Source organism: Brachyhypopomus gauderio, chromosome 17 (genome assembly GCF_052324685.1).
Source record: "Brachyhypopomus gauderio isolate BG-103 chromosome 17, BGAUD_0.2, whole genome shotgun sequence".
NCBI classification, from domain to species: Eukaryota; Metazoa; Chordata; class Actinopteri; order Gymnotiformes; family Hypopomidae; genus Brachyhypopomus; species Brachyhypopomus gauderio.
The window spans coordinates 12116101-12334906 of NC_135227.1; the positions used below are offsets into that span (position 1 = coordinate 12116101).

Here is a 218806-nt window from a genome sequence, read left to right on the forward strand (position 1 = left end):
TTTGCTTGACTGTTGTCGGTCATTACAGTTATCCTGTTATCCTGTTCTGTCTATGCTCAGTTTTGTTTCATTACTTTCACCAAACCTTTCATGTCACGTAGGGCTACGCCCCCTCTCGTAGCTGTCACTCTGGGTTCCCTCATGTCTGTATTCCCTGCCTGTTTATCCCGCCCTGCTCGTTGTCTCTGTGATTTCCCATTGTTTGCCACGCCCCTGTTATCATTGTTCGCACCTGGTCCTTGTCTAGTCCTGTGTATAAAAGTCCTTGTGTCTCCCATGTCCGTATCGGTCTTTTTGTTCAAACCTGTGCCTAGTCTATCCTGCTGTTCGTAAGTTTGCGCCTTTGTGTTATCCGTCTCCCGTGTGTTTTGCCTGTTCTCCCTTAGTTAGTCTACCTTGTTGTTTTCCGTGCCCGTTGTCATGCCGTTGTACATTTCATGTTTGGACTGCCCTCCCAATATGACCTGCGCCAGTTATTACGACTCTGATTATGGAATTTCTTTTAATAAATCTCGCTCTCCTCAGCGTTTGTGTCCGCCTCCCTGTTCTGCCCAGCGCAGATCGTTACATTTCATTTGGATATGCGTGTTTCTTTCATTTTTCTTTCACCCTTGTATGTGACCCAGAAATGGACATGTCCAACATTCTAATTATAAAAATAAAATGTTTTTAATAATATACCCATCAGCCTCATTTTCTTCTTCCCCTTATAGCCATATTATACAATCACAGTGTGTTTGGTCTGCGAAAACAGTAGAACATTTCCCTGAAGAAATAAGAAACAGTGGCTTGAATAAGCAGATTATGCTGTGATGGCACAGGAAGCATTTGGTAGGGAACCAGCGCTGGAATTTGCTTTTGAAGCACGGCAGCTGCTGGTCTGTGGCTGAGAGGTACTGCCAAGCACTGGCTATCACTCACACAGCCTCCCTGCCTTGGGTGCAGAGCAGGAGAGAGGAGCTCCCACTGCTGTTAAGCCACTGCAGACTAATGATAGTGTCAGACGCAGAACAATCTGCATTCATCATTTCTTATCTGCCGGGCTGCTGCACTGATACAGGAAGATGCATCCCGGAGCTGTTCCCCAGGTCAAGGACTGTATGATTGAGCTGAGTGTGTGAGTGTGCGTGCATGCAAGCATTTGTGAGGGTGAGAGTGTGTGTGTGGATTGCTTGTTGACCCAAACTTCCCATCCCCAGACTTTTGTGAAACAACATTCAAGCAGGAAGAAAAGGCAATAGAGAGCACCTGGAAAGTGCAGCGGTTGACGTGGTGCATAAACTGAAAGGCACGCTCTCCTTCAGTTTATGCAGCACCAGTCTGTAAACTCAGATTATTTTCACTCCTTCCTCCTGATTTTGCAGAGCAAAAGATATCACGACCTTACCTGTGTTGTTGACTTCTTTGTCATAAAGTTGAGCACCAGGGCATCATCAGCAATGTGTGAAAATCAGTGAATACTTCCACATGTTCCTGGATTAAAGGTTACTATGGACCCACAGCAGCTGAGCAGAAGAGGTGTCACATCACTGTTACTCCTTCCACGGTGCATGTTGTTTAGGGGCCTATTCATTTTTTAAAAACAAAAACAGGTTATATATATACAAAACAGTTTATTATATACTCCCAACATTGCTAGGATTTACTGTGTTCATAGACAACACAGCACATCCCATAGTATTCAACCTAAAATAATCGAATGAGCTTCAAAATATTATTAGCAATCACTATTAAGATTGTACTATTGTAATTACAATAAGCATGACCTGCTATGACAAGGTTGTAATTGACATTATCCTTATATTCTTCAACGTCAATGCTACAAATTCTGAATATAATTCTGAATATCATCAATACCTGGATTGCAAGAGAGGCCACACATTATTCAGTGGATATTCTTTTGTGCCCTTGTAATACACAGTTCAAAATTCATTAGGACACATATATGATGCATTCAGAGTTTTCGCATTAATGCACCAGTCATACCTTTACATAATGTGCATTAATCACAGGCTTTCTAAACCAATTGCACACAGCAAAATAGCATATTTAATAATACAAGATCCCTAGAATCTTGGTATGCTCTAGTAGCTACAGTTGAGTAATGAAAACAATTTAGAACTCATATATCTCGGGTAAAGATTGCTCATATGAATTTCAATTTTCCATTTTCAAAAGAATCAGTGTATTTGAAGCCACAAAGTTGTTGTGTGCAGGTTGCGCGCACAGTAATCACCTGAGACATCCTAGACCCCAGATACACACCTATGCATTTTTAACAATGCAATCTCCATTCTCAGTTCCCTCAGGCCAAGCTAGAAGAAATTGAATTAAATGCATTTCAGAATAGTCTCATCACTTGGGACATATGAAAAGAGTAAAGTTTAACTCTGGATCTTTAAGTTTGATGAGAATGACCATTTCCCAGTGATGTGCTCTAAACTATAAATCTCTGATCTTGGCATAGGCCTACATCTCTCATTTCTGAATGGAATCATTGTCCAACTTTGTGCAGCAGTAGCAATAGTTGGTGGATTAAAATCATAGTCCAGATGTGACCCACAGAATTCAAGTGAGCAACACATTAACAATATTTTCCACCTGTAATTTGAACATTTTGCACATTTAATCATATCAGGCGAAACTAATTTGAAAGAGCATTTAAATCAAATGTACTAGTGTCACCATCCTTACCAGGTTACAATTACAAATTTTATTTTTTAAACCGTAGGTGCTATGGATTATCAACAGGAGCAATTCAGATTCAGATTCAGAAAACTTTATTCATCCCCGGGGGCCAATTGAGGGGCACACAGAGCAGCAGTAACATAAGAAATAAATACAACGTAGGTCAATATGATAAATATGATAAATAATAAAGAAAGAATATCTATATATGTGTAAAGTGACAGAGTTTCGAGTATGTACAGGTATAAAGTGACTGAGTGTTCCGGTATTTACAATTTACAGTTTACAGTGAGGTAGCAGTGCATTGTGTGTGAGTGTGTGTGTACGAGTGTGTGTGTGCGTATGTGCGTGTACGTGTATGTATCTCTGTGTACGTAATGTCAGAATTGGTGTCTGATCCTGCTATAAGTCTGCTATATATGTCATATATATATATATATTTTACATATGCATAAGTATTTTATATATAATTAAGTCTGCAATATAAGAGTGAGCTTAATAAAATACTCTTTTATTTCTTTATTTAAACTTCAACATAGCATCTTTAATTTTATTTGCTATCGAAAAAAACATTTTGATTTCAAATCAAATCACAGCCATGTTTTTTTATGGTCCTTCTCAGTAGCTTATTTAGATTTCAACATCACATGATTGCGTGTAGGCTCCCAGAACATGCCCCCTCCCTCCAGTTCAGATTTTCAGAGAAGGTTGGAGTAATTGCCTAACACAGCCTAATCACAGCTCAAATGTGATGGAAATCCACAGAGGCCCCTTTCTCTGCTCAGCAGCACGAGCATCAAAGAATCTCTGGGATATGATGAGATTCAGGTCTGATCTGACTCGTCACCTCAGGGACAGGTGTAGACACGGTGGTGGAAGCATAGCACTGGCATTTCACTTCACCACTAGTGTCAAAAATACATTCTGGATCACAAAAGAGAGGAAGAAATATCAATGCGTAATATTTCTTGGCCTTCCAGATGTTGATGGTTTTCTGACTGCACAGTGAAGAGTGTGTTGGTGGGTGTTATTGCCTGGTGTTGTTATGCAAAAGCATGTTCACCATTCCTTTGTCTGAGCTGTTTTACTCTTTCTCTCAGCAAGGTCCATGGCAAAATCTAAAATCTAACCCTAACCCTAAACCATTTGCTTGCAACTTGTGTGAGCATACTAGGAACATTTTGACTCTTTTTTTAAATCTCAGTCAACTAAAGAGTTCACTCCATTTTTGAAAAGAAACATACATACAAGATAACAACGATTTGCCTTAAAACACTAAAAAGAACATTTTAAACCTAGTGCTGTTAAATGTAATTTTATATACAATTAAGAGCAGCTGACAGATTAGTGTTTGATGCTACAACCCACACTTTCAAGCGATGCTACAAGCCTGCAGCCACTAAACTGTTTAATAGTATATTTACTTTGCTCTTTGCTATTAGACTTAATCTAGTCCTGGAGCAGTTGCTACACAACTCTGGTAAACCCTCATTAGGTTTTTGAGGGAATACTGTGGAACACAACATTTGACAACATTTAAACTTTAGCATTATGACTTTTATTTAAACCTCAGCTGAAGTGATTTCTGTTAAGATCTGTGTCCCTTTGTGCCTAGCAAACCTGATAGGTAGTGTACTTCCATTTCCAAATCATGTGAGCTAACTCACAGAAGTGTGCAACAACAACAATAAAACAGGGATGTTGTCAGAGAATGTCTGTGTGTGAAGCTAATTCTAGCCTGTTGAAGTTAAAGCAAAGACTTCATAGGAGTCTCATGCCCACACACTACACAAACATCAGTCTTAAAGGTCTTGAGTCTTTTTCCTCCTCATTCTAAATGCTATGTTAAGAGCAAGAATGTGATTATCTTTGTACTTCGTACTTCTACGTCAGGTCAGCATATATTGGTGACCGCAGAGTGAATAAAAGAACCTCTAAGGTATTTTTTGTATACTGCCTCCTAACTTCCAATTAGGAATTACATTTTGTTTGACGTTATCTTTGAAGTCATAGATAACACTAATTGACTAGAGCAAATCATAATATTGCATATTCATGAACTGTGAAATCACCTATCCCTCCCACATTTCATTTACTCTACATTGATCAGGTCAAGTTACAGAGATGGCATATGCATATAAATCCTGATTTATGATGCAAGCAGGAGAAACGTAGGACATCTCACTATGTAGCTATGACCTGGTGTTTTTAATTAATTATTAATTAGTTAAAAACAAGTCCATAATTAAAATGCAATTAAAATTACTTCAGCTGATATTATTTTGATTTGCATATCAGAAAGATGTTTAAGCTTTCTCGTATGAAAAAGTTTTCAGGTTTTCAAAATTTCAGGACAGAGTATATAGCATTTCTCTTTAGTACCGTTTATAGTAGAATACGATAGTCTCTCTTGCATAGCTCATTAGTTTAGGGTAGACCACTTTTCATATTTGAATGCAGTCACAGGTGATAGTTACAACATGCATCCACTTTGTACTCATTTGAACAGTAGAGGACAATTTTCTCTGAAATGCAAGCAGACAATAGGCCTATTTGCACTAATTGACTGGCTGAATCTGCTCAATTACTGCCCGACCTTGCTGCAACACTGCTTGTACAATTAGACAGGCAAGAAATGACATCACTGATATCCATCAAAAGCTAGTGCTTTAAGATCTCATTTAACGGGCCATCAGGAAGGTAAGGACTGAACACACAAAGGACATGCAGACAGAGGACAAGCTGATCTTCTGTTCTGAGAATTTTTGAGTTAAATTAAAATATGATGTTGTGGCCAAATAAAATCTTCAAATTTTGTAAAGCACAAGTTGCTGAATGCCTATACACTCATAAGGTATAGGGGGCCTTTGATTACATGTTGGTGATTTGTGACACATTATAGTCAGAAAAATAAAGTGTGTGCTAGCTTTCCTAATGCTTCTATTTGCATTGAAAAAACATGTAAATTGCTCTATATTTTAACTTAATGTCATAATGTCATAATTGTACAGTCATTTTATGAATGTGAACTGCTTGAAATGCACGTGTCTCACTTCCAATGCATGAGACTTGAGAGCTTTGCAGTCATCTGGAGTGGCACCTGGGGGGTCGAATCAGATTTCAGGGGGGTTCAGTGCTATCCCCGCCCCCACTTTAGCTCCGCCTAAGGTTCCTGAAACACACTATAAACTGACATGGGTCAAAGTAATACTAATTTTTGCCTTTCTGTAAATGTTTTGGCATGGCTGCAATGAATACTTATGAACTGTTCTTGTTAACATTTCTTTTGACTATCCAATTCTGGTTGAGACATTTTACATTCTAAAATACAATTCAAAATGTGCCAACAATTACTCTACACAAATCATTCTATAAGATGTGAAGACACAAACATATCTAAAGTATTTTGAGAATAATGCACAGTGTAGTTACTAACCCCTACAACATACAATTATATTAACATAAAAAATTAATGCAAGAAGAATGTCTAGCCATGCTTTTGGGCTATAATGACATTTCGCATTACCATATTACAAGACAGCGAAAACTACTGCTCTTTAGATTTGTATATTAAGATGTGTGTTTTCTCTGTGGGTTGTCACAGGTGACAAATGGGCAAGCTTGAAGGGACTTTGCAGACCATAAATTACAGATAATAATATGGGCACTTAGAACATAACTTAATAGAGAGGCTTTAAGCATTTTCATCATTGTATACTGAAGGGCATAAGTAGCAAACCACTCAGGACTTGAGCTGAGTTCCATTGAACAGAGAAGTCGGAATGGATTTGGGTAGATGTTAATCACAGAGAGAACATCAAAGAAGTTGGCAAGCCATGTTCCACAGCAGGAAACAATGTCATATTTGATGTAACTGATCTTAAATGCAGTACACTAAAATCAGCACCTTTATATTATGAAAAAACAAAGTCAGAAACAAAAAATACACTATGCTACACTCAATAGCCCTGTTAACTAATTGCAATGTAAAGAGTATACATTCAACATAATAGTGCTGATACAACCTTCATCTTGATGAACAACTTGCATCCAACAGTCTCTAGTTTGATTTAAGGCCAATGTGAACAAGCAGCTTGAGGATCAAATGAATTGAGAAAAAAAAAATTGTAATCTATTTTTGATGTTCCTTCATCTAGCAGCTTCCCTGTTGTGAGTCGCAGGCTGTGAGGATTATAGGCAGCCTCTCCAGTATTAAACTGAACTGTCACTTGTAAGGCTAATGAGGTGAGGCTTTGATGAAAAGTAAGAGGGGGGAGAGAAGAATGGCATTTCCTGAATAAACGAATATATAATCTATTGTCATGTGAAACATGAATACTTCATTTATATTGATTTAAACATTCATTAATACATTATAAAATATTTATGTATGATGTTATAAATATGTAATGTAGACATCCGTCATTTAAAGTGTTACTATTTCACAGGATTTCCTGCTACTGACTACAGACTGAGCAAATGCTGTTTTTGCATAAGTAATGAAAGCAGGTTCTTTGGTGATAGATAACAGCACTCAGATCATGTCCATGGTGTTTGATGATACTTTCGTCCCCCAGGTTGAACAGGTACAGGGCTCTGGAAATGGACGGTGAAGAACCATATCTGTTAGAGACCATAATGAAAAGGTCAGAACAATACTACAAGATTTCTGTGTTATGACATACATGATAACATACTGTATATACATTTGAACCTATTATAAGAAAAAGAAATACTAGGATATTTTCATTAGTCTCAACATCTACACCTTGTATCAATTCTCTCATCCAGTGACAATGATCAGTGTGATTAGTTGCTACTGTGAGTTGCTAATGTGTAAATCCAGTTAATATTAGCCTGCAGAATGCAGGCAGTGTGTGGCCTATATCAACACTACAGCAAGATCTGATCATCTGACTCTGTCCACCTCAAAAGACAGAGAACCCAGTCACATTCTGATCATGCATATCCACAGCTGTCTTAGTGATGCAGTCTAGCTAGAATGTGAACAATGTGGATATGAGAGGTTCACTGGACCTAAGGACCAAATGAGCACCAGGTGCCAAGCCTCCAACATGCAGGCATGTTGTGCACGTTTGAGAAGGTCAGATCATGAAATCTTATGCCACAGCCTCTTTGTTGGGAAAGCAGTGAATATGACCCTCTACATTCATTACATGAGTCTGATCATTTTCCCTGAAAAACTGCATGTGTGAAGATATCACTCACAATCAATCTACCTAGAGTCTGAAAAAGATCCAGAGAGTCTAGCTCTGGTTTTTTAATCATAGTGAATAAAAAAGAAAGACCTCCAGCCCAGATACTGAACATGCATAATGTAAGAATGATTACAGGATGTATTTGTGTTTACACAAGTACTGCTTATACCTTGTACACAGGCTGTTTAATGAGTATTTTCATATCTCCACGAAGCACAGCAATGAAAAGGAATTGTGCTGTGCTATTTTACTATTTTAATCAGTCTTGTTTAAAATGCAGTATATTCATTTATACTTTCATTTTTTTTATATTTTCCCAACTTCAGTTTTTAGTGTAGATAAATGCAATATTTACCTTTACTCTTTATACTATTTCAGTATTTAAGGATGGTAAAATATCACATTTATTTTAGAAGTTATTTCTAATTTGTTTTAAGTGAACAATTTGTGCTCGTGTCCCATCACTCTGTTAGTGAGATGCACTTCAAAAACATCTTGTATGACACCTTGCACACTGTTGTCAAATTCCCACTAAAAATACAGTAGCTATATGGATATGGGTTCAGATACAGCTCATTTAATGGATTAAGCAGTAATTATTTTGTTGAAAGCATAAAATGTTTGTATATTATTCTTGATTCCATAATCTTTTACTATTTAGTCAGTCCATCCATGACTGCTGAAATACATTTTCATGCCACATCAGGAAATGTGGCTATATTAGCACATAATCTTCTTCTAATGATAGACCATTAGAAATTCACTTAAGTAATACATATATAGTTGAAAAGTTACTGTTCATGTAATTCATAAAAGGTCACTAAATGTAATATGTTACATATCTACTCAAAGGAACTAAGTGTACTGGGTTCCAAACTTTTTTTCTCAAAATATGAACTGTTCTGTACAGTAACACATGCATGTGATGATGTAAGACTAGCAACTCTGAAATCCTAAACATAATCAGAATGCATGAAAAGATGACTCAAATTTCAGATCAGATGAAAACAGCAGACACAGATAATCACACTGATTCAAACAGCTACACACTGATTCAAAGATGTTACCTGAAGCCATCAGACAGCTGTCAACAACTTGTCTCTAAACCCTTATTAAATATTTTAAATTCAGTTAAAAAGGTTTTAATTAAATTTTAAAACAAAAACATTTGATTCCTATGAAATCCAAACCTACCTTTAACCTCTAAGGATATGTTGAGTAAGAAATGGTTGTAGGCCAGCAGTTAAGCTCAGTAACACAGTGATAACACACCTCAAATATGGCTGTCAGGGTTTAGTCCTCACCCCACAGTACCACAACAGTGCTGGTTAATGTAATAAATCACTGACATATTGGAGTCCAACCAGGGCTGCGTCCCTGGATGCAGCTTTATCTCAGTGTGGCATGTGACATGAATCAACATATTGGCTACTAGAAAATCATGTTGGAGTGTAGGAATGTTATTCTCCTGGCTGGTTCAGGTCCTATTTCAGTAACAGCTTGCAGTTGGTATGTCTGAAAGAAAACCTTGGTAGTTCACAAGACCCTGTTTCAGTACCATTGCAAAATGCTAGGGGCAGTACCACTGGGTATAATTATCCATAAACGTATTTGTTTCCACTGCTATGCTGATGAAACACAATTATGTGTATAAGATGAACCCGATTCTAATAATTTTGAAAACGTTCTACAAAGACAAAAAAGTGTTATTCCAATAGAACTGAATTCACCCTATTTCAAAACATTCCCCGATTTCCTGAAATATTCATTACTACAGTTCTGCAAGAGCATACACATACCATCTTGTATCTTTTTAATATTACTTTTTTATATAATTTCCTTCCTTTTTCACCAGTGTTTTGTCAATGGCAAGCCTATTGATTTCTTACTGCGATACAGAATGGGAATGTGAGGATTAAAAGATGCTTCCTTCATAACACACATAGACAGTAACTGGATGTATGACAATTTCTCTCTGAGATTTACAACTATTATTGGACTCTTTTAGAATAGTCACTGACTTTTCCTTGGCTATCGTAAATGAGCATCATAGTATTATTTACCAATAAGCAGGTATAAGAAATGCAGCTACAAGAAGTTTACACCTCTTACTCAATAAAATTTGTGATGGTGTATATGTGATGATGTATATTGTATTTTTAGACCAATACTACTAGTATGGATGTACAAGCCAGTTTTGATGCTATAATATAGGCTTAAAAAGAATTACAGTGCATCAACATAACTTCTAAAACATGCACTGCATCTTGTCCAAACTCCCCATTCACAAACTTTAGAGCCCCAGGGTGGCTGTGGCCCTCCTTGTTTGTGAAAGTCAACTCTGCAAAGCAATAAAACAGGTCAGGCACTCTTGTTAATATGCATATGTTTTATGCAGCAGGTGTCTGAATGAACAGATTTGCGTAAACCTTTTGTAACAATTTTGCTGAACTGAATAAGGTTCTTAGATGAATCCCAAAAGAAAGACTTTTTATAAGACGTCACTGGCTGAAATCAGAATGTGTTCAGTGGCCCAAAACCAGTTATACCAGGTACCATCAAGATGTGCTTATTTGCAGTCCTTGTAAATGGTCATTGTTAAATAAACGGGGTTGAGACTGTTCAAAGCATCAGAAGAATGTGGGTAGGAAAGAATTTAAAAACAGTTTCAGAACAGCAAGCCCACCTAAAACATATTTTTCACATATAAATTAGAAACACGTTAAATTAGAAACAAGTTAAAAATAGGTGAACAATTATTTGAATTAGCTAAAACATCAGAAAGAAAATTCATATTGTTACCATCAAAGCTTTTTATTGATCAGAGATGTAAAATATCTTTTTCCCTTTTCATATCTAATTACTGGGGGGTAATTCCTATTAGAAGTGGCATTCATCAAATTCAAGAGAAAACGTATTGTGTGGGAGTTTCTTGTGTATTTTGTCATGGTAGTGATATTACACATTGTGCTTTTTATTGTATGAATATTTAAAAATGTGAAACCTGGAGAGCAGGTCCTGTCCAATGAATTTGCATATAATCGCATATATTTGATATTTTCATAATACCATACTATAGATTCATTTCATGATGTATAATATGATAATGAAAAAGGGATTTAAAATGGATTTGTTTACAACAAAAGAAATTGTTGTTAGAAACCATATATTTTAGACTAACAAAAATGAGGGAGGAAAGTTTATCTTCCCCAGAAATGAGCTTTATGAACAAAAGTGACTTTACAATACAGTTCCAAAAACCAACTGGTTAAGGTAATGTATGGTCTCAGGTAGTTCAGAGATATTTTTTAAACAGTTTGTGTAAAAGCAGTAATTTTTCAACTGAGTAATAAAATATTATTTGTAAGAATCCAAGAGGATGGAGTCAGCTCAACAAGGCAGTTCACTGAATACATCGGATTTCATCCTTTGTAGTATTCCATTCATAAGTGTTCAAAAATGTCATCTTCAACAGCACAAACATCTTATTGAACTGATGGAGGATTTCACAGTGGCCCTCCTAGCTGTATTTCATCCAGAGTCTAGAGGTCCGATTTCTTGTTCATCGTTAAAGGAACTGTCACTTTCTTTCAATTTTTCCGTCATACTTCTCTCTCCGTCTAAGTCAGGATTGGAGCATGACAGGGTGTATGCTTTAAAGCAGTTGTCAAAGTAAATAATGCTGAACAGCATGAGGAAATGAAGAGGGCTAATGTGGGATGTTGGGTCCAAACGTGGCACTAGGGTTATCCATTAGTCGTGGTCACTTCTTATAGTTTTGCCTTTCGTCTTCATCCTGCTGATATGCTATGAAGTGTGCCAATGATCAATAGCCAACCAGGTGTCTGAACAGAATGATGTTACACTGAGTTCTGAAGGCACTTGATTTCATTGCAGACAGCAGCTCCCTGTTCCTTACTGAACAGGGTCCTTCGGCGTAAAAGCTCGTGAACGGATGGCTATCTTTCTGCACCTCAAGAAAACAACTGCTTGCAGACTGGCAAAACTTCAGACGGGCACAGTTTGGAATTCAGTAGACAACCCATACAGTAGTTAAACGATGACATTCAAGCATTCCTTGTTCCATTTTAAAATGTGTTTTATGGAGCCAAGCTAAAGTGAAAAGGCCAACTCAATGATTCCTAGGGTGTGGGAGTGTTCAATTTGTCAGTTAGCCATGAGTTTAATTTATACTGGACATATACCCACTGACAAAGGCGAAAACAAATCAACAAACAAAGAAACTAGAAACAAATTCAAACAAAAACATACGCCAATAGAAACCTTGTCATATTCAGCTTCATTACTGCAATAATACAAATAGGCAATAACCTATTCATATTTTAGCATGGTACAATAACAATATACGGTAAAAGATAATAAATTGAAAACAGTATAGATTTTGGGAGCCCTAATCAGTTACACCACATGTAGAGAATAATTCATTTTCCTCTGATTTTTAATTGGCTTTTAAATATGTTTTTATTCACCAATTATGTCATTCCTGTCATTTAACAGGAAGTCTGTCTTCTTCACTTATATATTGCAGAACTGTGGCCTAGTAGATTATTGTGAGAAACAAGCAAAACATTGTGGAAAATACATTGTATCTTTGTGCTTTGAAAAGATTCACATGGTAGGTTTTTCAAATCCATCATAATCAAAGAATCCAGGCAGACCCATTCACATCTTAAGGAATACAATGACTTTAATTGGCTTTTGAATCCTGACTTTGCATGGTCTCCTGTTATATACTGAAAGTTATTTGTTAGCTAGTGACTGACTCTCTCCCGTGCTCCATCTGGATCTTACTTTGAACTGTGGTTCTCTCTTACAGACGGGATGAATCTTTGGTAGTTGGATTCAGGCAGTCCTTGTCTGCCAAAAGCCCCTAGGAGTTCCAGAGCCAGATTTGACATCTCAAGGACATGGTCACCTCCGATGGACAAACAAGACCAAGAGCAGAGTGAAACATAACTGCCATATATGCTTTGCTCTGGGAGGGGCCAGAGACCTAAGATCTAGACAAACACATGAACACACACAAACACACACACACACACACGCACACACACACACACACACACACACACACACACACACACACACACACACAAACGTTAAACTAAAATAATTTCAACTGTGTTATTGACATGTACACATCAAAACAAAGTCTGACTATTTCACCATCACTGCAATGGCCTGGTGTTTACATAAAACAAAATACAGAAACTATCGTACATTATAAATGCTGTAATCAAACATTAAATTATATAATCATTCAGTGAAACACATCCTATAATCATAAAAATTTTCATTGTAAAATAGATATTTGAAGGTCCTTTAGATGTCTCACTTAAACATCTACATTATGAACAGTGTAATTAAGAAAACGGTGAATAGCTACTCAGTAAAACAGCCAGAGATACCACTGGTCTGCATCACAAGTTAATATTTCATATATTCTATTGATTGAGCATTGTAACATTATGTAAGAGGAGTCTCATAGTCTGCAGTTCTATTCAGAAATCAATACATAAGAAATTTAAAGTCTATTTTATAAGCATTCAATATACTCACTGCTATTGGGAGGGGGGTCTCGACATTCTCCCTCCTCAATGGTCACATCGTCTATAGCAATATCTCCTTCAATTCCAGAACCACGGATACCCTCCAAAACCATCTACACATATGGATAGGTATAAGAACGGAATAAATCACCTCAGCTTACAATTCCTCATGAACAATTTAATAGTGCTCAGATTAACCATTATTAAGCATTTCATTTACAGTCCGTTGATCTGAATATGCAGGCATGATTAAACCATTATGGAGCAGTTTCACACTTCATGTAGTGGTTTAACAGGTGTCAAGTGTATACTTCAGTGAACAAGAAATAAGACTCTACATTGTATTTAAAGACGTACATTTAGAAAATAAATGAATCTCTTAATAAAGCCTGATGTTTTAAATCTTATTTAATTGCAGAAGGACTTTAGTGTTATGATGGCAAATGGGCCTTAAGTTATTCTGACAGTAGGGGGTTACTTTATATTCACATACAGGCCTGCAGTCAGCAGCTGACCGCTGTTAGTGCCCTAAAGTCACTCAGGTTTTACAGGTAACAATGTAACTGGTATGTTTCCAAAGTAATGGACTGTTCACCTGGTATCTAGCTTAGGTGGTACAGCCCACCACGTGGTTTTGTTTGTTTCCCTTTGTTTTGACAATGTGCCAGGATGTCACCATGCACGCTTTTGTTATCCTGACATGTTGGCATGCCCTCGTTGTTATCCTGTTACACATTACACGTGTCTCTTGTTATGTTCCTCCTTAGCATGTATATTCATGCTGTTTCTGTTTGGTTCTTCCTTGTCAGTAATTGAACCTGATGGGATAGGTGACTGAACATTCAGGTGTGTCACCTGAATTCAGGTGTGATGTTCCCATATCCTCTAATGTTCTTAAGCTTGTGTTTCTCATGCACAGTTCGTTTGTATACTGCTGTGTGTGTTTTACTTTTGGTTTCCATTACAAATCTTCTGTTGTTCGAGACTGGAGCCTACATCCTTTTTCCTACTAGGAGCCAAATATGAACCAAATATTTTTTAATAATGAAATTTTTTGGCTACTAGAAAATCATGCAAGATGCCTCTCTTAGCACATACACCAGCTTCCAGAACTCCATAGCATACAAGACACCCAGAACTGTAACTGCTGTTTTAGCATCTGCTGTTCAGACAGCCCTACAAACCCACTGTGGATATGTTTTATATTTAACAGTTTGCATCCTGCACCCTGTAATCAGTGCTTCTTAAGGACGCGTATGTTTAATGGCGAGTTACGCACAAAAGGACTGCCACCAGGAGTAACACTTTTCAAACCAGCCTGTGTATTAGAGTGTAACTTCCTGTCAAGTTCTATGTAATTTTCCAGAATTTACATCTGTGTATGAATCAGTACAAATAAATTCTTACTGCTTCGTAATGGTCCTACAGGTACAGCAAACAACAAGGCTATGAACAAGAGGGTAGGGGAGTAACAACTGGGGAGTTACGAGTTTAACTTCCCAACATGTACTGTATAGGTTTCCAAAAAACAGGACATCGCAGACAGAAGTCCATCATCAGTTGTACAAGCAAAGTGCTTCTTCAAATCTCTCTCTCTGTCTCAGAGATCCAAAGAAGAACTTTGCTTGCACAACTGAGAGAGAGAGGGTGAGAGAGAGAGACGAAAGAGAGAAGTGCAATAAAAACAAATGCTTTTGCCCTTTGCACGTGGCAGTTATGACAATCATTTTTTGTGCGAGTTTGGCAGGCAAGTTTCACCCACACTCCAGATTACAGGCAGGCTGGCGTAGAAAGAAAGCCTGTCTTACCTCTCTCAAGATGACAAAAAGAGCTATAGAAGGCTCGTATTGTCATCTGAGGAAGAATGAAAACTACAGCAATTTAATACATACATTTATATCTTTAATTACACAAAAATAAGGCATGCAAGAATTTATTAAACTGCTATTCACAAAGTGCACAATAGTTATCCTATTCTTACTCTAAGGACAAAGTACATATTCTGTAAATACAGAGAAACAACTGGGAGAATTAGTGGCTGGATTATGAAGTTTCCATTATTCTTCTAATCTTATTCTATAAATACACAGAACAAATATGGTATGTGCTTGTCACGTCCAGCCCCTCCCTCCTCCCTGGTCCCGCCTAGCTCCCCGCTCCCATTTGTTCCTCCCTCTGTCTGTCACACCCTCGTCGTTAGTCTCGTACACCTGAGTCTCATTTCACCGTCTTGTTTCTGTGTTTAAAACCCCCCTAGTGTTTTACTCCCGTGTTGGTCACTCCTCTGTCTTGCCTTCCTTCTTCTCTACTTTAGTCTCGCCCTGTTTCGCTCCCTCTCCTCGTCTGTTGGTTTATGTTCCCTGTGTTTTACGCTTGTGTGATTGTTGCTTATGTTTCCCGTCATTAGTATGTTATGGTTCACTCTCTCGTGGTCTATTTAGTTATTCGTTATGCTGTAGTGTTGCTGGTATTTCGTTGCCCCTGTATTCATTGCATCTCGTGTGTTTGGTTTATTAGTTGTCATGTTCTCATGTGTTCACATCTCCCTGTTGTTTGCTTAACCGTTGTAGTAGTGTCCTTTCCGTAGCGTTTATATTAGCTTCCTTGTTACGTGTGTGTGCTGTATCTATTGTGTTTTGGTTTTCATATAGTGTTTCCCATGTGTATTGTCTGGTAGGGTTTGTCTGTCTCTTTCTAGTTGATGTCTCTTAGTTCTGTTATCTCCCTGGATTCTGTTTGTTAGACGTGGTGTTTGTATTGAATAAATTAGTTCTCTTGCACTTGCATCACACCCTCCCCTGAAACGTTACAGAATGACCGACCCGAGTATGACGCAGCAAGAGTCTTTTACCTCTAGCAGTCCCTTAGTTCCAGAGGAAAAGGATTATTTATTATCCAATCTGGATAACCTGCAGACCTTACTGGTCAAAAACTCGAGGGGTAAATACATTGACCTACCTTCGCTGGCCCCCTGCCCTGAGGAATACGATGGGGAGACCATGCCTGCTGACAATTATATTATGCAATGGACACTCTATATCCGATTGCTAACTTGCCCTCCGCCACCACAGGATATCTTGGTTTTATTTATGCGCTCTCTCCTAAAGGCCAAAGCACTTGAGTGGGCGAACTTAGTATTGTCCAAGCGCATGACTGAAGCCTTAACGGTAGAAGGGTTTTGTAAGTACATGCGCACCAGGTTCGCTGGTGTCACTGTACAGCCCTCCTCCCATCAGATTAGGAGACATGCTGCGGGGGTGCTCCCCAAAGGATTTTTTGCGGGTGGCTGTACTCAACCCCGTGGATCCGAACAGGCCGACTCCGTCAGCCGAGTGGGGAGATTCAGAGACTGCAAGGCTGGCACCTCCGCATCAATTGTGCCTCCCAGCATCTCGTCTGCGTTGACGCCTAACACCTTTCACCCTGCAACCCATGAACCTGTGTCCCTTGATTCTGAGGGTACCTCGTTGGTGGTTCGGCCTCCCGATGACGTCGGCCTGGAGGCTCTACTCCCTGATGACGTCCGCTCGGCGGTCCCACCTCCCGATGACGTCAGCCCGGAGGCTCTACCCCCTGATGACGTCCGCTTGGTGGTTCTGCCTCCCGATGACGTCTGCTCGGTGGTCCCGTCTCCCGATGACGTCTGCACGGCGGCCCCGCCCTCCGATGAGGTCTGCACGGTGGTCCCGCCCTCCGATGACGTCTGCACGGCGGCCCTGCCCTCCGATGACGTCTGCACGGCGGCCCCGCCCTCGGGTGACGGCCTCGTTGCCTGATGAAGTCGGTCCTGCGACTCCGTCCCCCGATGACTGCGTTCAGGTGGCCACGCACCCAGAGGACTACGTCCCGGTGGCCACGCCCTCCGATGGCTACGTCCCGGTGGCCACAGCCTCCAATGACTCCGTCCCGGTGGCCGCGCCCTCCGATGGCTACGTCCCGGTGGCCACAGCCTCCAATGACTCCGTCCCGGTGGCCGCGCCCTCCGATGACTCCGTCTGCACGGCGGCTGCACCCTCCGACGACGGCGTCTGCACGGCTGCCTCGGGCTCAGATGACGTCCGCCCGGCTGCTTCGGGCCCAGATGACACCCCTGTCCCCGGGGCCCCCTTGGCTTCCATGCTTCCCGGGGCCTCCTCATCGCCCAGGCACCTCAGAGCCTCCTTGGCACCTCTGCCTCCTGTGCCCGCAACTCGGAGGAGGTCGCTGCCTGTTCCTGCTGCCTGCCAGCGGGCCCCGCCTGTTCTTGCTGCCCGCCAGCGGGCTCCGCCTGTTCCTGCTACCCGCCAGCGGACCCCGCCTGTTCCCGCTGCCGGCCAACAGATTCTGCCTGTTCCCGCTGCCGGCCAACAGACTTTGCCTGTTCCCGCTTCCAGCCAACAGACCCGGCCGGTCCCTGCGGCCCGTCCCTGCGGCCCGTCGCCTAGCCACCCAGGTCCCTGCGGCCCCTTTGCCGTCCTCCCCAGTCTCCACTGTCCCTCAGCCGGACCTGCCAGTACCCATGTACCCTTCCCCGGCTCCCCTGGACACTCCTCCGGCTCTGCCGGTCCACCAGGACACTTCTCAGTCAACGCCAGCCCCCACAGTGACTGCCTTGCCCGTCTGTGGGCCTGGGGCTGGTCCCATGCTGAACTGTCCGGACACTGACACTCTTGTTAATCCTGCTTTGCACTCACCTGTGTTCCCTTTTTTGCCATGTCCCCTCCCTGGCTTCCTGTTGGTCCCTGTTCCTGTGTGTGTCTCTGTGCGCGTCCGCGTACCTGTCCCTGTGTCCGTCCTCGGTGGTGTTCTCCATGTCCCTGTGCCTGTCTCTGTTCCCCAGGTAGTCACCCACTTTGTTCCCGTCCCCATCTCTGTCGTCCTATGCCTGTTTGCTTCTGTGTCCCAGTCCTCCCTGGTGTCCAGTCCTGTGCCCTTGACCCTGTCTTGTCCAGCCCCCTTGGTCCCGCCTCCTGTGTCGACTCCCTGTCCTATCCCGTCTGGCCCCGTTCCCACGTCACGGCCCGTTCCTTGTCCCGGTCCTCCCATACGTCTGGAGTCCGGGCTATTGTGTCCGTCCTGCCCCGTGTCTGTTGTCCCTGCCCCGGCCTCGCCCGCTCGTCTCCCTCTGTGCCGTGGTGTCTCTGTCCCCAGCGTCTGTCCGGCCCTCCCTGGTTGGCGTGCTCTGGAGTTGCACGCCTTGAGGGGGGGGTTATGTCACGTCCAGCCCCTCCCTCCTCCCTGGTCCCGACTAGCTCCCCGCTCCCATTCGTTCCTCCCTCTGTCTGTCATGCCCTCGTCGTTAGTCTCGTACACCTGAGTCTCATTTCACCATCTTGTTTCTGTGTATAAAAACCCCCTAGTGTTTTACTCCCGTGTTGGTCATTCCTTGTGCGTGAGTCCCTCGTCACTCCTCTGTCTTGCCTTCCTTCTTCTCTACTTTAGTCTCGCCCTGTTTCGCTCCCTCTCCTCATCTGTTGGTTTATGTTCCCTGTGTTTTACGCTTGTGTGATTGTTGCTTATGTTTCTCGTCATTAGTATGTTATGGTTCACTCTCTCGTGGTCTATTTAGTTATTCGTTATGCTGTAGTGTTGCTGGTATTTCGTTGCCCCTGTATTCATTGCATCTCATGTGTTTGGTTTATTAGTTGTCATGTTCTCATGTGTTCACATCTCCCTGTTGTTTGCTTAACCGTTTATATTAGCTTCCTTGTTACGTGTGTGCGCTGTATCTATTGTGTTTTGGTTTTCATATAGTGTTTTCCATGTGTATTGTCTGGTAGGGTTTGTCTGGCTCTTTCTAGTTAATGTCTCAGTTCTGTTCTCTCCCTGGATTCTGTTTGTTAGACGTGGTGTTTGTATTGAATAAATTAGTTCTCTTGCACTTGCGTCACACCCTCCCCTGAAACGTTACAGTGCTGCTCTTCTGATCTTACAGTGTAATTAAGAAAACTAAACAGGATTAAATACAATACTAAAAACTACTGAAATATTACTCATTATTAAATCATTTTTGTTTTCATGCTTTCCAAAACAAAATAACCAATTACCAAACAAAACTTAACATTAAACCTTTAAGTAACATTTTTATGAAGGGCAGGACACCAACATAAGCCCTTCACGACAGCTTACTTAAATAACCTATTATATTATAATTCTGCTTTATGGAACATTTATATGTTGGCACTGCATGATGTTTATACTGAATTTCAAACCTAGAATGAGAAAAAATGACTGTTACCTAGCTAGCATAGCTAGCACGACTTTAGGTTATATACAAAGTCTAAGGACAGTTTGGAAGCCATGAAGGAATGTTGTTGCTTATTATTTCCCCACTCTGACAAGTTCAATTTATTTGTTTTGTAATGACCTTATTATCATGACATAACAAATGGACTAATTCATTTGAGATCCCAAAAACAGTTATCTCAAGATAACTGGATAATACTGTAATACTGTATTAACTGTTGCACGTCATGTTGTATTAATTGTTGTACATCTTGTTTGCATGCTGCACTGTACTATCTAGCTCACGGTCATTAGCTAATTAGTTGAATAATTAAATCAGCTGCACCTAAATGGATGATTTTCTTGCTGCCTTGAGGGACTAGAAATATACCCAATGAGAATTAAAAAAATGGCAGAAGACAAGATATTTCGCATCTCATCTTAACTAGCCTTCAACAACAGTCCTAGCTGCTTAGCTAGCTCAAGATGGACTGCAGCTAGTCCACTGGACAGTGAGCTTGTTGCATGGCGCAAGTAAATAGAACAGTAGAGTCCAGGGTGTAACTCATAAGTTATAAAGGAAGGCTTCACTCAAAACTCATTTGGACTTGAATTTTTGAGCATTTGAACTACTGCACGAAGTGTGAAAGAAAGTACTATTGGAAAGTACACTTCAACTGATTGTAAAGATACCATGCAGATAATCTTTATTGTTACACAAAAGATGCTCACCTCGATGAAGCAGATTCTAATTGACAAAAAATTGTTACTGAATAATTTAGTCTGTCAATGGATCATAACAGTGAGTAGGGAAGGAGAATGTAAGGGAAATTAGGCATCTACAATGACATAAAAAATAATCTAAAAATTTACTAACTGAAGGCAAGGTTCAATTTGTGAGATTTGCTTTTTTCTTTATTGGTCATCTTTGCTTCATGAAGTCTGACTGCAGACTTTTTTTTATAAACGATATATTGTGAAAATAACATTTAACAGATTTGACTCTATGTCACGTTGAGGACCCCGGCCCCTCCCTTTTGGGCGTGTGTCAACGTTGTCCATGTGCTTTGTCTGCGTCAGTGGATATTCGTGGTTGGGGTTATGTCGTGTGATTAATAAGTCTCACCTGTGAATCGTCTCGTGATCACGTGGGGCTAATGTGGTTTGTCTATTTAATGTGCGCTCGCGCAGTGTCCTGTGCTCGTCGTTGTCTATAGTCTACACGTTTCTGTGAGTACGTTATATGTTCCTCGTGCGCTATTGCGCAATCTCTGTGTGGACGAAATAAAGTGACGTCTGTAGCAAGGATTCCGTGTCTCGTCCTTCGCTCCACCCCGTTCGTCACACTCTATATGTCTCTGTTGTCATTGTGATATGTAATAATATGGTATTACTTTTAATTGTTAGAATTAGTGAGTAAATGTCATTCATTCATTGGTTAATTAGATCACATGACAGTTTTGCTCTGTCCCAGCTCCTAGTGCATCTGAAACAAACCATTGAAAACACCTAGTACAGGTATATTGAGTGTGATATTACAGCTAAATCATGTGTTGAGTTACAATTAACTGTCTTACATAAAGACAATAACCTTCTCATTTGTATGTTAAAGAAACGATCTCACTGCCAGTACAGTAGCTTGGAATATTAATGAAATGTCAAGAATGAGGTAGGAAACAACAGTTTTTATTGTTATAATAAATTACATTGTTACAATTCAAATTAATATTGAATTGTGTTCAATATTTATATTCAATATTAAGTGTTAGGAACCTCACCCCTTCTGAAGCTACAGCCCCACCCAGAGGTTCGACATCCAGAAACACATGATCCCAATCCCAAGAATACACTCACTGTCTATAGTTTGCCATGCCTTCGCCAGTCCTATATAACCACAAATGTTCAACTTCCTCTTTGTGATATACTGCCGACTTATGCTGCCTACTAAGTGTTTCAACACTCGTGTTGCTCTCCCGTGTTCTGATCTCTGCTTTCTCTTTGGACCTTGTTCCCAGTCTAGCCCTTGGATTTGTCTCTGACTCGGGCTCTCGTGGCCAGACTTCGGACTGTTGTCACATAGGGCTCCGCATCCCTCTACTAGCTATCATTCCTGTCATCCTGTTCCGTGTGTCAGTGTTTTCCATGCCTGTTTGTCCCGCCCTGTTTCCCCGTCTGTCACGCCCCTGTCATCAGTTATCCCACCTGAGTCTAGTTGGTTCCTGTTGTTTCTGTGTATTTATATTCCGTGTTTCCCTGGACTGGTGTCGGTTACTGTCGTAAGTAGTTTCCTGTATCTCCTGGTTCTCATGTGCTTGGTTTGTGTTTTTCTCTTCAGTCTCGTTTTGTTTTAGTTGTTCATTGTTTTCAGTATGTCGCTACGTGTACGTTTAGTTTCATGTTCTGATTCATTAACAGACTTGACTAATGCCTTCTTGTTTGACTCTTGAGTTTGGAATTCCCTTTATTAAATCTCGCTCTCCCCAGCGTTTGTGTCCGCCTCTCACTCCGTGATGTGCAAAGCGTTACAACTATACTAACTACTCTCTTGCCTCTCCTTATCTCGTAGTAAATCAGTGACTTCAGATTTGGCTGTGTTTCTCACCGTTAGCAGTGGGAGCAGTCCAGAGATATAATAAAACTCATTCTTTGCATTCGGATCTGTTTGTGTTTTGTCATTTGCGCAATGTTACTGTAACATGGTTATTATTTTTATTATTATTTAGATTGTTTTTAGTTTTGAAATTTTGACCAACATAGAAAACATCATAACAAAATATTTGACCATACTGCCCAGCTAGGCTTAAAATCTTTGTTGATATTTACAATCATACTAAATGTTTATTTATTTTTTTTTGGCAGGTGGATCAAGATGTTGTCAAGTCGATGGATGAGGAAATTGTCAAGATATACTGCTCATTTTGTAAACCATGTGTATGGTATCTTCAACGATATATCCTATGTATAGATACTAAGTTGCAAGTCTTTATTACAACCAAAACTGAACAATACTTGCCAACACGAGGGAGCGAAAATAATCTTGTAGATACCTGACTTCTTCCTCTAATCCCCATTTGAATGAATGAATGAATGAATGAATGTTTCAATTTATATACAATTTATAAATTTGTGACTACCCAAACACGTGAATGAAGCATCCATCGAGGATCAGTTCCCCATTACACTATATATATATATATATATATATATATATATATATATATATATATATATATATATATATATATATATATATATGTATGTATACACACACACACACACACACACACACAAAGAAGTTACACCATTACCAGAATTACTGGGAAATTAACCAGTAATACAGTGTATTTGCCCATGATTGGTCTTTTTTAGAAGAAAATGATACTTCCAAGTTCCTGTATAGCAGTAGTGACTCTCTAAATCATACTCGCCAGTAACTTGTTGAAGGGAACAAGAACGTGAATGGAAAACAAGAAAAACAGAACTGGGTTGGATTAAATATCAAAATTATATTTCCAAGCATGAAACGATGAAAACCAACTGGTTGAGTAAACGATTATAGTCAAGAAAAGAACACTGTGAACAAAATTCTTGAAGATGCCAAAAGCTGAGGATTTTTTTTTACCTCACCCTTCATGTTGTTGCTCAGAAGAGTCTGAGATAACACACTCATAACTGGAAAGTTGATTGATACATTGCATCTTAAAATTACTTAGGCTGTACATGTGTTCAAAGAGAAAAAGAAACTGACAATTCAGATTTAGACTCCCCACAACAAGAAACATCACTAATTATCACCTCAGAATTATCACCTCAGAGGTCTTCAAGATTAAGACAAAGACAGGCCTTTGTCTATTTCCAGCACTTTCATGCAAGTGTACCTTCAGTTTTGATTTCTAAACACATCATCTGTCATCTGGTGTATCTGATTATCGCATCTGTCATCTGACAGATTTTTAGTTCATCTATCCTGATTCTGAGGTCATTTTCCTTTATGATGATGGAAATTATTCCTTAGATGTCCTTTGTCACACATTGATTAATCAGCCTTTTCATGCTCCTGAGCAGCAAGTGAGCAAGTGTGTTATAGAAGTGATTATAGAAGTCAATGGATGATCACCTTGAAGAATCTTCAATTCAACAAGTATATTCTCACCCTATATCTAACACTATTGCAGCAGCTACCTGAGGCCATGGCCTGGTGGTAGGGAACTGGTCTTGTGACCTGAGGGTCGGGGGTTCGATTCCCAGACCTGAGGCCATGACTGAGGTGCCCTTGAGCAAGGCACCTAACCCCAACTGCTCCCCGGGCACCGGGCTAGGTCTGCCCACCGCTCTGTGCATGTTTGATCCACAGCCCCCTAGTAATCACTAGTGTGTATGTGTTCGAAATGCACAGATGGGTTAAAAGCGGAGGACAAATTTCGATTGCGGTGAAAAAAATCACAATTGACAAAATATGGCACATATACATTTTTAGGGGCAGTCATGGTCCTGTGGTAGGAAACTGGTCTTGTGACCGGAGGGTTGTGGGTTCGATTCCCAGGCCTGAAGCCATGACTGAGGTGCCCTTGAGCAAGGCACTTAACCCCTACTGCTCCCCGGGCGCCGGGCTAGGGCTGCCCACCGCTCTAGGCATGTGTGCACCACAGCCCCCTAGTAATCACTAGTGTGTGTTTGTGTGTGTGTTCTAATTGCACAGATGGGTAAATGCGGAGGACAAATTTCAATTGGGGTGTAAATTCACAATTGACAAATATGGCACATTTCACATTTCATTAAATCAGGAAAGAGTTTCTCCCTACAACCTCATTTACACCTTTCTATGAGAATCCAGAGAATATTGTTGAGAAGTAGTCAATTACTATTTGCACAATGCAATGTGTTTCTGAAATGATCTAGGCATGCACAGATAAGAATATTCTACATGCCAATGTAACATTTGAACATATGCTGGAAAATAGTGAGCTTGAAAACAGAGTTGGATGTGGGCTTATTATGGAATGGCTTCCTTCTTTTTATTCATCAAAAACCTGTGGAACTACATACAAGATCCTCAAGAAAAAGAGGGGAACGCTGTTGCATGTATTGTTGCCATTAGACGGCGTAGATTAAAATACTTAACAAATGCAATAATAATGACAAGCGAGAGAAGGAGAGGATCAAAGCACAAGCGATATATTTGCTATATATATATATATATATATATATTGTGGAATGGAGAGGAACCAGGAGCTGGAATGAATATGTGGAGGAAGGCGTTGTTTGGTGTGGACATATCTGTAATTGAAGTCCAGTCCAGTACATGGTCAGTAACCAAAGGCAGAATCCATGCAGCTTTAGAGGATCCTAATTGAACCTAATTAATATTGGGGAGAACCTGAAAAAATGTGACAGTGGAAAGAGATGGTGAGCATGGACCTGCTGTCGGAGGTAGTGGAATTCATGACACCTATACAGCTAGCTGCACCATTTCTTCAAGAACATGTCTTCACCAACTTGCCACTTTATTGGAGGCATTTTTCAACTACATTAGTACCACTGAGAATGAAGCACTTACAGAGGCTACACAAAAAACCTACTTAGATTGTTGTAGGAAATTGCACACAAGGAGTTGGGATAGGAGTCAGCATTTATAATAAAGTGCTGTCAGCCTGTGCTGAAAGGTATAGGAGAGACTTTGAGTAGTAAGTGATTTCAGAAGATCCTGGATAATCTTCAAGCAATGGCAAGAAGCATCCGTCACCAGCAGAGAAGACAACTTCTCTTCATCTACTAAGATTTGACAGAGAATGAATCAGAAAAAGAATGGACTCTTCCTTAGGTTCTGCACAGAGTCAGACCTATTCCTGTTGAAGACCATTAAGGTTACATTCACATACATATCTCTAGGCTGTCAGTGGCTCATACCAGCACTTGTGTATTGGAATTTATGTACAGCTACACCACCTTTTCAGAATTCAGGTCAGATTCTGTCTAGATATTACATTAAGAGGACATGATAAAGTGAAAACTCTGTGACTGTCATGGCTGTGAGGTTTTCCAATAATGTTGCTGCAACCATGCATGTACTGTTCACTGAATATGGAACACCATCATACAATGCTTCAGTGCAACAATAGGTGGCAATATTTTTTCCACAGAAGTGACAACCGGACAGTATGTTAAACTTTATTCCAACTTCGCACAAGTTTTTGGCATCTTTATTTTTTACAATTAAATAATGAAATCCCCTTAATTATTAAAATATTTATTTAAATATATATAATTTAATGAAAAATATTTAATTATTTATTGAAACATTAATTTATTCCATGGTTGCAGCTCACTTTAACAAATCAAACTGGGAAGGCAGGTTCTAGTCACTAATCTTATTGGCAGGTCATTTTCAGCCTGCGTCTGAGTTGAACTAAACAAAGCATCTAGGATGATCATGAACATGAATAAGGTTACAAAAATCTCTCTATAACTGTGTACCTGCAATGCTGATGGGGACTATACCTAAGTGCTCTGAATACTGAAGCATGTTTTTAATACAGCAGTATATGTGGACTTTTGCATTTAAATTCTGGTACTATTCCACCTTATCTATGTACAGTATTTAACAAGAAAATATTGTTAAGTGTAAGTTAATACTTTTTGTTACCTTCTTATCTAATGTATTCTGGTACTTTTAACCCACACTTGTTATTTACAACTATTTACACACTTGTTATTGACAACAACTGTTGTAAAAAGTGTTATATAAATACATTTTGATTGAGCTGCTGTTTGTGTCTCAATTGCTTTTTGTATTATCCCCAGTGTTGACTATAAATTATAGTTGAACTGTTACTGTATTTTTAGACTTTTCCCCCTAATAAACAGGTTATTTTGTATAATAAGATGCTTTGTTGGAATGAATAAAACATAGTATGACTATTGAGGAAAAATTTTATATTGAAATATATTATTTTGCATTTTAATGTTTTGCATTAAAACTGTTCCTAAAGTTTTAAGCTTGATGATCGTGGGCTTTATCTGTCTGCACAGAGTGGAGGCATCAAGACCTTTTTCCTCCATTGTCAAAACATACAAAGCTCATAAAGGTCAGAGTCACAGGGAATGTTGGTTTTCCAAAGATGTCCAATTTATGATTGTCCACAGGATGGAGGCAGTCTCCTGCCATGGTTCCCCATGACACAAGTCACAGCCACTGCCACATGGACCAGATCAGATGGCTGTTCCATGTTCTTACCACTACAGGGTTGCCAACTTTTCAAGATCGCTTGGAGTGAGATTTAAACCTGGAGGAGGTGGCCAGTGTAAATTGTTACCGGGGCGGTGATAATTAAGAAAAAATTTAGTATTATATCGCGATCGATCGATCGCCAGTGGTTGGCGCCAGAGCGAACTAGTAACTCATTGAATCATAGATATGGATCAGAGGTAAATAAACTAGATTTTTTTTTCGGCGTGAGAAATCGGAAGTGTGGCATGAGAGCGTGTGAAGACGGTCAAATGCGTGAGCTTTGCCAACCTTGCCACTACGTCCAATTCAAGATGTGTCGGTAATGAGATGCATTCTCAATCAGGTGATCTCAGAAAGGTGTGGCTGTAAGAGAGTGTGCTTACCTGAATTGTGCCAAGAAAGCAGAAAAAAATCAGAACCCTGTCAACCATATGACTACTGAGGTCCCATGCTGATTGAAACACCTGGAACAAATCTGTCCAATAGTCTACATTCTCTCCCCTGTAGTGTATCACCAGCTCTCAATTCTTGGATTAGCTGTATTCCTTCCTTGAAGGACACCGGGTCCATAGAATGTGCCATTTTTCATCCTCACACAGAAAACACTGTAACCTGTTAACATGCACATTCTCAGTACCAAGATCCGATCTGATTATTTCTGGACAGCCCTGCCCCTTCTCACTAACAGCACTGATGAAGTAAGCTGCAGCAACCTCAGATTTGATGTTTGCGAAGTTTGCTTGCATCGAGATGTTATGGTGAGATAAACCATCAATGCAGCTGTTAATTCAGATTCCGAAGGGTGTGGGTTTGTCATCAGAGTCCATATGCCAAATATAATTTGGTCCTGGGTTGCTGTAATGCCTTTTTTGGTATCTTCTAGCTCTTCTCTCTTGTACACCTAGTGGGTCCAAATGGACTGCAGTTCATATACTAGGCCTTTGGCTACACACTTCTACATCTCAGTCATTATCCAGTATCATGAAGTCACCCAGGCCCTCAAAGCTGTTCAGCAATGTAGTTCACATTGGTGTCAAGTTCATTTGATGGCGCTGCCGGTAAAGGTCAAGCCTGGCTAAACGTCTTTGGAGACAACGCATGCTAAAGTGTATCATTTTGGTCCATCCAAAATCACATACTTCCATATTACACAGTACACAAAAGCAGAATGCAATAGATATTTTGAAGTATGTGACAAATGCCAACCATATTACTAGGTCACATTAACTTATAAAAGTTTGGGAAACATTTTCCTCCATTGTTGCATGGCGGGCTGCAGCACACAAAGAGAGGCTGTGTTCAGAATAGCCTACTACATACCATATATTACACTCAGTATATACTGAATTCTGGATGATGTTCCCTATAGTAGCATGTAGTACAGTATCCAGTATGTGACAAATACAAGTCATACTACGAGGTTCAGTGAACGTACAAATGTTCTGTCCACTTGGGAAAGATTTGCTGCCACTGTTGCAGGATGTAGAACACCACGAAAATAGCTCTCGTTGCATACTGGAAAATTTGGTGGAAGTAATATATTTTCTAGGTAGCTTTCATATACTGGAAAAATTACTGCATACTATTTTGAGGCTATGAGAGCAGCACTTCCCTTTTAATTATATGCATGTATGGCATTAGTGAAATGAAGTTTTTTGTCAATGGATCTACCGTACAAGCTTTTCATAACTCTGCAAATGAGAGAGAAGTCTTTTCAAACCTGCCCATTATGAAGTGCTGCAGTGTTGGACCAATGTGCCTCATAGGAGCTCATTTCTCAATCTGTCCTTATTCAAAATCATTCAATGAAGTGCAAAATATATATATAAAAAATCATCGGGTTAGAATAAAGTTTGCCAGCCGAACAAGCACAAAAAATGACATAGCATAAAACTGCCATATGTGTACAGTCAACACACACACACACACACACACACACACACACACACACACACACACACACACAACCACACACACACACACACACACACACACACACACACACAAAGAAGTTACACCATTACCAGAATTACTGGCAAATTACCCAGTAAATGACAGCATATTAAATTCTAAAACACAGACACTTTATCATGTGTTAGCGGAGTGCCTTCACCAAGAAGCATTCACTTGTTGTTCCAGGCACATTGTAGTGTGTGTGTGTGTGTGTGTGTGTGTGTGTGTTTATATATATATATATATATATATATATATATATATATATATATATATATATATATATATATATATATATATATATATATATATATATATATATATATATACACACATTTTATTTCACAAAAAGGCAGTTATATAGTTTTTTGGTTGTCTTTGTACTGTAATAATATAATCGCTGCATATGTTCTGTTTATGTGAGAACATTTTGCATAGGTCAAATAAAATTGGATTACCTTTAAATAGCAGGCATTTAAAAGGTAAGGGTCATAACCTTTTTGTCATGACTAGAACATCTATTTATTTAGAAACACTTTATAAACACTAAGACTTTAACAGGGATTTCCAAATCACATATGTCATTTGTATTCTACCATCAAACTGGAAATTGCCTAAGCAAAGACACACGTGTGGTTTCCTACCTGAAATGAGGCTGTAGGATGGATATTAACTCTGGCTTGCTTCCAACGGTCCCCCTGGTTCCCACTCAGAGTCCACACGGAGCTATCTTGTCCAGTTTGACTCTTCTGTCTTAAATATACATTCAGTGTGCCTTTCAAAGAATAACCATGCACTGTTAGAACTTGTAACTGATAATGGAAAATGACAAAGCCTGTAGTAAACCTGGACTGTAGTTGCATTGAGTGGTCTGAAAATCAAGCCCAGAAACATTATTGATTCCTTGAAGCACATTTCAGCAGGCAAAATGGTTCTAGTATTTAGAATTGATGTTTCTTGATTTTTTCTTTAGTGCATACTCTCTGTCTTATGTGAGAAACACTGTGGGGTACTAAACTGGTGTGAGGTGCTGAATATTTACTACCATGGAACAAGCTTTTCAGTGTAATATATACTGTTGTGTCAGAGTAATGACCATGAGCTTGAGCCGAATTCAGTGGACTGATTTGAGGCGATAAAAGGGAGATATTTTCAAACACTCTCTTCTGTCAAGGATGCAGACAAACAGTGTGTTTCATTTCCTTGCAAATGAGGAGACAGAGAGGTGAGTGTCTTCACACACAGATAGAAGAGTATAGTCATGCTAGAATACACTGCAATTGCCCTGGAGGGAAAAGGAAAATGCTTCAAGGTGAAATAGAACATCAATAAACACATAAATAAATAAATTAATAAGAATGCAAAAGCTGAAAAGACTTATCTCTTTTGTTCAGCTATATAAATGCTTCTTGGATTTCTTCATGCAAGCCATTGCATTAGAGGGGCAAAATAATTAGATTAAATTATTTTTTTCTTTTTGTCATCTGTGCAGCCAGGCAGTCAGACAGGAGATCCTGTTTGCCTTTTGCTTTCTTAACACTCACACTCCCTGTAAGCCTGCGTTGGGAGATCATGCCCTAGAGAGGTTAAATTAGCACCGCATGTCTAATTCAGAGGGCACATGGCTTTGCGAAGCAGAAAATTGCAGTTACAAGCTTGTCTGTGAGGCCAATGAGGTCACTGCCATCCCTGAAATTCAACTGCATGGTCTGACATGAAGAGAGCATGAAGAAGACCTCAATCTGCTGGGACAGTCCCAATCAGATTACGGGGGGAGGTAATACCCATTGCTCTGGATCACCTCTGGAAATTGAGCAGGTTTCTTAGCTTCAGCATGAACCTAAATTGGACCTGAAGTATTCAGTAATGGACATTAAGGAGCTTTTGGTCTGAAAGTATCCTTCCTTTTGCTGTAGCAGTCGGGCAGGTTTAGTCATTGAACATAAGCTCCAAAATTCAAGGCATGCTAAGTTCTATTCACTCAGGGAAATGTTTTGCCTGCATATACAATATATGGTCAGAACAACTCTAAGTCGCAATGTCATTGTTTTTCATAGATCGATAGATAGTATCTTACCTATATGCTTCCCATACATGTGGTAGTAGAAGCTAAAGCAGTAGGTTGGATTAAGGGCCACATTTCCATAGGGGCTTTTGGGAGCCACATTGAACATTGGGGTCAAAAGGCGTGCCTTATCTCCTTCCTGACGAGGCCGTGATGTTTCAATGTACATGTAATAACCTGTGTAGAACATACAGATGCACATAGGCAATGGACTGAATCATCACAAACCCTAAAACATTCAATCATTCTGTTATTCTATTGCAGATGCCCTCACACAAGGTTAAATTAATAAAATGCCCTTCCAACTCAATTTCTATATCGTTTAATATATTTCAAGGAATTATTGACTTAAGACATCTTTGGAAAAAAATTCATGTTCTGATTATTGCAGTCCTGTCAAACTGCTAAGTGGATCAACACATATATGTATAGACAGGACTTTTGAAATGTCCAACTCTCTTTTTGCATTTTGCATCTATACACAGAGATAATTTATTTATTTTTCTGTTTTAGATAGAAAAACCGTTGATTCTCATATTTGCATTTAGGTTCATATTTATTTTAAATATTTGAATTCTTCTTAGTGTTTGTAGCTCACCAAAGAAGCCCACCAGTAAATGAGCTTTTGATGCTTTGAGTTTCTTTAGTAAGAGGCAAACAGGTCAAAGCTTCCTCATTCAGGCACTAATCAATAAGCAGACGGTGACAAATGATGCTTCCTCATAATTTCTATGTCAACTCGACTCCTAAACGAAAGAGAAGCTTCTCCAAAAGCATCCCAAATGCATCTGTGAAGTGTGTCTTGCTTGCACTAGATAAATCCTTGTAGCCAGTTGATAAAGAGACCATATCAATCTTGAGAGTACAGCACATTGCCTAGACTGACATAAAATCCAGATGAGACCTTACTCCCTAAGGAGTTAGGAGTCTAAAGACGCTCATATAAAAGTTTCATGGTTTCACTGTTGCAGAGTTTTATTTCTTCCTCTTAATGCACCAACAAATCACATATTCTCTCAGATCTGAACTTTGAAGATCAATCTTTCAGTTTAAGTTTATATTTAATGTTTCAGTAGAATTTTTAAGGCAAGTACTGTCCATTACTCAGGGTGGTAGTCTATAAACCTGACCCCTTACTGTCCTCATGCTACATAATGACTAAAACCAACCAATTGCTGTACTTACAGTATGGGGATGTTGATTGGCTTTGAAAAGGCTGGTGTTTTTCCTTTGAAGTTGGATGACAGATTGTTGCTGACTTAAATTGCTATTGACTCAGATAGAGCTTTTCAGAAATGTGCAATGTTCATTGATAACACTCACTCAAATGTCTCACAAAAGTAGAACATAGAGCAATACATCTATGAAGTCAAACCACAAATACAAATCATCAAGTTTTATTTAATGTAGTCTTTCAAATAACTATTGATTGAGAAAGTAAATTCTTCTGGCTACTCAGTTGTGTAAAACTACTACTCAGAACCCAGTCAATCGGTTTTGTTTAGACACAGTAAAATACAGCACTCTCTACATTCTATCCAAACAAACCAATTTGGTTAAGTGACAAACACAACTAAATGAAGTGGTTGCTAATGAAGCTAGTGAAACTTGGAGTTAAAGTGTTTTGCCAAATAAGGTAAGGTAAATAAGATAAATAAGCACAGATACTGCTGGTGGTAATTAAGTCCAATCACCTGAATTGGCTTCATGGCATAGAACTACTTTACTACCACAGATTCTGTTTAGGATGTTTATATGAATATCTGCTGGAGAAAATATAATTTCAATAATCTATGATGTTTGAGCAATCTGTGTGTATGTGTGTTTACCTTGCTTTGAACCACTGCGGTCACTGCTGGGTCCAGTGTTTGGGGTATATTTGGTGTTTCTGATGGCGGCACTATGTCTCGTCCAATCAAATTCTTCTGTCTTGTCTTGTGTAAACATACAAATGGCTTCTTCCTCAAAGTTGCAGTGGAATTTACCTATAGAAAACAAAAAAAAATAATGCGAACAATAAGTACACAACATTCCAATGCATCAGTTATGTCACTAACATTTTCATATTCTTGAGTTTTAATGAAAATAATCCACTCAGTTTATGTCTAAGCTCTACAGACAGATTTAAAAGATACTCACTCCAATGAGGGTTTACGGGAGCTGTAAATCAGATAAAAAAAAAGATGTTATAAAACATGAAATCTGAGCTGCAGGTGGGCTATAGTCAATAGCTCATTATTACTCTATAATAAAAGACAGTGGGGGAACTATTGGGAGATTGTTGTTTGTCCCTGGAGTGTAATTTGAAAGACAGAAAGAGGTTCAGGCATCACTGCCTTTTATCACACAGCTAGAGAGAGGAGAACATGGGGTTGGGGGTTGGAGAGGGAGATGGGGGTGGGGCATTGGGGCGGTGTTTGAACGCCTGAATGAAATGGGGTTGGTGGTTGGTGGGGGATAGTGGGGTAGGGGTAGAAGGTGGAGGGGTGCATAAGAAGACCAAGGGTTGCTGTGGGGTTGTGCAATGTTCAGGTGACCCAAACAGACCTGTTGCTCTCCTAATTCAATTCCAAAGCAGCCTGAGTACCGCAGTAATCTATCCACTACTCTGCAAGCCAGCTGAGAACTGGGAAAAGGTTTTTGAGAGCATGTTCAGAATAGATAGTGAGACTACAATAGATCCCAATTTAACCAACCAGGCCACAAAACTGAACTGAATATCAAAAACCTGGAGACATTGTGTTTGAGACAGAAAATGTGACTGTATTCAAGGATGTAGATTTCCCTAAAAGCAGTCCTATGGAAATTCCTGTTGATGCTGTAATGAGAATGCATGTCTCATAGAGTTAAAAATGTTACATACGCATACCATTTTATTAGAAACATTTATTAATTAGAAACAGAGACTGCCAGCTCCTCCATCACAGGCTGTCATTAGCTGCCATGGTTGGCAGACCACTCTCCATCCGAGTCACTGTCAGTCATCAGTTGTAAATCATCCACACTCCAATTAACAGCCAGTCAGCACTAGTCCTGGGGTCCAAAACTGACCAGTGATGAATAGCACAAAGGGGGGGCTGGCAAATAGCAATAAATGGGAACAGATGGCTACAGTCTATAACTGTACTCTTGTAAAATGCACTCATGAGATATGTGTAACTACTAAATGGTCCAGTAAAACGTAAGGTAGGGGATTTTAACGTAAGAGGATCATTTTCTCACTCAGCAAATGGCATAGCAAGCAAGGTTCTAGACTGCTTTGGCTGGGGGGGAAGATGGGTCAGTAAAACAACGGGTGGGCATGTCTTTAGTCATATTTTGAAAGCCACAACTATACTCAGGGCTTGATTTGAGGAGGGATGCTCCAGTTAAAAAGAAGCATGGGGATGCTCTCTGTAACACTCATCTCCCTTTCAGCCCCATATGAATGAATATGATGTTGATTGTGTGTTGTTGAAATTTTCACTCTAACCATAGGTGCATAGGTACACTATGTTGCCTTGGACTTATTAGGACAGTACAGACAAGGTGGTTCTGTAGAACTGCAAGCTTTCTCTTCATCACTCAGTGGAGAATGTGGTGCTGTTTACATTTGATAGAAATACATCAAGATCTGTGGATCAAAGAAAAGCTACCACCATTAATCAGTGGACTTAATACAGTAAAACTGAAAATCTGATTGTTTTAATAATTCATTAAATAAAGGTAAGAATAGGCTAATATAAAATTATACTGTCAGCTGCCTCATCAAGATTATAACTGCTTATGTAACTCTGGTGGTAAATTGTGACTGCAGAGTTAGTGATAACAGAAATATGAGGCAAAGTAAGGAAAATAACAAATGTGCATGTGTCTTCAAATGCATACACTTAAGACTTAAACTGCAATAAAATTCTAATGAAAGTCAAGAGAAATTACTTAAGAATAAAGAATCAGTCTGATTGTAGTATGAGATCTTAAATATTCTCATAAATCCCCATTAAGTAAATCTGGCTATGTTTAGAAGTAAACTGATACCTGAAGTAATGGGTGAGGGGGCCTGTTCTTTAGGCTATGTCCGGAACATGGCCGCCATATTGGATCAAGGGAAAATTTTCCATTGGGAAGGTGGTCATGTAGCATATCAAAGAAGACTAGAATTGTCTCATAAATCGACTGCCAATATCTCAAAAAATGCAAAAGCTATTGAATTTTCAATGTCTTCAATATGCTGTCCCTGGTGCTGAACTATGTTCAGCACTACGGACAGCACACTGGACCATTCAAACTTCCCCAGTTGCAACTTTCTGTGTTGATAACTTTTGAACTACAAGAGATATTGCAAATCTGATAAACTAATTTTATAATTATATATAAACTCATTTTCTAAGCTACACTATATGATATTGTCACGTTGAGGACCCCGGCCCCTCCCTTTTGGGCGTGTGTTTACGTAGTCTACGTGCATCGTCTGCGTTTGTGGATATTTCGTGGTGATAGCTATGTCATGTGATAATCCGTCTCACCTGTGAATCGTCTTGTAATCACCTGGGGTTAATGTGGTTTGTCTATTTAATGTGCGCTCGCGCAGTGTCCTGTGCTCGTCGTTGTCTAAAGTCTACCCGTTGAGTGCTTGTATATGTTTCTCGTGCGCTATTGCGCAACTTCAGTGCGACAATAAAGTGACGTTTGCCACTAAAGTACGGATTCTGTGTCTCGTCCGTCTACCGCCGCCCAGCGTCACAGAACGACGAGCCGACCAGAGACACCCATCATGCCGGGCTACAAAAGCAAGCCCAAGAAGGGCAAGAAGCCTAACAAGCGGCATCCCCGCTCTTCGTCTTCTTCCCCACGCCGCGGGGTTTCGCCGACACTGGCGCAGCTCAGGGAAGACCCGGAGTGCGCGTACCTGCTGTGCGCAGCTCGGGAGACCTCCGCCGAGGGGAGAGTCCGTCCGCCGCACTGCAAGGGGCGCGTACGACCGCCGCGCGGCACCGGGCGCGTCAGCCCGCCGCGCCGCACCGGGCGCGCCAGCCCGCCGCGCCGCACCGGGCGCGCCAGCCCGCCGCGCCGCACCGGGCGCGCCAGCCCGCCGCGCCGCACCGGGCGCGCCAGCCCGCCGCGCCGCACCGGGCGCGCCAGCCCGCCGCGCCGCACCTGGCGCGTCAGCCCGCCGCGCCGCACCTGGCGCGTCAGCCCGCCGCGCTGCACCCGGTGGAGGGAACGCAGCGAAAGCAGGAGGAGGACTGCCCAATGCAGCACCAGCAGCGCCGGATCTCTCTCCTCTGCTCGCGCTCCTCCTGGCACGAAGCCTGGTGCCTGTTTCCTGTTTGTCAGTCCCAATGTTTGTGAGTGTTCCCGTCTGTGTGTCAAATCCCCTTTTCCCGTTTATTCCTCTGTGTGTGAGCGTGCCTGTTTGTGTGTTTGTGAATGTGCCGTTGAATGTGTTTAACGTCTTTTCCCCCGTCTTCCCAGGGAGGGTGTGCTAGGCGATTCGTGATGGACGCTTCGCCAAGGGCAGTCACCTCCCAGACGCAGGACTGAGCGCGTCGGATCCGCCCATCGTCGTGGGTTCGGGGCACTCGGTCCTGTTGGCACCCCGGGACGGGTAGTGCCCTTGGAGGGGGCGTCTGTCACGTTGAGGACCCCGGCCCCTCCCTTTTGGGCGTGTGTTTACGTAGTCTACGTGCATCGTCTGCGTCTGTGGATATTTCGTGGTGATAGCTATGTCATGTGATAATCCGTCTCACCTGTGAATCGTCTCGTAATCACCTGGGGTTAATGTGGTTTGTCTATTTAATGTGCGCTCGCGCAGTGTCCTGTGCTCGTCGTTGTCTAAAGTCTACCCGTTGAGTGCTTGTATATGTTTCTCGTGCGCTATTGCGCAACTTCAGTGCGACAATAAAGTGACGTTTGCCACTAAAGTACGGATTCTGTGTCTCGTCCGTCTACCGCCGCCCAGCGTCACAGATATACTACTATGATATAGATAATTTATTTTAGCTGTGGAATTTATATTCATAGACAATCATCTTGCACAAAGATATTACATTAATTATTAAACTAACAGTTTGTGATGCTTGAAATTCATTTTTAAAATATTTATCAAGTCATTTGTATTATTTATTTTTATTATTTTCCTTCACATCACAAACAAAAATGTTATAATGCATCAGAGCAGAGGCGATGGGCTAAAAGAGGGTGCTAGGGCCAACGATGCCCTCCTCGGTGGAAAGTATTCTCAATTTTAAAATAAACATTTTTAAATGATCAAGAACCACTACAAAGTCGCATGCCCAATGGGAGGTACATTTAACACCCAAGTAGGTCGGCGCTAGAGTAGGGAGATCCGGCGTTATTGACAAGGTTGAACGCTGTTACCCAAGACTCAAATTCAGAATTTTTCAGTAATATCAGCTTTCTCTAATCACCACAATCCATTTGAGAGAATATTTTGAAACCTAGGTTTGTGCTATTTAACAGTTAGCTCACATTAACTTAATTTGCTAACCAGCTAACAGCTGTAGCTACACTGTAAAAAATCTTTGTTTGCTTATGTTCTGTGAATATAAAAATTTATGTGGGCAAAGCATGAAACATAAAAATAGTTACTCCAAAAACAAAAAACGAGTTGTGCCATCAGCTGCTGCATTTTTACCATTCAACTTAATATTTTGTGTTCAGTGAATGAGCATTATGGTTCTCAGTCAACATGTCAAGTCCAAAGTAAAAAACTGTGTTGGACGAGCAATAGTGGTAGTGGTGAAACTAATGCGCATGCTCGAGAGAAGATTTTCTTGGCGCCTTCTGCACCAAAACTAAAATGAAGACCCAGCGTTTCACCATTTATCTAGAGGACTTCAAACGTTCACTGAGTGAAGTTAATGTGGATCTTTACTAAGCTAACACAACTAACTTGGTGGTGTTTGTTGAGTTTGAATTTTGAACTAGGCAAACGTAAAATGGACACAGATTCAGTGTTATATAGCGGGTGGATGGCGCCAGAGCTAGCGAACTAGTAACGTATTGAATCATATATGTGGATCTGAGGTAAATAAACTGGATATTTTTTTCGGCGTGAGATATCGGAAGTGTGGCGTGAGAGCGTGTGAAAACTGTCAAATGCGTGTGTCTCACGCTCAATGCGTGAGACTTGGCAACCCTGATATTCTGTATACTTTGAATTTACTTCATCAAGCATAAAATGTATAGTTCAGACAACTTGGGATACTAATGAATAATTACCTGAACTAAACAATTGTAGCTGGAACAACATAAAACATTTTGTTGGACTCACTAGGTGTATTTGGTTAATATATAACATTTTGTTGGCTCATCTTATTTTCTTTAATTAGACTGAATTCTGTAGTTGTCAGCAGAACTTAAAATTTGCATTTTGCAGAGCTTAAATTAGACCAACTAAAAAAATTAGGTGCAATGGGTCACTAAGATTTTTTTAGTTGGTGAGACTTGAAATTTTTTACAGTGTAGGTAATTTAATGGTTCTGGCAATTTGAGCTAGCTAGTGTTCGCTATCTTGTTTAGCTAGTAGCTTACGAACTGAACAATCACGAGCTCACTTTATAACTGCAAGGCTTAGGCAGTTGTAAATGCGTGTAAATGTAACACCTAGATAGGTAATAAATGGTCATGGCATTAACTTTTAAATACAAACATTCTAATTGTTTACAAATGTTTCCTTAAGATAACAAAATATTCAAATATGTTTTCACAGTGAACATGAATAAAAACAGTTTCATATCTCAAAAACATGTACAAGCTAAAATCGTTTTTTAAAGTTGCTGTAAAGTTGCATTAACCAGCAATATTTGGATCTCTAGAAATTCACATTTTTTAAAGCATACTTACTTCTACCTGAACACATTAGTGTTTGAATGAATGATTATTCACTTATTATTAGCTTGTTGATTTTATTATTGGCTATTTTCACATAGCACTAGCAGTTAGTGTTAAGTTATTTTGGGGTTGATGCTGAAAATGTGACAAACAGCACCGCCTAGAACATTTTTTACCAGCAACCACTGCATCAGAGGTCTTACTTTCTGCATCTGTAACCTACCCAGCTGTTACTAAACAGCATACGATGAGTCCTGCCTATGCTGAGCTGAACAGATGTTGCATATTTGGAAAACAGGCACTACATTAGCACACGCTATAATTTATAGGCTCTCTCTCTCTTTTCATTTCCCCTTCTCCCTGCCTCTTGTCCTGCCATGCACTTTTTGTGCTTCTCACCAGATGTTAGAGCAATTAGAGTTGTAGATTCAAGAATGAGTCAGCAACATTTAACACACATGAACAGAAGCAAAATCAATAACAGCATATGCATGTATACATGATGAAGCATACAATGCTCAGCAGCCATAGAGGATTTGCCATCACTTAGTCAGAAACAAATCTGAAAATGCAATCATTTATTATTTAACCCTCTGTTGGAGGTACCACTTACGCTACAACAGATAGATACAATCAGCTGGCTAAGACTGAAGGTAATGTAGGCATAAACTATGGTAGACAAATTACCAGGGTGTCATCAGCACAGTCGGTTTGGGTGCTATACTGGGTCCTTACTTGCAAACATTTGTTGTTACATGTTTGTTTTACATTCCAAAAAGCAAGCACGGATCAACTATTGGTAATATGTCTGATAATAGAAACTGATAACGAGATAACAGATGATGTTAATATATAATATAAATGTTAATATGACAAATAGAATAATATCAAGTAATCATGGAAATATATTAACAGTATATGTAGGATATGTTTAACATAATCAGCCTAACATAATTTATGGCCGATGTGGACAGATACAGGGTCAGCTTCTAGGTTTGCGGTAGCTGAATTCAGCACCCCAGTCATCTGGTTTGCTGGTCTTAAACTAGCATGTCATAGAACATAAAATAATGAGCAATCAAATTACTTCATCCAGACTTTTAATTTGTCTCATTACACATAATTGGTGGCATCTAAGTAGACTGGAAAGAGAACTATGCAAGTGGCAAGTGAAATGTATACAAAAATTCTTAAAAAATATTAACACTAATATGCATTTTTTGGAACAATAAGAACATAACACAAAAATAATGTAATGGTGTAATGAACAAACTAGAGCCTGGCTACCATGAATAATGACAATGCATATTCTATATTCTAGTATGCAGCATTTGTATTACACTACCCAGTCCTGCTTGTAGGAAAAGCCTTAGAACACAGAGGCTTCCCACCGGCTATTACATTCTAAGAAACAGAGTAGTATGAAAGGAACCCCAACACCCAATTTTAACATATTTTTTGTGCATACTTCTTTCACTTCTGTCACACTGCTGAAGTTTAGCTGAGACCAAAATATAATTTGAATCAGAGGGCTTCCAAGATGTATCAAATCAAAATATATCAAAAATAAAAGTCAATACCAAAGTCAGTATCATGACACAATATAACATGCACAAAAGGGGAACAGAAGCAGAACCCATGACTCCTCAGGTTCCTGTACAAAACATCAGGTCCCCCAAGCCTGTGGCTATATGGGAGTCTCTCTCACTGAAGAAGCCCAGAATGTAGTACTCACCTCCATCCAGTCCTTGAACTCTTAGGCTGGCAAGAAAACAACTATGTATACAAACACACACACACTCACACACACACACACACACACACACACACACACACACACACACACACACACACACACACACACTTTGCTGCTCTTTTTATGACTCTGCATTTGAGTTGTGCTGTTTGCATCCTATGCAATGATTTCCAGATATAAGTGAATTCTACACCAGCCTGTAGCTTTACTGGCATCATTTCGCACATGTTTATTTCAGTTTGAATTTGACAGCAGTCAAGGTGCCATGACAAGATGGGGGTAAGCCCAAGGCATCAGACTTCACAGCTACAATGCAGGGCCAACAGATTTTCTCACTTTGCTGTATGTCTTTCCTTATTTTCTCTTAATATTTGGTGATAACCTGTTCCTAGTACAGCTATAGGGCTTTCATCTATTACACAACAACACAAGCAGCCTGGAAGCATGAATTCAAAAGGGTTCTTTGATGCATATGAAGCCTGCAACTAATACAGTATAGCAAAGTTCAAATGGAGAAAGGTCATGTTAGCCTTTTGTCCACACTGAGAACAGAGCTAATTTAGAGGAGTCACAGTGTGTGGCAAGTAGCACAGCTAGTGGCACACTTTAATGCTTTGCCCCAGCTGCCTCTATGCCTCTATGAATCATGTTACTACAGACATGTTACTAGGTATGTGGAGGTTAACTAGAGCTCTTCCTAGCTGCACAGTGAAGGTGGAAAAAATGATACACCTGAGGTAGCATTTAATGATCACATTTGATTTATGCAGAAGCCAAAAGCTCACCAATATACCAAAGATTTGCATCTTTGGTATATTGGTGGGCTTTTGGCTTCTGTAAGTTCAGGGTCAAAACGTCCTGATTTTCCATCATCCAAGTAGTTTATCTAATTATCTCTGGCTTAAAATCATTAATTAATTCAGGCAACACAATTATAGTGAGGTTTTTTTTCCTGAAACCCTTCACTACACTATACAACACCCCTTCACAGAGTGAAGTTCTGCCTGGAGTTGATGGTTGTACACCATCTGTAACCATCTGTATTCTCATAGATATTTGTACACATCTGTGGTTGCACAGAGATCTGCACAAATCTGTGGTCTCACAGACATAAGGGTGAGATTAATTTTGGAATTATCATCAGCCTTGTTTATTATTAAATTTCATCCTTACACTCAGAGGTGTATAATCCAGGTTCAGAAAGTAAAAGTCCTCACCAGGATTTTGCTCAAGCTTGCTAGATTTTCTAATTACTCTAATTACTCCAATCCAGGAAGCCTGAGCAAAATCCTGGTGAGGACTTTTACTTTCTGAACCTGGATTATACACCTCTGCTTACACTTATTCACTTATGCCCAGCATTTTCTTTCTTTTTGTGACAGAAGACTTGACTGACTGTGGATGTACCTGGGCAAATGATGAATCAATCTGATCTGATACAAGCAATGTGGAGATTCTGGGGAGACTCTTATTGCCAGCTACTGGATCTCACCAATGCATGGAATAGGAAGCCCAGCTTGCGATATCTCTGTCTGTCTGTCTGTCTGTCTGTCTGTCTGCCTGTTTATTCCCTTAGTATGTCCCTAAAATGTCTTAACTTATCCATTATTTTACTTTTAATACTCTTGCTCTGAGCACAGATAACTCTTCATATTTTAACGGTTGTTAGGCTGTAAAACATAATTTGGAACTCAAATGTTTGATATATCAATACATGACTGATTGTTTATAGTTATGATTTTGTCCAAGATTTTTTTTTATGTACATAATCTTTATTTTAAACATGTTTGTGGTCCTCAGACAGAGAGAGAGAAACATTTTTAAAATGCTGCTGCTTTAAAAAAAAAAAAAGGCTTACTGTGGAAGTCTTTGTTTGGACTGAAAGTTTGGTCCAGCAGGTCTGGCTGGGAGTCAGCAGCACAGAGGGGATCACTTCCTTTCAGGTGGAATTTGCTGTCTTTTAGATTTTGGCCATTAAAAACCTTTGGAGTCTGAAATCAACTTCTGTATAGCCAGTAAGTCCTTACCTGCCTCCCACACAGGGGAAACTGCAACCAACATTTGAGGTCACGCTTGCCTCTCTGGCCCTAACTGTTCAGGCTGAACCTACTCTGCTGTCCTCAGTGCTCCTGACTCAGTTCTCCAACACTGTCTGCCAAGTCCCAGACAAGCCTCCAAAAATCACATGTTGGGTTGGGGTGTGGAGAGAAAGATTCTTCACCTGTTTGTTGTACCCCCCCCCCCCCCCCAACCCATTAGCTCATGTGTTTCCTCTCCTGCTGTGCTTAATATTGTTTGCCAAGTCTGTGTGTTTCACACATTGTTTATTGAGCTCTTACTTAGCAGAGTTCCTAAGCCATTGATTTGCCTGGTTTGTCTTTGTTATCTCTCGTTCCTGTACTCTCCTCACTCGTCTTACACACTCGCCTTTCCCTTAGGAGCCCGTTGTTGGTGATTAGGCACAGTCTGGCTGTTTTTCTTCTCTGGATTTTGCCTTTTGGTTTGTCAGCATCATTAGTTATTAGATTTCACATATACGCTAACACACTTGTGTCTAGATATTTTACTCACCTGACCTAAACATTATAGAGAATCTATGGGGTATTGTCAACAGGAAAATGAGATACACCAGACCCAACAATGCAGATAAGCTGAAAGCTGCTGTCAAAGCAACCTGGGCTTCCATAACATCTCAACAGTGCCACATGCTGATCCTCTCCATGCCATGCCGCATTGATGCAGTAATTTGTGCAAAAGAAGCCCAGACTAAGTATTCAGTGCATTTACTGTACATACTTTTCAGTAGGCCAACAGTTCTGAATAAATTTTTTTTTTCAGTTGGTCTTACATAATATTCTAATTTTCTGAGATAATAGCTTTTGAATTTTCATTGGCTATGACATTAACAGAAACACTTGAAATAAATCACTCTGTCATGAATCTATGCATTTCATTTTTGTATCGAATTACTGATATAAATAAACTTTTTGATGATAATCTAATTTATTGAGATGCACCTGTATATACTGAATGTATATGTTATTTAAATGTATATGCTGTATGTTATATAAATGTATATGCTGTATAAATGTATATGCTTTAGATATATACTCACCAGCCACTTTATTAGGTACACCTTGCTAGTACCTGGTTGGACCCCCTTTTGCCCTCAGAACTGCCTTAATCCTTCGTGGCATAGATTTAACAAGGTACTGGAAACATTCCTCAGAGAGTCTGGTCCATATTGACATGATAGCATCACACAGTTGCTGCAGATTTGTCAGCTGCACATCCATGATACGAATGCTCCATTCCACCACATCCCAAAGGTGCTCTATTGGATTGAGATCTGGTGACTGTGGAGGCCATTCGAGTACTCTGAACTCATCATCGTGTTCAAGAAACCAGTCTGAGATGATTCACACTTTATGACATGGCGTGTTATTTTGCTGGAAGTAGCCATAAGAAGAAGGGTACACTGGTCATAAAGGGATGGACATGGTCAGCAACAATACTCAGGTCGGCTGTGGTGTTGACACAATGCTCAATTGGTACTAATGGGCCCAAAGTGTCCCAGGAAAATATCCCCCACACCATTGCATCACTACCACCAGCCTGAACCATTGATACAAGGCAGGATGAATCCATGCTTTCATGTTGTTGACGCCAAATTCTGACCCTACCCTCCAAATGTCACAGCAGAAATCAAGACTCATCAGACCAGGCAACGTATTTCCCATCTTCTAATGTCCAATTTTGGTGAGCCTGTGCAAATTGTAGCCTGTTTCCTGTTCTAGCTGATGGGAGTGGCTCCCGGTGTGGTCTTCTGCTGCTGTAACCCATCCGCCTCAAGGTTCAATGTGTTGTCCATTCAGAGATGCTCTTCTGCAAGCCTCAGTTGTAATGACTGGTTATTTGAGTTACTGTTGCCATTCTATCAGCTCAATCTAGTCTGGCCATTCTCCTCTGACCTCCAGCATCAACAAGGCATTTGTGCCTACATAATTGCTCTGTTTTGGACCATTCTCTGTAAACCCTAGAGATGGTTGTGCGTGAAAATCCCAGTAGATCAGCAGTTTCTGAAATACTCAGACCAGCCCATCTGGCACCAACAACCATGCCATGTTCAAAATCACTTAAATCACCTTTCTTCCCCATTCTGATGCTCAGTTTGAACTGCAACAGATCGTCTTGGCCATGTCTACATGCCTAATTGCACTGAATTGCTGCCATGTGATTGGCTGATTCGACATTTGCGTTAATCTGCAGTTGGACAGGTGTACCTAATAAAGTGGCCGGTGAGTGTATGTTTAAGCATATAAATTTTTCATAAGTGTGTGGTTGGATGAAAATACACCCTGATGCATGACTACTCTCCAGAATTAACATTCACTTATACAATGCTGTACACAATATTAAACTGAGATAGCTACAACTGCATATGCATAAGGCTTTATTTAAATTCAACATTTTAATTTAACATTAGCTGATGTACTTGACTGGTCTTGTGAACAATTTACACAATTGAGACAAAACCAATTCCAAAACCATGTCTAGACAAAGACCAATTATGGTTTCAAGACTAGTATCAGTCTTGTGTAGTACACACTAATTGTATTGTGCTAGAAGTGTTTTGACTGTAATGGCATAACGGCAGTATATTGCTCCTTAGTTTGTAAGAGAAACATAAGAGTAAGAGAAAGTGTGTGTGTGTGTGTGTGTGTGTGTGTGTGGGTGCATGTGTGTGGAGGGAGGGGTTGACAGCAGGTGTCTGGCCTAGGGTACCAAAATGGTCAGAAACAGCCCTGTCTGTTAGTGTGTCATTCTCAACCTGTTTGTTCTCTCTGAAAGGGGCATGAATAGAAGCAGGAGGTTGGAGTCTTTCCAAATCGACAGACAGCCATTTTGAAAACTTAAGTGCTAAGTAACTGCTATTATGGCATGGCACAAAATGGCACAGTCCCTTCATTTTACTAATTTTCCTATCAATTAGTACAATACATACCAAGCATGGATTTGAACTGAGGCCACTGCAAATGTTATTTAACAAACACTGCTTAACATTTGCTACAGGTTGTAAATGGCTTGTTCTGTGGAAACAGAAGAGGAAACACTGATTGGAAAGTCAGGGCAGAAATATCAGGAAAGACCTGAAGCTTATTTAATACAAAATGGTGAAATTGGTTCACTTACACAAATTTCAGAATGTGACTCTCTCAAACAAAAAAATGTACAATACAATGCACGATGGCATCAATAACAAACCCATGAAAATACTGCTTACATTCAATTTTAAGGAGGCAGTTTCGTACCAACAGTCAACATACAACTTTCACTGACTGTGACAAGCAATTAAAATATATTACGCCCCAGTTACACAGCACATCTTTTAGCTGTGAGAGCTCCACACCGGGAAAGGTACACCATCGTTCCAGATAGCACTTTCATAAGAGCCTGGCAGCAAAATGACTTTTCCATTGAAAGGACGGGAATGGGGCAGGATGAGAGTTGTGCGTCTCAGTTCCTTTAGTTCTGTCAGCACTTCCATTACCCGACACCTAAAAACCTGAGCACAGCCATAGGGGCTTGATATGAACTTCAAACGTCACTACCTGGTTAAGCCATAGGATGTGATGGGACGTGGGAAAGAGGATGAATGAGCACATGGTTGCATAAATTACAGAGTAGATGAATGAAGATTAACTGATATCTTACCAGCATGTATTTCTATAGAGTGAGTGAGTGTATGGATTAAATACTTGGTAGGACCTTGGGCAAGTCAGTCAGAAAGAGAGGAAGAGTGAGAGAGTGGAAGAGTGAATAGGATAGTGATTCAGTGCGAGAGAGTGAGTGAATTAGACAATTGAATGAACGACTGGGAGAGTGAATGAATGAATGAGTGGGAAAAAGTGGGTGAATGAGTAAGTGATTGAACAAATGTGTCAAGTAGTGGGTGATTGAACAAACTGTGCAAACATTGCCTATAAAGGGATGTACTGACTACAACATGTAGGCCTTACATGCCCTTCAACAGTACACTGCACTGAATGTCCATTATGCGAGTCTCCTTAGGTAAAGGCTAGTCTTAGCTTTAGCCACATGATGTTTTAGCTGCTGCAAAAGGTTTCAGGGTCTAAAATGGCATTTTAATGAGCCCGCCGAACAAACCATCAACACAGAGTTGTGAGTCTGGGAGTGAAGGGGGAGTCTGGGAATGTGTGAGAAGTCTGGGAGTGAGGGGGGGGGGGGGGGGGTGTGGGAGTGAAGGGGGAGTCTGGGAGTGAGGGGAGAGTCTGGGAATGTGTGAGGAGTCTGGGAGTGAGGGGGGGGTGAAGGGGGAGTCTGGGAGTGAGGGGGGAGTCTGGGAGTGAGGGGAGAGTCTGGGAATGTGTGAGGAGTCTGGGAGTGAGGGGGGAGTCTGGAAGTGAGGGGGGATTCTGGGAGTGAGGGGGGAGTCTGGGAGTGAGGGGAGAGTCTGGGAATGTGTGAGGAGTCTGGGAGTGAGGGGGGAGTCTGGAAGTGAGGGGGGATTCTGGGAGTGAGGGGGGAGTCTGGGAGTGAGGGGGGAGTCTGGGAATGTGTGAGGAGTGTGGGAGTGAGGGGAGAGTCTGGAAGTGAGGGGGGATTCTGGGAGTGAGGGGGGAGTCTGGGAGTGAGGGGGGAGTCTGGGAATGTGTGAGGAGTCTGGGAGTGAGGGGAGAGTCTGGAAGTGAGGGGGGATTCTGAGAGTGAGGGGGGAGTCTGGGAGTGAGGGGGGAGTCTGGGAGTGAGGGGAGAGCTCTCGCATGCATCCAGCTAAGGAATGCAGCCATAAAACAGGCACAGTATAGCTGGGCTTCCTGTTAGATGGAGAGAGGCTCAGGGGATCTGAGATACTCTCCTTGCAGCACAACTAGCTTCTTTGAGAATGAAAATCATGCACTAAGCACACCCTAACACACCCTAGACTATGTTCATATGATTATTTGCAACACAACTCCAAAATAAGAAAACCAGCTGAAATCTGATGCATGCAGTTTTAATACATAATGATACAAAGTACTGTTTGGAGTACTGGATATTTATCTCACCTAAATTAACAAGTAAACCCTTACCCAAAATAACTATGCTAATGCATATATCCCTGTACTACACTCAGCCAGCAGAGGTCTCTATGACCTAAAAAAACATGTCATAGAGATTCATAACCAGCTCAGATCTGCTAAGCTTTCTGCATAACCCGCAAGAATGATCTCTGATAAGGTATCTCATCATTGTGGCAAATATTAGTATTTCCTCACCATTGTACTCAGGTGTGTTTGACTTAAATACAAGCCAAATGATGAGACAGAAATGAATGGTTATGACATTAATTTAATTATTCCTATTACACAGCTGCTAGAGCTACTGCACACTGCCTGCCTAGTGCTTCGGATCACCATGACAGCGCAAAACTTTGCTTGAGCTTGGCATTCTTCTTCATTTGTAGTCATGTCATTAGGGTTTGACAGGAAGACAATTTATAGATCCATCTGCAGCCCCGCAGGTGGAGTCTGCCCTGTTGTGGGAAGCATGGTCATTTAATGATTTCACCCATCACTTTTGTGACATCTCTCTTTCTGAAACAAGGTTATACGTTTGCTTGCGCACCACGTGCCGAGGAGAATTAATGTCTTTGTTCTGTGGTGAAAGAATTGCAGCGGGGCGTTACTTCCTCCAACCTTTGTTTGGAGGGAACGAACCGATGGGAAGATGATAAAAGTTACATTTTATTGTGCCTGGGGAGAGACTCACAGCTGTCTGTCAATCATCACTGAATTCTTTTTTTTAATCACCACAGTTTAAAGCAATAATGTTTTAGTGTTAGCAACCACTTAAAATAGATGCTGACCAGACATTTAACATCAGCAAAGAAATGAGTAAGCCTTATTTCAAATAAACACTGGCTGACAATAAACAGGGTTTCGCCTTTCAAAAAATAAAGTGTCTACAAAATGCGCTGCAGAAAGTCTGGTGCAGATTAAATAGAAGAATTAAATGTCTGAAGGATGAAAGTTTGTTGAACACAGTTGTCTACTTATACAGACATCTATTATGACTAGACATTTCTAATCAACTTGTTGAGCATGATCTGAAGAACAGATGTGGTTTTGTACTGCGTGAACCAGCAAGAACCTCCAAGCTGTCCACTCTGTGAAATGACACGGGGCCTGACACTCACCACTGTAGTGGATGATCCTTTCAGTGGAGTCCCCCTCCCCAAAGCGAGTGATGGGGGTGAGGCGCACCTGGTAGGCCTCAGGCTTGACGAGCTCGGTCAGGTTGTAGGTGAGGAGCTCCCCTTTCTGGATCTCCCCCTCCATGGGGATCTCCTGCTCCCACCATCTTTGCTGCCCCACCTCAGATAAGAATAAAGGCGTGTATGTTTATTATAAGCTTCATTTAGAAATGATTAGATGTATACATATTTAACACAGTTCTATTTACAACATTCTCTATTTACATTTCTGGCCCTAAAAAAGCATTTTGCTGATTTAACAGTATGACAGGGACAATGAGGCATTTGTAATGATCTGAGAAGTTAAGATGGTTCTGTTCTGTTGAACCAGTCACGTCACCTGTCATGTCACAAACAAAGGCAAATGAGTCAGGTGCAATGGTAGCCATACATACAAATAACACTGCTTGACAGATGAGGGGATCATGAGCTGTTCCTTCTGTCCAGACTTTCGTCTTTACATAAAATATTATATTTATCTCAGCTATGCATGAGAGCTGCGTGGGCTTTTGATATATGTTTAGCGAACTATAATCTAGCCTCTCTGCTCTTGAGGCTTGCATGTGGTTTAACTGAACCAGAGTTTGAACAAGAGTTTCTTTGATTGAAAGTCAACAATAACTGACCAGATGCCAATGCCAAATCTACATTCAACTCTAGACTCTTTGTTGGCTTTGTGGTGCAAGAACTCACTATGCAACAACACACAACTGAACAGCCAACCATGGACAACGAGTAATTCCTGATATAAACATAGACCGTTTAACTAAAAGTCCTAAAAAAATTATCAGCCTTCATCTTTTGACACATACACCTGACATGCTAGTCTGACTGAATGTTCACAGGCAAACAGAAAGTTTAAAACCAATTCACAAATCTGATCAGATTTGTTATTCTCATTTATCAAAATCCCAATTTCATGTTTGTTATTCATCCATCTGCTGCCAACATTATCAAACATAATGAATGAAAACCCCTTTCCACTGATTAGGTCACATGTTGCTATCCAGCCAATGTGGGACATTTAAGAGTTCAGAATTATATTATGTGATGTTAAAGATTTGAATATTGCTATCTGCAAATGTTACTGTTTAAAATAAAGCAAACATGGATAACCATCATACAACTTTCTCATGTTTAGGCACAACACTGTGCTACATTCAAAACATTCAAACATTAATGCAATTATAAAGGCACTCCTAATGTTTTTAAGCATTACACAGTCTGGCATATGCAAATTTGGAAATGCCAATATGCAAATTTGGAAATGCCCACATAAAGACCAAAGATTAGGCCTAATTTTACAGACAAAGAATTCCAAAATAGAAATAAATGGGAGGCAGCAATTAGGGCATTAGTAAAGACACAGAAGTTTACAGTAATATGAGTGAAGCAGTAAATTGATTTTGACAAAGTACTTTAGCTTCCTGACCCCTCAATTAACTTTTCAAAAACTTTTTAAATGAGTTAAATCAGTTTAACATAGAAGGGATCCAATTCTCTCTTCCAAACTACAGTTTAAAGGAAACCATTGTAAGCCTAAATGGGTTTTGGTTGATTCCTTTTACAGCCATCGTGGCAGATGAGAGGCCATATCTAATTAAAATCAAGCACCAACAATTTCGTGCTTGGTTCCTCCAAGGACTCAGTCTGAATAAACAGCCAAACAGTAAACAAACTATAATCGCTTGGTAATAACACGCTGAGCTTTTGAATGCAGCTGAATGTGATTTTTCCAAGCCCATGTTTGAGAAGGCAATGGATATTGCACTGTAGCTTTCATATCTGTGACACTTAGAAACTTGAATAACATTTTTGGTCATATCAAATTTATGCTCAAAACAAAAAACACACACAAAAAAAAAAAAAAAAACCAGACCAAAAATACACTTTGCTAAATGGACAGCAAAACTATTTTATATGTTACAATAAGTAAGCATGAAAATGCATATGAATTAATACAGCTGCTTTCATAGCAACACAAAGCTCAGCAAGGTAATTTAAACATGCATCAGATTAATTGCAAACAGGAGCTTAGCTCGCAGTGTTGCCATGTGACAATTACATGAGCTGTGTACACACAATGCTAAGAAATCAGTGTTTGGAATAATGGCTGTTGATTCTGGCCAGATTCTGCTGAGTGGCAGGCCTAGCCCAACAGATGCCCATGGCAATTGGACCAGCAACTGTGGGTCTCGCTGGAGTCCAATAAAAGATGAGCGCCTAAGTCTGTAAAGGGAGGGGGAGAAGAGGAGTGAGGCAGCAACAGCTCAGACAAGGTGCCAGCATCCCCATCAGGGCTTTACTTGCGTCTGGTAACGAGATTTCCATCTCAAGATCCAATTACTCTTTATTGCTTCTGTGCAATTTCTAATTCCAGGCCTGCAGATCTTACATTGAGCAAAGGCACTTTTGGAGGGGTATGTTAGACAAAAAAGGAACTTTCTCTGCAGTGCAATGTTCATGCTAAAACTTGGTAAAAACAGACAGAAAATGAAAGAGAATAAGAAACCAAAACACATGGTTAAATCATACTAGATATCTCAGCTGTTAACATCTTTTATAAGCATTTGATCTCACTTAGAAAATGCTAAACTGAAAACTCAATTATCCCCCACTATTCAAGATGACAGAATTTCAATAAGCCAAGAAAATCACTGTTAACACTCCCCAGATGAATTGCGGAGCACCTGAAGTCAACAATGTTTTATATCGACACAAAATTGTTTCAGTTGGAGCACCCCTAAGTACCCTGTTTGGATCCAATGTCATTAAAAGATTGAAAATAAATTAGCTTATTCTTTTAGTTCGCAGACCTACTGATACTTTAGAGACAACACTCAAATCTTAACACATTCTTGAGAAAGCCACTCAAGTTTGTTGGCAGCACGAGCAGAGCACAACTCTTGAGCTGAACAAGTGAGTGGGGTGAAACAGCCAGGAAGAGAGGAAATCTGACAGAAAGAAAAAATATGTTGGAGAACTGGCTATGATCCATAATTAGATTAAGATCTTTGCTTTGTATAGAAAAGACCCAACACAAGATTATAGAATGGAACCAGCTGTCTATCTAAATATATACATGTAATAAATAAATATCTATTTGTCCTAGCATTACATTAACAGTGTTTGCTGTAAATGCGTTAGTTTATTTGCATTATACCATGATCACATTGCAAAGCTGAATTTACTACAAACATCTACTTGTATCAGGCACTAAAGTAATTTTGCTGTGGACAGGACATGGAAGAGAGGATGTGCCTACTTCAGTACTTTTACAGCAGATGTTGATGGCCTTCACAATTAAATACAAAAATCACTGGCCAATAATCTGTAAGATATTATATTTGCTTGCAATGTTTAGTCAAGGCTGTGTCAGTGTAATGAGGCTATTTTTCTGTGATACATGACTGCCTTAAAGTAGTTGCATGCAGCGACTAAATAAATTATTCTCCATTAATAAACATTCTCTCTTGATAAATGATTCAATCAACTATATTTCACCTTATTGAGCCACAGACGTACACTGGGTCCTGACGCTTACCGTTACATCAGTGCATGTAATGTAGGTGCGGTGGTTTATGCATTTAAAGTAACTGTGTTACAGTTAAGATTGTAACAATGTGATGCTGGTTCTTCTTCACATATTACTCACAGTATCATTCCTGAATTTGGCTGCATATGAGAGATGAATAGGGTTAATGAATTGGATCTTCTGAACATAAAGCAAAGAACCTGGACAACATACTTGAAAGTTAAACAATAAAGTGACGAATTGATTTTCAAGCAAGCTAAACAAACCAAAACAAATCAAAATACAAATCAAAAATCAAATTTGACAAAATTGGGTCTAATAAGTACATGCCGCAGATCTATTGTTTTAAAGCCATAATATCTGACACGCAGTGAATTAAATGTGTAGATGTTATGTGAGTCACAACACAATACACAGTACCACCTTCATTTGTATCCATTATGTTAGAAAATGCAACAATTTCAACACCACATGTGGAGGAGTTGCCAAGACATGCAGAAACAAAAGCTGAAGTTCCAGTTAATTGAACAGGCTCAGTGCCATAAGCATCCTGTAGGGTCACACTCATGATATGGACATTATTATATTTTATTATATTTGTGTAATGTAATTTTCATCAACTCCTCATTATCTCTCAGTCCAGTAATGAGTGCATTACAGTATTACTGCACAGCTGCAGTTTCTCTGCTGGCTTCTCCACTTTGCCATACCCGCCTGAACACAACTTGAGTTGCCAATTGTCAGTTTTGATTATCACTCCAATTGAGCATGACTATGACACTCAACTTGGTGAACTCAGCTCCTTTTGAGCTTTTGGACATTTTGCTTAACAATCTTGACATTTCTGTTCCTGTTCAAATGACCTTTATTCACTCACCATCAACTGAGAGATGAATGTAGATTCTCTCTTTTTGATCTATAAGGCAGAGAAACATGACCCTTAAAAATGTAGGGTTAATTACAAGCATGGCATGCTTGCATGCCCTTTGATGTTTAGCTGACCCTGTATTTAGCTGTGGATGCAGGCAAATAAAATCCATTAAACACACCAGCTAAGACAAACTAAAGTCCCAAGGCGATAATTACATTTTCATTCCAAAGTTTTCATTTCATAATTCTTCCTTGAATAAACATGTGATATATGAAAGCGACCCCCTCCCCTTTCCCAAGAGACAAAAGTAAAATCATTCCTGGAATCTGCTGGGTGTGCAAGACTGAATTTCATGCAAATGGGTTCACAAAGGTGACATTGAGATTCCAGAAGAGAGGTAAAAGTTGAAAAGTTGTCAACTGACCAGTTCTCTTATTGACCGAATACCTCCTCTCCCCCCAACAGACAGACAGAGACAGACAGACAGACAGACACACACACACACACACACACACACACACACACACACACACACACACACACACACATTTGTTCAGCCCTTTTATATTCTGCAGTGTAATATGTTGCCAGTTGGAGGTAAAATGCCTTGTTGCCATGGCAACCGGGCCCCACTTTTCATTCATGACATCGTTCAGCAAATCTTGCTGTATAAAGAGAGAGAAAGTGAGTGAGAGAAAGGGAGAGAGAGAGAGAGACAAAGGGAGAATGACAGAACAAAAAGCAATGAAGTGAGGGCTGTACTGGCCCCATGTAAAATCGACTCTAAGTGTATACACACAACAGGATCAAAATCCATGTGGGAGGAAGGAAGTGATTTATTCGGTGTAATTAACAAACTCATTAGTATTTGATTTAAGATGTCTATGAGTAAATGTTCACAATTCAAAACACACTAATTAAAGCAATAAAAAACTGCTAAAAGAACTGCTAACAAATGCTTGCTATCTACACTGTATTGCCAAAAGTATTCAATCGTCTGCCTTTGCACACATGTGAACTTGAATGTCATGCCATTCTTAATCTACAGGGTTTAATACGATGTCGAGCCACCATTTACAGCTATAACAGTTTCAGCTCTTCTGGGAAGGTTTTCCATACGTGTTTTGACCATTCTTCCAGAAGTGCATTTGTGAGGTCAGACACTGATGTTGGATGAGAAGGCCTGGCTTGCAATGTAAGATCTAATTCATCCCAAAGGCCCTCCACCCACCAAACTAAAAACAACCCCACACCATAATAATCTCCCAACCAAACAATAAACAGCCCCACCCCATAATCCATCTCCAATCAAACTAAAAACAACTCCACACCATAACCCAACCCCCCACCAAACTACAAAAAACACACCATATACCAGCCCCAAAACAAAAAATAATAATAAATCAACCCCACACCATAGTGGGTGACATATCACAGTACCTCTCTGGAGTTCACTGAGCTCAAGAGAGCGACCCATTGTTCCATAGAAGTTTGTAAAAGCAGTCTGCATGCCTAGGTGCCTGGTTTAGGCTTGGCCCGATCCAATATTTGGATCGGATCAGTCGCTGATATTTGCAAAAAATGCGTATCGGTATCGGATTGGCAGGCACGAGTAAATGCCGATCCAGACTCCCGATCCAGTTTTTTTTTTTCAGTGAGAGTAAAATCCGGTCCGCATTTTAGCATCTCCCCAAATTAGCTCAGTGGCATCTCCTAACCATTAAGACGGCCATGTAAATTTGAAAGTAAATTTGTAATTTTGAAATTTTTACCATGTAAAGTTATTGGTAAAAATGTCAGTTGTGTGGGATTATTTTACCTTAAAGGATGACAAAGACGAAGAGGTAGAGTGCAACATTTGCCACAGTAAAGTCAAACGTTGTGGTAAAGCTGTAAGAACTTTTAATAAAACCAATCTAATCAAGCCTTTAGCGAAATACTACCATAAACAACATGAAGCGGCTCTAAAGAAAACCAAAGACAAGAAGAAAGGTCCTACACAACTAACACTGGCAGAAACATTTGCGAAGCGTGACAAACTGCAACTTTTAAAAAATACAATTTACAGTATTATTTGCACTTTGCGCTTTTTAAGTCTTGGTTTACTGATGCCATTTCTGTTTGTTATTTATTATTTTTTCTATTTTGAGTTTATTAATTGCTAAATAAACAGGTCAGTTTCTCCTTACCAACCATTGTGTATTATTCAAACACACCTAATTCAGCTGGCTACTTGTTATCAAGAGTAAAACGCAAGAGTAAAACATGAGTTTGACAACAAAGTAAGTTGGCTAAATAACTTTAAACTTTAATACATGCTCGGACAAGCCGGTATCGGTATCGGACGATATCGGTATCGGATCGGAAGTGCAAATAAATATCGGTATCGGAAAAAGTTCAAAAAGCTGGATCGGGACATCCTTAGCCTGGTTTTATACACATGTGGCCATGGAAGTGATAGGAACACCTGAATACAATGATTTGGATGGGTGAGTAAATACTTTTGGTATATAGTGTATTTCAGAGTATATACTATGTGTGTGTGTGTGTCATAAACTAACCATATTCCCTTAAATAAAGGGGATTCTTATTTGTGATTGGGACAAGACAGAGACAGAGGCACAGATGGACCCACACCCAGGAAAAAATACAGTTTATCCCACAGCCTCCTCTTCTGAGCGGTAAGGTTTTGCACATGACTGATTTCTTTAGAATGTCCAAAAAAGCCCAGTACCAAGGATCTATTTGTAAGTAGGATATTATGAGAGTGCTAGGCCATATGCCGGCATGGGGACAATGCAGCTCCAAATGCCCCATCTAGTGGGATGTAAATGGAATCTTCTGAGCCAACGCTTATGCACCATTGTTGTGTGTCACTCTGAATTAGCCCAAAGGGCAAGTCAATGACAACAGAGTGGTAAAGCATGGCTATGCATGTTTATTGTGTCTTTGCAAACATTACAGCACGATGGAAAGGGAAGAGGTTATGCTCTGTTAACGGTTACAGCATCAGTTCATGATGTTGTCACAGCTGCTATGAGACATCAGCACCTTACCCTAACAAACTTTTATTTTTACTACTGCTAAACTGTAGAAATTTGTTATCATGACCCTAAGCATATCAAGCGTAGTGTGTGTGTGTGTGTGTGTGTGTGTGTGTGTGTGTGTGTGTGTGTGTTCGTGCATATGTGCAGTCTAAAATGTACATAAGTCTGTGTGGTTTGTATTTCAGACAGACGGCAGAGATGGACACTCGAGTATGCGACTCGACTCGAAGTCGCACTCAAGTCACCTACAAAAAGACTTCAGACTTGACTTGAAACATAATAACACAACCGAAGGACACAACGTGTAAATAATATGGGAAACATAAAAGATACTGGAACGATCACAACAAACAACAAACACAAGTCACCTGAAAACAAACCTGGACATGCTTGTTTAGTTTATGTTAGTCACTTAGCGGTCAGTCCTAGCCACAATTAACGTAGTTTTGTAACTTGTAAACATCAAAGCAACCATCAACATTTTAAGTTAACTATACATAAATTGAAGCATTTTACTCACCAGTTATTGACTTACATGAGTGATACGTTTGTAAATCAATGTACAAGACTCATTTGACTTAACAAGTAAACTTTGAAATGCTAGTATCTCGAGCAAAGACATCGGCCACTACGTTAACATTGTTTTACACCGAGACAAATAACCATCACGGAAGGAAAATTAGTGATGTGTTCTGTATCGTTTTGAGCACGCAATTGATATTTAAATAGTTTTGACATGTGATTTGGCTAAAATAAAGTTTAAATGTCATTCCTAAGGAGCTTAACTTTTTGAAAATTCTCAACGGTATTGACAATAAGAAACACAGAAAATACGCAAGATGTGGAAGTGGAGCTACCAAGGTAATATAGGGGAGACCGGGTATGGTTGCAAAATGGGAGCCGTTTTAGGATCCTATTTGGGAGCCGCTTTTTCCTTCAGTATTGCGCTTGTGCTCTGCAAGTGCCACAGTGCCACAGTTTTTTTCCAACATCGTTTTTATTTGTCCTTCGGTGCCTCGCTGTCTCTCCTTCTCCTTGCGCGTATTGCTCTGCTTCTGCCAGTGGTAGAGAGCGGAGAGTTTATTTCCTCAGTCGGTGCCTAAGCTAAGTTTATACTTGGCGCGTCGCGACCAGCGCGAGGGTCCGTGCGCCGAAAATGACGCAATGACGCGGTGGCTCTCGCAATCGCAAGGTCGTGCTGTTACGGAACAGCTCCGGACCCCTCCCTGTGGGCTTGTGTTTACGTCGTCTGCGTCTGCCGTCTGCGTCAGTGGATCCTCGTGGGTGTGGTTGTTTGTGTGTGTTCATCCGTCCCACCTGTGGCTTGTCTCGGAATCACTCGGGGCTCATGTGGTCTGTCTATTTAATGTGCGTTCGCGCAGTGTCTTGTGCTTGTCGTTGTCTGATTCTCCACGTTACGTGTATGTGTAGGTGTTTCTGTGTGCGCTGTCTTGCGCTTCTGTTAATAAAGCAGTGACGTTGGCTGCAAAAGCAAGGATCCGTGTCTCGTCCTTCATGCTGCACCCCAACGTTACACGTGCACCTCTTCAGCCCAATGAACAAAGTTATGTATGCCGGGTTCATACACCTTTACAAGGTGGAATTCAAGCACTTGTACGTCACTTTTCAACATTGAAAAAGGCCATTTTCAATATTTTCCAGCACCTTAAACTTAAATATTTATACATATACTCGAAATTATTAGAAATAATTCGCTTTTTTATCACATCGATTCAGTCAGACAGCTATTTGTTGTGAAACAAAATACAGTTACATTTTCAAGTACTTTAGCCTACTTTAGCACTTTTCAAACCTGGAACACAATGTAACATTAATTTTCGTCAGGTAAATGTTCCTTCCCCTGTTTTTGAGGGGTGTTTCTTTATACTACCACATATCGTTTCAGACAACACTGCAAAGAATGTCTCCACTGCCCGCATGTCAAGCGTGTGCTCCACACATCTGACCAATCACACGCAGCTTTCAGTTAATAATGTGGTGGGAAAACACTGAAAAAAAAAAGTTATCTCCACTTTTCTTGTGGAAACGGCAGGCAATTGGCCAAGCTGTATTGCGTTCTATTTTGGTGCTATTTTGTGATAATTTAATAATTGGTTATAATAAAAGTTTTATTTATAAAGCATTGTTATGCAGCATTTTTACTCATCACAAGTGCTTAACAATGTCAATAATGAAACAAAATGTTATAAAATTAGGTTTAAGCTATTAATTAATTAATAATGTAAAAATATATATATGGGGAGCCATTTGGGAGCCGAAAAGAGCCGGCTCTCCACAGTAAGAAGATCCAATAGAGCCGCATCTCAAAATAGAGCCGAAAATCCCATCACTATCAAACATTTGAGTGAATGAACTGAATCAAATCACTTCCTCAGCTGATTCGTTCCTTTTTCAGTTCAGTAATTGATCTCAACAGTGACCATGCAGGCCGGCAGGGGAACTGCAGTGTGGTCTGTTAATCACCAAATCACCCGCGAATCTGGAGGCGGAGACATTCATTGCGAGGGAACTGCGCATGCTCAGTGATTCGTTCAGTGATTCGTTCACTGTACTGAGGGCTCTCGTTCACTCTCTGATTCTTTCATGAACTGAAAGCTCTCATTCACTCTCTGATTCGTTCATGAACTGAGGGCTCTCGTTCACTCTGATTTGTTAATGAACTGAGGGCTCTGGTTCACTCTCTGATTCGTTCATGAACTGAAAGCTCTCGTTCACTCTCTGATTCGTTCACTGAACTGAGGGCTCTCGTTCACTCTCTGATTCGTTCACTGAACTGAAAGCTCTCATTCATTCTCTGATTCGTTCACTGAACGTACTGTCACTCAGAGAACTGTTGCTAAGGACGTGATTCACGTTTGCGCTGCCACTCACTCACATTTTCTTTTTGATTGCACATTTGATTGCAAGTTTATATTTTCATCTGAATGTAGTTTTTATCTTAATGTTGCTCTTAATTTAATATTTATTTTGCACTCAGTTGTAGGTTAGTTCATACTTATTTTTTTGTATTATGTTACAGTGATCTTGCGCCAGTTCGTGCTTCAGCTTTTGTGAATTCACTCTTTCACAGGTTTTTATAAGATATTAATGGGAAAAATAATTCGCGGGTCATCACTTTTTTGCCGGTTGTCTGTGGAATTCGGTCGGCGGAAAAAAAAAAAAAATTATGATTTTTTACATGACAAAATCCCAAAATGTATAAAAAATATTATAAGTATTAATTCTAACAATTAACAAGGAATGTTATAAATAATAAAATAGTACGAATTACAGCAAATAGTGCATATTTACTCTCGGAAACGAGACCCAGCATCACTTGCCTGAGACGCTACTCGCCTACATGAGATTGTATACATGTCACGGTACGGCGGCCCCCTACTGGTCGCCCCCGTCTACAGCAGCAGCTTGTCCTGTGGGTGTGGCGTTGTGTTCGTCCCTCAGGTGGGCGGAGCCCGTGATCCGTCTCACCTGAGGGTCGTTTGTTCGTCTATATATGTCTTGTCTTTGTACCAGTTGACTGCTGGTTATTATATCCTTAATTCGGATCAGTTCACGGGTTTTGGTTTGCGCACTTTACATATTAAACCATCCTATTTCCCTGAGACTTGGCGTGATCGCTTCCATTTATTTTCGCTCACCCTGCCCGTCACAGAATAACCAGCCACCTTCGGAAGCCGCCAGTCTCCTTTGCTTTTTCCTTCGTTCGTGGTCATGTCTCGTGGTAAGTGTTTGTCTGCGTGGTGTTTTGTTTGTTGTTGAAGAGCCCCGCCGTGCTGAAACGTTGTGTGTGTGTGCAGCACGGCGGTGACCAGGGCAACCGTCCCCGGTCGGGCTCTTCGTGTTGTGTGGTCACTTGTGTGTGCATGTGTGTGTGTGTCAGTGAACGGATGCATGGAACGTTGTGCGGCGCTCGCGTGTGTTACTTGTTGAATGTGTTGTGTGTGACGCTGTCGCCGCTCGTCACGGTCGCCTCGCTCCCCCGTGTGTCTAGTGTTTTATGTGGGGAGCGACTGCGAACTTGAGCGGCGCGTCACCACTGTTTGTGTAGAGCGCGCATGTGTGTGTCCTGTCCGTTTGCCGTTTTCCACCGTGCTTTTGTCTAGTCTTTGTGTGTTTTTGTCCTAGCGTGCTTGTGAACTGTTGTGTGTAATTCCACACATGCTCCTCCCCCTTGAGTGTGTGTGTGTGGGGGTGGACCAGTGATGGTCCCGTGCCACGGGGAGTGGCACGGAGGGCGTCGCTCCTAAGGGAGGCCCTGACCAGGGAGTCGAGGGTGTTCTCCGGAGCCGGTAGGGGCCCCTCTCCTGATGCATCAGGTGAGTTGTTTGGTGTCCCCTCCTGCTGAGATGGAGACCCCTCCCCCCGGATGCGGGGTGCCGAGATGGTCAGGGTAAGTGCGCGTATGTGTTTTGTGTTGGTGTGTGTGGGTGTGTGTGTGCTTTTTGTGTTTTATGTGCAGGTGCTTCTCCCTGGTGGTGGATCGTGGCAGTCCTGGACCTTGTGGGGGTCTCCAGCTGGCAGGAGCCCCCTTATGTTGTAGGGTGACCGGAGCCCGGTCGGAAAGAGCCCCTCCCTAGAGGGCTGGGGCCCCCGGATGTTTGGGGACGATAGGGCTCTGGTCCAAAGAGCTCCTGCTGAGGATGGAGATCCTCCCTCCTGCTCGGGGTGACCAGGAGGCCCTTGGGGGCTGTTCCCCAGCCCGCGATAAGGGTGCTCTGGGCCTCGGTCTCTGGCGCTCCTGGGTTTGGTGGAGGAGTCCACCTCGTAAAGTCAGGCTCCGGCTGGGCCTGACTCCCCAGGAGGCTGGGGTGGCCCCTAGCAGAAGGCAGGGGCCAGCTCCGGGAGGAGGTAGGTCCAGGAGGTGACTTAGCCACGCCCCAGGGAGGTAACCTGCACACATACACCCCGGACGGACACGGAGCCGTGGCCCGCCGTCCTCGCACCTGTGGGGCTATGCGGCTTAAGGCCGGTTAGGGCGTGAGGGCCCTGTGACCGACCGGGGCGTGGTTTTGTCTTGTTGACGGCCCAGTCGGTCCAGGGTCCCGCCCAGGTAGGTGAGCTAACCTGTGTTTGTTTTGTGTTTCAGCTCCGGGACTACAGGGGGTGTGTCCCTTGTCCCTGCCTGCCTGCCCCTTTGTTTTGTGTGCTGCTGCTGTAGGCCGCACAGCCGGTGGAGGGGAGTGCGGCTTGGAGGGGGGATCTGTCACGGTACGGCGGCCCCCTACTGGTCGCCCCCGTCTACAGCAGCAGCTTGTCCTGTGGGTGTGGCGTTGTGTTCGTCCCTCAGGTGGGCGGAGCCCGTGATCCGTCTCACCTGAGGGTCGTTTGTTCGTCTATATATGTCTTGTCTTTGTACCAGTTGACTGCTGGTTATTATATCCTTAATTCGGATCAGTTCACGGGTTTTGGTTTGCGCACTTTACATATTAAACCATCCTATTTCCCTGAGACTTGGCGTGATCGCTTCCATTTATTTTCGCTCACCCTGCCCGTCACAATACAACACGACTGATTGCTTGCTGGACAAGCACACATGCACAGAACAGTGTGGGAATGGTTATTACGTGAATGAGAAAGGTTTTACACAATTTACACTCGCCACTGAGGTGTGAGGAGGGTTTATAAAGCCTCAATATAGTGTATAAATACTTCAATAAATATACCGTTTCTATTCTGGAATCTCCAGAATGCGATAAAGGAGGGATTACTGTATTTGTAATGTAATTTATATTTTATAATAATTTACATTTTATAAACCCAACATTTAGTTGCAAATTTTTTATTTATAAATTTTCAACAACACTCTCGTCTCCTGATCCATGAGGCCGTGAACTAAACTGAAACATGAACCGTTCAGCCGTGTATCAGTTAAGGCTGTATACTTTCGCGAGTGACCACAGCGCACGACTCCGCACACCTCGCGCGAACCTCCGCGAAAGGCGGAGGCGTTTAAACTTGACACGTCACATTCTTTGCAGTGTTCTCTGAAACGATATGTGGTAGTATAAAGAAACACCCCTCAAAAATAGGGGAATGAATATTTGCCTGATGAATTTTAATGTTGCACTGTGTTCCAGATTTGAAAGGGCTGGAATTTAGGCTAAAGTACTTGAAAATGCTTGAACTTGTAATTACTTCGTTTCACAACAAATCTACAGGGTTGCCAACTCTCACGCAATGAGCGTGAAACACACGCATTTGACTGTCTTCACACGCTCACACGACACACATCCGATTTCTCACGCAGAGAAAAAGAAATCTAGTTTATTTACTTCTGATCCACATCTATGATTCAATGAGTTACTAGTTCGCTCTGGCGCCAACCACTGGCGATCGATTGATCGCGATATAATATAATCCATTTTACACCCCCCCCATTTACACTCGCCACTGATCGATTCGGTGAACGAATCTTTTGAACGAATCTTTTTAGTGAACTGATTCTAATGATTCAGTTCATCTAAAAGAACTGTTTTGCCCATCACTAATAAGATAGGAGTCACATGATCATTCCAGTATTTACCCAATTTCTCCCTGATCCCACATGGTGAATATCAAGGCTGGAAAAAGGCACATGCAGATTCCATAGAGAAAAAACTGATTTTGAGGTGAGAAAGTAAATTTCTGAAACAAGACTATATTTTGTTTAGTACTATTGCAGATAAATCCATATGAATTAGTTAAACAGCGGCTGACAGGGGTGGGGTGGGTTGTAACACAGCTTTAAAAAGTATTACAACCTTCACCTTACATACAACTAAGAAAACTTTTTTTAAAGACTGACAGAGGTGTGCCTGCAAATGTTTTTTAGAAAAACATCTGATGATGTCACAAAGAAGGGCAAGTCAATCAGATCAGTTGCAATGGCACATGTTATCTGCCATGTAACACACACACACACACACACACACACACACACACACACACACTCACACACACACACACTCGAGTAAAACAGAAAGTGGATATGAGTTATGGTCAGTCACAGAGAGAGAGACATTGTTCTGGATTGTTATTTTATAAAAAAAAAACTATTTTTGAAGCCTCTGTTTTTGCTTATTTTGTCTAATTGTTACAACTTACCCCAGCACGTGTTACAACCTACCCCGGTAGTGGGGTAGGTTGTAACAAGGGAACACCATGTATTTGACATCAACTCACAAGGGCTGTGATATTTGAATTGAGGTTTGAATTGGTGCCATTTGTAGTGAACAAATGTCTGTACTTTGTATAAAAGTTTGAGAACTCTAGCTCAAAAATTCAGTGAGTTACAGGTGCTGAAGCAAAAAGTGTTACAAACATACCCGGTCTCCCCTATGTTATTTTCCATCTCCGGTCTCCAAGCTTATCCTGGTATTGACTTGAGACTTGACTTGAACTCTAGTCAAATGACTCATGACTTGATTTTGACTCAGCCTAAAGCAGGGGTGGCCAACCCGCGGCTCGCGAGCCGCATGCGGCTCTTTGCCTGGTTTCATGCGGCTCCCCAGCCGGTCCGCGGGCTCACCTGCACAAACGGGGTGACACACTGCTACATTTTCGTGGTGCGCGGTTAGTTTACAAGCCTAGCAAGCCGCTAATACTTTTTAAACCGGCGTAGTGGAAAACACGCATTTGACTGTCTTCACAGCTAATAATTTACACCCCCCCCCCCCCTATGACGGGTTGGCCACCCCTGGCCTAAAGACTCCAGAGCTGACTGAGACTCTAGCCTAAAAACTCGTGACTTGACTTGGACTTGTATTTTGTGACTTTTGAACATCTCTGACAGACGGAGGGAAGTGGAGATGGTGTACTTATGAGAGCTTTGGCGCATCTCAGTGGGCTGGTGGTTAAGTCATTAGAGAAGAGAAATTATGAGGATAAACAGTATGGGGCTTGCAACTAAAGGAGAGCTGGGGAAGTTGCAGAGAACTGTGGGTGGAATGATTAGATCAGAGTGCCCTGCTGAGCACCCTAGCCGTGGTATGGTGCGGGTGCCGTGGGGCTGGGAGTAGGCGAACAGCCGCCCTGACTCTGACTTGGATACCCAGGGGTGAGAGAGCGGTCCTGTTCTCCTACCCATCGCGCTCGGGGCAGCATACACTCTGGAGCCCACTCCTTGGATATGAGCTGCCTGTTGGTTTCCTCATGTCCCACTGACAGCTCCTCTGACATGTGATCTGGGATGAGTTCATTCAACGGGCAAAATCAAAGGAAGTTTGCAACATGAATGCTAAAGTAGGTTTGTGCAGCTTATTGTATTTGGACTCACTACACTGAAGCAAGAAAAGGGGATGTGTGTTTGGTACGCCATCTTTGTTGAAAACACTGATGTCTTGCTGCAACAGGGAAACTGTAATCAATAGAGCTGTACAGCACCCCCACGTTCCTCATGACGCTGCTGCAACGTTCTGGAGATATGATGACATTGTTACAGTGTGAATGCAATTCAAAGGAGATAGAGTGCTTTCTCACTGGTGCACCAACTCAGATGGCCTTGAAATGTAATGATTGAAATGATGATTGAAATGTAATTCTGAATTAACAAAATTGAACCTCACCAAAAGTACTTTCAACCATTCACACTCAACTGTATTGAGCTCATTTGAAAACCAATTGCTTCTTCTAATTGGATTTCAGAGATGTGGAAAAAACAATAATGAAGGCTATGAAAATGAGGAACAATGTATATTTTCCACGCTGACAGACTCATACATTGCATGTAGTGATGAGATTCACTTTTTACCCTACCTGGAGCTCACGTCCTCATTTTACATACTGACACATAAGATCAGGAATTCCAAGGATTTGAAAATCCAACAGCTTTGAGTGCAAATGCACTTTGCATGCCTGTAAGTCATAATAATTGTGACGTCGGGTGCAGCGTGAAGGATGAGACACAAATCCCGGCTTGGTCACAGACGTCACGTTTATTGTGACACAGAATAGCGCAGTATGCGCACGTTTAAACACGTAACGTAGACTTGAAACGTTCAGACTTAGACAACGTTCACAGAGAACAGTCAGACTCAGACAACGACGAGCACAGGACACTGCGCGAGCTGCGTGAAATAGACAAACCACATTAGCCCCACGTGATTACGAGACGATGCACAGGTGAGATGGATATTCACGAGACATAACCGCACCCACAGACATCCACAGACGCAGACGAGTACACGTGGACCACGTAAACACACACCCAAAAGGGAGGGGCCGGGGTCCTCAACGTGACAGACGCCCCCTCCAAGGGGGGGGCGTCCCGGGTTGCCAACAGAACCGAGTACCCCGAACCCACGACGATGGGCGGATCCGACGCGCTCAGTCCTGCGTCTGGGAGGTGACTGCCCTTGGCGAAGCGTCCGCCACGAACCGCCTAGAACACCCACTGGGAAGAAGACGTTAGACAAACATAACGGAACGTTCACAAACACACAAACAGGTACACTTACACAAATAGGCTCAAACGGAAAAAGGGGGTTTGGCAAACATACGGGAAGACTTACGAACACTGGCACACACACACATGAAACAGGCGCCAGGCTGCACGCCAGGAGGAGAGCTAACAGGGGAGAGAGACCGGGAGCTGCTGGCGCTGCGGTGGGCAGTCCTCCTCCAGACTGCACTGCAAACCATCCACCGGGTGCAGCGCGGCTGGCGGACGCGCCTGGTGCAGCGCGGCTAGTCCCTCCCCTCGGTGGGCCATATGGGAGTCCGTCCTCGCCCCGCGATCGCCCTCTGGTCCCGGCGGTGGGAGTGTCTTCCTCCATAGCCTCCTCACTGCCACGGCTCCAGCTCATGGGCTGCTCCGGGCTGCGACCCCGGGAACAGTCCATATCGCTTCCTGGGGAGCTCTCGGGGGATGAGCACGCCTCCGGACTCCTCTTCCCCTTCACCGTCCCGGCGGGGAGCTCCGAAGGGGGTGGACTTTCCTCCTCTTCCTCCTCCGTGTAGGACCCATCGTCCGTGCGCCCGGAGCCACCCGAGCACACGGACGGAGGGTAGTCCTCCTCCTCCTCCCTCCCACCGTAGTCCACGGTGGAGGCGGAGTCCTCAGACGGAGGGTAGTCTTCCTCCTCCTTCCTCCCACCGTAGTCCACGGTGGAGGCGGAGTCCTCAGACGGAGGGTAGTCTTCCTCCTCCTCCCTCCCACCGTAGTCCACGGTGGAGGCGGAGTCCTCAGACTGAGGATAGTCCTCCTCCTCCTCCCCCTCGCTTGGTGAGTCCTCCTCCCCAAACTCGCTCTCCGGAGTGTTCTCCGTAGAGCAAAGCACGAACGCACCCACCCTCAGAGGCGAGGGGTCGCGGGAAGGAGAGGGGTGTCGCTCTCGCCATATCCGCCCGTGCCTGCTCGCGGAAGTTGTCCGCTATCTCGGGAACGGAGGATTCCCAAGCCATGCGTAGCATATAGGCGCATAGCGGGTCCTGCTCCATGAGATCGGGGTTGGCGGTGGCTTGGCAGCCCTGGCCAGGAGAAGAGGCACGATGGCGCCGCTTGCTGGCTCGATTGCCCCTCTTCGGTCGGGTGGCGTAGCCCGGCATGGTGTCTCACACAGCTCGTCGTTCTGTGACATTGGGTGCAGCGCGAAGGATGAGACACAAATCCCGGCTTGGTCACAGACGTCACGTTTATTGTGACACAGAATAGCGCAGTATGCACACGTTTAAACACATAACGTAGACTTGAAACGTTCAGACTTAGACAACGTTCACAGAGAACAGTCAGACTCAGACAACGACGAGCACAGGACACTGCGCGAGCGCACATTAAATAGACAAACCACATTAGCCCCGCATGATTACGAGACGATGCACAGGTGAGACGGATATTCACGAGACATAACCACACCCACAGACATCCACAGACGCAGACGAGTACACGTGGACCACGTAAACACACGCCCAAAAGGGAAGGGCCGGGGTCCTCAACGTGACAATAATGTAAGGTTTGGTTTGAATCTGCTGAGAGAGTTCTCTTCTCCTTTGCTATCGAAGTGTTAAAGTAAAAAAAAAAAAACTAATAATTAATAAATTGTTAATAAATAAACTACAACATTAATGAATCTATAAAAACATCTTCAAGTTAAATCAGTTAGTGAAAATCTTACTGACTTACTGATTCTGCTAATCAGACCTGCAGCTGAAATGCACAAATTACTTAAGGTGGAATCAGTTTTACTGCACCTTTTAATGTCTGTCCACAAACTGGAAAACTAATCTCCAGCTAAGACGCTAGAGCTAATTTATTAGAGAAAATTAGGGGACCATTGATGATGTGGACTCTTAAGTAGCTCAAGTGCTGTGTTCAGTCTTTTCTCACCATGTGGAATCACCTAGGCAGTGAGACAGAGTCTAGTTTCAGTTTATCTGGCTGCCTATAAATCAGCCCTTGAATCAATCTAAAAGATTAATAGGAAACAACATGTAATTTAAATTTTAAAAAGCTGGCAAATCAGATGCATTAAAGCAGTGTTAACCAAGTAGTTGTTTATATAAGAACGAAACCCTGAATGACAAACATTACGTTTAATTTCACATGACACTTTCCATGCAAAGTGCATTTGCAAGGGAAAGTAAGTCAACATGTAAAAAAATATTTTAAAACAATAGGAAATCTTAGCAATAAAATTATTTAAAATAATAGAAAATGTTCATAAATATTCTTATAGTATATATATAAACTAAAACAGCGACCTATCCATCATACCTATCCACACCTATCCACCACTGGCAAAGTAAGCTATGCATCACTGCCCATAGTAGTCTGCAACACTGCTCTCAGTAGTCTATGCAACACTATTCACAGTAGTCTATGCAACACTGCTCTCAGTAGTCTGTGCAACACTGCTCTCAGTAGTCTGTGCAACACTGCTCTCAGTAATTTGTGCAACACTGCTCTCAGTAATTTGTGCAACACTGCTCTCAGTAGTCTATGCAACACTGCTCACAGTAGTCTATGCAACACTGCTCTCAGTAGTCTATGCAACACTGCTCTCAGTAGTCTATGCAACACTGCTCACACTTGAGCAGCCTCTACAAAAATTTCTGACTCGCCAGAGAATCCTGGGAACAGCCGGCACTCACGCGCTCTTTTATCCACCCACACTAAGTGACTGCCGGCGTGAGGAAGATCTAAGGTTCCTCTAACGCATGGAGGCTGGGACAGGAGAAACACAGCAGAGGCCCAACCTCTGAAACCCCAGCACTACCAGCATTAGGTGTATTCTGCTGAAGTTTGTTAGATGTTATAAACAGAAAAGCCAAAAAAAAAATGCTGAAAGCCAAAAAAAAAAAAAAAAAACACAAGCAAACAAATAAACATACAAACTGTTGTATTAAAATAATATTTAACTGCTTTCTGAACTGCTTCTGAACTTTACTTTAACTCCACTGATACCCCCCAATATGTTCAGTTAACCCCACTGAACCACCACCCTCCTCCCCCCCATGCCTGTCGCATACCCAAAAATGTCATAGGCGCAGTCGTTGTGAAGAGGCTCCTGCCAAACACGGCGGTGCGGAGTACTGGAATCTTCTGTCAGGTGTGCGGCTGACAGGTGACCAGCCAAATGATGGATGAGCACAGGGAGAAGCTGAGTGCTCAACAGAGGGAATCGAACAAAAACGGAGACAACCTAATGGACAGAAATGCAGGGAGCCACTCGGCACAGACTGCAGTTCATTTATACTGATGGTGCAAGACACAAAGCAAAACAGAGGAATCAACTGTTAGCCATGCATGTAACACACACACACACACACACACACACACACACACACACACACACACACACACACACACACACACACACACGCAATCTTCACAGCTAACCTATGCTCACCAGACCATTTATGATTCTTATGTAACCATATCTTATTAAAGCAGTTCTATCCCCCTGGATAAAGCTGTTAATTAGTTTTCTGCCTCTTCTCTTGGACTCTGACTTGCTCTCCCTCAATCTGTCTCCCTCTGTGTCTTCCTCAGTCTGTCTCCCTCTCTCTGTCAGGTGTCCTCTTTGCCATGAAGGATCCTGTGTAGTGCAGGTGAACTCATAGCTGTTTCATTTTAACATTAAGAATTACAATGCTGTTAGAAGAGGGTGCATGAAAGTGCTTCTAGACCACTTAGTGATAATGTTCTGAATGTTACTACAGGTTGGTCTGTTCTGTTTATCGCTTGAAAGTAACAGAATGTAGACACATGATTAGGTACATTCATATTTAATTTTAACTTAATAGAGAAGTCATTGGCAGTTCTTCAGAGAAATAACATCCAGTGACATCACCACCTCATTCCCTTCAAATGCTTTCATTTGATTTGAATGTGTAACCCATCCAGTGGATCATTCCACTCCAGAGAAACATGGAATTTGACTCAAAAATATACTTTGAGTGCTAAGATGTGTTCATTCCACTATAAATGCCACTAATCACATCTTTTAGGAACACTACATCCAAAAACATCTCTAAAGAGCACTACATATAGACACAGAGAGAATTCCTTAATGTACTTGTTCACTTCATACCGACTTTGAGCACCCGTGGGCGTCGACCAAAAGCAATGACGAATATGACAAGGAATAAATCACCCTGCGTGATGTCATTAGAAACGGCCACACACTCCGCTCCAGCTGAGCTGTGAAAATGTGAAGGAGACGATGAATGATCATGGTGACAGAGCGGCACAATCGTAACCGGTAATCGACGGGACCCCATGCAGGCACAGAACACTACAGCACATAGGAGGACACTGAAGCTCTTTCGCAAATATTAGCTCTGCCGAAAAAACATGACCTCTGTTCTGCAGACATGAACAAAGTCAACAGTTTCTGAGTCAAACCCCCGTTGCAGGAGGAGTAATGATGTTTTTGGCATAATTTCTCACCTTTATTTCTTACCTTGAATACATGGTCGTATTAATGGTGTGGAAAATGTGTGAAACATTTGGCCTTCAGAATCATACAAACTAATCTCTAAATCTGAACTAATCAGTCTTAAAATGCATTTATTTAATATAATTATTTATATAGATGTATATAACAATCCAATAAAAATGTATATAGATATCCAATTAAAGCAACAGAAAAACACAATCTGTGATAAAAAACCATTATGGAATTTTATAAATCATATTGTTTTAGAAAGACAAAAATGTTTATATCATGATTTGACTTTATTTGTCTAGATATCAAGCCATGTGACTACTGGATGCAAAAGCATTTAATGTCATATAAAACCTAATTCTATCTTATCAACTTTAAATGCAAGCTTCAAATTATCAAAAAAGTGGACACACAAGAGGAGGGAATATTGTATATTGTATCGTATATATAAACCAATATTGTATATTGGTGTATTTGTGAAAGCAGAAGAGAGGCAGAAATTGGGATGGGTGTTGTATGCTTTTAGCTTAACCAACTATGTATCCTGCTGTCGAAATGTCTCCAAATAATAACAACATGTGCTATTTCCTGACTGATAACAATTTGGGAATCTTCTAATTAAGTGGGGTGGGTTTCCCGATAACGAACGAAGTTACGAACAACTTTAAGAACGACGTAACTTTAAGAACGCCAAATTTACGAGTGTTTCCCAAAAGCCTTCGTAGTCTCCAAATTTACGAACGAGTTCTAAGTAGTTCTTAGTTGACTCCGCCTCTGCAGCTGCACTGGAAAATCTCCGCTAGTCGAAAACCGAACCACCGATTTACATAATTTTTTTCATAATTACGCCGCAAAAGCATCATTGGCAAAATGACAATCATAAAAACTAACAACTAATAAGTGTTGACATTTCAAGTATAGGGAAAAAATGAGTAGAACATATTATTACCTTTGCAATTCTGACCGATCGTAGGCTTTTATCAAGGCTATAAATAGGGCACACAATTAACCTTTCACACGTTATTCAAAACCATGGCAAACAAGCAGAGAAAATGAAACTTTCTGTCGAGTGAACTGAGCCAAAAACAAAAGTATAACCTACTGTTTTCAATAGCTCGAGGAAGTTCATCAAATTCAGAAAAAAACAAAAAAAAAAACTGTAGTCAAGTCAAAAATAAGGGGGCAGGACTCAGAAAGGAGAGGGCTAAGACTGGTGGAGGTCAAATGTCCACAAGTGCCTTCACTGTTGAGGAGGAGAAGGCACTGGGGATACTGGGCCCCACAGCTACTGAAGGGACACCAGGGGATTTGATACAAGCTAGTATATATATATTATATAATATAATATATTTTATACTATATATATATATATATATATATATATATATATATATATATATATATATATATATATATCTTTTTGCTGCATGGCGAAGCAATGCTTTAGTAACAGCATGCACACATTTATGTCAGCTTTGCTTAGTCCGTGGGCATCACCAACAGTCTGCAGAACAGTCTGTGGCATAAAATCGGAGGGCGGTCAGTAACTGCATCGTGGAGCTAAGGGCAAAATTCTGTATTCAGGCGAACTACATGGCTTCGTGGATTACGTCGTCTTCTTAAATTATGTCTTCTATTCAAAGCCAGTACTCTGAAGAGCTGCTATGTTCATCACACAAGCACAATTGCTAGCCTTAATCCAAGTTACTTATATGTGCTACCGATTAATCAATCCATTTTATTGGTTAAGTTAAAACAAGCTTAATAGGCCAACTTGTATCAATTTCTTTGCAAAGAATGCATTAATTTTGAGTCTGAAACGCTGTTGACTGCACGATGACGAACGGAGAGACCTAATTAAATATCGGGAAGATATAAACTATTGCTAAATAATTCAAAGTAGTACATTTGATTTCTGTTGACACATTGTGGTATATGCGATGTAAATACTTCAAAAGAAAATAGGCTACTAGGCTAATTATACACATAAACGCAAATGTAGTAATGCCGTGATTAAAACCCGCACGAGTGAAATTAGCGCCTCTATCATTTTTGAAGTAGAACTGCACGAGAGCTTCGAGTTAAGAAGTACTTAGTGAGTTACGAATGGGTCCGGAGATTCTTAACTTATGAACGACTATAAGAACGACGTAAGTTACGAAGAGTTTCAGGAAACACTCGTAAATTTAAGAATATTAGTAAGTACAAGGTTATGAAGTACTTAGAGTTACGAACGTTTCGGGAAACCCACCCGTGGTCTGTAAAGCTTATAAAGGCACTTCCTTGCTACTACAGGAAGTTCATAGATGGTCACAGGAATCCAAATATGTTCTATCACCACTTGACAGTGGACTGGTCCTTCTTCTCACAAACACTTCAGTATTCAGTAAACTCTAAAGTATTTTCAGAAAATATTTGTTCATTTAGAGCAGGGGTGCCCACAAGTTTTCAGCTTGCGAGCTACTTATAAGATGACCAAGTCAGAAAGATCTACCGGGGGGGTGGGGGGTTGTTGTGAGGTGGCGAACGTAATTTGTTGAGCGGATTGCAGATAGGCTACCATGAATGTCAATCAAAATACAACTGTCAGTGCAGATGTGCGATTCATCCACTACATTTACATTTACGGCATTTGGCAGACGCCCTTATCCAGAGCGACTTACATTTTTTTATACAAGTGAGCAATTGAGGGTTAAGGGCCTTGCTCAGGGGCACCTCAGTCATGGCCTCAGGTCTGGGAATCGAACCCCTGACCCTCCGGTCACAAGACCAGTTCCCTAACCACCAGGCCATGACTGCCCTCGAGGTTACGAAGTACTTAGAGTTACGAACGTTTCGGGAAACCCACCCGTGGTCTGTAAAGCTTATAAAGGCACTTCTTTGCTACTACAGGAAGGTCATAGATGGTCACAGGAATCCAAATATATTCTATCACCACTTGACAGTGGACTGGTCCTTCTTCCACTACTTTTTAATGTGACGCGATCTACGCACAAGTAAAGTGCCGAAACTTAGTTCATTACATTGGACAAACTATCTGATGATGTGGGTAAAATACTCACATCACCCAGTTCAACAGAAGAACAGGAAAATGTGTTATGATTCACAGACATTACCATGTCCCTTGCATTATGTCACATTGGAATCATGTGGGTAATAATAAAACTGAGGCACCTATCAGACTGAGCCAAAACGTACTTAAACATGTCAATATAATAGAAAACACAAAACACACACCAACCTGTTTTATCCCAAGCCGGTAGGCCATGATGCGGTCCACTGCGCCGGGGTTCATCTGTGTCCACTGGAGTTTGAAGGCATAGACACTAGGCTTGCTCTGCCATAGGGCACTGTACGTGTCGTAGTAGAACTCTGGGGCAAAGGCCTTGCCTGAAACAAACACAGCATCATCTCAGTCCTCACAGAAATCATGGCATCTAAACTGACTACTGCATTATTGTACCGTGTATACTATGTCTTTGTACCACGGCCACCAAGAGAGGCATGTTTGTGCTGTCTGATGACCTTGGACAGTTTTATGTCGGCATAGGCACTATTTTTGTTTAAGTACTTGAGTGTAGCTCTTATAGGCATGAAGCAGGACTCTCTGCTAATGAAATCCGTCCTTGAATCGTTATATCAACCAACTCGTAAGCATGTATTGTGAGTCATTCTACTGGAGCACTGGAAAGATAAAGGCAAATTGGAATGGAAAATTTTCAGATGAAAATTACATTTAGGATTTGCAAACCTATTCAATTATTTTGCTTTTACTCATACAATGCATCATCTCTACTGTTACATGGTAGATCCAGAGGTCATTATTTAATGAATAAATTGAATGAATTGCTGAGCTGCTTCTTGCACAGGAAGCTGAGGCCAGACTACACGACTGCAGAATGGGGGAAAGGGAGACGTGTGAGAGGGAGAATAAAGCCCATCTCCATGGGATGTTCAAAGGACATACACACACAGAGCAAAGCCATAAGGTCTGATCTGATAAGCTGATGCACTCCCTCCACTCAAAAAACTACAATATCCATAAAAAAACATAGCACCTAATTCTGTCCACACCTTTTTGTTTTGCTTCCCACTTAAAATGTAAAAAACAAAAAAGAAAAACTCAATAACAGACTGATTTTGACCCAGCAGACAGAACCGAACAGAGAATTGAGAGGAGTTAAGCATGATGCATCTGATGATTAAAAAAAAAAAACAGTCATCATTTCAGCAGAAGAAACGTCAGTGTCTTGCTCCACATAGATGTGCACAAAGGGTAGAGGGGAGGAAAAGCTGCCTACATCTGCAGGTCAGGGATTAGAGCTGTCACCAGCACTTTTTCTATCCCCAGCTTATTAAGAGGGGAAAAATCCACAGGCAGTGCTAATGGGCCCACTGAGTTTACTCTGTTTAATGCGCGGATGAATTTAGTTCCGCTGGGACTCACAGCTCGAGTGAAGATGCACTGAAAGGAAGCAAATCCACACTGCTTCAAACCAGTCAAGGTGCAAAATGAAAACCGTGCAAGGGTCAGGTGACAGGCAGCATGACTTCACACTTTAGAGTAAAATAAAAGCCTTTGAGGTTCTGGAATAGTAATTCTGACTCAAAGTTTAGCATCAGGATGCACTGTGACTCTGAGGCAATGTCTTTTCTATGGTGGCCATATGCACCTGAAAAATGTGAAAACCACATAACTGCATGGTTTATTGCTTAAATTATCTACATTTATTTCATATTACATTTCTACATTTAAATTTGAGCTTTTTTTATTCATATTTTATTTCTTTAATTATTTTTGCTGTATCTTTACATAAATCCTTGTGTAAAAAGGTTTGTATTGTTACTCTTAAAATCAGTATAAACTATCCAACAGTTACAGAATCCTCCAAGTAAAGTAACAACAAGGCAGTTTTTCTTCTGTTCAATTTAATCAATCACATACATTGAAGTCTTCATGTCGCCATATGTAATGGTAATATATGCCTTGTCATGAAATCTTTGAAGAACTTAAGGTCTCCTCACTAACTGATGTGGGTTAATTGATGTGGAATTTTGTCACACATTCAGCACATAATGGAGGTTGTTACTGCAGGAAGTCAACCTAGTACAGTCCAGCACATGAGTGTCAAGTACATCTCCTTAGAGACGTGTAGCTGTCAACATGACATGCAGTAAGGAGAAAAACTGACAGCAATGCTGTAAGAAAGTCTATAGGGCCACGGTACAGAACTCGTGTTCTGCACCATGAAGCTTCCTGTCACCTGACCTAACTTTTATTTTGTCTGCATTCTTTATAGCTGCCAGTCCATTTTCCAAATAAATGGCATGAAAGGCCATTCCTCTGTCCTCATGCTCTCATTCTCTTATTATTCAACATTTGAAGCTATTAAAGTAGTTTCGTTTCATCTCTAGCTGAGCCTCTACTCCATTAGAGACCCTCAATCTTATATCGGCGATCCGTTGCTTTCTTTTGCCTCACATTCAAGTAGATTCTTTCTGATTCTTTCAGGAGACAACATAACCCTTCAGGAGACTGTGCCTCAATACAAAAAAAGCTCAAGCAGGATTATCTTGCACTCGTGTTCTTGTCGTCCTCAGGTGTGTAAGAACACGGAGCTTGCCGGCTGTTCGTGAGAGGCTTAAAAGGAAACGGGATGTTTCCGCAGTGCAGAGGAGGCTCATCATCAATGCATGGGTTGTGCAAAATAATGGCCTTCAGCATGTCCTACAGAAACACATGAGATGCAGGAAGGAGAGAGAGACAGGGGAGAGAGACAGGAAGAAAGGAAGACAGAGACAGGGGAAACAGACAGAGGGAGACTAGGTCTAACATTGCCCAGATGGATGACAGAGAGAGAGAGAGAGAGAGAGAGAGAGAGAGAGAGAGAGAGAGAGAGAGAGAGAGAGAAAGAGAGAGATACAAAGAATCAAGGAGAGAGGATATGAGTGATATAATCCTCTTTTATGCCTGCTGAGCAGAGCAGGAAATTGTCAATGCAAATTAAATGATTAGTGGTGAAACATCTCCAAGAATAACCTATGCATCAAAAAGCAGGTAGCTCATCTCTTTCCATATCCTTCTCTGGTCCAGGGCACCTCATCAAATGGCTGGGATTTCACCCATGAATATTCAACCACCAGAGAAGGGCAAGAAAAAAAATCCTAGTAGAAGCTCTTATTTCCAGAAGTGAGAGCCTTGGTAGAGTACCAGACACATGTTCAGGCCACTTACAACATGGCACAAAATCAAAGACAAATCACTGACCTGAACCAACCACTTTTATCTATGCCACAGTTGGCCATATGCCAGCCATCCCTGAGCACAGCATCGAAATAAACTGCAATCAAAACTAGGGCAACACAAATGTCGCTGTTGGAATGGTCAAACATGGTAAATAAATATCTTAGAGAGAAAAAAAATGGTTTGGTGTTGTGTATTTAAAGAATGTAGCATTTTTTAATAAATGAAAAAAAAAAAACATTTTGTCTGATGTTTTCAGAAAAAAACATCACATACAAAAGCAAATTGCACAGAAATGTTAAAAAGACATCTGGAATTAATAAATTAATAAAGACAATAAAATCAATGTTGCAAAAATTAATGTGGATTTCTCAATAGTGTGTAAATACATACGTATTGCAAGTTGTTGTTATTGCACCAACAAAGTGAGGAAACTGAAGGAAAAATAATTTTGGAACCCTGCCCTCAGAGACAAGCAAGTGGCAGGAGTCATATAGAGGATTATATGCAAGACTTGGGAGGAAGTGAAGAGAGTGGTGAACAACAACAGAGCTGAGATCCAGGTGGACCTCCAGATCCTAACAGATCTGGACAAACCAACCAGACACCGATAGCAGACAAGGTGCAGAAGATAGCAGTGATGATGCACGTGGCAGTCCCAAATGATGGAAACATCCAAAGAAAGGAATGTGAGAAGTTAGAATAATACCAGGAACAAAAAGAAGTAGAGAAAACCAAAACAAGAAAGAGAATGTGTCTAACACCAAGGTTGTCCCAGTGGTGATAGGGTTACTTGGGGCTGTGACATCCAAGCTGGTTCCAACAGTTCTAGGAACTGCAAAAATACTTTGAGCACCCTCCAAACCTCCAAACCATCTCTGGTACTTGTAGAAGGCCTGAATGTAAGGAAAAACATGCACTGGAAGGGTGAGACAAAAATATAAGTGTTAATATGCAATATAGATAAACAAGTGTGGGGCCTTGTCTTCATGGTGCATCACCACATTGTGGAAAGTGTGTATTGAGAATTTAACACTGCACAAGAATGGACAGGTTGCCCCATACACTTGGAAAGAAATGAGAGTGGAGAAATTGAGATATAAAAAAAAATACCAAACCCCAAAATATCACAGTGGTAAGAACCCAGATAGTAACATGTAAAAATCCTGCACAACCATAACCTAGCACAATTATTTGATAATTTGATGATTCCACAAACAAAGAAAATGCTGGTACAAAGAAAATGCTGAAAATGTGCTGTGTAGATCTTATACAATATGAGGGAATAGTGTCCTCAATAGAGGACAATAACTATAATGTATGGCAGTAAATGGTTATTATAAATAACAGGGGCATTGCAAGGTGTAAACTTAGAAATAATCAAGCTCATGCTCCATAAGAGGCACCACCTGCAGTCACTTAAAATGAATTATAGAGTATTATAATGAGATGAATTATATGATTCCCCAAGAAGATACTAATTAATTACTACATCCTCCAATTTATATTCCATTTCATCAAACACTTTATATTTATGATTTTATTTGTTTTCCATTTAATTTTTAAAATGTCCTACACTGTGTTGCCAGGTCATTAGGTACACCCACTCCATACCTGTGCCAACAAGCTACCAATCATTTTTTCATAAATTATAGGTTTTTGCAGGTCAATTGGCAGATGGTACTTAGTTATGTTCTATGCATATGAGCATGTTATGTATGGACATTTTGTATAATATATGTATCACTTTTCATTGTATACATAAAGGTTTTAACAGTATTTACGAGTGCAATTACAATATAGCAGTGCATTAAAAGCATCCAGTTAACAGCTGGGCTTTGATCAAAACTTGTCCTGAAAGAGCATAGGACACAGGACTTAAGTACAATCAATACAAGAGTACAATAGTGCTGTCAGCACTAGTGGATTACTTAACTGACAGCAAAATGTACAGCAACCTATTATGTACAGATATAGAGCAATTGTATCTCATGAAATGATTTCTGAGTGTATAATAGCAAGCTCAGATAACACAAACACTCCTACCCATGACTAAGAAAGTGCAGCGTCCAGTGCCAGCCTCGTTGGTGATGTCGCAGGTGTAGGCACCATAGCCCTCACGATTGAGTGCCCTGACGTGGTACTCAGTCTCGTCTCGGGTGTCCAGCTGGCCCACAGTGAGCAGCCGTGTGCCGAGCTTCCACTCGTACTTCAGGACGCGGGATGGGTGGGCCCTGAGCACCCTGCAGGTCAGTGTGAAGGCCCGGCCCAGGCCCTGCCGGATCTCCGTGTATACCCGCTCCACTGCTGGGGGATCTGCCAAAGCACAGATGATATGAGGCCTCACAAACAGATTCCACTCAGCAGTGAAAACCTGCAGGAATGAGAAAGATGAGACCTTGACTCTTTGACATATTTATGGAAGCATGAACTCATTGACAACAAACAAGGAAAACAATAAAGGACTGCAAGAGATCGAATAGCAATTATGAAACCCATCGACTTTTAAAGTGAATGTGGACCTGTATGTGGATATAGGGAAGCAGTGAGTGATACTATACAAACAACCAATCTGGAAAAATGCAGAGCTTTGCAGTTTTGCAGAGAACGATGCCAAAAAGATGCTGCAGCATATGTGTGGAGACAGCTGTTATAACTGAAGCCTGAATCATAAGGTTGCACAAAGTGAACATTGTTGATTCATTCTGTATGTAAGCAATTTGGGCAGTGAATCATATAAGGGTCAGGAGTCGAGAGACACACACATACACGTGTGTGTGCATCAGAGCATGCACAGAGAAAGACCCTGGCCCCGAGAGTCCTCACTTTGCTGAGAAATAATCTGATGCCTCAGAAGGGAACTTGCGTCAGCACAGCATTTGCAGTTTTTCTGTCTAATTTGAAGAAAAGCTCAGAGGATGTGCTTGCTACTGTAGTGCACAGCACTTCTGCTTAAGTCCACTGAGAGTTGTGTAAAGAAAAAAAAGGCTTGATTCACAGATTCTCTAAGTGGTTTTACAAAGTCTGTTCTATGAGGATTCTTAGTAATCTAGGTCATTAAATTTACCAGTTGTATAAATTAGGCGGATTGGGCTTGCTTTGTAATATCGAAGATGTTTTCATGTTCATGAGATGGCTTTCATGAATTTAACCAGATTAAAAAATGGTTAATACTCCTGTAGGTTCCTGAGTGAGAAAGTGTACATGTGCACATAAAGTAAAAAAAAATGAAAAACTGTGGTGATATCATATCACTGTTTACAAGAATGCTATCTACAGAGGTAGCCCAAACTGCAAGAAAATAGCTTAAATAATGCCTTGTAGTAGAACAAACTCAGCCCACACCATGCCCAATTTCTTCTTGACCTACATTTGAGCACCACCTACTTTAAATCTAAGGATTCTCTGCAGACAGAAACATGGCTTCATCACCAGCGTCTCTCATCGTAGCCAACCCATGGACTAAGTAGAAAAGAAGTCCTGAATACTCTACAAGCTATAATCCCTAGCCTTTGGTTCAGGTATGTGGATGACACCTGGATCAACATCAAAGTTACAGAGATGAAAATGAAATACACTCCTTAAACAAGGTGGCTGTATACTGAAGACTATAAGTAACCCACTCAAAGTAATAATACAGTGTTTGCCCCATCACCAACTGACACACCAAGCTTGAGAGGTGATTAGGGTTCTATGTCACAGGGTTGAGAATGAGTGCACAGACAAGGAGTGCAAACATTTCAGAGAAACTTTGAAGGCATGGTGATACCCACACCGGACCCAGACTGCTATCAAAACAGTATCAAGGTCCAGCAGCAAGATCCAACTGACAGGCAGAGGGAGAAACAGAGCAGCCGGAAAAAGATTGTTATCCGCAATGTGGCTGACGTGTTTGAGAAACTCGGGAGGACTTTCAGCACACATTGCATTCTGGTTTATTTAAAAAAACCAGCAACACACTAAGAGAGAAACTCATACACTTGGAAGACCATACATACACAAGTGGATCAAATTAATATGTCCAATGCAATGTGGACACACTTTTAAAACTGGAAAGTGGCCCATCGTGAGGGTTAAATTCTCATTACACAAACACTTCTTAGAGGAGAACAATGAACACATTTTGGATGAGGGCACAGCAACACCTCTTAACAGCAATTTATAATGCTGTCATAACATTCTTAACCCAGCACTTTCACACCAATTCACACCTCCAGATCCAGACTTCAATGACCACCATGAGTCCTTAATGAGTTTTGTGACATCACAAATGTAAATCATCACAGATGTTTAAATGCTAACGAATTTCTTGTCACTCAGTTTAAGGCCCTTGGATGAACAGCCAAAGGTTTTTAAGATTACCCCGCGTGTCCACTCGGTTTGACTTACAATTTTGACATGGTCAGGTTTACAATCTTTCAATGACCTTTGTGCTGTAAAACTCTAAGAAATTAAGCCATTGGCCATTTTGAAGTGTTGTGTTTCAGTTGAATCTACCTGCCTAACTTCATGTTCATCTAAAAGGTATTAACTGAACAATATGAACTTAACATTAAAACATCTCCCAGCATATTTCCTATGTCCAGTGACCCACTACATCATGAGTTCATCATGGTTCCATCAGAATGCACTGAGAACCCAAGCTTTAAAAATCAGACATTTGACATTTTTGCACTTAAGAACAGACATGATTGGCATGTGCTCTGATGTTCAGCTACACATTGATCTTCATCAGGCTTAAACACTCTCTAATGACCCACCTGGTACATCTTGGGACTCTGATGTGAAGAATAAATCAGGAAGAGCAGCATTTCCAGCACTACATAGTGCTTAAGTGAATAATTAGAATTAATAAAAAACCAAGTGACCTTCATAATACTGAATGTGAAATTAGGGCTGGTACAAGCAGTCCATTCCAGCAACTCCCAAACATCTGTTATCTGGTCATTTTTACAATCATTTCAAAGGGCTACCAAGAATACAAAAAGCAAAAAAACTACAAGTGATTGAATGCAAAAACTGCTGGATAATATGGGTCAACAGAGAATGGTGAGAACTGTGCAAACAAATAGACAGACAGGCCACAACCACGCAAATCACATCCAAATTCAACAATGGCGTGCAAAATGTAATTTCAGATTGCACCATTTAACGAGCAGAAACAGTCAACATCAACACTAATATACTGCCATGCTACAGTACATCACCATGCTCTTTATCCCACTCCTCGAGACATTCACCAGAAACAATGAGATCCTCCAAAAAAGGGAGGAGGAGTGGAAGGTGGTGGTGGTAGATATGTTCTGTAATGCAGCTCATGTAAGGACACAGGCCTGCTGGTGAAGACACATCCAAATAGAAAGGTTTGGAAATGGCAGTTTTGGAAATACCTGTTCCAATGCAATTGCATTACAATTGGGTAACACAAAAATGAATACAACAGATGCCCTAGACTAATAATGGTAGATCACAAGTAATGTAAAATTACATTGCATTCACCCAAATATATATTGTCAACACATTTTGTAGGCAGGTCACTGATTGAAAACATAGCAGACATGTGAACAAGTCACTAAGTTGCAAGTAACAAGTAAGTCTCAAGTCTTCACAATCAAGTCTCGAGTCAAGTCCCAAGTCAATACAATCAAGTCTCGAGTCAAGTCCCAAGTCAATACAAGCGAGTCTCGAGTCAAGTCCCAAGTCTTAAACTTCAAGTCCTAGTCAAGTCACCAGATGTAATTTCAATATTTAACACAATTGATGCAGTTGATTAGTAGTATATTAAGTTAGTTAGTCAGACTAACTAACATTAGGCGTTTGAGTGTTTCGTTTCGCTTGAGTGAGACGTTGTCGCAATAGTCGTCATCACCTACAGCCCCCCCCCTCGCCTCAGTGACTTTCGTTCGTCCGTCCGTCCGTCCGTCCCCCCCGGTCCCCGCTTTCGAATTATCGTTAGTGCGGACTGCTCACAAAAGTCAAGTTGCTCATGTGGACCCTTGTAAAAGTTAATTTCCGACCCCTGAGTTATCACATCCTAGCTAGCTAGCTAACCGTTATAGCACTATGTTAAATATACATAGCAGAGACTTGCTTTTGTTTATGCAGCCTCAAATGTCGAACAAAGTTTGAACTGGTTGCATCTCCATCTCTTATCCTGACTCCACATGTCTACAGGGTTGCCAACTTTTGACTTTTGACGTTCGCTTGGAGTGAGATTTTAACCTGGAGCCGGTGGCGAGTGTATTTTGTTGAGCGGGGGGGGCGAACGTAAGTTGTTGAGCAGGGGGGGGGGGGGGGGGGTGGGGGGGGGTGGGGTGGCGAACGTAAAATGGACACAGATTCAGTGTTATATCGCCGGTGGATGGCGCCAGAGCTAGCGAACTAGTAACGTATTGAATCATATACTGTATGTGGATCTGAGGTAAATAAACTGGATATTTTTTTTCGGCGTGAGATATCGGAAGTGTGGCGTGAGAGCGTGTGAAAACGGTCAAATGCGTGTGTCTCACGCTCAATGCGTGAGAGTTGGCAACCCTGTGTCTAGCATGTCTAGTTCTTATTTTATTCACAACAGCATAATCTTTATAATTGAACAGGATCATTTTAGGGAGCATGTTGCTTGTCATCTCCGCACAAATTCAACGCTACTGCCCCCCTCCCCCGATCGGCTGCAGAACTTCACCTGTGGCTAGATTACGGATAAACTGAGCTGAGCAGTTCACATTTTACAGCACCATTTAATACAAAATGTTCCAGTTATGTTATTCTATATTACTTATTTATTATGTTAAAATAAGGATTTCAAGTCTTTTCAAGTCTTAAAGCTCAAGTCCGATTCCAAGTCCAAGTCAGTAAACCTTTAAGTAAACCTAAGTAAACCTAAGTAGACTTAGTGAACCTAAGTCTAAGTCAAGTCGCAAGTCTTCAGTGATGTTGTCGAGTCAAGTCACAAGTCATCAGTTTAGTGACTCGAGTTGGACTCGAGCCCAAGTCATGTGACCACACGTCTGAAACATAGCCACTATTGTGTTGTTACTAGATGTACTACTTTATTACTACTGCTCCTAAATATATTACTCTCAGCAGTCATGCCAAAACAATCACTAAATATCATCACAAAAAATATTAAACATTAGAAACTCATCCATGCACACATTCGTAGCAGAATCAATTACTCATCACTGGTCTTACTGAAAAAGACAAACAAGTTCAGTTCATTAAAAACGCCGCTGACAAAAACAAAAACAAATAAACATACAACAAAAGCCAAACACCACCCTTATTCTTAAACCCTCACACTGACTCCCAGGATGTTCCAGAGCCAACTTTAATCACTAAAGGGCCAGTGAATCTATGTGCCATGCTCAAGCAGGAATCTCAGATCACAAGGAACTCATCAGTTAATCATGCCCAAGGTCAATACTACGCTCAGAGAAGCAACATATTGCTTCTATGCAGCTTAGGTGGAATCCACAGTCACAGTATATACACACCACATAAAACCAATTAGCCTATGTCCATAGCATATCAATATTAGCATCTACAGTGCAGACAACACAACTTGGCTAACACACTTCAGTGTCCTCAGAAGATGTTTAGTGTACTATGTTGTACATGTTTATATATTATTAGTAGTAGATCACAGTGATCTATCAGCTGGATACAGTGGATCTCTTTGCAAAAGTGTTAAAGTGGGTAGCATAAGACCTGCGATTTCAGCAAGCATGAAAGGATGCAAGATTCCTTTATTGGACTTCTGGGAGAATAATAGTATATTGCCCTTTGGATTCAAATGGTAACCTAGAGGATTTTCTGCTTATAGTGTATAGGTTTTGCCTGGAAATGTAGGATTTTTATAGATACATATTCTGCATTAAGTCATTTAAATAACTAGAACAGGCTTCGTAAATTATTTTACTGCAGTCAGTGTACTGATACCAATTAAACAAATAACAGTAGAATAGTATAAAAAAATAAGGATTTACATACTTCAATCACAGAATACTGCTAATAATAAAAGGGACGTTTGAGAATTCTGTTGGAAGAACCATGTGAGATTCATTATTACTCCTAAACTGAAAGCCATTTAATCAAGGTCTGTAGAGAAATGCCTTTCCTGGAGTCACCATGAAACAACAATGCAAGACCATTTTCTGGTCTTGCCCAATTTCACCATTGTTGAACTGTTGTCAACTATTAAGTACATCTTCAGTACAAACACACGCAGCTCTATTGTCTATTTTTGATCATAATCAAAAAATATGTACATACAAGAGACAAGATGTTAAAAGATTTTCTGTTGACTCAAGATACTAAAGATCTGGTCAGGAGCTGCTGGCATGTCTATTATATCCTAAAGGTAATATCATGGGCTCCAGAGAGCTCCAACAAAAGCCCCATAATTAGAAATTAAGGGTGGAAAACAAATGTTACACATATGTTAGTACTCCAAATATAAGCATTTGAAAAATACTGTAAGAAATAGAATATATACAATGATGAACAAGACATCTAAGTGCTAGCCACCTGATGTTGACCTAATGTAATCAAACACACATCCTTTTATAATAAGAAATCAAATATTAATAATAATAATTACTATTATTATAATTATAGTAAGAACAAAAGCAATATTCCCACTTCACCCTTCCAGTGGGATATGATATATTGTTTTCCTCACACTTTGGCCTTCTACCAGAGGCTTGAGAGGGCCTCTGAGAATGAGGACGTGTTGTAATTTCACTGATCTTAGCATTCTGCTATTCTGGACTCAGCTTGATGATGTCATTCCTGGAAAGTGTTGGAGCCACTCCTATGACTTAGGGTTCACAGCCCCAGGTATCTGTATCTCCACTGAGACAACTTTCATTTTAGTTTTCCATGTTCTCTCTATTTCCTCTTTCACTCCCTGGTATTCTTCTATTTATTTCATATTCCCCCCTTTGGATTATTCCCTCATTTGGGATTGACAAATATATTAGCACTGCTGTTTTCACCATCTACATATAAGACTTGGCAATTTACCTTTTTTTGTTCATTGGATCTGGAGGTCCCACATGACTTTTGCTTTGTTTTCCACCACACTCTGTAATTCCTCCTGTTTGGACTTATGGGACTATCCTGTTTATATTCTTTGGTTCTGTCTCTCACTGTATGCTTCCCATAGCAGTTTGCCTCCTTCTAGGTGCTGGAATGCCTCAGGGGCATGTTTGCATAGTCTGTATCTTGGGTCCTGTCTTGCTTTGATTAGCCTAATGTTTAGTGCTTGTACCTCTCTACTGTACTTTAGTCCTACTCTACCTCTGCTGTCTGCTGGTGGTACATTCCACGCATGGACTCATCCTGCTACAGCACCTCCGTTCCTTCCACATTGCCCATGTGCCCCATCTGTCACATGCCCTCCTTCATTAGCTCATGTTTTGGGACATTGCTTGATGGATGTTTCATGTCTCATTCCAGTTGGTGGATTTTACACTTTGTAAACATTACACCTTTTACCCTGCTTCCAGCTGGTGTATAGCCTTTGCTACGAAATAAAACAAAGACGTGTCACTTTGCAAATACAGAATTATAACTGAACATAGGTACTACACAGTACACATAGGTTTCCTGTGAAACTGAAAATTTAGGATATGGACCACATTCCACAATCATTTAATGCTTCAACTTTAACTACAGCTACATCCTGAAATACAGTACACTGAAGTTACCAGTTGCATTCACACAGTTAGATATATGCACCATTTATATGTCTCAAGTGGGAACAAATCAGGAAGTATTTCAATATAAAGGACTTCAGCATGGGATTAGTAAGTGTGATGGTGGAAGGCACTTGACAGTTCTGACAATTCCACAATCAGTTGCACAAAAAAGGCTCCTTGTATAATTTCAGTCATGATAAATTTGTTGCAGTCTGATATTTTATCTTTAGGTCTGATGAAAAAGAGGAGGAAGAGTGAGCAGAAGCTGCAGGAAGAGGATGGGGTGGAAGAGAGAGAGAGAGAGAGAGAGAGAGAGAGAGAGAGAGAGAGAGAGAGAGAGAGAGAGAAAGAGAGGCAGATATTATGTAGAGAAAACAAGACTTCTTTAAGCAGTCTTTACTTAAATCCAATTGACAAACAAGTCGGCAACAATGCTAACACATTATAGAGTGTACGATACAATATCTCTGAGAGCTGAGGTCAACAGTTCAGTCTGCTCTGCCTGTGCCCAGGCAATGAGGCAAGCCTGAGCCTACCAAATTTTGTCATTCTGAATTTCATGCCTGAGTTTCCCAAATTGAACTCATCCTGGCTGCCATGAGGCTGGTGGATGAGGGTTTGATAGAGTAGTCATGGGGGTTATCACGCTCTTGCACTGACGGAAAGCAAGCAATATTTCGTATTTGCAAATCGATTTTCAACTATAAGGGGAAGAAACAGAAGGAGGTAGTTTGTTGCACTAAAATCAATTTGATTATGCATGTAAAAAGAAGAAAAAGAGACCCCCTTCAGTACAGTAGTTTCTGATATGGAGTGAAGGCTGGCCCAGAAAATAAAAAAGTACAAATAAAAGTACAAAAACGTGCAGGATGCAGACGTGCATTCAGTTTTGGATGCTCGCTCTTCACATCAGGATTCTGTTCTAAAAGGTGCACGATATCACAGTGTAATGTGGTACAATAAAAGTTTTAGAGGACTTCACAAGACTGCAAAGGACAAAATGATTTCTGAAAATTTGAGCCTCCATCAGTCAAGCAGATGCAAGAAATGCATCATTTTGTTTGCTGCACTCAAACATAGTGCAAGGTTTAATGTAGTAAAGTAATGACCCTAAGGAGATAGCTAAGGATCTTCAGGTACATCTATTTTCTTGCTCTTAAAAGTTATCTGTGTCCATGCATTTACCAGCAGGAAACACTGAATAAGAGGTCTTCATGGTAAAATAAATAAATACAAAATAGTGCATCTAAAGTTAGCAAAACACCACATGAATGTTCTACTAAAACAGTGAACTAAGAATCTAAGAAAGAAACTAAGAATGACTTTGTCTACAGCGGCAATTGTCTTGTTGTTGTGCTGTGTTCGTCCCTCAGGTGGGCGGGGCCCATGATCCATCTCACCTGAGGGTCGTTTGTTTGTCTATATATGTCTTGTCTTTGTACCAGTTGACTGCTGGTCATTGTATCCTTAATTTGGAATGTGTCACAGGTTTTTGGTTTGCGCACTTTCTCCATTAAACCATCCTTTTTCCCTGAGACTTGGCGTGATCGCTTCCATTTTATTTCGCACTCCCTGCCCATCACAGTTTAAAATTTTGTTATTGAAATTGAAAGATCAGATCACATTTTAGTATTCATACATTAAGAAGTCCTGACGTCTGACAGAGGTCCAATAAACTGCTTATGAACTTGCGTCCATACCTGCTTTTCCCTGCTTAATTCCACATTACATCTGATAAATCCCAAGGTTTCACAAACCTTTATTCCACATCTGTGCTTGCTATCTGGATTCCATAACAGACTAGAGGATATTTGCAGCTTTAAAAGAATGAAGAAACCAATGGCCTTGCCAATATAAAATGTCCAAAAAGGTTTTAGAAATCTTTAAAAAATGGGGCCTCTAAAAATTAGTCTATCAGGTAATCATTTTTGCTTAATTTACCTGTTTGATTAATTAAAACCTGATAATATTGGTTTTATTGGTATCATTTTTTTTCACCAACACCTAATGCCAGTCTTAAGATTTACAGTTTGAAATAGGATAAAAAAGAAGATAATGTCAGCATGTTTCATCAAGCTTCTTAGTTATGCCCTGACATGGAGCCAATATATTTTTCATTGTCCACCGTACCCCGGAGGGGCTGTCTGATCTGAGGTAGTACTTCAGGAGACATGCTGTCTTATTTAATTCCAGCACTGTTACATGTGTCAATTACACAGCTCAAGTGACAACACTTTAGAAGAGGAGAGACAACGCTCAAGTGACATGAAACCCTTGATGATGTGTGCACAGAAATAACAGACATGCAGTTACAGCGCACAACATGTGGGCACACATGCAGGCAGTGGCTTTAAATCCTATTAATGCAGCAAGGAACCTCAGAGGTGGCCTCAATGGAAGTCAGTGCCCACTGCAACTATAAGGAAGCATTGTATTTTCTCTGTAATGCTAAAGCCAGAAGTGAAGCATGAATGGGCGATGGCACTTTGAATTTCACTGAGGAATTCTCCTCCCCCATTCTTTCATGAGCATAGCCTAGTCTCTTTTTCATAAATGAATACTAGTGGGGATAAATTAGCTCTCTGCTAATTAGGCCCGCAGCCAGCTTTGAATGCCATGCTTAGCGAACAGCAAGCATAAAACCCTGGCATTGTGTCATCTGAGCTGGCTTCGTCGAAGAGAAATATTCTTCTATTCTTCAGTGCTGATCCCAGTTCTCCTCTGCTAATCATGACGCCAATTTTGTCACTTCATGACGAGGGTCCATATCTCTTTCATTTGGCATTAGTATCTCTCATTTGCATATACTTAGTTTGGACACTTTGCTCTGAATAATTGTGTGAGGCCAAATACTTCTAAAATCTTTGTAGTCACAGTTAGATGCTATGAACATCCATTTGCCTCAGAACCTTTGTCAAATCTAATTACTTATTACCCCTCAAAAGAAATAGTTGTTGTGAAGGTGAAAAAAAGACACAGAATAAACAATTCTTAGAGGCCTTCTGTGACATTTTATTCTCTACCTTTGAATACTGAGTCAAAAGGAGAGAGAGGTTGTTCAAGGAAGGCCATTAGTGTCAGGGTTTAACTGCAATTATCTCTTCATTAAACTATATTAGGTCATTAATAATCAGTAAGCTTTACCACATTTCAGAGCAATTAAAAATGACTTTTGTCCAAGGTGTTCAGAGGCCTAGCTGAGAGTCAGTTGAGAATCTTTGTCATTTGTCTTCTCATGAGAATCCATCAGTATCTAATCTCGTAGCAGAATTAACATTCCCACCACACCATCGTGGAATAAAATGATTTAACACTTTCTCTCTGTCTCACCCTCTGTCTTTCTCACCCTCTTTCTCTCTCTCCCTCTTTCTTGTTGTATTGCAAAAAGGGAGCTACTAGAATTGCAGGCCATGTTTCTTGCCCCATGCTAAAAATTACGGTTTCTGGTGTTAAAGGAAATGTCACATCCTAATGAGAGAGACTCGGTTGCTGCTCCTCCACGGGGTGAACGGCGCTCCTGAGAAAATGGCAAAGCATGCTTAAGTGACTCTCCATTTCCCTGCTCTCTCTGCCCCTCCCTCACCCCCACCCCTGGTCTCATCTGGCAGGGCACCAAACAGGTGAGTAGGGACAAGTATGCCAATTGACCTTTACAGTCCACCGCTGCTTGCCCATTGCCCAGCTCATGCGTGACGAGGGTCCGATCCTTCATCAGTTGGTGGACATGAGGCAGTTGCCTTGAGTCTTAGGGCTGATCCAGTTTGAGCAGTGTGTGCTTAATTGAGGGTAAGAACGAGGTTTTCTCTTTTTTCCCTTTCTTTTGTTGGATTGGTACATGTCTGGGCAATGAATCTAATTAACCCTTTTGGCTGGTGAAGGTCGAGGATGTTAGGACACAGTCAGCAGAAGATAATTGGGTGCAAGTGTCTTACCTGAGAATACTCAATTAAGCTTGTCCTGAACTTTGGCCTAAACTTGGCAATTGTCTTTGTCTCACAGTTTTGAGATCATGTTCTCAGCTCTTTGCTTGTAATAACTTGCTTATTGACCATCAAATCATGTTTACACCTTTGGTCTTAAACAGAATATGACAACACATGGCATATCTGTTTTTATGTTCCACTGAATTAGCAATGATCCTGGTGTAGTATGACAAGCATTTTTTTAGCTTCCTGGCTGTATGGAGTCATTTCATGAATAAGCCACATTAGTTTCAAACCAAAGTATGCAATATTCCAAATAGACATTCACACAGTTCAGAAATGAGCAGGGGAGACTTAACCTATGACCCTTGACCTTGGAATGCGGCTGTAATGGCCACATATTTTTAATGAAGAACCAGAGGGTTACTGCTCTCCAGAATTCCTTGGGGTGTTCATTTCTAACCAAACTCTGAGTTGGTACAAGATTTGTGGGGTTAGTGTGGGTCAGCACTAGTGCTGAAGTATAAGAGTTGTTTTGTGCAAAGCAATTAATCACAAGCGTGAGATCTATAGATGTGCAGGGGTCGACGGAAGGGTCATCATTATTATCTTCAGTGACAAGCACAGATCACACAGAGATGACTGCAGAAATACAACACAAGCTGGTGGCAAGAGGCTTTCTGTTAAGACCTGCTTATTTAGCAAAGACATTCAACAATTGAACCTAATTGTTTAAATACTTGGACTGAGTTCTATACGAGCAATTGCCTTGTATTTTAATTACCTTTCGGGGAATAAATGTCAGAGACAACATTCTGGTGTATTCATGAATTAACCTCCACACCTGCACTAATTGAATTCTCTGGTGTATATTTACTCACAGGCTTTCCATACTTAGCATTGTAACCCACAAAACAACCAAACAAGGGAAAGTAAAATAATTCAAGTCATTCGTCCTACCAGTAAAATAGGACGAAAGAGCTGAATCCAGTTCAGTGGTGCCACCAGTGTAATAAGGAAGCTCTATTATTTTATTTCCAAGCCTCTGATGTAGCTTAACTCAAACATGTATGCATTACAATGTATATGAAAAGGGAAGAAATGGCCTCTTAAGGCATTAACCTGCTTACTCTTTGGTGCAGAAAGGGGAAGAGTAGGGCTTTTATTTCATTACCAATATATGAGCATAATGCTGATTTGAAGCTCTGTGGCTGTATGAAATCCCAGGCAATCTCCCTGGTGGACAACAGCATCTTCTCTTTGTCCCTCTTTTCTTCCCTCTGCTTCCCTCCCTCTCTTACCAACTTTTCTCTGTCATCTTCCTCCCTCCCTCCCTCCATCTTCTCTCGACCCACGCAGTTCTACTGCTTATGGGAAGAACCGTTCTGCTGTCACAGATGTGAGCAGACATTATCCACGGGCATACATTTGGACCGACCATCCATAAGTGATGACTAGAGTGAAAGGATTACTTACCCCACCCCCACCCCCTGGAAGGGCCTTTATCACACATGGAGATGACATACGTAAATGGAATGTTACGGAATGAGTCATCACATACAGTCTGAGAGGTTACCACTAATGCTAATGCTAGTAAGTCACTGAAAGAAATGACTAAGGAGATGACAAAGGGCACTTCAACTAAGGAATCTGTGCTTGCATGAATATGTGGCTGTCCTCATTGCTGGATTAAAGGATGTCTGGTATTGATTTGGCAACTTTGTAATTGTTTCTGGAGGGGACTATGTAGCACAATTGCATAAGCTTTTGACTAAAGTTAATTACTAAAGAATATTTGAAGACATATTGCAGTTAAACTTTTAACCCCACACGCTGCAAGATATACTACATAGTTGCAAAAGTAAAAACAAAAACAGACTGCAAACATTGATGCAACAATTTTCTTTGAGACTGCAAATCAACAATACTCATTAAAAGAGACGCACCACAAAAGCAAATCTAAATGACAATATTATAACCCCTAGCCATAAAAAGAGATTATATGAAATCAATTTCATTATATGAAATATAATGATTTCATATAATAATGCAACTTAATAGTAATTGATTTATTTAAATGGAGGCACATGGAGGGTGGGTGAATGTAGTCCTAAAGGCCTACAATCTTGCGTCATCTAGTATGTCAGCCACTCCAGCATAAACACTTCAATTTATCAGCAGTTGATAATTAGCTGATAGCTGTGAGCTGTGTGTTAGTGTTGCAGTGCCAGGAACACTCAGAACTGTGTGTCACTGTGGTAGAACCAGGAACAACACTAATAACTGTGTGTTAGTGTGGTAGTCCCAGGAACAACACTAATAACTGTGTGTTAGTCTTGTAGTACCAGGAACAACACTAATAACTCTGTGTTAGTGTGGAAGTACCAGGAACAACACTGATAACTGTGTGTTAGTGTTGTAGTACCAGGAACAACACGAAGAGATGTGTGTTAGTGTGGTAGGACCATGAACAACACTAATAACTGTGTGTTAGTGTGGTACGACCAGGAACAACACTAATCACTGTGTGTTAGTGTGGTATGACCAGGAACAACACTAAGAGCTGTGTGTTAGTGAGGTAGGACCAGGAACTACACTAATAACTGTGTGTTAGTGAGGTAGGACCAGGAACTACACTAATAACTGTGTGTTAGTGAGGTAGGACCAGGAACTACACTAATAACTGTGTGTTAGTGAGGTAGGACCAGGAACAACACTGAGAGCTGTGTTTTAGTGTAGTAGGACCAGGAACAACACTAAGAGCAGTGTGTTAGTGTTGTAGTACCAGTAACAACACGTGTGCAGCTGTGCCATATACAGCATTTACAGAATTGTGTGTTAATTACATTTCGCATAGTGGGTGCAATAAGCAAGGTAGGAATGATCTGCCTGATCATTCAATGCCTGATTTGCCTAAGTAGGATATCACAGCGGGGTTGGGGACAGGCAAATCTCAAGGAGAGACCCTCACTACAGTGTAACAGAATAAAAGCAGTGAATCATGACTAAAAAAACAAAATCAGTGGCTCAGACTCCAACATCCACAGCTGCCATAAAAGACCTTTAGCATTAATCTCACTGGCCTTTTAGAATAGGAGAGAACATAGGAGCCGAAAGGGTACATGTTGGACAACACTGTGACATTGAAAATTCAAAGATATTAAGTCTAAAAAAAGCTTAAAGGTTTTTCATGCTTTTGTGGTTTTATGGTTTTATGGTCAGCTATCTGAAACATAAAAACTGTTTTTGGTACTAAACCTTTCAAACTATTATACAGTCTGATAGCAAGCATGTAAAAGGTGGTCACATGGACATTGGCTCTCAGCAGCCTTTTCACATGCTCTGTCAACAGAGAACTGTCATGTCAGAAACAGAGAATTGTCATGTTTCTGGAAAACACCTCTTAAAAAATTAAGAAAAATATAAACACCCACAGATACAGAAAAAACGTTCAAACGGTTTGTTGTGTACAAAAAATACACAAAATAAGATGAGTTGGTCTCGAGAAAAACTGGGGACCAGGTTTGAGTTTTCTTCTTTCATGCAAACATCATATTAGAGGAGAAGACTTTTCCACCAATCACTGACCTTGCTTATCTCCCTGTTATGTAGCCTGTTCACTGCAGTTTATCCACCTATTTCCTGTATGTTCATTATCTGTTCTACCCTCCTTACATTAGGTACAGAATTCTTCCGTTCTGTCAGCCTAATCATATTTCTCTCCCAGGTGACCTTAATATGACCCTTATATAACTTTCAGTTTTGTTCACCTATAACCTTTGTACTGTCTTCCTCTTCTTTCTTACATTTCCATACCACTGTCTTATGTTCAGGATTAACCACTGGGAGGAGCCCACATGATTATACTGGTTCCTTTTTCCATCACATGCAGTCTTACAAAGTTACCAGGATCATGTCTCTGATTACATCAATGCATGCAAAGTTAGTAAAGAATATATTCTCTACAACATCCTTAACACCGGCTCTATGCCACTGAAGGTCTTCAGGCAGGAGCGAGGGAAGGAGGTGGAAGGGTTACAAGGCAGGGTGACAGAGCCTCCTGCATTCAAATGGAGACCAAGACACTGGGGGCCAACAGAGCAATGGTGTGGACTGGTAATTTCTTCTTATACTGTATGCTTCCCCAATCACATTCACTAAGTTATATTGAAAATCTGGAATGCAAGAAGAATTCTCAGGTGGAGAGGGCATTACACTTATAGAAATGGGCATACCAAGCCCCTATTCAAGAGATTGTTTTAAGAAAGCTGAGTTTTGGCACAAAAATGTGAAACACAATAGCTTTATTTAAAATGTCATGCAAGCAGCACCAAGCACAGGGCTTCCATTATCTAAAGCTTGAGCAGACAACTTCAAGGTAAGTGACTTGCTGCAGAGCAAAGCATTTCAGCTCATTAGCCTGTCAAAAATTAATATTTAAAACTGTTAACAAACAGCTCATAAATATTTATACTAACCTATAGTCACAGGATATTATGATTGCATAAGGCTACTCAGCAGAACACCTTTGTTTTTCAATGAAAAAGCCGTTACTTCCACAATGTGTCCCCAGCTTTCAATCAGTCCCTGTAGGAATAATAATCACATCATATTTTGTCTCTTTGTACTGTATGTGTAAATGTGTATTGTGTCTAGGCCTACTAATGGCATACATAATAGAAATCTTAAACCTGATTTCACCATTACAGTCACAGTTCATTATAATCAGATCTGGTTGAAGCTTGGCAAATGACTGCTGCTCCCACTGAGCTGAAACATTGCAGTAATGAGCCAATCTGATCAAAACCAGACTGCAACCTATAACAAGCCAATCTAGGATTCTTAACCTGCACACATATTCACACCATGACTGTAATTATGAGATTCCATGATATCGTGTTAAAAACATTAAAGTGGCTGCTAAGCATGACAGATTTTGAAAAACATTTGTGATCAGCAAACAATCTCTTTTCCCATGAGTGAATCCAGACTTGGTCATTGATAGGAAATGCCTTAACCCTCCCATGCATACATCTGCATGGAACTGACTTACATCCATTTGAAGCACCTCATTCCTGCCACGTAACCACACTATGGAATTCATTACACTGCATTAACCTCCACACCTGCACTAATTGAATTCTCAAGTCTTAATGATCAGCAGAAGTGGAAAAAGATCGGCAATGAGCATCGCACGGCAAGGCTGTCGGTAATTATAACAAATGACATCCCGGAATGTCCCCACCCCAATTCCCCCACAAAATTAATGGTTTAGTTTTGTTGAATAGAGATCTTCAGCACACGATGCTCTAGCCAGAGAGGCTTAATTAGGTTTAGCAAAAGTGCACTCCCTCAAGAACTGTGAAGAGCACTGCCACTCACACTGCACGATGAGCTCCACGACGGCCTCTCGGGGCTTGACGTTGAAGCCGTTGTACTGGCTGGTCTGGCAGCGATACAAGCCGGTCATCTCGCGTGAGACATTGACGATGCGAAGCGTGCCGTCGTAGCTCTCCGTCTGCACGCTCCCGTCCGGCATTAGTGCCTCCTTCTCAGCGTGGGACCAGAGGATGATGGGCTTGGGTTTGCCCGACACCAGACACTGAAGCTCTACTGTGTCGCCCTCTTGGGTCACCAAGGGGGTCTTCCCCCGGGGTACCGTCAAACTCGGGGGTACTAGGTGAAAGTGGTGACATAAACAGCACATATTGGTTGTGCAGCACAATTAACATACAAAAACAAATTATGAGTATGATGGCACTTGTCCAGTGATTCTAACAGCTACCATATGTACCTTTCATAGAGGCTGGACTCTAGATATTTCAGCAGTGCATGAAACACGGAACATAAGCAGTATTTTTTTGCCACCATAAATTGATCTTATGCCTTTAGGCATACTGGGAATTCAGTGCATTATCACAGCTTGAATGATATCGAGATATCAAGACATCAAGGTAGTCATCCATGAGTACCTTGATATTATGATTCACACCGTAAAATAGGACAACCAAATTTATCTCCTGTACAGCTTCAAACAAAGACCAAGGAGTGCCTGCGCCTCTAAAAATAGCCGGTGGTGTACTGCAGAAGGCTGCACCATTAGTCATGAGACCTGAGCATGTTTTAATATGCAGCATCTGTACATCAGGCGTGCAAACTCCACATACCATTTTACTGTCTGATAGGTTCTTTTACAGGACTAATGCCATGCTGAAGTGAGCCATGATCAGGTCGGTCCCTGTGGCTTTTATCACGGTGTTATATTAGTGCAGGCCTGACTGGTGACCACACCGGACAAGCAGTGAAGTGCAATAAGGAAGGCTCTGATGCGTGTAGAAGAAATGGAGCTGAATAACATGAGGGGTGGGAGGTGGGTGGTTCTCAGAGCTGATAAAGTTTGCGAGGGAGAGGAGGAAAGACAGGGCGAGGACGAGATGGATGGCCACGGGTAAGTGGGAGGTGGAGAGATGGCTGAAGAGTGAAGGGAGGTACAGGAGAATGGGAGCATCAGCAGAATGCATTTTAATTGCAGGGGCCTTGTGTGAAAAGGATCTTGCATCTTGCATCTGTAGGTCAATAAAAATCGAATGCTGTAGTGGTAAAAAAAAAAAAAAAAAAAAAACCCTAAACACCTACAAAGAGAATTTCAGGCAATTCTGAATCAGTGAATTACTCATTGTGATTTGCTTTAACCATTTTAGAACGACTGAAAAGAAATACTGCACTGATTGTGCTTTATGTACAGAAAAACAGTTAAGCTGATCTCCTGACTCATGTTTGTACTGTACTCAAATGCAATCAGTAGGTGCCTGGCACTATTTGTCTTGCCAAAGTGTGCACCATTTTAGTGTGTAAAAGCAGATATACACAATGACAGTATTTTTGGAAAATTATTATAAATATCATAATTATAACCTTTTACCCAGAAATCAATATTCGACTTTGATGTAAAATCACAAACTTGTACTTTTCCACATCCACTGCAATTATTTGTCGTTTACTGCGTAATGCATGGATGATTGGTAATTAATATCAATATAATATTAATAAACTCATTAAGGAGTTTCTGCAGAGTTTTCATATTCCTGATCTGCTGTAAAGATGATAGAACAGTTCACAGTTTGCAGCTCAGAACTACTAAGGAGACTCTTTACTAAGGGAGTTACTAAGGAAACTGAGTTATCACATTAGCAGCTTCTCTCTGGTCTCTACTCTTAAAGACCAACCTCCCTATCACTGTAATTTCTCATTACAGTATTAAGATATAATCACAGAGAAGATCATCACATAAAAAGGGAAAAGGGTGACCGTAGTATTAACAACTGGCCTGTATTATTAACTAATTAATTAGTTCAATTAAATAACGGTAATGCAATAAGGAATGAGTTAGCATTGCCAGTTACCCAAACATTTCCACTAGTTCCAAAACTTATTATGATTAACCATGATTAATTGCTTGATTGAACTGTTTAACATAGGATTGGCTATAGCAACCATAAACTCCTGGACTCACCAGTGGTGGATGAGATGTTAACATCTATGCTGATCTCAGGTATGCCTCCATTCCTTAGTGATGCAACACAGGTGTAGGTGCCAAAATCAGTGAACTTGAGGTCAATGATATCCAGGTTGGTTGTTCCCGGAGCAACGTCAGGGTCGGTTTGGGTGATGACCATGCGCTCAGAGCTGCGCAGTGGCCGGCCGTTCTTCAGCCAGCTAAACATCAGCTCTTCAGCCGGCGTGGCCTCCACCTGACAGGAGATCTTCACCTCACGGCCAATTTGAATGTTGTCATCGTTGTGGTAAGGGTCAGGCGTGATCCAAAAGCGGCCTTTCCTCAGAGCTGAGTGAAATATGAGGGGAAATATTAAAAAAGTAAACAAATACATCTATGAGGTCATCAGGCCATCTGCATGCCTCAGATTAAAAGGTCTGCTTTCACCACCGATTCCTCACATTTTCTTCCATACCAACAAAGAAGCTGGGGAGGAGTGCTCAGTGGCAGGAATTTAGTAAGATCGGCAATGAATGTGGCAGCATATATATATATATATAGACACACACACACACCTATGAATCCCAGACCTAGAACAGAAAGTATTTTTCCTTCAGCTCTACCTGTTGTTGATTTCACATAGCCTGTTCAAATATTTGGGTACTACAAGTGAGGACGAGCCAAACTGGACTGATGACTACATCCCTGCAATTGTATTTTCAGACATGCACAAATTGTGGAGTGGACCCTTGTCAACTGGAGATATAATGATATATTATAAGTGGAAAAGACAATTGGAAAAACCTAAAAAACATAGTAATTTATTTTAGTCTTGGTAAAAAAAACAAAAAAAACAATCACACAGCACCTGCAACAAGAGTTTAAATTGTTTTACTATAGCAGTGAACATATTAACAGTTCACGCTCTCTCTTTCTCTCTCTCTGTCTCACATTCACACACAGAACTATATAAAAGGAACACATTTTCTACCATTCCACACCACAGCTTCACAGTACAACTCCAAACATCATCACATTTGGAGACAGAGCTGATCTAATCTGCCAGTCAGCCGCTGCAAATTCCACTAACATCTCTGAATCTTAAAATAGAACATTGCGGTGTCTCCACAAATAAAGTGAGAAAAATAAACAAAGAACCCTCAGTACTGGGACTTTGAGAACATAACGGTGATATTCTGCTGCTGAGCTTGCTGGAAGTCACACATATGCTGCAATCTAAGAAAACTCCTCATTCGGAGCTCAAACGTGACGTTTGTAAAGAGGAGCGGTGACTCATTCATTTGCACCTACAGCGTCACCAGGGTTGCAAGAACAAAGTGTTATAGCACATGATTTCACAGCAGTGACACAGCAATATTTTAAAATAAAGAACTTTAAGGCCTTATTGCAGTCACCTATATGGTTTATTAGCAGTCACCAACCTGGACCTCACACATCCCTCCTTGACTCCCTGGTAAAGCAGACATCTGGTCAAGCCAAGCTTTTGCTGGACCACCATCCACTGCATAAAATAGTCTTAAGCAAGTGTAAGCAGTACATCTGAAATGGTCAGAAATCTATCAGAATATCTGTGATTTACTGAATAATGTCTCCAGCAAGGCTGATAAAATAATCTCCAACAATGCTACTAGCTAATGTTAGTAAAAAATAATCATTTTTGGATGTAATGCATTTGTAAAACTACTTACCTAACAATATGATTAATGGAAGAACAGCAATCATTCCTCACAAGCAAAAAGGTGTTCATTGATATCTTCACTGCTAACCGCATTATGTAAACCTTTGTTTTAGATACATGCCTATGCCTTATATACATAAAGTGCACAGATGCACTGAGGCTTCTCATAAGTGCACATTTCACAGTGGGACTCAATCACTCACTGAGCAAAAAATGCTCTTTTAGGCTAGAGGCTGGCTCAGTACATAGTCTGGCAAAAAACACCCCCCCTAAGGAAACATAACCCCCCTCAAGCTAAACTAACAGAATAACAAAGTAACTGATCTAGTCTCCTTGACACTAAAACGTGCCAACCATGTAGTGTGATGCTCCTAACTGTTTCAAATCCTCTGTTTTTGTTCGTGTTCTACAAAGGTACAAATAGCCTCCCTGAGTGACAATGCAGATGACAATACAGATATGTCATTTTGGCATGAAACATCTAGATTACGTTTGTCTAGTTTGGCTCCATAAAGTACTACTAGGCAGATGACATGAATGAAAGCAAATACCATTTCATCTCAAAACAGAACTACAGTTACCTGAGAAACAGGATATGCAGTGCATACCTGTCAGATTGCCTCACTTTGAACATGAATGAACCACGTGGCTGAGTTATTTTTGTCTTGCTCCATTTACTATTTATCCATAACTGAACTTTTAGTAATCCTTCTGTCCAAATGCTCCACTTCACTCTCTATGCCTCCCCTGTGGTCCTAATCAAAAGCAAAGTGGTGATATCACAATCTAAGGAAGGAAAATGGACACAAATATTGCTTAGCATGAGACATGTCTCCTTAAGAAAATATCTGGAGAATTGTCTGACAATTGTGTTATATACATATATATTTAGTGTTCACTGCACAGTCCTGTTTCCCAGGATATTTAAATATGTAGATGAAAGTATATTGACATTTACAATACAGTGAGTCCCCGCTTAATGACGAGGTTAGAGACTGAAAAGTCTGTCATAAAGCAGTTTTCGTCGTTAAGCGTGACCCTAGATTTAGATACACTTTGATCGTAAATACAATATAGAAAAATCTAACAATGTTCTCGTCCGTGCGTACAGCGTGAGAAAGAACGCTCGCGTTGCAGAGATGGGCTGCGATGGAGACTTTTTCTCACCTGTTTTTCTGTTTTCCCTTCTTTTCCCACTCCCCACACATTCTTGGTGAAGTGACCTTGACTATGAGAAAGGTACTATACAAATGTAATAAATAAATAAATAGAAATGTGAATATATCTTTTGTGTATCCTAACTGGACATTCTTTGATGAGCAGCAGTAGAGACCCATTCAACATACAAGAAATGCATTTTTTTAAGCCATTCTTATCCTGAATGATATTGTGACAGATTGAAAACAATAAACAGCTGTGACTTTGCTGGGTGGTTGCCCACGTGGTTCAGCTTGGCCAGCTTTTTTCATGCTGGCAAATTTGCAAGTTAATCAAATCTGTAATTGAGCTGGGATAGCTGTGCTCTCTTTGGATAACCCCATAAAACTTGAGAGGTTTTATGATGTAAAAATATCGTCCCCTTTGCACACATCTGTCATTATCAAGAGGCCTTGCACACAAGCAACTTCCTAGTGACACACTGTAATCTCTGCTGACAATATATGGAGTCAGGTTGCTGCACATGGACCATCTGAAAATGGTTTTAATCTCTGTGCTGCAGTAAAATTTCTCAACATTTCAGCACCTAATTTAGAAGCCTATACTTGTGCCTCAACTTTTAATGAGCTATAATTTAAACAACAGTAACTGAGTGTCCACTTGCTACTTTTCTGTAAAATGTATAATATATAATTCACTGAAATCCTAGGATTTAATCTTATTTAATCTTAAAACCTGTGCACATTCAATGTGTATTATCAAATTACATCTACAGAACACTAATACACTGAAGAGGATGTTTTTCGGTAGATTGACAGTAGATTTGAATTCATGTTTGGTTTTAAACATTTTTTTTTAGATTTTTTTTTGTAGCATTTGCATTATATTTACCTCTATGGGTAAACTACTGTATGTTGTTCCAACATACTGCTGTAATCCCCTTTATCACATAATAAGCATCACAACAGTGTAATTGCATCCTCTTCAATGTTGCTATGAAGCAAACTTTGTTTACATTACAGGACAACTGAACATCTCAGTGGCATTCATAAAATGTCTCTTATTAGGAAAAATAGATTTTCTTTTCAAAAGCAAACATGCACCTACAGCCCATTTCACATGATGGCTAAAAATGCTTTCTGTGATCTGATGACAAAGGTTTTCTAGTATCAATTAGGGACCAATGCAGACAACACCAGCAATACTGGAAAGCCATTTCTGCTGAGACAAGAAGATAACATAGCTGGCTATCATAAAGTTCTTGTCCATGGAACAAATTTCTGCTTAAACAAGAAAAAAAGTTGGCTGGATGATGAGGGGAGATGTTGTGTATGGGAGGACGAGGGCAGCGGACACATCTCAGCTCGCCTGTTCTGATTGCCTGGTGGAAAAGCACCCCAAACGGGAGATGATATCTCCTCTGTAAATAAATAAAAAGGTGAGTTTCCATGGCAGCGTGCAGGCTCAGCAATCCCTGCCTCTGCCTTCATTGCCCTCTTCAACTTATAAATAAGTGAGAGAGCATGCGAGTCAGGGTTATCTCCCTGCAGTCAGAGCAGCAGCCACTTCTGCATGGGCCGCGTTGTGCTGAGGAGGCTGTGTGCTGACAGGACTCAAGCTGGAGTGATGCCTCACATGGTGAACGCTCCTCCTGCTTTATTGATGGTGGGTCGTGTGGGGAAAGCCTTAGCCAGGGGGCCACCGCTCCCACCTCTGGCGCCAGTAGAGGCACACGCATCGGTTCTTGCTACCCTACCCCCCCCCCCCCCACCCCTTTGCAGCCCAACCTCTACAGACCATCCTCACCTGAGGCTGACCAAAGGGGCATTGAGTGGACAGGGTTTGAAAAACAAGTTTTCATGAATGATATCAGAGTGGCTTACCGTAAAGCACACAACATTCTCCAGATCAATTCTCTTTGGTGTTTTTTAACGATTAACACTGCAGTCCCACCTCAGTGGACTAAAAGGCAGAACATAAAATGTACATTGTTCTGTGTATTTACTGGCTATGATTTGTATCCCACCCTTTTTAAAAACGTGCTGTTGATGCAGTACTAGAACACTAGGCTACCAGGTACTGAGTGTCCTAAGTTCTTTAACCTTTTCAATGGCAAATTATGCAAGACACCCACAGTTAACACTGTGATCACTACATACCGACATGTTCCCACACAACCCTCTTATATATGGTAAAAGGTCTCTCTCTCTCCTTTGTCAGGCAGAAGTGTACATAAATTAGTTATGTCCTGTTAGGTTGCCTGATCTGCCCACCCATGTTTATTTCTTCCTCTGTCTCACAAGGAGAGAACATTTTGAAGTGACCAGCATAATTGCTTTAGCTGACCTATGTTCAGGTGTCCAGCAGGGTACAAGGAGATGGCCGGAGTTCACAGTCCTTTCATGCTGATATCATTTTTGTCCCCAAGCTCTTGCTTATTTTGCCCAGCAAATGAGATTTCACCATCTGTGCAGTAGAAAAGCTGTGTGGTATATAACTTTCCACCAATGGCCTGAATAGTTCTCGATCTCACAAGTTGCAGTTAGTGTGTCGCTGTTACTGTCTGTGTAATGGTGTGATTGTTATGACCTATGACGAAAAACCTGTCAAAATGTGAAAGACTCAGAAATTCAGGGCTTGGCAAAAACAACTGTAGAGATGGTGCAACCCACAAAATATCACAAATCTAACGACCATGTGGATTAACCTGCCAAATGGAGGAGACTGATGGAATAAAATCCTAGCAAGTTCTATTATAGCTCAAACCCAATTGAGATTACAGGAACAGAAAGCATTTATGAATCCACAAATGTGGCTGTAAACATCAATAATTGCCCTACAGTGTTAAAAGGCCTTTGGCAGTCATGGCCTGGTGGTAGGGAACTGGTCTTGTGACTGGAGGGTCGTGGGTTCGATTCCCAGACCTGAGGCCATGACTGAGGTGCCCTTGAGCAAGGCACCTAACCCCAACTGCTCCCCGGGCGCCGGGCTGCCCACCGCTCTGGAAACGTGTGATCCACAGCCCCCTAGTAATCACTAGTGTGTGTGTGTGTGTGTGTGTGTGTGTGTGTGTGTGTGTGTGTTCTAACTGCACAGATGGGTTAAAAGCGGAGGACAAATTTCGATTGCGTTGTAAAAATCACAATTGACAAAATACGGCACATTTACATTTACATTTTACAACTGTTCTCTAGAAATGGAGGTAAGAGACATTGCATTATGCACATCTAATGGACACAGTGTTTTTAGAGACCCTGTCTCCCTTCAATTACAAGGTAAGGGAATTAAAATCTGAGGACCTAAAAAGTAATTACTACAAAATACTACAAAGGTACAATGAAAAACAGCGAAACAAAAATCAAGAACAAATCAAAACTACAATTTCCATCAACTTCAGGAATTTACAAGAAGATTGGAAATGCTGAAAGAAGGAAGTAAACATATTATCCTTTTGTTACTATAAGCGGAAGCTTGACTGAAGCAAGTACAAATTTTCTGTATTGTAAAATTGAGGTTTGTCCATGAGCATAAGAAAAACTGCACAGCATTGAAGGAAAACATATTTGCATTCTGTCTTCTTTGATATTTCTCTCAGATATTATGTTACTGAAGGAAGGATTTTTTTTCATAAGTTTCACCTTTCTTTTATTTACCAAGGTTCTCAGATTCTGCAACTCGGTTAAGTGTATACAATGTTAAATTAGGGAGGAAGTGAATGAGCTATGTGATGTTCTTCTTTTCATAACAAAAATGTCAGGTAGAGTTTGCCATGAAAATGAACATGCCCAAAGAATCTTGCCAAGAGCATAAAATTCAGATGTGATGTGCGGAATCATGAAAAGATCATGAAATATTAAACATACTTTTTTATTGTTGTATAAGGCTTAACGAGTGTGTGACGCCTTCAGTATGAATCAAACAGATAATTATTTTACTGACATTCTGAGCACTTACCTCTTACTCCCTCTGAAAAAAAAAAATTTATATAGAAGAAAAGCTAATCAGAAAGCTAATCAAAATAAATCTTAAACTCCCAGAGAGGCTGGTTGGCACAGGTATGATGCTCTGTTGACTGGCTTGCTTTGTGTCAGGAGTACTTCAGATTGTTTGGGAGTGACACCATTTTTCTATCTCCATCTCTCTGTGAGACAGCTCTCCACAGAGCCTCTGCTTCTCCTCGCCCCCTCATCCTCCTCCTTGGCAAACTATTTGACTCTGTCTCTTGATCCAGCCCATGCAAATGCAACCTGGACTCCATTTTCCACTACTTCTCAGCAGAGCATGCAGCCAGAAAAGGCCATGCATTCAAACCTTAGCCTCCAGATGTGCAAGCAGCCCTCTGCTGAAATAAGGCCTGTTCTCAATATTACTATGATTAGTAATAACATAATAATATTATTATTATACTATTAATAATGTAATTATTACTGAAAGATTTTGCTATTTTTCCCAAAGGTATGTCTTGATTACATACTGAGATCCATATGAACTGTGTACCATTTTAAAATATTTAGTATGTAAGGTTCACCTTTCTTTAGATTTTTATGTTAATCATGGATTTTTACACAAGGACACAATTACATATTGCCATCCTCATACAAAAAACATTTACATCAAGGAAATTGTAAGCATTAAAATTACTTGTTGCTCTGTATGCAGATTTTTATACTGATTACTACTAAATAACCATACTGACTTTTTTCACTACAAAACTGAAATCCATCAGTGGTTGAATAAAACTATACTGTACGCCAAATCAGCTATAATCTTTGAAAATCCACCAAACAAAAAGCTATTCGCTTATAAATCTATGTAAGGCTTCCAATCAATGGCAGATCTTATGAATGTGCACACAAGTACATAAATGTCTAATTCTGAATGAATAATTTCCCATAAAACAGCCACACACTGCATTTAAAAGCAGAAATGGAAACTGTCTACTTAACGTGATTAGTTGCATTTGGTTGCATGCAAAATGCATTCATCTTCTCCCTGGCTCCTGCCAATCAATTGTAATTCAGAGTACGCTGACAAATAGAGACACACTATCTGAAAAATGCCAGTAAAGGCATTCTCCACCTGGAAATTTGAGAATGATTCCTTTTCACGTCCCTGTGGATCCTTGAATCATCTATTCTATGTTGACCACTGGGAATATTTTAACATAGCCCGTGCCGAAGGCGGTGGAACAGACCTCTGACGATGATGTTGGTGGACTTCTTGGCAGGGTTGCCCACGTTGTTGCTGGCCACGCAGCTGTAGACACCAGCTTCCTCAGTGCTGATGGCAGGGATGGTCAGCGTGCCGCCATTCACAACACTCTTGTTAGGGAGTTCCTCTGTATTGCGGACCCATGTCAGGACTGGGGTGGGCTCCCCTCCTGTGGTGATGCAGACCAGGGTCACCGTCTGCCCTGGGTTGGCCACAATGGGGTCTTCCACAAGCAGCTTAATGGTGGGTGATGCTAATGGAATGAGGGGAAATTGTTACTAAAATTGGGCTTGAAGTGATAATCCAACCAAATAGTGCTAACATAGCAGTCTAGGAAAATCTGTTAGAGTGTGCACTGAGCTCATTACTGTTGAAATAAGCTTGGACTCGTGAAAGATCCAACATATCACTTAAACGGTACCTGAGGTTTTGTCATCAACTGGTTCAATGATTGGTAGAAAACCCACTTTCCAACCAGTCAATCAAGTGAGGTACCCTGTTTCCAACTCATCAGTGCTGGAACAGACCGTTGATACATCCCCTATATATTCCTCTTTCATTAGACCTCGACATCAATTGGAGTTGTTTTCCACATCATCCAACCCCCTAACTAAACTCTCCAAGCCTTGCGAAATCAAAACGCTCACGCTCCCATCATACATGTAGGAACAGCCATACGGGGCAGACCTTTGAGTTTCACTGTACTTACAATACAATAAGTGATATGTCTAAGTGTTTGGAATGTGGCACATACAATCGAGTCTTTCCCTAAATGCTTCTGCCATATGAGTTCTTGCATGCTGCGAGGTAAGTGCCTTGAAGTTGGCAAAGCAATCAGTCAAGCAACTCGATCCTGCCTCTGTCATCATCATAAAGCCCTACATGTGGCCAGAGTGCTGCTGAGAGAGAGAATAGAGAAATAGGCACAGTGAGAGAGGAAGAAAGAAACCGAGAAAGAGAGAAGCAAAGAGTGGGAGGCAGACAGACAAAGAAATAAAGAAAGATAGAGAGAGAGAGAGAGAGAGAGAGGAAGACAGCTGAAGGGGAGAGACAGCCTGCTCCGATCGGACTCTAATGGATCCCGTAAAGGTCAGGTCGTTGCCATGAGAGAAAGTGAAGCCCAACGGGACTGATAAGGAGTTTGGGAAGCCACAGGGGAATTTACTTAAGAATATGGTTCTTCTGGGGACTGAATTAACTGCCCAAAGGAACCATGTCCAGCCATCAACAAGCAGGGGAAGAGAAACGTCCTGGCATGCCATCAAGTTTAATACACTTACTAAGCTCTCCAACACCTGCTGTGCTCAGTCTATTTGTTATTGGAAAATGTCTAAAATGTCAGGTGTGTTCACAGCATGTCACCCATTAGTTTTGACAATCAGCTTGATTCTCGCAGCAAACGAGTACCAAGAGACAGAGATAGGACTGATAACCTAGATTAGTGGATGTCTTGAGATCTTTGTTTTGTTGTTTGTTAGGGGCATACCTGTTTTGTTGGTGAGCTGGAAGAGTACACTTTTGTCGGGGATGCCACAGACACTACGGACTGAGGCAGTGCAGGTGTAGTTAGCGTAGTCCTGAGGTCGAAGATTTTTTAGCTTGAGGATCTTTGTCTCCCCCTGCAGCACAGACAGAAAGATGTATGTGTAATCCTTGAGAAAATTAATTTGATTCAACGTTACAGGTTCATGCATAATGGAGTAGTACTTTCTGACGGCCCTGAGCGGAGTGTGGCCTCCATACTGATGTGAAAAAAGAGCTGTTAATGGTCCAAATCCACGTCAAGTGTGGCCCTCAATAATGCCAGTATAAGACTGAAGCCTGAATTAATCACGTTCTTAGATCTACATTGATCTACTTCTAAATACTGCTTGACACATTCAGAAAAAAAACATATGTTTGAGATACCTTAAAAAACAACCTAGAGTTCATCCATACTTATCCAGACTGACCTCAATCATTCTTAAACAGTGCCATGGAAACATAAGCTGAGTTATTTGCATTTTAGTCATTGCATTTAAGTTGTTCATCCTTGTTCTGACTGGCCACTGGCCCTTTGTGGAGGAGTTATGTGTCAAAGCCTGGCTAGTCCTCATTTTACACCATTAACTCATCATCCTGCACTACATCCAAATGGCTCCCTTTGGCTGTGCTTCAGCCGAGGGCTCATTCTGTGATGCCTGAAAGGACATCTCCCTTCCTCACCAAGTATTCTATGTTTAACTGAATTACTGTAATAGTATGTCACTTTGGATTGAAATCTTAGTACCAATGCAATGAATTTGCAAATGGTTCAGCTGCTCATGGAAGGTAGCACTGCGTGGTCTATTTTGAATAAATTGCTTTGTTGACTTCAGTGACATCAGCTATGCACTTTACATGTTTAAATTTCTATAGGTGAGACTGGGTCTGGTATGACACATTGTTGAGCAAAAGGATATAGAGCGGCATTTATACATATATCCTTAGGGAACATTAAAAAGCTGCTTTCAATGACTAATTACTGACACAAAATACATTAGTGGTTTTGAATTGCCATTTAGTTGTTCAGTCTCTGTGTTGTATCTGGTGTGGTTGGGCCACATTTTGAAATCAGCCTTTGTGAAGCTGTCACAGCTGATGTGTTCCTCACTGGACAAGAGAAAACTCCCACTGTCAAAGTGCTCTACACTCTCGATAGTGATGACTCTGAAGTGGAGGCAAAAGGAGTCGCACAGAGATTCCCCTTCAGGTAGGTGCAATTTGTAGCACGATATCTCACGAGAGAAAAGGAGCGGAGAGCGTAAGAGAGGTTGTATACACATTAGTGCATATTTGCTTAATAGACATGCTTAGTATCATGCATTTAGTTTGATGCTCTGGTCAAGGGAGACATCAACATAGTGAAAAAGAACAGGCATATGCCTAAGATATTTAACGCTCACCTGTGTGAAGAAAGGCTCATAGATCTCCACGCCCTTGTCAGAACCTTGGGACAGAAACTCTCGTCCACGTCTCCAACTGTACCGAACTGGTGGGTTGGAATTGGCAGCACACCGTAGGAAAACCGTCCTCTCATAATAGAACTGCTCCTTAGCCTCTCCTACACTCTGGTGCACTGTCACCACAGGGTCATCCAGATCTGATGGGAAAATGATGTACCTCAGTTAGTAGAGAAATGACTTCTATCCATTGAAAACTGAAGATTTAACACAGACTGATAATAATATATGACACCAGGTCAATGGGCATACAGCATAAACAGAAGAAATTCTAAATGAAAGTGGGCTGTTGTATTGAATTTTATTTAGCACTTTTCTACTGACATGTCAGTAAAATCTAAAATAAATTAATGATTTTTCTGCAACAAATAAAATGGATTGTGTTGCTGGTCTAGAACCAAGGAACCCATGACAAAGGTGGGTCTTCATCAGCCCTTGTAAAGTTGATTGGCCGTCATTTTCAAAAGTTTTTTTGCTATTTGTGTATTTCGTTTCATCTGCTGATATTTTAGCTGCCATTAAATGCCATAAAACTCACTGATTAAAAAGTGTACACATACAAATAAAGAAGCACTTGTAATCTTGCATAGACAAATACATAGAAAGAGTTCATTCCCTATTGTCTGCTGTGCTCTTAAAACAAGAACTAAAATGTGCAAACTAAAGTTGCATTCTATTCCACAGGGTCCTACATACTAATCCTGTGATGTGGGTCAAGGGAACTGAAGTGGGTTTCCCTGCAACATCACCACACAGAAGACATTATCTATATAACGCTGGCTTTACATTTTGCATGTAAATCAAAATGAGCAAAAGTGGTTGGTGAACTTTTGCGTCAACTTTGTGCACTTTTATACACTACTTCCTAAACAGTGTATAGTTCATTTTAGATTAATTTATTCACTCCCTAGGGATTGGAAGTCTTTGCGTTGTCCACCTTTCAGGGAAGAACTAGAATAAAGGGACTGCACATAAAAAATGGTCAGCTATAACCTCATGAGCCAAAGGACAGTGACACATATTTGTGTGTTGATGCTAAAAAAAAAGCCTCACTCTTGTAAATGAATATATACATTTTTTTAAATGTTACCTGTTACTATAGTTTAATGATCGTATTGCAGTGCCACCCATGATTATGGTTGTGATGGTCTGTTCCATTACATAATGATGTCACTGTGTGAATGCGGATAAGTGGAACAAGCAAACAAGTGATAGACGGTGTGGACTGAATGTGCTTCAAAGTGAATTACTGAGCATTGATAGGGACAAACTGTTTTTTAAGAACAACATTCCTCTTAAAATTCCACTTATGCAGCTTCCACAAAGATACTGACATTCATTGATGTTCGCTTATTTAGCATTTGTTCAGAATCAAAAGCACACTTACAGACATTTGGGAGTGCTCACATTTGTGTCAAAATTAACATTTGTTCACTGCAGATGTAGTGGCTCACTCTCCTTTCTTCTTCATTTTTTAGCTCTCTTAGTTAATATGTCTAGTTAATCTTTCTATTAGTTCATTTAACTTGTAATGAACGTAAAGCATTGGCTCTATAGAAATCTGACTGATCCAAGTTCATTTTGGGCATACAGGTTTCCCATTCAACACAATTTTTATCCCATTGTAGATCCTAACCATACCTCAGCCCACTGGAATTGCTGTCCAGCAAAGAGACATAAGTGGCAGAAGAAAAGGAAACAGAAGTGGGGAATCAGGCTGCGCTCTTGTTGTATCGGGACTCAACACTCTGATTTGTCAGTTTTCTCTTGTTTTACTCTTAACATGCACAGATAAAAAAGGGTAAAAACTGGGACCTTGGGTTTTTAATTTCGTTCCACCTCATGTACCACACGTGATGTGAATGACAATAAAGTCTCATTGAACCTTGAACCTTGACAACAGCAGCCTCACAACCCATGTATATTTCTTACACTCTGCTTCTATTCTGTCTACTCTTTGTTCTAAACATAGCCCCTATATGCAGCAGGGACACCTACAATCCACGTAAGATACAACATTCCTCCACCTTTAAGATGAGCAGAATACCTGCTTAAACTAAATAAACTTGTCACGGTGAGGCGGCCCCCTACCGGTCGCCTCCGTCCACAGCGGCTGTGTTGTTGTTGTTTTGTGACGTCGTGTACGCCCCTCAGGTGGGCGGAGCCCGTGATCCGTTCCCACCTGATGGTCGTTTGTCTGTCTATATATGTCTTGTCTTTGTACCAGTTGACCGCTGGTCATTATATCCTTAATTTGGATCTATTGCACGGGTTTTAGGCTTGCACACTTTATATTAAACCATCCTTTTTCCCTGAGACTTGGCGTGATCGCTTCCTTTTTGTTGCTCACACCTGCCCGTCACAAAACTTATAACAATTTACTTACATCTTTAATATCAATCATACAGACTACACTACCATGAATATCTGCATACTCTAATTATACATTATGGAAGTTTAGATACCAACTACACTTAGAAAAAAATCAACATTCCTTTAGTGTCTTAACTAATAAAACTTCCTTAAGTTATCTAACAAAGTCCTTCAGTCTCTCAGGAGGGCGATGCTCCCTGGCTGATCGTTGCACCAACACAGCAGAACCACTTGCATGATCCATCATCTTACAAACAGGTCCAGGGTTTGCCTGTTCCTTGACTGCATCTTCGTGAGTTTCCGCAGATTCTGTCATTGACGCTTGGCTGTGACCTGATTCAACCATACTTGAAGACCTGATGGTTTCTAGGTTCAGTTGATCTACATGTCTCTTCCAGATCTTTCCATTTCTCAAGATAAGAAAATACCATAGCTGGAAGCCATCTCAGCCCATATCCATAGTTGGCTTTGTTTTTGCTTTATTTGCTTGCTATGCACTCTTGCTCTAATGTCAGGTGTCAGTAAATTGAAGGTAAATGTCAATCTCCTGAACATTATCAACCCTGCATGCCAGATGCTTGTAGTCACGTGAGGTGTTATCCTGTAACTAAACAAAAACCTAAACAATTTTGTTTTGATGGTGTCTCCTTGCATTTTCAAGGTTCAGTGCTCGTGAAATATGATCCGTTATCTGAGATTAATTGAGGTAGACCAAAAACACTAAAGCTTTGGTGCAATTCTCAATTGTAACTTGTGTAGTAAATGCATTCAGGGGACATTTGGTCATTTTGAATGAGCATCTACAATGACTAGGAACATCTTTCTCATGAATGATCCTGCATTGTCAACACAAATTCTACACAAAGGGGATTCGGGCCATTCCCATGGGTGCAGTGGTGCTGTAGGTGATGCTTTTTGGTGATTTTGGCATTGTTCGCAGGACTGAACATATTCCACATCCTTGTCCATGATTGGCCATCATACAAAGGATCTAGCACCCCTTCATATGGGACATACCTATGTGTGCTTGGTGTAAGTATTTCAACAACACTCTTTGTCCTTGTGGCAAATCTACTCGTGATCCCCATAGAACACATCAATTATCGATGCTGAATTCCCTTCTCTGATAATACGGTGTGTGGTGACACTCCACTACCGTAGGCCACCCACTTAACACATACTGCTGTACCTGTGCCAAAACTGGATCCGAAACTGTCCAGCGCTTAATCTGCTCGGTTTCCACAGGGACTTCATCCACAAGATCCATCATCTGGACTTGCTCTGTCTGGCATTCATCTTCCATGCGATCTGACATTGGTAATCTGCTCAGCCTGTCTGCATTGGAATGCAGTTTACCAGTCTGTAAACAATCAGATACTCACACGCACTGAAAAAGCCTGACCATCTATAGCAGAGCCCATCTGTGGTGTGGACTTCTTCCTAAATAAAGAGACTAGCGGTTTATGGTCCGTGTACATGGTAAACATTCAAATATTTAGGTACTTGTGAAACTTCATAATTCTTAACTTTTTTGACTTTTTAGAGAGTGTAGTGGAGCTAGAAGTGTGGACAGGTTTGGCAAGGTTTTCCCATAACAGTTTAAAAGTTCTAGGTAAGCTTTCAACTCGGATACTACTGTTGGAGTAGGGGCTTCTACAATGGCTCTTACATTACTTCTCAGAGGTTGCAATCTGTTTGCATCCACCTTGTTACCTAAATACTGCACATCCATGTGCAGGAATGAACATTTGTCATCTTGCAGCCGTAGGCAAGCATTAGGTCCTCTTCATTTGTTCCCATCGCTAGTATATCATCTAGATATATAGCTTAGGGATGTCCCGATCCAGCTTTTTGAAGTTCTGATCTGATACCGATATTTATTTGCACTTCCGTTCCGATACCGATATCGGCCGATACCAATACCTGCCGATCCGATACCGATACGCATTTGTTGCGAATATCAGCGGCCGAATATCCAAATATCGGATCGGGACAAGCCTAATATAGCTACTCGTGGAATCCCTTGCAGTTATCTCTTCTATGACTCGTTGGAATATGTCTAACACTGACTTGACCCCAAAAGATAAACAATTGTAAATAAACAGTCCATGATGAGTGTTTACTGTTAAGTATTGCTTAGAAGCATCACCCATGAGAATCTGCTGGTAAACATGATATTTTATATCTAATTTGGTGAACTGTTTTCCTTCAGACAGTCATGCAAACAAGTCTTCTACATGGGGTATGGGGTAGTGATTGAGAGTAGCAACTTGATTTACCGTTAATATGTTTTTGACGCCGCCCCCCCCACTTATTTTAACAGATGCTGCTCTTGCTGAGACTGTTCCGTCTAAAGCTAGGTTTATACTTGACGCTTTAGTAATTCGCCAACCACTGGCGATCGATCGATTGCGAAATAGTACTTAATTTGTGTTCAACAACTTACACTCCCCATTCCCCTCCCGCTCAACAACTTACACTCGACACCCCCCCGAACAACAGGTCAGTTTCAGACAGTAAAACTGATGTTTGTGCTCCCAAATGTTTGTGCTTCCAAAACACTGACAAGTATCACTCTTTGCCTATCTTCATTTTCTATTTTGTTTGCTTCAAAAACTGCTCCAAAATCTCACAATATTCTTGGCTCTTTGAATCAAATGCTGATAATGAACCTGTTGTCGTCATTCTGATCCATTTTTTTGAGCCCCAATATGCTGCAGGGAGCCCCAATATGCTGCACCTACTGTCCACCTGAGGTACTACAGCTATGTGCTAAGCTAAAAGCGCATCTCTACAGACCATTACATCTGAACCTGTTCCTCACCACCTCCAGATTTCTCACTTACAATATGGATGAGATCAGAATAACAATAACTCACTGTGTCATGATCATCATAGTGACTTGGATACATTATTCCAAATGCTTCTATTGAGCTAGCAGGTGTATAAAGCACAGCATACTAAGAGCTCTGAGAAAAGCAGAGGAAGAGGAGTGTGTGTCTATCTAAACAACAAAATGTGCACAGCCATGGTTAAGAACAGACCTGCTGTCCAGACCTGTAGTTCTGAACAGACTACTCTTAATCATGGGAGTCTATATTCCTCCACAAGCTAATACTAAACTAGCATTGGAAAACCTACGTGATGGAATTAACAACTTGCTGGCTGTGCACCTGGATGGCATGATCAGCATAGCAGGGGACTCACGCACACACACACACACACACGCACACACACACACACACACACACACACACACACACACACACACACACACACACACACACACACACACACACACACACACACACACACACACACACACACACTAATTGGTTATGCCCACATTTGACCTGAACAGGGTATACAAACATCCCAGGAGCATTTATATCTTCTACTTTCTGCACATCAAAGACAATCATTCTAGATTTCCCTATCCCTGAGCCCATCCTATAGATCACAGATCAGCAGAACAAAACCATCCATCAGTACAGGAAAAGAGTGTTCCGAGGATTCCACATAAATGCTCCAAAGCAGCTTTGAAAGTACACATTGGGGTTTCTTTGCAGTGGGAACAGACCGAGATGAATATGCTGGTTCATTCCTAGGCTACATAAACTTATAAACTGAAAATGTATTGTCTCAAAGCATAATAAAGGTGTTTTACCAAAGACTGAGGATGAATGGCAAAGCGGTCTGCTTCTGTTAGGACACCTGGACTTAATGCTAACTCTCAACACCAGAGGTCTCCCTCCTCAGAGTAGTGCTGTCTCCATAGCAACCCAATATGCATACCTGTAGAGTGTTTACACTCATTACCTGCTACTTATTTAACATGCCGTTTGGGTATAGATCAATTATTTCTGCAGAGACCATTTAAGTTGTTGTTACCTCTGTATTCCATTATTTCATAAACTTTGCCTTCTCTCAAAAAATATCTGGGCAGTTTTTGAGGATTTACCATGTGGCAGGAACATGGAAGAACAGATCTTAAACTATGAAAGACTCCAGCCTTTGGGTATGCCATGACCTTTCAGATTTTGGCTTTTTCAGCTGAGAGTAGCTGGAACAACAGTGTTCGAAGGCGTTGAAAGTTCAGTGCATTTTCAGCACTATAATGCAACAAATTAATTGATTGATTTGATGATTCTGTAACATTTGTTGTATTCAAAAGTGAATAGCCTGAGCAATTGAATCGGTATTCTGGATAAACAATAATCATGTTTTTCTGTGTTCCATCAAATAAACATTTTATGTTCAGACAATTTCTGTGGGTTTTTATGCCAAGGTGTTAGTATCAAAGTCAAAAGTCTGACTTCAATACCAATTGCGACAAGCCTACTATGTATTACACATTGAAATCAGAAATGGTTTACCAATTCCCTAGACCTACATGTTGTCCTGTTGCCTCCATCTATTACCACCACAGCCATTAATGATGAACCCCTAGGTTACATGATTTCATGATTCCACCATGCCTATGGCTCTCAAAGCAGGGGTGTATTAGCTGGTGTTGTGACATAGATCTTCTCTTTGATTGCACCTCCTAGGTGAGTCTATCCCCTTTCTTTACCTTTGGATGCTTTAGTATTAGGATATATCCATCCTTCCACCTTCTTAGCTCAGCTTCTAAGTTGGGGAAAAAAGGATGGTTGGCTCAAGCCATGTATCGATTACCAAGGGTGCAATGCCATCACTTTAATATACTGTTATGCACTTCCCTTAGTCGTGTTGGCTATCGAGCAGCTGCATGAAGCCACCATCTTCACCAAGCTTGATCTTCACAGGGCATACAAACTCATTTGAATACAATTGGGCAATTGAACCGTTGTGTGTTAGTCTACATCAATAGCACACTAATCTATTCCAGAATCATTGAGTAGCATGGCAACCATACATGTCAACTATGCTGCAGCATTTAGCAGACATCTAGATCTTTGGAGAAGATCCTTCAGTCTGAGACATTCTTCTTAGGATAAATAATCCACAAAGGAGTGATCTTGGATAACATCAAAGTGCCAGACTAGCCTAAGCAGAGAATAATAAAATAGTTGCAGAGGTTCTTGGGATTCACAAAGTTATTTAGGAGATTCATCAAGAACTTTAGTTCACAACACTGAAGCAACTTTTTATTTCTGGCACAGTCCTGGTTCACCTATGCACCCTAAGCACTTTGTAGTAGAGGGAGACAAATCTAAGACAGGTGTGGAAGCCACCCCAAAGAGTTGGTAATCCCCAAAAGCTGCACTTGTGCCTTCTTTTTGTGGAAACTCTGACCCACTGAACACAACTATGGTGCATGGAATAATGAATTGCTAGTCAAAGAACTGTCCTAAGAACAGTGGAAGCACTGCCTGGAGGGTGCTATCCGCCATGTTTTTCTTCTGACAGATGACAGTAATATGGAATATGTTAAATCAAGACAGGAACTCAAGATTGCAGGGCTTTTCACAATATTTAATTTCAAACTGGTATATCCTATGTCAAAAAACACCAAAGCCAACACCTTGTCCAAAGTCCATAATGACAATATCCTCAGGCACGACACTGAATAATCCATTTTCTACTTGCCCTGTGTAGTAGCTCCCATTGGGATGGAGATCACAGAAGAGTTCACTAGGGACCAGACTCAAGAATCCTCCCTAACTGCCTGACTGTGTTCTAGGAAACCTGGGATCAGGTAGATGATGCAGTTGGTTTTCCATTTACCTCTGGTAGCCTGGCTTGGAAAATTATATTATGTTGTCCTGCCAGGTACTGTATATAATACTTGAATGTCCTCCCACCAGCTGATTGACTTGAACCACTCCCTGTTCCTAAAAGACCCTGAACATGGATGTCTATAGATTTCTTCAGAGTTCCCCTATCTCAAGGAAACACGGTTATATCATTGATTATTGATCACTTCTTCAGTGTATGCAGGTTGTTGCCATTGCCCCAATTTCCCAGTACCATGGAAATGTAAGAGATCCTGTTCCAAGATGTGCTCCAATTCTATGGGCTACCCTAAAGACATTGTGTCAGACTGAGGAAGTCAATTTATGTCTTGCGTTTTACATTATTTTTGCAAACACCTGAACTGAACATCACTGGGAGCTTCCCTTCAGGTTAGTGCCCACAAACTAAGTCAGGTGGAGATGCTCAATCATTTACATTTTTGGCATTTAATAGATCTTACAAAAGTGCTCTGTCATCTACTCATAGAATGTATCCTAGCCAGTACAGTGGGTTACAGTAAAACACACAGTTGAACTGGAATACTGCAAAATTCAGGAATCATTTGTTGATAGAAAAAAATATGAGCATAAGTACTATATCTAACAAATTAGAATATCAGTCAGGTCCTTCAGCCCCACTGAAGTAGTAGCACGGAGCAGATATTTTTCCTGGGTGTTATATAGCCCAAATTAACTGGTCAATGCCTCCACTGTTCTAATGCTCTTCCAGCATGTTTCAGGTTTCCAGCCATTGTTCTTATCCTGGTCAGGAGAACCCTCACCCGTCCTTGCTATGGACACCTGGATGGAACAGAGTGCTTTGGTATAGGAGGCTACATACATCCATTTTCAGTGAGCAATCCATTGTAAAAAGGCTTTTGCTAACCATCACCAGTATGTTACAAGATGCAGTTACCCTCCAGCTACCACATTCCTCCTACCTTTCATGTTTTACTGCTCAAGCCTGCACACTCCCTGGCCCAGCCTCTGCTTTCCATGGCCTATTTGATATGGACCCTCTTGGATTCCAGATGCTGGGCTAGATGTTCTCCCTGTTGGACTGGGAGGCGTACAGTCCTGAAGAATAAGCCTGGGCTCCTGGTGAGGACATCTTGGACCCATCTCTCATCATGGACTTTCACAGAGATCATCCCAGTCATTCGGCTCCTTGCCCTGAGGCAGGCCCAAGCATCGGCAAGCTTTGGCTTCTGGAACTGCGTCTGGGGGAGTGGGTACTGTCTGACTCCACTAAGTCACCTGGACTTAATACCAACTCTCACTGCCAGAGTTCTTCCTCCCCAGAATACTGATCAGTCTCCACAGCAGTCCACTATGTGCACTTTTAGACTCTTTAGACTCATTACCTGTTGCCTATTTACTTCAGCCAGTGATTGGCTTTTGATCTATTCAAATCTTGCCATTCCTGCAATGTTTGTTTTGACTCCGCCTTCTCTCAGAGTGTTTTTAAATGTAATGTGTAAATGTGCCGTATTTTGTCAATTGTGATTTTTACACCGCAATCAAAATTTGTCCTCCGCTTTTAACCCATCTGTGCAGTTAGAACACACACACACACACACACACACACACACACACACACACACACACACACTAGTGATTACTAGGGGGCTGTGGATCACACGTGCCCAGAGCGGTGGACAGCCCTAGCCCGGCACCCGGGGAGCAGTTGGGGTTAGGTGCCTTGCTCAAGGGCACCTCAGTCATGGCCTCAGGTCTGGGAATCGAACCCACGACCCTCCGGTCACAAGACCAGTTCCCTACCACCAGGCCATTACTGCCCCATTACTGTTTTTGGCTCTGTTATTTGACCTCTCCTCATACCATGGTTAAAATCTATGCCTTTATGTCTGATGCTGATTTTTGGATCCTGATTTTGTAATTGCATAAATGGAGCTGTGTCCACCTCTCAAGTTCACAATGAGTAAAATGCAGCATTCAGATCAGGTGGCAAACAAGCCTACAGTGAAGCATGAGGTAAACACAAAAGAGGCATCCGAGATGCAAAGCAGAGATAGGAACAACAAATTGACACAAAGCATAGAAATAAACAACACATTTAAAAACAACCCATATAATGTATGGAACAGCATCAAGGCACTCACTGACTAAAATACTACCAATGTATTGCCCGGTAATGACACCATTCTGATGTCCTGAACAGGTTATGTGCTCACTTTGACACTCAAAGCAGGGGGTTGCCCCATTCATTAACCCACCTGTTGGAGGGCAGATATTGGTTCAACAGCACCACCAGGTGATGCCCAGAATAAGGTCAGTGCGATCAAAGTGCAGGCCCAGATGGAGTGCCCGACCCAGTACTGAAAACAAGACTTGGTCAGCATACAGAATATGCTTGCATATACATATTATGAAGAATAAGTTTGAATATGCTTACAAACATATTCAACCTGTTGCTACAAGAAGCTGCTGTTGAAGCTGCTGAAATCATTCACAGTCATCCCAGTGCCAAAGAAATCAGCTATAAATTGCCTGAATATCATGTCATCCAATAATTCTGATATAGTCATGAGGTGCTTTGGGAGGTGTGCACATTCACACATTAGAGCCATCACTCCACCAGATCTGCATAAGCAGTTTGCACACCAGCCAAATCACTCCATAGAAGATGCCATTACAGCAGTGCTTCACACTGACCTGATACACTTCACATTGCCCTGAAGAACCAGGTAGTTATGTGAGAATACTATATGTGGACATTGGCTCCACATTTGACATCAGTGGCATAGGTTTAATTCCATGGTTCTTCTATGTGCTCATGGGTCATGGACATACCTATCTATGAGGATATGTATTTGATAGAGACTACAAAGCACTCTTTAAGTCAATACGAACAAGGGGGACTGCCAAATTCTGTAACTGCTGTAAATGCAAACGTCACTGGCGTCACTGGCTGACCATAACATCTATCTTCACCTTCTACACGTGAACCCCACAGGGTTCTGCTGAGCCCTCCACTTTTTACACTTATCACATATGCACACACCACCATTCACACTTCCATCTTCATAATTAAATTTGCTGACACCATCACCACAATAGTTGGACTCATTTCAAGGATGTCATGTCATACACAAGATGGCAGCACCTTGTATGACAGCAGCTGCTCTATTCCAACACAGTCAAACACAAGATTAGTCTATAGTTGTGGTCTTCATGCATCCAACTAATTCTGCAGCTTATCCAATGTTTTACTGGGTATTCTACACTGTAGATAACAGCAGTGTTACCTAGCATCAACAACGGTTGCTGGAAGCAATGCAAGCAGTGCAAGTGAGTACTCGAGTGAGTATTAGTAGGAGTCTAAAGTCTAATTTCCACAGACCTGCATTTCCATCTATTTTGCTGTCTAACATCCACTCACTGGAAATGCAAGGTGAGAGTGTTTACCCTTATGTTCACCAAGACATGGCTAAATTCCACTGTTGCCGATAGCACCGATAAAACCATTAGTACGGATAGGCTAAGAAACATTTCATGCAGAACGGAGTCATGCTCTCAGTGGCAGGGGAGGTGGTTTGGTTTTCTACTTACATCAACTGTGTCTCAAAACACAAGTTTGGAAAATAAAATGTTAAAATATCGACCATGTCTGTGAATTCACAGCCATTAGCATCATAGCTATTTACATTTCCCCCAGAACTGACACAAAAGATACACTATTCACATTGTGCCAGGCTGTCAGCATGATGCAAAATGCCAGACTATGTTTATTGCATCGCTAGAGACTTTAATCAGGCCTACCTGAGGACAGTACTATGACCTTACTACCAGCATGTGGATTTTGCAACCAGGGGAGAAAACACACTAAACCGGGTTTACATAAACATGAAGCAGGAATTCAGGAACTTCCACCTATCTCTGTGATAATAATTCCAGCAAGCACACCACTACTAACCAGAAGCAAGCAATGTGCAGCAGATAAGGACCTGTTCTTCAGCACTCTAAGTTTTGAATGCACTGACGAATGTGTTCAGAGACTGCTACTGTCAAGCAACACATCCCAGGTGGAGTGTGCGATGTGATGATATATATATATATCAGTGGGGAACCGTCAGGGCCCTCTACGCCCTCTCAGAGGGCCTAAAATATTCTTAAAACATAAATATATATAATATAATTTATCCAATTATATTTTATCTACTTACAGTTTGACAATCGACATCTAAACAATTACAAAAATATAAGCAAAAAAATTATTCACCCGTGTCTATTCAATCTGTGTTGGCAGGTGAGGGTTTAAGTTAAGTGGAAGCCTGTGAGCCTGTGTCTCCCCCAGAGGTGTCAATTCCAGGTTCAGAAAGTAAAAGTCCTCACCAGGATTTTGCTCAGGCTTCCTGGATTGTGTTGATTCCACTAATTTTACCTGGATTGCACTAATTAGAAAAATTAAGCAAGCTTGAGCAAAATCCTGGTGAGGACTTTTACTTTCTGAACCTGGAATTGACACCTCTGGTCTCCCCCTATCAGGACTGTGATGTCCGCTGTTCGTTTACAGAGGGCCTGGCAGTTATAATTCAGCGCAATACCAGTTTCAAATGACAGTAAAATTGACCAATCATATCTTCCCTCTTAGTGGGCGGGCTTAACTGTATGATAATTTCCACCCGCTGTGGCGATGCTAGCTGTCGTTAGCGTACCACCGCTAGCTAGTTTCGATTCATTCCTTTGATGCCCTCGTGCATGTTGTTTACATATTCCGCTTCCGAGGAACACGGAGCTGTGAACCTCATTTTGTTGGAACCTTATTTTGCTTAAGAAGTTATCAAGTACAGATATTATTGTTTATTGTGTTTCTAAAGCTGTATTGTCGTCTCAACTTTTAATTATTATTTTTTTTATTGCAGTTAATTAGGAGAGGAAACAAATTTTTTTCGGGGGGGTGGGAGCGGGCCCAGGTATATATATATACAACATATCCCTGAGCAAAGCCATCGTTCACCCATGCTTCAAGTCCACTACTATCATACCACTTCCGAATAACTCACCAGCATCAATACTCAATGACTGCTGCCCCATCGTAGTCACATCCTACTTTGAAAAGGCTGCTCAAAAGCACATAACATCCAGACTCCCTGCAATACTCAAACAACTCCAGCTTGCATACCACCATATCAATAGCACTTCATCTGAATATTGCCCATCTGGTAGAATAAGAATAGCTATGTGCTACCCCCCAGCGTTAGCTAAGAAAATTTGGCCCACTAGGCATCAACATGCCACAATGCAACAGTGCAACACTGGAGTAAATAAACCTCTGAAATAAACACCTGAAATCCAATAGCAGCTGTTGCTGAAAGTTTTGAGGGGGTAGAAACAAACTGAAAAATCAAAACAAAAGGCAACATATATATCACACACACATACTTATCCAAGCTCTTACTCTCATCATGGCCATGCAATGCCAGCTCAACTCATACAGTCAGTTATTCAAGAGAGGACAAGCAGATCTTTTGTCACATCTTCACTGTGCCTTCTAATCTCAATCCTGTAACCTTCATCTAGCTGTTGAGTGATGCTAAGCTTCCCAAGGAACCCCAGCCTCATATCATTGTCAAGATGGCTGCAGCTACTTTTGTGCCATTTGTATTTCTTAGAATGATGTTTCAAATATTATACCTCCATTGTTGTCCACAATGTTTCAGTGCCAGGGGTTTGAAACAGCAGATAGGGAACGCAATAAAATGGATTGCTTACATTGCACCCTGTTAGCATAAAGAGCTGGAGAACTCTCAGGTATAAGCTCATCTTTGATCACAAGCTTGCTGCTGAGTTTGTAAATTGCAAGGTTCATACACCTTTTCCAAGGTCAAATTCAAGCACTTTCAAGGTCCATTTTCATTATTTTCCAGAAACTTACAGCTGTAGTAAATTAGCTATTTATACAATTACACAAATACTCAAAATGATGAATGAAACTTTTCATTGCATTAAAAGAGATGGTAGCATGTTCAGTAATATCAGAAGAATAAGAATATTACAGAAGCTTTTTGCCATTTTATACTAGATGCAGGCCCGTTGACAGTCTTGCTGGGGCCCGGGACAAGAAAGTTTCATGTGCCCCCCCCAATATAGTATATAATATAGCCACACATCAAAGCTGTTTCTGACAGCTGACTGGTTTATACTTGACGTGTCGCGAGCGGCGCGAGGGTCCGCGCGGCGAAAATGACGTAATCGCAGTGGCACCGAACGTGCGCGAGGGCCTCGATTTGCGATTCGATTCGCGAGGTCGTGCACCTCTCGAATTTTGTAACTTCGCGCGCGCCGCGTCACAAAAGTCATGTTTGCAGGGTTTATACAATGGAATTAAAGCACTTGTACGTCACTTTAAAGGTCCATTTCAATATTTCCCTGAACGCTAAACTTAATTAAGTTAAATATTTATACATATACTCGAAATAATTCGCTTTTTATTTACATTATTTAATGGTTGTTTATTTTCAAAACGCCCAATATTAACGTCTTCACGTTCTCTCATGTTTCGTCCTGGAATTACATTTGTTGTGAAACGAAGTAGTACTTTAGCCTAAATTCCAGCAGTTTTCAAACCTGGAACACAATGCATTAAAATACATTAAAATTCGTCAGGTAAATGTTTTCCTTTCTTTTCTGCGCTCCAGATATATGTTTACTTACTATCCACCACTGTATTTCCCGCTGTTGGGCGGGTACCAGCCAGCTACGGTCGATGCTGGATCAAACCATTTTTCAGTGGGAGGTGGGGGTGTATGCACTTAATGGAAAATATGCAGATAGGTAAAAAACTAATATATTTTAGCCATTGAGCTTATTTTGAGTACAAAATTTTATATTAATGAAAGATTTCAAGATTATTTAAAATTATAGACTTTAAATAAAAAATAAATTGCTGGGCTCTTTGATGGGCCCCCCTGGCCCTGGGGCCCGGGACAACAGACCCGGTTGTCCCCCCTTGTCGACGGGGCTGACTAGATGACATAGCTAACTAGCTGAATACATATATGGTTAAAAACAGGGCTCTCAAGTCTCACGCATTGAGCGTGTGACACACGCATTTCACCGTCTTCACATGCTCACACGCCACACTTCCGATTTCACACGGCGAGAAAAAAAAATCTAGTTTATTTACCTCCGATCCATATCTATGTCGCCCTCCACTGGCGATCGATCGCGATATACAAACCCCCACCCCGCTCAACAACTTACGTTACCACCCCCCACCCCCCCCCCCACCCCCCCCAGCTGAACAATTAACGTTCGCCACCCCCCCCCGTCAACAAATCTCACAGTCTGACATGAATCCAAAACTTGAGAGCCCTGGTTAAAAATATGCTCGTTTGGTTAGGATTTGCTCCAGTAGCTAGCTTAGCTACCATGCTAGCATATATTTTATTTTAATGGTTGTTTATTTTCAAAATGCACAATCTTAATGTCTTCAGGTTCTCTCAAGTTTCATGCTGGAATTACTCGTCATGTTAGAACACTTGTCGCTTGTATTTGTAATGTAATAGAAGCAAACTACTCAGTCAGATAGCTATATTGTTGTTAAATGAAACAGAGTTACAATTTCAAACATTTTCAAGTACTTTAGCCAAAAATTCCAGCACTTAAAAAAATGTCTAAGTAGATAATTTGATGAGGGCGGCGCCCTTATTGACTAGCCACCACTGCTGAAATAGACACCTCTAAAACTAGCATCATGAACACTGGATTGGAATGGATGTTAAATTTGTACATCGGAGTTTGAAGAAATCTTGTTCAGCTGTGTACTGCTTGTATAGTCTGAACGAGCTAATGAGATGGACCGTCAGTGTGCAAGACTACAACCATCACAAGAAAGGATCTGACAATGTAGTGGCAGATGCTCTGTCCTGAGCTTAATATCATTGTACGCTGTGCTTTATTGTGAATTATTATTTTTTAAATTCTGTATAAAAAATTTGCAAAACAGGTTTATTCTTTAAGCTAGGGTGACCAAACGTCCGTATTTCCCGGGACATGTCCGTATTTCACGTCCTGTCCCGGGCGTCCCGGGATATTTTTTAAAACTGTGGAAAAGTCCTGGTTTTTAAATTACGTTAATCGGGCCATTAATTCTACAGGCACTAGGACCCTGAGCACGGCGCTGTATGACACGGAATCCCTGAGCCTCATCATACTCAACTGGCGGAGAACCAACAACTTACGTTCGCCACCCCCCCCCCACGCTCGACAACTTACGGTCGCCACACCCCCCCCCCCCCCCCCCCCCCCCCCCGCTCGACAACTTACACACAGTGTCCTGGTTTTCCCAAACAAAAATATTGTCACCCTACTTTAAGCTAAGTGTGTTATGTGTCCGGAGTTCTGCTGCCATTGGATAGTGGTTCTCATTAAAGTCTTGCTCGATCCACCAATCTAGGAGCAACTAGGAGATTGCTGGGCAGGACTACGATGTTAAAAGTGGTGTCTGGAGACTCAAAAGAGAGCTGCTTTTTGGCTCATGGTTGCTCGTTCGCTACTGCTTCATTAAGTCTTAGATTAGTTTAGGATTGTTTAATTCCTTTCTTTGCTTGGGCTCTACCCAATATTCTGTTAACTGAGCAGTGCATGTGGTGGTGGATACAAATATATATTTTCCCATTCTATATTGCAGTGTTTGTGGTGGTGTTTGTTTATTTTCCCCTTTGGAAATACACCCTAGTACAGGGGTGGCCAACCCGCGGCTCGTGAGCCGCATGCGGCTCTTTGCCTGGTTTCGTGCGGCTCCCCAGCCGGTCCGCGGGCTCACCTGCACTAACGGGGCGACACACTGCTACATTTTCGTGGTGCGCGGTTTGTTTACAAGCCTAGCGAGCCGCTGATACTTTTAAAATCGCCGTAGTGGAAAACATGCATTTGACTGTCTTCACAGTACGTGAACAATATGTACATTAACCACATTTATTTATCTTATCAACACCACAGAATCATTTATACCTTCCATACCAGTTTCCTTTATTTGGGAGTTAAAATGTACAGGTTGACTGTACTGTCTCTCTCACCTACCTGTCTATTGGGACCTATACGACATGCAAGCTGTATTGCTGCTTTGCAGTGCTTATTCTTTTCTTTCACACTTATTTGAAGTATGGATAATAAAGACTGTACTATGCAACCCTCGCCTTCATCCGCCTCAATCCCCGCGTCACAGAATGTGCAGCCTGGAGCGGCCGGAGGTGAAGAGTCTTCTCCTCTGGAGATCCTCGCTCTGCAAGGAAGGGCTCTTGGTAAGCAGCAGCAGGAGCTTTAGGACAGGAACTCCATTCAGTTTTGGTGTCTGTATATCCTGTATATCCTACCCTTCACACGACACTCTATCACCTTAGGTCTCCCTTGGTTTAAGTTGCACAACCCTGTCATAGTCTGGACCACGGGCCGTTTACTTAAATGGGTTGCACTACTCAGTGGTACTCAGTTCTCTCCCCGTGTGGCCATTCAGTCCACGCAAGTCAAGAGATCCCCAGTCCGTACAGAGACCTAGCCGAGTTATTTAGCTCCACCAAAGCCATTCAGCTTCCCCCCCACTGTCCTTGGGATTGCCATATAACGCTCAAGGCGGGTACCACGCCTCCTCGTGGACGTGTTTACCCCATATCGCAGGAGGAGGAGAAAGTTATAGGGCAATAATCAAGGAGGCACTCGCGCAGGGCTATATAACCCCCTCCACCTCACCTACCTCAGCCAGCGTATTCTTCGTTAAGAAGAACGATGGGGGCTTGAGGCCATGCGCAGATTACCGAGGGCTCAATTCCCTCTTGGTAAATTACTCCTACCCTCTGCCTCTGGTGCCTTCAGCACTGGAGCATTTGCGGTCTGCGAGTGTATTCTCCAAACTTGATCTGCCTATAACCTCATCCGCATCCTTGAGGGGGATGAGTGGAAGACGGCGTTTAGTACCACCACTACGAGTATGGCGTCTTGCCATACGGCTTGGTGTCAGCCCCGTCGTTCTTTCAGGTGTTCATTAATGAGGTCTTGAGGGAATATTTTAATAGATGCGTTATCGCCTACATTGACGCCATTTTGATCTTTTCACAGACCCTGGACCAACATGTGCATGATGTGCGGGCTCTTCCTGGACACAGTCCTGCGCAATCATCTGTATTGCAAGCTGGAGAAGTGTGAGTTCTACCTTCGGGAGGTGAACTTCCTGGGGAACTTTGTGGGATGGACACAGCCTCACACGTGGCGCGGGGGCTACACCATGATATACTGAGGCACATTACCTCCTGCTCTGTGTGCACTCATTGTAAAGTGCTGCGCACTCCTCCGGCGGGCAAACTTCACCCTCTACATGTGCTCGAGCAACCATGGACTCACATCGCTTAAGACTTCATCACGGACCTTCCCCCCTCTGAAGGTAACACCACTATTTTGGTTGTCATAGACCGGTTCTCCAAGATGGTTCGGTTCCTCCCATTGCTTGGCCTGCCCACCGCATGGGAGATGGCGCACCCCCTGTTGCAGCATATATTCAGGCAATTCAGTCTGCCTGAGGATATCGTGTCGGACAGGGGGCCGAAGTTTACCTCACGGGTGTGGCGGGAGTTCCTGTCAAAACTTAACATCACTGTTAGCCTCACTTCTGGGTACCATCCTCAGGCTAATGGTCAGGTGGAGCGTGCAAACCAAGAGGTGGGGAAGTTTCTGTGTTCTTACTGCAGTGAGCACATGGACATGTGGTGCTCCTTGCTGCCCTGGGCGGGTACGCTTAAAACTCTCTCACTCATGCCACATGGAGAAGACGCCCTTTGAGTGCGTGTTCAGTCGCCAGCCTCCCTTATACCCCTGGAACACCACATCCTCTAACCAATCCATCACTGAGGAGTGGTGCAAGAGGAGTGAGAGGGTGTGGGAGGACACCCATCAGTGCTTGAGAGAGGTGATCAAGCGATTTAAAAGCAAGGCAGACCGCAAAAGGAGCGACGCGCCATTCTATCAGGTGTGAGACAAGGTGTGGGTGTCCACAGAGGATGGGTGCCTGGGCAGAAGAGGTGAGCTGGGGGACCGGTATGTGGGACCGTATATAATTCTTAACCCAGTCACCTACAAAATCAGCCTGCCAGGGGACTGCCGCGCGTCCAGAGCGTTTCATGTGTCTGCCCTAAAGCCGTTCCAGGCAAGGTTATAATCGTTAACGAAAACGAACGAAAAAACGAAAACTAATATTGAAAAAACATTTTCGTTAACTGAAATAAATAATAACGGTAATTAATAGAAAAAAACGATAACTAACTATAACTATATTACATGTTTAGAAAACTAACTAAAACGTACTGAAATTATAGATAGGATACCCTTTGTTTTTGTGTTTGTCAGTTTATTTATAAGTCTTGTGAACTGATATGAGATCGATCTTTTTCAGTACTAGTTTTACATTAGCTGGCAGAAGTGCACGACACCTCATGGTCCGTCACGTCTCTTGTTTAGAGCTCCTGCTCGCTATGCTAGCCTGCACAATTACGACAACAAAAGTTGGGAGAAAACGGCGAGTCCTGTATGGGATTTTTTAATATGACTACGAGAAAGACTAGATGTCTTGTAGTGGAAACAGGTGATAAAATATATGGAGTAGTTCTCAAGAGGAAAAACCCCACGAATCTCAAAGTTCACACAAGAGGGCTAACTGTCAGTACATTTGACAAGCTAGACTCTTAAGTAGCTCCGCCGAAAGAGAAGCACCAACCTGGCTAGGTAGCACTGGGAAGGAGAACCGTAATGGACCGTCTTCACCAGTGATCAAATAGCTGCTGGTTAGTTAATGCAGAAAAACCGCAAGCGGGTGGATGCACTAGTTAATGTGTTGAGACTGGATGTCAACACGACTGTGTTACTCGATTGCCTTCACAAAGTTTGGCTTTTCACGCGAATCAAAATAGGGTTACGCTCCTATGTTCGTGTCCGTCAGTCTTAGTCTGGCAATTTTCAGCAGCAATATTACACATTTTGCACTTAAGGCTTCTATCTTGTGGACTGTTGGTTGTTCAACAGTAATTGAATGCATTTTTTAAAATGGTATCTTTTGATGAGTTTTTATTACACAATATTTACTTTGAACTTTTTGAATCCTGCACCTGACAAATAACCCAAAGTATAAAAAAAAAACTAAAACTAATACTAGAACTAATGAAAACTAAACTAAAACTAAGCTTAAAAAAATTATTAAAACTAATAAAAACTAGCAAACGTGCTCTAAAAACTAATTAAAACTAACTGAATTAGAAAAAAAAGTCACAATGAAATAAAAACTAAACTATAATGAAAAATCCAAAACTATTATAACCTTGGTTCCAGGAGGGTCCTTTGGAGGACATCGAGGTCACAACTAGGGCTGAACGATTAATTGCATTTGCGATAATTTCGCGATTTTTTAAAACGCGATTGTCTAATCGCACAGGCTGCGATTTAAACTGGTCACGTGACTTGGGAGCGAGCCGAGCCGAGGACGAACGGAGCAAACCTGAGCAGCAGGCAGGGAGGTGGAGAAGTGAAGTTAACACAGCGCACTTTAACTTGTTGCACAATGGCTTCAGGCTCGACAGAAGCTGACACAACTGAAAGTCTAATACCAAAGAGGGGCAGCACATCAGTTGTGTGAAATTACTTTGGCTTTTAAAATACGCTGCTCATCGTCAGGTACTGTGTAAAACGTGTCTTGTTACTGTCGCTACGACGCGAGGTAACACTACAAACCTTCTTCAGCATAAAAAAAACACCACAAAGCCTCGTATGATATTTGTAAGGCTAAAATGCCAACGACCAGTGCTGCATCTTCAAATACGCAAAAGTGTTTCTCTGCGCTTATACAGCTTTAGTATGCGGTGAGCAGCGAAATACTGTAAAATCACGCATATAGGCGCAATAAGATTTAAAGCGCGGATGAATCGCGAAAGCGCGGATAGCTTGACCGCGGTCCAGCAGACAGGGTTCACTGACCGAACCGTTTGAAAGTGTAACTCCTTATGGATGTAATTGGAAGCGGCACGCTGAAATAACTCGGGCAGTAACGGAGTTCATAGTGAAAGACATGATGTCCGTTAATGTAGTGAACAATCCCGGCTTCATGGCTTTGTTAAACACACTGGATATGCGCTACCAAATGCCCTCACGCACATATTTTAGCCAAGTTGCTATACCTGCAGGGTTGCCAACTCTCACGCATTGAGCGTCTTAGACTAAAAAGTTAGTAGTTTGCTCTGGCGCCAACCACAGGCGATCGATCGATCACGATATAAAAATAATACTTAAATTTAGTCCATTTTTTACACCCCCCCCGGCAACCCTGTATCTGAGCTGTATAAAAAATGCCAAAACAGAGTTTCCTGAAGTGGAACAATGGAAAAAAATCGCGATTTTAAATCGCAATCGCAATTTATAGATAAAAAATTGCAATTAGATTATTTTCCAAAATCGTTCAGCCCTAGTCACAACTCCCCCTTCCCCCTTACAGTGGTCAGACGGTCCAGCCTAGTCGGTGGGAGGAGTCCTTGGGGGGGGGCTCTGTCACGGTGGGGAGGCCTGGTCACCACCAGAGGGCACATGCACCCACTCACACTCCCACACAGCACACACCCCCGAGCACCAAACCACTCCCCAGGTCCCAATCACCTCACTACTAGCACATGTATCCTATTATGTTGTGCACCCTTTTAAGTTCACAGGTCGCTCTGTTCAGTGCTGCACATTCCTTCAGCAGGTGGACCTGCTCTCTCACCTACCTGTCTATTGGGACTTATACGATGTGCAAGCTGTATTGCTGCTTTGCAGTGCTTACTCTATCCTTTCACACTTATTTGAAGTATGGTTAATAAAGACTGTACTATGCAACCTTCGCCTTCGGCCGCCTCAATCCCCGCGTCACACTGTGTACACTAAGGTTCTCTTCTAGCCGTACCCAGGTTCAGGCTGTCCACTGTGGGTGGCAGGTATTGCTGTTGATGCTCTTGAACTCCTTACCTACATCTATTTGTACTTGCACCTCTCTATCTACTTACAGATATCTGCTTCAAACATCTGTTCTTGGAATACTTCTATTCCCTCCTACCTATTCCATCTGGTAGGTTTTGATGGTTTGTTTTGTGTTTCTTTGAAGTTGTAAAGCAAATTTGGGTACATCAAAGGTGCTATATAAGTCTTTCTTTTTCTTCTAAACTGTATAAAGAAACATTACATATCACAAACGTAACAATTCTAAGTACTACTGATGTCAATCTTACCAATTGGCCCACACCTAACACAAACAAACAATTATAATCTTCGTAATAATAAGAAAAATTCCCTAGTGATAAAAAATGTATTCATCCGTCATAATAAAGTGGTTGAGTGGCAAGCAAAAACTTGACAGCCTATGTAATGTTTTCAATAAAGGGCCACTTAGGCAACTGTTTTTCAAATCTATCAAGTGCACTTTTATTTCTGTCATATTAAGAGTGTAAATAATTGTTCTCAAGTGCTCTAGCTAAGAAGGTTTTTACGCCCTGCCTTCAAAGAGCTGAAATCAAAGTCTCTTCCTTGCTTATAGCCATGATCCTTCCTTGAAAAGAAAACAAGGAAAAGCACACAACCTCTAAAATGTAATGCATTGGCAGGGGGGCAGGTCTGCCAATTTTCACACTTTAATTATGCTCTGCACAGGTGAAATTTCACAAAGTGAAGCTGAGGGGCTCATTATTGTCATTGGTCCACTGCCACCACCAATCAGCAGCATCACTGCACAGTGGTCCTTCACAGAGGAGGAGTTTAGTGACAGAATGAGTCCCTCTTCTTTATCAGTGACGCGTGTCTGCTCTTTGATCACTGCATCTGGAGTAGCATGACTCTGGTCGATAAGCACCCGTGCCCACCAGCAACTTGTCCAGTGTGGAGCTGGGGAAAAACGATAAGCTGAAGCCTGATCTCGATGAAGGGAATAATGACTCTCCCTCCATGCTGTCTCCCCACGGCAAAGCTAGCTGCCACTGTCCATTGCTCTTCCTATTTATCTTACATCTCCTCCATAAACCACTTCACTGTTCTTCTCCGTCTCGTGTTGACAAAAGAGTCCTCTTTTTTGCGTCGCCGGGGAAGGCAGAGATGTAAATGAGCAGTTTCTAATAGAATTACATAGCTTGGTTATGTTAATATAATTCAGTAAATAGGGTTATTTATGCAGCTTATGAAAAACTGCTTGACTCATTGCTTGACCCTAACTTTCTATTTAAAAATGCTTATTCTTCTGTGCCTGTCACATTGCGCAGTTTAAGTAGCATGGTAGAATTGTGACAGCATATGACAGAATGCAAGCAAACCCAAGCAAGGGTTCCATCTTTCCCAGACGTCTGAAAATGTTATAGATGCATGCAGTGCATACAATCAGAAATGCAGATCAGATTTTTTTTAACCAACAGGATTTCTTACACACAATAAAAGGCGAAACATTTCAGTGACATCAAAGAGTGGACTTTCTGAGATGTCTTGAAGTCCAAGGTCAAAACCTGCTAGCTACCAGTCTGAACTGATTCAAAATGACTTGATTCCTGTTTATTAAATGTTAGAAAAGGTAAGGCCAATAAGGGCAATTAATGCATCAAGGTAGTACATTTGCCTAAATATAGTAGTAATGTTTCAGTGATCCTCAGTTGAATTTCAGCCTTTCACATGTATATACCAGCTTTGCATCATGCTCCAGAATGTTACTGTTTCCAGGTACAGGTTATTCTGTCTTCTGAGTATTGTCAGCAGTGGTTGTACAGGGACAAAACATTCAACCTCATTTTCATTCAAGTTTCATCACTTTTGTTACTAACACAAAGGCAAGCCTTTGATTTCAATTAAGTCCACTTATGAGTTGCCTGACAATTTGTTTCCATTTGTTTGATATGGCCTACCACCAAGTCATTAAGCGCAATTATGAGTCTGTGCATCAGGTAAAATTAATACTCTCTCAAAGGGCTAAAAGCTTATGCCTTCTTAGATGATAACACATAAATATGTACAGCACAACCCACTTCAGAAGCCACAGTTTTGCATACAAGAATGCTTTTATTGTAGATAATTTTAGAAATTACTGATTTGGACCAGCCTTAATGATATATGTAATGTATCTATATTTTACAGCCCTAACTGGATTCAAGTGTGATTTGTTAATGAGAAATTTCATGTATAATGTCACACTTACCATATAATTTACATAGTTTACATAATTTACGTAGTTACAATGTGAAAATATTTCCATGTAACATACCTTTCTATTTTATTATTGTAATAAATATGGCTTTTATGTAGATGTCACAAAACCAGCATTATGCCTATCATAGAGCTCTGTGTAATATTGTGTCTGTACAGGACATGCATTCCTTCTCTAGTCCTGAGAACCTCTCCCTTAAGTTAAACTTTAGTTACACTGTGCCTTCAAAAATTAAGCAAGGTTTTGCGCTGAATTTCTCAGTGCCACACACAAAGAACTGACCCACAGACAGCAATAGAAGAAAACTTTGTCAGTCTATGGAGGACCTAGCACAAAGTCACAATGCTAATATGCTGGTGTGGTGTAGGAGCTATCTTCAGAGGCAGATGGGTCATGTTAAACTCACAGTACACGTCCACTCTGATGGATTTGATGGCGGGGGAACCGAGGCCGTTGTCTGCCTTGCAGTAGTACCGTCCACCCTGGTGCCTCTGGATTCCAGTTATGCGCAGGGTCTCGTTGAACATGCTGGAGTCGTGGAAGCGATCGGAGGCGCTGCCCGCTGTTTTCGTCCATCGTATCTGAGAGAGAAAGAGAGACGGCAGAGTTCAAGTTAAGTCACAAATCTTTAGACTAGAGTCTAAGTCGTCACAAGTCTTTAGGCTGGAGTCTAAGTCAAGTCACGAGTCTTTTGGCTAGAGTTCAAGTCAAGTCTCACGTCAATACCAGGCTAAGCTTAGGGGGACAGGGGATGGAAAATAACTGTGTAAATATATATATATATATATATATATATATATATATATATATATATATATATATATATATATATATATATATATTAGCAGTATTGATGGCTAGCATAAACTAAACAAACCTGTGCAATTGTGTTTTCAGGTGTAGTTTTCTGATTGAAGATAATATTCTGGCCATTATCATTAAAAAAAATTTGATAAAATTTTTTAAACAATAATTATATCCGCTGAATTTCTGTGACATTACATGTATAACATACACTTCCTGTGTAGGGGGTGCTGGACTCTATTTCATGGAGAGAGGAACATAAACAGGGTGGATTCTGAATTCTGAAAGGTGAGAAGGCCAGCAAAAAATGAAATCCTCTGTTCAGACGTTACAGCAGCAACTGCAAAAACTACCAGTAAATCATTTTAGCTTATCCAACAATAGAATCAGTGTCTGAAAAAAGTGATTTGAGCCAATCTGCATCCATCTGCAGAATATTAAAGGATTGTTTGAAGTTCCACTGCTTGTTGAAACCTGAATGAGTCTGATGGGTACTGTTTGTTTTCAGCTGCGGCCCAGGAAAAACTCTGATCTAGGCCAGCTTGCTTTGCAGGTAATAAGCTAATGTAGTCTGTTCTAGGCAATGCCATGGGGCATTTGTCTTTTCTTCACTCAAAGTACATGGGCTAATAACTTTGTCCAAAGTCAGCCTAAAAACGTAAAAGGATTGTTCTATCCAAAATAGTTTCCACTGTGGTTCAGACCCATTGGGGCATATGGGTGGTGCTCATAAAAAATAAAATCTTACACATTTTACTGTGGCAACAACATGCTACCCCAAAATAGCTTTTAGGCACAAAATGCAGATCAAATGCTTCCAGCATAATTTGGTATCATCAGTTGGGACCGCTATAGTTTCACAACCAGATCACCAGATTACCAGGTAATGTACATAATCATTTTAATGTTTACAAATAAAATGTTAATTTTGATTTTATAAACAAACTTGTGACTAGTTACATAAATAAAAGTCTGTAAGTCAGTCTCTTAACTAATTAAAGGCTACATTACCCTAAAAACAACCAAAAACAACACACATGCTATAAAATGTAAGAACACCTCTCCATCCACTGCAGCAGTGCTAGACTCAAGGAACCCAAAAATATTTTTTTAATACTTATATTTATTAATAATATTTTATTATTTAAATATAAATACTATAGTGGAAAGTACTGTACAGAATACACTGTATACATAAGAATAAGGCTGTGCATTTGGAATACTCTAGAAGGTCACAGAAATACACTTCCATTTTCAGAAGATTAACCTGCAAAGAAGCAATTAGCTGCTAGTGTTGTGAAGGAGAGTTGTGTGCTATTGAGGATCAAATGCAATTCACTCAAGTTACCCTATGTTTAGAAACAGCAAAGAGAAACCTATGATGGACTTTCTAATTAGACAAACAAATTACAGCATATTAGCAGTTACATGTGATGCATGTGCTCTTCAAAAGTGGAAAAGATATTTTAGAAATACGTTTGCTTTCTGAACATAGTTTGAGTTCCTTTTTGTTGGGCTTGTTTTCCTGATAATAGCATGACAAACATGTTCATTTTAATACAGATTATACAGCTTATTTCTGCTCTGTGGAGACAGAAGCCAGAGAGCCAATGATGCATGAACATTTTCAAACTTGGGTACTAACTAATTCACACAATCATAGGAACTCAAACTTCTGCTAATTCTTACACTACACGAAGGCAGCATTGTGTCTGGGTGGTAACTTGAATGAATAAAGGATGAAAAATCAGGATCAGAGAAAATGTCTGATTTGTCAGAAGATAAAGTAACAATCTCAAACAGAGACATCATTTCAGTGTACAAGAAAGCTTCAAATAAGGATAGAGAGAAAGACAGAGAGTGTGCAGCCTGCTATGTGTACCCCTCGATTGGCCATCTAGCAGCCAGACAAGTGGAGCAAATTGCCTATTCAGGCTTGACTTGGCCTTGTGAGCCCTGAGTGAGACTTCCTGTGTGGGTGACCTACATTACAACAAAACCCCTCTTCATCATCCCCAGTGCTATAGAACCAGAGAGGAGGGACCTCCTCAGCTCAAGAAGCCCACTTCTGTCGCAGCAGAGGGGATAACTAGTCTCTTGTAGTTACCAACCTTCACTACGTCTTACCCAATAGATGCCCCTTTCTATGAATAATTAGCAGCATTTCAGCTTGTGAACATGAAAGGTGAACAGATTCACTTCTGTGTGGTCTTCGGTCTCTTTGCAAGAGTGCACAGGGAGTATGAAACATCAGTAGGCTACTCCATCTAGAGCCCAAAAAGAGTCATAACTTTTGAATGTGACAGAATGAAGTCCATTTCATGCCTTGCTGATGATGAAGGGCAGGAGTGTTTGTTTACATGCACACTAGGTATTGGTTTGGAATAACAGCGCATTGGAATTCATGGGGCTTCGAAATGCTGGCTCTCTCTGCAAGCAGTGAGAGGAAGCAAGGCCGGAAAATAAAACGTGTCTGCCTACCTATGGGTAAGTTGAGGCTGACAGAGCACAAATAAGAGTTCTTATTTTCCAAAGTGGAAGTGGAATAGAAGTGCAGGGAGAAAACATCCACAATCCATTAGCAGCTTATGCGGTTATGATTCATTGCAATGGATGAGTCACATAAATATAGCTCCATTGTGGCAATTGTGACAACTGAACAATTGTAGCAAACAGTCTTCAGAATGGGCCAAATGTGGTAGGTACTGCAGTACGTTTCAGTGTACAAGAAAGCTTTTAGTGTACAGCAAACTTTGCTGTTTATTTTAACTGTTAAGGCAGCACATGGTGTCACTTTGCTACACAATGTCCAAATATACACTGTTTTCTCATCTATCTTTCCAAATATACACTATACTCTCATATATGTCTAAATGCACACTGTATATTCTCCTCTGTTTCAGTACACCCGTGTATAGCAATAGAAGAAAAATATACTCCCATCCTCCCAAATACTCCCATCTATCTATCCAAATATACACTATACTCCCATCTATCTGACCAAGAATACACTATACTCCCATCTATCTATCCAAATATACAATATACTCCCATCTGTCTGTCCAAATATACACTATACTCCCATCTATCTGTCCAAATATACAATATACTCCCATCTGTCTGTCCAAATATACACTATACTCCCATCTATCTGTCCAAATGCACATTATATACTCTCCTCTGTTTCAGAACAACCCTGTGTAGAGCAATAGAAGATTTTTTTTTTCAAAAATTGTAAGGCATAAGCATTAACTGGAAACCTGTTTAAAAATGATTATAAAACAGAATATAACATGTAAGTCTTTTTCAACAAAGGTAATACCATTTTTGCATGCAGTTGTGTTCATACTGTATTAAATATTGCAGTACATCTTAATTATATAGAAATTATAGCATACATATACATCTATTATAACTGTATTTTGACAAAACATTGTTAATAAGTTAAATGATGGTATAATAGTATAATGATATTTAAAAGTTTTATTAACTTTGTTGGTACCAATCATATACACAAGGTCATCAATGGATCTAATATCAACATGCCACCTTAAATTAGTTAAAAAAAGACTGAAATGGACCAGTATTCGGGCTGCAGCTTTGCTTAAAACCTTTCCATTACTTCAAAATAAAAAGAAAAATGTTGTACCCTGAACCATTACTTTATGGGCAAGTAAATACCACAAAAATGGAAAATATAAAACACATCTAAATATAGAAAATGTACTAATTTACTCACACAAGTATGTGACTGTATTTCTCTTAATACAACCATGCAAATGTGTCCGTCTATTAACCATCTATTTAGTTGCTGTTATGTAAAGTGGTTAAGCAAGAGTTTTTCCTACACAGCTTCCTCCTCGTGATCGCTCTAAGAAACCTGGTGGCTGCCAGGATGCCTTGCCAGTAGTGAGTGGATCAGAGCCACAGAGTGTGAGAGCCAGGGCACTGATGGGAGTTGTGATGTGACGCTCAGCCCAGCACGTCAAAGGCAGGCGGCGTGTGTACATACGCAACACTATTTATAGCCCACAGCCTCCTCAGTCTGTCATAAAGCAGAGCTGGCCTCCACTTCCTCTGGCCCACTCATTGTCTGTGAGAACTGACTCGGCCGAGGCAGAGAAGACAGATAGCACAGGAGAGACTGAGAAGGAGGGTATACAAAGAGGTTATTCCAGCTTTATGTGAAAGGTACTCAAGGCACACTTAATACTTGCTTTTAGAGACTAGGAGGCACACTAAATCAAACAGTCTTAACTCAGGCTTAATGGAGATCAAGAAGGTAGATACCACTCGACCACTCGAGTCAACTTGTTAGCATTGCTTGTTTTTGTCTCTGTGGCTGAGACAATTTCAGCCAAAACACTGCAATAAGAGTTAATGAAAGGCCTTATAACAGGAAGGTGTGATGAGAACTGGAAGAGAGCACAGTCCTGTGAGCTTGTTAAGACACTCAGTGCTGACTTGAAAAGGTACAGTGGCAGACAAGGAATGTTGAGACCTCACATAACACATGCGGTTTTTACTCCTCAACGGGTATTCATGTTTTGTGATATGGCATGAGATCTAAGAGAAAGTATAAGCATCTGAACTGGGTAAACTGTCAGAACACATAGGAATCAGTTTATTAACTCAAAATATCAATTTTGAAGTAATTTGTAAGTTAAGTTTTTAACTACGACAGGCACACAGTATGGACAGGGCAATGGTAGGAATGAGCACAACCCTCTTTGGTAAAATGAAGTTAAAGCACAGAATCGTCTTATTGACAGTGGATCAAATTTATTAATTGGAACAAATACGTGTAGCCACAAACACATCTGACTCATCCATCACGTCCAACATCCTCTTTTAACAAGAGCTCCATTAAGCATAAAACAACAGCCATACAATTGCAAAACCTTGGCTATGATTGTCACACCCAGTTTGATGGATGGATTCACTCTTCCTGTTACCCTGAACAAGCAGGAAACAAGATTCTGACCAGGCAATTTCTGTCCATTGCTCCTAAAATAAGAGTAGATATCTGTTTAATGCAAAAGACCCATCTTTCTAAATCTACCTAGAACAGTCACCAGGGTTACATTTTATCTTAGTCCATAACACCAAAGAGAGGCATCTATCTTGGTAAATAAAAATATCTTATTTACAAACAACATCATTATACAAACCTCCCTGTGACGTGCGGAGGAGCAGACACGACACGAACAGATATGGTGCAAACAACGAACTTTACTGAACAAGAACACGCAGCTCCAATGCGGTAGCGCAAGCACACAACAGTGACACTCACACTGGCATGAAACTTAGACAAAGACGAGCACAAGACACTGCGCAAACGCACATTAAATAGGTGAATAACACAGACCCACGTGACCTCGAGACAAGGCACAGGTGTAACAAACGAACACGCTCACAAACAACCCACGCCCACGGAAGTACAAACATGGACATAACGACACGCAGACAACGCAACGGCACGCCCACAGGGAAGGGTCCGGAACTGTTCCGTAACACTCCCCCTGTATAACTACAGTATAGACTCCGAAGGTCACTTCATTATAATAAACATTAACATCAGCAACACTCAACAAACCTTTATGGCCCAAAATGCCAATGGACCATGCTTTACTCATAATTTTTTATATACCGGTACCTCTCCAATATTTACAAGTCACCAATCAAAATTAATGGTGATATTAATACAACCTCATGGTGATTTTAATACAATCTCAATCTCATGCAATGTACAGAAATTAATGTACAATTTGATGTCTTAAAAAGCCATCTTCCAAATAATTCTCCTTTTACTCACCAGTTCACTGCTCACAGTCCCGCATCAACTTATTTATAATTAGCAATTCAATTGTGCATATCAACAAAAGTATTACGCCATTAATAGCACTAACCATGTCCCTGTCCACTTGCATAGAATTTTAAACATACACCTAAACCTAACTTTACACTGCATTTTATCACATCATTATTGAAGGACCAGAAATATAAAAACAAAAGAAATATAAATCATGCACACAACGAACAGATAAAATGTTTTTTTTTCTTCTACTTAAAAAATTCTAATTATACTTCTATTCATCTGTACATGATCCAAGTAAAATAATATATCAATCTCTTACTGAACAATATTAACCTGCCAAAACTAACAGAAAGACAAAAATCCACTTCATATGAACCAATAAGATTAGAAGAGCTTCATAATACATTTCTAAAGTACCAGTGCCTGTTGTTTTGCCCCCTACTAGCCCCAATTTTCAATTAAATGAAGGAAGAAATAAAACATGACACTGACATCTGAAATGAATACAGCAACCATCTATCCATCTAAAACCCTATAATGACCCTCCCTCACTACAGATCCCTTCCTCACTTATCAATGCAGACACAAGAATAATCAGCAAGACATTAACCATTAGATTGTGAAAACTAATCGATAAGTTAATTAAATAGACAGAAAAATGTATAACACATTTCAAGTACATCTTTCAAAATAATAATAATTATGTGCTCCCACTGCTGAATTCTGAAAACAGATCCTTAAAAAAATCTTACTCTAGACAAAAATTATTTCAAATGGGATTCAGAGTCTTACACTGCTTACGCTGCTCACTAGATACCCCTGATAATTACAGTCCTGCTATATGGCACTGTACGCCCATTACACACAACAACAAATGACTGATCAATTAACCACATTACTGAACCAGCCTGTCCCACTCTGTCAACGGGAGATTGATCAACAGTGAGATTAACAAAGGAAAACAGCACGCTACTTCTTTCGGGGCTTTATGGTAGACATATGAGAGCTTGCATATAGTTTGCTAAACACATGAAGGACTCCCAGACTATGAGAAATAATATTCTCTGGTCTGATGAGCTTTTTTGGCATTAATTCTAAGCATTATGTGTGGAGCAAACCAGGCACTGCTCATCACCTGCCCAATACAATCCCAACAGTGAAACATGGTGGTGGTAGCATCATGCTATTGGGGAGTTTTTCAGCTGCAGGGACAGGACGGCTGGTTACAATTGAAGGAAAGATGAATGCAGCCAAGTACAAACATATCCTGGAAGAAAACCTTATTTTATTTTGTGGTAGTTATTGTTCATATTTCTTGTGGTAGTTATTGTTCATAATAAGACCTCATATTAATTAAATATGCAAAAAAAAATTAATTAAAAAAAACATCAACTTTAGGGTCACTGATTGCCATATCCCACTGATGTCATGATGTAAAGAGTTATTGAATTGAGATGTTAACTTTACACTGTCCGTTGAACTGTACAAGTTGTATCAACTGCCTTTCATTTTTATCATCAAATATTTTAACTATTGTCCCACCATTGCCTGGTTATCATTGCTCAGTCAGCTAAATGAGACAAAGAGCATGAAGTGAGCATAACTGCCCACCTGCTATCAGCTCTGTTATATACTCAGTCTCAAATACATAAAGATCCCAAACATGCTGCTTTGACCTGTCACATCCCCTAAAGCTCTAAGCATCCTTCATTAACATGTTCCATCCCCTTAAAGTGCTAAATCAATTAGGGATAAGACCTTCTACTAGGATTTCCTCATGAGTTTAGTTCAAAAGCTTCAGAAATAGTTTTTCAATAAAAACATGTAGTTATTAATTCCATCATTCCTTACAAAATAAGGAATAGATTCAAATATTATATTTGTAAAAAGTAGAAGCAATACATATGGGCATGACTTGCTAGCCCTGAATTCAGTGTACACTGTATAGGAACATATACAGTATTCTTGCGCTTCATGCTAAAATATATCACCTTAATTTCAACATGCTAATAACAGCAGCACTTTACTATAAGGGATGTTAATAAAGATCACAATACCACTCAGCATTAGTAAAACATAGTTTAAGTGTAATGTGTGATGATTACTAAACATGATTCTACATTTTTTTTATTCATATCGACTCATTTATGGAAAGCATACATACACAATTAGTGTCACGGTACGGCGGCCCCCTACCGGTCCTACCGGTCGCCTCCGTCCACAGCGGCAGTTGTTGTTGTTTGTATTGTTGCATTGTGTGCGTCCCTCACACGTTCGTCTATATATGTCTTGTCTTTGTACCAGTTGACCGCTGGTTATTATATCCTTAATTCGGATCAGTTCACGGGTTTTGGTTTGCGCACTTTCTCAATTAAACCATCCTTTTTCCCTGAGACTTGGCGTGATTGCTTCCATTTTGTTTCGCTCACCCTGCCCGTCACAATTAGATACTCTTATTCTCTCATTTTTCTCTTTTTTGTGGCTGCATTTGAGTATTAAAGTCACATAGGCATAGTTTACTTATTTTGAAAGGTACATCCATAGTTATTGCCATTTGTTAATTGTTAATTATTTTTTTTTATGTTCAGAAATAAATGCGCATACAAATTAGGTTGGTGGAGTGGCACAACACAGGGAGCAACATGCAGCCATTTGAACTCATTTTTGCATAAAATGTATTAAATAAATGTATCTCCACAAACCTGTACTTATTACTAATGCAAATTGATATTATTTTGCTAACTTCAAGCATAATAAACACATGTCCCATAAGATTTTCACCATGAATATTACTGCACAAAAATTGGTCCCCTAACTAAACACAACCGATTTTATAATTTTTTCATAAGGAAACACAGTTCTGTTGTGACTATTAACTGTAAATCTGACAGTATGTCATTACACACACATAGAACATTTATAAAAGTTAAATTAGTTTTCACATTTATGTAAATATTAGTTTTATTTTTATCACAATGAAAAATAATATTGATGATCATCAATGATGAAAACAATGTATTATCATTGTTGATATTATTAATTATTATTGCATTATTGTTATTAATAATAAAAAAATAATATGGATGAAGAGTTGTTTTTTATTGCTGATATTAATGTGGTATTTGTTTCCTCATCTGTGAACTGCTTTCTGGCCCTGCTGTTTATGAAATTATGATGAAATTATCACTGCAGTGTGTTGATGGCTCATGCTCACATTTTAGCCAGCATCACTAACCACACCCACTGATCATGAATTCAGCCTAACCACACCCACTGATCATGTATTCAGTCTAACCACACCTACTGATCATGTATTCAGTCTAACCACACCCCACTGATCATGTATTCAGTCCAACCACACCTACTGATAATGTATTCAGTCTAACCACACCCACTGATCATGTATTCAGTCTAACCACAGCTGCTGATCATGTATTCAGTCTAACCACACCCACTGATCATGTATTCAGTCTAACCACAGCTACTGAGCATTTATTCAGTCTAACCACACCCACTGATCATGTAATCAGTATAACCACAGCTGCTGATCATGTATTCAGTCTAACCACAGCTGCTGATCATGTATTCAGTATAACCACAGCTGCTGATCATGTATTCAGTCTAACCAAACCTCCTGCACTACAGTAGATTAGTGCTTCTGTGCTGGTCATTAAAACAGCAAACAACATTTCTACCATGGCCGCACATGATTACACCATGAGCTTACAATTTATTTCTACACTTGCGCTGGGTCCACAAAAATAGATCATGTAAGCCCAATGCTGGACAAAAATGTTCAAGCCGAAATAAAACTTTGTATGTATTATCCATTTTTCTTTTCATGTGAATGTCAGAAATGAGCCTAATGGGCATAAATAAAGGTCATCATCCTCCAAGTTACCATGAATTAACTCAATGACACGGCACAAAATCCAACTCCAAAGGCTATTGTCAATCACACCAATTCTACTTATATTAAACCAGTTGGAAGTATACTATATTATTATATATTCACACACTTTCAGTAAAAAACCTTATGTAAAGAAATTCTTTATTGAAAAATGAGATGCATGCATTGTTCACATACAAAGTATACATGCAAAGTACATCAATGCACAAGTTTTAGGACAACAAAGTATCAAAAGTATTAAAACAACATCATGAGACTGAAATGAAAGAGATTAAATGAAAGTGCAGCGTTTGTATTACACCTTGATGCATGCCCCACAGATGTTTTTTTCCGGGTTTGACCCAGTTAAAATGGGAGCTGAGCCAACATCCAATAATGTACAAACCAATAAATCTGACCCTACAAGACCAACGCCCTCAATCCACAGAATCTAGTACATACAGGTCACATGTGGTGGGTGATAAGTGCTAGCTGTTGAATAGTGTGCTGTTTGATTTAGGAGGATTTCTGCCCACATTCCGATTTTTAGGGCTTTCGTCTGAGTTTTGAATTCTGATGGTGTCTGCAGTAGACTCCCAAGGGAATCATAGAGTGCTTCTGCAATTGTGCACCTTCAGAGATTTCCCTTGTGGCCATCTCTTTCCTCAACTTGCTCGGCGGGACTGTACTGCAATCGTTTCGTTGAGACCAAATATGAGAGGTGCAAAGAGCCGCCTATCTAAAAAGACACAGAGGCGACGGGACTGATAAACCCCTGCGAGGCACAAGGAGGAGAGAGGGAGGGGTTCATGTGCACACGCACGCAGGGATGACATGGAGTGCGCCACTTCAAATACAACACTAGAGCTCAACAATAATGAACACCTTAAGTGAAATTCCATTATTGGAATAGTACATTAAGAAGAAAAATTTTAATACCTTTTGATTTTATTATGCTTATTCAAGCAAGTGATAATATGACAGCATAAGCAATAGCTAGCTAGATAATATAATAGACAGAAACCTAAAGAACACTTTACTGGCAGGATTTAAATCCAAACCTTTATTAGACCATTTAACCATAAAACACATATTAAGAGATGATGTACACAGAATAACTAGAAGTAATAAAATTTTGCCAATTGTGTTTTTCACCCCAATCAGAATTTGTCCTCAGCATTTAACCCATCAGTACAGTGAGAACACATAACTACACACTAGTGAACACTAGGAGGCCTGTGAATGTACAACCCAATCAAACCTGCAACCATCCGATTACAAGATCGGCTCCTCTACCATGGATGTATTCAGACAGCAGTTGAATGTAACACATGGCTCATGGTACCAGCTGGCACATGGGGTTGGCCAATCGGCAGCAGTATGACAGTACTGGATGCATGCTCAAACACAAACAATTGTTTCATTAAAAATGTAGCTTTGCAACATCACTATCAAAATATTGCTATGCATTAATGTGTACTCAAAAAAGGTAAATTATTAAAATAAACAATTCTCAAAGAAAATAATAAAAGAAAACAAAAAAACAACCATTAAAGGTTTTTATCACAAAATCGGTCCAAAATATGTGAAATTCAAAACTGAACTAACTAAAACTATTTAAAACAGTTCAGATATGGACAGAAATATCTTCACAAAATGTATGCATCATCACCATATGGTATTCAGGACTGTACAAATATTGTGTACGTGTACTGCATTGTGTAGAATGACACTAAATCAAAGGTCAGTGTTGTCAGCAAGACACTAATACTAGGTGGCTTTGCAATAGTCATCCCTCCAATCAGGTCACAGGCCAAGCCATCTCTATCAAAGCTTTGGTGGTTGGTAATTAAATACAGGCTCACCTGAGGCCGTGGATGCCCTGAGACCAGGCAGGCCAGTTCCAGAGTCTCCCCCTCACGGATGGTGTACACCCTTTCACTGTACCGCTCTTCTTCCACATTGCATGCATGGCCAGAGTGTATGATGCGAACATTTGGAGGAGCTGCACAGATTTTGGGTTGGGGGAAAGGGGGGGGGGGGGGGGGGGGGTGTCAGGGGGAAGGCAAATATAGTTAGAATGTTCATCTAAGTCCATGACATCAAGCATTGCTGAATAGAAACAAAAACAGAAAAATGGACCTCTGGCCAAACATGTTTCAAGACAAATCATATTCATTCTGAGATACTGCAATCATTTCCCTCACTGGCAGATGCAATTTACACAGCATAAGAGGGCCACTCTGCGTATGTAAATGAAGGGGGGGCCTTTCATGTCTCGCCCTCCCCAAATATTACAGACAAAAATATCCACATCATATCCACATTGATGCATTATCTTATTTTAAATCAAAGAGTTGTGCCTAGCCAACTGATGAAACAAAGTGCTTTCTTTATTAATTTCCCCACTGAGCACGCGCCGATCTGCAGTACGCCAAACTTGTCTGCTCCACTGATCTGCATTTGGACAGCACACCCCAAAAAAGATTATGAACAAATCACAATGCTACTGACATTTTGTTGGTTTTCTGTCATTTCCTGTGTGCAATTAATGTATGGATGAGACATGTGGCATCCTGACTGCACACACCCTAGCCCTGAAGAGATGTCAGAAAGCGTTTAACAACAAATGTAAACTATGTACTATTTTATTTTGTTAATTAAATGTTTTAGGTACACAGCTGAAACACTGCAAAGATGGTATTTTTCAAATGAATACAAGTAACACGTAAGAAGAACTAACAGTACATGGAATGTAAACATCTAAAAGATCAGGGGGAACACCAGTCCACTGCTGAGTATTTGGACAGCAAATACAATCATCACTTACAAGAATTACATTGCAAGCTCTGCAATGAATGCCAAAATCAAAAATATTCTCTTTTTCATATCTGATAAACCCTTATCTGAGAAGAGTATCCTAGTACTCTCCAAACAATTACGTTTTGGACCCACATATTCTGCAAAGCAATTAACCTGTTTTGTTTTTACAGGATTCCACACCTGAAGGCAGGGTACACGCAAAATCCTGCAGTATCTACATGCTCATTAAACTCAGGTCAGTCTGTCCTTGCTCCTAACTCTACACCATATTTAAAAACAAAATTCACTGTGTCCCTTGATTCAAAGTACGACATGAAATACAGTTGTACAAAAAGTTTATTTTCATATTGAGAACCTATTCAAGAAGAAAAAAAGCACCAAAACTATGCAACCTTTACCATACAAAAATAAATGCCTTGGAAGGTTTGGGGTAAAGACATATATGTCAGAGATGCCCCTCATCAACTAGACAATGAAGAAAAGGAGATGGCAAAAAGAGAGAGGGATTGCTGAAGCTGAATGAAAGATTCCTCTGTAATGAAAATCCATCTTTCTATATGCTTCTAAAAAGACATAAATGTATGGTTAATCCTACCTTGTAGACCTGTGCTATAAGCAATTTTTAACCATTTATACCTTGGAACCATTTTACAGTGGAAAACAACTGCTCAAATACTTTTCTAGCCACCATAGATGTTTAATCATAGTGCACAACCAAAGAACACAAAATAATAATAATAATAATAATACTTTATTTTTATATAGCGCTTTTCTGAGACCCAAAGACGCTTACAATACATAAGGAAGCAGAAACATATAATACAAAACATACAAAACAGTACAAAGAAAATTATGGAGCAGGGAGATCATAGGCGAGAGAGAAGAGGTGAGTTTTAAGTTTTGATTTAAATGTGGAAAGAGAGGGAGACTGTTTGATCAAAGTTGGAAGGGGGTTCCACAGTCGAGGAGCGAGTCTAGAAAAGGCCCGATCACCAAAGCTACAGAGTCTAGATGATGGTACCTTTAGTAGTCCAACAGTAGAAGATCTAGAAGGTCTGTAGGGAAGTAGGAGGTCAGACAGATAAGGAGGAGCCATGTTGTTTAGAGCTTTGTAGGTCAGTAAGAGTATCTTAAATTGAAGCCGGTATGTAACGGGGAGCCAGTGAAGATCCTGTAGAACAGGTGTAATGTGATCATGCATACGGGTGAAAGTGAGGAGACGAGCAGCAGAGTTTTGGACCATTTGAAGCCTATGCACAGAGGAAGAACTAATACCAGCCAACAGTGAATTACAATAGTCTATCCTGCTTGAAATGAAAGCATGAATGAGGCGCTCAGCAGCAGACTGAGAGAGGCATCGCCGGATCTTTGCTATATTGCGCAGGTGGAAGAATGAAGTTTTTACAACAGAGTTAATGTGGGCAGTGAAACTAAGGGTAGGATCGAGGAGGACACCCAGATTCCGGACCAGGGTAACAGGTGAAATATGTACACCGTCAATGTTGAGAGAGAATGGAGGAGTTTTACTCAGGACTGACTTGGTGCCAATCAGGATAAGCTCGGTCTTCATGCCGTTTAACATAAGGAAGTTTTTCTTCAACCAGTTTTTGATTTCTAATACACAGTTTTCAATATGAGCAGTGGGTGGATTGTTTACAGAACTGGTAGTGAGATAAATCTGGGTGTCATCTGCGTAACAATGAAAATTTATGTTGAAATGATGAAATATATGACCAAGAGGAAGGATATAAATGATAAAAAGAAGAGGACCCAGGACTGATCCTTGTGGGACCCCTTGTTTAATCATGGAAGTGGAGGAGCTATAGCCGCAGAGTGTGACATACTGTTTTCTGTCTGTCAGGTAGGAGGTGAACCAGTCCAAGGCAGAGCCAGTAATGCCAAGGTCATGTAGACGAGATAAGAGAATGGAGTGGTTGACTGTGTCAAATGCAGAAGACAAGTCCAATAGCAAGAGAATGTTGAGGAAACCAGTATCAGCAGCTACCAACAGATCGTTTACAACCCTAACCAGGGCTGTTTCAGTGCTGTGGAATGGTCGGAACCCAGACTGAAAAGGTTCGAAGAGATTATTGGTTTCTAGATACTCTTGCAATTGGGAGGCCACAGTTCTTTCAAGAGCCTTAGACAGGAAGGGTAGATTAGAGATAGGGCGATAATTGTTGAGGTCTGAAGGGTCAAGACCAGGTTTCTTAAGTATTGGTGTGACAGCAGCTATTTTATAAATAGAAGGGACCTCTCCAAGTAGGAGTGATTGATTAATGAGAATGGTGAGATGGGGAAGCAGTGTGGGTAGACAGGTTTTAGTTAAGTTAGTAGGAAGAGGATCCAGGGGAGAAGTTGTAGTCTTGGAGGACATGATAATATTAGAAATGAAAGAAGAGTCAACACAGTTAAAGGTAGTGAAGGATGGAAAAGGTAGGCTGGAATGAGAAACATGTGCAACAAAGGGAAGATGGGAAGGGGGTTCAGAGGAAACAGAGCTCAGAGATGTGTAGATACTTGTAATTTTGGTTTCAAATGAGCTTAAGAAAGCACTGCAAAGAGTGGGAGAGGGTACAAGGGTGTTGTCCGGGGTTTTAAAGAGCTTTGTAACTGTTGAAAAGAGATGCCGTTGATTTAGACTATGCTGATTATTGATGAGATCAGAGAGGTAGGTTGTTTTAGCAATATGAAGAGCATCTCTATACACCAACAAATGCTGCTTGTAGGCATCAGCATGTACAGTAAGCTTTGATTTTTTGTAGCGGCGTTCTAGTTGACGACCAGCCTGCTTCATGGCACGCAGATCTGCAGTGAACCAGGGAGAGGAAGTAGAAAAGGTCACAGTTTTAGTTTTCAGGGGGGCTAGTGTATTAAGAGTTTCAGAAAGAGCAGCATTTAACATTAATGCATGTGTTTCAGGAGATGGGGGAGCTGTAGCAACAGGAAAGATGGAAGAAACAGATTGGTTAAGAAGAAGAGGATCAATAGACTGAGTTTTACGGAAGGAGATAAGTTTTTTGATGGAGCGATGGGGAAAGGCCAATGGAGTGGTAAACAGGATAAGTTTATGGTCCGAAAGTGGAAATAACAGTGAGTGAAGATTGAGGACAGGCAGGGAGTTGGAATAAACTAAGTCAAGGGTGTGACCTTTGTGTCATGAGTAGGAAAGTTAACATGTTGTTTAAACTGGAAGCCCTCAAGAACAGACAGAAAATCAGAAGCAGTTTTGCAATCTTGCGTATTAACATGGATGTTAAAGTCGCCGACCAGCAACAAGCGGTGAGAGACTGTGCAGGCCAAAGTGAGTAGTTCAGACAGTTCAAGAAGGAATGTAGGATTCAGTTTGGGTGGACGATACAGCAAGATCACAGTGACCGAGCCTGGTAATTTAACAGCAACATGTTCAAAAGAAGTAGCAGATGCAATGCTCACTTCAGTAATATTAAAATTGCTATTAAAGATCACAGCTAGACCACCTCCTCTCCCAGAGGAACGAGGTTTACAAATGTATTTAAAGTTTGGGGGGGTGGCCTGATTCAAAGCATAAAAATCACCAGCTTGTTGCCAGGTTTCGGTTATAAAAAGCATGTCAATACAATTGTCCAGTATAAACTCGTGGAGTAGCATTCCCTTGTTAGACAGTGAGCGAACATTTAGTAGTGCCAACACAGCACCGGAGTTAGTAGAAGGTAAAGAGCGCAAGTTGCATAGATTGGCAGAACGAGACACAGTTTGTTGTACTGGGCGAAGGGTAGTCCAGAATGAGCAAATATTACTCCCAGCGGAGTAGTGGACAGTTCTGTTATGATGCCGTCTTGAGCCCCGATGGACATAGCGACGGTGAGATAGTATGCCAGCTTTACTGGCAGACACAGCGGCAGCTTTAGACAAGCGGTAGAAGTTACTGAATCTGCGAAGTTCAGTAGTTGTGTAGGAGAATGACTGTGGATTATAATAAGTCTCTCCCCAATACGGAGTATTAACTGGAAAAGGGGAAACTGGGGCACTTACCAGCAGTGCCAATGTAATTAAAGCCAGCATTATTGAGTATAGTGGCTCACTCAGACGGGGTAGAGCAAAACAATCGCGCAGCAGAACTGTGATGGAGCAGCCACGCTAGATCACTCGCTGGGCCGATGCGCGTATCGTAGCAGCCGTGGTGGAGTAGCCGCGCTAGATCACTCATTGGGCCAATGCGTGTACCGTAGCAGTCGTGGTGGAGTAGCCGCGCTAGATCACTCGCTGGGCCGATGCGCGTACCGTAGCAGCCGTGGTGGAGTAGCCGCGCTGGGTCACTCGCTGGGCCGATGCGCGCAGAGGAGAAGCCGTAGTGAAGCAGCCACGCTAAATCTCTGGGTCGGTGCAGGTACTGTAGATGCCGTGATGGAACTTGGACACTTACTGGGCCAGTGCGCACAGCTGAGAAGTCGTGGCGATGACACAGAAACATACGAAGAAACAGGACGCGGGGAGAAGCGGCAGTCCAACAGACGGACGCCAGCGTGCTCTCACCCGTCAACGCGACAGTGACAGTGAGAGCGTTGAGTTTTTCCGTGCCCCTTTAAGTTTAAAATAGGGCCTGTTATTTATTTTTTTTTGCCAAATCAACCCCCTTACATTTTTTTCCTGAAAAGACGTCCGCATTACCCCACCTTCAGCCTTCTGGTCACCTGGTCACCACCGTAGCTGGAGCATCTTTTGGGAGTCTTTTGGACCAACCGTCAGTTCCTGTGGTTGTTTCTGCCGAATCAGTTGCAGTTCATATAGTTGCGGAAAGTTATGTTGACACACTAGGCTAACGGGTGGGAGCCAACCCTTGTAATTTTGATAGTTAGGTTAGATGAGGTAGTGAGAGTTATACAATTAGATATTTTCTAAGTACTGGCTGGAATCTGAAAAACCATCCAAATTGTTTTTTGTCATTACCGAAATGGATTTTGTCTAGCAGTATTTTCATTTTTCGGGACAAAGTATTGGAGCAGACAAAAGGGAGTCTGTAGTTTTCTTAAGCACATTATGTGGTGGCAACAGTACACTGATGAATTGGTAAGGCCCACATACTTTTCTTTTTTTCACATCAAGGTGCCTCTAGATAACAAAAAGACATTTTATAGATCTTACAATCTTCAAAGACAATCAGGGGACTCTACATACATCTATATTTAGAAAAACAGCAGACAGAAACACCACACTACACACAGGGGTCTTCATCCTAAGTGGCCTAAACCTTATGGCCAGTTTCAACAATTGTGGAGACCAGGTAAAGAGTTTGAGTCCAGATCAAACACACATTCATCTTCAACCAAACACCCACCAAACATGGTTGAGTTCAAAATTAATAAGAGATGCTGTATATCCCTGCAAGAGCCAGTCCTCATCGTGATATTTCTATCTCATTTGAGAACACCGTGATCACTCCATCCATGGAAGCACGTAGCCTTGGTGTAGTTGTCGACAATCAACTCTCCTTCACGGCCCACGTTGCTAACACAACACGATCATGCAGATTCGCCCTTCACAACATTCGGAAGATTCGGCCATTTCTCTCTAGGGAGGCCACTCAGGTCCTTGTCCAGTCCCTTGTCATCTCAAGACTGGACTACTGCAACTCCCTCCTGGCTGGTCTTCCTATGCATGCCATCAAACCCCTGCAACTGATCCAGAATGCTGCAGCTCGGCTGGTAACCTTCCCAAGTTCAGCCATGTCACTCCCTTGCTGTGTTCCCTCCACTGGCTTCCGGTAGCTGCCCGCATCAAATATAAAACACTGGTGCTGGCCTACAAAGCAAAGAATGGTCCAGCTCCTCCCTACTTGATGGCCATGGTAAAACCCAGAAGCATACCTAGAGCCCTCCGCGCCTCAAGTATGTCTCGTCTTGACCCTCCATCATCCAGGACACATGGGAGACAAGCATCCAGACTTTTCTCTGTCCTGGCTCCAAGGTGGTGGAATGAACTTCCCTTGTGTGTCCGAACATCAGAGTCACTTGCTGTCTTCAGGCGCCGACTGAAGACCCACCTCTTTCAAGTGCACTTTACATAATTATGCTTCGTCTATTGTACTTTATTGTCTCTTTCCTCAGGTGTTTGTTACAGGCATTGCTTACTGTCTTTTTCTCAGGTGTTGTGCATAATTGGGTTATAGGAATTGCTTATTGTCTTTTTCCTCAGGTGATGTGTATATTCAGGGATAATAATGACTTTGTATAATTGTTGGGTATCATATGACTTTCGTCTAGTGGTTTTTCCAGCTTAAAGTACCTTGTGTTCAGGACTATCTATACTACCTTGGAGATTCCAAGCAACTACGTAGCACTTTTGTAAGTCGCTCTGGATAAGAGTGTCTGCTAAATGCCATAAATGTAAATGTAAATGTATAACCTCTTCAAAAATGTAATACAGACCAAGACATGTATGTATTTTATATCTCAGGAACTCACTACTAGCACAATGCAAATATTCAATTTGCACTCCAGGTATGTAAAATACCCTATAGCTCAACACTATCTGGACTTCCATAAGCATTGCCCATCCATACTACAAACCACATCCCATCTTCCATACAAAAAGGGTGATGGACAATGGAAGCGTAACTAATGGGAAGCTTTTTGGATTGTTGAACTATGTGATACTAAACAACCTGGCCTAAATGAGGAACTAGATCTTACTGCTTTTGTTTGCTTTGTTTGCTGTTTTTCTAACCAGTGTCATTGCTTGTATTCACATGGTTGCCTTTTAATTCAGCTTTGATGAACATTTTGAGCCCAGGCCATTGTTGGTGAACACTGGGGCCAAAATGGTGCCCTCTACTGGAGATTGTGCATGTTTGCACCCTTTCTACACAAACACAACACTATGCATACTACTATAAGTGTCATACTAAGTGGAAGTGAAGTAGCACTAGAAAAGGGCCAGATGTTCCATGAGATATGTTTGACAGCTGCATGAAGACTTGATGCCAAAATGTGTCAGAGGTTGTTTTTAGTCTAAATATGACAGCCATTTTAATAAAGGCATTTAGTTATTGTAAAAGAAAGTGCCTTGGAGTTTGCTTGTATTTATGTATTCTCTACATGTGTTCCAAATGCCAGCTCTATGCCCTGGCCTAGTTCCATATTGTCTATATTTAGAAAAACAGCCCTACCCATCCCTCCTATGACTGTGTTAATGACCTGGTCTGTAATGTGAAAATTTCCTGACACACCTTTGAACAGCCCCAAAGTGTCACGCTACGGTCCCCGAACCCTTCCTTTGGGGCGTGTGTTAACGTTGTCTGCGTCTATTCGTCTGCGTCTGTGTACCTCCGTGGGTGCGGGTGCGTCTTGTAATTATCCGTCTCACCTGTGGCTCGTCTCGTCATCACGTGGGGTTGATGTGGTCTGTCTATTTAATGTGCGTTCGCGCAGTGTCTTGTGCTCGTCGTTGTCTAATGTTTGAGTCTACACGTTACGTGTGTATGTGTTGGTTTAGCGTGCGCTATTGCGCAATACCTGTCTACAGTCTGCATTAAACGTGTCGTTGTGTCTGTGAAGCTGGATTTGTGTCTCGTCCTTCGCCTCGCACCCAACGTCACAGAACGACGAGCCGTCAGAGACACAACAAGCCATGCCAGGCTACACCACCCGGCCAAAGAAGGGCAAGAAGCCCAGCAAGCGCCGCCATGCCTCTGCTCCTGCCCAACACCGCGCGGCCACCGTTGCTCCCGAACTTATGGAGCAGGACCCTTTATGCAGCATCATGCTGCTCCGGGCTCGGGAGGCCAGCACTGGGGAACTGGCGGAGTATTTCCGCCAGACCGCGGTGCGGATGTGGAGAGAGCGACACCCCTCTCCCACCAGAGACCTCTCGCCCCTGAGGGTCGGCTCCCTCGAACTCTGCTCCACAGAGAAGACCCCTGAGAGCGAGTTCGAGGGGGAGGAATCGGAGGGCGAGGAGGAAGAGGACGATCAGGCTCCCTCGGTTTGTTCCGCCTCCACCGTGGACTACGGCGAGGAGGAGGATTACCCTCCCTCCGTGTGCTACGCCCCCACAGTGGATTATGGTGGGGGAGAGGGGAACGAGGAGGACTACCCACCGTCCGAGTGCTCCGCTCCTGCCGTGGGCTACGGCGAGGAGGAGGAGGACGACGATTACCCTCCGTTCGAGTGCAACGCACCTGCCGTGGGCTACGGTGAGGAAGAGGAGGAAGAAGACGATGATTACCCTCCGTCAGAACGCTCCTTCCCCGCTGTGGGCTACGATGAGGAGGTGGAGGAGTTCGAGTCGGAGGAGGAAGGCAGTCCGCTAGGGCTGCACGATGAATCGTATTTTTATCGTTATCGCGATGTGAAGTTTCACGATAAACACATCGAAAGAGCCACGATAACTCCTTGAATAACAGCAAACTCAAATTGCATTATCCTCGTCCAGCAATAGAGGGAGCTATTCGCGCTGCAGACTATGATCACGTGACGTAAGTAGTCAAGAGGCAGAGTGAGGTGAACACGCTCATCAGACACGCGATTTGGTTTAAGCCTGGTTTACACTTGACGCAGCGCGAGGGTCCGCAAGGTGAAAATAACGTAATCACGGTGGCTTCGCCCGTGCGCGATGGTCTCGCGCGCTGTCGATTCGCGAGGTCGTGCACCTCTCGAATTTTGTAAGTTCGCGCGCGCCGCGTCTCAGCGCAATGAGAACAGTCATGTTTGCCGGGTTCATACACCTATACAAAGTGGAATTAAAGCACTTGTACGTCACTTTCAAGGTCCATTTCAATAATTTCCAGCTCGTTAAACTTAATTGAGTTAAATATTTATACATATACTCTAAATGATTCGAAATAATTCGCTTTTTTTATCACATTATTTAATGGTTGTTTATTTTCAAAACGCCCAATCTTAACGTCTTCATGTTCTTTCATGTTTCGTCCTGGAATTACAAGAGGCTCGTATTTGTTAATGTAATTACAAGAGAACTGTTCAGTCAGACAGATATTTGTTGTGAAACGAAGTAGTTACAATTTCAAGTACTTTAGCCTAAATTCCAGCAAATTGATAAAAAAAAAATGATACACAAAGCAACATTAAAATTGGTCAGGTAAATGTTCATTCCCCTGTATTTGAGGGGTGTTTTTTCTATACTACTAGGCCTACATATCGTTTCGGACCACACTGCAAAGAATGTGACACGGCAAGATTAAACGCTTCCGTCGTTACGCGAGGTGTGCGGAGTCGCGCTACGGTCACTCGTGAAAGTATAAACCTAGATTGAATCTATTGTTGAATAAACCTGCAAAATATTTGGAATTATTCTGGATTCATTACACAGTAAAAAAAAAAAAAACTAATTAACGTGCTGCTGTTCAGAGAGACACTACATCTCTGTATTTTAATCTTAATTTATCGTGGTTCACATCGATATCGGGATATCCAACAATGTTATCGCACATCGTAATTCTAGTCCATATCGTGCACCCCTACAGTCCGCCTCCCTCTGAGTGTTCCGCTGGGACTGTGAAGGGGAGGTGGACACCAGAGACGGTCCCATCCTCCGATCGTTACGGTGGAGAGAGGATGGACTGCTCCCGGGGTGGCAGCCCGGAGCAGTCCATGGAGTGGGACCAAGGAGAAGAAGAGGAGGAGGAGATGGAGACTGCAGGGGATCTCCCAGGCGGTCCGCTCGGGGCGTCTACCGGCCGCGCTGCACCCGGCGCCTACGCCGGTCGCGCTGCACCCGGCGCCTACGCCGGTCGCGCTGCACCCGGCACGTCCGCCGGTCGCGCTGCACCCGGCACGTCCGCCGGTCGCGCTGCACCCGGCACGTCCGCCGGTCGCGCTGCACCCGGCAGGTCCGCCGGTCGCGCTGCACCCGGCAGGTCCGCCGGTCGCGCTGCACCCGGCACGTCCGCCGGTCGCGCTGCACCCGGCACGTCCGCCGGTCGCGCTGCACCCCGCGGAGGGTCCGCTGCGAGGACCGGAGGAGGACCGTCCGCTGCAGCACCGGCAGCTCCCGATCTCTCTCCCCTTATCGCTCTACTCCTGGCGCGTAGTCTGGCGCCTGTTTCGTGTTTGTGTATGCCAGTGTTCGTAAGTCTTCCCATTTGTGTGCCTAACCCGTTTTTCCCTTTCGTGCCACTATGTGTAAGTGTACCTGTGTGTGTGTTTGTGAATGTCCCGTTAAATGTGTCTAATGTGTTTTCCCCCGTCTTCCCAGGGAGGGTGTTCTAGACTGTGCGTGGCGGACTCTCCGCCGAGGGCGGTCATCTCCCAGACGCAGGACTGGGCGCTTCAGATCCGCCCATCGACGTGGGTTCGGGGCACTCAGTCCTGTTGGCACCCCGGGACGGGTAGTGCCCTTGGTGGGGGCGTCTGTCACGCTACGGTCCCCGAACCCTTCCTTTGGGGCGTGTGTTAACGTTGTCTGCGTCTATTCGTCTGCGTCTGTGTACCTCCGTGGGTGCGGGTGCGTCTTGTAATTATCCGTCTCACCTGTGGCTCGTCTCGTCATCACGTGGGGTTGATGTGGTCTGTCTATTTAATGTGCGTTCGCGCAGTGTCTTGTGCTCGTCGTTGTCTAATGTTTGAGTCTACACGTTACGTGTGTATGTGTTGGTTTAGCGTGCGCTATTGCGCAATACCTGTCTACAGTCTGCATTAAACGTGTCGTTGTGTCTGTGAAGCTGGATTTGTGTCTCGTCCTTCGCCTCGCACCCAACGTCACACAAAGAGGGTCACGCCAAGCAGTAGGTGATCCTGGGATCATGTGCTTGATAAGACTGCTTCTAATAGTCTGTCATCTCAATTGTGCTAAACGGTATAAGAAAAGGTTATTCCTGGAAGGTCAGAACCCATAGAAAAATGAAAGGCAAAGAGGATTTAGTAATATCTTTACTGTACTGATACATATATAATGAAGGTTTAAGATAAGTTTATGCAGAAGTAGCAGAAATAACAGAATAATAATTTCAGGCCAGAGGTGAATGTTCTACAATATAACATATTAAGTCAGATGTAAGAGGACACAAAATTCACTAATTCCACCTTGCCCAGTAACTTCTAAATATTGCTAATGTAACAGCCACAACAGCACTGACCACTTATGTTACACTGTTAGCACAGACCTATTTATGTGTTATTCTCTCCTTTAGATATGAATCCTCTGTGTGGTGTTAACACACACATTGTGTATTTCCCAACATTCTCCTATATTAGCAATCCAGGAATGAATAATCCTCTGAACTTTCTATTTCATTTCCTGGAATACTGTTGGTGTCTCAGAAAATGGCTTTTGGCTCGCAATTTGTGGTTCCTTGCCCAGATCAATCAAAGCGGTGGGTGCGTGATTGCCTTGTCCAGTCTGGAGGCTGATTCAGGTTTTGAGCCAGTCAGGTTGTCGTGCCAGTCTGAAGGAGTAGCTCAAGAAATTGGAACACTTTCAGACGTCCTCTCCCAATTATACATGCTTTGATTTCAACAATGCTCACTTGCATTATGAAATAAATAAATAGATAACAGTTTTATATGCATCCATACTCTCTCTAACTGCTTCATCACAAAGATTTATGGTCAGTGACTAATACAATTAATCTCTGCTTCATTTGCACGGATTACAGATGGCCAATGTATGACAAGTTAAAATGCAGTGGGTAGTAATGAGGACTTTTTGTAATTACATGAATGGACAGGTGTCAATAAACTAATTGTGTGGAGCCCCTGGTAAATGACAGGGACATAATGACTAAATGTGCATGGCTTCACATGATTAGGGAATTTGATGTAACTTGCAAGCCACAATCTTTTCAAATCACACATTGAAAGTAAGTTTAAAGTTACAGAAGTGATGGTGGTAGGTTTCCAAATCAGCAATATGCACCTGATGCAGAGGTCTTATACTGTTTGGTGAATAATTAATGTTATACATATAAGAAATTATGCATCATGCATACTATATGGTAATACAATCATGAAAACATTTTCTGTATTGGAGATTAATTAAGGTTGTGTTGAAGGCAACATACATATTTAAACAGCACAGGTATACTGAAAAGGTCTAGTCTGAGATATAAATACACACACACACACACACACACACACACACACACACACACACGTGACTTTAAATTTGGCACTGTCATAGGGTGCCACCTTTGCAACCCATCAGCTGTAAGTGATATTATTGTGAAATGGAACCATACAGGAAGAACAGCTTTAGACACAAAGAGGTACGTTCCAAACTGCCTTTGGAAGCTACATCAGCACAGGAACTGAGTGTCAGGAGCTTCACGGAATTGATTTCCATGGCTGAGCAGCTGCACAGAAGCCTAAAATCACTCTGTGCAATGCCAGGAGATGGTTGGAGTGGTGTAAAGCACACCACCTCTGGACTCTATGATACAGAAACATGTTCTCTGCAGTGACATCACTCCCTTGCAATCTGAAGGACCAACTAGTGTTTGGTGGATGTCAAGAGAGCACAACTTACCTGAGTGTATACTGCCAACAACACAGTTTGGTGGAGGAGGAACAATGGTCTGGAGCTAGGATCTAAGTAATACTACAGCAACACTTAACACATTTACATACTTCCAACTTTGTGGCAACAGTTTGTGGGAAAACCCTTTCCAGTTCTAGCATGAATGTGTCCCTGTGGACAAAGTCAGGTTCATAAGGACATGGCTTGATGAGTCTGCTGTGGAGGACCTTCAGTGTCCTGACCTTTGAAGTGATCTTTGAATGATCCTGGCTTCACCCTTGTAAGCCAGGCCTTCTCATTCAGCATCAGTGCCTGACCTCACAAATGCCTTTTGACTGAATAATTAGGGTGGTTGTGCATGCTTTTTTAGGCCTGATGGTCGGGTGTCCACATACTATTAGCTGTATAGTCTGTGTGTGTGTATGTGTATGTGTACACAATAAGAATTAAATTACAAATAATTCAATCCATTATACATTTTTCAAAGATCTGGTATGAATCTTCATTAAATATTCACTCAGAAAATGTCTATGAACACTTCCCACAATTGCCACAATGATTAATTAAAAAAAAATAAAGTTAATAAAGTAAAACCACACTATATACCAAATGAACAAACCTAACATTATCATATTGAAACTAGATACAGTAGCAGCATTACTGTTCTGACAATCACAGACAGAATGTGTTAATGTAGAGGGCAGTTGCTCTTTTATCTTCTTCTATTGTATAGCTCCCCTTTGCTCAATCACTCTAATCAAACATGGAGAGAGGAGGATAATATCCCAGATTGGATGGAGTATACCACTGGCCTACTGATAATCGCTTTGATACACATGGCATGACAACTGCTGTAGCCTGAAGCCCAGTAGCCTGCAATCTCTTGCCATGAGGATTAACGACCGGGACAACCTGGCAACCCACTTGCTCATGCCATGTATGGTGCTGTATGCTCCCTGGGGGAGGAAGAGAGATGGGAGAGCTCACACTGTATTGTATTCCTCTCTCATAATTTCACAATCAGCACTGACTTTAGCTATGTGTTAATAAAGCAACATTTTCCAGCATCATCCCCGTTATCCTCTCTCAGACAAAGAGGGCCCAGTAAGAGACGAATAGCATAGATCTTGGGTCTGTCGTTTGGCAAAGCATTCAGTTTGATAGCTAATAGGGCAGGAGAGGCACTAGGTGGGATACCATGGGATTCACTGTGCCTGCTGGGCTAAATACCTGATGGAATTTCCTTCCTCCTTCATTTGCTGAGCAGCCTGATTAAATAAGCACAGCAAAATTACTCATTACTTTTCATTAGTTTGCCACTAATTCTGTAAGGGCTATATAGGCATTTGAATTAGCGATGACAATGCTATTTTAAACATCCAATTATTGAATGTATCATACTGGATACATGGTTTATCAAGAGATGCACTCCTGTTAAAAGCAGGGGGTGAGGGGAGAAATAGTAAATACTACAAAAGAAACCCCCCAAAAACTGATTCATGCCTATTTTATCATTCAAATACAAAAAAACATCACAGGTATACCAGCACTCATAAATCTAATACATTAATTTCATGTTTCAGCCTTAACTCTTTTATCCTAAAAGTTTTAACTTAAAGCTCTCACACTGATTCATAAGAAATGCCAGAAATGACTTTGAAAATGCTGCAGCTAAACACATAAGAACTGGGAAAAATGCTTTCTGCATTCCAAAAATATAACTTTAAAATAGCACACTAGCCCACTTTTAGAATTTGGGGACTCCATGCACTGTTTCACCTTTTTTTCTTTCTTGTTGCTTATTTGTTCTATCAAAGTTTACTCCAGTTCATAGAGAGATGGACAATTAGCGCATGATTATCTCGCCTTATCAAACCAGCTATGTTACGCATATATATCTTGCTGGCTCAAAGCAAACAAAAAAACCAAAAAAGCCACTAGGTGATGGCAATGCCATTAAATTCTAAAGCCAAGCTAATTTGCCTTAATTAGGGTTAAATAGGGTAAAATATGACATTGGTCCACCCTCTGCAGCTAGAACAGCTTTAACTCTTTTGGGAAGGCTTTCCCACAAGGTTTAGGAGTGTGTTTATGGGGATTTTTTACCATTCTTCCAGAAGCGCATTTCTGAGGTCACATACTGATGTTGGACGAGAAGGCCTGGCTCTTAGTCTCTGCTCTAATTCATCCCAAAGGTTTTCTATCGAGTTGAGGTCAGGACTCTATGCAGGCCAGTCAAGTTCATCCACACCAGACTCTGCCATCCATGTCTTTATGGACCTTGCTTTGTGCACTGGTGCACAGTCATGTTAGAAGAGGAAGGGGCCAGCTCCAAACCTTTCCCACAAAGTTGGGAGCATGGAGTTGTCCAAAATATCTTGGTATGCTGAAGCAATCAGAGTTCCTTTCACTGGAACTAAGTGGCAAAGCCCAGCTTCTGAAAAACAACCCCACATCATAATCCCCCTCCACCAAACTTTACACTTGGCACAAAGAAGTCAGACAATCACCGTTCTCCTGGCAACCGCCAAACCCAGACTCCAAATCCATCAGATTGCCAGATGGAAAAGCATGATTAATCACTCCAGAGAACATGCCTCCACTGCTCTAGAGTCCAGTGGCAGCGTGCTTTATACCACTGCATACTTTGCATTGCACTTGGTGATGTATGGCATGGATGCAACTGCTCAACCATGGAATCCCGTTCCATGAAGCTCTCTTCGCACTGTTCTTGAGCTAACCAAAAGGCCACATGAAATTTGAATGCCTGTAGTGATTGACTCTGTAGAAATTTGGCAACGTCTTCAGACTATGCGCTCCAGAATCTGCTGGCCCTGCTCCATCAGTTTACATGAACTTCCACTATGTGGCCGAGTTACTGCCATTCCCAAACACTTCGATTTCATGACTGAATTTGTTGCACAGGTAGTCTCCTATCCACGCTGGAATTCACTAAGCTCCTGAGTGACCCATTCTTTCACAAATGTTTGTAAAACCAGTCTGCATGCCTAAGTGCTTAATTTTATACATCTGTGGCCATGGAAGTGATTGGAACACCTGATTCCGATCATTTGGATGGGTGAGCGAATACTTTTGGCAATATAGTGTATATATACTGCTAAAAAAATAAAGGGAACACTAAAATAACACAGCCTAGATCACAATAAATAAAATATTCCAGTTGAAATTTTTCATTTATTACATAGTGGAATGCATTGAGAACAAAATAACATACAAATGATCAATGTAAATCAATATTATTATTGTATGGAGGTCTGGATTTGGAATCATGCAACAAATGACAGGCTGATTCAACCTTAGTGGAAATTCCACAAGACATTAAAATGAGGCTCAGTAGTGTGTGTGGGCTTCATGTGCCTATATGACCTCCCTACAACACCTGGGCATGCTCCTGATGAGGCGGCGGATGTTCTCCTGAGGAATCTCCTCCCAGACCTGGATTAAAGCGTCAGTCAACTCCTGGACAGTCTGTGATGCAATTGTTTATTTGGTGGATTATGTCCAAGATGTTCTCGATTGGATTCAGGTCTGGGGAACGGGCAGCCCAGTCCATAGCATCAATGCCTTCATCATGCAGGAACTGCTGACACTTCAACTACATGAGGCTTAGCATTCTCATGCATCAGAAGGAACCCAGGGCCCACTGCACCAGCATATGGTCTCACAATGGGTCTAAGGATCTCATCTTGGTACCTAATGGCAGTCAAGGTACCTCTGGCTAGCACATGGAGGTCTGTATGGCCCTCCAATGAAATGCCCCTCGACACCATTACTGACCCACTGCCAAACTGTTCATGCGGGAGGATGTTGCAGGCAGCAGAACATTCTAAACAGCGTCTCCAGACTCTGTCATGTGCTCAATGTGAACCTGTTCTCATCCGTGAAGAGCACAGGGTAGCGAAGAGTGGCGAATCTGCCAATCTTGGTGTTCTCTGGCAAATGCCAATCGCCTTGCACGGTGTAGGGCTGTAAGCACAAGCCCCACTTCGGGCCCTCATACCACCCTAATGGAGTCTGTTTCTGATAGTTTGAGGAGAAACATGGATATTAGTGACCTGCTGGAGGTCATTTTGCAGGGCTCTGGCACTGCTGCTCCTATTCCTCCTTGCAGTTAGTGGTCCTGCTGCTGGGTTGTTGCCCTCCTACGGCCCAGAACACTGCTGAGAGACACAGCAAACCTTCTTGCCACAGCTCGCATTGATGTGCCATCCTGGATGAGCTGCACTACCTGAGCAACTTCTGTGGGTTGTAGATACCACATCATGCTACCTCTATGGTGAGAGAACTGACAAAATGCCAAATTGACCACATCAGCCAGAAATGATGAGAACAGAGAAAAGGTCTGTGGTCACCACCTGCAGAACCAGTCCTTTATAGGGGGTGTCTTGCTAATTGCCTCTCATTTCTACCTGTTGTCTGTTCCATTTGCACAACAGCAGGTGAAATTGATTCACAATCAGTGTTGCTTCCTAACTGAACACGTTGGTTCTGAGCACACAGAAGTGTGGTTGACTTGGAGTTACATTAAGTTAAGTGTATATATATTACCTCAGGACCACTCAGGACCATGAACAGGGTTAACTATGTAATGCTCTTAATATTGCCACATTAATGCACAATTTATTTGAAATTGAAGCAAGCGACACCTGATGACATAAGAATGTAGTCAGTGATATTTAGAAAAAACACAAGACATTATTCAAAACACCAAAAGTTATGCTATTTGTTTTCTTTCCTTCACAAAGGTTTTCAGACTATTTAGATTCAGGTTCACTTTGTCACAATGCTGCTTTACATAAGTCATACATACAGAGAGTCCTGGTCCAGGGCCTTAATGCGGAAGCCAAGGCATTTCACTCCAGAAGAAATCTCAGACCATAAACTCTGAGTTTACCCTCGCTTTCTAAGAATGCATTTAAACTGAACTTTAAATCTCTGTGATTACCTGTATGGCTGATAAGGCTACAGCAGTATTCAGCAGTATAAATATTACAAACATGCCACACTTCACTTTACATCATGCTGAAAATGTCACCAACTACCAGGGGCATAGCAGCAAATTCTGGGCCCTGTACACGTTCAATGTAAGTGGGCCCCTATAAATGCCAGTAAACAAGGCCTACTCAGGCCCTGGGTAGTCAGGTCTACTTTTCCCCCCACGCCAACTACCAATGCTCTGAAAAAAATATTAATGATTTAGTAAACTAAACATTTTACTTTAAAATGCATCAATTTAACTATATTTTTGATCATTCACACAGTTTATGCAATTTAAGTATGATGTCTCAATACCATTGTCTCAATACCAAATCAAACATTTTTCACAAATTCCTGGGCACTTAGTCTAAGCTGTTGTACTGCACCTTTTCTAGGACTTTAAAAATACATACCTAATGCATCGCCAACCTGTTTTTTTTACTCCTGCATGATTATGCCTAATGCCTACCGGCTCCTACCATACAATACATATATTGTATTCACATATCTGTGTAGAGTACTGTGTACACATTTGTTGTCGACGGAGTAACAATTTTCCAAAACTTTATGATGTGAATTATTAGATTTATAGTATTGACTTCTAATCATGTAATGGATAGACAAGTACACGGTCGATATAGTCAAATAGAATTTTTTTGAAAAAAAATTCAATACATAGAGCATTTTCATGTTCAGAAACTACTTTTATTTCAGTTAAAGCTAAGCTTAATATATTGTCTACTTTCTTATAGTGTTTTTATATCTTTCATTTTTGCCAACTGTGACTTAAATCATTTATGTGCAGACAAAACAAAACAAAGACAGAAATAAAATGTCAAAATGGTCACAGTACTTTAGAGCTCTTGTCCATGTGTGTTTGGGAGTATATGGGAATGTGTACAGAGTTATATCCAATAATTATGACATTATCTCAGGTAAGATTTACACGTGTCCCCGGCTGGATTTATGCTCATTTCAGTATCTCATTTCAAATTCCACTGCCCTCAATCCCAGGACTCCACTTGCAGCACAATTGAGCAACAACATGCACGCCTCAAAACTGCCAAAAATAAATAAACAAATAAATAAATTTTAAAAACCTGGCATTCCTTTTGTCCTGCTGTGCTGAAACAAACCCATTGATTCCTCTTCACTAGCAAACCTCCTGCAGAAACACGGGGAGTTCAGGCCTGTTTGAACACAACACCTGATCACGAGGGGGGCAGTAATGCAATTTGCAAATGCTGCTAATGGCTTAAAGGATCTAATACCTTAATGCTGTATGCTATCATTATGGAAAGTGATTATTAGATTTAGACTATAATTAGAACTGTGATATACAGTAAAAACTGCCTCTTAAATGCATTTGATGTGAAAGGTGAAAGCAAGAAAAATGGAAACAATCTTCTTTTTACCTAAGATAGTTTCATAGGGTTGTGTGTTTGGAAGGAACATTATTCACAACTAACACATAGCAGAAATAATTTCAATTTCATCAATAATATGAGCAATGTACATGTGGAAGAAGTGGCTGGTTTTTAACCAAAAACTGGAAATGCTCTGTGATTACAAGTACATAGAATGACCAGGCATTAACAACAACACAAAGTCACATGAAATTCTCCAGAATCCCAGGGGCAAAGGGGGTGCCCTTGTATTATTGCTGAATTTTTTAGGTTCTGTTAGTTATGCTCGCTATGAAAGTACTCCATCAGTTCATCTGAAGGTCTTCGTGGTTGCACAGTGCCCAGACCCCATCACATAGTGGACCTGGTAGAGAGGCTTTTGATGAAAGCTTTGTGGCACCAGCAGCCATTGTGCTTCTGCCCTTCTGGTCAGGGAGCTTGGTACAGCACTCCCTGTGTCAGATGGAGCTTGTCCAACCAGACTTCCAGGATTTTGATTTGCTTTCAGTGTGGACTGAGCCTGGCACAGAATGTTTGCTGCCCCAACAGCAACCTGGAGACAGCCAGCCTTATCTATGGATCTGCCACCTAGGCCTCAGTGAGCACTGCTGACATCTTGTCCGCTGGTGAAGAAAGGATTTATCTACCATTGCTCTGACTCAACCCTATGGTTCCTTTATGCTGCTTTAGACAGGAAGCAGCAGAGGCACTATTGTCTCTCGCAGAAATGGTATAAGAGGGCATTCGCATTGGCACGGTAGTGATAATACTCAAGACTGTAAGTCATGGGTCTGATGTGTCTTGAGCCAGAAGGTATCACAGCAACCACTTCAGCAAAGTATGATGAACTGCCTACAGGAAAACGGCAGGTCTATATCTATTTTGCCAAACTCCCTCAACCTGCTGCTTTTCAGTAAATACTAGTTGTTTGCAACTAGGATGTTTGCAACATTATGAAAAAATATCAAAAACCTAAAGGATTTTAGACATCTGTAGTCAGCCAGTTCTTTCCTTTCAAAGAGTAGGAAAGATGAAGTCCATGTCTTCTATAACCTAAGAGCTAAATACTGAACATACTGTAGGTGCCAATTTGGTAAGTTATACAACAATTAATACTACAGATTCAGAGATCAAATTGGTTCGCTCTATTAGTTATCTAAATAGTGTCATGGCCCTTTCTCCATCTGTACTGACTGTACAGGGAATGACTGACTCACAGGGACTGACTGTTCAGATACCACATAAATAAAATGGCTTCATCACTGAATTATGATTGTTTATGGTTGTCAGATATTCAACTCAAAAGGAACTGAAATCTCGTTAATTTTTTACACTAATATATTATACTAGAGAATAACAATTTATGTAAATATATGTTACAGTAAATTGAATATAGGCAAGATAATATGTTATTGCTGTTTTATGATTATTAGCGATTTGTTTAAACAATAAGGTTTTCTATTAACCTCTATTAACTGCCAGAGGTTAAAATCCTGCCTGAGCAAAATCCTGGGGAGGACTTTTACTTTCTGAACCTGGAATTGACACCTCTGTTAACTGCATAGATTCCTTCAGACAACAGGATGGCATCTGTGAAACTCAAAAACCTATGTAATGAATGTAGAATTTAAAAGGTCTGCTATACTGCAAGATAATCTGCTGTATGGGATGATGAAATATTACTCTGCTTTGCAATGTACAAAGTTATAGTTACAGTTAACAACTCAAGTGAACCTCGGGCTATTTTTGGCCAGTTGTGAACACTGATTTTGCCTAAATATACAGCCCTAAATAATGTTTACCAATGTCTAAATACAATTTGTACTTGGTCTAGTGACAGCAAAACTAGAATGTTTCAAGCCAGAAGTTTCAATACAAGTTGACAGCAGTGTTCAACTTGACTATGTTCTTATGCTGAGAAACCTTGAACCAGTCATAGGGTTTGATCACACCAGTGTGATCAGGGACTCCAGAAGGATACAAAGGGTCTTGCATTTCTTTTTATGCAAATTTCAACAATAGATTGTCAAAATTAATATTAATACTCATTATTATAATTAATATTATGAACATCCCACATTACAAGCCAACAAACTGTAACTAGCCAAAAAGTCAGGCTGTCCACAACAAGGCCAATAAGTACTCGTTCCTCAATATTATCAACCCATACAACTTACCTAATTACATGATTTATATGAGAACTATGATTACAGACAACAAACTTTTTTATTATATTCCCTTTTATCTAAGCTGTGTATACATATAAAATACATCTGACATCATATACAATGCCCTGTTTATCAGAATATATACTTTTCTAGCTACTAAAACTCATATGTCAGCTCTGGTGACCAATGTTAGCCCTGTTAACACAGATATATTTGGCTCTCACATGTATTTGGCTTTAAATTTATTTATGGATGCCAATTTCCAGTGGTATTCATAAACTGAACACTAACACATAATTCAATGGAATGTGAATTAATCATATAAATATTTTTCACCAATTGTGACTAAAACATGTAATCATTTAACATCAAATTTTGAAACACATTCTCCAAAGCTACAGTCAAACACAAATTTAAATATAACACACAAGTTGCTAGGTACCACACGTTACCGTACACATTTAAAGATGCTGGATACCACATGTACCATACACACAAGATGCTGGATACCACATGTACCATACACACAAGATGCTAGATACCACATGTACCATACACACAAGATGCTAGATACCACATGTACCATACACACAAGATGCTGGATACCACATGTACCATACACACAGATGCTGGATACCACATGTACCGTACACATAGATGCTGAATACCACATGCACCGTACACATTTAAAGCCTGAGGCATACAGGATCAACAAAGTTTCTGTATGAACAACATATAATGTCCTAACACATACTGACAATTTCAAGAGCACGTATACCAAAATCATCCATAACATCACATCTGATGTCAGCCTGACAAGGGTACACGGTACATGTATTAGGTGAGCGTTTCACTGAATTTAAAGAAAAGGCCACTTTTTAATCCAGTACAGCTGGTCCTGGCAGTATGATCACCACCGGCTGGATGAGTGTATACAGATGCCATCTGCTAGTTCCCAGAGGTCTTGATGATTCACAATAGGCAGAAGAGCCTTTTTTTGTCCAGACACTTCTTTCTTATCATTCTCTCCATTCATCGCGTTATCCCTTTCATATCTAAATCCCAGCTTTGACTCATAGGCTATGTTTCATCTTTCTGTGGGCTGCTGTTCTACTGGCTGTGCATATGTGTTTGGGCATAGCCCTGAAGCATGCCTCTCTGCCAACAAACCACGCACGTCATGCCTGCTGCTTACGTAACACACACACACACACACACACACACACACACACACACACACACACACACACACACACACACACACACACACACTATTTATAGAACTTTGAACCAGAGTAGAAAGATAACATAGTATCTCATGTCTTTTTGAATTTCCATTTTGAATAAACAATGAGAATAACAAGTATGTACTACACATTTGATCATACACAAAAAAACCCCCATTGCCATAAGCACTTTGTTATTGCAAAATCTTAATTTGTTTTATCTAGATTTAAAAAAACAATTAATGTGTTCAATTTTTTGTAACATACAGCAGGATATCACCTATGTTCTGCAGTAATCTGAACAATACCTTATATAAGAAGCTTTCACAACTATACTTAATAGTTTGAATATCTAAACCCTGATGAAGAAGACCATGTGTAACATCTGAATGAGACTCTGCTTCATTCAAAAGTGAACTTTGAGAAAAGTAGGAGAAATCTGTAGAAGCTGTCACACTGACTGGAAGTCCTACAGCACTCATATTTCAGATTAGCCCTCATGCATAAAAACTTGGAAACAGATGACAACACACCACCAGATTATGCTATTAATCTTCTCTGACAAAAAGGGCAATTGGAGACCAGGGGAAATGCAAACATGAGAATAAACTGGTCAGGTGTAAAATGTATGTTCCCAATGTTTTTAAGGCAGTGCATCACCTATACAGTTAGATCAGACTGCTCAATAAAAAAGTGTCTGACAAATGTAGCTTGTGACTCAATCTTTCTACAAAACTCCATATATAGACACTCAGCAGTCAGGTGAACGTAAAATACAACACGTAATAATGTTTAGGGGACAATGAGTGTTTCAGCAAACACTCATGTGGGTGTGAGTGATGACCTTTTTTCTTTCAATGACAACCAAGTGAATATGACTGAAAAAGACATAAGGATCTGCTGTTATACATAGACATCTCTCAGAGTCTGTGCATATCTTGCTCCTGGGACAGTTATGTCAGAGTAAGTATGATGTCCTTGGATCTTTTTTATAAACATAATCACTACTCCACTGCTGTTGTGAGTGGATATCTGTAAACAATGTGTATAAGTATCCAGATAAGATTAATTTAAGACAAAATCATTATTTCCATGGATTTTCCATGATAATTATCTCTCGCTAATGATCAATCGGTAAGGGAAAAGTGACAGAACATGCAGTCTATAGACTGGCTTTTAATTTAACAATTCAAGTTAACAGTTTCTTACTTCACCTTTTGAAGTAATTTTTATTTTGCTTGCTGCTCCCATAATGCAAGCATAGGTTTTAGAATCATGTGTTTAAATTAAGGAACACAACTTTAACATGATTTCTATTATTTTGCCAAGAGTGCCAACTATTAATAATAGTATAAGAATTTATTCATGGTGACACATTCACGATCATGACAAATATAAAGGGCAGTTACATTTATACATGTTTATAACAAATCCATTACCACAAGAATAACAATCTGCCTTTCTGACATTCAGAAAGAAGTATCTATTACATTTTAGGGAATTTTGAACTAGAATATAATTAAATGTAACCTTGAGAAATTATTGGAGACTGAATGTAGTATTTAGAGAAGGTCTAAATGTCTCCCCCTGCATATTCAAACATTTCCTTCCTCAGTTCAGTTTGTCAAAAATACTTTCTACTTTCTTTTACTTTGCCCTCAAGAGTAACACACAGTTGAAATGGATAAGGAAAAAATGTGGGTGTGGAAAACAGGAATAATGATATGCTGTTGGCTACAAAGTTTAATGGACTCCAGTCACTTAACAGCTCAAATGTTATGCATCATTTAGCTCTACTCCCAAATTAACGACAACTAAACATGGCATAAGCAGAAAAGCAGAAAAAGTTCAGCTTTATCACAGGAAATCTTCATTTTGGTTGGTAATACTGTGACCACTAGCACAATTTGTAGGTGACTGTACCAGTGGTCAAACATGAGGGCAGTTTCTCACAATTAATGATTGAGTAAAACCTCTGCACTAAAATGTGTTAAGTGCTCACACACAATATTGAAGCAGCGGTAGGTAAGCTGTATAACAATAACATTGTCATACTTGCTAAAAATATTACTATTTTCTGACCATAGTTCATGAGACAGATAACTGTGAAAATAATCACTCTTCTGTCTCCACATGGCTCTTATGGCAATATTCTTGCCATTTTGCAAGAATCCACCATGTCCGAATCAAACCAACCAATCAGAGGCAGGAAGAGTGACTGATGGAGTGTCAGTGTTTGTGCGTGCTCACGTGGTCAAGGGCGATTCAGTGAACAGCTTCAGGAGCTTCGCAAAACAACTGCAGTTAAACAGTCACAATCAATGCAAAAACTGCCCATCCCTCCTTTGCCAGCAATAGATTACATGACAAAGACAAGTAAAAAAAAAAAGAAAGAAAGAAAAGCATGCCAGAAAGAAAGCATTACACAAGGGCTGAGAAAAAACAAGGATCGACATTGGAACAGTTTTTCAGAGGTGGAAAGAGCTATAGAACCTGAAAGGATTTAAACTATAAGCTGAGTTAGCCACATTTCTGCTTGACAGGAAGCTAATTACCCCTGCTTCATTTGTTTTTGATTGGATTTTTAAAATAATTAATTACAAAGCTAAGATGGTAGTTATTGGTTACAGTAATTCTGTAGTATTACTCATTTTCCTGAGAGGTTGCAGTAAGGCTATTGTTTATTGTTTTTTTTATTTTGAAAAATGCATAAAAATTGTGATATGCCCATAATGTCACATCAGTTGGGTGTTTGTCCTGATATTTGTGTCCCTGTGCGCTCTCACAGCTACGTGATCTCATAAGTAGTTTATTGCTCATGTAGCACTTTTCATGACTGCTTCTGTTATCATTGATCTTTTTTTACTATTGCATGTTAGTTATTTTACCAAATAGATATTGTTGTAGATTGCATTTCATGTACAAAAGATTTTCTCCTGCACATCTATTGGCCAGTGTTGGCATTTTCACAATGCAATATGCTAAAATCTAGCCAAACATACTGAGTTGACAATGTAATGCACATCTATTTATATTATGGTCAGTTGTAAAACAGATAACAGTTAGCTGAAAATTCAATATTTCCACAGAATGAATACAGAGGGGAACTGTTAAGTTAAAATAACCAAACTGTCCCTGGTCTCTGCTTAGATAATGGGTTGAAATGTTTTATTATTCAGAACTCATCTGGCATTGGATGTCATCTTTAATGACCATCTGATCTCCCATTCAGAATGTTCCCAAAAATTACCAGAAGTTGAAAAGCCCCTGAGAATGGCAACAGTAACTGATTGTTATACAGCGTTCTGCCCTCCTTTCTCATGCTAATGCTCTGAAAAGGACAGAGTAGATGAGGACAGTGTTTAAGAATAATGATAGGTAATATTTGCTCCCGCTGGACCACAACTGATTTGTCCTGCCCCGCTCCCCCTCCCCCACTATTTTCACCCCATGTACATTGTTTTAAAAGGTCATTCTCAGTAATAGGTTTTCTGACATTCCTGAAGACATTTTGCATTTGGCTCCCTTGCAAAATCATAATCATTGTGGAAAAAACGAGGAATAGCAGACGATGAAAATGCAAGGCTCAGCCAAGAGCAGCAGGAATACTGGACTGTGAAGAATTCAGACTTAACCTATCTGCACTTAAAATTAGAAATACAGTTTTCTTGGCCACAGGGGCAGAGGCCTTAAAGCAGATTCCCAATCTTAGCATCTAAGCTCCAGCAGGAAACTGCGTGGATTATGACAGGAATCTATTAGCTGAGATTTTATCACATCCTTATCAGAGTACAATAAGATTTCATCTTCACAACTCAAGTCTCAAAAATGCATTTTGCTTCATCCAAATAAACCCAAGGACAGATTTGGTTATACAAGTCTATCCATCGTGATATCTGGCATAATAGTCATATTCAAAAGAAATTCTATGGAAATTAGAGTAAAAGTAGTGGCATCTGAGTTTGCTAATATACGTGAACTGTAGTTTTTAAGTCAGGTTCATTATAACAAAAATTTTCATTTAGGTTCTTTTTTTTCTATAACTTTTTATTTGGAAAAAGAACACTTACATCCAATCACAACAATACAATCCACCTTTTCCATTTTTTTAACAATATATCCCATATACCCCCCCCCCCCCTCTCAAAATAAATAAATAAATCTATTTTAAGAAAGAGTAACAAACAAAGAACAACCCCCCACCCGAGCCCCCCCCCCACTCGGCTCACCACAACCAACAAACGTCAATGACTGTTCATGGTAGATGAAAAGGTATAAAAGAAAAAAGAAAAAACAAGCACACAAAACTAGTTCTGTAGTACAAACAAATTCTTGAAATAGGAGATAAACGACTGCCATTTATTGTAAAATTTGGCAGTACATCCTCTCAACGTGTATTTGATTTTTTCCAGTTTTAAGAAAAACATGGTGTCCTTAAACCACCTGGAAGTAGATGGGCATGTAGCAGATTTCCAGTGCAACAATAATGAACGTCTTGCTGGTAAGGATGTGAAAGCAATAATGTCCTTCTGCTCAGAATTAAGTGAGAGTGATGGGTCACAAATCCCAAATATGGCTGTAAGAGGGCAGGGTTGGAGATTAACCCCAAGAACAGTGGACATGATCGTAAAGTAGCCCACCCAGAAACCTTTCAGATCAGGACAGAAAAAGAACATGTGACTTAGATGACAGGGGCTACCATGGCATCTGTCACATTTGTCCTCCACGTCCGGAAACATCTCAGACAATCTGGACTTAGAATAATGTACTCTGTGCAAGACTTTAAACTGGATAAGTCCAAGACGAGCACAAGAGGTGGTAGAATGCGTCCTCCCCATAGCCTGTTCCCAAGATTCCTCATGTATCCGCATACCCAATTCGTTTTCCCATGTACGTTTGAGCTTAGCATAAGAGTGGTTGCTAAAAGCTGAGATATTATCATATAATTTTGAAATAATACCTCTGTGATGAGGAACACAAGAAAGCATGGTTTCCCACTGCTGTTCCGGAGGTAAATAGGGGAAATTGGTGAAACATTTTGCCACAAAACTGCGAGCCTGAAAATATCGAAACATATGAGAAGCAGGGAGTCTGTAACGGGAAGACAAATTGGCAAAACTATCAAAGACACCATCTACATACAAATATTTAAATTGAGTAATACACTTATCATTCCAAACTGAAAACATAGAGTCCAGAACTGATGGCGGAAATAAATGGTTGTTATGTAAGGGGCCTAAAGAAGATGCAGCTAAAAATTTGAAATGATGTCTAAACTGGTACCAGATCTTGAGCGTGTTAAGTACCACTTGATTATCAGTGTATAAAGAAGGTTTTGTGGGTAAAGAGGAGTAGATTAGAGCAGATATAGAAGAACCCCCGCAGGATGATAACTCTAATTTACACCAAGAGGATCCAGGTGATCCCAACCAGTAACAGAGTTTGTGGATGTGAGCAGCCCAATAGTAATTTAGAAAATTTGGTAAAGCGAGTCCCCCACTAAATTTGCATCTTTGCAGCAAATTTGCATCTTTGAGTTACGGACCCGAGGTGGTTTCCCACCCCAAATAAAGGAGCAAATAATCCTATCCAGTGAATCAAAAAAGTGTTTTGGCAGAAACAAGGGAACTGATTGAAATAGAAATTTTGGTAAAATATTCATTTTAACAACATTTATCTTACCGATTAATGACAGGGGGAGGCTACCCCATCTCTTAATATCAGTATTGATATTTGAAATAAGGGGAGTGAAATTTGCAGATGCCAGGCTCGCTAAGGAACGAGTCACGTTACATTTAGGTTCTTAATTTTTCAAAGGAAATTGTATTGAAACCCAGTGGTAAAAAGCATTATACATATTAACATGTTTAAGAGTATACACAAATATACACTCACCGGCCACTTTATTAGGTACACCTTGCTAGTACCAGGTTGGACCCCCTTTTGCCTTCAGAACTGCCTTAATCTTTCATGGCAGATTCAACAAGGTACTGGAAACATTCCTCAGAGAGTCTGGTCCATATTGACATGATAGCATCACGCAGTTGCTGCAGATTTGTCGGCTGCACATCCATGATGCGAATCTCCCGTTCCACCACATCCCAAAGGTAGGCTGTGGCTTGAGACAATGCACAATTGGTACTAATGGGCCCAAAGTGTGCCAGGAAAATATCCCCCACACCACTGCACCACCACCAGCCTGAAAGCAGGATGGATCCATGCTTTCATGTTGTTGATGCCAAATTCTGACCCTACCATCCGAATGTCGCAGCAGAAATTGTGATTCATCAGACCAGGCAACATTTTTCCAATCTTCTATTGTCCAATTTTGGTGAGCCTGTGCAAATTGTAGCCTGTTTCCTGTTCTTCACTGACAGGAGTGACACCCGTTATGGTCTTCTCTTGCTGTAGTCCATCCGCCTCAAGGTTTGACATGTTGTGCGTTCAGAGATGCTCTTCTGCATGCATCGGTTGTAACGACTGGTTATTTTAGTTACTGTTGCCGATCTATCAGCTCGAACCAGTCTGACCATTCTCCTTTGACCTCTGGCAGCAACAAGGCATTTGCGCCCACAAAGCCGCCGCTCACTGGATATTTTCTCTTTTTCGGACCATTCTCTGTAAACTCTAGAGATGGTTGTGCGTGAAAATCTCAGTAGATCAGCAGTTTCTGAAATACTCAGACTATCCTGTCTGGCACCAACAACAATGCCACGTTCAAAGTAATTTAAATCACATTTCTTCCCCATTCCAATAGATGAACTGCAGCAGATCGCCTTGGCCATGTCTACATGTCTAAATGCGTTGAGTTTCTGCCATGTGATTGCCTGATTTGACAGTTGCATTTATGAGCAGTTGGACAGGTGTACCTAATAAAGCGGCCAGTGAGTATATTTTGCATATAATGAGATGCAAATATTCTTGGCTTGGCTTTAAGTTCCATTCTGCATTAACCATCCATTCAGAAGATAATACACATCCTTCCTCTTGTTTCTAATATTCTGAAAATACCTTTAAGAAGTTTTTTTAAAACACCCATTGTCTGAACCTCTCCTATGTCACTGCACCAACCAATGAGAGAGAGAGTGAAGGAGAGCATGTCACAGCTATGTCAGCTTTTGTTCACACAATATCGTAGGGCAAATGAAAATGCTTGGCAGGGTGCTGACTACTCAGTTCCATTCATGTGATCTGGCAAATGTGCAGAGGTGGCCAGCACCACACAAGAACAAAAGGAGAAACTATCTTTCCACCCCAGAAAGCAGGGACCATTGTGCTTTCCTGAGCTCCAGGTTAGAGATGTCCGTGGCATTGTTGGGACATAAACTTAGTGATAGGACAGAAGCAGAGTCAATGACATTTTGGACAAAGAATCATGCACTCATGCCTTATATAAAGAGAGATTAGGACTCTGACAAGCTGTAGTTTAGTAGTAGTCAGGTTCAGGGGTATCTTGAATTCTGACCTATCTATACTACCATCTTGGATGCTTTCTGTGAACAGATGCAAAGCACTTTGTATGTCGCTCTAGACAAAAGCATCTGCTAAATGCCCAAAATGTAAGCAAGCATTTATTTATGATTCAATGACAAATTCTGAAATGCTTTGTGAATCTTGTAAGCTTTGTGAACTTTACAAATTTTGTAAGTTTAAGCATAAAAAACATGCTGTCATGCACATACACACACAGAGAGCATGAAAAAGACAAAAATATTCTTATGCATTAACTCAGGGGGAAGGGAGAGATCCATTTTCAAAAGAATGTATTTATACAGACACTCAAAGAGGCCTCAGGATTTCCTACATAATGAAGTTCAAAAAGTGTTCAGTTATACACACATTTATGCAGAGAGGAAAATAAGTAAAATATAAAAAGGAAACAATTGGTTACAAAGACTGAAGAAAATCCCTCTAGTTCTTTATCATGTTATTAATGGGTTTAAATGATGTCTCATTAGCTTAATCTAATATGTATTTAATTGGTTTTAGACCTGTAAACTAATAAAATTATCTAGCACTTCGAATGACAATATAACAGCAATTTTTCCCTGCTATTAGACTCAGAAACAGTCCATCATGTGACTGGTGTGCAAAACGACACTTTTCATTCAGTTTTTTTATGCAGCTCTGCTGAAGCAGGGCAATGTACAGAATATTGTATTTTAGGGAATTCTAAAATATCCATATGGAAAATCCAAATACCATAAACCTAAGAAAAAAAATAAGCTTATCATAAAGAAATTGACATTAATGGATCTAAAATCATTTATACACATCTCCCTAGTCCTTTGGGTACAATGTTGGACTTTCTTTTTCAGCTCACTGAAGTTTCAGCTCACCAGAGGTTTTCCACAGGGTTGTAATGATGCACACATATGCTGGTTTGGTGTGATTTTCAATCATCCCTATTCAGTATTTATACATCATTTCAGAAATGCTGCATCTCACTAACGAGAGCACTAACATTAAGTGACCGACAATAATTACAAAAACAAAAAGGCTTATAAAGATCGGAAGATTGCCCACAGATGGTGTGGCTAATGCCTTGTTGAGGTTAATATAATGGGCCAAATGGTGTGAATGTTTAATCACATTCATTTTTCTTATGCATTGTGTGTTTATTCACTTTTTGCGATGCAATTATTGCACATGTTCATATAATGATGACAATGAAAATACAATTTATTGTACTGTACTGTACTAATGTACTGTAATCCAAATAGATCATCTAGCATAAATGTTTAAGTTGCTTTGAGAATGTTTAGGAAGGCTATGACTTTGTATGTATTTTGTGGTATACTGGTGGTAGCTCTGAAGATGTTCAAAATTTTTTTAAAAGCAGAGCTCAAAAGCAAAAAGAGAAACACTGGGAAGTCCACATGCGTAAAAAAGGTTAATTAACATGATCGTTCACATAGAAGTGAAACTCGAGAGGTTATGGCACATCGCTGTCAAATTTGATGATTTAAAAAGACAAGCCTTTGAGTTTGCTAACAGTGGGTGTGTCCATAGTTATTAACAGCAATAGTTGAAAAATAAATAAAATCATATGAAATTATAATAAAGAGCAAAACATGGACCAAAATGAACATGCACAGAGCAATGAACCACAAAATGAAGCATACACATTACTACCAATAATCAGCACAGCTTTATTCTCATTAGCACTCATTAACACTTATTAACACTCATTCCGAGAAAATCTACAGCTAATGGCTTGATAAATGCAAGGGGAGGGCCTTCTAAGAGCTACTCTCAGAGGGCCAGTGCATTGCAACATGAACACTGACAAAGCCAGTCAATTCCATCTTCTGTAGGTTTAATCATACAACTGTAACACATGCAGTTTACCATACATATTCAGACAGGTGGTCCCCTTTAAAGTGCTTTTAAAATTTTCAAAACAAAGAACAGATCAAAAGATGCTTAGCTAATTAGATAACCAGCATGTATGATGACACTCAACCACCCACACCCAAATTCATGTAACCAGAATGACCAAATTAAGGTACTGTAAAAAGGTAAACAGTGGTTGAGATAAATATTGCACTTAAAGGGGATTGACAAATAGTAGGAAACAGACACGGTGACTGGAATATAATGCAGTCAGTGCTATCAGAAATGGACTGCTCATAGGTCAGAATGTGTAGATGTGTAAATGTGATAGGGGAGCTGAGGTTCAATACAGTTAGACCAGTGATGGTTCTTCTATAAAGGGAGAAGTGCTATGTGTTCAGAAGTGTAACAGTACTTTGGTAAAAACTTCTTCACAAGGATTTGAAGCATTTGGCAGATGGCAGAGGTTTGAAGATGCTGTGGCCGGGGTGGGTCGGGTCTCTGCAGATGATTATGGTTCTGCAGCAGTGGGTTTTGTAGCTATCCCCTAGTGTTGGAATCTGTGAGCTGGTGATCCTCTGGGCCATTTTAATGATGTGCCGGAGGGCCTTCCTGTTCTTAGAGGTGCAGTCAGAGCGCCATGTTGTAATGCAGTATGTGATGATGGACTCTACAGTGCCTCTGTAGAAGCTGACCAGTAGCTATTGTTGGAGTTGTGCTTTCTGTTGTGTTGATGGACTATAATAGATCTTGATGTGGAGTCCAAGGTGTCTGAAGCTCAGAATCAACTTCACCCTCCGCTGTTGATGCTGATGGGAAGGTGACCATTTTGTTTCAGTCTCCATAGGTTCACCATTAATTATATAATAGCTCTGCTCAGTTTTCCATTTGTGGAATATGTGAATGCTAGATAACAGTGGTTACACTGTCGATACAGAAGTTTATGGGAGCTAAAACGGGAAGCACAGGTTAAGCCCATGTGGCTTCCAGTTTGAGCAGATAGCAATTTGTGCTATCGAAGCAGTCCTGTACTTTAGTTATCACTCCCTCTAACTAGCCCCTGACAGTCTACATAGTGGGCTTTGTCCTGGTGATGAGGGGTCTGTATTCTGGCATCAGGAACAATATAAAATAGTAATATGTAATGTGATCAGACCAACCACAGTGGTAGAGGCCACACTTTGTAAGCATTTAATTTTTTAAATTAAGATTTTTCTGGTTGGAAAAATCATCAAACTGATGTCTTATGTTGCACAGTCTTAAGCTGACTACACTCCTCTACTCTAAAGTCCAGATGAGTGTTTTTGTTTGTTTGGTGCATCATGCAGTATAGCCAGCCCTAACTTAGCATTACCTTGTGGAGGGATATGAACTGCATTTAAGAACATTACTGTAAATGGTTATGGCAGATGAAAGGTCTCCACATCAGCATAATAATTTCTATGTCTGGGGAGAAAAATTGTTTGGTAATGTCTATGGACATGCACAGTTTGAACATATACACATACCAAACAGCTTGCCAAACCAAGTGATATACACACTAGCCCATTAACTCGGTAGCTGCATCAGGGATGTTGGAATTCAGCTGGGTTTGAGGGAGAAATAAGGCACAGCTGCTCATTCTGTGTGAAGAAATCCTCAGTCTCAACTTGTTGATCTTACTGACTAAAGACAGTGTCCCCAACGAACAGGCTGTGTACAGTTGGCTCGGTCGGAGGTTCTATGAGCGCTAGCTTGCCCGACCTGCTTCTGCTTCCTCTCCTGCCTCTGCCTGCACCACATCCTCACTGCGGTGGTAATCCAGGAAAGCACCCATGGGAGTAATTTGTCAGGAATCTTGGATGGTACAGGTGGAATACATTTTTTTATTCTAATGTTCAGCATTTCTTGTAGACTGTTGATTATGTGGGCTAGTCATGACTGCATTTATGGTGCACTTTAAAATAAGATAAGTAAAAAAAGAAAGTTCCAGGCTGCTGCATCCATGTGTGCTGGATAACCTTAAAGATATATTCTAAATATCCTGTCTTTAAAGTGTACCAATGGCTGTTCTGCCACTAATAAAACATTTGACATGTACATTGCAAATCTAAAATTGCAAAGATAAAACTCCTGAACCAAGATGTAAGGAAATATCACTTTTCTTTAAGACAATTCTAACCCACGTAGATGTGTGTCAGAAAATGTGGCATTACTCTACACTGCCCAAACAACACCAGGTTAAGTGGGACATGCTTCAACCATGACTGAAATAAAGAGGTAGGTAACTTGTCAACAAGTGGCACATGCTTACTGTAAATATTAAATGATAGCTGATTTGAGGTCAGTAAACTATTTATTATTAACATGTTTACAAATTCCTTTTTTGAAGACATCATATTCCATTCATTTTAATTTGCTGTTGTACCCTTTATGACCCTCCCAGTACAGACTTAGTTCTTACTGCTTATGTTATGCTTTATAGTTATTACACAAGCCATCTGTCTTGTTATCAGAAAGCAGGCTTGTTAACAGGTCAGCGGTCCTTTATGTCCTGTGGTTGCATTTCTACAGATATTAAAGCCATGTGTACACAAGCTAAGAGCCTGGAAGCAGTAGTTTCACTCCCATGGGTTCCAGCCACAAACACATGATTAGATGATGATTACAATTTGGTTTTGGTTCCACTGCAGGACATTTTTATTATTAAATAGAACTGCTACATGGTAGACACAAGTGTTAATTGAACATAATTGCCAGATGTGTATAGGATTGTTTTAAAGTGCAATGTTTACATGGTATATTAAGTTTTAGAATTAATCACAAATGCATAGTCCTGAAATCCCTCATTGCTTCGTTCAGGCATCAGGAGAGGTTTACTGTTTTTCTATATGTCTTGTAACACAAACTAGGCTTAAGGTGTTAATGAATAGGCCCATTAAAAAGAAAGGTTGTTTTACTGCACATTAACAATGCTTAATATTTGCCTATAGTCGCTGCCCTGGAGGTTACACAGTTAATGATTTCTGCTTTGGTGCTCTGTAACTGAAGAAAGAGAGAAGGCATCTGAGCAGCACATGGACAAACGGGAGGTATGGGATATAGAAAGTGCAAATATGTTAGGAAGCTACATACACCACCCAACAACAACTTGCTAATGGAAAACACAAGACAAACAAAAGTGTCTTCCAACCCTTCCTTTCAGCCAAGCCAAATTACAGCTTGTAAAAGATGTGAATAATTCAGAAGAAAGCCGCAGGCACAGACAGCATGCCTGTTATCGGTGTTTTTTTAAGTCCAGTCTTTCTATTTTACATTATTCGCATTCTCACATTTACACTTTACAATAAATTATTACACATACCGAGAAAAGTACTTACCATAAAAAAGTTTCGCCATAAAACTACATATTGATTTCTAATTCGTAATTGCACAAACAAAAAATATATATCTGATCATATTGTCATCCCCAATGTAATATTCAAACCTAACCACCAAAATCCAACTGGCAATTTATTTAGTCTGTCAGAGCTGATTAAATATGATCCACTCTTCCATGGGCACATGTAGCGAAAGACAGACGCTTATAAAATAAAGGCAGTGATAACTGTGTGTCTTATAGTAATATAAGGAATTCTGGGGTGTTCATACAAAACAGTGATATAAATCTGCATTATTTTACTCTGAAACAGTTAAACAGTTTTTACTCATACTTGTACTTTGCTTCTTTTATGTTCCTTCACTTGAGAGTGTGAAAATGGAGAGCCAGGGCTACAACAAAAACACCCTCAAGTTCTCATTTACAAAAGATTGTGCCTAATCTTTAACTTCTGTCATCCGCCTCCAATCACTTTTCTGAGCAGTCGGACATATTTAAACATTAAAATGTATGTAATCCTATTTATAAAATATCATCAAGAAGAACTCACTAGTGTTTAAACATTTTGTAAACCACATGATTACAGTTGAAATATGTGGTAACATGATCACCTCATGGTCCATTTCTATAAAACTACTCATAGCTGAAGGGAACAAAGAAAGCAAGCCAGGGATTCAGCAACTGAATTTTAAATTAAAGCAAATAGCTCAAGAGTAAATAAACTCTTAGGTGCTTAGATACACAGGCTGTACAAAATCCTACTAGATCATACAGTGAACACAATTATCCTCCCAAACCTTACCACCGGCTCATTACATTCAGGGAAATGAAATGAGGATGCATTTTGAGTTAAATCCCCTGAATTTCCACAGCAATAAATAAATAAATGAATAACAGATCGAATTTTCTTATTCAGGCTCATATGATATAGTTCAGCTGATCCCGATACAGTAGATTTCACATGTATTGCACAGTTACTGAGACACAAATTTTATTTCATCACAGGCTCAAAGTTCTAAATTTCACCATAGCAGAAAATAGAAGAAAATTGATATCGCATTCATTAATGTAGCACTGATTCCATTGATCTGACAATGACAGACTGATCTGCACTGTATAGCTGTATTTCAATTTCATAGTATAGCTGTACTGTGAGTTCATTATCTCCGTATAACAATTCATAAACATTTGCCTTTCAGACAACAAAATAGCATATGAATGGATTATAGACAGAGTTATATATTTTTTCAGTTATATAGTTTGCTATCATGTTCATGATAGTCATCCTCCTTATGCTCAAGACACTGAGATGCCTGCTGTTGAATACAGTGCTAATCAGACTATAGAGATCTGCAGTCCATAGTGGAGTGTACGGCTAGCAGAGCCACAGTGTGAGCAGGTGTTTGAACCACCACTTTTCAAACCTCAGGGGCAACAGCCCACTGCTTTTAGATTAAGCCAAAGCTGGTTTCATTTGGAAAAATATAAACATCTCCAATCTTCTTAACCACTTGGAGCACTGACCTAAAGGCATGAAAAGATAGTCACACTCAACAGAACAGATAAAAATCTACTATTCAGCTGAGGGCTGAGGTGTGACGGTGGATAGACCCACACAGCTCACTTGTCGAGCGAAATGTTTATACTGTGATGCACCAATAGATGCTCAACATATATATAAAATCACTGTGTTAACTTTATTAAATATCTGTTTAATTTCTTATTGCTGCTACATTTCTAAGCTAATATTTGATAAGTACATATATACTAGCTAGCAGTTAGGCATTTTATGGCAGGACAATGATGCAAGCAAAGCAATGCTGACACTGTTCGTGAAAACGTTTGACATGTGTGTAGCCAATGGTCATTGAAAGTCTGCTGAAGCACATTAGTACATTAGGCTTTGAACATGTTATGGTCTGTAAGCTAGAACATGTTATAGCATGTAAAACTTAATGTTAGCCTACATTTTGATTCATTTTTATGCTTTGAGAAAGGAGAAGAAAGATACAATTTCACAATAATTTGGTTGAATCATCAGGAATTTACTCTTAAATATGTCTAAACAGTCTAACTATTTAAAACTACTTCCACCATAATATGATTCCACATTGCAGTAAATGCGAATTTAGCCCAACCACTTTTGGAGGTGTGGTGTCACCTGTGGTGGAGCGACTATTATGAGAAACTGAGCCGAACGCAGAGAATTCTATTATAATCTTGTTCTGTAATGTTTGTAAAGATGCATTTTAAACTTTATCACACACCGTACTTAATTTTGGCATTCTTCATTAGCAGAGGGACAACTGGCCTAACTGTTTTTGATTACCATAACATATCACCTCACATAAATTGCAGTGGTTTTCTCCCCTAATAATACTTACTGGTTACCACTCTACTAATTCGGTGTGGACTACTGAACTCAAACAGCTCACAGTTAATCACAGTAATACAAGATCATTCAACATGATGTTGTTGAAGTACACATTGTGGTATGTTAAAATTAAGTGTATTTACAGATTTAAGTTAGTTGGGTTAAATGCTAAAGTAAAAATAGGTCAGTAAAATACAAGTTAATTTAACTTAATCTCAAATAATGATTCACACATGCATAATCAAATGGGAGTGATCAAAATGTTTAACATAGAAAAATGACATTTCACCATTGCTCTAAAAATCCATCAGTCATTTGTAACTTAGGTATGTCAGATTTATAGCTTAAAGGTCATAGTTAACCAGACCACAGGTTTTAGGTGTGTTATTTTCTGTACATTTGTCTTACAAATAAGTAAGATATAAGTAAGGTATTGTGGAGCAAAACAATCTTACAAGTTATTTTAGGTGCCATGTTGGGTTTGGAGTGTTAATTGAAAACACATATATCACAATTTCTTTCTTTATTTGTTCACTTCCAACTTCCAAATTTGGTATTATTATGTATTTCAAAAAAGCTGACCAGAGCTACATGTTTATGTGAAAATTAAGGGTGTGTAGAAGTTGGGCAGATTAGACTGAATTGGTGATTGAATCACACTCTGTCATATATTAAAATTCTAGAACAGCAAGTATCAACCTTTGATGTCTGTTTGAATCTGTTAATTTGTATTAGTACATACCATCCAAAAGGTAAGAATTTTGTCATATGAAAAAAAATGCTTTGTATGAATAAATATGATTTCTCTGTATTGCTGGTAAATCTCCACTGAAAGTTGAGGTCATGTACAGATTTATGAATTCACTTCCCCACTAATCCATAGAGGCATCCATTAAATAACAGCACATCTGCCTTTGTTAAAAAAAATCCATGTGACGTCAGCAATTGTAGATATGCCATGCATAACATGCAGAGGGTAGCTCTTAAGATTCTAGTAGCTGTCACGTATGGCTACGCCCCCTCTCCCCGCTGTCACTCCAACGTCTCTGTTCCTCGTGGTTTTGTTATTCTCTGCCTGTTTATCCCGCCCAGCTCGTTGTCTCTGATTCCTCGTTTGTTACCACGCCCCTGTCATCATTGTTTGCACCTGATCCATGTTTGGTGTTCTGTGTATATATAATCCCTGAGTGTCCCTTGTCCCTTGTCGGATGTTTTGGATGTTTGATTGTTCTCTCCCTCGCGCTGTTGTATTCGTGTGCCCTGTTCCCGGTGTTATACTCTCTGTTGGTTATTTCTCTGTTCTGTGTTATTACAGCCTGGTTTTGTTTCGTGTCTGTCTTCATCATGCCCCTGTACCTGTCTCATCTGGATGGCTCTCCCGTTGTGACCCCTGCCCGTGACTTCGACTACGATTATGGAATGCCCTGTAATAAATCTCGCTCTTCTCTGCGTTTGTGTCCATCTCCTCGCTCCGTGGCGCAAGCTACGTTACATAACATCCGACCTTACCAGGACACAGCGAGAGAGCGAGACTCTGGTAAGTTCAATCGCTGTAATGAGATGTTGGCTGGTTTAATTCGGTTCGACTCTCCGGTATTACAGCGTGAACGAACCAGAGACAGGAATTCCCCTTGCGCTGTGGGTACAGGGGAGTCTCGTCGCTGTAAAAACAAAGCGAAATCACTTTCGGTTTCTAGCTTTAGCGACGAACTCCCTGATAAGCGCTACGTGTCTGCCCGACTCGACACTCACTACAGGGAGGAGCAGCCTGTAGCACGAGACTCGGGCAGACGGAATGAATGTGCAGACGAGCGTTGGCTTGGCTCTCGGTTGGCTTTCAAAAGCCATTGTGAGCTCCCGATACCTCCGACGAGGCGGAGTCACAATGAAAGCCACCGAGAAGCAGTTGTGTCTGTATGTTCTTCCAGGCGCAGACCAGACCGGGGAAGGAGGAAGACCACGCCTCCGACTCAGAGCCCCGTCGCCACAGCGCATGCAGAAGTCACCTTCCATGAGGAGCACCTCCCTCCTCTGATCCTGCCAGCTTCTCACCTTAAGACGGCAAAGAATTTTTTGGGGGGGAGTAGTGGACACTCACGGCAAGAGTGGCCGACTCCGCCCCCCGGTGACGTCAGTGCGGCGACTCCGCCCCCCGGTGACGTCAGTGCGGCGACTCCGCCCCCCGGTGACGTCAGTGCGGCGACTCCGCCCCCCGGTGACGTCAGTGCGGCGACTCCGCCCCCCGGTGACGTCAGTGCGGCGACTCCGCCCCCCGGTGACGTCAGTGCGGCGACTCCGCCCCCCGGTGACGTCAGTGCGGCGACTCCGCCCCCCGGTGACGTCAGTGCGGCGACTCCGCCCCCCGAGGACGTCAGTGCGGCGACTCCGCCCCCCGAGGACGTCAGCCCGGCGGTTCCGCCCCCCGAGGACGTCAGCCCGGCGGTTCCGCCCCCCGAGGACGTCAGCCCGGCGGTTCCGCCCCCCGAGGACGTCTCGTCCACGCCGGTTCCTGTACCCGCGACCCGGAGGAGGTGGTCCACACCGGCCGCTGTTCCCACTGCCCGCCTGCCGGCTCCTGTTCCCGCTGCCCGCCTGCCGGCTCCTGTTCCCGCTGCCCGCCTGCCGGCTCCTGTTCCCGCTGCCCGCCTGCCGGCTCCTGTTCCCGCTGCCCGCCTGCCGGCCCCGCCTGTTCCCGCTGCCCGCCTGCCGGCCCCGCCTGTTCCCGCTGCCCGCCTGCCGGCCCCGCCTGTTCCCGCTGCCCGCCTGCCGGCCCCGCCTGTTCCCGCTGCCCGCCAGCGGGCCCCGCCTGTTCCCGCTGCCCGCCAGCGGGCCCCGCCTGTTCCCGCTGCCCGCCAGCGGGCCCCGCCTGTTCCCGCTGCCCGCCAGCGGGCCCCGCCTGTTGCCCTTGGGACTGTGCTGCCCCCTGTTGGGCATGGACTTTGTGTTCCCCCTGCTCCGCCATGTGCCTCCTATGTTCCGTTGCCCGTGTTCCCCTTGCTCCCTGGTCCCATCCCTGGTTTTGTTTTGGTCCCTGTCCCCGTGGTTGTGTCTGTTCGTGTCCATGTTCCTGTTCCTGTGTCTGTTTCCTGTGGTGTCATCCCTGTCCCTGTCCCCATGTCTGTTCCCCAAGTTGTCACCCACCTTGTGCCAGTGCCTGTCTCCGTTGTTCATGGTGTCTTTGCCTCTGTGTTTGCCTCCACCCTGTCCCCTGGCCCCACTCCTGTGTCTGTTCCCAGTCCTGTCCCGTCCAGCCCTGCTCCCGTGCCTTGCCCGGTCCCTGCCTGTGTTGCCATGCCCCGGCCCAGCTCCTGGCCAGTCTCTGTTTCCCCTATCTCTGTCCTGCCTCAGGCTCCTTGTCCTGCCTTGCCCAGTCTTGTCTGTCCCGTAGCGTCCTGTCCCGTGTCCCCTGTCCCTCGCCGTGTACCGTGGTTCCCCGTCCTGTCCGAGTCTGGTTCCTGTCCTGTCTGCCCTTGCGTGCCCCGGAGTGGCACGCTTTGAGGGGGGGTACTGTCACGTATGGCTACGCCCCCTCTCCCCGCTGTCACTCCAACGTCTCTGTTCCTCGTGGTTTTGTTATTCTCTGCCTGTTTATCCCGCCCAGCTCGTTGTCTCTGATTCCTCGTTTGTTACCACGCCCCTGTCATCATTGTTTGCACCTGATCCATGTTTGGTGTTCTGTGTATATATAATCCCTGAGTGTCCCTTGTCCCTTGTCGGATGTTTTGGATGTTTGATTGTTCTCTCCCTCGCGCTGTTGTATTCGTGTGCCCTGTTCCCGGTGTTATACTCTCTGTTGGTTATTTCTCTGTTCTGTGTTATTACAGCCTGGTTTTGTTTCGTGTCTGTCTTCATCATGCCCCTGTACCTGTCTCATCTGGATGGCTCTCCCGTTGTGACCCCTGCCCGTGACTTCGACTACGATTATGGAATGCCCTGTAATAAATCTCGCTCTTCTCTGCGTTTGTGTCCATCTCCTCGCTCCGTGGCGCAAGCTACGTTACAGTAGCTGACTAATAAACACTATGAAAAAAGCAGGTGATGGAATATGCTGCCCGACACTCCTTTTTTCCAACAGGACAATACCAAATATTTTGCCCGTCCTGACCCTATACCCTCAGATTTACACAGCTTTTTGTCAGTGTACCCCACAACTATCCAAACTATTCTTTTGGTTGATGCCACTGGTTGCATTTCGATATATTTATTTATTTAAGAGCCAATTTCATCGCAAAAAAGACCCACAGTAGCGTCCTGGATATGTACAACGAATATGCAGGTTTTGTAAAGGCATGTTAAATAGGTTTCCATTATGCCGTTTACAATAAGGAGCGGAACGCTGATGTTATAATTTTGTACCGGTCTATGTATATGACTGTACTGGTAATTGTACAACATAGGCTAGCTACACAGTCACGTCAAGCATTTCACGCTCAGGTGTAGTCAGCACCGTTGAATATGAATTATGAAGCTTCAGTGCTACTTAAATAAATAACGCTATATGCATCATTCAAACTAAGGAGAAAATAGTTGATTTTAAGAGTTGATTTAACGCAAGACGTGTTTGGCATTTGACATAAAGGTTATTTATGATTGAGCTTACGCTAATGGGACTTCATTGGAAATGCCATTAACTATCCAGCAGACGCATTTTTCACAAGGTCACCGTAGCTGTACTTATAGACATTTACACAACACGTATTTCTTCTTACCGTATACTCCTTGGCAAATAATGCCCTCGAGAAACGCAGTCAGCAACCACAGGAGACCAAGAACTATATCCATCTTTACGTTAGTGTCAACATGTCCTGTTCTGAGGCGACGGGTTCCTCGGGCGGCAAAAGACTTGAATGTGGCGCTCGCAGTCTTATTTCTCACGGTGTTTGGCAACGGAATCAAGACAGTGAACGTTTAAAGGAAATTCAATGCAAGATTTAAGAGACCTACTTGAAAGGTCGTACATAGTTTGTTTTTGCTTCTAATGGGTCTTGTCGTGAGCAGCGAAAAGGCAATTCACTGGAATGGGCAGAGCAGGTGATCACGCAAGCCCTCAGAATGATCTTCTCCAGCAGAAAACCCGATTCATGGCAAAAGAGACCTGAATAGCCAGTGAAAATAATGATCTGCACTAGGATGATTTGTCTTCTTCGTCGTTATGTCCGCCTCCAAAATGTAATGATGAATTCAGTGAACAAATCACCGGTGCTCCGAGGAGACCTCCTTCACCCATTCATAATCACATAGTACCGGTGAACGAGAGTACCGGTGGACGCGAAAGGCACAGCAAAAATATTCCTTGATGCCGTGGGAAGCGGACGCACGGCGCTCACAGTCAGCCTACTGATTTTGGCTCCTCGCACCGCGTACGACTCATCTCCGACGGGTAAGGATGGATCCGTTTCATAAGAGCCCTGTGACCTAGTTCATCCCACCAAGGCCTCTTAACCCGGCGAAAAAAGGATGCCACATATGAACGTATGTGTTATGTCCCCGATTTTCTTGATGAATCGCAGTTCACAGGGAATGAATTTCAAGGGTGGTCAGCCACGCTGCGCCATACGTGCTGCGCTGGAGCGCCGAGACCCAGCTGGCTGCCTACGTCAAAGTGCGCGTGAGCGCGCAGCTCTCATTTGTATGAGAAGCACTCGCGCTCGCAAAAACGCGCAATGCTCGGTTAGCGGAGCGACGCCAACCGTGCTTCATTATACACCGAAGGGTGTCGTATATAAAGGCTTAAACGTAAAGGCTTCTGCTAAAGCTTGGCCGTTTTACTTGCTGCAAAATGTTAGTGCGATATCTATTGCTCTTCTTAGAGCTGTTGGTAAGTTCATTGTCATCGAGAGTTTTTTTCTGCAGGCTGATGTCTGGGCCTGTGGAGGCAAAAGTTCAACCTTTATAGTATAGAAATTGCAGACGCACATAACTCGAAAGGTTATCAGTCTGTGCTGAAATATACACCTCCTCGGTTACAAAGCGTTGCTTAATAGTTTGCTTGCCAAGTTTTGATGATCTCTAATAAATGCCCATATGTCTCAGGATAAGAACATATCCTTTTAAGTACTGCCACATACACATAAAGAAGCACATCTAGGTATCAAGTATATCTTAGTTATTACCGGCACTTAATGACACACTACATAGATTTGCGGCAAAGCACACTGCGCTCATGTCTTCATTGTCTTATAAATCTAAATGACAAGTGCTATAGTAGCCTTAATTATAACGAATAGGCCAGCCTTGTCAGAGGGGCTCCAGAACTGCAGTTGTGTACATATAGTGCCATCTTCTGGAAAAGACGAAGGGGAGGGGAGTCAACTGGCAAAGATATGCTAATGGACTATATAACTGACTCCGGCAATCCTCTTTAGGGTAAAGGGAACTGAGGAGAGTTAGGTGGGCTGCATATAGATGGCTGCTTGAGTCTCTGAACCCACCGTTCAGTTTGAGTAATAAAGTAGTTTCTAGTAGTAGTTTCTAGTCTTCCTAATGCTTGCTTCCTTCATGGCACATATGGTATGTTATCACATATCAAATTGTCCCAAAAGCAATGTCAAAAGATCACTCAACATCGATGAAAGATTGTGAAGTTGGATACATGTGAACCTAGTAGAGAATTCTAGAGGTTGAACCAAATTTTACAAATCCATAAAATGTAATTCCATCGCACAACATGAAATGCTAAATCATCTGCCACTTTGAATATTTTACATTACAGTAGAATGTGCTAAAGTCAGGGAGTTTAGGCTGCTGAGATTTGTGACAATCTTGCACAAAGATCTAGTGTATCTTTGCTATTTAATAAATATTAACCCCTAGATACATTTCTTGCAAATTCATGTAAGCACCAACACTAAAAACTGGCTTCATGCATGTCTATGAGGTGTGAAAGGTAAACATAAAAATCCCAACAATTTACTTGTTATTATTACTCTAATACAGGATATTTGTGAAAGTCATCCATACTAGAGCTCGAATGCACTAATATGGATAATTTAATCTGCTCTGTATCTGCTTTGACAATTGCAGTCTTATTAATATTTTCTGTCCCATGTACGCTGTGCCAGGATGCCCTAGAGCTGAGAGCTGACCATGAGTCACTGTGATTTCAGACTATATGTAAAGAGACATAAAAATGGTCATGATATACTAAAACAATTCAGACATTCTACTACATTATATAGTATTAGGAACACAAACAGTCAAGATGGAGATCTACTACATCTTGCTATATCTGCTATATCTAATACAGCTGGCTATATAGCAGGGCTCCTACAGTTCTTACACATGCCACTGTGAATAATAAACATGTGAATCTTGTACAGATCTGTCAGCTGTTAACTTTTGCATCAAAACAGGATATGATTAAAAGGAATGTATCCACAAGATGTAGAAAGATGTCCATACATTCTGATCCCTACACATGTTCAATCCAATTTACAGTTTCACACCCATTGCTTGATACTTTAGTATAATGAAAGCTGACACCAGTACAAGAAAATGCACATAAGACAACATGCGTACATCTTGCATAGTCCATTACCACAGCAAGAGGCTCTCTGGCATACTAAATGACAAAAAACTACATTATACATGCAGTTGAGAAGCTAAAAGCCTGTTTGATACAATTAGCAGTGAAATAGTGTTAGGGTGGATGTCATAACAGCAGACAGGTGGTGGTGTGAGGTGTATAAGCAAGGTAGTGTATAGAACCTGGCTGTTGGAACCAGGTAGTGTGTAGAACCTGGCTGTTGGAACCAGGTAGTGTATCAAACATGGCTGTGGAACCGTGACACAAAACTCCCTTCACATCTTGATTTGTTCATACCCAGAAATGTTTTATGAAAGTCACAAAAGGAAGTGTCATAAATGTTAATGTTTTATGATTTGTTTCACCTGATGAACTTGAATTGAAAATGAAATTAATTCGAAAGCCATAAGTTCTCATGTTCAGAAAATGTCCCAAAGACTGTAATACTTTATCAGATTGTAATTCTATTTGCTGCATTGTTACATAGTTACTGAGAGCAGTTTATTAAAGTAGCCTAGTTAAATTAAATACTAGTGATAGACTAATAAATGTGATGCTCTACTGAAACCCATGAATAATTACTCATTTGAACTTGGATCACAAGGTCCTTTAACCTCTCCGTGATGTCTATGTCACATATGATTTTAACAAAGCCTTTGTGCTGTAGTACTTACTCCTAAAATGAATAGGCACAGATCGAATTCTCAGTTACTGCTATGGAGTGCTACAAAAATATTACCACCTGAATGCAAAGAAATTCCACAGACACCTACACTTACCTGCTACTTTAACATACATTAAAATACCTACATTGTTCATACACTCTCTGGTTAATTTATTAGGTCCACTTAAATGCGCATTTTAATACAATTACATACTATAGCCCATCTGTTGCTAGATTCAATTTGTCAGTTATCCAGCACTCTGTTGATCACAGGCCAGCTCCTGACCACAGGGCCACTGCTAACTAGAAGTTATTTGGACCCTTCTCAGAACTGAATTATCACTGACACTGTAGTGTCATTGTAGTGTGTGTTGAGGTGGTAAATGTTGAACAGCACTGTTGCTATGGCTTGTAAATGGTAGTCCAGAGCCTCTATCCAACAAAAAAAGTCTTATGGTCAGAAGTCAGTATTCATAAATGGAGGATGGTTAACACAAGCTGTCCTTGACAACAGAAAGGCTACAGCCTCTAAATACAGACACACAAGGTCTTTCTAACGTCTGTATATCTCAAGTGTATTTTTCCTTTAGATGTATAAGAATTAACTAAATATAAACAATAACATTCACATTCAAATGATCCAAAATGTTCTATTGTAAGGGAATTCATAGTACTAAACATCTTAAGCTTAAGGTGCAGGTAAATTCCTTTGAGTTGATGCAAATTACTGAACAGATAAAACTGGAAGTGCTGAATAATGACCTGAAGGTGGGAGTCCCTGCAGAGAAGCTCTCATGGTTTCACCAAGATTTATACCAAAGTCTGCTCATTTCAAAACAGTCATAATTAAACAATGACATGGGCTGCTACACCAATTATGTGACTGTCATGATGCTTTCACATTTTAAGTTAATTGCCTTAGCTAAACACTTTTAAACACTAACTTTTGTACTGAGAATGTTATGAAGTGAAAATGTATGGAAAGCACCTCCTCCTGTGGCAATACCAATGTTCATATCAAGTTTATCTTGACCCATTTGTAATGCTTGTACAGTATATAAAAAACACTTTGTGTTGCATGTATGTATGAAAGGTGCTATACAAATAAAGATTATTATATGTTTCATGCATACATTATGAGTTCCATAGCCAAGTGTTTGATTTTTTGAAGTTCAATCATTCATTATTCTTTGTTTTCCAGTAAATGTGTATACAAGGTATTTATGACATAACTGTCACATTTTTGCAGTTGTAGTCCATGCGTGACAGTTACTTTGCTTCCTTTCATAACTGTGTGTTGATAATCAGACAAGCAACAAGACAAGCAAACAACCCTCAATTTTCACCTGAAAAAAGAAAATTAATTAGAAAGCACAAGCTATATTACACCAAGCTTTCTAATGCCACCATGTTATTGGCAGTGCAACACCTGAAGTCGACATCCTGAAACTTCAAATTGGAGTGGTCCCTACCTTCTGGACAAGTGAAAATAAGGCTGTAAAGTAAATTTTGATGCACTGCCAATTTCTGAATTTTCATAGAAAGCCTTATGGAACCAACATAAATGATTTGTTAGTAATTGGATTAACATTGGATTTTTGGGCACACAGTATGCACGAGTGGTGACCTTCCAGTGTCTATTTGTAATTTCAGATAATTGATTTCCTTCTGATATAAATTGGATAGTCCTAACATTTTTTGTTCCTACTGGAACATACTCTTCAAATCTAAGTAAACCTACCAAACAAAAGCAATCCTAGTGTGCACAGGATACCATAAATTATATCTCTCCATCAGAGAGATATAATTTTGAATTTTTTGAATCCTCAAAATCTACAGTAAATTGTGGTCTACCTTATAGAATCTTTGGTATAGTTCTATTTGAGTGGCACAGAAGGCTGGAAGCCTTGAACTGAAGGCCAATCAAGTGTGCTCATTAGAATATTAGGACTATGCCCACACAGTTCTCAGATAGGGCTCAGCTATGAATTCTGCTGGCTTTGGGCTAACTTACATTGGGTAACATACAACCATTTTTTGTTATTCATTATCTTCATATCTACATTATCTTCACTGGGACTATAGAAGTCAATAGCTTAGGAAGAATGTGTCTTTTCCAGTAAAAGGCAACCTTTAACCCTGTTCAAGGACAAATATTTCCCTCAAAATGTAATGATCAATCAATCAATTAATCAATCAATCAATCAAATTTTATTTATATAGCGCTTTTTACAACAGTTGTTGTCACAAAGCAGCTTTACAAGTGCCGAGTCCTAGCCCCCAGTGAGCAAGCCAAGGGCGACAGTGGCAAGGAAAAACTCCCTAGTTTTTTTTTTTGCATGAGGAAGAAACTGATACTGAATCCTTTCACAGACTACATGTTAATTATGATCATTCAACAGTTAGCCAGTTGCGACTATCAGATAGATTGAAATGTGTTATTTAACAGTGCCTGTGGCATTACACTGACCATTAGTTGCTAAGTAACAATAGCCACCTTACACTAAGCTGTAGCCAACTACTGTTTTACCAAGAGAACACTAAAAGCATGATGTCCAGGGGTCAGGTGCTCATATTTTTGTTTAATAAACTGTTGTATAAAAGCCATATCACATTCAAGGTCCTGTGCTCCATTGCTTTTCTCTGGCTCAAGGCTGCAGCCAAATCAAAGCCATTGAAGTTTGTCATCACAAAACTACTAGTAGAGTGTCCAGCAAACTTCTTGTTTGCAAACACACATGCACACACACACACACACACACACACACACACGGACTGTACTTCCTCTGAAATATTCATGTCAACACATTTTCAATTATCTTTAAAAATTGCTTGCACAGACAAGTCTCTTCTTGCACAATATTCCTATTCCTAATATTCATAAAAGGAATATTATTTTATGCTATTCTTCTCACTTCACTGTATTACATTTAAAACAAATGAATGAAAACATTTTAAACCTCAGGTCATATAACAATTTTGACAGTAATTAATTTGATGAATGAAAACAGCTGATAAGGTACATTGCAACAGCTTCACATCAAGCACACACATTCTTGCTACATTCCTGCTTTTGCTCACCAATGTGTCATTGTTATTGAATAAATAAATATATAGCACCTGTTTAGTGTTCATGACGTGTCTCCTAAGAAAGGTATTTCGCACTTTTGTAAGCATCACATGAAGATGGTGCAGAGGGTGGCAGGTGATACTTTAGAAGTGCAACCACAGGAGTTCAAAATGTAACATTCAGAACAGGAGAGATAAAACTACATTTTTGAACAGTAAGAGGGTTTGTCATGTTGGGAATGACTTACACTCTGCATTGAGCAATGCTCAAGATGTTTGTGTGGATTAATCCCTTCAGTGTTTATTTACCAGTTTACAATAGTAGCTATGCAGCCTGATAAAAAATAATTGCAGGGGAAATTTGTGGCTGTCAGACCTTTGGTTTACAACTCAGCAAAAAACCCCAATCACAGCTGCTGTCCACTCATTCCCCTTCATCTATTTAATCCCCACAGGTGCACAAGTCCAGAGCTTCACATTAGTACCTAACATTAGTCCCTATGAGACCTCCAAGGTCTCGACTCTAATGCTTGATAATCAGTTTTTATTTAATTGACTCCCTATTAAAAATCCTTGTTTTCCCAACTCACTCAACATGTCACAAAGGCACAGGATAAAAGAGCATCACTGCACCTTCAGGGTGCTCGGAGGTTAGTTGTCAGGGTCACAAAAGCACAAAGGTGTCGCTACAAATCGGTCTTTCTGTATCCATAGTAAACAAAACAAACAAACAAACAACTCTATCGGTATATATATATTGTCACGTTGAGGACCCCGGCCCCTCCCCTTTGGGCGTGTGTTCACGTAGTCCGCGTGTCATCGTCTGCGTCTGTGGATACGAGTGGTGGTGGTTCCGTCTAGTGATTATCCGTCTCACCTGTGCCTAGTCTTGTCATCACGTGGGGCTAATGTGGTTTGTCTACTTAATGTGCGTTCGCGCAGTGTCCTGTGCTCGTCGTTGTCTATGTTTACACGTCTGTGTGCAAGTGTGAGTGTTGCCTGTGCGCTACACAGTGCTATTTGTTATAAATAAAACAAACGTGACGTCAGTCCAAGAGGATTCCGTGTCTCATCCTTCGGGACAGCCCGAGCGTCACAGAACGACAAGCCGTCGAGACACCAGAATATGCCAGGCTACAAGCCGAAGCCGAGGAAGGGGAAGAAACCCTGCAAGCGGCAGCACCGCTCCTCTTCCTCTCCTCCGCGCCGCAAAGCCCCGCCGACGCTGGCACAGCTGATGCAGGACCTCGAGTGTTCATACCTGCTGTGCGTGGCTCGGGAGACCTCCATACCGGAGCTGGCGGAGGAATACCGCCGGACAGCTGCGCGGGTGTGGGAGGAGAGACACCCCTCGTCTTCCCGGGAGAGCTCGCCTGTCCGCGTAAGCGTCCCGGCATTCTACGGGACAGACGCGCCACTAGAGGGTGAGCTTGGGGAGGAAGAGAGAACCCCGACGCAGGACCAGCTGGAGAAGGACCCGGTGTGCGCCCTCCAGCTGGCCACCGCCCAGGGGCTAGAGGAGAGAGACCCCGAGCTGGCGGAGACCTTCCTGAGGGTGGATTCCTGCGTCTGCGGTGCTATCGAGTCCACCCCGGAGAACGAGTTTGGGGAAGGGGACTCCGAGGAGGAGGAGGAGCAGGACGAAGAGGAGGAGTCATACCCTCCGTCGCTATGCGATGCTTCCACCGTTAACTACGGCGGGGAAGGAGAGGAAGCCTACCCCCTGTCGCTGGACGACGCGTCCACACTCGACTACGGGTCAGAAGAGGAGGAGGAGGAGTCCGAGGAAGAGGACTACCTCCCTCCGCCCGTTGGTTCCTCTTCCGTCATAGAGGAGGGGGAGGAGGTCGATGTTGGAGACTACCCTCAGTCGGAGCACTCGGCATACCCCGCCGATTACGGTGAGGAAGAGGAGGAAGATCGTCCTCTGTCTGTGCACTCGGGCGTCTCAGAGTGCACGGACAGCGAATTCTACTCAGAGGAAGAGGACGGTCCGCCCCCCTCTGAATGCTCTGCTGAGACGGTAAAGGGAAGGTGGAGGTCGTCCTCCGATCGCTCCGGAGAAGAGGAGATGGACTGCTCCCGGGGTGGCAGCCCGGAGCAGCCCATGAGTTTGAGCCAGGGTAGCAAGACGGAGGAGATGGAAGTGACCGCACCCAGGGCTGACTCCGGAGGGTCCGCCAGCCACGCTGCGCCAGGCGCGTTCGCCAGCCGCGCTGCGTCCGGTGGAGGGACTGCAGCAAGGGCAGGAGGAGCACCGCCCACCGCAGCGCCTGCTGCACCAGTAGCTCCCGACCTCTCTCCCCTCATCACTCTCCTTCTGGCGCGCAGCCTGGCGCCTATGTTGTGTGTGTGTGTACCAGTGTTTGTAAGACTTCCCGTATGTGTGCTGAATCCCCTATTCCCGTTTGTTCCTCTATGTGTTAATGTACCAGTGTGTGTGTTCGTATCTGTTCCGTTGAGTGTGTCTAACGTCTTTTCCCCCGTCTTCCCAGGGAGGGTGTGCTAGGCGATTCGTGACGGACGCTTCGCCAAGGGCAGTCACCTCGCAGACGCAGGACTGAGCGCGTCGTATCCGCCCATCGTCGTGGGTTCGGGGCACTCGGTCCTGTTGGCACCCCGGGACGGGTAGTGCCCTTGGAGGGGGCGTCTGTCACGTTGAGGACCCCGGCCCCTCCCCTTTGGGCGTGTGTTCACGTAGTCCGCGTGTCATCGTCTGCGTCTGTGGATACGCGTGGTGGTGGTTCCGTCTAGTGATTATCCGTCTCACCTGTGCCTAGTCTCGTCATCACGTGGGGCTAATGTGGTTTGTCTACTTAATGTGCATTCGCGCAGTGTCCTGTGCTCGTCGTTGTCTATGTTTACACGTCTGTGTGCAAGTGTGAGTGTTGCCTGTGCGCTACACAGTGCTATTTGTTATAAATAAAACAAACGTGACGTCAGTCCAAGAGGATTCCGTGTCTCATCCTTCGGGACAGCCCGAGCGTCACAGAACGACAAGCCGTCGAGACACCAGAATATGCCAGGCTACAAGCCGAAGCCGAGGAAGGGGAAGAAACCCTGCAAGCGGCAGCACCGCTCCTCTTCCTCTCCTCCGCGCCGCAAAGCCCCGCCGACGCTGGCACAACTGATGCAGGACCCCGAGTGTTCATACCTGCACCTCCTTCTTATTGAGAATAATTTGTAGTGTCTTTCATATCCAATTATTTGAAGTGCATGGTCATGTGGCCCTCCAATAATAGTGCTGAAAAAATTTTGGCCCTCTTTATCATGGAAGTTGCCCATCCCTGATATATATATACACTGCTCAAAAAAATAAAGGGAACACTTAAACACCACAATATAACTCCAAGTCAACCACACTTCTGTGAAACCAACCTGTTCAGTTAGGAAGCAACACTTTGCGGGTACTATTTAATGAAGCTGCCAGTTGAGGACCTGTGAGGTGTCGATTTCTCAAACTGGAGACTCTAATGTACTTGTCTTCTTGCTCAGTTGTGCAGCGGGGCCTTCCACTTCTCCTTCTACTCTGGTTAGAGCCTGTCTGTGCTCTCCTCTGAAGGGAGTAGTACACACCATTGTAGGAAATCTTCAGTTTCTTGGCAATGTCTCGCATGGAATAGATTTCATTTCTCAGAACAAGAATAGACTGTCGAGTTTCAATTGAAAGTTGTTTTTTTCTGGCCATTTTGTGAGTTTAATCGAACCAACAATTGTAATGCTCCAGATTCTCAACTAGCTCAAAGGAAGGTCAGTTTTATAGCTTCTCTAATCAGCACAACTGTTTTCAGCTGTGCTAACCTACTTGCACAAGGGTTTTCAAGGGTTTTCTAAATATCCAATAGCCTCCTTACAGAGTTAGCAAACACAATGTATCATTAGAACACTGGAGTGATGGTTGTTGGAAATGGGTCTCCATACATCTATGTAGATATGGCATTAAAAACCAGATGTTTACAGCTAGAATAGTCATTTACCACATTAATAATGTATAGAGTGTATTTTTGATGCATTTAATGTTAGCTAAATTGAAAAAAAAAACTGCTTTTCTTTCAAAAATAAGAACATTTCTAAGTGACCCCAAACTTTTGAACGGTAGTATATATATATATATATATATATATATATATATATATATATATATATATATATATATAGATATATATATATATATATATATATATATATATATATATATTTATATATATATATATATATATATATATATATATTATGCGCCCTGTGGATTTTTGGTGGGCATTCTATGCAGTACTGCCCATTCATCACATTGCTTCATAGCTGATCTATTGTAAACGACTGACTTGAATTGCAGTGGTTGCAATTCAAATGAACATATCAGCAGAGGAAGAATGGGATGGTGGGGTCTCTGGGGATCTGAGGGCAGAGGTGGTTGAGGCACAACAAGTCAGCAACTCATTACTGCACAAATTCAGCATCCACAGTAGCTGAACCAAAGGCATCATAGTGCTGCTGAGTTGCTCAAGCAATCAATTATTTACCACGCTGGGCCTTGGCAATAAGCATTAAGTGCATATTCTCCATAACTTTGTGTGCTCTCTGTGGCTCTTAAATATGAATTAAATGTAAAGGTAAGTGTTCCAGTTAAAATGTTTGAAATAAGCCTTTTCAAATCTTTCTTGTTAATAGATAAGAATTCATGCTTCCTAACAATATAGGTGTTTGTCAAGTTTGAACTTGATGTTTGTAAATTCTGTTGCTAAGACCAAAAACAAAACTTGACAATGACAGATGACAGGTCATCTCAGACTTACAAAATTGAATTCAAGTTAAAGGTCTGTGAAACCAATGATTAACTGCCCCTGAAGAACAAATACTGGTACTTTCTCTGAATCTTGTAACAGATATTGGTAACAGATATTACACAGGAATTTCATTGCTCAATGCTCATTGGTAAAGTTTTAATAAAAAATGTATTTTGCAGAAAAGGCAATCCCACAATTGATCATTTTTACTTTACACTCAGCTGCTCAGAAATTAATTGCAAAGCACAAAATGTATAATGTATATATTCTCACCTATATATTCTTAAAATAAACGGACTCGAGAACATTTTGAACAACAGCTATTCAGAGGCCTTTGTGAATTATGTAAAGCCCAGAAACTGGATGTTTGAGAAGTCTTATATATACTGCTGACGGTTTCATCCACCATAACAGCAGACTTCAGTGGCATTCAATAGTCCAACAATCTGAGACACACCTCAAAGCTTAATGAATTACAAGTCACAGTGAACTAGCACTGGCTATACCATATAGTTTAAGTATATTAAAATGATGTCCTGTACTAAATATAATTTACAGCCTCCCTTAGATTTGGGTTTTTAGACAGCTTGAATCTGCTGATAGTACAATGTTAATGATGCTCATTTATTATTTATTGACATGCCTGTTTGTTTTGCAACAGTGGGCCATCAGCACTGAATTAATATGGGGACACCATGAAGGCAGAATAACTCAATGCTTCATAAAACTATGCTAAACTATCCTTTATTTATTAATTTTCTAAACAAATATTACCTAATATTCAGTCTGCATAAAATATGTACCCAAATGCATACAGAATAATGGATACAAAGAACTCTGAAAGTTTGTGAAACTTTTTTGAGGCATAAATTAATTCAGAGTGTCTGTATTTAATTTCTTTAGTTCCAATTATTCAAACTACTTCCTGTTAAGCAAACTTTTGAACAAATCTGAACAAAGTCTCATAGACCAACTATCACAAAGTGACAAACACCATGCTGCTACAAGATCCTGACAGCAGTTATCAGGTAGGTCAAATTGTTCATGCAGCCACTAAACCTCAACTCCTGAGGCTTAGAAAACATCTACTCTCCATAATTCTTAAATCTTATTACTGATATCAGCATGGCAATGGGGAAATAATGGGGCAATTTATCTCAATTTTGGAGTTCATTAACATATTTTGTATGATGCATTAAAAGCCAGAGGAGTCAGTTTGATGTTTGATGTACTGTATAAATATCAGAAATTGAGCTTTCACAGAAACATTTTGACTATACTCAAAATAAATTAGTATTTTCTTTTGAGTATAGTCAAAATGTTTTTCATTCTGATAGAGTTATGATTGAATTATTGGACTTCAGGAATTACTGCTAGTGCTTTAGTTAATCTTTACCTCTTCGTGACAGTTTTACTGTTAAACAGTGAAATTAACTGGATATGATACTCAAGAGCATTTACATGCATTTATTAGGGGCAGTCATGGTCTGGTGGTAGGGAACTGGTCTTGTGAGGGTCGTGGGTTTGATTCTCAGGCCTGAGGCCATGACTGAGCTGCCCTTGAGCAAGGCACCTAACCCCAACTGCTCCCCGGGCGCCGGGCTAGGCCTGCCCATTCCGCTCTGGGCATGTGTGCACCACAGCCCCCTAGTAATCACTAGTGTGTATTTGTGTGTGTGTTCTAATTGCACAGATGGGTAAATGCGGATGACAAATTTAGATTGCGGTGAAAAATCACAATTGACAAAATATGGCACATTTCACTTCATTTCATTTCAATACTCTGATCATAAACTGGATTCTGCAGTTGATTATCTGACTATTCAAATGATTATTCAAGTGGTCATGTAAACAGCAAACTCAGGTTTCCTAGATAGGACTAAAGCCAAGAAATATAATAAGAAGAGCTGGATTTTCGCTCATGTCTATACATGGACTTGGACACAAATGTAAACAGCTAAGAGTATAAAGTTGTGCAAAAGGTTACCAAGCACTGTGGAAAGTCTTTGAAATACAGTACATGCTTGATGAAATGAAGAATGGCAGCACTGCACACTACCAGTAACCATTAAAAGAACCTCCATATTTGCTGGTAAATGGATTCATGTTTACAAAAATCTATAGTTGAAAGTTCAAAGTTTACAACAAATCCTTCTGTGAGATTATTGGCTGGCTCCAAAGTAGAAATCAGATAACTGCCTGACTCATGTAAAACCCAGAGTTTTTACATCGTCTGATTGCCCAAATACATTATGTATGATTATACCACAGTTAGTTCCGACCCTACAATGTGATTGGCTGAGAGGCGATCTAGGAGTGCCGATATTACATGTTATAGCACTGTAACCGAAGCTCTCCATGTATTACTCCGCCACATACAGGTAACCTAGCAACGAAGCGGCGTTTACAAGCCAAACAGCGCAACTACAAACAAGTATCAAAAGTATCAAAATGAATTACACGGATTTAATTAAATCTATTGGCTTCGAAACCATTTGTTTCGATCTGAAACTGGAGGATGACGTTATAAATGACCAGCCTGATTCCTCCAATGAGCCTCCAAGGTTTGTCATGCTTACAAATAATGATTTGGATGAGCTGGAAATGCAGAAAAACGAAATTAATACCGTTAAACAAACGTCCTGGGCTCTTAACGTATTTACATCCTGGTTAAAGAGCAACAACACTGCAGTCGATTTTAGTATTATCAACAAAAATGAAATGAATCAGCTTTTACGACGTTTTTATGGATCCGTCAGAAACGTGAAGGGAGAGTTATATGGCATCAGCAGCTTCGTTGGTTTAGAGCTGGACTGAACATATACCTGAACGAATCAGCCGTGGATGGTCAATAATTGTACTTTATTTTTAATAAATACAACTTTATCAACAGTTGTTTTTGTGTATATTTACCTCTATAATATTTATTGGGTAAGGCTGTTCGAGTGTTGTGTAAGTTTAGCAGCGAGCCATTGAATGGAACTATTTTAACTGGCGGAGTGTTTTTAACCAAACAGGTCGTATTTTCTCGTCCTCTTTTACTCAAAATCTTTCAATAAACAGCGATAATGGAACTGTGGTATAATCGCAATAATACACTCGAGGTTCGTGCTATAACGGGTAATATCGGCACTGCTGTGCTGATCTACGGCACTCGGCCTGCGGCCTCGTGCCTACGACCGCAGCACAGCAGTGCCGATATTACCCGTTATAGCACTCCCTCTCGTGTATTATTGCGTCATTGACTGATTGGATTACTCACAAAACCTTCTATTACGTAAATAGTATTAAGTAAATGCACTCATAGCTAAAGATGAGCAGCTGCATTTTAAACTAGCTAAAGTGTTGCCAAAGCTCCTTGACTAATGCTATGGCGTTATTTCTCTGCCAATAGTCGAGAGCACATTTTTTAAGTGCGAGAGCGTGATTCACGCAGCTCGCACGGATTTTCTTTGTTCTCGCGCAAAATATTAATGTGCTCTCTCATATTTACTCTGCTCTCGCTCAGATTCGCTTTGCTCCACTACAGAACCGCTCGCGCGTGCTCAGATTTATCCTGCGCGCGCGCTCAGATTTATCCTGCTCTCGCACGAACATACTCTTCTGTTTACTGGAGCGTGCGTACGAACTCAAACCCCTCCCGCGCGCTCGCGAATCTTTTTATGCTCTCGTGCTCGGAATTCACAGAAAACAGCCAATCAGAAAGCAGTAACGGATTTTGACCAATGACATTGTTCCTGCTGCTCCGCGATTAATTGCTTAAATATACATTATATTTACATTATATCCTGTGTTAGATGACTATAGAAAGGATATGGATTTCTGGTCAATATCCTGTGTAAACAATGTTCTGTGTTTTTTTTACTTGTACAGGTAATAATTATACTCCTTTAACCCTACAGGTCTTGCTTAGACAGCAAGTTTTGGAGGGGTTGTTGAATAAACTGCAGAATGTTGTCAGCAATTCTGCATCTGGTCTTGACCTTGACTATCACAACTTTATTTGTACACACGAGCTGATTATTCTACTGATTATACTACTGTATACTACTGTATCTAGCTCCTGGTCACTCATTGTGCTGAATGACTCTAACACAGAGAAACTAAAATCCTTCATCTTGCGAAAAACTGTTCTCTCACTAACTCCTAGTAATTTTGCTATGCATGAGACAGGCAGCTGGATGTCCAGCAAGGACTTAAGCCTTTGCCTTGTGATGTTACATTTAGGCACGGACGTAGTTTTGGGGGGGGGACGGGGGGGACATGTCCCCCCCACTTTTTCAAAAGCCGGTTTTGGTCCCCCCCAGTTTTTACAGTTAAAACCAAATATTTAAGTAGCGACGAAGTCATGTCCCCCCCACTTTTTAACGGTTAAAAAAACAATATCCAAATAGCGACAAATCTAGCACTAGGATCATGCAGCTCCGAGCTCCCCCCCCCCCCCCCCCGCTCAACAATTTTTGTTCACAGCGCTCAACAATTTTCATTCAACCCCCCCCCCCCCCCCCCCCCCCGCTCAACAGTTCGCCACCCCAGGTTGTGTCCCCCCCACTTATGAAATCAAAACTACGTCCATGCATTTAGGACACCCCATTACTCCTTGAACTGCCTCCAACTCAATTGAAGGTACTTCGTTTTGTACCTGCCCTCTTACCAAGGTTTACAGCTCTTGGAGAGCATTCACTATCACTTCAGGTATATCAATTTGTTCTGCCAGGGCATCAATAATAATCAGCTCGTGTGTACAAATAAAGTTGTGATAGTCAAGGTCAAGACCAGATGCAGAATTGCAGTTTATTCAACAACCCCTCCAAAACTTGCTGTCTAAGCAAGACCTGTAGGGTTAAAGGAGTATAATTATTACCTGTACAAGTAAAAAAAACACAGAACATTGTTTACACAGGATATTGACCAGAAATCCATATCCTTTCTATAGTCATCTAACACAGGATATAATGTAAATATAATGTATATTTAAGCAATTAATCGCGGAGCAGCAGGAACAATGTCATTGGTCAAAATCCGTTACTGCTTTCTGATTGGCTGTTTTCTGTGAATTCCGAGCACGAGAGCATAAAAAGATTCGCGAGCGCGCGGGAGGGGTTTGAGTTCGTACGCACGCTCCAGTAAACAGAAGAGTATGTTCGTGCGAGAGCAGGATAAATCTGAGCGCGCGCGCAGGATAAATCTGAGCACGCGCGAGCGGTTCTGTAGTGGAGCAAAGCGAATCTGAGCGAGAGCAGAGTAAATATGAGAGAGCACATTAATATTTTGCGCGAGAACAAAGAAAATCCGTGCGAGCTGCGTGAATCACGCTCTCGCACTTAAAAAATGTGCTCTCGACTATTGGCAGAGAAATAACGCCATATAATGCAAGTATTAGGCATTATCATAGTCCAAATTAAACAAATAATTGACAACTCTTTCTAAATCCTGGAAAGATAAAATCAGTTTGATTTTGGCCAATATTTCGCAGTTGGAGAAAACAGGTCTCAATCAGCTTCTTAACCGTACCGAGAATTGTAAATTAGAAGCAAAGACAACACCCAGATTTTTTGGGTACAAGTACACCAAGAGCCACGTGCAGATCGCCAGTTTTATCCTCATTTAAGCTTATTAGGGACATACCCAGAAGTAAGAGAGGAATTTACAATTGCTAACAGATAAGGCCCCACAGATTCTCCAACTTTCTTTACAAATCTAACAGGACTAACATCATAGTCTTGTGACCAGAGGGTTGTGGATTTGATTCCAAGGCACTAGGCCATGACTGAAGTGCCCTTGAGCAAGGCACTGGTCTCTAGACACTGAGCTAGGTCTTCCCACTGCTCTGGGCATGTGTGCACCACAGCCCCCTAGTGATCACTAGTGTGTGTGTGTGTGTGTGTGTGTGTGTGTGTGTGTGTGTGTGTTCTGACTGCACAGATGGGAAAAATGGACTCATTTTGAATGGGGTGAAAATTGCAATTGACAATATGGCAACTTAATCATAAGGACTAGTGATGGGTGTAAGTGCTGCACAATCTCAGTTAACTCATCCATAGTAATTGGAGTAAATGGATTTAAAACATTTAAAAGCTTCAATATTCAATATTACAAGCAGTAAAATTGGCAGTGCTCAACTTGACACCATTGATGAGCGAGTCAATGGTAGAAAACAGATACCTTGGGTTATGTTTATTAGAATCGATAAAATTATTAAAATATGCAGCTCTTGTATCCTGAACCCTATTATTGTATGAAACCATCAAATCTTTCATATACCTGTAATGAACCTGAAGCTGACATTGTTTCCACTTGTGCTCCACCTGGTAACACTCTCTTTTCAATTGCATAACAACCTTTACCCAAGCAGAGTGTAACAATGCTGGCTTGATCGGTCACTGCTGGCTTGACCGGTCACCACAGCACCTCTCCGTGGGTCAGTGCCCCCGGACCTGCCGTCAAAAATCATCCGGTCTTTCACTACTTGTTGTCCATACCAAAGGTAGGGGCTCACGTTGGAGCCCCCTGGATAGCGAGCCTGGGGTGGGGGTGAGCTGTGAAGAGGCCTTTGCACCATGACAGAGAGGGATTAGATAAAGGTACTAATCTCTCTTTATATGGAGCAACTTCATCTAAAATAGCTGACAGATCATGTGAGGATAAAATAACAAGAAACTACTGTTGTCTGATCATGGCAGACAATTAACAAGAAAAATCACCAGTGTTGACATTTATGCCTAAAGAAATGTAACTCTATAGGAAATCATTTAAACTCTAGTACAAATCTAGAGAGGCAGGTTGTACCACTCTACACATAACATAGTCGAGACATTAATTGTCCTTAGAGGGGAAACTGTAATACTTGTGTAATGTAGAATTGGTTGTAAAGTCAGGCCACTCAAGGAATTACTTACCAGTACCTTTAAGCCTTAATTTAATGTATTGGGTTTTATTGCTTATAAGGTATATAAATAATTTCACTACTGCAAAGTCAATGACAGGAATGTATTACGAATAACATGTCATTACCAGACGTTGCACCAGCAAACTTGCAAAGTATAATGGAAATATGCTTTAACGGAGTCAGAAAGTATTCAGTTGTAAAAGATCTCACAAACCTTCAGTACCAGAAACAATCTCAGGAATTGTCATACACTTATATGGAAGGTCCCAGTGCAGTCCTGGAGAGCTGTTTATTCATTTGACATATTTTACATACATGAATACACATGACAAAGAAAAAACATGTCACTTCATCATAATATGAAGTCAGTGAGAATAATGTCTCCTGTAGTAACCTCTGTTTTTGTGGGAACAAGAGGACTAAAATCATACCAACAAAATGCACATAATTCACATAATTCTTTTGATACAATTTGTCAAAATATACAATAAAGCATTACTGATCTGAGCATATAGCTTTTTCCACATCTCTGTAGACCAATGTTTATAGGTTTGCACTACCACATACCAAATATACATTCATCTCTGTAATAAAGATCTTATGCACTGCAATATTACTATAACATCCCATTTTAGGAATGCAACCCCTCTATATAGTTTTTTGACTATTTGTTCTTGTTAACACAGATCACATCTGCAGTGATCACCTCATTCACCTAAAAAACTGTCCACTCATTTTCACACAGATCCAACAGTAGTCATTGTTCCTATTTGACATTATTGACTTGCAGAAAACTTTGGCATAACAACTTCAGATAAATGTACACTTTGATCTCCTAAAACTGAACAGAACAGAAGCATAACCAACATTACTGATGCTTGGTGGCAGTGACGAACAATGACTAGTGTATGTAGAGAAACTTGAAGTAATAAAACCTGGAAAATTCAGTTGAGAACTGCATGTTAAATAGGTGTAGAATGTGCTGAGCAGATCCAGTTGACCTCAATTGTAGGCCAAAATAGTAATTTTCCTCTTTCTGAATGACTTTGAAAGAGGCTTATTATTGTGGCAAGGATAGAAGGTGGTTCAGTTACAAAGACTGCTAAACTGGCTAATGTAATATAGGACAGACAGACAGACAGACAGACACACACGCAATTTTTTTGTGTTGCAGTTTTGTGTATGCAGTTTTTGTGTATGCAGTTGAAAAGATACTGATGGTTTACAAGCATACTGAAAGCCCCAATGAAATGTCTCCTCAAAAGAAGATTCTCATTAACACTAACTTGGATGTTAGACTATCTTAACAATAATGCTTGTTAATAATGCAGATATTATTTGGGAATTGTCTTATATACATGATTTCACTTTCAAAACACATGATTTTAGACAGACCCTCAGCAATTAGTTTTCTTCCTGAACTTTTATGTATGTGTATATGCATACATACATACATACATACATACATTATATTGCCAAAGGTATTCACTCATTTTCCTTGACTCACATATGAGCTTAAGTGACATCCCATTCCCAACCCATGGGATTCAATATTACGTTGGTCCACCCCCTGCAGTTAGAACAGCTTCAACTCTTTTGAGAAGGCTGTCCACAAGGTTTAGGAGTGTGTTTATGGGGATTTTTGGCCATTCTTCCAGAAGTGCATTTGTAAGGTCACATACTGATGTAGGACGAGAAGGCCTGGCTCTCAGTCTCTGCTCTAAATCATCCCAAAGGTGTTCTATCGGGTTGAGGTCAGGGCTCTGTGCAGGTCAGACAAGTTCATCCACACCAGAATCTGCAATCCATGTCTTTATGGACCTTGCTTTGTGCTCTGGTGCTCAGTAATGTTAGAAGAGGAAGGGGCCAGCTCCAAACTGTTCCTACAAAGTTGGGAGCATGGAATTGTCCAAAATGTCTTGGTATGCTGAAGCACTAACGAGTTATTTTCACTGGAACTAAGGAGCCAAGCCCAGCTCCTGAAAACCAACCCCACACCATAATCCCCCCTCCACCAAACTTTATTCTTGACACAATGCAGTCAGACAAGTACCGTTCTCCTGGCAACCGCCAAACCCAGACTCATCCATCAGATTGCCAGATGGAGAAGCGTGATTCGTCACTCCAGAGAACCCCCCTCCACTGCTCTGGAGTCCAGTGGCGGTGTGCTTTACACCACTGTATCCGACACTTTGCATTGCACTTGGTGATGTATGACTTGGATGCAGCTGCTTGACCAGGGAAACCTATTCCATGAAGCTCTCTCCACACTGTTCTTGAGCCAATCTGAAGGCCTTATGAAGTTTGGATGTCTGTAGTGATTGACTCTGTTGGCGACCTCTTCTACAGCATCTGCTCCATCAGTTTAGGTGGCCTACCACTTCGTGACTGAGTTGTTGTCGTTCCCAAATACTTCCATTTTCTTATAATACAGCTGACATTTGACTGAGCAAGGAAATTTCATGACTGGTTTTGTTGTACAGGTGGCATCCTATCACAGTTCCATGTTGGTATTCACAGAGCTCCTGAGAGTGACCCATTCTTTCACAAATGTTTGTAAAAACAGTCCGCATGCCTAGGTGCTTAATTTTATACATCTGTGCCCATGGAAGTGATTGAAACCCCTGATTCCGATCATTTGTATGGGTGAGCAAATACATCTTGGAGAATTAACCACTGATCTTCTGTGGATGCAGGCTTGCTTATATATATATATATATATATATATATATATATATATATATATATAATTTATAAAGGAAGAGGCCTGCTTCTTTGCTAACAAATGGTAGTCTATCTATAACAAAATGATTATTGCTGTTTGCACATTAAAAAATCTTCAATTCCAACAGCAATCTAAATTTGCTTTAGTCCTCTCTGAAAAGAAAATAAAATGGATTTCCCAGATCTCGTTCACGTCTTCTTTCAAAATAAGGTTTGCTCTTTCACTGATGTGCTCCAATGTATACTTTCCCAAATATTAGCTTCTACATACATTAGGTGAGCTCTTTTAACTTTAAAGTTTAGTGAAAATGTAATGGGTAAAATGCAGTGTAAATCAACACTTTAGATCACATTAGGAAAAGATAACCGGCATAAGTGCCTCTCACTGGAACATTCTTCAGTACAGAAAAAAAAACCCTGAAAAGTTTCTCTGTGCATAAGAGTGGGAGACTGATCTGAAGGTATTGCATACTATTTTTGATGAGACAACTGTTACATAACAAACAGTTGTGTACCTGATAAAAAGAAAAAAAAACATCATCAACAATATTACTGCCAAATTAGCACTCTGCTTTGTATCCAGCTGGATGTTAATGCACATTGGTGTTACTAATTCAACATTGTTATTAATTTATGACTGGGGTCTTCGTGTAGAGAAGGCAATAGATCTATCTGTGTCATTAGTTCTGTGGTTATTTGATTTGCTAGAATATGACGGTCAAACCATTCTCTCTCATTCCCAGATGGAGGACTCATAATTTGGATCAGTTGGTGTGTCCACGCAAGGTACATCTCTGAGAATTGTGATTAATTCTGCAATTTATTAGTAAATTTAATTCAGGTCACTTTTCAGTCATTGCCACTAGTCACTTTTGACCATGTTCAAAATATTTATGAATAAAATTAATATTACTAATGCCTACAATTTCATATTTAAAAATTAGATGTTATCGCACATGACAAAAATATATTTTTAACAGTGGAAACAACTGATGGGTTTTGCATCTGGTTTGCATCTTGGCTTAGCTTAGCAAGAGTTCACTTATATGCAAACATTTCTGAATGTTTTTGTAAAAATCAAGTGTCCTTGTACCTTGTTAAGTTTTTAACTAGCTAATGTTAGTCATCACAAGGGAAAACTGATTATGAGAAGCTGTTTAGCCAACAATCATATATACATTTTGCATGCAAAATACAGGATTTATGTTAAATATATGTAATTCTGTATACCGATATTAACAAACAAAGGAAAAGCTTATTTCCCAAATTGTCAAAAGAATCAAAGACAGCATATATTTAGTCTGTGTTATGACATTCTGAATAGACGTAGCTGCAGTTCCCTTGACCCACAAGATATCACAAGTATGTAATCTTGCTTAGGGACCCCATAGAACAGAATGCATCTGTGACTGTGCCTGCAATTCTTAAACCTCCCTTATTTGGATTACATGTGTAAAATACATTGTGTACATATACTACATTCATTTTACAACGCTGGCTGAGTTGGACTACACATGAAAAAACTATTTACAGCACTGTTCAGATCTGCTGGATATGCAGCAAAACCAGTTGCACATTGACTACAGTGTCAAAATAATTAACTTTCTAATATAACAATCGTAGTATTGACTCTTGGTATAACGTTGATCCAGTGTGAGGTAGACACATTTGCGGAGAAGAGTTATTCAGGACAAATCCATAATCAGAATCATTACAACGATCCAGGGTCAGTTTGCCAATATGCAAAAATCCAGAAGACATGATGAACAAATTATCACAAACGACTACCAAAGACAACAAATAAAAACATAAAACATAAACCAGGCTAAGTACACTGGCTAGAACATCAACACTACAATGAAACGAACAACATGTAACAATGGAGGTTGTAAGACAATGACCAGTGAACACAGACTGGAAAACACAGCGTATATATACACACAGGTGAATAAGGAACTAATAAGAATCAATGATGAGAGGAGAAGTAAACGATGGGGTGTGAAAACCGAATGAAAACAAAAGCACACAGAAAATGAAAACAAAGACGTGCTCGACAGGTGGAGGTTGGGGCCAGGCATGAAACTTGGCAGCTTTACCTTCACTGCTTATGATTTAACTAACTCAACATCTAGTTATCAATAAAATATTCCCACACAGTTTTGGATAAAAGCGAGCCTGTAGCTGATCGTCATACATACACAATGCATACGTAAAGGCAGCGAACCTGAATCTTCCACTGTGCCACACAAAATTGGAACTGCCCCATTCTTCAGGAGTAAGAAATGTAAAAATTCAGCATTAAACTGTGTATGGTTCTTGAAAAAGTCCTCAGTGAACGTCTGGACAAACAGTAAAATAATAATTGGCACAGTGGAAGAGACAGTACAAAGGGAATTTCTCCTCACAACACAGAACATCTTCTTGGCAGAACAAACTTCTCATCCTCCACTACTTGCTATGCATTATGAGAGAGAATGCCAAGTTTGTCAGTACACAGACAATATATGTAAAGTGTTATAGGACTGTGTATCATATGTAACAAAGAAAAGGCCTCAAATTCCAAATGAGGCCACTGAGAAAAGTGGTCACTTTGGGTTACTGCCTCTGGTGTATACTTTAGGCTCTGTAACAATTCAGACCGTTTGAATGCAACAAGCTATATAACACGCCAAAATTAAGTGAACTGGAGAAAGATTAGTCCCTTTTAAGACGAGAGCTTTGCAGTACTTTGTGTTGAATGTCATTCTTTGTTTTTAAGATGTTACGACCCAGATGAACCAGACTCGCTACACAGGGTCACAACATAAAAAGAAATAAAAATAAATATTGGGCGACACTGAAATGGATGTCTTGGCTGTTGGCATTCATTTATTTGTGCTATGTATATGTATTAAAAAGGGTATATATCCTCACCAGGATTTTGCTCAAGCTTGCTAGATTTTCTAATTAGCAATCCAGGTAAAATTAGTGGAATCAACACAATCCAGGAATCCTGGCATATATATATATATATATATATACATATATATATATATATATATATATATATATATATATATATATATATATATATATATATATATATATATATATATATATATATAATTTATAATTTATATATTAATTAATATATAATCAACAATAAATAAATTTTTATCAATAACAAGGCCAACATAACAACCAAAATACCATAATCCCGTTTCAACGGATTTAACCTTACAAAAATAAAACAAACGACAATACATAAACCTTCCCTATCTCCCTATAACTTAAACAGGAGAAAATGCTCCAAAAAAATACAGCAGCCCAGCCTCACAATTTTAAATGAATAACCCAAAATAAACAACCCCCAAAATCCACAATGATGTTCTTTCTGCTCTATAAACACAAATACAACAAATGGGTAGCATATAAGCATTACTTCTCACACCGCTTATCGAAATCTCATAACAGACCCAACGGTAAACCATCGGTCTGAACTCACACAGCCAGTTACAACTCAAGCCAGAAATCACGAGCAGTGTACTCCACTTGGTCATTGGGTGATGCTCAAAACACCACAAGGCACAAGGTTTCTCTCTTGGAGTGAGCTTTTAAAGGCTCGCCGTCCAATCTCGTCCTGCGCCATTTAGCTATGTAAATGGTATCAGAAGTCTGCAGTCTGATATTGGCCTAGCACAAACCTACTCTGAACTTCATATATCTGGAATATGCTCACCGTCTGGGCTTGCTAGTGGAGGTTTGGATCTACTTGCACTTCTGATTCTCCCAATTTCTTCCTTTGTGCCTTTTCTATCTCAGACTTCAGCAGACTTCTTTCTGCTTGTCTGCCTCTACACCATCACTCCAAAACTTTTTCTCTCTTTTGGTACGTATTGCCTCCTTTAAGGATCGGCATCCCAGTATTCCTTGTAATGCTTCTGTCTCTCAGCTGCAATTAAGGACATTCTTTAATACTTAATATTTGTCATTCTTCCAATCAAACAGAACAATTAATCTACATAAAACACACATTTTTTAAACACACATGCATTTATTAGATATACTATAATATCCATGCTGTTATGTGATTGGAGGAGTGAACTTTGATATGATGCAATATGAGCAAAACCAGTATAACAAAAGTTAAATCAGATTATAATTATTATCATTATTATAAAATGATGGTTTATAATAAAAAAATAAGGATTATAAAAGGCCTTTATAGATCAATGATGAAATGAAATTCAGGACTGAAGCAAAGCCTTTGACTATATCTCATATTTCCACCACAAAAACAGGATGCACATCAGTAAGGACACTAGAAAACATCTAGTGTCTGATTAATAATAAATACATTTATATAACACCTTTCACAAAGCCAAGAGCACTTTAATTTGGGGGAAGTATGGGGGGAGCATACTAGGAAGACACACACACACCCTAGGAAGAATAAAGAGCTGTAACGAGAACTGTTTTTAATTTATTTGCAAAGCAAGACAGACAAGAACAATTAGAAACAATTACAAATTCCCAAAGTCTGGGAGCAGCAGCACTGATGGATCTGCTACCCATGGCTACAAGTTGCGTGACTGTAGAAAGAGCAAATCTAGAGGATCAAGGGGCACAAGTGGGACAATGCAAGTGAAAGAGCTTGGAGAGCTGGACAGGAACAGGACCATGAAGAGCTTTGAAGGTTCGAAAAAAGATAAACTTAATCCTAGAGATAACAGGGAGCAAGAGCAGTTGTTGAAGTATAGGTGTGATGTGTGCAGTATGTGTGGACAGTATGTGTGGTAGATGTGAGGACTCTAGCTGCTGAGTTTTGGATGTACTAAAAACAGATTTAGCAGTAAGATGATAAAAAGGAGAGTTAAAGTAATTTATGCAGTCCTACAGTACTAGTATAATCTGAATAATGAGCATAACAGTGGAATTTAAGGCCATGATTACAAATGATTAGGTCTAATGGAGAAATGTATCAAATGAAGAGATCCAATGACAGATAGCTGGTGTAATCCTTGAACAGGGGCAATGGATGATGCGTGTATCTACTGAAATGACTTCTTGTCTATTAGTAAGATATGACCATAACCAATTAAGAGCAAAGCCAGTAATAACATTAAATGAGCATGTCATGGTTTACAGTATCAAAAGCTGCTGGGAAATCCAAAAGAACTAAAACACTGAGGAAAGTGTAATCAGTTGAAAGCAGATCATTAGCAATTCTTAACTGACCAGACTCAATACTGTGCAGACTGCAAAAACACAACTGAAAAGACCCTTGCAAATTATGTCTTGATAGAAATACTTGAACCTGTGAGGCTACATCACTTTTCTTGACTTTTACTAGGTAAGTGATATTGGAAATTGGTCTATGGTCCAACATGGGTCTCTTTATTTTGCTCATAATAGCAGCAGTTCTGAAAGAGGGAGGGACAGTACCTGGTGAAAACACATATTAAACAAATGAGCAATAGGAATTGAAATAAGAGTACTAAGATTTAAGTTTGAGTGGCAGTTGGAGCAGAGTCAGGTTCATAAGAACAGGATGATGACAATGACATGTGGTAAAGACTGTCAAAAAGACAACCATAAGCGTTTTGAGGGACAATTGCCTGGAAAAGAGAAAAAAAAATGTATTCTGGAAAATAATCCATAAAGGCTCATCACTGAAGAGAGGAGTTGGGAGTGGATGAGGAAGTTTTGGACATATGCCACATTTATGATGTTAAAATAGGAGTTAACAGTATTCAGAGCATCCTTATACTTAGAGATGTGCTCAGTGAACAGAATACGATGAATAGTGAAGCTAGGTTTCTTGTACGAGAGAGCTCAAGACAGCCAACTCTGGCTTTCATAGGTCAGATTTCTAGGATGAAGCACTGAAAGGAGTGAGTAGCAGGGATTTGTGTAGCCCTGACAGAGGCTTGAGAAACAGTGCTGTCCTCTGATGGAGAAGATGTCTGAAGAGAGGTACACCAAGTATGGCTGTTGGAGCTGACAGGAGCTAGACACTGTTAATTTAACAACAGATTTAGCAGAGGGTATACTGACACAATAATAAATAAGTAAAGCCAACAGCAGAACCCAAAACAGAAAATGCTACGTCTAAAGGTACGTAGCAAATCAAGTAGGCTATGTGATGGTGGATGGGCAACATACTGAGTGACACCACAACATTCAAGAACACTTAAGAGAAAACTTAAGAGGGAACACTCAATAAAGTGTCTAGTATCAACTTGAATATAAAGTAACAACAGCACATAAAATAGATGAGGCTACTGTTAGTAATTAATTCAACTCAGATAATAAATTAAACAAGAATTTGCTGGAGATTTGGGGTGGATGGCAGATTAACAGCCGCAGCTATAAGGTAGAAGAGAGAGATTTCAAATTTAAATCAAAGCTAATTCATGAACTCAAACATCAAGAACGGTCACACCTTTGACCTTCAAGCTACTACATAACTGCAGATAGTCTTCCTTTTCCAATACATGGCTTGGAAGTGCAAGTGAAACCAGTGGGCACTAACACATTTAAATGCAGGACGTCCCCAGCTTGTTACCACATTTCTGTTAGCAGAAGAGTGTCCAATATTTTCTGGGTGAACACATCTTTGAGATTACATTTGTAATGTAGCGAGAGCTCGGAAGGCCTATTTTTGAAGAATACATAACTTCGCAGTAGACGTGCCAATTACCAAATTCCCAAAAGAGCAAAGACAAATATTGTTTATTCCATGGGCATTTTTATGATTTTTAAAATCCGTTTTTGCGTTAACATCACCGAGACATAACCCGCTAACATACGCTACCTGTGTCGAAGACCAAAAGACCAATAATTTATTTATTATGCTTGGCAAATTAGGACGACAAATCTCTACATTTTCAGATAGATTTGTCTAATCATATTTCCATTCGCGACTAGAAATTTTAGCTTAAAACATCCTTCTATTTTGAAAACCCTTTTTTAAAACCACATACAAACGCCCAACGCTGCATGGCCCTAATGGGATTCCATCATGTTTTCTTAGCCAACAGACAGGGTGAAATAATTGAGGGGCATTGAGGAGTGTCTCAAAGTCACTGACAGAAAGTCAATGTAAACACAAAACGAGGATCCATCCCGGAAAGCATATTTAACAGGTTTTTACATACACACACACAGTGGGGAAAATAAGTATTTAGTCAGTCACCAATTGTGCAAGTTCTCCCACTTAAAAAGATGAGAGAGGCCGGTAATTGACATCATAGGTAGACCTCAACTATGAGAGACAAAACGTGAAAAAAAAAATTGAGATGATCATTTTGTCTTACTTTTAAAGAATTTATTTGCAAATAATGGTGGAAAATAAGTATTTGGTCAATAACAAAAGTTCATCTCAATACTTTGTTGTATATCCTCTGTTGGCAATGACAGAGGTCAAACATTTTCTGTAAGTCTTCACAAGGATGGCACACACTGTTGCTGGTATGTTGGCCCATTCCTCCATGCAGATCTCCTCTAGAGCAGTGATGTTTTGGGGCTGTCGGCGGGCAACACGGACTTTTAACTCCCTCCAAAGGTTTTCGAATGGGTTGAGATCGGGAGACTGGCTAGGCCACTCCAGGACTTTGAAATGTTTCTTACGAAGCCACTCCTTTGTTGCCCTGGCAGTGTGCTTGGGATCATTGTCATGCTGAAAGACCCAGCCATGTTTCATCTTCATTGCCCTTGCTGATGGAAGGAGGTTTGCACCCAAAATCTCACAATACATGGCTCCATTCATTCTTTCATGTACACGGACCAGTCGTCCTGGTCCCTTTGCAGAGAAACAGCCCCAAAGCATGCTGTTGCCACCCCCATGCTTCACAGTTGGTATGGTGTTCTTTGGATGCAACTCAGCATTCACTGTCCTCCAAACACGACGAGTTGTGTTTTTACCAAATAGTTCTACTTTGGTTTCATCTGACCATATGACATTCTCCCAATACTCTTCTGGAACATCCAAATGCTCTCTAGCAAACTTCAGACATGCCTGGATATGGACTGGCTTAAGCAGGGGGACACGTCTGGCACTGCAAGATCTGTCCCTGGCGTCGTAGTGTGTTGCTGATGGTAGCCTTTGTAACGTTGGTCCCAGCTTTCTGCAGGTCATTCACTAGATCCCCCCTTGTGGTTCTGGGATTTTTCCTCACAGTTCTTGTGATCATTTTGACCCCACGGGCTGAGATCTTGCGTGGAGCCCCAGATCGAGGGAGATTAGTAGTGGTCTTGTAGGTCTTCCATTTTCGGATTTTTGCTCCCACAGTAGATTTCTTCACACCAAGCTGCTTGCCTATTGCAGATTCAGTCTTCCCAGCCTGGTGCAGGTCTACAATTCAATTTCTGGTGTCCTCCGACAGCTCTTTCGTATTCACCATAGTGGAGTTTGGAGTGTGACTGTTTGAGGTTGTGGGCAGGTGTCTTTTATACTGTTAACGACTTCAAACAGGTGCCATTAATACAGGTAATGAGTGGGGGAAAGAGGAGCCTCTTAAAAAAGAAGTTACAGGTCTGTGACAGCCAGAAATCTTGCTTGTTTGTAGGTGACCAAATACTTATTTTCCACCATTATTTGCAAATAAATTCTTTAAAAGTCAGACAAAATGATTTTCTCATTTTTTTTTCACATTTTGTCTCTCATAGTTGAGGTCTACCTATGATGTCAATTACAGGCCTCTCTCATCTTTTTAAGTGGGAGAACTTGCACAATTGGTGACTGACTAAATACTTATTTTCCCCACTGTATATAAAATGTGTGTTTTTTTTACTTTGTATTCTTAAGAAAACGCTACGTTTTAAAAGGAAGGCACAATTGGAAATATTCAGTGCTGATCACTGAATTGAATCGTTGTATAATCGTCTGCATGTTCCTATGCACTGAATTAACAAAGATGATGTCCATGATAATTATTCAAAACAAGAAGGTAGTTGCAAAAGACTATTGGAGTTCTATCGATGCTGGCCCGTGGCTGACAAAGTAGCTACTACAACTGGATTTGAGCAAGCAACAAATGAAACACTAAACACGATTAACCTATTCCAGCGCTGTTGCATTTTCTCTGTACACGTTATTAGAGGTCTCACCAGTGCTGTCCCGCTTTGTAATTGGACTTGTGCTAAAGCTTCGCCTCCACAAGATACAATACGGTAAAGCGTTTCATCTTTCCAACTGCCGTGGACAAAGGCAGTGCAAACTGTCAGCTAATAAACTGTCTCTGTGATGAAAAGTGTGTTATAAATGAAGTAAAAAGTGAAGGCAACCTCTGAATGATTAAAGAACTACTCTGAGAAAGTGTATGTAAACATCCTGTTTGATGTGCAAACCTCAGCAGTGCTGCTACAGGAGCAGAGGAAAGAAGATAAAGTGTTCAGGCCAGACTGGGATTTGGAACAAACAATCTTCCTAATTTACATTTAAACAATGTACGCAAAATCTAAATCAGGGCTGGAAAATATGTGCCGTTAGATGCCAGTTATGCACCCTGCTATAACAAAGGCTAGAGAAGAAAATATGGTTAATGTAGATGGATAAAGCTAGTAACCTCTTAATCTCCTGATCTAGTGAGGTGCACTGACTTACCATTGGGGCTGGGTCACAGGCTAATGAGAATACTTTACTTGATCTTAAAGAAAATATTTCTAAATAATTATTTAGAAAATGCACTGTC

The 218806-nt window shown here is 41.1% G+C and overlaps 1 protein-coding gene across 2 annotated transcripts; it reads right to left on the reverse strand.

Annotated features, from left to right (window-relative positions):
* Nucleotides 1–10776: 10776 nt before the first annotated feature.
* Nucleotides 10777–189066, reverse strand: mdga2a (MAM domain containing glycosylphosphatidylinositol anchor 2a). 2 transcript variants are annotated; one of them, XM_076978570.1, is made up of 17 exons: nt 188187–189066; nt 145201–145340; nt 133231–133405; nt 108471–108667; nt 107033–107165; nt 105530–105799; nt 97497–97826; nt 95366–95659; nt 78406–78675; nt 73357–73505; nt 48720–48897; nt 33067–33087; nt 32757–32912; nt 30940–31104; nt 29507–29637; nt 13488–13590; nt 10777–12928 (listed from the first exon to the last, which is right to left on the reverse strand). In XM_076978570.1, exons 1-17 carry the CDS (start codon nt 188257–188259, stop codon nt 12840–12842), a joined length of 2874 nt encoding a protein of 957 aa, XP_076834685.1. In that variant the 5' UTR covers nt 188260–189066; the 3' UTR covers nt 10777–12839. The 2 variants fall into 2 exon arrangements, with proteins under 2 accessions (XP_076834685.1, XP_076834686.1); XM_076978571.1 differs by lacking the exons at nt 10777–12928; nt 13488–13590; nt 29507–29637; ... (2 more) ...; nt 33067–33087; nt 48720–48897 and adding an exon at nt 53512–53847.
* Nucleotides 189067–218806: the final 29740 nt, after the last annotated feature.

Bases quoted from the DNA above. Each gene is read 5' to 3' on its own strand.
- mdga2a (XM_076978570.1), bottom strand. From the start codon at position 188,259: ATGGATATAGTTCTTGGTCTCCTGTGGTTGCTGACTGCGTTTCTCGAG. The intron at 31,105-32,756 runs GTAAACACACAT...TGTTCTACACAG, and splicing joins CCGCAGTGGTTCAAAGCAAG to GTTATTACATGTACATTGAA. The intron at 12,929-13,487 runs GTGAGTATATTG...GTGTTTGTCTAG, and splicing joins AGACCCCCCTCCCAATAGCA to ATCTTAGGTCTCTGGCCCCT.